At 38.9% G+C, this 275139-nt stretch overlaps 11 protein-coding genes and 1 long non-coding RNA gene across 31 annotated transcripts; 6 read left to right on the top strand and 6 right to left on the bottom strand.

Moving 5' to 3' along the window:
• The first annotated feature begins 22626 nt into the window (after positions 1-22626).
• On the top strand, positions 22627-33947 carry LOC116066306. 6 transcript variants are annotated; one of them, XM_035995309.1, is made up of 4 exons: positions 22627-23849; positions 26625-28670; positions 28713-32932; positions 32963-33947. In XM_035995309.1, exons 1-4 carry the CDS (start codon positions 22681-22683, stop codon positions 33784-33786), a joined length of 8259 nt encoding a protein of 2752 aa, XP_035851202.1. In that variant the 5' UTR covers positions 22627-22680; the 3' UTR covers positions 33787-33947. The 6 variants fall into 6 exon arrangements, with proteins under 6 accessions (XP_035851202.1, XP_035851204.1, XP_035851205.1 ...); XM_035995311.1 differs by having other exon boundaries at positions 26625-31269; positions 31531-32932; XM_035995312.1 differs by having other exon boundaries at positions 26625-31843; positions 32120-32932.
• A 6870-nt stretch (positions 33948-40817) lies between these two features.
• On the top strand, positions 40818-51004 carry blk (BLK proto-oncogene, Src family tyrosine kinase). The gene is made up of 14 exons (XM_031322297.2): positions 40818-40973; positions 42233-42319; positions 42499-42595; positions 42741-42771; positions 44199-44292; positions 44395-44493; positions 44608-44711; positions 44820-44969; positions 45450-45602; positions 45689-45868; positions 47604-47680; positions 48562-48712; positions 49801-49932; positions 50120-51004. The coding sequence occupies exons 3-14, from the start codon at positions 42500-42502 to the stop codon at positions 50320-50322; spliced, it is 1470 nt and encodes a 489-aa protein (XP_031178157.1). The 5' UTR covers positions 40818-40973; positions 42233-42319; position 42499; the 3' UTR covers positions 50323-51004.
• Positions 51005-60331: 9327 nt separating this feature from the next.
• Positions 60332-83398, top strand: fndc4a (fibronectin type III domain containing 4a). 2 transcript variants are annotated; one of them, XM_035995768.1, is made up of 7 exons: positions 60333-60995; positions 68711-68826; positions 70029-70233; positions 77943-78032; positions 80237-80370; positions 82541-82584; positions 82634-83398. In XM_035995768.1, exons 1-6 carry the CDS (start codon positions 60920-60922, stop codon positions 82580-82582), a joined length of 663 nt encoding a protein of 220 aa, XP_035851661.1. In that variant the 5' UTR covers positions 60333-60919; the 3' UTR covers positions 82583-82584; positions 82634-83398. The 2 variants fall into 2 exon arrangements, with proteins under 2 accessions (XP_031178159.1, XP_035851661.1); XM_031322299.2 differs by having other exon boundaries at positions 60332-60995; positions 82541-83398.
• Positions 83399-94855: 11457 nt separating this feature from the next.
• On the bottom strand, positions 94856-133761 carry si:dkey-71h2.2 (low density lipoprotein receptor adapter protein 1). The gene is given in 10 exon segments (XM_035995767.1): positions 94856-95590; positions 95593-95671; positions 99483-99517; positions 100532-100662; positions 102657-102743; positions 103139-103211; positions 103760-103874; positions 110529-110641; positions 112686-112828; positions 133437-133761. Coding segments are annotated over 10 exon segments (882 nt in total). The 5' UTR covers positions 133522-133761; the 3' UTR covers positions 94856-95569.
• A 1004-nt stretch (positions 133762-134765) lies between these two features.
• Positions 134766-156586, bottom strand: si:ch211-278j3.3 (E3 ubiquitin-protein ligase RNF19B). Of its 4 annotated transcripts, XM_035995764.1 has the most exons (12): positions 156300-156583; positions 148552-148838; positions 148197-148471; positions 146926-147416; positions 143623-143828; positions 143325-143472; positions 140355-140517; positions 139715-139829; positions 137070-137201; positions 136581-136851; positions 136100-136410; positions 134766-136068 (listed from the first exon to the last, which is right to left on the bottom strand). In XM_035995764.1, the coding sequence occupies exons 3-11, from the start codon at positions 148347-148349 to the stop codon at positions 136140-136142; spliced, it is 1950 nt and encodes a 649-aa protein (XP_035851657.1). In that variant the 5' UTR covers positions 148350-148471; positions 148552-148838; positions 156300-156583; the 3' UTR covers positions 134766-136068; positions 136100-136139. The 4 variants fall into 4 exon arrangements, with proteins under 4 accessions (XP_035851657.1, XP_035851659.1, XP_035851656.1 ...); XM_035995766.1 differs by having other exon boundaries at positions 134766-136410; positions 136581-136830; positions 156300-156586; XM_035995763.1 differs by having other exon boundaries at positions 134766-136410.
• A 1434-nt stretch (positions 156587-158020) lies between these two features.
• On the top strand, positions 158021-169712 carry znf513a (zinc finger protein 513a). 3 transcript variants are annotated; one of them, XM_035995407.1, is made up of 5 exons: positions 158021-158348; positions 159471-159607; positions 161699-161833; positions 166229-166999; positions 167197-169712. In XM_035995407.1, exons 2-5 carry the CDS (start codon positions 159568-159570, stop codon positions 168144-168146), a joined length of 1896 nt encoding a protein of 631 aa, XP_035851300.1. In that variant the 5' UTR covers positions 158021-158348; positions 159471-159567; the 3' UTR covers positions 168147-169712. The 3 variants fall into 3 exon arrangements, with proteins under 3 accessions (XP_035851300.1, XP_031177991.1, XP_035851301.1); XM_031322131.2 differs by having other exon boundaries at positions 158023-158348; positions 167191-169712; XM_035995408.1 differs by lacking the exons at positions 158021-158348; positions 159471-159607; positions 161699-161833 and adding an exon at positions 162433-162640 and having other exon boundaries at positions 162719-166999; positions 167191-169712.
• A 1281-nt stretch (positions 169713-170993) lies between these two features.
• Positions 170994-204896, bottom strand: snx17 (sorting nexin 17). Of its 2 annotated transcripts, none has more exons than XM_031321675.2 (15): positions 204102-204896; positions 199775-199849; positions 197906-198023; positions 195707-195771; positions 193666-193776; positions 191313-191403; positions 186795-186882; positions 179734-179803; positions 179003-179095; positions 178519-178722; positions 174157-174285; positions 173867-173944; positions 173540-173629; positions 173419-173460; positions 170994-173243 (listed from the first exon to the last, which is right to left on the bottom strand). In XM_031321675.2, exons 1-15 carry the CDS (start codon positions 204159-204161, stop codon positions 173124-173126), a joined length of 1434 nt encoding a protein of 477 aa, XP_031177535.1. In that variant the 5' UTR covers positions 204162-204896; the 3' UTR covers positions 170994-173123. The 2 variants fall into 2 exon arrangements, with proteins under 2 accessions (XP_031177535.1, XP_031177536.1); XM_031321676.2 differs by having other exon boundaries at positions 173555-173629; positions 204102-204895.
• Positions 204897-205520: 624 nt separating this feature from the next.
• Positions 205521-208340, top strand: atraid (all-trans retinoic acid-induced differentiation factor). The gene is made up of 7 exons (XM_031321679.2): positions 205521-205692; positions 205876-206009; positions 206588-206656; positions 207172-207243; positions 207337-207458; positions 207569-207669; positions 207804-208340. Exons 1-7 carry the CDS (start codon positions 205594-205596, stop codon positions 207906-207908), a joined length of 702 nt encoding a protein of 233 aa, XP_031177539.1. The 5' UTR covers positions 205521-205593; the 3' UTR covers positions 207909-208340.
• Positions 208341-209240: 900 nt separating this feature from the next.
• eif2b4 (eukaryotic translation initiation factor 2B, subunit 4 delta) lies at positions 209241-214663 on the bottom strand. 4 transcript variants are annotated; one of them, XM_031321671.2, is made up of 14 exons: positions 214521-214663; positions 213974-214011; positions 213683-213875; positions 213279-213467; positions 213101-213183; positions 212346-212378; positions 211732-211823; positions 211494-211608; positions 210997-211073; positions 210744-210846; positions 210462-210589; positions 210019-210196; positions 209709-209889; positions 209241-209564 (listed from the first exon to the last, which is right to left on the bottom strand). In XM_031321671.2, the coding sequence occupies exons 1-14, from the start codon at positions 214540-214542 to the stop codon at positions 209365-209367; spliced, it is 1632 nt and encodes a 543-aa protein (XP_031177531.1). In that variant the 5' UTR covers positions 214543-214663; the 3' UTR covers positions 209241-209364. The 4 variants fall into 4 exon arrangements, with proteins under 4 accessions (XP_031177531.1, XP_031177532.1, XP_031177533.1 ...); XM_031321672.2 differs by having other exon boundaries at positions 213279-213458; XM_031321673.2 differs by having other exon boundaries at positions 213279-213455.
• A 1296-nt stretch (positions 214664-215959) lies between these two features.
• On the bottom strand, positions 215960-218655 carry LOC116065946. Its single transcript, XR_004108859.2, has 2 exons — positions 217811-218655; positions 215960-216406 (listed from the first exon to the last, which is right to left on the bottom strand). It is a non-coding gene; the product is annotated as an uncharacterized LOC116065946 (long non-coding RNA).
• A 7559-nt stretch (positions 218656-226214) lies between these two features.
• nme6 (NME/NM23 nucleoside diphosphate kinase 6) lies at positions 226215-230549 on the top strand. Of its 3 annotated transcripts, none has more exons than XM_031322407.2 (6): positions 226215-226303; positions 226642-226737; positions 227887-227989; positions 228351-228390; positions 229785-229945; positions 230109-230549. In XM_031322407.2, the coding sequence occupies exons 2-6, from the start codon at positions 226645-226647 to the stop codon at positions 230258-230260; spliced, it is 549 nt and encodes a 182-aa protein (XP_031178267.1). In that variant the 5' UTR covers positions 226215-226303; positions 226642-226644; the 3' UTR covers positions 230261-230549. The 3 variants fall into 3 exon arrangements, with proteins under 3 accessions (XP_031178267.1, XP_031178266.1, XP_031178268.1); XM_031322406.2 differs by having other exon boundaries at positions 226247-226369; XM_031322408.2 differs by lacking the exon at positions 226215-226303 and adding an exon at positions 226377-226481.
• A 2-nt stretch (positions 230550-230551) lies between these two features.
• Positions 230552-235872, bottom strand: baalcb (BAALC binder of MAP3K1 and KLF4 b). 3 transcript variants are annotated; one of them, XM_035995561.1, is made up of 5 exons: positions 235570-235872; positions 234553-234765; positions 234127-234353; positions 231850-232043; positions 230552-231462 (listed from the first exon to the last, which is right to left on the bottom strand). In XM_035995561.1, exons 3-5 carry the CDS (start codon positions 234305-234307, stop codon positions 231298-231300), a joined length of 540 nt encoding a protein of 179 aa, XP_035851454.1. In that variant the 5' UTR covers positions 234308-234353; positions 234553-234765; positions 235570-235872; the 3' UTR covers positions 230552-231297. The 3 variants fall into 3 exon arrangements, with proteins under 3 accessions (XP_035851454.1, XP_031178270.1, XP_031178269.1); XM_031322410.2 differs by having other exon boundaries at positions 231850-232049; positions 234127-234378; positions 234555-234765; XM_031322409.2 differs by having other exon boundaries at positions 231850-232049; positions 235570-235871.
• Positions 235873-275139: the final 39267 nt, after the last annotated feature.

Raw genomic sequence — 275139 nt, 5'->3', positions numbered from 1 at the left:
TCAAATTTTTTTTTTTTGATGATGAGGGAGAAATGCTTTTCATTGCAGACAAGAAAATCAATTTGAAGATGTCTTAGATGTGATTTCCTGTCCTTTTACAGAAACAATTTGTGATTAACCAAGAAAACAATCAGCAGGTTAATCAAAAGTGAAAATGATTATAAGCCCTAATTAATATGCATTAGTATTCATCAGTACAGAAAGAAGCAAGTGCTATATATACAAAGACATCCTGCCCACATCTCTAAAGTTATAATTAAGTCTCCATCACCCAGGGGCCTGAAAACTGTGTAAGTATAAGAGTCATGTAAGATGACTGATCAGTGATGCAAGTTCCTACATACAGGAACAACAAACCCCATTACAGCTGCTTATTCAGAGATAAAGTACGTCAGTCATGACACATAGCGTTTCCGCTGCTTTGATGTGCGCTGTTTACACTTAGAATTTCTGGGTAAGAAAGCTCCTGACTGACCTTGACAACGGGTCACTCTGGCATAATTTCCGTGCTTACTCCCATTCCTCCAACCTTTACATTATGGGTGTAATATTCGGGATGTTGTTGATGTCTGAGCTCAGAGGAATCCTTTCCTGCTGGATGCTCAGCCCTGTTTCCTTAAAGACTCAACATCAAAAATGAGACACATGGAAATGACTCACTCACTTGTCCCCAGAGTTCAGACACTTCAACTGAAGTACCATGTTGACAGGTTCAAAACAGGATATGAGCTGTATAGCTCTATGTTTATTACACATGTCAAAATACTTAAGAGTAGTGATATCTGAAAGCTCTGATAAGCAAATAAAGCAGTTACAGTCACGTATCCAGTGTGACCTTCAAGTGGGTACTAACGACTGAACTCACTAACCATGGGTCTCAACTTCTGAGTACTATTCATTTTCCAACACAGAAGCTACCAAATTACACAGGACTAACATTCATACATATAATATATAGGCTACTAGTCATTTCATGTTTAGGCTCCCTGGACACTTCAAATGCTTCACTCCAAAAACAGCAGCACATGATAAATACACTTATATCAAGCCATTTTTCACAATCACAAATCTTTAAAGCACACTGTACTAACCGGCAAGACTTGACCCTGTAGTTTGGTGAATTGTGCTTCTGCAAAATATTACACAGCTGGCACTTTCACAAGGCAGATTTCCCAAGGTGTTTGGAACTAAGATCACTAAAACCCCATTAATTACAATAGCCCATGACCTTATAGGCTAACTTCAGGCTAACCAATTTCTGCTTAGTAGTGGGATAATAATTCTGCAGACAAGAGTGCCTCTCAGACATATAAATTAAACATTACCATATAAGACTTCTACCAGGCCTGATGTCAGGGAAGGGCCTCCAATACAGGACAATACATGCAGGCCTTACAAGACTGAAAAAAAGCTTCTTCCCTAAAGCTGTCAAATTGCTGAACATGGCCTGACATCCGCCCCCCACCCATACACCCACTACCACACACACACACACACACACACACACACACACACACACACACACACACACACACACACACATTATAACCATTTCCCCAACTGACTGAATTCTCTTTCAATATGTCCATCTGCTATACTTGTTTATATTCCTTTTTTAGTATCATTGCATTGCAGTACAACCACCATAAATGGCATGTGTACAAGGGATGAAATTATTCTCTAATTGGCTCTTGCTGTAATTACTGTAACTAACACCAGATAACTCAGGAGAACTGAAGAGAAAGGTAGATTCACATGAAGATATAGATAGATAGATAGATAGATAGATAGAAATGATTTGTCTGGAAATGTTATAGGCTTAGCTACAGCTGCAAATTGATTTGTCTGACATGAGAAACGGACTACCTGGTTATAGGCTTGATAGAGAAGTTAAAGGCTTCTTCAATTGAATTTAAATTGTTTTCTGGGAGTTAGCATCTAGTGGCCATAAGAGAAGTTGCAGCCTAGAGCCCTTTTAATGTTACATCACATGACATCTCACCATAAAGCTACTGGCATGTGTTGCTGACTTTCTCCCAAGGTGTTAAGGTCACAGTCTCCTCTGGAGGTGTGAGTTTGAATCCCACTTCTGACAGACATGCTTACTTTACTGTATGCCATAGACCCAACACAGCACTTTAGTACAGCTTGAGTGGAGAAATGTATCACCCACCTTACTAACAGTGGGGTTAAATATTTAACAGCCACCTCATTAATGGTGGGTTCAAGAAATATAACCAAACATGTTCTAAACAGACAAATTACAAAAAATAATATTTGCATTTTGGAACATAAATTTACTACTACATAAAACTACTCAGTCCAGCACTAGGCATGATGGGAATGATATGATGTCATGTTGGGCCATCAATACTGTACATAGGCCTCGATTTGATCCGCTCCCATTTGCCATTTGTGTTTTTGTGTGTTGAGTGGAAACATAGATTGCAAAAAGAAGCGGTAGGATTACATTGACAAAGACAAAGTGGTTGGCAGGTTTGCCACCATAAAGGAAAGGAGGATGATGTTTTAAAAAGGGACCGTGATATTTAAAAAATGTTTGTTTAGGGTTAAGCATACCCATAGGGGGTCTTTAGAATGCTGCAGGGGTACGTAAGAATTCTTATAAATGGTAATTAAAATGTATATATGAATATATATACTATGACTTTTTATGACATTTTTATGGTATACCATACTATGACTTTTTATGACTTTTCAGGACATGCTATACTATGACTTTTTTTATTACATACTATACCATGACTTTTCATGACATAGTATGCAATGCAATGACTTCATTTTTACTTTTTATGACTTACTATAACTATGGCTTTTTATGACTTTTGTGATATATATACTATGATTGTTATTACTTTTTATGACATACTATACCAAGACTTTTTACTACTGTGATATTCTATAGGCTCCTATGAGTTTTTATTACTTTTTACGACATAACATACTATGACTTTTTATGACATATTATATATGACTTTTTATAACATACTATACTATGACTTTTTATTACTTTTTAGAACATACTATACCATGGCTTTTTATGACATACTATACTATGACTTTTTATGGCATACTTCACTTTGACTTTTTATGACTTTTATGAAATACTATACTATGATTTTTTTATGAATTTTTGTGATATAATATATTATGACATTTTATGAAATAGTATACTATGACTTTTTATGACATACTATACTATGACTTCTTTTATGACATTTTATGACATACTTTACAGATTTTTTATGACATACTATACTATGATTGTTGTATGACTTTTAATATGACATGACTTTTTATCACATACTAAGCCTTTTTTATGACATACTATACAAAGACTTTTTATGAATTTTTATGACGTACCATACTTTGACTTGTTATGGCATACTATATTATGCCTTTTTTGATGAGTTTCATGGCAAACTATGACATTACTTTTTATGACTTTTTATACTATGACTTTTTTTGACGTACTATACTATGACTTTTAATGACATACCATACTATGGGTTTTTATGACATACTATACTGTGCATTTTTTATGACATACTATACTATGACTTTTTTATGAATTTTTATGACAACTATACTTTGACTATTTATGACATACTGTACTATTACTTTTTGATGCATTTTTATTACATACTATGACATTTTTTATGACATACTACACTAGCAAATGTAAAATGTAAACATCATGGTGGAACAATGGTTATCACTGTGGCCTCACAGCAACAAGATACTGGGTTCATACCCTGGTCTTCCTGGACCTTTCTTTGTGGAGTTTGCATGTTATTTCCGTGGTTTAACTAAAAGTTCCCTAGGTCACCCAATTGGGTGCTACACATTGGTGATGGAAGGGAGTAGTCCCCCCAAACTGTAATATCCCATTTTCATGACTTTATATGATGTACTAGTCTATGACCATCAAACTATAATATTACATTCTTATGACTTTTTTATGATTTTTCATGACATACTATACTATGACTTTTTATGACCTTTTATGACATACCATGCCTTTTCTATGACCATTTATGACATCCTATACTATGACCTTTGACATACTATATTATGACTTTTTATGACATACTATACTGACTTTTTATGACATACTATACTATTTTTATTTAAATTTTTATGACTATGACTATGACTTTTTATGATTTTCCTGTCCATGATAAGGTACTCCCTCAACTGAAAATTCATAAACTGAGGTTAAAAGATCAAACCTCACTTCTGTCTTGAGCGTTTTTCATTTCCTGTCTTCAGTGATATGAACGATAAATGCATTTTCGAACCAGAGTGTTTGAAGCTTTGCAGATAGCTCAGCAAGATTAGCTTTGGAACATACTGAAGATATGAAGTTATGGGTTCAATCCCTTTAAAGAACCTGTACATTTTAATGTTGAACACTGAAGGTGAGGAAGTCAAATACACATCAAAATAGATGAAGTGTGTCAGAACAGATAGATCAGTGTGATATACAGTAATTCAGCAGTGAATAAAACTGGTTCAAATGAAGCGACTGCCATTTAATGAGTTTTTTTTTGCATACTAGACTATTACTTTTATTTATTTATTCAACATACTACACAATGCCTTTTTATGACTTTTTTCGACATACTGCATATGTATTGCATGTCGAAAAAAGTCATAAAAAGTTTTTATGACTTTTTTCAACATGCAATACTAGGACTTTTTTCGACATACTATACAATGACTTTTTATGATTTTTTTCGACATACTATTACTTTTATTTATTTATTCAACATACTACACTATGACTTTTTATGACTTTTTTCGACATACTATACTGTGACTTTTCATGACTTTTTTCGACATACTATATTATGACTTTTTATGACTTTTTTCAACATAATATACTATGACATTTTATGAATATTTCGACATACTTTACTATGCTTTTTTATTCCTTTCCTGTCCAGGAAGAGCTCACCAAGATGAGGTACTGACTCAACTCAAAAAGAGGTTAAAAGATCAAACCCCACTTCTGTCTTGAGAGTTTTTCATTTCCTGTTTCGAGGTATTATGAATGAGAAATAGAACTTCGTATTATACTATACAATCACTTTTTTCGACATACATACTATGACATTTTATGACTTTTTTCGACATACTATATTATGACTTTTTTCAACATGCTATACTATGACTTTTTTCATAGTTTTCATATAGCTCAGTAAGATAAGCTTTTGGACATAGTGAAGATTTGAGGGTTCAGTCCCTTTAAAGGTCCTGTGAATTTTAGGGTTGAACACAGAAAGTGAAGAAGTCAAATAAACATAAAAAATAAATGAAGTGTGTCAGATCAGATAGGTCAGTGTGATATAGTGCTGCTGGTTCAAATGAAGTGACTGACTTTTATAACTTTTTTTGACATACTATACTATGACTTTTATTTACTTTTTTTCGAACCACTGTACTACGACTTTTTATGGCTTTTTTCTACACACTATACTATGAATTTTTTATTTATTCAACATACTATACTATGCCTTCTTATTGCTTTTTTCGACATACTAAACTCTGACTATTCTTCATCATACTATACCATATATTTTTTTGACATACTATACTATGGCTTTTTTGTCATATTATGACTTTTAAGCTTATTTTTAGGCCTTTATTTTCACAGGACAGTAATCTGAACGATAAATACAACTTCGAACCAGAACCTTACAAGATCGCAGATAGCTCAGCAAGATAAGCTTTGGAACATAGTGAAGATTTGAGGTTGAGGGTTCAATCCCATTAAAGGTCCTGTGAAATTTAGGGTTGAACACAGAAAGTGAAGAAGTCAAATCAACATTAATTGTGTGTTAGGTCAGTGTGATATAATGCTGCTGGTTCAAGTGACTGACTTTTTCCGACATACTATACTATGACTTTCATTTACCTTTTTTCAAACCACTGTACTATGACTTTTTATGGCTTTTCTCGACACACTATACTACGAATTTTATATTTATTTAACATGCCATACTATGACTTTTTTCAACATACTATACTATGACTTTATATGACTTTTTTTGACTTACTATAATATGACTCTTTTCGACATGCTATACCATGACTTTTTATGAATTATTTTGACACACTATACCATGACTTTTTTCTACATACTATACTATTACTTTTTTATGACTTTTTTCGACATACTATACTGTGACTCTTTTATGATATTTTTCGACATACTATACTATGACTTTTTTCGACATGCTATACTTTGACTTTTTTCGACATATTATACTATGACTTTTTGTGACTATTTTTCATAATAAAAGACTTATGAAAAAATACTTTTTATGACTTTTTTGACATACTATACTATGACTATTCCTATCATACAATAACATGATTTTTTTTTAACATACTATACTATGACTTTTCCATGACTTTTTTTGACATACTATACTATGACTTTTTATTACCTTTTTCGACTTACTATATGAGTCTTTTCGACATGCTATACTATGACTTTTAATTTCTTTTTTTGACATTCTATACTATTACTTTTTTCGACATACTATAGCCTACTATGACTTTTTATGAATTATTTTGACACACTATACCATGACTTTTTTTGACATACTATACTATTACTTTTTTCTACATACTATACTATTACTTTTTTATGACTTTTTTCGACATACTATACAATGACTCTTTTATGACATTTTTCGACAAACTGCTCTATGACTTTTTATGACTTTTTTCGACATACTATACTATGACTTTTTTATAACTTTTTTCGACATACTATACTATGACTTTTTTCAACATACATTATGACTTTTTTGACATACTATACTATGACTCTTTTATGACATTTTTTGACACACTATACCATGACTTTTTTCAACATACTATATTATTACATACTATACTATGACTTTTTTATAACTTTTTTCGACATGCTACACAAAGTTATTACAACTTTTTTCGACATTCTATACTATGACTTTTTTATGACTTTTTTGGACATACTATACTATAACTTTTTTCAACATACATTATGACTTTTTTTGACATACTATACTATTACTTTTTTATAACTTTTTTCGACATGCTACACAAAGTTATTACAACTTTTATCGACATTCTATACTATGACTTTTTTCGACATGCTATACTTTGACTTTTTTCGACATATTATACTATGACTTTTTGTGACTATTTTTCATAATACTATACTATGACTTTTTTTGATATGCTATCCTTTTATTTTTTTCGACATACTATGCTATAACTTTTTTTACTTTATTCGACATACGATACTATGACTTTTTCAGGATTTTTTCGACATAATATGACTTTTTTCGATATGCTATACTTTGATTTTTTTCGACATACTATACTTTGACTTTTAATTATTTTTTTGACATACTATTTTATTACTATTCCTATAATATTATAACATGATTTTTTTCAACATACTATACTATGACTTTTTTATAACTTTTTTCGACATGCTATACTATGACTTATTACAACTTTTTTCGACATACTATACTGTGACTTTTTTCGACATGCTATACTTTGACTTTTTTCGACATATTATAATATGACTTTTTGTGACTATTTTTCATAATAAAAGACTTATGAATAAATACTTTTTATGACTTTTTTGACATACTATACTATGACTTTTAATTTCTTTTTTCGACATTCTATACTATTACTTTTTTCGACATACTATAGCCTACTATGACTTTTATGAATTATTTTGACACACTATACCATGACTTTTTTCGACATACTATACTATTACTTTTTTATGACTTTTTTCGACATACTATACTATGACTCTTTTATGACATTTGTCGACAAACTACTCTATGACTTTTTATGACTTTTTTTGACACACTATACCATGACTTTTTTTCGACATACTATACAATGACTTTTTTATAACTTTTTTCGACATGCTACACTAACTTATTACAACTTTTTTTGACATGTTATACTATGACTTTTTTTGATATGCTATCCTTTGATTTTTTCAGTCATACTATGCTATAACTTTTTTTTACTTTATTCGACATACGATACTATGACTTTTTCAGGATTCTTTCGACATAATATGACTTTTTTCTTACTTTGTTTTTTTTCGACATATACTTTGACTTTTAATGACTTTTTTTGACATACTATTTTATTACTATTCCTATCATACTATAACATGATTTTTTTCAACATACTATACTATGACTTTTCCATGACTTTTTTTGACATACTATACTATGACTTATTACAACTTTTTTCGACATACTATACTATGACTTTTAATTTCTTTTTTCGACATACTGTACTATGATTATTGTTCAACATACAATATCATAATTTTTTTTTCAACATACCAAAGTATGACTTTTTATGACTTTTTTCGACATACTATACTATGACTTTTTTCAACATACTATATTATAACTTTTTTCGACATACTATACAATGACTCTTTTATGACATTTTTTGACATACTACACTATGACTTTTTATGACTTCTTTCGACATACTATACCATTAGTTTTTTATGACTTTTTCGAGATACTATACTTTGACTTTTTATGACTTTTTTCGACATACTATACTATTACTTTTTTTGACATACTATACTATGACTTTTTTATAACTTTTTTCGACATGCTATACTATGACTTATTACAACTTTTCGACATACTATACTATGACTTTTTTCAACATATTATACTATGACTTTTTGTGACTTTTTTTCATAATACTATACTATGACTTTTTCGATATGCTATCCTTTGTTTTTTTTCGACATACTATGCTATAATTTTTTTTACCTTATTTGACATACGATACTATGACTTTTTCAGGATTTTTTCAACATAATATGACTTTTTTCGATATGCTATACTTTGATTTTTTCGACATACTATACTATGACTTTAATCAACATACTATACTGACTTTTTTTGACATACTATACTTTTACTTTTTTTGACATACTATAATGTGACTTTTTATGACTATTTTTCGACATAGTAAATTATGACTTTTCATGACTTTTTTTCTACACTATACCATGACTTTTTTCGACATGCTATACTTTGACTTTTAATTACTTTTTTCAACATACTATTCTATGACTATTCCTATCATGCTATAACATGATTTTTTTCAACATACTATACTATGACTTTTCCATGACTCTTTTCGACATACTGTACTATGACTTTTTTCGACATACTATACTATGACTTTTTTCGACATGCTATACTATGACTTTTAACTTTTTTTTCAACATACTATACTATGAGTCTTTTATGACTTTTTTCGACATACTACACTATGACTTTTCATGACTTTTTTCGACATACTTTACCATGACTTTTTCATGACTTTTTTGAGATACTATACTTTGACTTTTTATGACTTTTTTCGACATACTATACTATTACTTTTTATTTTAAGATATTTTTTTTATTCTTTTATTGACATCTTAAAGACAGGAAAGTGGACAAAGAGGAGGATGACATGTAGCAAAGGGTCGGACTTGAACCCGCAGCCCCTGCCAAGGGCTCAGCCTACATGGGCTCACACTCTATAGGGTGAGCCAGAGGTTTCCCCTTTATGACTTTTTATATGACATACTATACTATGACTGTACTGACATACTATACACATTGTTGGTGTTAAACACATGGAGCAATACTGTCTGTTAACCTTTGATGTGGTGTCAATCTTATTACGTAAAAGAAAAATAGCAAAACGCATGCAAATCTTATTACCACTGCTTGGCTAAACCCCAAATTTGTACAGTTTAGAAATAAATAAAACAAAACAGAAAATGGTAAATATAACAGGTATTAGCATTCTCCAGAGGTTTTCCGTAAGTGTAACAGGATTTGTCCAGAGCGTGGGCCTGCTGCAGGATTGTGGAAATGTGCTTTGTGTGTAAATGTGTGGTCAAGGCTTCTTCCCGTGGTTATATTTATATTCCTCCCCCTGTGATCCTCCCTAAACAGAGGTAATGCCTGTCTGGGTACTCATTACCATGATATTGGCACAGGTTCCTAATCGTGTAGATTAAACTCCAGTGACAGAATGAATGAATGTGTTCCTTTTATATTCTCTTGGTTTTCTTAAATGTATTCACCATCTCTTATTTAGCATGCAGGGACAGGTGATCTATTGAGCGTGCGTTCCTCAGGTTGGAACATTGGTATCAGATAAACACACTTCTTGAAATGCTATAACTGTGTTGTTTGCATTTAAATGTTCTCTCTTTTTGGCTGTAACAATCAAAAGTTTGTAGTATTTGTTGTTTACTTGTATGTCATAATTATAATGATTATTTAATATCTCATTGATCATGGAAGGTGGACTATATTACTTTTAATGTACAATGTCTTCTTTTTAAGCCTAAATGCATGCAATTACGTAACAATTTTAGTATTTGTGGCCATCGTGTGTACCATTTAAGTGACAGCATTCATCACATCTTATATTCAACCTTGAACTTGGGTTTAAACCTCCAAGTCTTACCCTTTAACTGGGGCCATTAATCAAGGCTTCAACTTCCTCGGTGTAGAGCTTTAGAGTCCTGCTGTAAAGCAGGCTGCACACTAATTAGCCCTGACATTTTAACATGCTAAGCCTGAGCATCAGTGCTCACGTGTGAGCTTGGCGGATGATGAGCTTCAGGGCGCCCTGCTGTGACTGCGATCCAAACTGCATTGGCATGGTGGAGGCTAGACCGCTGACTGGAGACTAAAAATTCCTGCTAATCCTATTGAATTAAATTGAATGCAGACTACAGGTTCTGGGAAATCATTTCTTTGTGGCACAACTCTGAGAGGCTGGCGGTGGATGGGATAGTTTGATTGATTGATCACAGAAGAGTAAAAGCCCTTATGCCACAAAAAAGCATATACTTCAGAATACAGACATTTAATGAAAAGATAAATAATCTCTTCATGATGACTCCATTCAGCTGACTCAAACTGATTGCAACCTCTTTCATTGACTTTAAGGAGTGAGTGGAGGTATCTTTCTCGCACAGGAAAGCCCACAGAGGACAAAACCACGTTCTCAGCACTTACCGTCATGACTCAGCAGGGGGGTCTTTCTGCTATTTTCATCCCATAAGTCAGGACACAATAAATCTGCCCTCCTTGAGTCAACTCCACCCCACCATGACACATCAAGCTCTTTAAGACTGAAGACAGATGGCAGCATGGGGGCTTGCCCCCCTGTGTGTGTGTGTTTGTGTAGGCTTTGTGGGAGTGGGCGCTCCTGTGATGAAGCATTTCTTGAAACTCCTGGCATCATAGGGAGGGACCAGAATGACGTCTGTGAGCTTCTGATAAGGGTAACCCCCTCATGTATTCTGTGGCAGTTCCTTTGTCCTTGAAAAGAACGAGCTGACCAGAGTGATATTTAGACAAGAAATGTACAGTCTCTAAAACAGCTTCACAAGCTGTACCAACAAATGCAGGTGAAGCATTTATTATATGTTTTTGGCCTTGTGACTTTAAAACATTTGAGCATTTCTTGCTCTGTCATTACAAACTGTCTGAGGAGGCTTTGCCAACCAGGCAGCTGGTTGGTGTAGGCCAATTAGGCAGGGACAGTGCCTCTCTATTAGTGTCACAGTGCCATGGAAAATAAATAATTAATTTAAACACTGCCATCTTTCACCATTTATCTTGATATGGCCAGACAACTCTTTGTTTTCTGTTTGTTATATGTACATTTGTATCCACTTTGTTTTTGTGGTGATAATTACATGGCATGACACAGCAATTAGGAGAGCTGGTGTGAAATGGGCTAGTGAGATTTTGGCTGAATATCACTGGAAAATCTGATGGCTATACTGTTGCTCAGGTTGCTAAATGTAACACATTTAGTGAGTGCTTTTTAAGATATTCAAAGATGCTTTACATGAAAACTTAAATAAAACAATTTAGAACACTAAAAGATGACACGCGTGACATGTGAAAATCAAACATTAAAAGCTTAATTTTAAGTTTTGTGTTGTGTTTTCTTTATTCTCACTGGCACATTTTAACTGTAGACAACATCATGTCACAGAGATATATATTGAAGCACAGATACAATGGAGTTTAATATGCAAAAGACTGAAACACCAACAGAAAATGTCAGGTTTTGTCCTCCGAACAGGGTTTCCCTTTGAACTTGAGCCACACAGGGAGCTGAATTGAAAGCTCTGCCTCTGACAAATTTCTCTTTAAGTGATATGTTTGACAGACCCATCACTCAGATCATAACATAATATATAATGTAACATAATGTGTTCTGACACATATTCTGAAAATATGCTTTGAATTGGTATCCTTGTCTTCCTCAGGGAAAAACATGACACCAATTTCAGTTAGATGAGTCAATTTCATTTGTATAGCCTGAAGTCAAGATATTTTGATGTTTATGTTTTGTCTCATTATTGAAATACCAACTTATTTCTAAATATATATATATATATATATATATATATATATATATAACAAGACAATTCTGATTATTAGAGTTTTGGCGTATGTTTTATTCTGCTCAGGTATAACTCATAAAAAAGTAGCCTAACCAATTTGTAGAGTTGGAGACAAAACCCAGCAGAAACTACAGCCATAGAATCATAGAATCAAAAACTGAATGGACAATAGGTGGCAGATAAGAGAATGAACATATTGCCCAGTCATAGATTGTCACAGCCTTCAACTGCTTTCTAAAAGCGTGTTTAACTCCCTTTATGCAATGGTGAAGTCCCAGTCATGTGTCCAAAGCCTCAGCAGATTTCAGTCCAATCTCAGAGTGATTAGCAGGGCTTTTCATTCTATCCTTAGCTTCCCATGTACTGTATGTGATTAGCAGGTAGACCCGCTTCTGGAGGGAGGCTTTTGAATTGGTTTCTCACTTCTCTGCTTGCAATAGCTCTAGTGTTTCTTTGGCAGTTTACATCTTACATGCTGTGGCTTGGGACTATTTATTTCCAGTCTTTTATGGTTGTGGATCATGTGAGTATAAGCACTTACTGTATATTTTGGCCAGACTGCTTTATCTTGTGTACATTAAATGTTATTTACCCAGGAACACTGGAAACTGCACTTGCAAAAGGTCAAATTAATTAAAGTCATGTTGGGTAATAATTTGTTTGTGTGACTTGCACAAAGAAAGGATGTAATAATCCATGTTAAACTGGATGAACTCAAACTGGCCTGTATGCAGGATATGCTTTTTATTTTCCTTGTTTGAACTTTTTTAGGAGCCTCAGTTGGCAAACATGACACCTTAGGGATAAATAGCATTATTCTAGGGATCCAAGGCCACATATGTTTCCTGAGCATGGTGAATAAAGAAAGGAAAAAACTCTTTGCATTTGTTATCCGCTGAGTAGCAGCTAGTTTGCAGAATAATTGTCTCTGCCATTTTTTTTTAAATAACTACATTCTGCAACTTTGCAAACTGTAGTAAACAATACCACCTTACAGTTTGGTGAGTTATCTTTTCATACAAGTATAACCCTTCTCTGTACGTTTGTTTTATCATGATCATTATATTTCTAAAGAAAAATCTGTGGCATCCATCAGTAGCCATACGTTTGTGAAATTTCATATTGGATGCTTTTTGCTTGTTCCTGAGATCATGAAACATGATGGACCATGTCAGCATGCAGTGTCAGAAAAAAGGGTGGCTGTGTAAGTCTGCTCTACTGTCGGACACAGATTACATAATTGCTATTATAACATCAGTTAGAAGAATGTATTTAAAACTCTAAATTCAGTTAACTGAAATAGAATTAACTCTTCTAGATTATTGAATACAAATGGTTCAACTCAAATTATATTCTAAGACAATTAAAATGTCTTTTAGGCTATAAATGGATAGGTTCAACCTCAAGAATTGAAGGCCGAGGTTGGCAACGTGACACATAAGAGAATTACCAGCAACCAATTACTATTCTTTCCTCTGCCAAAATGTTCAGCTAGAGGAAAGACTAAATTGTGAATACAAGGACAACAGCGAAACCTGATCTTTATATGTGCCAGTCAAGCTTAGCCTATTTTAATGCCACAGAATTTGACTCATTTTCATTTGAATTTTACAATGAATTATATTTACCTCCTTGTATTATCACAGTAAGAATGCATTGTGCTTATTGCAGATATTGCTTCTTTTTATAGGTAATCCTTGTGTTATTGATTGCAGGAAAAGCTGGCTAAGGATGTATATTCTTCCGTGACAATCACTGAGGTAATGTCCACTTTCACTGCTACCAGAGACTTAAGCTTGTTATTTAATGTCACTTGGAGGATTTATTTGTGCTGGATCCCCATTATCCATGTCCTTGTTTACTCTTTGATCTTCTCAGCAGTCTGCACATACAGTACAGTATGTAACGACCCTGTCATGTGTATCCCGCTTTAAAATTTAGTAGATATTTGCAATGGTGAATGATTTCAACAGCTGCTAAACTGTCAATAAATCTATTCTTATACTGGATATAATTAGTTCTTATCAATATAATAGCATAGTGTACTTTTTTTAATAGATGATTTGGCATTTTTGCCTTTATTTGACAAAGGACAGAGTACAGAAGCAGGGAGAGAGAGAGGGGTATGAAATGCAATAAAGGTCCGAAGGCCGAATTGAACCTTGGGCGTTGCAGTTATATGGCATGCACTGTAATCACTCAGCAATCATTTTAGCATATGTACATTAAAAAAAAGTGAAAAAAGTGTATGAAAGCATGTCAGTCTCTGACCCAATGCTAAATCTAAAACTGAAGAAGATTCTTAAATCAGTGGTCATATGTCTTCCACTTAAAGCCACAAGATAACTGTATAACAGCGTTGCACTGATTACACATACAGCCTTAAGTGGTGTCTCTTTGTAAAGATTTTCTTCTCAGACGAGCCTTATGTCAGCTCTCATCAAACATGTTCAGGTACTGATTTAGAGTTAAGTACTGAGGAGTCCTGCTGGGTTACCAGGAAAAGCTAAAATGGGCATGAAAGTACAAGTTCACTGTCTGCATGCAGAAAGTTGCTTGTAAAGGAAACAGGAATTCATCTTTTTGTTTCTTTTGCTTTGCCTTGAACATTTAACTCATCAGTTTTAAGTGCACTCTAGCTTGTTCTTTAACCTGTTTTTTCACCTTTTGTTTTAATTTCTCTTTCAGCCTGGGATGAGTGGGAGCCACGCAGATGTGCGGTGCAACACCTTCCCCTAGGCAGGACAGGAGAAACATGACCTGTCCTCTTCTTCTGCTCACCTGAGACCATCCTCCAGCGACAGCAGAGAGACTACCAATCGAAATGTCTTCCCACAAACGCAACTTCCAGTGCTTCAATGCTGTAGGTGGAGAAGGCTTCCACAAGTCTTCTCTTCCCTTCAAGTACCACACCAGCCTGCTCCCAAGAATCCACCACCATGGCATGGTGGCCCATCAAGAACCTCTGGAGGAATGCTACCTTTGCTCTGAGTATAGACATGCCCAGGCCCTGGAAGCGTTAGAGACTCAGGTCACACCTTTGTATCACACTCATACACCATATCACCACCATCATCCGCACGAGTATGTTCTCAGGGGACCAACCAGGCCAGAGGAGCACCCTGTGGCACATTCAGGCCACATTCATCATCACAGGTTCAATAACAAAGTGGTGCTGGTGAAGAACAGCGACCCCTTATTCAAGAAGACCATCATCTTGCACCCCAGGAGTCTACGCAGTTTGGGGCTTTTCTTAGAGGAGGTTTCTGAGCTCATGCAGTACCACATCAGGAAGTTGTACACTGTGGAAGGACACAAGGTAAGGTCATACACACTACAGAACTAGACGATTATAAAAATATGTGTTTAGTTTTAATGTTCTTTTTAACTTGATACTCTCTCACATAACCTGCAGAGTTTGGGAGTACAGGGGTTGTGTGAGATTTTATTCTATTGTGTGTTCAGGAAACGTCTTATTCCAAGAGGAAGTTTCTGTGCTTGACCCTAAGTGAATACAACCCTTTATGTAATTACTGAGTTGAAAAGGAAGGCTGAATCGGAAATAAATCTTATTACCAATTCAATCAGGAGAGACTTCATTGCAGATGTGCAAATATTTATTGTACATGTATAATATGAAATGAACAGAGTCTTTGGAGATTAGACTCCATCGTTATAAAATAATTTTTAAAGGGGTAGAAAAGCCAAGACATATCCTCCCCGATGGAGCCTATGTGGAGAAGGAACCCGGAGACCGAACGAAGGAGCTGTCTGCCGGAAGGGGACTCAGGGTGCCGTGGTAGACGATGACCAGAGGTGGAAGGGGAGGAGGAGGGTTGCACGTCTGCCTGAAAAGACAGCTGACAGCACGGAGAAGACATTTAAAGCAGGATGTCAAGCTGTGAATGGATCATGAACTTTGTGGCCAATTCTGGTTGGTTTACTGAAAAGTGAACGCCTCTGGACAGCTGAATAGTTTTAGGAAAGCGCGGTGATTAGAAGTCTTCCTGAAAGAATTTGCGCTGAGCTCCATAAGGACAAAAGATGCCCGGCGAGTCAAAGTGATGTTTGACAACACTCCTACTCAAAAAGGGATATTACAAAATTTCATTTTAGACATTTATTTACTATTTATTCATATATTGAGCAACTTTTGTAAAGTCATTTCAAGCACCAAAACAATTGAGTGTAGGTTTGTTTTCACAAGAGATTTGAGAAATATTTCCGCTTTAGGGCCAAATTATCTTTTCACACATTGCTCTGGAACATTTTAGAGAATGCTGAGTTTGTTCTGAACATTTTGATATGGAACATATGGGGAACAGGTTATACTCCAAAACCCTTAAAAGGAGAATTCAAGAAGATATCTAAAAATGCCCTTAGACCTCAAAGTACTCTCAGAAGTATGTTGGTTTATAGTGTTGTTATACATTGCAGTAATTCATGCCTGAGATCGAAAACCAGAGTGAAAGAGAGGCCTCTAGTGACAGGATGGATTCCTTACTAGTTCACAGTTGAGATTCGTTGTCAACCATCAGCCCCACTGCAAACACACAATTTCAAAAAGTCATTTTACAACAACATTCAATTATGAAACATATCTCTTAACCACATTTTAATGCCCTGGGTGTGTTGCATTATTGTCTCTATATTGAAAAAAATACCCTTGCTCTAAACACTAAATTTAAAAATAGATTTAAATCAGAATACTACATCTTTTTCCATGGAAATAAATAATGACATTGGATTGTTAAAACCTTCTAAAAGGTGCACCCTGTACATTATTTATTTTTACCAATAAGAGGAAGATTTATGCTTACTTCAAAATCCTGTGCCATCTATAAGAAACTATTTGATACAGTGACAAAGTATTTCTGAAATAGATATGTCTACCTTGTGCTCTAAAATCCCACTGCAATGTATAAAATCATCCAATAACTGATGTTATTAACATCCAAATAAATCTACATCATATTCTGCTTTATTTGTGTTTGACTGTTTAGTTTCTTTTACCAGTATGATCATTTCATCTTGGGAGGAAATGCCTCTGTAACTAGATATGTGCAATTTTTTTACCATTCACACCACAAATATCAATATCAATTTAATTTGGTTTGAACTTAGTTGTTTGTTATAGTGGGATAAATATTGTGAATGTGTGCATTAGTGACTGAAACGGGGATATTCCCTCACACACACATTCAGATTGTGGGTATTGCTCCAAACCCCATTAATCTTGATCAAATCAGAGCTATTTTTGAGAGAGGAAAAACAGGTCAATGTTGAAACTCCACTCCACTACTTTGATACCAGAGGTGTCTCAGAAATGTGTCTTCCACAGTGGCAATTAATTATCTTCACCTGGGCTTTGTGCAACCATGGATGAAGCCATTTATCTGCCTTCACCAACATCGGATTTAAAATTCAAAACTGCACTTTCATCAAAACTGACTGCTTACAAGCAAAACAAAATCAACAAAACTCTCAATATTTTAGTCTACATGTTTCTTGGAGTTGCATAGCTGTCAGTATTAAACAGAGGCAGACGGTCATATGTGTTTCAGTATGGAAGCAAAATACAGTAGCTGCTTTTATTAGGCCTTTGCATGGAGATGCCAGGAAAAACAGGTCAGTACACAGAAATCTCCTTAGATTAGCATTCAGCCATTCAGGCTAATCACCTGTGAAACAGAAGACTTACATTTGAATTTAAAACACTGTGATGATAAGAAGGTGATTACACTTGTATGATGTTAGCCAGCCACGTTTGTTAATCACGTTGCAATACCAACAGGCATAAAGAGAGACTGTGTGTTTCTGTTGCATTATACATTTTAGGAGTAGAAGGGTGTCCTAAAGCAAAATAAATCAAATGATAGATTACAACGCTCACACCACTGTGTTTGCTTGTCTATATAATTTAGTCTACTACCTTCTCACACTCAGCAAGCTTGGAGTACTGCTGAGCATTACCCATGTCGACAATGGCAGCTCACCATTGCAATAATGCACCGTCATCTTGTGACGTTTCCCTGAAATCATCCTGGATTATGATGCTTAACTTGTCGTTAACTCACAGCCTTCTTTTGCAGGAATTTAGAGCATTCAGTTGCCCAAAATAGAGGACAATGCATAGACTTAATTATAATATAATCGTCATAACATGTTAAATGTTTCCCTATACATATTTCATATTTGCTATAGTCCTACATGATTGGTAAAAGAACAGACATTTACTAAAATCATGATTACTATAAATACAGTAGTAACATCAGACTAGTTCAAGTTTTAAAACTTGGTTACTGGACAAGTTAAATATTAAACAATATTAAAAACATAAAACCCATACTTTATATTATTTGAGTAATAAAAAGGTCATAAGGAAAGTGGCCACAGAAGCTTCAATATTGGTCAAATAAATATATATCAAATATGCACTCAGCTATAGGGTTACAAATAATAATAATAATAATAATAATATAAGAAGCACAAGGCAACAGTGAACATGTTGTCCCTGTTAATGCAGGAGGCCTCTTTACAGGTACAGTTGTAGGTGCTAAGGTGGGAAAACTCTGCACTAGATATGCCTCATTCTACCTCTTTAAGTGTTCTGCATTCAGTTTGCTCACACCTACATTGCCTAGAAAGGCTGACAAGGACTGATAGCCAAAAGAAAACAATACATAAAAATATATTTTTCTTGTTAAAATTGGTATAACAGTGTCTCTGTAAAAAAGAGAATAAATCTTGTGCATAAAATATGGTGAGAGATTGAATCAAAACAACGCCAGTCAGAAATCTGCCTGGTAAAATTCCCCATCTACTTTAAAATGTGGCTTTTCCATGTACTTTAATCCAAACTGTTTCAAATCAAACATGCTTGTAATCCCTCTGCCTATTCCCTTTTATTGTTGCTATAAATGTGATTTGGTAAGCAGGCTCACTCACTTTCTGTTCTTCTGCTTCAGATTGACAATGTTCAGAGTCTTATGCAGTGCCCCAGTGTGCTTGTCTGTGTGGGACGTGAGCCTTCTCACCCATCCATCGTGGAGAATTTTCAGAAAACATCTGATGACAAACTTCCGAAGCTGAGTGGGAGGTCTCGCTCTAGTGGCTGCAATGAAGGACACAAGGGTAGGAGAAACAGTTAATTGTCACAGACTTCATCTGTGAATTTTGTTTTTAAAATGAATTACAAATGACATTCTTAGCAGTGTTTCCCTGGTGAAGGATCTGCAATATACAGTATAATTGTATTGCACAAAATGAGCTATGTCATCTATTTTGTATTTTTTTCTTCTGTTTTGTTTTGTGTCTTGATGGTAAACCAAGGACTGCCAACAAAGAAAAGTGTCATACATCCACAACTGGAATCTGACAACAGATCTACCAGGCAGTCAGCGTCATCTGACAAGTCATTACCAGATGGAACCAACTCTCCGGATAACGTGGACTCCTGCCTGCACACTGGGGATGGAATGAGAGATGATGATATAGAGAAACGGGTTCGTGTTAATAAAGATGGCAGTTTGTCTATGGAAATGAAAGTGCGCTTCCGGCTGCAAAATGACGAAACAATACATTGGTCGACAGAAGTAAAAAAGACAACAGGCAGTAACTCTAAGTTCCTAGAAGGACACAATGACCCAGATTTTGCGCAGGTTAGTGACAGAAGCTATTCAGAATCAGAAAACATCTCTGCTGGTGAGCAAGTTGAGGCTTACATCAAAAGACACTATGAAAGACACACAGAGGAGCCTCACTGTCCTCACTGCTGCAGTAACTGCCAGGATTACGTCCCAGGGACACCTGGGGCAACTTGCTGCATTCGAACTTCCAGCTCAAGTGCATCTTCACATACAATGGTCTTGAGAAAGACAGTGGTTGGAAGGCAAACTAGCGAAGAGCATACAAAAGAACATACAGAACAAGTGGTGGAGAGAGAAAACTGTGTGAAGCAGACTGTTGAAACATCTGAAATTGTAGAGTACTGCACCATCAGGAGTGAGACTTGCTCACCAAAGTGCAAGGTGCAATCCTCCACACCGGACAACTGTGAGGTGTGTGTTGACAGTTCCCCAAATGATCAGGATAATGTTGACACTGCTCAAATACCAGAGCAAGAAGAACATACAGGATCTGCTACTAGTGCTTTGTCTGAGGTAATAACAGAACATATAGAGGATCAAAATGGTGAGGATGATGATGTTCCTCTGAATGCTTCGAGAGCATTGTCTCAGAATAGTAAACCTGAAAGCGAAGTGACCAGCGGAAGTGCAGCGTTGGATACAGCATCACCTATACAACATGTGTCCCTGAGCCCTACAGAGAGAGCATCCAATGCTTCAGGGCACTCTAGAAAGTCAAGAAAATCCAAAAAATCATACACTTGTAATTGTGAAGTGTCTAAGGATCCTAAAGATGACACCAAAGGGCAAACCAAGGCCGATTCCGAAGAAGAAGGTGGGATACAAAGAGATCAATCAAGTGCCATGTCTGTCAAATCAAATATGTCTGGCAGAACAGATACATCTGAAGAAATACAGAATGCAGAGTCTGAAGATGTAGAGGAGAAAAGATCCAATAGTGCCATGTCAGTTCATTCAAATGCCTCTACAAAATCGGAATCCGATGTTTTCGATGTTACAGATGAGATACTGGCAGCTGAACATAAATCAAAGAAGGATGGTGATAAAGAACAAGCTGAGGAGGAAACTGAGCAAAGGACATCAAAAAAAGCTGATGAAAATGTTCAGGAAGAGGAGGAAGCTGAAGAGGCTGGAGAAGATCAAGAGAGAGTGCCAAGTGTCATGTCATCCAAATCAAAAACCTCTGCAAGATCTACACATTCAAAAGCACCTCAGCTTCAAGATGAAGAAAATGCTAAGGAAGATAGTCAAGAGAGAGCATACAGTGCCATGTCAGCAAAATCAGCAAAGTCTAAAGTATCTGAAATTGAGAATGCTGAGGAAGTGGAAGACACGGATGAAAGAACACCTAGTGCTTTGTCAGAAGTGTCAAATAAAGCTGACAGCGAGGAGGAAGCAGGGGAAACTGTGGACAGAGCTCCAAGTGCCATGTCAGGGACATCCAAAAATGCATCCGCAAGGTCCAGAAAATCAGAAAAATCAAATGCATCTGAACAATCAATAGTGTCTGATCTTTCACCTGAAGAAAAACAGGCTGGAAATAAAGAAAGACCATTGAGTGCAATGTCAGCTAGGTCTATCAAGTCAAATGTATCTGCAACATCTAGAAAGTCAAAAGGTTGTGAAGAAATGAATGAAGTAAATGCTGAAGGACTAGAGGAGAGAGCAAGAGCTGACTCTAATGCATCTGCAAAATCTAGAGCATCAAAGAGGTCTGGCCTTCATTCTACAGAAAGTGCTGACATTTCAGATGCTGGAAATGCTGAAGAGGAAAGTGAAGGGAGACCACAAAGCACAATGTCAGTCAAATCAGCCAAGTCAGTGAAGTCAAATATTTCTGCAATATCTAGTGAATCTAAATCATCTGAAGCTCCTAATAAAGAAAGTGATGACAATTATGGGGACGGAATTGATGTAGAGCAAACCGGAGATGATGAAGCTGAAGCGAGAGCATCTAGTGCCATGTCAGAAAAATCATCTGCAATATCCAGTAAGTCAAAAGCCTCTAAAGATAGGTCTGAAGAAAACAACGATGAAGAGGAAATTGCAGAAAGAGCATTGAGTGCAATGTCAGCAAAATCTGAAAAGTCAAATGCCTCTGCAGTATCTACAAAGTCAAAAGGTATTTGTGATGAGGGAGATGCTGAAGAGGAAACCAGTGAGAGATCACCAAGCTGCATGTCAGAAAAATCCAGCAAGTCAAACATTTCAGCAAGATCAAGAAAGTCAAAATGCTGTGATGGTTCAGATAGAGAAACTATTACTGAATATGAGGAAGAAAGGGGACCTAGTGCATTGTCAGTGAAATCAGCACGGTCAAATATTTCTGCCAAATCTAATATGTCAGAACATGGAGAAAGAGCTTTAAGCAATAAGTCTACATCCGCTAAATCTGCAAAGTCAAATGCTTCAGCCATATCTAAGAAATCACGAGGTCCTGAAATTCCTTCTGAAAACTGTGATGATGAAAATGAAAAAGAGCAAACTGAAGAAAGAGCAGCAAGCAGCATGTCAGCCAAATCAGTCCAGTCACACGTATCTCAAATATCTATAAAGTCTGCAAAGAGAGCACCAAGTGCTTTGTCAACTAAATCAGCAAAGTCACATGCTTCTACAAAATATGTCAAATCAAAAGCTTCTGAAGCTCAGTCTGGCAAAGGTACTGGCACTCCTGATGAAGGAGATGATGAAGAGGAAGTTCAAGAGAGAGCACAGAGTGCTACGTCAGCCAAAACTGCAAAGTCAACTATTTCTGTCAAATCTACAAAGTCAAAAGGACTTGGTGGTCCAGCTGATGAAAATAGATCTGATCATGAGGAACATGCAGAGAGAGCTCCAAGCAATATATCAATCAGATCAGCAAAATCAACAAAGTCTAATGTTTCTGCAACATCTGGAAGATCGAAAAATTCTGAAGTTCCCTTAGAAAACGGTGTTGACAATCCTGAGGAAAGAGTTGTTGAAGGGGAGAGTGAAGGGAGAGTAATGAGCTCAATGTCAGCACAGTCTGTTCAATCAACCATTTCTGCAAGATCAAACAAGTCAAAATGTTCTGCTCATGTTGCAGCGGAAGAAAGCTCTGAGAGTGCTGATGATAAAAATGACAAACAGCAAACTGAAGAAAGAGCACCAAGTGCTTTGTCAGCTAAATCAGCAAAGTCACATGCTTCTACAAATTCTACCAAATCAAAAGCTTCCGAAGTTCAGTCTGGCAAAGGTACTGTCACTCCTGATGAAGGAGATGATGAAGAGGAAGCTCAAGAGAGGGCACAGAGTGCTACGTCAGCTAAAACTTCAAAGTCATCTATTTCTTCAAAGTCTGCTAAGTCAACAGGACTTGATAGTCCAGCTGAGGAAAATATATCTGATCATGAGGAACATGCAGAGAGAGCTCCGAGCAATATATCAGTCAGATCAGCAAAATCAACAAAGTCAACTATTTCAGCAGCATCTAAGAAATCAAAAGCTTCAGACATTCCTACTGATCACGTTGCTGATTCTCCTGAAAAAGCAAATGAAGAGGAGCTCGATAAAAGCAGATCAGTAAGTTCAATGTCAGTCCATTCAAACAAGTCAAATGTTACTGAAAGATCAAGTATGTCAAAATGTTCAGCTGATGTTCCAGTTGAAGAAAGCATTACCAGACCTAAGTCACATGCTTCTACAGTATCTATGAAATCAAACGCTTCTGAAGTTCCTCCTGATACTAATACTCCCGAGGGGAGCAATGATGAGGAAGACACCTTAGACAGAGCAGAGAGTGCAATGACTGCAAGGTCAACTATTTCTGCAAAATCAAATATATCAGAAGTCTTGGCTGCCTCAGCTGAAGAACATTTTTGTGTTTCTGTGGAAAGAGCTCCAAGCATTATGTCAACTACATCCGCTAAATCTGCAAAGTCAAATGCTTCAGCAATATCTAAGAAATCAAGAGGTTCTGCAATTCCTTCCCAAAACTGTGATGATGAAAATGAAAAAGAGCAAACTGAAGAAAGAGCAGCAAGCAGCATGTCAGCCAAATCAGTCCAGTCACACGTATCTCAAATATCTATAAAGTCTGCAAAGAGAGCACCAAGTGCTTTGTCAGCTGCATCAGCAAAGTCACATGCTTCTACAAAATCTATCAAATCAAAAGCTTCTGAAGCTCAGACTGGCAAAGGTACTGGCACTCCTGATGAAGGAGATGAGGAAGAGGAAGTTCAAGAGAGAGCACAGAGTGCTACGTCAGCCAAAACTGCAAAGTCAACTATTTCTGTCAAATCTACAAAGTCAAAAGGACTTGGTGGTCCAGCTGATGAAAATAGATCTGATCATGAGGAACATGCAGAGAGAGCTCCAAGCAATATATCAATCAGATCAGCAAAATCAACAAAGTCTAATGTTTCTGCGACATCTGGAAGATCGAAAAATTCTGAAGTTCCCTTAGAAAATGGTGTTGACAATCCTGAGGAAAGAGTTGTTGAAGGGGAGAGTGAAGGGAGAGTAATGAGCTCAATGTCAGCACAGTCTGTTCAATCAACCATTTCTGCAAGATCAAACAAGTCAAAATGTTCTGCTCATGTTGCAGCGGAAGAAAGCTCTGAGAGTGCTGATGATAAAAATGACAAACAGCAAACTGAAGAAAGAGCACCAAGTGCTTTGTCAGCTAAATCAGCAAAGTCACATGCTTCTACAAATTCTACCAAATCAAAAGCTTCCGAAGTTCAGTCTGGCAAAGGTACTGGCACTCCTGATGAAGGAGATGATGAAGAGGAAGCTCAAGAGAGGGCACAGAGTGCTACGTCAGCTAAAACTTCAAAGTCAACTATTTCTTCAAAGTCTGCTAAGTCAACAGGACTTGATAGTCCAGCTGAGGAAAATATATCTGATCATGAGGAACATGCAGAGAGAGCTCCGAGCAATATATCAGTCAGATCAGCAAAATCAACTATTTCAGCAGCATCTAAGAAATCAAAAGCTTCAGACATTCCTACTGATCACGTTGCTGATTCTCCTGAAAAAGCAAATGAAGAGGAGCTCGATAAAAGCAGATCAGTAAGTTCAATGTCAGTCCATTCAAACAAGTCAAATGTTACTGAAAGATCAAGTATGTCAAAATGTTCAGCTGATGTTCCAGTTGAAGAAAGCATTACCAGACCTAAGTCACATGCTTCTACAGTATCTATGAAATCAAACGCTTCTGAAGTTCCTCCTGATACTAATACTCCCGAGGGGAGCAATGATGAGGAAGACACCTTAGACAGAGCAGAGAGTGCAATGACTGCAAGGTCAACTATTTCTGCAAAATCAAATATGTCAGAAGTCTTGGCTGCCTCAGCTGAAGAACATTTTTGTGTTTCTGTGGAAAGAGCTCCAAGCATTATGTCAACTACATCCGCTAAATCTGCAAAGTCAAATGCTTCAGCAATATCTAAGAAATCAAGAGGTTCTGCAATTCCTTCCCAAAACTGTGATGATGAAAATGAAAAAGAGCAAACTGAAGAAAGAGCAGCAAGCAGCATGTCGGCTAAATCAGTCCAGTCACACGTATCTCAAATATCTATAAAGTCTGCAAAGAGAGCACCAAGTGCTTTGTCAGCTGCATCAGCAAAGTCACATGCTTCTACAAAATCTATCAAATCAAAAGCTTCTGAAGCTCAGACTGGTAAAGGTACTGGCACTCCTGATGAAGGAGATGAGGAAGAGGAAGTTCAAGAGAGAGCACAGAGTGCCACGTCAGCCAAAACTGCAAAGTCAACTATTTCTGTCAAATCTACAAAGTCAAAAGGACTTGGTGGTCCAGCTGATGAAAATATATCTGATCATGAGGAACATGCAGAGAGAGCTCCAAGCAATATATCAATCAGATCAGCAAAATCAACAAAGTTTAATGTTTCTGCAACATCTGGAAGATCGAAAGTTTCTGAAGTTCCCTTAGAAAATGGTGTTGACAATCCAGTTGATGTTCCAGTTGAAGAAAGCATCAGCAGACCTAAGTCACATGCTTCTACAGTATCTATGAAATCAAACGCTTCTGAAGTTCCTCCTGATACTAATACTCCCGAGGGGAGCAATGATGAGGAAGACACCTTAGACAGAGCAGAGAGTGCAATGACTGCAAAGTCAACTATTTCTGCAAAATCAAATATGTCAGAAGGGTTGGCTGCCTCAGCTGAAGAACATTTTTGTGATTCTGTGGAAAGAGCTCCAAGCATTATGTCAACTACATCCGCTAAATCTGCAAGGTCAAATGCTTCAGCAATATCTAAGAAATCAAGAGGTTCTGCAATTCCTTCCCAAAACTGTGATGATGAAAATGAAAAAGAGCAAACTGAAGAAAGAGCAGCAAGCAGCATGTCAGCCAAATCAGTCCAGTCACACGTATCTGAAATATCTATAAAGTCTGCAAAGAGAGCACCAAGTGCTTTGTCAGCTGCATCAGCAAAGTCACATGCTTCTACAAAATCTATCAAATCAAATGCTTCTAACGTTCCTCCTGATACTAATACTCCCAAGGGAAGCAATGATGAGGAAGACACCTTAGACAGAGCAGAGAGTGCAATGACTGCAAAGTCAACTATTTCTGCAAAATCAAATATGTCAGAAGTCTTGGCTTCCCCAACTGAAGAATGTGCTTGTGATTCTCTGGAAAGAGCTTCAAGCAATATGTCAATCAAATCAGCAAAATCAAATGTTTCTGAAATATCTAAGAAATCAAAAGACTCTGACATCGCTTCTGAACACAGTAATGAAATCGCTGATGCAGAGAATGAAGGGAGAGTGAGCTCAATATCAGCTCAGTCAGTCAAGTCAAATATATCTGCCAGATCAAAAAAGTCCAAATGTTCTGATGTTCCAGCTGAAGAAAGCTCTGAGAGCCCCTCTGAAAAAAATGGCAAAGAGCAAACTGAAGAAAGAGCATCAAGCTGCATTTCACTCAGATCGGTTGAGTCTCATGTTTCTGAAAGATCTTTTAAGTCAAAAGCCTCTGGTGTTACGACTGATGATGTGGGTGATCATGAGGAAACTACAAAGAGAGCCCCTAGCACCTTTTCAGCTAAATCAGCAAAGTCTCGTGCTTCAGCAAAATCTTCAAAATCAAATGTTTCTTCTGTCCAAACTACTGGCATTTGTGATGAAGGGAATGATAAAGAGGAAACTCAAGAGAGAGCACAGAGTGCAATGTCAGCCAAATCCACACAGTCAGCCATGTCGATAAAACCAAGCAAGTTAAACGTTTGTGATGTTCCTTCAGTAGAAAACATGTCAAATAATGAGAACACTGTACAAAGACCACAAAGCACCCTGTCAGCTAAATCAGCCAGATCTTCCAAATCAAGACAGTCAAATATTTCTGCAAAGTCTAGTAAGTCAAAACAATCTAATACTCATGGGGAAGAGAATCATGAGGAGACTATGGAGAGATCACCAAGCAGTACTTCCATCAAATCAGCAAACTCAAGACAGTCAAATGCTTCAGCAGTATCAAAGAAAGCAAAAGCTGCTGAAGATGGCACTAACATTGTGAATGAAAACACTGAAGACACAGAGGTGAGAGCAACAAGCTCAATGTCTGCCAAATCAGTGAAGTCAAATGTCACATCAATATCTACAAAATCAAAAGCTTCTCACAATCCTCAGAATGTAAATGGCGAAGAAGATGGTGGAAATGAAGAAAATGTGGCTGACTGTGAGGAAACTAAAGAGAGAACACCAAGTGCTATGTCAATTAAATCATTAAAGTCCGATTTGTCTTTGAGGTCAATGAAATCAAAAGTTTCGGAACAGACAGCTGAAACACATACTGAAGAGGTAGATCAATCAGAGAGGACTTTAAGTGTTTTGTCAGTAAAGTCAAATGCTTCTACAAGAACCAAGTCCAACATATCTGAAATTACCCCTAGTGAAAGGACTGCACAAGATGAAGAAAATGAAGTAAGAGTGTGTAGTGCGATGTCAACCAAATCAGCAAAATCAAATAATTCAACAAAATTTAACAAATTAATAGCTTCTGAAATTCCTACAATAGAAGGTTCAGACACTCTTTATGAAGGAAATGCTCAAGAGAAATCTAAGAGAGCTCCAAGTGCCATGTCAGCAAAGTCAAATATGTCAGTAAGATCAAAGAAATCAAAAGTATCTGATGTTCCTGCTGACGTAAATACCAGTGAAAAAGAAGAGAGAACACTTAGCCCTGTGTCTGCAAAATCCAATCGATCTGAAATGTTAAGGACATCTGAAATCCCTGCTCTGACAGTTGAGGAAAGTGAAGACAGAGCACCTACAACCATGTCATCAAGGTCTAAGGTTTCATCACATAAGTCAACAGCATCTGGGGCTAAAAAAAAGAAAAGTGAAGGTCAGCCAAAAAGTTCTTTATTTGTCAAGTCAAATCAGTCTGTGAAATCTCGGAAATCCAAAGTAACTGATATTTTAACAGATGAATGTGTGGAAAATAAAGAGGAATCCATTCACGTTCCTGCTGAGGAGAAGACCAGTGTTTCTCCAATAACTGCAGGGGAAGTTGTGAATTGTGTCTCAGAAACCTGCCAGAGTGCACAACAACCAAAAGAAAATAAACGCCATGTGATTTGTCATGCAGAGTCGAATGAAAGTGATTTATCACAAACTCTGTCCAGCTCAGATATTGTCAAAGAGATTGAGATTTCATCTGTGGGAGAATCAAAATCCAGTGTGTCTAAGAGGATAACAAATGGTCCACTGAAAACTAGGAGTGTTAAGGATAACAAAAGTGACAAAAGCAGTAAATGCAGATACAAGAACACAAATGCTGATGACTTTAAGCTGGTTCCATCCAGCCTTCCAAATGCATCCCCTACTGAGGTTGTGAATGAATGGCTGAATTCAATACCAGCAGATGGTGATATGTATGGCATGGAGGAATTTAATGAAAACTGTGATGGACAAAAACAAGTCCACACAACAGAGGAAATGACCAGAATCGAGGATACTGGAAATGATGACTCTGCAGTTGAGAATACAAAAGACACAAATGAAGGAGTTATGGTGAACAGTTTCCCTAATGATGACATCCAAACAAGCACAGAGGCACCAAATGCTGATAATAGTCCTACCTGTACTCAGAGAGATGATGCCGCAAAAATATTTAATTCCTCCGTACAGGTGATGAAAGTACTTTTAAATCCAAAGCTCGACAGATCTAACAGTTTACCAGAAATTTCCCCAGTGTATGGACGTAAACTAAGCACTTCAGCTAGAGGTCTTTTGGATTGCCTTGTGAAGTTGCAGTTAATAGACAATAATCCTAAAAATGCAAATGAAAAGGATGCAAGATACCAAGAGCTAATGAACATTCTTCAATCTCTTTGGCTTTGCGATCCTCCAGAAAATGAACATGTGTTTAAGAAGGGTGATCACCATTCTGTGGACGATGAATTCATTCATACTTCATCCTCTGGTGTGGATGTCAACAGTGGCTCCACGGGCTCTGGGAACAGTAGTGATGGTGTGAATGGTAATGTGTCTCATGCACATACAAGTGCAGAAACGTTAAGGAAAATACCAGAAGTCTGTGAAGGTGAAGCAGATGCTGAAGCAGAAGCTAAATTGACATCTGAGAGAGAAGTAGAAGCAATGTATGAGGAAAAACAAAAGGAAGATGATCCAGATCCAGATGACACAATTACAGGCAATGATAGTCCAAGAGAACTTCCTACAACACCACCCTCCTCAAACAAGAGTTCAAACAAGAGTTCAGAAAATGACAACAAAATAATTTCTCAAGATCCTGATCCTGTTTGGGTCTTAAACTTATTAACTAAAATAGAAAAGCAGTTCATGACGCATTATATCAATGCAATGAGAGAGTTCAAAGTCAGATGGAAGTTGGATAATAATGAGCAGCTTGATATGATGATAGGTGAACTTAAAACTGAGATCCACAAAAGAATCCAAACAAGTATAAACAGGGAACTGAGGCACATTCAATGTAAGGCGGGCCCACCACGACCTCCTAAAGAAGCGATGTCCCGTGCTTCAACCACGCAAACAGAAGAGAGACGACAGAGGCTGAAGATTATGCTCAAACAATCAATTGATCACCAAGCAGAAAAAAGTGATTATTCAGCAACAGAAACCTCCTACAGTGACCAGCGCAGTGAAAACGACGACGAATTCTGTCCATGTGAAACATGCATTCAGAAAAAAATTACATATAGGCCGCCACTTCCTGCAGAAGTTATGAATACTGCACCTGTTGTCATGGACTTTGACCTGAAGAGGATTCTGTTGATGAAGAACAGTGGTCCTTGCAATACACAGACAGTCACCTGTACATCTCACTCTGAAAATAACACTGAAACAAAAGTGGCAGAAACACTTGTAGAAAGAGTTATTTTCAAAGCTGTAAGAGAAATGGAAGGGGATGACGTACACCATGATGCTGAAGATGACTTTGCAGTTGTAGAAGATGATGTGTGTCAAGATGCAGGTCAAGATGACGAGTCTGAAAACAATGAAGCAGAAGATGTACATACCGTATTGGCTGAACAGACTGTTGCTGAAGAAACAGTTAATGTCTTTTCTGTAGATAACAATGAGGAAATAAGCAAAACAGAAGATGAAATGACAGATAATGAGAGTGGAGACATAGGCATGGTTGAGGATGAATCCATTGCAGAGGATGCATGCACAGCTGAACTGATGAATGCAGAGGAGGACGATGTCACAGTCACAGCTGAGGAATTGTCAAAGGAACCAGCTGAAGAAGCAGAAACTGAAGATGAGATTGATGTAGAAAGAGAGATTGCTGTGTATGAGTTGAAGGAAGAGACTGCTGAAGCCACCACCGCTCAAGATGAAAATGCAGGAGAAGAGGATGATGTGGCAGCCACAACTGAAGATGAATCTGACAAAGACGACGCTGTGGAAGAAGGGACAGTGGATGAGGAGGAGATTGCTGCCACGAGTGCAGATGAGTCTGCAGATGAGAACGATGCCACAGCTGATGAATCATCAAAAGAACCAGCTGAAGTACCAACAACTGAAGATGAGATGGCTGTAGAGGAAGAGACTGCTGTCACAGACAAAGATGAATCAAAGGATGAAATTGCTGAAGAGGAAATTGAAACAGAGGAGGCTGCTGTGTTAGCCACAACTGAAAATGAATCTGACAAAGAAGAAGCTGTGGACGCAGGGACGGTTGACGATGGAGCAGAGACTGCTGCCACCAGTGATGATTCAGCTGAAGATGCTAACACAAATGATGATGAGACTGCAGAGGAGCAACCAGCTGAAGCAGCAACAGCTGAAGAGACTGCTACAAAAAATGAAAGGGATGTCTCAAGTGAAGATGAATTAAAGGAACAGACTGGTGAAGATGAAATTGAAGCAGAAGAGACTGCTGTGGCACCCACAACTGAAAATGAATCTGACAATGAGGAAGCTGTGGAGGAAGAGTCAAAGGAAGAGCTTGCAGAAGCCACTAAAGCTGAAGAAAATACTGCAGAAGAGTCTGATGTGGCAGTCACGACTGAAGATGAATGTGACGAGGATGAGGCTGCCATGAACGATAGAGAGGAAACTGCAGATAATGATCAAGCAACATCGGCTGAAGATGAAATCGCAGTGGAAAAAGATGATGTCACAAGTGAAGGTGAAGCTGAAGATAACAATGTAGCAGAACAGGCAGATGTTGAAGCTACAACTGATCATGAATCTGACAAAGATGCAGCTGTGGAAGCCACCAATGCAGATGAGTCTGAGTCAGAGGTAAAGGACAGAGCTGACAAAGCAACAAGTGAAGATGAGATTGCTGAAGAGAAAGAAAATGCCGTCACAAGTGAAGATGAAATGAAAGAAGAAGAAGAAGAAGAAGAAGAAGAAGAAGAAGAAGACGAAGACGAAGACGAAGAAAAAGAAGCAGAAGCTGGTGATGCCACAACAGCTGATGAGGAAAACGCAGAAGATGTGGCAGACACAACTGAACATGAATCTGACAAAGATGCAGCTGTGGAAGCCACCAGTGCAGATGAGTCTGAGTCAGAGGTAAAGGAAACAGCTAACAAAGCAACAAGTGAAGATGAAATGGAGGAAGAAGCTGGCGATGCCACGACAGCTGATGAGGAAAATGCAGCAGACACAACTGAACATGAATCTGAAAAAGAGGCTGTTACCACAGATGAGGATGACACCAAAGAGGAGGCTGCTGAGCTAGACACAGCCACAGAAAAAGAAAATTCAGGTGAAGAGGAAATCATTAAAGCTGATAATGAATCAAAAGAAGAGGAGGTGGAAGAAAACACAGAACTTGTGGAAAAGGATGATAATGTAGAAGCTGAATCTGAATCTGCAATAGAAGTAAGCTCCAAAGCTGTGACTGAAAATGAATCAGAGGAAGAGAGCGATGAATCAGCCACAGATGAAAATGAATCAGTAAACAACGCAACAACAGACGCAAATGAGACCGCAGGAGAAGAGGATACTTCACAAGTTATAAATGATGAATCAGGAGAAACGCATTCAGAAACCAAGGCTGAGAATGAGACTGTCGATGAAAGTGCAGGAGAAGATGAAAATGCAGAAGAGGATAAAGTGGCTACAGATGAAAATGGGACTTTGAGTGAGGCAGAACGTATCGAAGTCACATCAGCTGAAACAAAATCATCTGCAGAAGGCAGTGCCGCTGAAGATTCTGTTCATGAAGAAGAAAAAGTTGAGGAAGACGATAATGAATCTCACAATAAGGAACTAGAAGAAGGTGAAACAACTGGCGAGGAATCAGAACAGGCTGAAAATGAAAGTGCAAAGGAGTCTGGAGTAACAGGTGAAGATTGCACAGGGGCCGAAACAACAGGAGATGAGATTGAAGAACGTGAAACAGCAGAAGAAGAATCGGGAGAGGCTGAAATGGCAGGGAATGAGATAACTGAAAGTGGCGCTGGCGAAGAATGTGGAGCAGATGGTGTATCTGCAGGAGAGGAGGATGGAGAGGCCCAAACAGGAAGGGAAGAATGCACCGATAACACAGAAGATGAATCTGAAGATAACACACAGCAACTTGCAGACGGAGAAGAAAAAGGTGACATGACTGAAGAGCATCAAGAAGATGCTATAACTGAGACAAATGATGAAACAGAAGGCCCTGATGATGTGGTGGAGCTGAAGCCAGATGAGGAGGAAATATTGGAAAACAACGACGAAAACAAACTAATAATGGAAGATGTAGATGATAATAATGATGAACAAGGAACAAATTTAACACAATGTGAATGTATTAACATCCCAAATGAAAGCCATGATAATGACGAAGATGTCGAAGCCTCCGAAAGAGAGGAGGAAACTGAGACAGCCAATGAAGGAAACCAGGGAGATTCAGCTGACGGAGAAGATGAAGCAGAAGAATATTCAGACGAACCAGAGGAAGAAACTGATTATGGAGAGAAAGATTTTGTTCCAAGCAAAACAGATAATCAAGAGGCAGCTAAAAGAGCAGCTGCAAAAACGACATTAATCCCACTTGATACTTTGATCCAAGTGAATGCAGAATCTGAGGATGGCACTTATGCTGATGTTGAAGATTCTGAGACTGACACAAACAGCCAAGAAGAAGTAACAAGCCTTGAGTTAAAGGCATTGAAAAATATTTCATCCTAAGTTGAATGGGACTCTGCAAAGGCTTCAGGGACCTGAGTGAGAGTGTGAAGTCATTTTAAGTCATAAAGTCGGGTCTTCTAGAGGAGATCTAACAAGAACTGTAAATTGATCTTGATTATTCTAATTTCTATCTTGATTTTAAGAACTTGTTAAACAAGCACTAAAGAAACACAAGCACTTTGTTCTGGCATTTTGAAATGCTAAGACTGAACACATGCACAACAACTGCTGATCATGCAGTTGTGTGAAAAAGCAATCATAAAAACTTGAATGTATATATATATAGTGTATATGTAGGAGGTTTTAATACAAAACTAAATGAGACTTATTTTAATGCATTATGAGTGTTTGGTACATGTAACCTACTGCAACTCTGAGCCTCAGACAGACCCATGGTACTGATAAACTATGCTTTATGGTAGTTGATAGAAACTATGACTGTTACATTAATGACTTAAAAATGTCATACATGCACAAATACTGTAGGTTTGTTTCTTCAAATTACTGCAGTGTATTTAAACCATTTTTGCTGCTCAACATTTACAGTATTTGCATATTAAGCAAGTCTCAGAATGTATTTCATCTAATCAAAAGCAATCTTTGAAGATGTTTGTTTCCAAAGTTAAAAATAAAGTTATATATTTTTCTAGCTAATATTTCTGGAAAGCCAGAAAATGCTGATAATATTCAATTTGATTGTTTAACTTACTATGTGTGTAGATACAGTACTGTACACGGCAGTATTTTAGTACTGGTTTTAAATAGCTAAACTGGATGATGATTAACATCAGTGTAAGCATCTTCACAATCAGGTAAGCGTACTAATAGCTTTATTTGACTTCTATATACAAGAAGTAGCAAAAAGTCATGGCAGGGTTTTATGTATCATGACTCTCCTATTGCTCTGTATTTTAGACAATTCAGTGACAAAACTGTGTTCATCAGTAAGAAAATAAACTATTATCTGTGGTACAGAGGTTATTACCTTTGCTGAATGGACTGTACTTATTGCATCTGAAATAAAAAAGTACTATAAAGTAATTTCTTTAATTCTTTTTTAAGACTTTTTAAGATTCAAATTCTAAAAACAAAAATCAACTGGTGACATTGACATTTCATGTCATAAACCAAGTCTTCATACCTCTTGGAGTTAAAGTGTGAAAGAAAAGATATTTGAAAACATAATATGTATCCCACACACAATTATAATGAATGAGTGTGTGAGACTATTGAGACTTCATTCACTCTCCTTCTACCATGAGCGCTATTAGATAGAGCTGATGGATGTACCACTTCCATTTGCAGTCTCTTGTGGTCATGTGACATATATAATGTGTGTCACTATGATTGACTACATAACACCACAATGAGGGCCAGGCCACTCCTCTCAAGCTTTTTTATGGACACAGGAACTTGTCATGCAGCCTCGGAAGTCCTTTTATGGCATGTGCTACCTGCATGCAGCAGTACTCTTGGGAAGTATGCTTATTTCCTGTCACACCAGTCTGTAATGGAAAAAATCAATAGGGTTGTATTAAGCTTAGCTCGGCACAAACCGTGAAGGGTAAATGTCTAACAAAATTAAGGCTCACGAAACTCCAAAACTCCTCCTGTTAGGAAACACGATACCCATCAATACATCTAAGACTCACCTTGTCAGGAAAGAGAGTATTAAGGAGCCACTGCCTTTCAACAAAGTTTTCAAACCATGTTAAACTCATTGTTTAGTTTTAAGGGCCAACAATTTACTATATGGTTGAATATTACCTGTCTCATCAATATATTCCAAGCAACAGCAGCCAGCTGCAGGGGCGAGGCTAGATGGGGGGCACAGGGTGGCATCCGCCCCCCCTTGAAATATGATTGCCCCCCCGGTGCCCCTTCCATCCATTGGGCTAGAGAGCTGTCAATCTGACAATTGTGATTTCCATTGGATCAGAGTACTGGCTGCCTGTTTTGCCAATCTTCCCAGCCCTAGAAACATGACCAATTAATGTTTCCATGACGACTATCCAAAATTCTGATACCATGGAACCAGCACTGGACTTGTTTTTCAAACAAGTGGCAGACTGGGCCTATGGAAAATGTGTATTGTATTCGGCTATACAATTTGTTTAAAATGAAAACAAGTGAAATTAATTATGAATGTGATGTGTTTTATTTAGCAGAATTGCATTGGGTAGTTACAGATTTTCAATAGTGTATTCTGATAAAAATGACCCTGCTCCGATCAGGGATCGAGCCCAGGACCCTGGACCTTTTCACTGTGAGATGACAGTGCTAACCACAAACCACTGAGCCACCATGAAGCCCATGATGCTGTCTAGGAGCTATAACATCAATATATTTCTCTCAGGAGTGGGTGGAGACTGCACTGCAGAGCTAAAAAGAGATTGACCATCCAACTAACATTCATCCTGTTCCACAAACACAACTCAAATGGGATGATAATATTTACTCTATGTGCCAATGAGAATGAAAAATGCCCAAGATGTCTAATCAGGCAACTTAAGTGAAAACACCTGTGGTTGGAGCATGTATGGGTTTTAAAGAAACTTGATTTTTGTTATTTTGGCATTAGGGATAGTCTTACTTGTTCTATATTTTGCTGAGCTTCCTAAATTATATTTTTTACTCAAAAATGTCTCTTTCTCTAGACGTTTAGTGTTTAAAATAGTAAGAAAGTATTATAATAAATACACAGGATCATGTAAACAGCTACGTCAGCAGGCTCAAGATGCTGGATGACCACATTCATGTGAAAGTAGCGATTGTCGATTGTGAGTGTAATGTGACATTGTGATAAACAACACACAGTAACACCTGTTTTAAAAGTAAATGGTGAAAAACCCAAGCAGTTTCTTAATGAAATACAATTATACTATTCCTCTAATCAATATTTATCAATACCTCTTTCTTATAATAATGCTGCTCTAATGTTGACTTGGCGAGATGAATTCAATCCTCAAATCTGGAAAAGCAGAGTTTTTTTGAGGAAGCACCTGCTTGCTGGCACAGATATATTTCCACGGTAAACACTGGAAGAGTGAGGAACGTCATCCGGAGCACAATAATAAGGGGCTTTCCCGTAGCCATGTTTACTTCAGAGCAATTTGCCTCTCCGACAGCTGCACAGACTTGCTCCCAACTGCAGATGTGTCATTTCAACAAAGAGTGTGACAGGTACTGGGGAAAATTGAGTTGTAGTACTTAAAGAAATAATTTACCCTCAAAATGACCATTTGTATATCAATTACTCAGCGAGTGTTGCCTTGAATTTGTGAAGAAAACATTGTTTCATGCCACCACAGTTAATCTAAACATGTCTTAATGTCTCTTAAATCATTGATATAAAAGGGGACGGCCTTTGACAACAGCGAATCATCAAACATCCGTTTGTAAACTCTGCCACAATTTGTGCAGTATATTCCAACTCGCTTTATACAGTTGCATGCTCAGTACTTCCCAAACACTTAACACGCTAAAACCTTACTAGTTACATCACTTCCACTACGCAGGCGCACGACTCGTTCTTGCGAGTACAGACGAGTAGTGTGCCTGCACAAGAGGAAGATTGTTTATGCAGAAGTGATGTAAATATTAAGGTTTTAGTGAAATGCATGTGTTTGGTAATGCATGCAACAAACTTTTTTTCATTTCTCTGGTTTTTGATTCTCTATTCGCCATGGAGAGACATTTTTTTCTCAAATTCAAGGCAACACTTGCTGAGTAATTGATATACAACTGGTCATTTTGAGTTTTCTTTATAATATCATAGTAACGGGCCATATTAAAGTTTACACTAATAAGGATGCATTAAACAATGCATAAAATAAGAAAATTAAATCAGTATGTATACATGCACTAAAATGCCTTTAACTATACAGGAAACACTGCCATTACAGTAAACCCCACAAGTGTGCTTGATGTCTGCTGAATAACGGAGGAAAAGCAATAGGAAAGGTGAAGCTCTCCCAAAACTCATGAATATCCAAAGGAACAGCAGGAGTGCCTGTTGAATGCATGGGGGAGTTCAATTGTTCCTTGTTTATTGACAATCACTTTGTCTTTTTAAGGCAAATACAGGAGCAAGACCTTCTCTCACTCTATGTGTGACAGAGGATAGAAATGGTTCCCACACAGACAGGAAGTCAAAGAGGGGCCTCTTGTGATGTAGAGGGGGATCAAAAGTGAGGAAAGTGTGTCCCTGTGTGTTGATTTGTGTTGATTTGTGTGTGTGTGTGTGTGTGTGTGTGTGTGTGTGTGTTTGTCTAAATCAAAGCTCTGATAAACACTGACTGAGCACTTACTGTGCAGCTTCTAGTAAATATTCAATTTATGATCTGTGTTTTATATAATGAATGTCCAGTTTAACCCCACACTCTCGAACACATAAATCTAAAACATGCACATCAGCACATATTTTCAGTCACATGCAGTGCAAACTCACATTGATAACGGGAATTGAAATGCTCATTGGCAGCATGTATGCTTTTGGCCAGGACCACGTTAGTAAAAGAGACCCACGCTCCCTTTCTTTCCCACCGTTGTTCAGGTTATCCTGTGGGGCCACTTATGACCCTTCTGCAGGCAGGATGCAATGTCTGGGGACTCCAACAGGGCTGTACACAAGCATCCGCCAAGCCCTGGGAAGAAAACAAGGGCTGATGGAAAACCAGGAGAAGGGAGCATAAAGAGAAACAGCAGTTAGCAACCAGGACGCACTCAATAACACTCACCATGCACCTGCAGCCAGTGTGTGTGTATATTTGTGTGTATGTGTGTGCAGTGAAGTGAGGTTGTTCCTTCAGAGAACTACAGCAAAGCACAGTCCCCACACACAGCACAGGTGGTCCAAACAAAAACCTGTGAAGTGTTGCCCGGAGAGTAATATCCCCATGTTGCGTGTTGTATAAAACCCCCCATAGGAAACAAACACTTCCGGTGCTGTAAGATTTATTGTTCCCTGCACTTATAGGTTACAACATACTCTGAATGATATCTTACAAGGTTCTTTGATTCATCCTTAACAACATTTGATGTCAACCAGAAACAAAAGGGTCATAATTACTGCTAGATAACTCAAGGACATATTGTTTTGTGTTGATTGTTTCCATCACTGAAGAAGAGGGGTGATTTCCCTCTTCAGCGCATTGTGTAGTGAGAATAGGAAAGATCTGGTTAACTGTGCTGTATGGTGTGAAAACCCAAAGCATTGTTATACTTTGATAGATTGACCGCACATCAACAGCTTGCGTCCCCCCCCCCCCCCCATGCCAGACTTTGCATCTGTATTCACATCCGCACTGGACAAGCATTACGCAATACAAATCCACAAAGTTCAACACTCTATTGAATATTTTCTATGTACATGTAGGAGTTTGTGTAAGGGTTATCTATTCATAGAAATGGCATACATTTAGGGAAAAGTTGGCAAAAGTGTCTTTAAATAGACCTATTGTAGGAGAGTCAGGGTTTAAAACATGACTTTCTACCCCCTCTAGTGTCAACAGTGGGGAACATCAACAAGCAGACCTCAGCCACGGACTGTTTTACGTCCTGTATGTGTGAATACAGAATCAGTACATAGACTTTGAATACATTTTACAATTATAATCCAAAGTAGTGTTTATTGCTCATTTATATGCACAGAGAAAAATCTAAAAACTAAAATCAAGTCATTTGTGTAGCAGAGCTTATAAAAGTCCTCCTCAAAAAGCACTAAAAGTAGGGTGGGTGGATCTATAGCTTAAGTATCTAAACTGATACTAAGTATTGCTACTAAAACCGGAAAGGATTAAATCTGGGAACATGAACACTCTTCAAAGTGCAAACACCTTTTGCCTCTGCTGCTGTTGAGTTATTTACCATTAAAAATGATCTTGTGTTTTAACAAGCATTTAACTAAGAAAAAAAAATAAAAATAAATACTCCATGCTTCCCAATTTATTTGGGGGTAATAAAACAGAACGTATGCAGAAGTAGTCTATAAATTATGCCTTCACCTTATAATAGCTGTCCTACATGACAGTACATAAGTTGCTCTAAATGTTAAAAGTATCAGTATCTGTATCGATTTTAGTGATTCTAGCCTCTGTATTACTTTGGATCAAAACTGTTTGTGCAATATACAATACTACTTAGAGTATATTAACTGTTTAAGTAGAAACATGTATACTTTAAAGATCTAGAACAATATGAAGATTAACACTGCAATAATACTGCTGCACCATTAAAAGGTTGTGCCAAAATTGTATCAGTTTATAATCAATACTTTTTTAACTTCAATTTTACCTTTAACCTTGCACCGGTATATGAGATGTCCATTCTTCCCATGAACATGTGTGCGGATTCTCCAATACTGTTTCTCTTGGAGGGTTTCAAGACCAGTTCACCACTCTATCTTGTGGCAAGAATGTGTACTGCTTTACTAAAGTACTGTAAACATGCATTGCAGTTTCCTAAACTGCACAGATGAATTGTTGAGATAAACAACACAGCGGCTTAAACCACTAGAGGAACTGAGAAATATGTCATGGAAACTATGCTTTCTTTTATTTATAATACCCAGCACTTAGCCACACCCATAACTCAATACTAATCACCCATGCAGACACATAAAGCACAAGCCCTTTTCCACTGCAGATCTCATTTAAAATATATATACCAGTTACATATTACACATTTTGAAATTCAACCGTCCGTATTAATTACTAAACTTCCTTCTCTTTGTAATTTGACCTTGGTTGTGCTGCATTTGTGAGTCTGAAGACTAAAGATGAATTGTATTCATCCACTTCGTTAATTAAACCAGTTTTCCCAGAAGTTTTGATTAAAGTGAACTAATTGCAATTTAATCAGCAGGTGAGGTGATCTTTGTACCGGTTTGTTAGATGATCTGCTGCAGAGGCAAGGAAGGGAATTATGGGACAATAATAAATAGACAAACTGCTATCTATTTACGGTAAACTCAATGCATTCCCCCAGGGGAGGCCATGGTCTTTACTGTGAGAGAGAGAAACAGAAAAGAAAAGAGGAGAGAGAGCAAAAGAGAGAGAGAGACTCTCAGAAACAAAACGAGCAAGTGAGAGTGACACAGTGACGTACAGTTGGTTTTCAATAAGGAAATTGAAGACATGTTGCATCTGGAGTACTTTTGAAGACACAAGCCGGGGGACAAGTTCAAGGTATTTATCTGCTTATCTCACACTGCAGACTACTAACAGAAGTGCAGGTTATATTATGATGGTAAAATGAACAATCATACCAAATAGTGTAAAATGTACAAGTAAAAAGAAAGAATTTAATTACTTAATTAACTGTTGTAATGGTTTAAATGGAACAAGTGAACACTAATAGTTTTACTGGTAGGCCATAAGTAACAATGACAATCATAAGAGAACATTTACAGCAATTATATGGAGACAAAAAACATGTGTTAACATAGTCTTTATCACACAAGCGGTTACAAACTATCATGACATTACACGTGAAAATATATTTAGACAAAGAAAAACACAATGCCTAGTGTGTGTGGAAAAGGTGTGCTGGAAGTATCCATAAGGTACAGAAAGGTTGTAAAGATCAGTGAATATAAAGCTAATTGTCCTTTAATGTATCATTATGAAAACAGATTTATACTTAGCTATACTAAGCTAATAAAGCTACATTTAAATATCAATAAAGATAGAAAAAAGTTATAGAAAGTTCCACTTATTGAATATTTTGCAGGCGATAAAAGCTCCACGATTGTCACCATGACAGTTGTTTTCTGAAAGTAAGTTTTATACATGAATTCATGGCAACATTAAAGCATATTTTGGCAATATTCATGTTACAGCGCTAACACTAACATGCTGACATCAAAAGCCATTTAATGACCAGCAAGCCAAATTATGTGTGACTGCAAGTCCAAGCTCCTACACTCTGAGGTTTTGGTTGTATATAGCACATATTGTTACTGTACAAGTGTTGCTATTTAAACTTGCTAATTTGCATGTACAACCAAACTTTCATTTCTATGATAAACATGAAGTCATTCAGGTTATTTAACTATTAGTATTATTTTTTTTAATTCATCATTTATCTAAAAGTTTTAATATACACATCAGATAAAACTGTGTCCTTGAAAAGATGTAGAAACAGCGGTAATAATTGCGCCTTAAATAATGCTTTCACAATGACGCAAATAGTTTACTGTAAGTGTATGCGTTTGCCTCTTATTTGCTATTTTAAGCACTTTATTTTTCTCTATTTTTAACTCTGACATGACAATACAGCTGTGTCATAAACGGTACATGCAAATGCTACTACTGTATATAAAGACTACTTCCTCTTATAAGAAGCGATTTGCTTTAGGCGTAATTGTAACCAAGACATAAAACTAAATAGAGTCTCTCCACTGATGATTTAGCTAATTTTTGAGTGACTTTAATTCCTTTTTCAGCAGTGGGTATGAACTCACAGACCAGGCCCTACAGTGGGAGGAGAGGAGAGTGAAAACAGCTTCAGTAAAGCTGATCTGCATTATCAGGTGAGAGCACAGAAATGAACATGCTGTAACTATCGGAGGCTCTGAGCAGGAACTGGCGGTATTTGATCATGTAAAATGAACTGCACGGCATTATGCAGCATTGTATTGTACTATTACATTGAGTAAATCTTGTTAGTAGAATGCAGTATAACTGAAGACGATTGCCATTATACATACAGGATGGGCTGCAGTTGCAGTGGCCAGAAACAAGTAAAAGATGACAAGTTGTACAAAGGAAAACACAACTCTCAGGACTCCAGCTTGTCAAATCACATAGTAAGTAGACCACTTAAAGGAAAAAAGCTTTACTTTCTTGAACTAAGTACAAAGTATAGTAATTATTTCAAATTATTTGCCAGTGTTTTTCACTGACCTACTGCACATTTTGAATATTAAGAAAATATATGTTTGTGTTCTTTAGGCACGAAGTGGAAACACCAATTTGGATAACGGTAATCACTGAACACAACGCATATAACAAACTTTCTACCGAAAAATAACGGGCCTGCGTTAATGCAGTCAACTGCTGCTGTGCAGAGAGACTTCAGTAGCCATGAGAAGAGGCTACATTTAGCGATTGAAATCTCGTTTGTTTCCTCTGGTCTCTTCTGGAGAAACGATGAGATTGGTAACGAAAGAAAGTCGATTTTGTGTCACAGAATCATACAATGTAAAAACTATGCTGTAGGGGAGAGCGGGGTGGAGTTGAGCCAGTTTTTGCTCAAGGCATCTTTAAAATGAGAGCATGAAAGTAATGTCTCCAACTAAAATACATATATTTTTCAGGATATAGTATAACCTAGTAGTATATAGTATAACCTGCTTTTTCCTCTCTGATCCAGCTTGCATGATGGTATTTGGTCTAAATTTGAAATGTCACATCATTTCAGTGATAGAATGTAAGAATGCAATGTAGAATTACAGTAAAATAATCCTTTAATAATAATCATTGTAACACTTTATTTAAAAAACTACTAAAGTGCAGCCACAATTTAGAAAATAAAATACATTTAACATTCTAAATAGTACTGTAACAGTATAACGGTGGGATATTTTCAGTGTAAAATATTGACAAATTGCTGACATTTTGCTAAAGCTAGCTCTGACTAATGTTACACCAGAGACAGTTTAAAAAGAGCATCTTTGGTTACACCAAGGTTACACTGTCCGCTAGAAGATGAAACTGGAAATCAATTCTTCTTCACCACTTTAAAAACAGCAGTATGGTGTCAGCACAGCACAACTTGCTGTGTAGGCTACAGTGTTTGAGCGGCAAAGAAGAACTGATTACCAGTTTGGTCTGCTAGCAGAGAGTGTATAACGTTAGAGCTAACTTAAGCAAATGGCTGTTTTATCCGAATGACACTACTTTAAAGTAGATTTCAGTAGTAGGCAGTATCTGAGGCATTTCCGATAGCTCTAGGTTAGAGCTAACGTCATGCTGACAGTATAGTCTCATGTTGTAACTTCCTAAAGCACTGGCACATGTGAGATTTTTCCAAACCTGTCTGTAATTGTTAAGACACATGAATAATGACCCCTTGAACATAAAAAATCACTTTGAATGGAAAAAAAACTTATACTAATTGTATTATATCTTGTTCTATGGACCCCTATTCCTCAAATTCTTCCTAAAATAAGTAAAATGGATGACTCCTGAAAAATGTATGGTCACATGACCAATTTTGTCTACGGTTGCCTTACCCACAGGCTCAAACCACTCAAACCCTACTTTTGCTTGTGCTAGATTAACTTTTATGTCCAAAGCAGCCAAACAAAACAACAAAAAATAGTTCACATTTGCGATCAGTAAAGAAAAATTACTGTTTTTATTAGAAGATCACTTTCTTTGAAATAAGTCTTCTTTACTTGTCTTTAGATGATGTTGTGTTTGTGGCACAACATGACTTCAAAGCAACCAACGACAGAGATCTGCCTTTCAAAAAGGGAGACAAACTTCAGGTTTTACAGGAGTAAGTAGCCTTGTCCTATACAGCATGTATCCAGCAGTAGTGAAACAAATGATTTCTAACCTGAGGAAATGAAAATGATCTGACATGTTTGTCTGTTTGTAGAAACGGAGAATGGTGGGTGGCTAAATTGTTGGCGACTGGACAGGAGGGCTTTATACCATGTAATTATGTAGTCAGAGCAGATACACTGGACATGGAAAAGTAAGAGACAAGTTCATACACTGCGTGGCAGATCAAATGTTATAGACCGTTAAACACATTTGTATGTATGTTATTAATTAGTTACATAAAGTGAGTTTTGTGGTTCTTGTGCAGATGGTTTTTCAGGGACATGAGTAGGAGAGAGACTGAACGACTGCTTTTAGCCCCTGGAAATAAACCGGGTGCCTTTCTAGTTCGAGAGAGTGAGACCTGTAAAGGTGACTGCCATCAGTTTTCTTTTTTTTTTGTGATCATGCCACATATCAGAATTTGTTCAAGTATTAAACTCTACATGTAACTGTACGATCTATTCGTTTTCCCATCAGGGTCCTTCTCACTGTCAGTAAGAGATTATGTACCAGAACATGGAGATGTGGTAAAACACTACAAGATCCGCTGTCTGGACAAAGGTGGCTACTACATCTCCCCCTCCAACGCGTTCCCATCCCTACAGGAACTGGTCAAATACTACACCTGTAAGTATGAAACAGAACACATTTCATCAATCCACAAAACTTTGATCAAATTCTGCTTCATTTTGAAAAGTAGGTCTGCAAATGGGTCTTGAAATGATTCCTAATCAGTAAATAAAAAACATACATCATATGTTGATTTGTATTCAGATTTGATTCACTGCTGTGAATTTTAAGATGTCTGCACTGACTTTGAATTGAATGAGGAAGTTAGACCCTTATGAAGGGTTGTGCATTTCCTGTGCATGAGATGTGATAGTCATTCCACTCCTGTGACTAAACCACAAGATAGGAAGGCCAAACCTCTAGAATGGCTGCCAATGCACAGCAACGTATAAGAAAAAGAAGTACAGACAAACAAGCGTTTAAGATTATTCAAGGAAACAAGAGCTCATCAGAGTTTCAGTAACTAAATTTAGCACAACAGCAAAGAAAAAATTAAATATTGTTTATTACATCTGCAAGTTTCATGTTTGGGTTCAGGTACAGCAGATGGTTTGTGTCAGCGGCTGTATGCCCCCTGTAAGGCTAAGGCACCCGAGCAGCAGTGGGCACACGACGAATGGGAGATTCCCAGAGACACCCTGAAAATGGTGAAGAAGCTGGGGGCCGGGCAGTTTGGAGAAGTGTGGATGGGTGAGAGAAAGCTTACAATTCATCCTGGCAACATTTTATAAGTCAGGGCGGTAGAGTACAGTGCCCCTTTTTAATTCCCACTGCAGGTTATTATAAGAACACCCAGAAGGTTGCTATTAAGACCCTAAAGGAGGGAACGATGGAGCCTGAGGCCTTCCTGCAGGAGGCCAACCTGATGAAGCAGCTGCAGCATGAACGACTGGTGCGCCTCCATGCTGTGGTCACTATTGAGCCCATTCTTATTGTCACTGAGTTCATGATCAATGGTAAGACAAAAAATAAGAAAGGAGATCTGTGATGATTGGGCTACAATATATTACTGATTAATCTGGCAATTATTTTCTTAATTTATTGTTTGGTATAAAAATGGTCTACTTTTTTTAATGTCGGAAGTGACGTCTTCAAATGTCTCATTTTGTCCAACCAACAGTCCAAAACTCAAAGCTGTTCAATATACAAAGAAATAAAACAGAGAAAAGCAAAACAACCCTCACATTTGAGAAGCTAAAATAAGAGAATATTTGGCACTTTGCTTGAAAAATGACATCAACTATTAATTGATCAACAATACAGTTGCAGATTAATTTTCTGTTGATCAGCCAATTGATTATTTGATTAAGTCTTTGTGTACAAATTATGAAGACTTCTCACTTAACAAAACACATACATGGACTGGCCACAATAAAATGAACACTTGTACAATACTAGAAGGGCACTCAGAGAGCGCAGACCTCTGCCAAGATAGTTGATCCAATTAATTTTTGAGTGTATAATATGAGCTGTTATTATATTGAATTAAGTAAGGTTTGTTGGAGAGAGAACAAACTTAGTGGAAAACTATAGACTTAATAATAACCTGAGAGCTCCATCAACTAAAATTTAACACCAAAAGGTTTCACAAATATAATATTGTTGTTTTATTGAATTGTATTAAGCAGGTTTTTGCATTCATGTATATAAAAGCAATAGTTGTACCCTTATCACTTAGTATCATGCAACACTAAAATTGCAACTGCATCACGCACATTTACAGTCATGTGAACAAATTAGGACACCCGTGATAAAGTTGACTAAAAAAAGGAATAAAAAAATCATCTTTTGGAAATTGATCTTAATGCCTTAATTCAAAAAATGAGGAAAAATCCAATCTTTAAGGACACCAATTGTCTTTGTGAATGAATAATGTATTGTAAATAAATAAATGTTCTTCCTTAAAATACAGGGGGCATAAGTAAGTACACCCCTATGTTAAATTCCCATAGAGGCAGGCAGATTTTTATTTTTAAAGGCCAGTTATTTCATGGATCCATGATACTATGCATCCTGATAAAGTTCCCTTGGCCTTTGGAATTAAAATAGCCCCACATCATCACATACCCTTCACTATACCTAGAGATTGGCATGGTTTTATTTTAGTTAGCCTAATAGCTGGTTTGAGTTGCATTGAGAGATGATTTTATGGAAAGTACCCCATGCCAATCTCTAGGTATGGTGAAGGGTATGTGATGATGTGGGGCTATTTTAATTCCAAAGGCCAAGGGAACTTTATCAGGATGCATAGTATCCTGGATCCATGAAATAACTGGCCTTTAAAAATAAAAATCTGCCTGCCTCTATGGGAATTTAACATAGGGGTGTACTTACTTATGCCCCCTGTATTTTAAGGAAGAACATTTATTTATTTACAATACATTATTCATTCACAAAGACAATTGGTGTCCTTAAAGATTGGATTTTTCCTCATTTTTTAATTAAGGCATTAAGATCAATTTCCAAAAGATGATTTTTTATTCCTCTTTTTAGTCAACTTTAGCATGGGTGTCCTAATTTTTTCACGCCTGTAGTTGCTTCCAGTAAAAGACGCCACAATATGACTTTCTGTTTACCCCGTTTAATTGTGAGAAGTTTCTACGAAACAGCAATTTGTTTTTGAATTATCATAATTATTATCTTTCATTTGTTATGATGATGGAGTTATCCCTCTCCTTTTCTCATTTGCAGGGTGTCTTCTGGACTATCTGAAGTCAGACGAAGGGAAACAGCTAAAGCTAAATAAGCTGATAGACATGTCAGCGCAGGTTGGAAACCTTTAATTGTAACTGCACAATGATCTCTGTGATCATGATCTATGTGAATGTGCACATGAGTTATATCTTGTATGTGACCTTTTCATCATATTGCTAACCCCCACCTCTCAAAGAGCTAATGAAAGCTTTTTCTCAGAAATTTTGAGAAGTACAGACATTTATTTTCCACTGTGCTTCCCATTTCCTTTACTGCTACTGCTTTTGTTTACCACACTATAACTTTCACAGATGTTTGCCTTTTCTGACAACAACACTAGCCATCTCAACGACCTCAAAGTCTATTTATACACACAAGCTGCTCTGTGCCACGTCTACGTAGTATAATATGTGCTTTGACACCAGCTATGATGTGAATACATGTCGAAACTGTCACCAGTAGCTGTGTAGTTTCTGTGGTGGGGCTTTTTGTTCGTCTGGCTTGAAAGCCTCACCCTACGTCAATTATTAACATCCGGACAGGAAACCATGTTATTTTTCCATTTACAGTGAGCTCCCTCAGAACTCTTTTGCCCCTCCAAAAAAGCATTTTGACTTCCTGAGAGTTGGCACATCCTGTTAAACCCACTTTGCTGCTATTATCATACACGCAAACACAAGTATTCACACATAGGCCTACATGTACCTGCACAATGGCATGTGCTCAACTGAGACTACTGTAAACACTGACCAGAGGAAACAGACACATGTAGTATGTCTACAAAATCTCCATGTATTCTATGGGTTCATTGTGCTGTGAAACATATCTTTCAACTGTAGCCAACTGTCCTAGTTCTTGAGACAAAGGAATGCTTCATTTTCTGACTTTGCATTTAAACTGATAATTCCCTTAGGACGGGTTTTGCAATATACCTGTCTTGCTCTCTATACCACAGATAGCTGAAGGCATGGCATACATTGAGAAGAAGAACTACATCCACCGAGACGTGCGTGCAGCCAACATTTTGGTCAGTGACAGCCTGCACTGCAAGATAGCAGATTTTGGCCTGGCCAGGATCATCGAGTCAGAATACACAGCTCAAGAAGGTGCAGTATGTGCAGTGTTTTCCCACATTGGACAATAAATGCATCCAGGGCCGTAGCCAAGATTTTTAGAAGTACTAAGGTCATAAGTTTAAGTCCCCCAATGCACCCCTCTACCCTATTTAACTAGACACCAAAAATGAAGTTTCTACATTTCCTTTTAATTATTTGTATTTTTTATACTGTATCTTGAGTTGACTATTCATTTTATTTTTCTGTAAGGTTTACAGCAACATGAAGGTTTAAATTAGATAGCATTCATTTGGCAGACGTTTAAATTAGTGCATTCAAACTCAAAAGTAACAAGAAATGTATGCGGGAAGTACAACACACGCTTTGTCACAAGTGCCTTTTTTTCTTTTAAGATGGAAGAACTAGCGTGGGACATCCAGAACTGTAATGCTGTTTTGATATTTTCTCTAAAAATACTGCAATCAACCCAAACACCCAACATGTGTAATTTTTCATTGTAGAATGTTAACTCTCCCCAGGCTGCTAAAACCCCCGGAAAGTTCCCGGAAGAAATACATCAGTGTCCTCAATGGTGGCTGTGACCCTGAATGCATCATTCAAATCCTTAAATTAGATGCACAACTAATTTGCTGACAACATGCTATGGTTTTTATGCGAGCATCTGTCCTATGCTATAGTGTAGAGGCACCGCCGTGGGCGATGTGGATCACAGTAAATGTAATTTTGCATTGTGATAGCAATATAATTTGTGATGTGGTAAATATTTGAGAAATTCAATTGAGAAATCTTTTTTAGACATAATGATGATTGAATGTTTATTTTTGACTAATCCAGTGATTTAAATACCAAACAAATGTATCACATTGATGCAAAAACCCCCTCAATCCAATATTTGCCATCATTGCCAGAAAAGGACAAATAAAAGCAGAGATATTAAGGAGACTCTGTATAAATGCTACATTGATATCTCTAACGGTAATCTCATCTCAGGGTACATGTCGTCATATCGCCCTACATTAAAGGGAAAAAACACAAGTTGAAACACCTACATATTCTACATACAGTTATTAGCCAGTAATACAATTTCCCCCACTTTTTGTTCACCCTCTGAAAATTAGGCGCTAAATTTCCCATCAAATGGACGGCTCCAGAGGCCATCAATTATGGCACATTCAGCATCAAATCGGATGTGTGGTCCTTTGGGATTCTCCTCACAGAGATAATCACCTATGGTAGAATACCATACCCAGGTACGAAAGTGAGAAATAAATTAAAAAAAAGAGAGAAAAAATATTTACTAATGTACAAATTACCTTTTATGATATTGTTTAGAATGCAAATGTTGCTTGTTACTTTGTAGCTAAGTAAATTGCACAATATGATGACTAAAAATATATAAAGAGCTCACACTGCCTGCATTTTCTTTTTCTTAATCAGGGATGACCAACCCAGAGGTGATCAGGAGCCTGGACAAGTCGTACAGGATGCCGTGTCCGGACGGCTGTCCCGCGGAACTCTATGACATTATGAGTATGTGCTGGAAACAGAGGCCTGAGGACCGGCCGACTTTCGAATTTCTGCAAAACACTCTCAACGACTTCTTTATCGCCACAGAGGGACAATATGAGATGCAGCCATGATTAAAGAAAATGTTTCCTGTTGATAAGCAGAAGACAGCAAGATGTCCTAAAGACGTGAAATGAGACTTGAATGGATAGAGGATGAGGACCAACCAGACATCTTTTTTTTTAACTGATACAATTTCTTTTTTTTAAACATTTCAAATGGACACATTTATTTTACACCTACCTTCTAAGTGAATGTAAAAGCTAGTCATGGCTTCTTCCGTCTCTAGCAGCTAAGAGTGTCTGAAACATGTTAACGTCAGAAAAGAAAGGAAATGTTTTATTATATCGACTGTACTTCTGCTTTTGATGGCTTCCATTCTTGCCATGGAGTATGAGGAGACATTATTAGGACTGATATATGATGGTTAAAAGAAGGAATATGGAAATACAAATACAGTACATGCATGATGTATAAAAGGCCTTTGGAGCCGAGGAAGTCGGCACAGGTAGACTTACAGATGAAACATTTGCATGGTGCAGATACGAGAAGCCTGAGATTACATGCACAATACTTTGCACTTTTTTTTATTTTATTCCTTAAGTTGTTCATACATAAAAAAGAAAGGGGCTTTCTAAAGAGAATTTATACTTGGATACATGTTTTTGTAAATACAAATATTTACATTATTTAGAATGTTTGGTTTGTTCATGTATTTCCTTTGACTTGGTTTAATTAAAGTGTCCCAAAACATTCTCCACAGGCATTTTAAATCAAGTTTATAGTGGCTACAATCATGTTTTACTGAACTACTCTATCATGCACTGAGTATGCTTAACATAAAACTTTAAAGGAGAGAAACGTTTAAAGGCTTCTTTTTTTTTTTAAGTGTCACATTTAAAAGACGATGGCACTCGGAACGAGGCTTTGCATAAAAGGATTTCTGATATAAACATAATAATCACACATAACCATAAAGTTACAAAGTCTGGAATTTTAATTTGAGTTTGAATCATGTTAAAACACTGGTGCATGGAGGAGAATGCAACAGTGATGAGTGATAACAACTCAAAGGTAAAACACTAACTTTATGACATAAAAGTTTGTGTGAGAGACTAGAGTTGCCTACAGGAAGCCTTTAAAAGCAACTGACTCTCCTAAATTACCGTGGTTATGATCCTCTAGCTAAACCATCCCTTGGGGGCCGAGACAGTATCTTAAAGATAAGAGAGTGGAATGACCGCAGCAGCCAGGGGTTAAACACTGCTACTTCCTGAATGGACAGGAAACAGGAAGTGTGCGTCAGCATTTCTCAAATGCCACACAGCTAAAACGCCCTCACATGCCACATTGGTCAGTTTTTTTATGTTTAAAAACATCTGTTTGGTATTTGGTAGTTGAGAGACATTCAGCTTTTTCTTTTATGGTTGATAAAGCGCCTTTGAACTGTGCGGGGGAGACTTTTATTTTGTATGTAATCTAATATAATTTCTACTGCGGAAAAAAACAACACATTTTAAACATTCACCAACTGTCATAAATCAATAGTACACATAAGATTCACCATCTTCGTGGTAAATAAATCTAGATATATTATTACTTATACTGATTATTACTACTGAGTGACTTCATATTTATGTCCCACTGGCCAGCTTTCCTGTTGTATCATCAAAACAGTCTCCAACAGCAATTGGAAAGGTTTTATATGAATGAGCTCAGGGCTTTCTAAAATAAAATACATAAACTTTGGAGAGTTTCCAACTGACAAAACAATAGGAGACGCCTGTATCAACAGCATCTTACTTTAATTCCATTAAATGCATGCCAGCGTCGATAGCTGCCACATTAGCAGTCTGTGTAATATCAATCTTTCTTACGAATGCAAGCAAAGGCAGTTTAATGGTAGTTTGGGCTGTTCAACACCTGTGGTGTTTTGGATGTTTACCTTCATAAGTTATGGAAATTAACAATTCCCCATAGTCCTGTGATTACTTTTCTTTTCCTGATAATACAAATCAAAAAGTATAAATGTATACATGTTAATGCAGAAACAGTGTTAAAGTCAGTACTATACTCTTATCATCCTGCAGAGGTCAGTGTCACACAGTGTCACATGGTGTACTGTAAACTACAAAGACACTGTTGTTATACTCAATTCAATTCAGGGTATTCCTGAGAGAAGAATTGAGAAAAGTCAAATGTCCTTCATTCAAAACTATCAAAAAAACTATTAAAAAAAATAACAGTATCACCACATATATATCACCACAATGCATTGTGTCTCATATGTTGATCTTTCTTTCTTTTTAATATCATGTTTGTATTTTAATGACAGGAAATGAGGGGAAAGAGAGATGGGGAATGACCAAGCTCCCTGGCTGGATGCAAGCCATTTAAGTTTCCCTTAAATGTACACAGTGGTTTTTATTGACTACTGAGCTATGGGATGCAACATTTACCTTGACAGCAACATACTGCACATCCCCCCAACTAGCATTATGTACACATTTCTTGGTCACAGCTATAGTCACAAATTCCTCCATAAATCATATTTCAGACTACCATTAAACCTAAGTGTCAAACTGTGTACAACCTCACATATCCTATCCTGCATGGTGGTCTGAGTCATTACAGCTGGTCTCTAACCACTGGGCCATCCTGCCATGCACTGATCCTATCACAGTTATCTGTATTCATTTGGTTTTTATCTGTCTGGCATTCTTTGCATCTAAAAGCAAAGTGTTTTTGGTGCTGGAAGACATTTAAGACGGGCAGTTCTTTAATTTAAAATTCAGTAAACCTAGAAGGCTCAAGAGGAACAATTATTAAAATATAAAGTCTTCATTCGAACAATAGCCGTAACCTGCTTGTCACATCCCTATTAATGACGCAATTTTTGTGCTAATTTAACCTGCTGTTTAAGCAAATACTGTATAACAGTGGTGAATTAACTATTAAATATGCTAAGAATCCATTTGTTGAGCATAAGCTGAAATATTTTCATTCCGTGCTAGATACTGTAGTTGTAATGGGACGCAGCTAATATTTGTTCACTGTTTTCTAAAGCTAGCCCACAGGCTCAGATCACAATAACATCAGTCTGTCAGCTGATGAACGGAAGGAACGACCATTAATCACGTCTCACACTGCTGTATGATTGATAAGCAGCGTCACCTTGAAATGAGCCATGATGTTAACACAATATTACAAGACATGTGGGCTAAAGTTTGGACGGCCTAATCACCCTCTCCCCTCCTTCTGTTCATCACTGCTGCCTTAGAGGAATAATGACGGTAAAACGGCGGCTCACACACAGATTGATGAGTGATCCCTGCAGAAGGCAACACATCATTAGCATCTTCTGAGTGTAACCCCGCACTGTCCTCTGGGATAAAGACGAGCACATCGCCACAGATGAAAAGAGATGTGCTTTCATCTTCCAATAATGTTGCTATTTTCAGTGACGTTCATTTGGGATTATGCTTCTCATAAACATGTTTTCTCTGATGGGCTTTGATGTCATTGTGTTAATGGAGTCCATTAATCAAGAGTGTTTGGTCCAATAGATGTGAGGGCTCTTGAAACAATGACAGAAGATGTGCATTATGCAAAATGAGCATTTGTAACGTAACACAAAAAGAAGAACACTAGGTCTTGCAAACTCATGTACAAAACTTAAAGTTTCACTGTTCTCTGACTTAGACTTTGAAAGAAAAAAGTGCAAAACTGATTACTGTTGTCATTCACTCTGCAAAAAACACCTTACGTTAGGGGCTCTTTTGCTCCTAATATAAAGTTTTATTTCCTTAACTTTTCAAACACTTCAAAACTAATATTCTTTTTACACCTCCCTCTGTCAAGGCTGTCTCTTAATGGTTCCAGGTGAGTGTTGCAAACAGGCTATTTTTTACAGATTTATGTGGTAAGTGTGACTGAAATACTAATATTTCTCCATGAACCCGTTTACAACCTACAGTACAGTACTGTGCATGCATCCACAGGATTCATTTAGGAAATAATAAATCAATGGTGAGGATGCTCTTTGATGGGTGTACTGTCATCCATATTTTTTAAAACACTTTTTTTTTTTAAAAACAATGCATCACATGACTACAGTATGTGTAATGTGAAAGGAGTCACTATTAACCCACAGAGAATGATATCCCAGCTCTCCAGAGCATTTAATCATCTTTTGCAACTTTACCACTTTGAATCGCTCTCATCAGTGTTGTTTTCAGGCACAACACGCAGCTGTTTTCAGCTAATTAAATAAGCTCTGATAAATACACTGTAAACTACCTGGTAAGCACCAAACAGCTGACAAAGTTAGCGACAAGCTGGTAAACATAGTGAAGCATTTAGCAGCTAAACAGTCTCCCACAAGAGTTGGTGCAGAGCAAAACAGAGCTAAAAGGAGAGTTAATAATGGAATTATGGTATATTAACCTCTAGGTGGCTAAACTCTGTTATGGCTCCTGCCACTATAGGAAGATTGACAGGATAGTGGTGGCACTTACAACACTATACATCAGATTGATTAACAAATAATCTATACCTATTGACAAAGAAGATAAGCCAAATGCTTCAGGCTTTAACACAAATACACCTGCAATAGTGAAACTTCTGTCTACCCCTGACATACAGAAATATGTTCATGTTCATATTTCCTCGTCATTTGGAGTAGAAACACTTTGCGCTCTCTCTCTATTGCTAGTCAGTAGTGTGCACTCAATGCTAAACATAACAAAACGGAAATGATGAAGATCAAAAAAGAGAAAAGAGCCATCTTTACTTGGCTCATGTTGCATAGATCTACACAGTGGTCTGACTATATTATCTCTTTTCTAACCAAAATGAAGTCTTATGCTGAGGCCATTTGTGCTAATAGAATTTTCTTTGGTGAAGCCAAAACAAAAGAAATCTGCACACAAGGGCACAGTTTATGGGCATCTGCTACCTCTTTCTTGGGCTGATTGGGAAGGATTTAGAAAACCATCTGCGAGATTGATATTATCTCTTGATATACGAGTCTATGTCAATTAATTTACTGTAAGACGCCTTAAAGCCATGAGGTAGCAGAAACCCCCCCCCCCTCAAATGTATCTGGTAATTGACCACCGTGGTTGTGCTCAATGTTGAGTGAAGGGCACCGGTAACTACAGGAAAATGTAATTATATGTTCGCTGGTGCAGGAAAAAGAAGAATACTGCTGGCCTACGCAATGTGGGCTGAAATGTGATCATTCAATGTTCTCGCAGACCTTCTCTCTCCATTGTTTAACCTTAAAGGTCAAAATGATGTGATTAGTTTGAAGAGAATGTGAAGAATCAGACTAATTATGAATTCTGATATAAGTGCGAGCATCTAACTCTCAGCTAAATCAACTCCATACAATCACATAAACCGTTGACTGGACAGTAAAACATTGAGTGGAATTACGCAACACCTAGTACCTTGTGTCAAGGACATTCAAGGCTTTTGCTAGCTCACCAACAGGACAGCTCATCATTCCTGATCTGTATGCAGCGCTGTGCTCCTGCCCATTTTAGGAGCCCTGCTGTCACCATCTCCCTTCTCCTGGTGGTTTGTGTACCAAATGTCAACGTAAATATTCATGTACGTGGCTTTGACCTTGGATACCCGTCTCTTCCACTATGCTTTCTCTCTGCCTGTTTTTACATTCAATATCAAAAAAGAGGCAAATCAAGAAGAATAAAATGTGAAAGTGGTGGTGATATGGTTTGTCAACAGGATCTGAAAATGTCTTTTGCATTTACAATTTATTTAACGTAAAGTATAATATGCTGTGGGAGGTATACACAGTGCTTTTATCCCATCATGCCATTTTACTTAATGGTGACTATGTAACCGCTTTACCTCAGAGTCAGAAAAAGTTTGGACTTTGGAAAGTGTCATCCAGCATAATGTTTCCAATCTTACACTCTAAGTACATGAGAGTCATCAGGAGGATGGACAAAATGAACTATAAACAGTTGAAGCCTTATTAAATTCTTGCCATATTTCTGCCTTCTCATTACTTATAAAGTACTTTTACTGGGCACTGAACACCAAGCAATTAACATTTTGAGTCTTTCCTCCTGCCACTTTTACTTGCTTAATTAATTCATTAAAAACAAGCTCTTTAAGACACCACCTGTATAAAGTGATTCCAGTGTGTTTGAGATTATTGCAACAGTCCAGTAATGGGAAGGTGACGCATTCCTTAAAGCGTAACTCTCGCCAAAATGCAACCTAGGGTCTTTTTGTGAATATACCCAAGTCAAACCTTCGTTTAAAAGCATATTTAGGACGGAAACGCCACTTTTAAGATTTACCGTATTCTCGTTTTCGGTCAAATGGCCATTTGAATGGGAGTGCTAGGGGCACTACTATGATCACATCAAAATCGCTATTTTTAAAACACTAAGAAGGCTCGACACAACATGAAACTTTGCTCAGTATCACCAGGGTCTCTACACATGAACTTGAGTATTGAGAACATTGTTTGTGTACACAGAGTTCACTAAAAAGAAAGGTTTTGAACAACTCATTATAGCAGTTGTTTTTTCCGATCGCCGCCATCTTGCCAGTCAAAAAGAGTCGATCTCCGAATGCAATGTAACAGGGAGGAGAGTAAAGCTCCTAAAGCTTAGTTCCATATAAATGCACAGGTAATTTGTTGTTTTGTCATTACAATATTGACCTTGTAGTTGAAAAAGGAGCCTCATATAAGAATGACATTTCCTCCTATGGAGTCTGTTCATTCGCATTCGGAGATCGATACTTTTTGACTGGCAAGATGGATGCGACCGGAAAAACCAACTGCTAAAGTGAGTTGTTCAAAACCTTTCTTTTTAGTAAACTCTGTGTACACAAACAATGTTCTCAATGCTCGAGTTCATGCGTAGAGCCCCTGGTGATACTTTGAGCAAAGTTTCATGTTGTGTCGAGCCTTTAGAGTTTTAAAAGTAGCGATTTTGATGTGATCATAGTAGTGCCCCTAGCACTCCGATTCAAAAGACCATTTGACTGAAAACGAGAATACGGTAAATCTTAAAAGTGGCGTTTCCGTCCTAATTATGCTTTTAAACGAAAGTTTGACTTGGGTATATTCACAAAAAGACCCTAGGTTGAATTTTGGCGAGAGTTACGCTTTAATGTATACAATGGCCTGAACATGTATGTTGGGAAACATTTTTGTTGTCTTAGAGGAAATAAAAGCTAAACATTTAAGGATTTAATAAAGTACCCTGTCAGTACAAATGTCTTTTGATGCTGAGGTGATGGCAAACTGACGCCAAGAGCAAACTCAACCATATCTACTTTTAAAGTACTTGAGAGCAACCAGATATACATCGACAAACTGCTGGCATTTCTTTATGCAATCTGTAAAAATATAAAATTTACAGCAAACACAGGAAGTCGATATCTGACTCAATCAATTCCGAGAGAAACAGAGTAAGCATAACTATTGGTGCAACTGAGACGTCAGCTCTTCCATCCCTTAGCCTGTGGACACTGTCCATAACGTATTGATTTTTAATTATATAGAACCACGCTGTTTGTTATAAAGAAATTCTCTGTTTCAATATTCCAAAACCTGCAGGGGTGTATGTGTTTCCAGGAGTGAAACTCTGATACAGTATAACACAAGTCATCAGTCACAAATGGTGCTCCCACACTGAGAGTGAAAATCCATCCATTATGGTGAACTGTGTTTTTTTGCACAGATATTGAATTTGTTAGCAGAGCTCCATGTTTTACAAAGGCTACACATAAAATGAAAGAATACTGAGCAGCTGAGCAACAGGGGCTACTGGTGCAGTCAAACAATTATGTCGAAAAACAAACAACTCGATCCAAAATTAGAATGATCCTGAATTCAAGTGCAGGAGGTGTTGAGTGCTGCAGTGCAAAAGTAAAAAGCCATAAGCCTGAGTGCTGCCTATATGGACATTCTGGCTCCGTTGTAGGCTGCCCACTGGATTCCTTATAGCACACTTTCCAGTGTGATTAAAGCTTTTGTTACCTTTCCAGCATTCTCGCATTTCTTGTTAATGCTCCTATAAATCATTCCCATATCACCACTTTGATCAATTATGAAATATTGTCTATGTTCCACTTATATGAATTACTTTTATAGGCCTTGTTGAAAACTTAAATATGATGAGGTACTCCAAGCTTAAACCCTGTGTAAACTCAACCTTTAATTCCCACTTAATTCTACAGACTACAGCAGCTCTTGCGTCTGACTGCTGCTTTTGCTGACTGCCTTTTGATTGAGGTAATGCAACTGCAGAGTAAGTTTTCTCATGGTTGAAAGATTTATTTGGATGAATGTGGGAAAAATGTGAAGCAGAAAGATATTTTCCTCCATTCTTGCTCTTGATGTTCCTCAATGTGGTTATTAATGTGAAAAAAATGTAAGTATGTTCCCCACAATGGAGTTGTTTTGACTTGAGCCTGAAAGGTTTGACAAATACTTCAAACAATTCAGCAACTTACTGTTATAACAGTTTTATGTCCTAATACTTTTTCACTGGATACACATATGAACCAGAGATTAAAGGAATTTATAAAAATAGGGCAGTAAGTAATCCTGCCAAGACTTTGCATACATTCTGGCTCATGTTATTGCTAACTTGCTTAAAATGTGGGATCCAAGGATGGCTAACATCTTAGAGGACTGAAAAGAGACTGCAAGAGGATTTTTAGGAGCGAAGAATATAAATCCCAAACATAGTACAGTCAGCAAAGAACTCCCTCTCCTCTAAAAAAATATAATTTACTTGAAAGAATATTAGAATTGAGCACAAATCACATGTCACTGCAAAATGATTTTATCCTGAGTCATGATTAGTCTTTATTTAAACAGTCGGCTATTTTGCAATTATTGTGTAACTCTAACTCAAAACCTCTAAACTGTAAGATGACATGTACGCCAAGTAATATCAATAGATGTATTACAGATGAATTCAATAGCTAACTGGAAGAAAGTTCAGTTTGATACACAAGGTCAAAAGAAAAAGAAAGGTCTGTTCATTGGAGTCTCATTCTCACAGTCAAACCTCTATAATATACTGACTTTAGATCTTGGAAAAAACATAACACAAAAGAACACAGTGTCTACACAGTGAGAGCCAACCACAATAACCGTTACAGTGTCTCCTATTGAGAAAAAGGCCAAAGAAATGTCAGCTACAAATATAGAGCTGTCATGGTAACTCCAATATCTGGCTTAAACGATTTTACAAAAGCCTTTGTCTGCTCCGGCTCACAGAGGACTGCTGAGCACATAGAAACCATGGCAACACCTCAGAGAGGGGAAAACACTCATTGCTGGACCACTTAAAGGTTTAACAGACAAAGATGTAAACATAAAGTTCTGAAAGGGGCAACACACTTTGTCTTCTGAGATATTTGTGCTCCTTTTATTACAGTTATAACATCACATTTGCATGATGTGATTTCCATATGTACTAATCTTCTGATTCATAATTCGCCCGTAAGTCTCCCACACATTTGATGACTTCTTCTTCGTTGTTTCATGAATAAATACTGCAGTAGCCTGCATGTGCTGGCAGATTCCATATAGACAAGCAATCTGATGTGAAATGCTTGTCCCATGAGGCAATGCACTCAGCTTATCAACATGATTCATCTTCGTGATAACATGGTGTGTCTTAGTGGTGGGGGGTGCGCAGTGTATGATGGGTGAAAAGCACAGCGACCTGCTGCTGTGGTGGTAGAACACAGGGGGGATGGCTGGACATATAAACACTTCATGCTTATTAGATTTCTCACCACGAGTTTAGTGAATGAAGTAGAGCGTTACTACGGTAATACGAGACACTGTAGTATTGTTCTACTTCATTCATGTAAATGTTCAATGCTCTTTTCTGTTGGTCATATAAAACCTTCTGTCTCGGAAAAACGTCTCCCAAATGTCATTCAACACAACATGAAAACACTCCTCTCCGTTATTATTAGCTTAATAAAATATTAAAGCAGCTGGAGCTACAGTGTGAGTGGTGACTGCAGCCCAGGTAGGCGTATAGCCGCTGCTGGCACGTACCATTAATCATGGTATGCTGCGCGTGCACTTGAGCTGAAACGCTAAGTGATAGAAACGTAAGGGTCTCATATATAGGCTACTTGGCGGCTATACCAAAAAGGAATGCAGGAAAGACCAACCCCGCGTGCGTGAATAAACAGGAGTAAACACTGAGCTGCGGAGCGCGAGGGCAGTCTGAAAACTTAGGCGCTGTCCATGGTGCTGAATCGCCCCTCGGCGAGGGGACCGACAAGTCTGTGAGCGTCATCTTTTCTTCACGACCTGTTTCATACCTGAGCACTCCATGAACACGGGGATGATGGATGTCTACAGTTTCAGACACCATATTTGAGTCGGACGCCAGGATGAAGGACTTGTGGATTTAAACCCCTGAATGAAGAATCCGCCTCGGCTCGACAAAATGTTTCTGAAGACATCATTTGTCACGTACTTTCACTTGCTATCTATTTACCGACCAACTCGAGCCCGATTCAGCCAGTAACCGTTCATACATTCATCAACATGATATAAGAATGAACTGATACAATTGAGTTGCCCATCAAGCATAGATCTGCGTTTTAATCTACTGTAAGAAGAGCAACGATACGCAACGAGACATGGCTCGCCTGCTTGTTTTGGTCAACTCCGTGGTCCTGTTGCTTTTTGGCAGCGACATGTTTTTGGTAGGAGCAAGTAAGTATAAGCCTCCAGGAGTCAAATCAATTATTGTGCACGTGTAAAATGCGCGATTAGCCATGGTCAAAGTATTATAAAGCTGCCACTGTGTGTGTTAAGAGCCGTGTATTTTATGATGCACTTAATTCCACCCTTAATACACTTCAAACAACACCTAAAGTATGTTTTTATGCTCAGGTCTACTCACCTACTGTAGCTCATCCAGTAACACTTGTTTAACCAGATAATACATTACTGGTATGTTTAGGTTAAAGATGGGCTGTTACACCTTTACTTTCTCATAATAATTTACAAAAACAAGACATGGTGTCAATTTTAAAATATCTTTTTGTTTTACATTTACATTCATATAACTATATAATAACCTTTAGAATAACCGTGGCAGCCTGCCCTACTTCTGCATCTATTAAAAAACTAAACAATGTACACGCATTTACAGCAAGAAACCTGCCAATAATATCCTAAAAAGGGAATCTGCATTACAACACATCCAAGCTTTTCCCAGTGTGACTTGTAAAAGCTGTCCTTGGGAGTCATAATATACAGTTCATGTACAGAGGCATTCACTTTTCTATAGTAATGTGCCACAAAAACACCAGTTGCAGAGCCAACACTGTCTTCAGTGAGATCAACATGAAATAGATTGCTTAAACTGGTCTCATATACAACAGTGTACATACACCCAGTGTAATTATTTTTGCATTCTTTCCATTGCAAGCTCAGCTTCAGACTTTTTATGAATGTTTTTTTGTAGCAGAAACCTTCTCCATCTGCCGATGCATGCGTGCCTCTGCGGTATCTCTGTGTCTTTATCTACCTGTCTACCTTCATCACTTCCTCCCTCGCCTCTCAAGGGAACTGAGTCTTACATGCGATAGCGCCTTGAGAAAATCAGATTGGCACTTCACCGTTTGCTGTGGGTGTGTGCACTGTCTGCCTGATATAAATATTCAGAGCTTTTGTCATGTTCTGCACTGACGTGAAATGAAAAGCATCTCTGATCTTAGTGGACTTCTGCATGGGGCTGTCAAGAGCAGGAAAAGCCACTATTAAAATAATAAACACTCATTAATATAAATATGGGTGTTTGAAGCAATGAACTTCAAAGTAAATACAAATTTATGTTGGATTCATTACTGCCAGCTTCATGCATGCTATGATACTATGGGATTCACAGTGACACTCAGCTCTAAATTAATTGTAAGCTTCTTTGGTTCAAAGTGAGGTCCATAAAAATAAAAACGCAGAAAAAGGGAGCATTTCAGTGAAGTTTCTCTTAGCTAATACAAGAATGAATTTTGTTTGAATATTTTAAAAGTGATGCTGAAAATATGTAATAGTGGACAATTTGTTCTCAAAGCTTTAAATTAATCCATTAAGCATGCTTCTCAACATGACATTGGGTCCAGATGATCATGTATTAAAGTCAACATTTGAGCTTCCAATATTTAGATGCCATTGAGGAAAATTCCAGTATGATGCTATGATGATAATCGAACAGTGCAAACCCACACAAGGTGTTGGATTTTTCTTGTTCCAACCTGACAAGAAATACTTAAATGTGTATAATAATATTTGCATTCATGCAGTCTGAAAACAAGCATGCTAGAAAATGAATTCCACCAACCACAGCTTTAGGCAAACGTGAATTAGAATTTATTGGATTTATTTGGATGGCCGGGCTTCAAATTGGCAATCTGTTGATAAACCTGGTGACACATTCTTGATAAATAGGCGATCTGTATTAGAGCTGAATCCATCAGAGTGAGGGCCAATGTTTGCTCATGTTGTCATAATTCTTTCTGCTGTCACATGACAGACATTTTACATATACACAGATAATAGACACACTACAGTGTGTGGGAAAACACTGGATTTTATTTAATCCTTTTTGTTATATTGTCTTACAGTAGCTCACACTTGTTGGTGTATTTAGACATTTGTAGAACTAGTAAACATCAACTGCAGCCAATAAAATGAATGGTACAATCTCTGTTAACGACTTGTTCATAAATCTGCTCCTGCATGCTAGCCTTTACAGTTTGGGGACGATGACGCAATGTTAGCTTGTGGTTACATTAACCTTAGACTGGCACCTAGACCCATCTGGTCCCGCTGCAGTTTTGCAGCCTCTGAGTCAGTAAGAAAGAAGACAGTATGTACCTAAGGGAGGGACAGTAAGAGCCTCTACTGTAGAGTAGGGGTGGGCGATACTGGGAATTTTGGTATCGATCCGATACCAAGTAAATACAGGGCTAGTATCGCCGATACCGATACGACTTTTTACGTGTAACGTCACGATCATTGAATAATTTTGTGATTTTGCCTTTAGTTAGTTGATTAGGATTATGATAAAACACAGGACAAAGATTTTAGGCAAATCTAAATGTTTTTATTTACTAACTAGAACAATATAAAACAATGTAACAGTATAAAAATAATAAAATAACAAAATATAAATATAACAAAGTCAACAACACAACCAAAAATACCTTCCATTACACACAGATATCTGTGAAAAATAAAGTCAGTTGTGCAAAATAAGTAAACAAAAGCCACAATGTATAAATATGAATATAACAATATAAAAAACACAACAAAAAATACACTGCACACAGATATTTGTGAAAAATAAAGTCAGTAGTAAAGTAACAAAGTCAGTTGTGCAAAATAAGTAAACAAAAGCCACAATGTATAAAGGTGCGCTGTTTGCACACTGCGCACAGACTTGGAGACGCTGTGCTCGCATGAACTCGGAGAGAAACTGCAACAAAAGTATCGATCTCATCACGACAGTATCGATCCGATACCAATACTCATCTTGGTATCGATACTATCGATATTTAGATTGATACGCCCAGCCCTACTGTAGAGAGGCTCTGAAATGTAAGAAAAAGCATAGGACTTAGCCACGCCTGGCTGGACAAGTGCTCCCATCTGTATCCATCTACATAGCTAATTCATACTGCTGTTGCTGCACTGGATAGATACTGGCGAAGAGAGTAAGATATATATTCAAAGATCACATGAAGTCACCATACAAACATGGCATGAAATGTGAAGGAAAGGCAGGATCTCAGAAGGGTGTGGAGTTCGGAGATAAAACTAAAAAAAAAATGTAAAAACAGCACGACATTGCTTAAGAACTCCACTACCAGGCAATTTGCAACACTGGGGCCTGTGAGCAGATGCGCGGCAAACTCCTGCTGTGCACAGGAGAACATTTAAACTTCCCACAACTGGGGTTGAAACACATCCAGATGAAGCCATTTAAAGCTTGACTGGGCAACATATCAAAATTCACGGCAGCTGTTACGAGTTATTGCTTTTATTTAAAAGATGTCAGTGAATATATTATCTCACAAGGGACTGAGGCATTATAAGTATTAGAAAAGGATTACATTACAAGCAGCCCTTCAAACTGTCATCAGCTTCGAGGTAATTGAGACTGAAATATGATTGATAATACAGTCCACAACCTTGATACACCACAGTGTTTTCCATCTTAAAAGTGTATAATGCAATATAAATTATGCACTTTTGAGAGTTTTATTGTGCAATCAATCATTTGGAACATTTATGAACATGTATTGGTGAATAATGAGCTGAACACTCATTTATGTCAGGCTTGAGGTAGAAAAAGTTAGCCTGGGTAAACCCTGACGAACTTCCGGCAAATTTGAGATTTGCTCTGCAAGTCAGTCTGGCGAAGAGCCCATTCAAACCCATTTCCAATGTCCCCAAAATCGAGGCACCAATCACAACCGCTTTGGAACCGGTTGGAATTGAACCCAGGCCACTGCGGTAAGGACTGCTGAGCTACCAGAGCGCCCCAATCTGCAGAGGATTTCTTATACTAATGGGAACCTGATAGGTCTACTATCATATTTTCTAAAAGAAATGTGTAGAATTGCAATGTCTGCTTATCATCCAATCATTCAAAAGCCCACATCAGATGCAAAAAGCAAACACAAAAAGGCAGATATATTGCTTTTTGCATTGGCTTCACATTTCAACCTTAACACTTTTCTTCGGGCGTCATCAAACTAAACACAAAATGGAGATAACATGTCATCTGTCAAATTATGTTCCTGGTAAAACCGACAGGTGATGTAATCTCCAATTTTCTACTCACATTGAATTTGTTTCTGTTGTGTCACAGTTAGCAAAGGTAGTCTGCGATGAAAAGCTTATTAGGATAAATCCAAAAATGGTATTGTTTGACCATAACAAAACAATCAGTCTCTGCTGTTATGCTGTGAATATACAGGATATAATAATTGTGTAAATAATTGTGCTTTGCAAGCAGATATACAGTAGAGGGCAAACTATGAAATACCTCGCTCTAACAAATCAAACTGGGCTCCTTTCCACGTGGTTCGACAACCATTCAGAGATCCACCCGCACTTTCACTATCTCTCTGTGCACTCTGGGAAGATGCAGAATAGCTAATGTGCTTGGCTCTGGCTATACGCTATGATTCATCCTGGCAGTGCACCCACATCCCAAGAGGGTCTTATCATTTGTTTGCACTGACACACTCACCTCGGCTGCTGTGACCTATTGCTGTCTGATCTCAGATCTTACATAATGCATTGTGTGAAGTGGGGCATACTCAGGATACGTGGCTGATAACAAATATTGAAGTACCGGTATCCACAATGACACTTATTACTACAGAAGGGAACATCAAACAAGCTAGATGGGAACATGGGGGAAAGGGTTAGACTATTGGACTTTCTATTAGACTTTACATCAATAAAAATATTTGCATTAGAAAATCATGTCATCTGTTGTTTGCTCATGAGCCAGCCGTGATTACATTTTCTTCTAAAATAGGAAATGGATGAATACGTTAGTTTCAGTTGGCTTCATCTGGTATAAATCTTTATCTTACCACTTCCAGTTAAAATATACTTGTCCTGCCCAACTGCCTGCAATGGCTACAACATCATAGAGGGAGAGGGCACTTATACATTAGTGATGATTCATGGCCTGCTTCAACTGAACTGTCACCTGCTCCATCACCAGTAAATGAGCCGCAGACAGTGCATCATGGTTACTGGCTGCTTTTTTTGCCCATGCGTGGCTGTCTGTAACCCCCATTACCTAAAGGACATTGAGCTTCAGGAGAAATGAATGTCGGCGGTCTTAGATAAATGTTGCACCCAATTCTGAAGTGTGTGTGTGCACTGTATGACACGTTCTATAGGCTTCATAGTGTTGACCCGTTAACTAGTCAGATTCTGTGTATTGGGAATGATGCAGTTGCAAGAATAAAAGCTTCAGTGTGGCTTTTAGAAATGGAACACTGTTCATTTTGGGGATATTTAAAAGAGATATAAAGAAAGAAATTTAATCCTGGTGTGTCAAAACCATATGCAACATCTGAGAAGGGATGTGTTGATTCATTTTGTTAGATTGCATGCTGTGACGCAAGTTTACTGATAAAAGATTCAATTATAAGACCATTAGCATAACCATCACGTAATTTAGACACAAGGACAGAGGAGCAATTATTGTAAATATATGTATGACTCATTCCCCGCAGCTTTCCAAAGCTCAAATATATATATATATATATATATATGTGACTAACTCTCACTCTTAACCTTTTGTACATCTATCTTAACACATACGTACCTACTTCCATAAATAACGTAACCTCTTAACCTTAACAGCCAAGCCCTCTGTTCTACCTGCTCTCTACAGTTGAAACATTAATTTCCTTTTTGTGCTCTCTACTACAGGCTAAGCCTTAGTCTGACCTCTTGATCATCTCATTTGCTCCCCTCCACAAACCAATCTCTGAGCGTGTCATGAGACCGAGCGCCGTGCCTATGTTTATCACCTTGAACCCCCTGTCCTCCCTGTGGTTCATAATGCCACAAGGGCTGAGGCATGGAGACTGATAGCCTCGCCTGACCTGAGGGTCTTGAGATCTGCCTAAAAGTCACCTTTTGCACTGAACACAGAGGCCACCAGAGAAGTTCAAGAAACGAAAGTGTGTGTGAGAGAGAGAGAGAGAGAGAGTGAGGGTGAGATAAAAGGGGAGACATTGGGAGATAAGAGGAGATGGATGCGAGAGGAACCGAGCTAGAAAACGACAAATCATTTGAAATAGCTCCCAATTTCATCATTTTGTATTTCGTCTTTCTCAAGTGCTTGGATTAAATATTGTCCATATCGTACAGCACATGCCTTTGGCTGTCATCTCAAGATAACTGTTACGGGTTATTACGTCCGTGCTCCATGAGGTAATAATAAAGCTTGAAATACAAATTGACTCTACAACCATCAATTAACACTCTCTTTGTAATGAACTGCTACAGAAAGCTGTGACAAAAAAATCTTACTACTGGTACTTAAAGAGCAGCTGTGATACTCTAGTTACATTTCATTAGGAAGAGCGTTTATGTAGCAAGTATTGCCATAAGAAAAACTTTTTTTGTCTTTTTTTTTTTTTTAAGACATTTCTACTCACTCAACCCTCTCGACATTGCCTCAATTACTTTCTGCAAAAACACACAAAGTCCATTAGGCATACGTTAACAACAAAAGACCTGAGGATGGCCTCGAGTCCTCCATCTGCCTGGCCATTCCCATCTTACCTATCCATCTGATTCGAGCGATTGTTTGGAGACTGTGAAGCCATACAGGAACCTCAATTAGATCTGTCGCCCTCCGTTTCTCCTGCCTTTTATTTCTCAGGCTTTTGTCCCACTTTGCAATCAACGTTTCCACTGGCAACCAGATGATGATAGATGGCTACAGAGTGACAGGGTGAAGAAACGTAACCCTGTCCGAGGGAGTTGGACATGAAAAAGACTGTGGTTAATTTGCTTAGGGTTACAGACAAGACTGTTTAGAGGGAAGGAAGATTGTGAAATAAAATTATACATAGCTTTGATTTTTAACTAATTCTGCAGGTTCGTAATAAAATACAAGCAAGCAGTTTATTTAAACAGCTAGTAACTAGATGAGTTAACTGAGGGGTTTACTTTAATTGACTCAATTCTAATCTAATTCTTTGGTCAGAGGAGTTGCTACAGTAATGTGTTGTTATCAGTGGCCTCCCCTCAAAAATACACATTACAAATATTGCTCTAAATCCAAAGAGTTCTAATGATTTGTTTTTAACTGAGACTGCCTTTGAAAACATTTGTATTTATGACATAATATTCTGTATGTTCTTTATGACCCTGATGACGCCAAACCACGTTGGGACATTCCTATTTAGAGCAGAGGGTCTGTTTAAATGTGACTGGCACGGACTTTAAGTAATCCAGTAGCAATGAAAGAAATAAAGTGACACTACTGCAGTCATGTGATAAGGCAGTTGAGATGGCAACCTAATGGTTTATTGGTCTGAGGAAAGTGGATCAGAAAACAGTGACACGTACTGTATCTGCAGATGAAAGGAAGAGCAGGAATGCACAGTACTTGAGTGAAATCAAACTATGTAGCCTTTCCAAACTACATTTTCAGTCTAGTTTAGTTCTTGAACACAAGACCCAACAGTTTATTGTACATTGATGACACTTACAGCCTTATATCCCATAGTATTGCTGTATTTCCTGATTCCTGACCACATGAGTTTGAGAGTAGGACTTTAATTCAAAACAAACACCTGTGGTAGGCGTGAATAATTGAATATCTAGATAAATGGGTGGATTAACAGACCCCTCTGTTTTGGTTTCCTTTCCTTCAGACCGGCCCCCAGCTCCCGTCAATGTGTCCGTCATGCACCTGCGGGCCGACTCGGCAACTATATCCTGGGAGGTTCCAGAGGGAGATATAATAATTGGCTTCTCAATCTCGCAACAGGTAAGTCCTAAACTTGTAATGTAAATCTGGAAGACTACAGTCAGGTTAGCAGGACACCACCCAAAAAGAGAAAATTGCATTTGTTTTATTTTTGCCCATAGTCATTTGTGGTTAGGTACTGAGCCTTCATCATGTCCTGTTGAAATTGTGTTGGCACACGACACAGCCAGTATGAGGAAGTGCACCTGGTATCCATATACACATTTTGTGACAGCTTGTGCAACACGTTGGTATAAAATGGGTATGGGTGAAAACAAAATGTTAATATAGTCACTGAGTGAAGTCCATAGAGGAGATTGTGTGTGCTCAGCAAACACCTGACTACATATCATGAGTTTGTCCAGCATACTGAGTAAGTAGTAGCACAAGATCCCAGGTGAATACAGACGTGTTTTTGTCTGGATGTATATTCTTAGGAACTCGTTAAAGATTTGCTTAGCATGGAGAGAAGCTCACTAAATCTTCAAGCCTGGAGTCAGAATAAAACTTGGCATGGTCGATTTGTCAAGAGAAAACAAGGGGTGCAGTGGGACTATGTGAAGCTGCCAATCTGCATTTTTTTAGGCTAAATAGATTTCATAGGCTTAAAATAGGCAAGCCAATGAATCCTAACACTAACTGACTGAATGCCATATGCTGCTTTAATCCTGTTTATGGTTTATGCAACTCAGGACATCATGCAGCTCTTTAACTTTACTCAGTGCGACTGATGTACGACACCCAACTCAATTCATCATGCAGCTGAATTGTGGTTATTGCCTCAGTGTATATGGCTGTTTTATAATTACATTATTTATTGTTTATGGAGAATAACAAGTATTTTTTAAATCAGATATCTCCGTCAAGCAGGGCCATTAAACACAGACATATGGCCCAATGCCACTTAAGGTGCAGATGGGCTGGAGAGCACATTAAGAAGATAGCTCTGCATGCAAGCAGGAGGAATAATTCTCACAGCTTTGGGTCTTGATTGCTTAAATAACATTTTGAAAGGTCAAAGACAAAGTCTGAGACACTGAAAATGAGTTTCTTAAGACCCTTGCAGTCCAAAATAATCAGAATATTGACTCCACAACTTTTCAATTCCCAGTCAAGAGTAGTGGTATTTCTCTGTGGTCACCTTGATCACCTCAATATCTGTATTGATTATGTTATCTACTCAATAGGTCAATCCATTCTGTCGTTCTATGTTCCTATTTCAGAGGCAGGAAGGACATATGCAGCGATTCATTCGGGAAGTCAACACCACCAGCCGCTCTTGTGTCCTTTGGGACCTAGAGGAGGAGACAGACTACATCATTCAGGTCCAGTCAATCGGCCTCTATGGGGAAAGCCAAGCCAGCAAGAAGGTCCATTTTTGCACCCTCAAGAAGACAGACCGCTTTCCCTCCAACAGCTCCAACCAAGGTAATCTGCTCTGAGATATATAGATATTAATAATAACCTATGGCAAATGTTTCTGTTTGTGTTGAAGGACAATAATAGAGCATGATTCAAAGAGTAGGGGCTCGTGTTTCCTCAAATACTAATAAACCTTCTTTACATTAAAGTGCCCATATTATGAAAAAAGCACTTTTTCTGGGATTTGTGGTGTTATTTTGTGTCTCTGGTGCTTTCACACGCATACAAACTTTTTAAAAAATCCATCCATGCTGTTTTGAATGAGATACAGTTTCTGAATGTGTCCTGCCTTCAGTCTCTGGGTGAGCTGTTCAAAATCGGCACAGTTTGTGACGTCACAAGCCGAAACGAGCTGGCTAACTGCAACCATTAGCTCGTAGCGTTAGCGTTAACGTTAATGCTAATGCTAACGCTAGCTTGCTACCTCGTTATCAATAGCAAAGCACTGCTACAACACACACAAGTTCACCATAATCTACAAAAGAACTACTTCCATGTGCGCCCTCATTTAGAAGTCTCCCAGCTAATCCTGCCTTGTAACTGACCGAAGCTGTAGAAACAGCCTTTCTTTTACTGTCTATGGAGCTAGCTAGCTGACATGATCTACATCTGAGCTACTGCGCATGTGCGAGTGCAATCAAAGATAGCACAGAAGAAGAAGAAGAAGAAAAGAGGTCTCACTCTGTAGCTAAAACAGAGACCAGCTGAAAAGAGGATCTGCAGCAGTGAGAGAGAGCGGTGCAGTACAACAAAAATATGGTGTTTTTTGAAAATTAAACCATGTAAACCTATTCTGGTACAACCTTAAAATACAATTATGAACATGAAAATGAGCATAATATGGGTGCTTTAAAGGATATGGCTGGCATTATCTTTTCATTATCATGATGAAGTCAACAATCAATCTATCCTGCTGACAAGTATTGTTTGTGTAGCCACAGATATAGTTTATATCTTCTTGCAATGGGACTCCATTTTTGTTCAGAAACAATTAACAAAACTTGGAGTCTACAGCCATGCTCTATATTTAACATTACATTTACCAGGTTCTTTATCTTAGTTTAGCGTGTTAGCGCTATCATTTGGTAATTAGCACTAAACACAAAGCAGCTGAGGCTGATGGGAATGTCATTCATTTTGTAGGTATTTGATCATAACCCAAAGTATTGGGCAAATTAAAATGTTGACCTGATGATGATGGCACTAGATGAAAAGTCAGGAGATCACTGAGGCTATTCTGTTTAGATTCATCCTCTGGCGACCATGAATGTCAGTACCATAGATATTTTACATATAGACAAAGTCTGTGTGACGTCACCCATAGGTTTCTAAAGAGCCAAGATGTAAGATGTAGCGTGGGCAGCTCCTGGTGGCTCTGGCCGTTGCCACCGTGCCTAACGTCGCTTAACTCCCAGCTGATCCAAAAATGGGCAAAGAGGTGAAGCGTGGATGGAGCTGAGGCAGGCCGAATGAAACCTCCAGCCTCCTGTGACGGTACCCACCTGTCACTCAAAGCGGCACACCCTTAATTATGCATATCTTTAAGCCTTAATATAATTTAAACAGATAAGTTATAAAAAAAAAATCAGCCCGCCGTACAGTTGTAATGAAGGGGAAAATTAGCTATAGATACCAAAACCGTTTTTTGTAGCAGGCTGTAAATGGTTATTTCTGCTGTAATGTTGGGCATTTTAACATGGGGGTTCATGGGGATTAGTCTATATCCACGACATTCCACTTCCGGGATTGCTCCGTTGCCGCCCGAAATTCCACCAGATTTCACTCTTTTTCGACCTTTTGCTTTCTTTGTGTTGGAATTTTAAATTCCGGTGGATTTATAAGGACTATGGTTAAATGCTCCTCAGATTTCTGCAGGGTAAATTGAGACAGCTAGCTAGACTATCTGTCCAATCTGAGTTTTCTGTTGCACGACTAAAACAACCTTTGAACGTACACGTTCCACCAAAACAAGTTCCTTCCCGAGGCTATTTTGCAGCAGCACCGTGGCTCTGTCGGTGCTTAGTGCCGCCCATGACATTTGTGATTGGTTTAAAGAAACGCCAATAAACCACAGTATGTTTTTCTCCCATCCCGGATTGCTGTGTGGACTAGCCAGACCCTCCTCCGCAGTGCTGTGGACGAAGGTCTGGCAAAGCGAGACTAATGGGGATTGACTCACTTTGGAAGCCAGCCTCAAGTGGCAATTAGAAGAACTGCAGTTTTTGGCACTTACTTTTGAGCACCGGAGGTAGCTGTTGGTCAGTACCCAGTTTCTGTCAGTTACATTCAATAGTTGTTGAGACATGCAGCTAGCATGGCTAAAAACTATTAAACACACAGAAAAAACATAAAGCTGGACTGAGTGACATTTGTTGTTATAATTAAAAAATTGCACTTGTGGAGTTGTTTCAAATTGAACGTTCATTGTAATGAAGAAATACATATATTTGACCCAGTGCAGTTGTGTGGCTCTGTTTTTGGTAGTTTTTTTTATGATAATATACAGTAGTTCCATGGGGCAGAGGTATAAGCTACATCAGGCTTTGGATACACCGACAATACTTTTTAGTAGGATTAATTCATTGTGTGTTTATGTGTTTGTTAATATCAAGAAAATGATCATTTAACTGCCAGATATTCTGTTAGTTCAGAGTCTCTGCTTAAGTCAACAAGATGCTATAAAGTTTGCCAAAATGCAGTATAATTGATAAGGTCACAATAGGTCACAGCAGCAATCTTTTTAAGTGTTTCAACTCACTCTGTTACATAACATAATGGTTTGTTTTTAATTCTGCAGTACGTGGTACAGCACAGGCCTTTTTCTCTCGAGGCACAGACAGGAGCAACCCATTACAGATGCATTTTCTGCTGTTTTTCTAAAGCCTCTTCTGGCACTGAAAATGAGGTACAGTAAAGGCTGGTGCCGACATAAGTTCAAGTAAGCGTCTCTCTGAGTGGGGTCTATGCAGGTTTATTTTTCTCCAGGACACCAATTCATTATTGACTATTCAAGCATAGCTTTAGGCAAGCCCCTCTGAATTTATGCAAGTCTATATCACTCAGGGTGCCTAATCAGGATTTTGACACACACTCTAAAGCACTTTGGATTCAGTGTCTGGGCTCATGGGCTGGAGGAAATATGAAGACCATGACCAATGGAGAATAGGTTCAGTAGCTCTCAATTTAATTCAGCACAGATGAGGAAAGAGTGAGAAAAGGCTATTTTCTTTTTATAATAATAAGTCTGGATGATTCTACATTTCAGAAGAAACTACTTCACAAATCTTCCCTGCATTCGTTCAGCCATGATGAGCCAAATGCATTTACTCTGTAAAATAATGGTATAGAAACAATTCTTTCCTCTGTTATGTGATGGTGTGGCTGAGGTTGTGAATATAGGAAGTGCTGATGCAAGTGAATTATAGCCATTTCTCTTCAGCTGACTCAGGTTTAGTACCATTAGTTAAGCTGGCAAGATCGGCGAAAGAGAAGGAAACTAATTTAGGCTCAAGTTCAACATGAGCCCGTACACTGTCCATTAGGCTCGTACAAACACTGGCATTACACTCCTTTCCTGTTGCTTTACATTAAATACTCAGGCAATTATTTTCTGTACTTATGTTTGATATAATCATCCAAGTGGGTCAGAAAAAAAGCCCAGTGAGCTTCATTTGTGGGAGTTTGTTTTTTTTAAGTGTCAGGGCAATCAGTGTCAGCTTTTTATAAATCTAATGCCAGCGCTGCTCACTGCTCATGCCCCAGTTCAAAGTCCAGTCACAGTGCTACTGTGGAAGTGTGGTGCTATTTTGAGCCTTGTAAGTGGTGTAGAAATAGCGTTTTCTTTTTACTTTACCCATGTCCCGACAACTAGCGTTATAAGGTAATTAGCGGTTTGAGCTAACACTGGTCACATTCGATTGGCATGAAAACACATCCCAGAGAACGCTCGACTCGGTAATCGTGTGTTATTAACCCCTAGGTTCATTTTGCGCCAGAATTGTCCTTTAAATCCATTTTCATATTATACCAACATTTGCAGCATCTTGAGCCTTTTTGTTAAGGTTACTAGGAAAACTCAGCCCAGAGTAGTTTTATTCTCCCCAAAACAAGTTTCCTTTTTATTTTTAAAGAACTATACAAAAAACTTTTTTTTGCAACTTTCACTGTCTCTCGCAACTTCATTGCAACAAAAATACAAAAGACATCGCAACTTTTATCGCAATTTATTACAAAAGCTCCCGCAAAATCAGGCATTTTGGGCCGCAACAATCTGAAAAAAGGCCATGAAATCCTGGAGGGACTGAAATCTGCTAATACCTCAGTGTGAAACTACTCTACTTACTACAAGTAAGTCCTGCATTCAAAATTCAACTATAACTAAATATAATGGTTAAGTACCAAAGGTAAATGTACTCCTTATGCAGAAGAGGCCACTTTATATATATATAGTACTTACTTTCCAGCACTGAAAATTACACCACTGGTGCAATCAGTAAAACAACATAAAAAGTAACATGCAGCCTTAAAGTTAGGTAAACTACAACAACACACCAGTATTTCAGAGATACTACCTGTGGCTATATATCCTAAAAATGTACAATTTATCTACATTAGCCAAGCTAATATTTATGTATCGACTCCACTATGTACAATGTGATTCAGGTGAGTCTACTTGAGCAAGGAGTGAGATAAAAACATGTATGCATGCTAAATGTTTGACACTTTATCTGTGTTATCAATCCTGAATTAACTGCTACAAAGGTAAGGTACTGGCAATGGTACCCCTGGACATTTTAATCGTGTTATCAAGTGCGATGTTGTGGCAAGCTAATGATTGTTGGATCACTCTTAAGAGAAGAAATGGCAGCTTATTATTATATCCTATACACTTTCACCCATTCCAAAATATTATTAAATTAATATTAATTAACAACACCTGATAATTAATTCCTGTTGTTTTTTGAAAAGTAAACTTGTCCTTGTCCTTGCGTTTGCCCTCTTTGAAGAATGTTGACAATGTTTCCTACTAAAATAGGAAAATATGTATTCGTCATTGCACCTTAATTTAATGTGGCATATTTTGTTCAGGATCTTGAAAAAGCCTTTTTAATCTAGTTTGCTCAATGATACCCATGAATCAATAATGCTCTTATTTTTTTTCCTCAATGCAATGCTCTTTGATAATGTGATTATATATTAGTGCATATGCCACTGAATGTACACCTGTCCTTTAAAATCAATTTATTTCATATAAAGCATTTCCTGGCAAGATATACGCCATGTGTTGCTGGAGAATTTGAATTTAAATAGGCTACTGTGGATTTCAGGAACAATATGTCTTTCCAAAGTCTATTTCAATTTCATTAGTTCCATGGAGAGCTTTTAATCAGAGTATATATTTGTGTGCTTTGTGTGTCCTTCAAGAGTGTCCCTCTTGCAGCACAGCAAAACAATATATAGCCTATTTGCTAACGTTAAATAACGGAAATAATATCAAAATAACTTCAATATCTATTCTTGCACGAAATATATAAATTCAAGCACTTTCGATGACCCATGACTATTTATGTATAATTTTACAAACTTTTAAGGCCTTGATTTTTTTCCCTCAAATTCACAAACATTCAAGTATTTTAAGGACCCGTGGGAACCATAATGTATTTGCAAAGCTAACATATTTTCGAAGAACGCAAATAGAATTAATTAAAAAAAAAAATTATTATTTCAGCATAATGGAAGGACTTTTTGAAATACAAGGGATTTATAATTTAACATTAAGTGATGTGATTTGCTGATTGATTCGGTAATTCACTTTTGCTTACAGACAGAGATCTGTGATACAAGTGTAGAAATTAACTATGCTGTACTCATTAGCATGAACAGTGATGCCACAGTGAGTACACAGAATCTCCAAATACATTATATAAATCATTCCCAAACAAAAGACATGAAGTCTTGTTACCCGCTGCCACTGAGCTGTCAAACTGTTTCACACAGGAGAGCAAAACAAAAGAATATTTTCAAAGGATGGATGCCTTGAGCAGTCAAATCTAACTAGGTAGGTATTCCCCTTAGACACAATTACTTTGTGATACTTCAAAGAGTTGCCAAGCTGTCATTGCTGAGTCAGAAGCTACACCTACTAGGCTCTCCCATTAACAGCACTGAGACAAATCGCTACAAATTTGCTGTTTGCTCCCTGCTAAATATTCTTTTGACTTTAATACTCACCATTTTCTATCTTTAGTTGTTGTTTTATATACATATAATCACCAGACTTAGCACTGACCTGAGTCCTGACCTGGCCTTTAAGTGTAATGTATAGCCTGACATCAACTCTAGAGCTCACTGTGCAATGGGAAGACACAATCAAAAGATTAGTTGGGATTTTTTCCCAAGTTTTTCCTAATATAACCCTTACATGTGATAAGTACAATAGGTTGAAAGAGTGGGACACTGTAATCCACACTAGCTGAGAAGTGATACAGAGCAACTACACTGTGAAAGATGAGAGCGAAAATCTATAGCAAAACTGCAATCTATAGTTCAGTCGAAGTTAATATGAAGCTTCAACAGTCTATTAGTCAAATAAAGTGAATATATTTATCCTGGCAGTCGTGCGTAGGTTTATTGCCAGTGTTTTGTTCTGGCAACAACGTACATGCTACTACATAGAAGTATCCCTCCACTGCTGCCCTAGACGCAGATCTAATTTCTGAGGGTTTTTTTTCAGTCAGACTTAAAGACAGACAATTGACCAGCAAAATGATTCATGTAAAACAGAAGTATATATGGAAAATTGTGAGAGGCTTGCACAGCTTGCCCTTATATCCATTGTTTTGCTTGAATTTTTGTTTCTTTACAACAGAAGTGGCTAGTGCCAAGTTAGCCTGACCCACAGTCAGAGTGGCCACAATTATGAGAATAAGAAAAATAACATATTTTTCCTTATAACATATAAATATCAAGCACTTTTCTGTGATTTGAACTAAGTCATTTTTAAATTCCACTGTGGTGTACTCCTTCCCTCTCTCAACTCACATTCCCTTGCATACTACTACAGTACCAAGACAAAAACATGGCACTATAATTTACCCCAGAATGTCTCCAACAGTCATCATGCAAAGAGAGCTAACAATCTGGCATACTAGGCCAGTTTCTTGACAACTTGATTCACTAAAAAAGGCAATTTGGAAGAGTGGCGCACTGGAAGACTTCCATCCATATGGGTTAAGAGATAGTTTAGAGAGTGGAAATAAGGCCCATAGTCAATCCACTTAAAGGAGGATTAATGCTACAGGATTGATTTGTGGTAATGCCCACCACATCTTCTGATTACTACATGTTTATGTTAAATGGCATAACAGTCATGAGAGATAAAGGGAGTGTCCACTTTTGCCAGTCCTTACTGACTTAAAGTGAGCTTAAGGTCTTTCATTATCAGGAAATTCAGTAAAGTAGCTCTGCAACTAACACTACTTTTGTGAAGGTTATAATATACGATTTTACTGACACTATGTCAATGTGTTATTTTAATTCTTGTTTCTGATTTTGTCTATTGGACTGCATGTTAATGCCCAATGTATTTGTTGTCCCTTCCATATAAATTAAGGGAAGGACTAAATGTTCAGTACTCAGTATTTAGTGTTTACAGTAGTGTTTAGTGTTTAGGAGTCTGTGTTGACTGAAACTGTCCTGTCTGTGCTCTCTCCTAGATGACCCCACTGTGCAGGGCCTGGACAAGTCCCGGCATCTACAAACAGGAGAGATGATCATAATTGTGGTGGTCTTGCTCATGTGGGCAGGTAGGTTTGCAGACTGGGTGTGGTAAATAATAATTCAGTCTTAAGCAAAAGAAACCAAAGGGAAAGAAGGGGAAAAACAATTTATGGTGATTGATGAAAAAATGATAAAGAACAATACATGTACATTTGAAGGCTTAATATTCCACAAACGTACCGACTGAACTAACGGTAGCTTGCTAATATATGACCTGTTTAGATTGAAGAGTATATAGGCAATGTGGCAATGTGGTATTTCTTCATAGATGCACATTTACAAGTGTTCAGCAGTTAAGATATATAGTTTGCCCCCTAAACTGTTATTTTAGGAAGTAACAGCTTGCTGCAATTACTTCCTGTTTACATAAGTGATTGATTTTAAACTAGACAGCGCTACAGATGTTTCCTAGCAACCAATTTACACAATGCTAAGGTCTTCACTGTACTGTAGCTAATTACATTTACTAGTGTAATATATTATAAGCAATATAATATACTGTCTGTATACTAAGCTCCTTTATGCTGTCACAGTAGCACAAATCTCAATGTGTTTTCTATCTTTTTAAGAATTATTAATAGCCTCATTGGTGATTTAATATGATCCCATATTTATAAATCCAATGCAGAGCACAAGATGTTCTTAAGCAGTTGTTGTCAGTGGTGAAATTACGATAAAGCCTAATAAATAAGCGAAAAGAAAAGTGAGAACTGTAACTTGGTTGGATTTATTGTCAGCTTAGATGATATAGACTAATGGTGCCCACAGATGTTTCACACTGTAGATTATCTTGTAGTTACATCAATACATCGACACACTAATCAATAAGTCACTAATCAATGGACAGTCATCCAGAACAATGCCTAGAGGGTCCCTATTAAGTGGAAGTTAAAGTCCCAAAACCTGAGTACAGTAAGTCTGACTGACAAATGAATCTGCCAACTGTGAACGTTGCATCTCTTTTTAGGCTTTTTTGCAACAGTGATGTCAAACCAACATCACGCTTTTCTGAGCACTCTCTGCATCTAAGCTCTCCATTCATGTAAGAGTTTCTACTCCTTTGAGGGAGTGTGCTGAATAATGAAGTGTTGAGGCACAATGAGAAGTGGCATATCTGACAGGCTGCCATGAGCGGGGTTTCCCACCCCCGAACAACAGAGTGAGATGTTAAATAATACTAATGAGAGAAACCAAAGTAGCTCGGATGCTGTTAAGAGTGGGACTGAAAGAAAAAAAAACCTCATGTGGCGCATTCATAATGGTCTGCTCATTTGCAGCCGGTCCAGTTTAAAGTCACTTTATTCCCTGCATTTTATGAGCCATCAAGCACCTTCAAACGTTCACTACCTGCAAAAGATAGAAAGATGGTTGTTTACTTCTGTATTTTGTTCTTTTCTGCTCTTATTGAATTGATGTTATCTTTTTATCTTTTATCTCGGTTACTTTCCGCTGCTTGGTCTAGGTCTGAAAAAAGTAAATTGAATTATAAAGTAAGTAGCTATTTGCTTTATTACAACGCAATCTCATCTGCAATATTGTATAATGTTTGTGAAGACCACAGAAAAACGTCGCCAAATTTGCAGAGTAGCTGAGGTTTTTGCGGATATCTTGAGGAAAATGTCACATTAAAACAACATGACAGTAAACTGCAATGTAAACCATTTTATGCAGACAAATCATTTCTAAAATTACACAAACGCTGCTGTAATTTCACCACGAAATGAACCAGTGGAAATGCCTATGAATGGCTCTGTGCTACAGATACAATGACATGTAGCTGCAATATTGCAGTGCTTACTGTACATAATGCATAAATAATAATTTGTTAATTAAATGAATTACGCTAAGCTTCTATTTCTCACAGCAGTCATTACCAGGACCCCATATCACTGAATATTTAATGATAGCATTCTCATACAAATGTATAACCTCAGTAAAGCAAGGAAGTGAATTGTGAGCATACAGTCCTTATCCAAACTGGAGGCCGAACTGCATCTGGCAGTTTGAATATTGAAGCAAACCAAACTCCATGGAGAATTGCTGTCTTCCTAGCTTCCAGATAAAGGCACAGCCCTCACACTCCCATGGGAGCAGACTTCAATTTTGCTTTTAACATGCTTAGTGAGAGGAAGTAGTGACATGTCTGGGAGTGACAGTTGCCGCATCATGACTGAATTCCATTCCTTGTTTGTTTGTGTTGCACATGTGCCCATCTCTCACCTCCCGGCAGCTGTTATTGCCCTGTTCTGCCGGCAGTATGACATCATCAAGGACAACGACTCCAGCAACAGTAAGGAGAAGGCCAAGCCGTCGTCAGAGAGGAGCACACCGGAGCACCACAGTGGTGGGCTGCTGAGGAGCAAGGTGAGTGTTACTCCACTAAATAATACAGGCCCACATAAAGGCTCTTCCCAACAGCTGTAGATTTACACAAACAGCGTCTCTCTCTACGGGGCATTGAGCCAGCATGCACAATTCCACGACCCAAAACTGAAGCAGCTAAATGGCTTTCAGGTATCACTATTCTTATATACACGTTTTAGTTTTTTATTGAGACATGTCAAAATGTCTTCTTTTTGGTCTGTGTTGTGCCGTTGCTGTTGTTCCTCCAGTGATTTACAACATTATTGTAATCTAATCTATGAACTCAGCCAACTCACACTGGCGTGAAGTGCTTACCTCTTTGGCTGGTCATTGACATGATTACTGTCATTTTGTAGGATGCATGAACATCTGCCTCTAGTGTACAAGCTGGAAAACAAAGTGCTCCACTATGCCAATGAATGTTGATGGATTTATCGGGAGATGATGCTTGATCAATAACTAAGATATTGCCCAGTGATGGTGTATGTAGCAGGTCCACATATACTTCTGCTGACCTACTACAACCTTCTCTCCTGTGCTTTACCCATCCTCACATTCTCATTAAAAATTGATTAACAGCAATCTGTTCCCATGATTAAAATGCAAGACATAAATTGACATTTATTTGATTAGCAAATGCAATTTGCATCTGGAGGCATGCAAATAATAATTATATTTAATTAGAAAATAGGTTTTCCTTTAAAGTAAAAAAACAAACATCTTTTATTAAACCAAGGACGATACCGTTAACACTGGTAGAGAAAAAAGCTTGACTTTATTTTTTTTATTCAAATTATTCTTTGTCATTTACACTATGTTGTAGACCATGCTATATGTAGACACTTACCACTTTCTGGTACTGAACATAAATCGTCCAGTAAACATTACAGTCAACTGTTGAAACGTTACCTTAGTTTAATGCTTGAATTTACCTTTGCTGTATATAGACAGCACTGTTGCTGGAACACGTCTCGACCATATAGTTTATTTGTTAAGCTTGACCTTATATACTGTATGGCAATTCATTTTAACTATTTCAGAGAAGAACTTTTGTAAAATGTATACTGTTGTAAAGCTGATGTCTAAAATGCAACATTTCACTTAAAAAAATGCGTCTTGCATTAAAAAAGCACCTAATGGAAATTATATCTTTTGCAGAGGTCATCACAGAAATCTCCAAAGATACATTCCTCAACCGCAGTCTCCAAGACTTATAGAAAACATACAAGCAGCATGTCTGTTATGTAAAATATATGTTGCATGTGCTATAATTATACAGAGTTGGTTTAAGATTGACACACTATTGGACGCTCAGTGGTAAACTTAAGAATAGACAGGTCCATGTCTTGGAAAAATATAGAATTGAGTCGGAGGTGAAGCTGTGTGTGAGAAATACCATTAAAAAGTACCAGCGGACAGATGTTTGCAGTCACAGCTCAGTAATGAGGTCATGGCCAATCAATAATTGAGGTCATTTGCATTGTGAGTGTTACCTCTGGCTGGGATTTAGCATAGCAACATATTGAGTTCTCTTTTTTTAAATTAGCTGAGGGACAATCGTTGTAGGATTCCTCATTGTGTTGGCTTATCTCTCCTTCCAGTCCTCATTAGGTGGTCAGATGTTTATGTTAAGGTCGGTGGTTTAGCAAAACTCCTAAAAGGTGTTTAGTCTCACCAATGGCTAGTGCGAGAGAGTGGATGAATGCAATCAGATCGGTGCCACATTTCTGTCAATTTAAATTAAAACATCTTCATGAAATGGTATTTGAAACTATAGATCTTGATCATTTGAAACATATTATGTAAGAAATACACATACAGTATATATCTACTGTACACTGTATGTATTTCTGATATTTCTTTGAATAAAATATTAGTAACTGTAAAAAAAGATGGGGGGAAAAAATATACCACTGAACAATAAATACACCTTTCTTACTTTTTCACAATAACTATTTCAAAATCTTCTAGCAGTTAAAGTGAAATGCATATTGTCTTCCAGCATAAATACGGTAATAATACCTGGGTTCATGACTCCTCTGCCAGATACAGTATTGTTTACTGTAACAGTAACAGTGTATTTGTCTTCTATGATCAAAGCATGCCTTTATTGTAGAGGAGAAAGTAAAAATAATAATAATAATGATTTCTATTATCCTTTCTGTTACAGTTCCATCCTTCTGTGCCATCTATCAACATCATCGAAGTTTGAGAAGAAGGAATTCCTCTCTCTCTAATACCATCAATGCATTTCTCACTGATGAGTAAAAAAAGCTGAAAACACGTGAAGTTTCTGAGGGTCGTCATCAGTGAATAAAGTTGGCTGAGGCTGTCTTTGCAAAAGACATGCATGCACACAGTATTTGTAGAAAAACACTATAAACTACAAGTGCACACCAATTCACATGACCCTACACACCCCAATACACACACACACACACACACACACACACACACACACAAGCTAACAGAAACCTACTCCTGCAGGTTGATAGTACATAAACTAATGAGAACCCATGGTGCAGTTAACATTGAAGACTTTGCCAGGTGCTTAGTACGTTATTGCAATACAAAACACACAATCATCTCTGGGAGGCGGGGCTTCATGACTTTAAATACGCAGTGTATTTTTGATATTGGCATGTGCAATTAGACACCACATTCCCCTGTTATAGATAACTCAGCTTCATATAAATCAACATTTTCCCATTACAAATAGTGTTAATATATTGTCTCATCACAAATGTATTGTGATGCAGATTGTTAATAAAGAAAGAAAGAAAATACATGTATTCATTTGTAAGAACCACCATGACGATGTCATAATGTTTTCTAGTAATATTAAAATACCATTTTCTGGTCAACATTGTATTTTTTCATGTCATAAATAACGAACATTATGTCTGTACATAGTGCATTCATTTACTAAAGTTGCATGCAGGTCATTTGCCTGTAGAATAGCATTTGATGTGCATTCAAAGTTAGATGCCAAAAAGCAAGTAATAAACAATGATTTCAGTCCTGTGAAGCTGTTCATGTTTTATTCTATTCTGTCAGCATTTAGAACAGGACGTTAACTTTCATCATCCAGTGTTTCATTTCAGATCTCGTTATATTTTCTGAAGTGTAAAATAAATAATTTTTCGAATGTCTCATCACAAAGTTGCAGCTAATGTAATGTGGTTTCTTACACCGAAATGCTTCACTTCCACTACGCACAAAATGCACTTTCACACACAAACTGCTCATCAACTGTCACCGAGATGCATTTTGTGCATTAAATGCTGGCTTGAGACTTACAGTACAATAGAAAACTGCACTTCATGCACAAAATGCTTGCCAAGTAGTGTCACAAAAAAGTGTTTTAACGCAGTTACGGAGTGCTACAAATTAATTAGGTAATGATATAGTAGTTCAATTTATCGTCACTACCTTCATTTTGAAGTACAAAATGCATATATGGATGGATGAAAAGTGACACATTAAATCCTAACGTGTACAGTATTTTGTTGCTCAAACTGTATTTTGTGTATGTGAAACCTGGTGCATCATCCACAAAAATGGGTGGTGGAATTCATGTTCAAGAACTTTAAGAGAACCCAGTTAATCTTAAATATTGAACAATATGGTGCACAACTGAGCATAAATAAAAACCCTAAAACAATAAAAGCACAACATATTCTTAAAATATTCATATTCTTAAGAAAGCCACTGTCACGTGTAGAGAGAGAATGGTGGACCCAAATGCAGAGAGCAGGCGAAGGAGTAATGAGCACGAGGATTTATTAAATACAAAAAGGAGCAAACCAAAGGCGGTCCAAAAATGGAGCAGGCAGAAACAACTGAACAGGCTACGACGTACTGACAGGAACAGAAACCAGACACAAAACACGCAACATCAAACAATGATCCGACAAATGACAAGGGGAAGACAAAGACTAAATACACAGGGTAACGAGGAAACAAGAGGCAGGTGACACAAGGGCTGGGAAACAGGTGGAAAACATCAGGTAATCACAAGAGCGGGAAAACAGATAGTAAAACAAGACAAGACAGAGAACAGATTATCAAAGTAAAACAGGAAACAAGCAAAATACAGAACAGAAACCGACTACAAAATAAGACACACCACAAAATAACAAAACCCTGACAGCCACATAATAGAGCTGGGATTGTGATGTGATGTAAGGGATAACAGGCAGGGATTTTAAAGAAATAAACTCCTTTCTTGTTAAAGGTCTTCAATTCAAGAGATGGCTCTCGAGTCGAATGGCTGCCTTGACACTCAGTGATGCTGTTCTGGGAACCAGTGTTGTAATAATAATAACAACATTTATTTATATAGCACCTTTCATGAAACCCAAGGACACTTTACAGAATTACAGTGGCTATACTAAGGGAGGTTGTAGGCTGTGGTAAACAAGTGGTGTTTCAGGAGTTTTTTTTAAACGTCCAGGGATGTAGCAATTCAAATATCTGCAGGGAGGGTGTTCCAGAGGGATGGGACTGCAACACTAAAGGATCTGTCTCCGAAGGTACAGAGTCTGGTGTGGGTGGTGAGTAGTTCATTTGTGATTTTGATGAGGGGGGTCTCTGTACTATGATAAGATCTGAATCCTGACTGAAGGGGTTCCATATGCTGATGGACTTGGGCGGCTACTGCTTTTTCCAGGATTTTACTTAGGAATGGAAGGTTGGAGATCGGCCGGTAGTTGTTTGCATCCTCCGAATCTGAACCTGGCTTCTTGAGGATAGGGGTGAGTGAGGCAGTTTTAAAGTAGGTGGGAACTACGTCAGATTCCAAGGAGCAGTTAATGACATCATACATGATGGGATACAGGACAGGCAGACATGCTTTGACCAGGGCTGTAGGCATTGGATCCAGGGAGCAGGTGGAAGCCTTTGCTTTTCTGACCAGCTTGGTCACTAGAAGGTTGTCCACAGGCGTGAAGGAGGAGAGGCAGTGCTGAGGCAGATGAGCAGAGGAGGGACCAATGTCCATGGCAGATTGGAATTAAAAGGGGATGGGGCACACACCAGGAGTTGCTGATGGATAAGATCCACTTTGGCCTGAAAGAAATCCAGGAACTTGGTGCAACAGTCAGGTTCATCCGGAGGTTGGTGGGTGGCAATGGGGCATAGCAGGCGGTTAATAGTAGAAAACAGCAATCTGAGGTGGTTTTGCTGGTTGCCGATGAGGGTGGTGTAATAATTTGTCTTGGCTGTGGAAAGAGCTTCTTCTTTGTAGGCCTCCTGATGGACAGTGAGGTCAGTTATTTCATAAAGTCTCTCCAGTCGACAACCAGAGGCTTTCTTGGAGCGAAGTTCAGCGGTGTACCAAAGAGCTGAACAGGTGAAGGAGACAGTACGGGTTTTAAGGGGGGGCGAGGAAGTCAAGGCTGAGAGACAGAGCAGTGTTGTAGTGGGCTGCCATGGCATCCACTGTGGCCAGGGCTGTTATGGTGGTCAAGTGGGTGGCTAACATATTTGTTAGGACTGGGGTGCTCACTGATTTAATGTTTCGGAATGTAATAGTACGTGTAGTACGTTGCCTAGGGAGAGAGGCGGGGACGGGGAAGAGGATAGCATGATGGTCAGAGACAGGAAAGTCCAGGCACTGTAGATGTAGTGCCGGTGGAGCACACAAGGTCCAGTCGGGAGTTTGGATGGAAAGTCCACTGAAGTCCACTGTGGTCTGAAGGGATAATCTTCGTTAGCTAACTAGCTAGTGGTAACTGTTAGTCGGGAGGTTGGCAGCTAGCCAGCTGAAGCTAACAGTCGATCAACGGTGAGTAACATACGTTAAACAGGCTGGCAGCAGCACAGAGTCCAGAATTTCAAAGAGAAGTCAAAGCAGGGGATAGAAAGGCGTTGGAAATGACCAACATCTAATCTAAAATCGAAGTTACTTAATTTACTAGAAAAACTAAAAATATGTAAATTTCGGATTGTGAAGCGACGATATTCACGCAAGCCTCCTCACGTTCCAACAGTTGTAGTCAAGTCACCAACTGTCGAGTCTGAGTTAAGTCTTGAGTCCCCAGGGTTCGAGTCTGAATCCAAGTCTGAGTCACTAAAGAAGAGTCTGAGTCGAGTCCGAGTCGAGTCACCATTACCTGAGGTAAAGTACGATTCGAGTCAGGAGTCCAGAGAATAGCCACTCAAGTCAGACCTGAGTCCGAGTCCAGGACTCGAGTACTCAATCACTGACTATTACACACAAAGGTAGTCAGAAACTTCAACTTCCGAGTCCTATTTTTTTATAAATGCTCATGTCCGATTTCATAAATCGTCGAGTCCAAGTCATCAGTGCTCGAGTCCAAGTCAAGGAGCCCAGAGAATAGTGACTTGAGTCAGACTTGACTCCAAGACCAGGACTCGAGTACTCCATCAGTGCTGTGAACATGCTGTAATTTGACCGAGAGCAAAGCTCAGTGGATATCCATGAGTCGGACTGACATCGGTCTTAAGATTACAGTATATTGCTACGGTTCATTGATTGCAAACACAAATGAAGTTACTGTCTTTCCTTAATAATAAAACCTCTACTAATAGCTAAAGGGTAGTCATCAAGCAGTTATTTAACCAACAACTGCTACATTTATCCACAGTGAAGCAGAAGTTACGACACAAGACTGTCTGCTGCAGTACAAATTCATTAAGCCATTTCACCTGGCCTTTAAACTTGAATGTTCATAATCAAAATGTTATTACATAGAAGTATCCAAGAATACAGCTCATCCTAAAATAGAAAGTGATTACAGCCTCCCAGGGATTAATAGGTAATATTGTATATCCTTCCTTTTTTTTTTTTTTCCTAACTCTGACTCAGTGCAGCACTGCAGACTTCTTTCCATTAGTTGTTCATGGTATTTATGGGCTGTTATTATGACTGAGACAAGCTTTGGTTGGAAGTGATTCAGAGATCCAAGTATATATTGCATCTACAAATATTTTTTTATAAATATAGGGTTTGCATATGAGTCTACTTTTATTATTGTAGCATTTGGCCCCATGTGTACAACAATATTAGCAGCCTCCTCTTTTCTCCATATTTACTTTATTTCTACCTGGAGTAAAAATAGATGAACAGAAGTAAAAGTTTTTCTGAAGTTGAAAACTGCTTTATTTCTTTTAATTTTTTTAACAAATACACCCATTTACCCTGTTCCTGTTATATTAACAATGTTTCATAGCACTTCAAATACATCATTCAAGTAGCAGCAACTAGACATCTGCTGTGTACTAAATAACCTGCACAATCACACCTCTAACTCACTAGGGAATATCCACAGCACTTGCAGGTCATCGCACTCTATATGCACCTTTCTTAGATGGAGTTCAAACTTTAGCTTATCTGACCTCCACAAGCCAGTTTCAATAGATTCTCTATATCAAACAGTAAAACTATTACCAACTAAACATTGTCATTAAATAAGTGTGGAACACCCTATCAGTAGTGAATTAGCCATTTCAAAATTGTATTAAATAGTCCATTAGCGATTAATTACACAGTTATGAATACTAAATGCGCTGTTCATTGATAGATCCCAGGACACCACGGACAAATAAGACATTAGTAAAGAACATATTGCCCCAAAGTTAAACAAGAATTCCTGAAATAGAATCTACTGAATTACAAACCTTTTGTATTGTGAGAATAGTTGGGAATATGTTCGGAGAACAATCTTGTAATGCTTAGGTCCAGAGGTGGTTAGCGTCACTGCTCAGGACACCAAACAGTGAAGTGCGGCTATTAACTGCAGAGTGCCGTAACAGGACAAAATATGTAGTTGCCCTATCCATTATTCTTACTCTTATTCACTAAAATAGGCCGCTAGACTCTTAAGACATGACATGCAGGTACTAGTCGGTTTGCAGTGAGCTCACATCTGTCAAACATCAGCGAGGAGAGCAAAAAGCAGTTAAAGTGGAGAGAAGCAGACGGGCTCTTTCCACTGACTCAGCATCTCTAGTGTATTGACTAAAACAAAACCAACATCAATGGCATTTTAAAACCTAAAATTGTGAATTGTTGTCACCACACAAATGTAATGCCACAGCGCACAGAAGCACAAAACAAGAAGCAGCAATGTTGTAGTTGTCAATGCAGTACATGAGTAGCTTCTCAGTCTCCACTGAGTTTTCTGAAAACATCAAAGTGATCAAAGTGCACTTTTTCTTTGATTGCTCACTGCAGTTTTTGTTCACCCACAAGACAGGGTGGTGATCACATTGAGGTTTCTGGAAAGTTCAAAATTACAGTAGACGGGTAGATGAATGTGAAATGAATAATGTTTCTTAAACATATGAAAAGTTATTTGATTAGTAATTTGTATTTACCACGAGTGAGCTTGCAGGTACTTTTCAAACCCTCGTCTGATAACGAAAATTGGAGGCTCCCTGCCATGATGCAGCCTCCACGTCTTTAAAAGTTAAAATGATATTTGCACACCTCCATAAACAGTAATCAGACTAAACAAACACCCACAGAAGGCACTGCCGTCTCACAGACCACACACACACACACACACACACACACACACACACAATTTTGATTAGATTGGGTTTTACACCTGCAAAATATGAGCCCTTATCAGAACCCTTGACAACTATCTATGAAGTGTTCCAGGGGCACATAAATATTCATTCTTTAAAGCACATTTTAATAAATGTGATGTGTGATTTTTCTGTTCATTCATAATTTAAGGTTTGGTCTTAATCTGTAATAATGCCATTTGGAAATTCTGTTTGTTAAAATGCATTTTACTTGACTAGTTCCACTTGGTGCCAGTGAACAAAAACAAAAACCTCCTTTGTGTAAGGTTCTTTGTCTACACATTTTTCAAGATTAAGCAGGTTGGCAGTGTGATAAATCTTTCTAAAATTTTGCAAGTGCAGCTATAAAAACATTAAATTATATCTGAAATTGAATTGGGGTTAGGAATTAATATGGCCTTTTTCTATTTTCTATTTCTGATTGGGAAAACAAATGGAAAGGATATTGTTGCCTTGCACCTGGTATTTATTATTTAAGCTTTCAATCATCAGCAGTGGGCTGACTGAATAGATGTAGCAATGTAATGGTGCAGTCAGAAGGCCAAACAAGAGACTGTCCTTGTTTTGGATCAACCACACTGAGCAGGGGGCTGTTGCACAAAAGTAGAATGAAGAAATCCCGGATAACTGAAAAGGCGCAGCTTGACTTAGTGTGATCCGCTCATCGCGGCTTAATCGGTTGTACGTTTACTGAGCCAGGATGAGAAGGTGAAGCTATGTCAAGCCAGGTGTAGATAGCTGGGATAGGTGCACGTTCACGGCTTTCTTAAATAGACTACAGTATCGATCACAGATTTACTGATGCAGAAATGGAGAAGACGCGTGCGGCATATGTTTCACCTGCTGAGCAGCAGCTTCTAATGGAAAGTTACGAGGAGGTGAAGCATATAATATGCAAAAAGGGAAATACGGCTGTTGTTATCAGACAGAGAGAAAAAGCCCGGCAGACAATAGCGGACCGACTGAATGCATAAGGATTTAAAAAGATCTACTTACTAGTCACTCCACATTTTTACAAAGTTGTACACTCTGTTTTAATTGCTTTTAATATGCTTGTTTTATGTGTTGGTTTTATTGCTGTATCTGTTTTTATGTGCTAAATGTGCTGGTTTTACTGTAAAGTGTCTTTGAGTAGCTTGTAAAGCACTATATAAATAAAATGTATTATTATTTAGCCTACTTTGCCTTAAAGTGAGCAGAGGGAATTAATGTTCCTCGGGAAATTTACCCTCAGGACTAGGCTTAATTTCAAACCCTTATTCATCATGCGAGAATATGTTTTACAACCATATGCACCAATCTCTATAAGCTATGTCTAATTCTAAATATCTTTCTGCAATTAATGTCCATACAGAACAAACATGACTGGACAAAAACTAGAAAATGAAGTAAGTGACTTCAATACACACTGTAAGCATATCTGTAAAACAATGTAGCCTATTATTCATGTTTTTTTTTCTCACTTCCAAGCTCGAAGATGACAAGTGACAGCACCAAAATAAAAAGATTAAGAAGCTTTGTGGTATTCCAACACATTCCCACTCCCATCTCGTAAAATACGGATGTTTGGTCAGGTGCCATTGTCGTCTTTATTGACGCTAAAAGTCTCCTTTAGAGTCCGCTGCACGGTGTGGGAGGAAAATGTTTGAGAAGAAAACAGATTAAAATTGTACACGTAAACTAAAATGTTTTGGACAGATGAGTAGAAGGGTCATGACAAATAAAGTGCTTGTCTGCACAGTGAGCTGTGGTGGTTTAATTGGTTCTTTTTGAGGATGATTTTTTGAAATGTATTATTGATGAAATTATAGAGCAATCTTGAAATCAAATTAGCTATAAAAAGACATGGCGATCATATTGTGTGGCACTGCTGAAGACCAAACTGTATCTTTGCAATTATTCTGTGTATGACCGAAGACACTTTGAGTGTATCAAAACACCGGTTCTGCAAGTGGTCTTCTATATTCAATATAAAAAATGACAGTTGAGTGCAATTAAATATTTGTACAATGTCTTATTGTTTATTATTATTTATTATGCATAAATATGTAACAAACCATAAGTTTCCAAATTCTGTACACATTTTACACAGTTCAGGACAACTGCTAGTGGTTTATACACAAATTGCTATTATCATAATATCACGACACTGTTGGAAACCCACTGTTGCATAGATAGTAAATAAGCACCTTCTTTGAAAAGTAAACCGACACTGTAAACATCAGTGGTTAATTTGGGCAATAGTAGCGTATCTGAAAATTCTGAAAGCATCAGATGTTTTCTGGACTCAAACCTCTGCAGTGTGATTTGTATTCAGTGCACTCCAGACTCAAATTGGCATGTTACACATCCAAGTGCAGGTCTGTCCCCCCTCCCGCATGGACAATTCTCTGCTGTGCCAAAGAACAGCATTCATTCAAGATTTTGCAGGAAATAAGTGTACAGTATATACAATACTGACTACATGAAACAAAACTCTCAGTCCAGCAGATCAATTTGTGCCACAATACAATTAATACAGGGATTGATCAAATCTAAATAATAACACAGAGGGACTTGGCTGCAAAATATCATCATATTACGCTGCTTTTTTTTTTGCTTGAAAATCAATTAAAAAGGGCAAATTCTGGGTGAAAAACTATATCTTACTAATATCATATCTAATAGTGCCCCTCATATGTCTCTGCATTGGAAAACAATGACGCTTGTGGTGAAGCTGTGCAAAAGCAACTCCAGCTTTTATCCTTATTAGTAAATGTGCTTCAAAACTCTGTTTGATGGTTGTTATTATTGAAAACCATTATCGAGTCTGAGAGCTCCTGGACAACAGCCCATCTCTAAATCAGCAGATACTGAAGCCTCCACACATGAATCAATCAGTCAAATCAATGACGGAGCTGAAAAGGTGAGAAAATGTTGCAAAAATCATTTCTACTTGCAAGGAAAAATGTTGAAGAGAAAGGTAAGGACATTTTGACAGCGCATTCTGCTGAACGGTCGATACTAATGATCCTCTATAGACATGCTGGAGGCTATTTATGATACCCAAACAGTAAAGAGCTTTCTTTCGATGATGCAATGGAGTCAGTATTTTAGCCTGTCAGAAACGAAACAATGCAATTAAGCTTCACGGCAGCGTAACCTGATAAGCCATCCAATTATTCTGCAGCGGGTGTCATGACAATGACACTGAGCTCCCCGCTATCTCCCGCCTCAGTCACGATGCCATGAATACAGAGAGAAGGGCCACTTCTGGGGGCAAATTATAATATCCTCTTGACAGTGAACGTCATCTGAGCGGATGGATGAAAATAATTTGCTGAGTCTAAGGAGAGCAATATTAATCTATAATAAGATTTGGGACAAAGGATGTTTGTTGACACAGATTGAGAGGAAAATGTGAACTGTGTGTGTGTGGGTAACTTTTGGAAAAATAAAGCAATTCCTGAAGTAATAAAAACCACATACAATTACATTTGTACAAAGTGTCTAACCTAATGCAAAACATACAACCATCTACACATTCACATACTAACAAGAGTGATAACTGTTTTTTTTAAAAACAAACTGTGTGAAGCCCCAATTCTATTCATCCTACTTATTTGATAATGATACAATATGCATACATAAATACACAGCTTTGACATTGAAAAAATACAGCATATGGAAATAGGTTTCTTTACTCTAATAATTTAGTTTGGCCTTGCCACACACTTGTCCTCGTAACCTTACAACATCGCTTTTCTTTAACAGTATCATTGTCTTTATTTACAGGGGCAGCTGACTGATTGAGGAGATGACAGAATGTAAAACAGCAATTATATTTTGGTTACATAAGCCATATTGATATAAAACAGCACTAAAATTGATTGTTACAGGAATGTCAGCCTGTTTCTGCGAAAGGTTTACTGTTGTGTTGAGTGATGAAGATTGTGTTTTCTTTACAAACAATCTATTGACATTGTTAACATAACGCAAGCAAGCACAAGGGTTATCAATGAATTATTCATTTTGATTATTGATCATCCACATTTCTTCAATAGTAAGGTCGAGTGTATTTTTTGATGGATTTAAGATTTTAAAACCAGATTAAGATGCGTTTACCTTAAAGGGGCAGCCATCAATTTTACAAATCAAGTTCAGTTTGTTCATTATGATTAGTACTACAAACCCCAATTCCAATGAAGTTGGGACGTTGTGTACAACGTAAATAAAAGCAGAATACAATGATTTGCAAATCTTTTCCAACCTATATTCAATTGAATACACTACAAAGACAAGGTATTAATGTTCAAACTGATAAACTTGAGCAAAGTCTTTTTCGGAGACGTCCCTGCTAATTTCATTCTTTACGTGTTACAACAGCGTTGCTGCAGTCCAGACCTGTCTCTCATTGAAAATGTGTGGCATATTATGAAGCACAAAATACAACAAAGGAGACCCCGGACTGTTGAACAACTGAAGTCGTACATCAAGCAAGAATGGAAAAGAATTCCACCTACAAAGCTTTAACAATTAGTGTCTTCTGTTCCCAAATGGTTATTGGGTGTTGTTAAAAAGAAAGGTGATGTAACACAGTGGTAAACATGCCCCTATCCAAGCTTTTTATGGTCTCTTATTTTTAAACCAAAGCCTGCCTAACAAACTGGAAGCGTGAAATTTGGAATATGTGGGTGTTACCAGGCAAGTAAGGTCTTATAAAAGACACTAACTGCATTATGGGTAATGTAGGATGCAGTGTTTTTGGAGCTTGGCTCATACTAGGGAGTACAGGTGAGGATATCTTGTCCTCTACTGCTTACATTTTGATCATTCTTTTTATAATCTGTCTCATCTGAGCCACCCAACATAATGAAAGTGTAATACTAAATCACTGGAGAACCCCTTTAAATGCCAAACTGTAGTTGTTTGTCAAGAGCATTGATGGTGGTCCCTTAGCTCTAGCTTACTGAATGCATTGCTTTAAACCCAATGAGACTGAAGTGTCCGACACTGTAGAGCAACACTAAGCTTGAAGGTTCATCCTTGACCTTCCAAAGCTTTTAGTAACAACTCATGGCCTTCCTCAGCAGATTACGTTTCTTAGTTGTCATGGTGAGGTTCATTTATTGTCATTCTACAACACAGTGTTGCACAAGTTGTAGTCCCTTTATTCTACACAAAAAAAAAACATTTTTTAATGGGGAAGCACGGAAGATGAGTTGAGGAGTCTTACAACCTTAGGAAAGAAGCTGCTCTGTGGCCTGGTGGTACGACAGCGGCAGGGTGTACAACCGGTTGCGGCGGTGGGTATTGTCTTATCCTTTGAGCTCTGCACACCTCACCGATATCACTAATGCTCGGTAGATGGGTATCAATGCAATGGGCGGTTTTAAACACCCGCTGCAGAGCCCTCCTGTCCTGGGCCGTGCACAATCCATGCCAGTTTTGGTCACATGGTAACAAATGGATTAAAAATGGGTAACTGAATTCCGTCTTATGATAATTTATTCACTGTTTTCTTTCTTCCATTTTTTCTTGGGGGAGTTTTTCCTTTATTCAAATCGAGGTTCTAAGTACAGATGGTGTCGTATGCTGTACAGATTGTTAAATCCTTTGAGGCAAATTTTGTGACTTGTGATATTGGGCATATGTAAATATGTAAAATTGACTTTACAAGACAATATTTTTTATAACTTGATGCCACCCCAAATCTTATACTATAACAAACTAAACAATCTCCATGATAACTGAGCAAATCTATCTGCTGAAGAGGGCAAAGAGATTAGGTTAAAGTCTTGGTACACAAAAGTAAGAGGTCTTGTGTGGGGAATGAAGTTCATGTTTGATTTGTTGGTAATAAATGTTGCAGTGTACCACACTCTGTAAATGTTACATGTATACCTCTTCCAGAAACATTTCCATAACTTCCCAGGTTGATTCTGGCTTTTTTTAATGACACATTTATGTTGCAATCAATAAAAAAGATGATACATGGGTACATGCATGCGGTTTCATTCTTCAAAGAACCGGTTGAATCAGCACAACAAACCGAATGCTGAACGCATAATTTATCAAACATCATGACTAAAGATTTGTACCTCTAACACTGGACTTCTTCCAGTGACTGCTGAGACTGGCAGCTGTTACTCCCTCAAGCAAACAACAAGCTCAGAGAGCTTTCAGAAAGAGAGGACAGCCTTTTATGTACACACATCCCTGGACTTGTTGATGCTGAGAAAATCTTTATCAGAATTTACAAGTGGAATCCACGTGTGAGTATTAAGTATTATTTATAAGAAGGAGACTCTGTGGGAACTTCTTGCTGGTCTCTCAATGCTGTGTTGCACATCGTCTTTCATCTAGCAGTTTGTGAGAGTTTGAATATGGCAGGAGATGACTGAAGGACTGAATGGAGTGTGTTGACTGGCAGGCATTCACAGAAACAGCAGTTTATAATATCAGGGTATCCATTCTGTCTTCTCTGCAGCAGTCACCGAAAATCAAACAGAGTCACTCTGATTCAGGTTGTGCACCGGGAAGCATGATATGTTTTGCTATCTGTTCAAGTAATGTTTGGTGTTGTTCTTGGGGCCTGAGGGGTATGATTTCCATCAAATTTCGGTGGTTCTGTAAGTTGGGAAGCTATTGCCTGCGTGTGTTATTCAAACTCATTGTTGCAGACAACAGATTCTCGATGGAGACCTCCCGGACACTCAGAGCTGCATTGTCAGAGACGGGTTTGGAGCAGGGCTCGGCCAGTCTGACAGAGACAGAAAGAGAGGAAGAACAAAAAGTAGTATTGCTACAGAGGACAATGGCAGTCTATATTTATTCGTAAAAAGGATTCACAGGATATGCAAGGTTAAATACTGAGAGAAAAAAAGCATGAAATGTAGAATGACTCAAATGGCGGTGAAAGGGTGGGAGGGCGAACATATGGAGAGCCATCAGGTGGAGAATTATAATATCTACGAGGTCACTCATACAAACAATGGTGACCATCAAAACCAAATGATAACTAGAGCACAACGTTAACGGAACTGCTACTCTCTATACATAAGCTGATTCATGTTTCCATTTCTGCTGAAAAAAAGAAATGGCAAGACTATCAAATGATACACCTGAATACAAACTATGAACTAAGGTGAGGATTTCAATCAATGTTTCTTAAACAGAAGATTTGAAAAATTTGAAATAGTCTATATATTTTTATTCATTAAAATAAGCAATTTCACTATTAAAACTATGATGTTTAAATAACAAAAGAAATAATTTAGTCCTAACCAAACCCCCAAAACTGACACAAATAGAAAAAAAAAAAAAATAGATTACCAATAGTTTGCAGGAGAAGTATCTGGCCTACATATTCCAGATATATTCAACATGCTAAATAACTTGAATGTGAATAGTATTTTTCCTGTACAGCTGGTCACAAATGTGCAAATACTAGTGGTTGAGGGGGTTCTTGAGGCATGTCAGCTCATCACAAAGGGTCCAAGGATCAGAATTACTGATTTTGATGATTTGGTTATTTCTGGACAGTCTGGACGGTGCAAAAATGTAATAGTACTGTACAGAAATGAGTGGTATTCTTAATGTAAGGCCTCGTGCAACATGCAATATCAATAGCATGCTGGTCAAATCACTTACCGGTGTCCATCTCCTCTACTTCCATGTTGCTGCATGCCAGATAAAAGTGTAAATGACTACGTGACTAAATGGTAAAGCTTAAAATATGTTAAAACACTCAGAATGTCTCTTGCTAGAGACTGTCACAGAAAGGACACCAAGACTCCAGCACCACCATACACAAAGTAAAGAAACCCTCATCTAAGTCACATTCAGATGAGGTTATATAATTTAAGTACCTCAGTACCAAGCTGGCAGTTATGTTTAACTCCAAGGTCACTATTAATTGAAGAAATCTTAAATACAAATTAAACTATTTATTAAACTCATTTGAACTGAGGTTGGTGTCAATAGTTGAATATACTTGAATAACTATCTACTGTATTAACAATTACATTTTTTACAAAGGCTTAATCCCTGACCTGTGCTGATACAGTTAATTAAAAAAGGATTCTAATGAAGTTGGTTTGGCAAGTGAGAGTGAAAGAGAGAAAGAAGTGAGACTACTGTTAGCGACCCCTAGAGGCTTTGCTGCTACATACACACAAGTGGAATAAAGTGGTTTAAAGTGAACCACCAACACACAGACCAACAAACTGATCCCCCAAAAGCCATCTTTAAATTCAAACACTCCTAAAAAAGGCTATGCAGGACATTAGCCCAAGAAGCCTGGTGATAGAGGTTTTCTGTACATGAGAGATACCCTACAAAAACCAAACCGAAAGAATAAAAACAATACCTGCCTTATTTCTGATGTGTGTGTGTGTGTGTGTGTGTGTGTGTGTGTGTGTGTGTGTGTGTGTGTGTGTGTGTGTGTGTGTGTGTGTGTGTCTCAACTAGTCAACAACTAATTCCTATTGGAATGTTCTACGTTAGAAGCTACACAAAGCTGCTAAAAAGGACAGAGCATTTGAGGACCAAACAGTTCACGGCTGTGGTCAGGGAACAAAATGGAAACAAGATAAGCAAGCTCCCATGATATCTTGTAGTCCATTAAACATTTGCGAACTGCATTTTTAACAGAGCTAAATCTAATGCTTGACCATGCCTATAGCAAACCATGATTTTATTTAAAAGTGTGATCCCTGAACATTCCTAAAATGTGCCCAAAGACAGATCTCACAACCCTCCTCTCCATCTAAAAGCACTCTCAAAGTCACATGTAACACTAAAAAGGTGTGACAGCCGTGACAACTCAATGTGATCCAGAGTACTTCCACGTTTCAGGACAGATCGTATCCACTAGTCGTGCACTGCCACTAGCAAAGCCTGACATCCTTGCTGACCTCTGCAGAGGAGGTCTGCTCTAACACTCCCAAAATCCTTCAGCATTTCCTCTGTGATGTCAGATTTAGATCTAAGTGTTTCACCTTCCTCCATTTGACATCCACACTTGAGGTCAGTATTTCCTGGTCCCTGCTGAGAACAGCAGGTCATCCTCAGGGATGACCTGCCTTCACACCCAGCCAGCTTCTACATACACTTCTGCATATAATATCCATTTGCTTGAACCAAAGCATTGCATGCTCCAACACAACAAACGGATCCATTAGCTGCAGGCAACACAACTTAATGAGTGGTTATCTCTTTAATGTGTGAGGCACCCTCCCTTCGCTGCTCTTCTCTGTTTATGGAGGGAGAACACAACACTGCAGGACACATACACACATATCAACTGGTTATATGAGGAAATGAAAAGCCATGCAGAAGGCTCCACACAGTTTGTTCAGCATGGAGGCACATTATCAAAGAGTCAGAGTGACCAAGTGGATTATGTTGTAGGCGTTAAAGTAAATCATGTTTTGTGTCTTTTGTGTAGCAAGGCTACAACACAAAACATGTTTTAACCTTGAGACTCATATTTCACATTTTAGGCTCTTGCAGGCGTCTCACGCAATTTCACAGACCGTCACACTCTCAAAGAAAATTTAAAAAAGTGTTGCATTGTAGTCCTAGTTCAGAGATAAAATGCCTGGCTTCAGTCTCTGTGCTCCTGACAGCTCTGTCGGGAGAGGTTTCCTTTACTGCCAACACGATGTGTTGGCAGTAAAGGAAACGATAGTCACTAATATTGACTGTAATGTCTCAAGAGCGCCACATTCACGTTCAGACTGCTCACTAGTTACACAGGAATTCTAATCAGTCAATCAGCTTAGTGTTTAACACAAGCGCACACTAGTCTATTCACATGCATTGATATAAATTAAAGCAAGTCAAACTAAAAAATAATGAATAATAATTAAAACTTTTTTTTATTTAAACCCTTGTAGTGATTATCAGTAAAGTTAATGGCCTATAGCATTGGGTTGTAGGAATCAAAACTGGGCTATTTTATTAAGGTATTTCAACATAACAATAGTGTTGTACAAGGTAGTGGATCACGTCATCTCCAGCTACTTGCAATGGCCAAACAGCTGATTGACCCAAAACCTCTTTTTATTCAGCTCTGGTTTAATAAGACACTAGAGCTTTACAACACCTACTTTAACTACAGTTGTTAAAGTTTTAACTTCTTTTTTCTACTGCTAACAGCAGAGCATTTATGTAAATCTACTTTGTAAAATCATACTAAATCTCTAAAAGCTTTCATCATTTTTAACCCCTCACCACTATTGCATGTCCCTGTCTGTGTGTATACATTTCAATAAAAACCTGTGTCAATCAATCAATGTGTCAAATGAAGGTTTTCTTATTTAAAAGAGTCTGAAAGGTTACAGCCGACCGTCACCCTCAGTGAAACCCTCATCCTTTAAAATAGCTTGACAGCACTCAAAAGGTGATCTATCTCCAGTTAGAACAGGAATCAACATCAATAATGGTTTCATAAACTTGGTTTTGAGGGGGGAACATAAGTATTTTGAGAACAATCCCATCTCCTCTCATACATTAAAAATATATATCCCCAGTGTTTAGCAGACTTAGTAGTCATATGCAAAGGTTACCTTGAGAACGCATCATCGATTCCATCCTCCACGTCCTGTTGGGACATGAACAATATGAATCAATACACACATAAATTACTTAATATCAATACAATCCTGCTGCTTCTGTGCTTTCAAGCTCCTGTGCCTCTCACTGAGTCAGCTGTTTGTCAGAATTTATTTTATCCAAGTGACACACAAATTAACGCTAAAAAAAAAAAAATCAAATACGGCACAATGCAGATGTTTTTGTATGTATTTTCTATTCTAAATCAATGTGACTGTACAGTATGACAATACTGCACGAAACATGTGGATAAGGATACATTTTTTTGTTCTCTGCTTTCGTTTTTGGAAAGCAAGTGATGCAACCAATTGCAATTGCCTTGCATAGTTCTTAATTCATGAGTTACTAATAGATATAATAATATAAATCTCATTGTGTCCAATTTCCACTGAAATTTGTATTAATTTGAATCAAGGTAGGGCAAACGTAGAGGGATAGTAAAAAACACAACAGAAAGAGAGGTATTAAAGACAAAGTTGGACTAGCTGAAGAAATCGGGCACAATTAAAAGGATAAATTCTCCCAATTAGAGAAAATCAATTCAGGGAAAATGCAAACAATATAGACAGATGAATTTGTGTGACATCAGCCTGTACGAGAGGCAATCTCAGGATTATGGTGCCACCTAGTGTTAATAATATGTAAGTGAACCCCAGGATGGTGACCGATGAACCTCCTGCAGCATAAACATTTAAAAATGATTTACAGTAACAACTACATATACCAGCTCCAAATATTGCTAAATAATAACTGTACTTAAGAAACAATCACATTTTAAAAGAACAAAACTACAGTCAACAACTTTGTTCACTAACGGACACACTGCTCTCCACATACATGTAGGTAACCCCCTACTTTAATATTCATTCTACAAACCTAGCAAAAGGACAATTTTAAATATCTAAAATTCAAAACCTCACTTAATATACAACTTTTAGATGCTTTGTAATAGTAAACAAATTTTGGCCAAATCAGCAGTTTGGAGGCACATGGTGTCACCTACCCAAGAGTCGTGTTTGATTGGTCGCCTTCGAGTAGGGTTACTGCGAGGCGAGGGCGAGCTGAGTGATGCAGAGAAGAAGGGCCTCCGGAGACTTGGCTCCATCCCAACAGGCTTGTGTGCCTCTGGGAGATCTGAGGGAGATGGCAAGTGTGGACAAGAGGTTGACGGGGACACAAGAGGTGAGACAAAAGGGAATAGAAAAGAGGGAAAGGATGGCACACATCCAGACACACAACAGAGAAGAGAGAAGGAGAGACTTTTTCTGTCTATTTAGGTGAAACATCAACTCCAGCCTGTGGCACACACAGCTTTCTCTGCAACATGCTGAATTTAAATCATCTCTGTAAAACCTTTACACAACTCTCTGTGCCCAGATACCCCCGAGATCCTTGAGGCTTTCACATCGCATTTTCTCTCTGCCCTCGGGCCACTACCGCTGGATGTGGAGCCAGTTTCAATTGAAAGAAATCTGGAAAAGTGAACCCTTAATTAACAACAAACTGAATAGATGACTAAGTCTCATTTTGCAGACCGTTTGACCCCCTAAAGAGTGGAAAATATTTTGACCTATAAATGTCACAGCTATTGGGAAGTACTTAAAATATCCTGCTCCCGTGAATGACTAAATTAGTGGCGTATAATTAGATGATTTCTCCTAAGTCTATGTGAGAAGTGATTGACGGCAGTTCAATTTGTGTGTGAGAGGGTGCAGTGTCAAACTACTAAATTACAAGTCTCATTGTTGTGTACACACTACCACTGGAAAGGTCATTTAAAAGTCATTATGCAACTGAATACAGAACCATTTACTTAATCACGTTCACTGGAAACTTTTGGGTTTGTGAGGATTAAGAAACCAGGGCCTCAAGTCTGGAGAAATTTGGTCTGTACTTACTCTAAATCTGCATCTACTTACTGTCTCGTTTCAGAGACTGCAACATATTGGTTGTCATCTTTACAGAACTAATCAGATTATTGTAATCTTGTCAGTGATAGGCAGTTTCTTTCTCTCTAGCCTTATAAAGTAAATTGTGATTGCATCATCTTTATCCTCATCCTCCGAGAATTATAATAGTTACAATTGTAACATTAACCACTGCAGCAACAAAACCCTACCAAAAAATGTGTCAAATATTAAGAATGTCTCTATAACATTAAACATTCATCACTAAGTGATCAACTATCAAAGTTAAAGTTGATTAAAAAAAATACAGTGATGCACATGCACACAGGGGGTAGAATAGAAAACAAACCTGAATGACTGATGGCTTATTAAGAGATGAAGTGACAAGTTGTTTTTGTGCCTCAAACTGCACAAATCACAAAAGGATTGGGTGACAAATGCCCATTACCACAAGAAGCATATGTACCAGTTAGCTCAGTGTGTATAATTAGCTGTTAGCTCCAGCTATCTGGTCAGAGTCAAGTGTTTATTGTGAGTGAAGAATGTTATAAATAACCAGAATGAGTATGTCTGTGCAGCAGTCAAACGACATCTATTTAATGCTAATGTTACTTTTGTGAGCTTTTTTGTGCTTTTAACCTGTGCGGTCCATTGATGGATGTGGGACACACGCAGGTCATTTATTTATTTATCTGTAGAGCCAACTTTGTGTAGTTTGTGTTAGCATCATCACTGCTACTTGCTGCCGTTTCTACCAGCAACGTTGTATAGAAATCTATAAAGTATTTTTACTTGATTCTAGCAAATTGTTAAAGTCCATATTAAAGCTATTGTGGCAATTGATTTTCTACCCTTCTGTCACTGTTCTTGATTGTAAATGGCGACCCCATTTATTCATTAAGAGTTTAAGGGAACAGTTTGCCTTTTTGGGAAATATGTTTATCAGCCTTCTTGCTGAGCATTAAATGAGAACACTGATACTGCTCATTCATTTATTCAGGAGTGTGTTGTCATTTCTTAAATTGGAAACCAAAGAAAGTCACCATTCACTTTAAACTGATAATAAAGATGAACATTCTCTTGTGGTAATTATCAGCAAGACATACTGCTGTGTTCAGGTTAATTGTTCAACCTTTTACAAATAAAATAACATATCTTGTCATTTCTGTTGAACTTAATGTGATACACATGGGGGATAAGGACAAAATCAGATGAACTTACCTGGGGGAAGACACTGAGTGTCAGTTGTCTCTGCCTGCCCTTTGCTTGCTGCACAAGAACAGCAGGTCCTGGCCTTCTTGCTTTTGTCTGCAAACAGGAAAAAAGCAAAACCTGAAGAAGACTATATGATGTTTGAAATGTGTTGGTATTTGAACTTTTGGTTGTCAGCAATTCAGGTTTAGTGGCAAATTTACGTGGAGGAAGTACGGTCGTGTGTCATTCATATAGTGCAGTGGAGATTGTGGAGGTCAGAATGGTGGCTGAGCATGTGAAGCATTTTCCTTCAGTCCCTTGGTTGTTAAACATATTAAATAACTGCCCTCTCAACTTGGCTTAAAAACCAAAAGGATTATTAGTTAGAGTAGTCACAGACTGGATGGATTACAGCCTTTCATTAATCTGTTTTTTTTGTAAACAGTTCCATAGAAAAAACTTTTACAGAACTGTCTCAATGTCACCTTCTTCCTGTTCCGTGAACTCACCTTCCTGAGCAATCTCCCAAAGATCGAGGGCTACTTTAAAGGCCTGGGCTACCGTCAATGTCACAGCCTGAGCCTGGAGAGAAAAGTAAAGGGGAAGAATAATAATAAACTTTATTTCTATAGCACTTTTCTTAACCAGCTTACAAAGTAAAATACAGAAGAAAACAGAGGTATCATACACCAGAAAACATCTGAGAAAAAAAATAACCACACACACACACACACACACACACACACTAAAGTATAAAAGTTGTGATTCAATTTGGTGCTCAAGAAAATGTTTTGCTTTAACATCTTTAGTCTGATTATCTACTGCAATATTTACATTAATACATTTATATATTTATTTTTTCTTTAAAACCGAACTATTTCTAATCTTATCAATTTCTCAAAAAGATATGTTGGATCAACAGAATACAATAGACTGGTGAGCTGTAAGGTGTCCTGCCACAAGATGGAGCCACACTACTGCACTACTTGCAGCCCAAGTGCAGTTCATTACTCAGACCCCAACCAAACTGACCTGCTCAAGTGCAAGACCATTTTTCCCCACACATCAAGCTGAATACAGATATATCCACACAGGTATTTACAACAAAATCACAAGTGTTGCACACTTACAATCTTCTTCTTTTGGCAGAGAAATGCATGGCACTCCAGGGTCTCATTGAACTGACTCTGAGAGACATATGCAAAGACCTTATCCTGAGTTTTATCTGCTGTGCAGTACGAGATTCTAGATGAGAAGAGACAACAAAAAACATTATTCCAGTATACTAACACTATCAATCCACCTGACATAAGTGCATTTATGATGATAAATGAGTAATTGCAGCAGACGGGAACCAATTTATAACACGAATGAATGAATGAATGAATGAATAAATAAGGCAAACATAATTTTTAATCACATATGCAGAACAAAGGACACCATGTACAATGCATTAGCTGCTAGCCTGCACACTCTTAATACAACCTCATACATCAAGATAAGCTACAATTTAGGCCATAACTTTGCTTTTGCAACTCAACCTTTTCCGTATGCATATGCAAAACAATCATAGCAGGATGAGAGTGCTGGTTTCGCATATTATGCTGATTAAGTCCCACAGCTGGGAATGGTGGAGCAGTAGACAAATGAGCAGCAGTGATATGAGAGATGCTTGAAGCTGTGACTGAGCTCTTTGGTACTTCATATTTTCAGATAGTGTGTGTGTGTGTTTTATGCAAAATCAACTCAAATGCTGATATAATATTGCATTGTGTATTCCAAGTGTTTCCATTCAAGGCTCGGACGGTCAATTGACCCTGAAATGTTCAGTCAAGAGATAATGGAGGTAAAGGGACAACATTTACAGATTTTATGTTGAGGCAACACACGCCAGCTTAAAAAGTATGAGTTTTTGATGACTTCACTATATTCACTATATTTATGCTATTCCTCAGAGTTGTGTCTTATTTGTCTCTTGAGAAGATCAACCACTAAAAGGAATGTGAAACTGTAGAAAATCAGATGTAGAAAACAGTTCATTTCTGAAATAACCTCTGTGACAGTAGAAATTCTGATATTTCAACAGAAGTTGCAATATATTATGTAACCGTTGGTAAAAAATGGAAAGTCTTGGATTACGAATGGATCTCCGCTGTGACTATATTGCACTTGAGACCTCATTCCCAGCAGTCACACTGAATCTCTCCTGGATCTGGTTTTCAAGAAATCCAATTGTCTGCAAATCCAGTGACAGCCATGGGCAGTTATTTGCAATGGTTATCAAAAACCAATCTAGACAAAGTCCACCAAGCCATTTGGCTCCCCCACAACAGCTCGTATGGGTTTACTGACGCGATGGACACAAACCGATGGATTTGTTTTGTCAGATTTTATGCAGTATCGATCTCGAGTCACCCCGTATGTCTATCTGGGGTTGTTACCTGAACCAGCAGATGTTTGTTGCTTTAAATAGATCTGTGAATGAGCCATAGCAAGGGATGCACTTGACCTTTGTCACTATAATTAAACATACCTTTATTATAAGCAGCATAAGGACCAGATTGGGTAGCATTATTAGAGTAAAAGCACTATCATACTACTCTATGGGCCGAATAGAACACAAAAAGTCATTCTTTCTAAATTAGATACTCAGAGTCGCTCAATGCATGTCATCATTTTCATAGTGAGGGATGACACCACATGACTTCATCATTACAGTTACTTGTAAGCTGTAAACAAAAGGGATCTGCAGCTTGCAGCTACTCATTTACTGGACCACATCAAAAAGGGGCACTATAAATAAAGTAATTTATTTGATCAAACAACAAGCATGAACACACCAGCGCTCGGATCTCCCTCTCAGATTGTTTGCTGCCTTGCACTACTGATGTATGACCCACATTGCAATGCCCAGGACACCCAGCCAGCACTGTATTTCCCCTCTCCCCAGTGCTCTAACTTATATTTGGGCTTTAATTGCAGAAAAATTAGCAGTGAAAAAGTTGAAAGGGTTGACCTATTTAAGTTTGGAAAACAAGTGTGATGTAACCAAACTGCTCAATTTAAACCTACAGTAAGTATCCACTTTCTCCCTAAAATTTTTCGCAACCTAAATTTCACTTATTTCTGTGGGCTTTAATTGTCTGAGCCTCCACAGAGTTTTATGTTGCGGTGTGTGCACTCTCTAAATTTCAACTGGTTTTCAATAATATTAATACACGTATAAATTATTGATAATAAATGAATGTATTATATACTGCACAATGATGCATGTTAATTGTTAATTTGGCAGTAGTACAGTATTACATAGCAGTACTATCAATATAAATCAAATCAGTAACTGTAGTGATGGTAAAGCAGTGTTCTTGTCATTTAAGAAATCAATGTTTTAGGGTTTTATTTACCTATTAATAGGTAAATAAAGCTTATTTAAAAGCTGCAACTAATTTGATTTTCTTTTTATAAACGTATCTCATAGTTCTACTAGAAGGTCCCATCCTGAGCGTGTTATACAAAGTTTAAATAAAAAGGTTCTAAATAACCATGGGCACTCAGAGGAATGTAGCCTGAATATACAAAGTCTGCAAACACAGCCATGCCTGGAACTCATCAATCCTCTCTCTTATCATATACTGCAGTAGAGAGCTGCCAAGAAGATCTGAGACAGACTTTTACAAATGCATTTTGACAAGAAATGCGGTTCATTGTCCACAACACGTTATGATTTCAGCAGTGAACATAAGCACAATGAGCAAATAGGTCAGTGCACTGCTCATACAGTGCCTACAGTATCGGCAATAATCTCTGACTGTAATTTTACCTTGAGTTGTGTCCAGAATTACACAATGATGGTGAACAACATGGATCTTATGAAAGTTGCATCCCATCTTCTATTATCAACAGCAAGAGTTTCACAACTATGTATCATGCAGTATGGGTACAGAAAATAGTTCATTATAATATAGCATCCACGTGAGAATAATATAAATCCCTAAATGTAGATGTCTCATCGGAGTGAATACATATTTCAGATTTCATCTTTTTGGCAAAGTCGCACAAGCTGATTCTTCCATGTATAGTCACTTCTATGGAGTGTGATGAAATAAAAAGGTTTCTGAAAAACCCTTGTGCATGCAGATTTCACTCATTTTAAGACAATTGGTAAAAAATAAAATAAAATGCTGCCACAATGTGCTACACAATGGATCATCATATTCCAAGAATAAGCCTTCAGCTTGAAACAAAAAATTGACAGAATCAGAGTTTTCACTAAGCTTGAACAACAGAAGCTGAGCTGTCAGTCTGCATCATATCTCCAAAGAAGCTCCGTGGACCACAAGCCTTTGATCTCCTCACTGTGTAGAGCACCGGTGTTTGTGAGGCAGAGAGGGAATATCAATGGAAATATTTAAATATTTACAGTACAAAGCGTGAATAGAACTTCATACATCAAAGCCTCGGATTCTCTACATACACTGAATAAAGCAGGTGTGCTGTTTAACACAACAATGGACTACCTTTTGTTGAACTTTTTATCTGACATAAGTGCATTCATGAAAAACCGCATTTTGCTGTTGCTGCATGGAAGCAGTCGTGGAAATGGAAAAACACTTTCATGAATGTTTAGGGCAAAGATAGAACACTGTTCAGGGGATCCGACAGACACGTCGTACAGATCTAGTAGTATCAGAACAATGTGCATCATTAACAGGTGGAGTGTCAGTTACACGTCTACCTCTCCTGTTCTGAGCCGTACGTTTTGCTGATTGATATGCTGGTCGGTCTCTAAGAGCTCATGTCAGAATATGAATCAGTAACACCAGTCCAGATGGAAGCTGACACACCTCACAATGTTCTGCTCGTTGGTAGATGTAGGTATCACTGTCTGTATCATTCTTTAGAAATAAAAATAAGATTAGGTTTATAAAGTATTGTTCATAAAAGCCCATCAATACAAGCCTACACGTGTCTACTGATCTGGAAGTGGCAAATCTAACCCGAAGACACAATTTGTTTTGTTTCACCCATATTACCTTGTGTTCGGAGCCATGAAATGTAAGATTTGATGAATATATATATTTTTTTTTTTTTCCCGTGATTCATTATTTTCTGATTTAAAATAATAGTCTGGCATTTTCTGAACTACGCTTACTCCCTTTAGCGAGAGTTACATCAGATCTATACCACTCTCATGTCTATGCATGACTTACTAACTATGGAGCTAGTGCCAGGAGAAAGTTAATAAATATTAAAATACTTATTTTCATAACAATCAAGTATCAAAAACTGAGGAGGACACGCTGTTGGATGCTGTCCTACTCTCCTACTCTTTCTTCAATGCCTAACAAATCTATCTCTTTCTCTCCCTGACCCTGTCTTTCTGCTTGAGCAGCACTGGTTGAAGACTGAAAATATTGTAAACAAATTAATAACTTTTACAGCTGCTACATATTAGTGTTTTGACCTCGACAACCCAACTGCATTTTTACCGCAAACTTGCGACTAGTTAACTTTCTAAAGAAGGCGCAATCGCTTGTTTGCTAAGAGTTGGGTCGGGACTCCAACATTAACACACTGACAACATTGTATTCAGAATATAAAATATTTTTATAGCACTTTTTAATGTGTGATTGTGTAAAGGTGTTCACGAGATACCAACCTTTCGTGAACTTGTGAATTTCGCCAGCCGTCTTCTCTCATTTTCATGGAGACAGACGCTGTGTGCACGGAGGGGAGGGGCTGTGTGTGTGTGTGTGTGTGTGTGTGTGTGTGTGTGTGTGTGTGTGTGTGTGTGTGTGTGTGTGTGTGTGTGTAGCCTATGTGAGAGAGACTCGAGTGACAGAGAGACGGAGGAGAGCAGGGAAAGGAAATGCAGCTGAACGAATACGCTGCGTGTTTTAAATAGCGTTAAAAAAATGTGTTGATTGTGTGGCGCACCGCCACAAATTAGTCTATGTGTGGGAAACACTGCAAAGCCATATATTACCAAATTATATTAAAACGAAAAGTATATTGTCCAAATAACCCAGCTCTACTGTTGTTGTATAATATCATTAAACCTCCTGAGTGGTTTAGTCCTTGGTCTAATCCCTGCCACCAGTTAGACCTACGGCAGCACTACAAGGCAGACATGCTCATATTGGAAGATTAAGCTCATGATAATATAATCTGAGTCTGATGCTGCAAATTAGATGCACTGTAAATTGTGATTGTCAGGAGCTGAGCGACAGTCAATGCTGCTGAATTCAATATCAGTTTGTGAAAACTGATAGAGGATATTTCATTGTGTGTGGATGGATGGGATGGGAGGGTCATGGCTGTGAGGATCCTATTTTCAATGTGATGGCACGATGCCTCCCTGTCTATCCCCCACTAAAGCTTTGCCTGAGGGAAACAGCCTGGCTTCCAGTTAGTGTGAATACAAAATTAACTCGACAAACACACATTTACATACACACTCAAATGCTCACGTCCATCCATGCGTGGCCACACACCCCCACACACACACCCACCCCTTGTGTATTTAATTTTTTTTCTCCCTTACTTGTTATGCACAATAAACAGTCTGATTTATTCCCTTACATCTACACTCCACTTTCTTTCACCCTTCACTTGCTGTGTTGGCCAATAAGTGGATTATGTGCAACTAAAATAAGACATAAGAAAGGAGGGGGAAGAGGGGAAAGAGGGCTGTAAGGACGTGGGGGCAGGGGTGGGGTCTCATAAAGGGGATAAATCAATCCTCAGTCAACCCGAGCTCTGCATGTGGCCCTACTCTCCTATCATTACCCGCGAGTATTGGCAAAGGCTGGCAGCGCGAGTTTCAAAGTGGGCAATTAGTCGTGGGTATTCCGGTGTTCAGAGCTCTGTTCATGTTAATAAGAGCAGAAAAGAAAGATTTATTCCTAGACAGTAAAAATGAAGGGGAGAGGAAGATAAGGAGAGAAGAGAAGGAGATCAAAGACGAGGCTGATTCCCGTGGCCTGTGGTCTGTTACCGCTGATAAGGTGGATCAGAAAGAGATGCAGACCCACACACACACACACCAACCACATGTGTCCTCTCACACACACTTTCTTTATAACAGCCTGTTCTGTAATCACAGTCCAGCCATATGATATTTAGACTGTAATCCTCAATGACATGAGGCCCAGTCTATATTACAGGATGCTATCCAGAGAAGGGAAGCAAGCCACACACACACACACACACACACAATGTGTGGTAGACTGAAACCTAGCATGGTGCTGAAAAAGCTTAGCTTTCATTGACACAGAGAGAGACAGTATCTGAAACCCCCCGGCGACCCCCTCCTGCCATCCCATTATTGGTTTCCAAGTGAATTGATCTAACATGAGACTCACAACAGCTCTGAGCAGAAAACTGCTCGGTTTTATCCTGCAAAAAGAGCCCAAGCAATGGACAGAGGGGAAAGTGACCTAGATAGAGGATATAGGTTTCTTAGTGAATCAGATGAAGCCACTTCTTTGTTACCAGCATTATTAACATAGGTGAACCACAATCAAATATGGAATCATTTAGTTGATGAACCATGCATTAAATAAACCCATGTTAAGTGATTATGTATCATGTCATATTGCTCAACCATCCTTATAAAGTCAGGCAATTACTCTTTGAGGTAAGTATATAAAAATGTAAAGTTACACTCTGCATGCAGTGCATGGAATTCTTAATGCTTTACATGATGTTTTAAATTATTTGCATGAAGCCAGTAGTCCTAAATGAGGTCACTACCACTTGTAACATGTATTAGCAGACACTTGTTACAGTATTTAAGATATCTTTTAAACAGTAAATGGCTTGACAAAATAACAATCAGCCCAGCCATTGAGCAAGTTTCTCTTCAAAATTTATTTGAATTCAGTACCTTTGATTTACCTGTATATGGAGACATTTTCTATGAGGTCTGTAGTCTCTGTGTCTGTCATGATGATGCCTTTTGGTGAGACCGTCAATGTTACTTTACGAAACTTCTTAGCACTGGCTCTGGCCTGTGGTGGATATGGAATATAAAAACACATTAACACGCACATTAAAATCGAATAGGGAACATCTCGCCACAGAGCTACCTTGTCACTCTGACATGAAGATGATCTTACATCTGATTACAGACCAAAAACACTCAAATGCGACAGTGGTTGCAGAGCAAAATTGGGCAGCCTGCACGAGTTATCCCAGAAATGTGGGGAATTCATAAAGGTGACAGAACCGGGAGGTTGGAAAGCTGCAATGTGTACCCCAGGATGAGAGCTACACATTGCAACTCGAGGTCGAGCTGGCAACCGCTCACTCCCCCTGCCGCTCTGCTCCATCTGGAGTTTCAGGAAATACAGCCAGAGTGCTGAGCTTGTGGTCTGCGAGAGCGCCTGTTGACAATAGCAATGACCTCCTTACCATGCAATAAGCTAGCAAATGAGAGCAGTTTAGTTTCATACCCAAATTATATCAGGTTAAGAATCAATAGTGTGACTGTGAGGGAATACAGAGGGGGAAGAAATGATTCTGCTTACACCCACAGCACTTACAATATGGGCATGTGACTTTATAATGGAGAGGGAACAAGTGCCATGGCTGACTGTGGCACCTCATTCATGTAGGAAGTGCTAACAACCACGTTTTCTTCTGTCATGTTACTCATGTCGCGCCACAAGGCAAAAAAACCAATCTGTCAGCTTGAGATACGCCAAGTTCAGTTTTCTATACATTTGGTACATCCCCTCTTGTCTTATCATGCCTGACTAAAGCATGTAGCAAATGAAAAAGTCACAAATGTATTCAGTAATCCCATTCAGGTTAATTGGTTTCCAAGGGAACAGACAGAGACAGAGTTGCTTTTCCTGTCCTGTTGTAAATGAATTGAATCTTAATCCTGCCATTAGGTTCGGTTCAGTCTCTAATTGAGAAGTGGGGGGTTTATGATTAGGCTGACTGTGCCAGGCTTTTCTTTCTGCAGAGAAAGCCTTCTGGCAGATTAGACATTCTTATTGTTGGCAGCGTTTGGTGAAAAAGGTGTGCATGTGTGTGAGCATGGAAGAAAAATGGAAAGAGGAAATATATGTTTGCGTTTATAAAAATGTGCAAATATTTGTTGTATGGCTACAAACTCACTGGTTTAAATGCAACAGTTTTTTCGCAGTTTTCAAAATAGTCTTGTGAAAACTGACAGGATTCTGAATTGATGTAGAAAACCATGCTCAGAAATCCCCCGTGTGGCTCAGTACTGTTAAGCAAACATCATATCACTGATTTCACTGCTGCACATGTGCATCCCCCGATAATCCTGGATTAGCAGCTATGTTTTCATGCAGCTATACTGACCTTGATATAAACATAACCCAACTATTACTACATGCCAAGAGAATTACAGAAAGTTGAAGGTAAATGACACAGATTCCTCAGTTTTAAAGTTGTTCTGATGGGCAGTTAGATATTTTTACAGAACATTTGAATCTAAACTTTTTCCAGGACTGTTTGTCCTGCATGCCAACACTGAATACTGAATTGGTTGATTCTGACAGTGTCCACGATGGTTTTCTGGCCATGAGAATACATTTGCTGAGCTGTGAATGATTGACATACTCACATAAAGGACATCTTAAATTCAAATACTGTCTGTAGTGGTACCCCAAGTTGTAGGATACTGTAGATATGGTGCAAATATACCAATTTATCATAAATGACCTTCCTGATAAAATATTGTCCTAAAGTCTTCCCCTTTAAGTCGTTCAGATAATGTGCGCTGCAGTTTGAGGCTGTAATTTCACAAATCCCAAAGAGAATTTCTATAAAAAGCATTGCTGTAATTGAAATCTTCACTATGTCACTCTGGAAATTCCCCATTGCTATTGAAGGTTCTGACCTTGCCTACAGAATTATATGCAACATTGTTTGGAAATATCGGAATCACTGCACATGTATGTACTGTATTCAGTACTTACAATAAAATCCAAGTGTAGTAGGGAGATTTGTATGCAAGAATAAATATAACTTCCATTATAAAAGGTTGTATGAGTCAGAAAGGGACCAGTGACTAACCGTGGCAACAATTCTGCGAATGGCAGCTGACGCCATGTCCTCTCCTTTGGGCTGGCCCACCAGAGTCATACCCAGGTACTTTACATTGAACACCATCCCCTCCAGCAGAGTCTCCTTGGTGTCCGTCCAGTTCTCTGGTAGCTCTGGTTGGACAAAAAAGGACATAGGAAATCACCAAAATGCCCCAATACAGCCTAATAAGGGATTTAATAAGAAGAATTTTAAAGTGAAATGTGCTTCGCTTTATAAAAGTCCAGAAAAACTTGCAGAACTATTATCTTTTAAATAGTTGTGGATGGGTGCTTGCTAATGATAGATGAACATAATCCATTTAGTCATATCACACCGTGTATGGGATTAGAAGTTATTTTGAAAGGTGATTCACATGTTAAGAAACTCCATTTAAAATCCTAAAAGTCTGTCAGAATAAGTTATCAAGTCGGCTTGTTCATTGCATTGTTTGTTGGGACTGTTTACAATAGTCAGCACAGACAGCATTGGCAGAGTAACGTCACAGCTGAGCAGACAGTGGTGTTGATATATAGTCAGACTTTGCACAAATTATGTAATGATTTTAAAATTTTTAAAAAAATTGTTGCAGTGCTAAAATGTCGGAGCTCTGCAATATGTTTTTTTATTACACTTGTGTAATAAGAAAAGTTGAATGTGTGTGCATTTTAAGATAAGAATTAGTTAAGTCCAACTTGACTAAGTGAAGAAACTAATTTATTTTGTGTATGAAATCATCCACAAGGGATCCACGTATTCCACGCCATGCTTTCATTTCATGAATATGAATATGTTCTATTAAACTGAGATCTGTTTCCATTTCTTACTGGGTAAGACACTATGGTCTCCATATTAGAAAACAGTATGGATGTCAGAGAAAAACTGCTCCACAGGCCCAACATACCCAGTATCGGCTGGGCTCTGATAGACTTTACAGAATGGCTGCAATGCTGTTGCTCTGACTTCCAACAGGTAGCACCAAACTGTCCTCTAGCAAAATACTGTAGACAGGGAGAGGGACTGCGCCCATGCAGAGAGCTTAAAATATCTCCCAGCGACACCTGGACACCCTGCAGTGGAGCATCAGGAGAGGGATAACATACAAAACTATACAAAAGACCACAATCTGTGATCATCTTAATGGGGCAATGAGTGAAACATGATGCATTAATCCACAGCATTTAGAAGCATTCTTTTAACACCAAAGTTGCTGTGATGAAGACAACCAAACAGCACATGCATAACCAACTGTAAGACGAAGGGAAACAAAGGTTTTATGTCTATTTATCAGAGGTATGTCTGCTCATAACACACACTGAAATGAGAGTTAGATTGACAAAGAGTATGAACAAGAGGAGCATGTAGAGAAAGAAAGAAAGAAATAGAAAGAGACACACAATACGTGTCTAACACTCTACTGGGCTATACTGGCATCAAATTCTCCACATGGGCTGAGCCATCTGTCACTGGCAGGCCCCATGCAGCTGTGAAGGCGAACAGCAGAGAACACCATCCCCTAACGCTTCCAACAACTCTGAATTATTAACTAATCTTCAATCATACGATGGGGACTGCTACAAAACCAGAGAGAGCATTTGATTTTATTAAATGTGATTGCTTATGTACATTGTGGGCAGCATGGCTGGTTGCTTTTGACTTGTTGTGGATGAGAGGAGTTTGATACTTTAAAGTCTCATTTTGTCTAATAGAAGATGTTCCTTTAATACTTAAAGCAATTCATTGTTCGGAAACTGCAGGTTCACGGCCATTTAAGAAGGGTTCTTTAATGCAGTATTGATCCATGAGGGAGAAATGCATCCCTCCTCTTTTCCCTCTCCACAGGAGGCCAGAGGTCAGGTTCAGCTACTCAACACAGGGAGGGGGTTTCAGTCTGTCGCTGAAGAACACTCTTAACAACATACGGGCATAATAAAATAAGGGACACTATTAGTGGAAAGTCATTTACTGTTGAAATTTTCAAAAGGATTTTGGTAATGCTTTAAACATCACAAAACTAACATAATTCCATTTACTTCCATTGTATTGTGGTGGCAGCAAAATCCTCAGTAGTGGATATTTGACAATCTTGGCAAAAAAAAAAAAAAAAAAAAAAAAAAAACTATCTGCATGGGTCTACACCACTTATAAGGTTTGATTGTACTAATCCCTGAAAGATGTTTTAACTGATACTATGCTACTAAAAGCAGTGTTTTTTTTTCTTCAGTTTTTGACAGATAGATAGAACAGCTAATGACGAAAGAACACAAATGGGGTGAAAAAACAAAAAGAAAAAATGGTATTGTCAATTTACCGTTCATTAAACCCGTCCCCTGAACAGCAATTGTACTTTTTTAACTTAGCAACCGTCACTCAGCACTACAAGCCAGTTTTTAGCGTTTACTTAACCAAAAATACAAGAGCAAAAGTGTACCAAATTCATTAAGCAGTGTGCTTATCTGATTAACATAAGATGCAAACATTAGTACGCCCAGCTAACAAGCTTACCATCTACCCTTCTTGGGCCAAAAGTTAGTATATTCCTAGTTTGGAACATCCACTATGTGGGAGCCAAGATGCTTCTATATCAGAGTGTCCTGCTCTTTATTTGGTTTGGGGAAGTTTAATGCTAGCAACCACATTACCATTACCAGAAGTAGCGTTACTTTACCAAACTCACTGGTTAGTTTGTCCTCAACATAATTGGTAAGCATTTCTGACTTTTTACCTGGGACATCTAGTTTTAGTCTCAGTCCTAATGCTGTATATCTACAGTATGTAGCCGCCATGTGAATGCAGGGTTTTACAGGGTCGTTGTTTTTAAAAGTCAGCTGGTTTTTAACCAACTCATGGAATTAGCATTACCTAGCTAGCTAGCTTCAGCTGATCAAATCTGCTGGAGACAGTCATCATTTCAGGTGATAAAATCGATGGTTAGCAACATCATTGTAAACTGTAACACACACCATGATAGATTGGAAAGCTTGACAGGTGTAGCAACAACAGTAACTTATGATAGTTACTGCTATTTAGGGTTGATTCCAAACACTCAAAATAAGCTTGACCTTGGTAAACTCCAATATCAATCCTTCAGTTTAGTTTGGTTCATCCCATGTTGTAATACAGAAACTCACGGACAAATGCTAAAGTGCCACAGTGCATGTTGCGTCTTCACCAGGCTACACACATGAATTATTAAAAGGGATTCATGTTGATGCTGAAGGGTTTCCAATATATTATCCCCCTAAAAGAGGAGCTCTTAAATTTTTAATAAATCCTGTGTTAAGGGACTGGGCCTTATAAGAGTGACAGGCACAAGCGGAGGGAGGCTAATTGGATTTTAACATGTTGAAGAAAATACTGAGGAAGACTGAACATTTGCAATTTGAACTTTTATTTTTCTACATACAGTATGCTGTACATTTGTCATCTATGTGAGTCTGTGTGTTCGTGTAAAAGTGTGTGTCGAGGTGATCTAATTTAAAAAAGCACAAAACAAGATTAGGGAGGGCGAGGCCATGGTGGTGCACTGATGACGTCTGCATCTTTATTAAACTGATGCCTGGCAACACTTTCACAGCCATGTTCTCAGCAGTGCACTGATTCCATTACGTTGGAACACAAGCTAAAAGGAATCAATGCATTACAATGAAGGCACAGAGCGATTTGATGACATTTTGCTGCACTGGGCCTCAAGTGTATTCACTTTAAAGTTATAGTATAAGTTATAATACCACTGCCCGGAGATGTAGAGCACTGTAAAATATTCAACACTCCTGAACAGAAAACTAAGTGTAGCCATTTCACAGTAGCTAATCTGACTGTTGTAAAATAATAATAGATACCATGTGCTCTGCACGCCTTCAGCTACATGCAATGATCACCAGCTGTCTCCATGAACTCCACACTCCGTAATTTAATTTGCAATAACAAGTCAAAAATCGCACCCGGATGAATTCTGCTCTGGCTGAACACCTACACTGACGGTTAATTAACAACAAACAGGAGCGCGCAGATATGCACACAGGCACAATATGGCAAGAAAGGGCATGTGCACATGGAGGGGTCTTTCACACACATGATTTCTTCAAGATACCATTATCAGAGTTAATTGCAAAGAAAAAAATAAGTGTGTGCACCAGGGTCAAAATAACAAAAGCATTCCCTGTTTTCAATTGCCCTACAGGTCGGTAAGTCTGGCCATTTTTTGTAAGGATGTTTCACACAGCATATTGGTTAAAATCCAATGGAATGAATAATTATGTTTTATTATTGTGTGGAATAAGTACAACACCAATATATGAGAAACTAAAAGAAGCATTCAGCTTGTTTTTAGACCCAAGTGACACCCCCATCCTCCACATCCTTTGCCTTACTGTTTTACTCATCTGATGGAACTTTGAATCTAGGACACCACCTTGACAGGGAAAATAGGCCGCACATTCAGGGAAGATGGTGGGATGGTGTGTGTGTGTGTGTGTGTGTGTGTGTGTGTGTGTGTGTGTGTGTGTGTGTGTGTGTGTGTGTGTAACTGGTTTCCTGATTCTGCCTTGAGGCGGAACCAAGTAAAGCTAAGTCCTTCCTTTCAAGCTCTCGCTCTTCTCACTGTTTTCTTAATTCTATCACTCCACTCACCTCTCTCACCTACTGTATCTTCACTTCCTCTAGCTCTGATTGAACCTTCAACATTAGAAAGAAATCCCCCTCTTCACATATAAGAGACTAGCTTATTAGAGGGCCTTGGGAAAATGTATTAATATTTCAGATTATCACTTCAGAGCTACAGTACAAGCCACTACTCAAACGTCAACAACAACAACAAAGATGGAGTCATGGGATCATCAAACCGCCTATGTTGCTAAGCAACCACATATTCTATCACCAACAGCCCAGCAGCAGCATGGAGGTGGTGCCTGCACATTACATTACTGAACACCTTGGCTAGGCATCAAAGGAAGTGTACAAACCACATAAAGTGCTCAGATAACAGTGGAATTACCCTGCGCTCTAATCTGGAGCAGTACTCTGGAATTAAATATTACACATCCAATGGGCCCAAATGCAAAACCTCATGCCAAGCTATTTCAAAATGCTGCCACGTCAACTTTGACTCCCTTAATTTCACACGGACACATAAACCTGACATAACAGGAATGTTACAGAGCAGCTGCTGCCTTAAGATAGTGTTGCAAAAGATTAAGAAGCAAGTGTTACAGACAAAAACGGCAGCACCTTTATAAAATAAAATATTGCCCATCACAAAATTCTTAAGCCAAACGTGACATCTTCATATTGCTGGTTTTGTCCGACCAACACTCCAAAATCCAAAGATTATCGATTTACTATCAAGTAAAACTAATAAAAGCAGCAAATGACTGGAACTGAGGAAGGATTGCCATTTTTGAAAGCAAAAATCATCTGAAAATGATGGAGTACAGCTACTTTGTTAAAAATATACTAGCTTATACATCAAGCATCTGTCATCAAACTTTTGTTGCATTCTCACTGACAAGAAAAATCATTGGGGAAAAAAATAAATAAAAATCAGGGTCATGAATCAGCCATTTGCCACGAAGGTCCTATGTGAATCAGTGTTGGTGTGGATATTTCATCATAATCCCCTTTTCCCCAAAAAAAAAAAAAAAACAATAATTGCTTTCACTTCAAACACTATCTGCTGTTACTCATAATGATGAAATTAGTTATCTATATGCATGGCTGAGCAAATACAGCTACTGCAAAGTTAGGACAGACTATGAATATGACGGAAGAAATATGAATTTGTCGAGTGACTGGCATCATGTAGCATAAACATAAGAAATAGCAAGACATTTTTAACATGGACATCAATCACGACCTAGCATAAATAGCTGTAGCTGTTTAACTGAATAATAAGGTGAAATAAATTATCATTATCTCATAAACTATTAATAAGGTGTTAAATGCTTTTTAGGATAGTTTTAAATTTTGGTAAATAAACTAATTTGCTTTCTTGGCAAAAGTTAAATGAGAAGATCAATAGGCTACCACTTTTATGTTGGTATGGTAAATATATACAGCTAGCTTAGCTTAGCACAAAGACCGGAAACAGACAAACAGCTATCTTTGCTCTGTCTAAAAGGTAACAAAGTATACCAGCACCTCTAAATCTCGCTAAATGACAGGTTACATGTTTGTATAATCTGTACAAAGTGTACAACAAGTAGTGATTTTACTGTTTGCTAACCTAAGCTTAATATTTAGCGAACAGACGTGAGAGCTGTATCGATCTTCTCATAACTCTTAGCAAAAGGTACAGTAGCCTATTTCCAAAAATTACAAACTATTCCTTCAACTACAGCAAGAAATGGAAATAAAATATATGTAGCATTTAATAGTAGGCTACTAATAAAAAAAAAATAAAAAAAAACTGAGCTGTAAAAAACTTTTAAAAGCATTTAACTGATAAGTGTGCCTGGAAGCATTAAAAAGATACAGTATGTGCGATAAGTAAGTTATTAAAAATGATAACCACAATCACAACTTCCTGAAAGGCTTTCCTATAATGTCCTAAATGCAAATTGCCTTTGACTGCAGTCATTATGCAAAACATAGGCTTCGACCCCCCCCATCAGGAACAGTCCTCCAAAGGCTCTGTACTGTATATCATTAATTAGACAGGATCAAACCAACGTTTTCACATACAGCAGTAAAACAGCTTTATCTTCTCTACTCTAAGAAGCATGTTGTGTCCTCAGAAGATGTCCAGAGAATAAAATGGAATTAGGACTGGGGTTATTTTACGGGCAGGCATTATTACATGCCTCAAATTGAAAATCAACACAGACGTTTGACTTTTGTTCCTGAATAACTTCCTGTAGTCTATGTATACCTAGCACACCAAAAATTGTGCTAATATTTGCTCTGCAGACATTGACTGTTGGTGTGATGTTGTGCAGAAGGACTAAGACAGAAAAGCACAAGATTTTTTCTAAAAAAAGATTTTTTAAAAAGCACCATTGCATTTCCAGGATGCAGAATTCATAGTGTATAGTGGCACCACAATAACTGAAAATAACACCATCCAGTAACAGTGTTGATCTCCAGAGGACTGAGGCAAAATAGTGCCGATGTATACAGTATCTGGTTGATGTCAAATGTTATTGGAAGTAGACTGGGATGTCACTGCAGTAGCAGTTACTGGTCCCGGTACTTTCCCGAAAAAAATTTCATTTCAGTTGTAAAAATTTAAAGGTACAATATGAAACTTTTCTGCATTAAAATGTCTAAAAACGACCATACCTATGTTAGCCTATATATTTTTTTGAGTTGTGTAGTTACACTATCCCAAATGTTTCCATCAAATGGCAAACCCAGAGAAATCTGTTATTTTATTTTCAGACACGTCACGTTTCATTTAGTCGCCCGTCAGTGGCGTCATAACCTTTCACCATCTAGTTACTCGTAACTTCCGTCAAAACATGGGCACCCAGATGCTACATTCGAGAGTAATTGTAAATCATACAATGTCACAGAAAAAAAATACTGGTAACACTGCTTTTTCTGCCAAAATGCATCATTTTGTGATTAATTACAGGCAACTTTGCAACACAGTAATACAGCAGAAACCTTATTTATTGATACATCAATATTAATCCAGCTTAATGTTACTACAATGTATGTGCTGGTTGACAAGTAGCTAGCTAACATTAATGCTAGCTAATGCTTGGTGGATAACGTCATAGGGTTACAACATCGTTCAACACGCTCATCAAGTTATTAGTAGTATGATTGTTTTGACCATGGATAAAAGCAGCACTGCGCTAACCCACGAATAAGTTCACTAGTAACGTTAACGTTAGCTGTATAGATATACGATTAATCTAATGCTAATTTAGTCAGCTAGCACACTCCTGTCTGCCTGCCTCACTCCCCCGGCACAAAGAGACATCATTCGGGATGATAGCTGACAACACAGCCGGGACATGTAGCAATAGCTAGTTAACGTTAGCCCCAGCCGGTGCTTACGACGCTAACGGCAGTTCAATGAAGCGTCGGGAAACAGAGAATATCAGACCCAGGCATCCTAGTCACAACATCGGCCATCCATAATGTCAGCTAGCTAGCTACGTCTCCGTAAACGCTAACGGTGTTTGTGCTGAAAATCTCCTCCCTGCCGAATTTCTCCCCCCTTCGCGTTTAGTTGTCTTTACAGTTAGCTAGCTACATTAACCCGACAACAGGTGTGTTAAGCACCAAAACGAATAGTTGAGATTACAGAAAAGTGAAGGGGGAGATCGGGCAGATGGGAGATGTTCTGCTGCTGCACAACAGGCATCGAACATCATCGCCATCCTAGAGATCCCCCCGGCAATCCCCACCCATCTCTCAGCCTCGTTGAGTAGCTAGCTAGCGTTACAACAAACCCCGTCCGCCCGGTAAAATCCAAAAGGTGACATTGGCATGTGAAATATACTGTGATAGTGTGGTAAAACCTGCTAACGTTAGCCACTAATGTTAGCTTGCCAGCTAACTGGTCAGCCAGCTACCAATACAGATTGAATCAAGAAAAACGTAATTATGTTGGGGAAACTGCAGCTATTTTATTAGCATGACATGAATAAACGTTAGTAAACGTAACGTGAATAAACTTGAATGGGTAAACTCGTCCATGAACAGATGCATTCTAATCATAGACTGTATATAGAAGATTCTAAATCAACGACAGCTGCCACTGCCCGATGTGAGTCGAGTGCAGATGTGAGTCGCGCATGCGTCACTTTGCGACAAGTAGCCTACAAGATGCTAACGGCTTTTTTAGCTAACGCACAGTCTATGAGCTAACGTTAGCAATCAAACAATCATAGATAGCTAAAACGTTTTGGAAATGACTGCTGCTGGCAACAAGTTAGCAATCAAACACAATAAAGGCTGTCACTTAATGGCGTTTTGAGCTAACATTAGCAATCAAACAGTCATAGATAGCTACAACGTTTTTGAAATGATTACCATCTTCTGTTATTGTATGTAAAGAGAAACATTTATTATTTTATAGATTTCACAAATTTCAGTAGGACACGTTATGCCGTAAACAGTTTAAATCTGAGCATGCGCGACTCACATCTGCACTCGACTCACATCGGGCAGTGACAATAGCGTTTAGCAATAAAAACTCCCATAATTCCACGCAACTTCCCTATGTTGTCAAACGTCTGTGTTTACAATCCATTGTTTTGGTTGAGAGACACCTAGCGGCAGAAAGTTACATATTGTAAGTTTAAACCTATTTATCCAATTTACATAGAACATTTCGTTATTTATTTACAACATTTAACACTCGATCCACACAAAATAAAACCTGCCTAAGTTTAACAAAACCTTAACCATAGAGGCTTAAATTTGAATTATTTTTGGAGCAGACATATGGGTCATTTTGAATGGCAGTGACAAACCTTTTGCTGTTTAGGTCTAAGGACTTGCTAGCCTATCTGTTAAATAAGGGCTTTATTCAGAAAAGCTTGTGTGAAGCCATTTAAATGCTCATTTAAATTCACTTTGTGCCAATTAATCAAACACAACACTGCCAGAGGAGAGATTGTTCATTACACAGACTGTTTACAATCTCCTGACAGTTCTAGTTTATCATTGACCAAAGGGCATCAAATATGGAGGGGACTTGCACTGTAAGTGTCCATTGTAAGTCCCTTGGATAATTTTTACTGAGTGACCACTGCCCGACATGTAGACAGCTGCTGTCTATTAAATTAATACTTTTGAGATTTCCATTTAGGTCTGAAGTACTAAAGTCACATTTTCTACCCAATAACCTTGTATGCATATTTCATCCTACATGTATTACTTTTTTCAAACAAGGTTTATTTTCATTTTGAAATACACTTTGCACAAAAAAAGAGGACGTTTTTGTTTGGTAGATTATTTCTCTGTGGTAACAATGCTTTTTGGCAATAAATGTTACACTTAAGCTTTTTGGCATTGGCAGAGAAGATTTGGCAAATTTTTCATGGGCGCAACCCACATACTCAGCGCTGCTGCTCATCCCACAAATGCATGTTCCTTACAAATGGACATCATTTGAAAGGGAACTAAACAGGCTTTCCAATGCTATAAGATTTATTGCCAAAAAGCATTGTTACCACAGAGAAATAATGTACCAAACACAAATTTCCTTACTTTTTGTGCTAAGTTTATAAACAGTTTATGCAGCAATCAATGGGCACATAAACTCAAACAACACCCTCCCACCCCCATCTACATTTATTACTTTAACAATTTCAAAGTTGTTTGTATATGTGGAACCAGGAATTTTAAACACTGAACCACTGAGGAGAAAATCAAAAATAAATTGTTAAGTATAAAGAGAAGAAGGGCTCCATCAACACCTATATTATGGAGATACAGTAAAGTTCACTAGAGAAAGAGTAATAATCATGCTAAAATAACAACCACATTAACAATGCAGATACTGAAGGAACTCTTTCCTCACGGCTATTTATTCATAAAGCATAATTGCTTAGCACCGTGAAAGGATTGTTTGCATTAGCAATTCAAACAGGGCATGATTCTCTCTTTGCTGATACAGATCTTATCCCCCTGGAGTCTGCTGGCTCCCATTTCAACATCTTCATCAACTATAAATAGCTCCCTTGACAGAAATCCCTTCATGAAACAAAAGGTTTATATTTCATTTTTTGTTTTTATTTCTATTCAAGGGTAAAACTGTGACTTTTAAAAGAAAAAAGAAAAAAAGGAATCCAGAGGTTTACTGATCCTTATCTCATGCAGAGTTCTAGGAAAACAACACTTTGCTTGAGCAATCATTAGCTTTCCCATCCATTATCACAGAGAAGCGAAAACAAGTCACCTTCAAGAGCAGCTGATCTCATTTAGACAGAGTATCTGTGGCCCCTGTAACAGATGAGGGCTTCCCACAGGAATCCCCTCTAATGCAGTAGAACACTTTAGACCCTTCCAGCCGATTGACGGATGCTAGTCTGACACAGCCGGATACCTCGGCTTCTCAAGTCTCAATGTCTCTAGCGTATTGAAAAGTATAATCAATGTGAGTGTTTGAGCTGTGCTACACAGTTTGGATATGGCCCATTCAAACTAATTTATACATATTTACCTAATATCAGTATGATAGTTAAAAAGAGAATAGGCTGGATTTTTATTATTTATGTATTTATTTACTATGATGTCAGAGACACAACCAAAGACAAAAAAGGTTAATGCTATGTCCTGTATTTATATAAATCTAGCAAATTACATACTCTGACCAAATTGGTTATTTCCATAATAATGGTAGTAAAACAAAAACAAGACTAAGACTCTACAGCTATGCTACCAGCTTTGTGGGGCTATACTTAACAGGGCTTTGAGCTAAATGCTTACGTAACTCATTGTAAGGGAGAAGAGAAATTGTGAGGGGAGTTTGAATTTTTCAGAGGAACAGAACACAGAGATTGGCTTTAGCTCTCCAGTGGAGGAGCAGGTTCAGCTGACACACACACACACACACACACACACACACACACTAATAGAAAACATGCTCAGAAAGACTCTTACACCGGAGTGACAGCATATCCCATTTCACAGACAGCTGCCACAGACATCAAACAGAAAAAGGACTCGGCTGTTAGGACTTCACTGTACACACTAAACAGGAAGCTGGATGGTGTATGTGTGCAAGTGGGTGTGTGTTATTGCAGCAGCTCTCCCAAGATAGGGTCTCTCAGTTTCCTTGTGTTGCATAATTCACTTGACTTCAGGCTGGGGAACCTTGTTGGTGCTAAAAACACTACAGAGAGACTGCAGAGAGCAGCATAATAATGAACTGTATTTAAGAAACTAAAACTGTACTTGGATTACAGGTGTTGGTGTTTATTATAGAGGTGAAACAAGGAGCCAGGCATGCCTTTAGTCTGTGTTACAGAGTGCAGGAGTAAAGGATGCCCTCAAGGTGGTCAATTTTAAACTGGCTAACATTGATAAAATATAAGCTTAGATAACCTAGGAGGCTTTAATACGAGTAACCAAACATAACCACTTACTACACAAACTACGTATATGTACTGTGGGCCATGAGAAAATGTTATACACTCTCAAAGAAAATCAATATAGAATATGATGTGGAGCAGTTCTTAATAACATGAGGCCGAGGCTTTAAAATCAATATTTGTGGAGTGTAACAGTGAAGTAAATATACTCGCCGCTTCAAATGTTACAGGCACAAGACAGAGACAGCATGTGAAATAGTGAAAGAAAATCATATAGAATTGGATTCAACACAAGTGTTTAGTTAGAATACATCCTTATTCCAAAACGTCCCGTTATCCTTAACCCACAAGAAAGAATTAAGGTGGATCTCCTGGGCACATTGGGGATTTCAAGGCATTAATACAGAAATTATAGTTGGACAGAAGGGCTCCTGCTAAGCTTTGATTAAACCCAGACCTATGACAGAAAAACAACGCAGCAATTTTAAATACCCCATAGCAACCGCAGTATTAAAACACAAGAAGACAAGTGTGACAGGAGGAGCATTTAGTGTGGTGAAGCACTTAGTGAGAGGTTGAATAGCATTGTTCTCACCTGCCCAAACAAACCACAAAAAAGGCTCCAGAGTTTAATTTAACCTGCTCCAAACATGTTTAGTGTGACAGCAACCTAAATCTTAATTTAATGCTGCATCTCCTTTTGACAACCCAAAACAGAACCTTTGTAAGATGAACTGGATTCATAAAAGGATGATGTAAAACAGACATGTGTTAAACAGATAATAAATTCAAATTGAAAGCGACAGTAGGCCACTGACCAGGAAGACAGGCTAACATAAGAGTCTACAGCCATGTTAACAGCTCTTTGAGGCTGTACCTGCAGTGCTTTGAGCTAAATGCTAACATCAGCATGCTAACATTTCTCGCAACAGCAATGCTAAAGTGAGATATAATGTTTACCATGTTCCCCATCTTACTTTTTTGCGTGTCAGCATGATAAACATTTGTTTATTAGCGCAGCTAAGTACAGCTAGTACAGCTATTGGATAAAGTGAAATGTTGACCTGATTATTACAATTCATTCTGTGAGGGACATAAATGTTTAAGCAAAATGTCATGGCAATCCATCTAATAGTTGTTGAGATATTTCAGCCTGGACCACAGTGGTGGGTAGACAGAGAGACACACATTGCCATCCCTAGAGCCTACTGTATAGCTAAAAAGTGTGGTTGGTAAAAGAAGATCATGATAACAATATTTGATCTAATGTCACAGACACAAAAAAGGAAATTATGAAAAAAGAGGAAAAAGAGTCAAGCAGAATGTGAACATATACAAAGTCTGTGCAGAGCTGTCACCGTGCTTTTGACAATAATCCAACTGATCACACTGTTGAGGGGATTTAGCTCATGTAGTTCTCTTCTGACCAAAGTGGAAAAAGGCCATGCACTCACAAAAAACCCTCTATTATTCATACAACCAAATAAAACTGCAGTTGAAGATCATGTTCACCAAGTCACCTTGTTAAGTCTATTTAAGATCAAATCCTGATTATGTCATAATTGTGAACTTTTTGAGTCATGAATTGAAAGGACCCTGAGGCTTACACAATCACCAATGCAAGCAATACCTCGCAACTTTGGCAGCTGCTGATCTTAGATGAAAGTTACCTCTCTAATTGATTTCTTATTTCTAAGCAGGTTCAATGAAAATTCATTAGCAGTGCTTTATCACCTTATCACCGTCTATCCTCAGTCTGCGACTGGTGAGACTGATGAGTGCGCAAGCATGAATTATGCAGCGTATAGGTGGGAAATCTGCCCAGTTAATTTGTCGTCTCATACACTGAAGCTCAGCTAAGAGCACATATTGGGTTTAACTGGTCTTCTAAATGGCTGTGTATATTTTATATTGAGTGCCAGATGCAATAACAATGTTTTTTCATTAAACGTAACTGGAAATGCTGGTTATTTAATTTATGGTTTAGAAAGCACATTGTTGCTTCATTTAAATAGCTCCATCAGAAGTCTTCAATGTGGTTGATAAAGATTATCCTTAATATTTATCAGACAGATCCTGTACCTTAACTGTAGGAAAGAGTTAATATTTCACAACTGTTAAATGGAAAATCCTGCAAAGCCACCTAAAAATAAAAACACTTAACAGTATATGCAACTTAAAGGGGTGATAGAATGCAAAACCGATTTTGTCCGACTGTGTGTCGGGAGTTCAGCGGTCGGCGCTGCCTGTGTTGCTGCCTCGCCACCCGCCTTCCTTCACAGACCCCAGCCTGCTGGGAGGTAGATGGAGCTCCGTCACGGCTGGCAGCCCACGGTACTCCATACCCGCGCAAAGTCACCGTTCTTTGGGTTAATGGACTACCAAACGAAGACAGAGCTCCAGGGCCTGCAGCTCCCCTCTTCTTGCTAAATGGCCGCTGTGTGCGAGTGAGAGCGCGGTCAGCGAGCTTGTTACGCCAGCAATCTCTTACCGTATGTTCCAGTTAATCTTATAATGTGTGTAATTATAATATGTTGAGTTGTTTAAACAAACGATCGTGGAAATAAACGCCTCTTGTCCACGAGTCTCATTGATAAAGCCTGCGGCTGGATGGAGCTCTATCAATGAGAGCTAGCTAGCCTCCTCTTAGACCTCTGAAACGAAACCCCTAATGTTCACAAAAATGCATTAAATTGAACCACCACAGTTAGCTTTATAAGACCTTGGGATAGCTGTTTTATAAGTGGCGTGACGAAATTCAAACTGTAAATATACGGAAGTTATGCCGGCAGCTGGCAGCCAGCCAGCTCCGGAGCTCCGCGGAGCCCCGAGCCCCGGTCGTCCAGTAACCGAGAAACGGTGACTTTCACTGGGTATGGAGTTTGCTGCTTTCTCGTCAGACTGTGTGGAGCTCCTAAAGTCCGACACGTCTTACCAAATTTGCAATTAGCCATTAATTTTCTTAAAACGGCCCATATTTGAGCTTTATATAGTTGATTTCTCACATAAAAAGTCTCAGAAGTGAATTTAATAACGAAATAGCCCGACAAACAATGTATAACTTTGCAGTGTCTGAAATATGAGACCTGCTGTCTCGTCTCCAATGTGTTTCTATGTGGTTCGCTCAAACCAATCAGCGCGTAGGTCATCTAAATATTCATGAGCATACCATATTTGGAAGAAAAGCTCTTGTTCCAAATAGAGCCATATTTACAGGGTAGTTAAGGACCCATAAAATAGCATTTGAGCAATATTCAGCCAAACCAATGTTACATACCCTATTAGGAGACCTTAAGGAACAGTGTGAAATACCCCATAAAATCATTCTAACCCCTTTAAACCTTTGCTTTTTGGTTTCTTCTGTTTGTCTGTTCTTGGTACACATGTTTTGTGTGTGTGTGTGTGTGTGTGTGTGTGTGTGTGTGTGTGTGTGTGTGTGTGTGTCTGTGTGTGTGTGAGAGAGAGAGAAGGTCATGTACTGTATGCAAATTCAACCTTTCCTGTAGACATCATGTTAAATAAATACAGGGCCTGGCCACTGAAAGCATGGCATTCAGATGATGCTAAGGTAATGCAAATTATTTCTACTGTAAACTTTTTCATAGCACAATTTGAGAATTATCAAGAGTAAACTAGGAATTAATAATTGTTCAGTGGTTCAGGCAAGTAGAGGTGAAATAATTGGTTAATTGACAAAACAAATCTGCAACTAAATTGATCGATTGATTGATTGATTTATCGGTTTATCATTTTTCAAGCAAAAATTGTGAAAAAGGCCAAAGATTCTCTAGGGTCAGTATCTCTAATGTCTCAGATTTCTTGTCAGAAGACGTCACCTTGGACATTTTATCAATTAAACAAGCATCAGTTAATTGAAAAAAATATTGCAGCTCTTTGAGCAACACAAACAAAATTCCCCACTATTTTTTGTGGTGGCAGCAGATTGGTCGTAGTGTTATCCAATTGTGTGCAGTGAGATTTTCAAATGTATGCTTGGTGCCGCCCCTCGAGTTGGGCCATTTTCATTACTCAATGCCAGACCCTTAATCTTTCGGATTTGGGTCTGGATTTCCAGGCTAACTCAAAGCCGCATTGATGACACTTTCATTTTGCATCATTACACAAATCCAAATGCTCCATCAGTCCCCAATTATCAACTCCTCTTTGTATCACATTGAAAGTAGAGGGATGTATTGCTGACATTCCCTCTATCATTATCCTGTATATTCCCATCATTCCCTCCCATTGCTTCTGCTCTGCCTCCTCTTCACTGGTGTGTCCCTGACTCACGGGTTTCCGAGTCTTAACGAGCCATTGAGGGATAATTGCTCCTCGAGGGTCAGTGCTAACAGACACCACAGCCTCCTGCATGTCATTCAGACAAGCCCCTGTCAGCTTTAATAGAACTACAGGCTGAATTCACTACCACAGTTTCCAACCAGTCGAACCTAACGACTGTTGAGTCCACTAATTTCAGATCAAGCTCTTCTCCGGACTGCAAAGCACAGCAATACAAACCGTATATAACCTGTATATTCTATATTTTCCTTACAGCCATGAAGAACACTTGAGATGTGCATTCAAGAACTAAATGAAGCTACTTCTTTTCAGTTATTTTATTTGATACTGACCACACAGCTGTGCTGCAGAAGCCAGCTTTGATATTTACACCACTAAAATAATTACAAGAAACAATCCTAGACCCGAGGACATGGTTTCAACTCAGTCTATCCCAAAGCGACACAATTTTAAATTGATGCAGACTGTACTGTCCTTGGTGCCAAGGGCAAGTGTGTGTAGGACTTGAAAGGTCTGTACTGCTTCTATGTGATGTGATCCAAAGGGAAGGCTTGTACTCCAGGCACATGCTGTGTCCTCTTCCGTCCTGCCAGTGGCTTTAACCTCAACAGATGACAACGGACGGCCACGAGGGGCGATGGGGAAGTGTGGTACATGTTGGTTTTCTGCTGCCATAAGAACTGAAGACTGGTCTCATACATGTCCAGAAATATATCTTTTTATGTTAGTAAGGTAGAGTAAAAAATGTTATTATTTGTTAGGGATTTAACTTATTTCTCATGTCTCATCCTGAGGTTGTACAAATACGGAAGAAGAGATTTGGTTGTAATAGTTGTCACAGGACCTAATGGATGAGTCAGACATTACACTGTGAGAAGAAAACAGCATTTAAAATGCACACTAGGAATGCCACAGTCGGGGTGACAGTCAAATAGTTCAAAACAGGACATTTTAAAATGCTTGAATTTTAGCTCTTTTCAGACAGAAAATATGCATCACCTATCTGTTTAAAAATACAACGTGATATCATGACTTTGTGTAAACATACACGCCACTTTCTAAAGCCAAGTGGCCCGTGTTATCTGTACGCATTATTAGCTATCCGCGTGTATATCTACGCAGAAGAACAGGACGTTGCATTTGGAGCCATCTGCATGTATGTCTACGCTTGCATTTAGAGTTATCCGCGTGTATGTTTACGCCGTGTATGTCTATGCCAGAACGGGACGTTGCATTTGGAGCTCCGGTTGGGTTTAGGAAAAGAACAACGGCACGGTTGGATTTACGAAAACAATAACAGGACGCGGGACAACAATGGCACGGTTGGGTTTAGGAAAAGAAGAACAGGGTTAGCTTTAGTAACCGAAGAAAGCAACGGTTGGGTTTATGAAAAAAAAAAACTGGGTTGGGTTTAGTAAAAGAAGCAAGCAACGGAAACGTGACACGCGGGACACGATCCCCGGTTTCCTGGGTGAAAGTCTTGTGTTTGACCCATCCACCCCGACCAACCTCCCTACGTGGATTTTGTTGGATATTCATTTGCAGAATGAAAATCTAAAATGTAGGGAGGGAGTGTTGGTCCAACTATTACTGTGGCTGTAGCCTCTTTCGCTCCACAAGGGAAAAGAACTTAATCAACAACCTAACATTGGCTCCTTCAGTGTTTTCCAGTTCAGACTTGTGTTGTGTTGGATGTGTAATTTGGTCTGACCTAATAAGATTGCTTCACGACTTTAACATCTAAAAAGGGACTAAGGTGCTCATTCAGACATTAGAACAACATATAAAAGTGCCATTAACCAAATGAGGTGCATGGCCGAAAGGGCTTTTGAGACATATTAGTCATTGACCAAAGTGTTGGTCAAGAGGAAAGTTTGACCTTACAGTGGTGTCAGCAGAAAGGTCAGGTGGCAACCAAATTAATCATGCCGATATATTTAGTAAAAGCTTTTTCCATGTGTTTTGAGTGGCGCTGCCCCCCTAGAAATACAACACTCAAGTCATCAATCAAATGATGACTTGAGTGTTGTCTTCTGTCTCATCTCACCTTCACACTACACTCTCATTTAAAACATTGCACGAATGCTAATGCTATCCCTGATGGTAGTTAAAATATATTGTGATATTTATTTTCTATCATACAACCAAGCAAGTCCTTAAATTATGTCTCACTATTAAACAACTTGGCCAGGCCCAGTTACTAAACACAATATGTCCACAAATTAACTGTATATGGTCATTAACTTGGGTTATTTAACTAAGGTGGCCGTTCCTCCCAGTCATAGACAGGACACAAATAATTCATCTCTTTGTTTCCAACTTTAATCACACCAAATTTGTGTGAATGTGCCAAGCAGCTGCAATGTTGCCTTATTTGCATTCCGACAGCCATCTTTGACGCATCGCCACAGGCTGGCACACAGACGCTGTCCTCTCTCTCCAAATTGCCTGCTAAGTAGCTCCTGGACATCAGCAGTCACCCTGTCTGTCTGTACTGTTTGTGACGCCTATGTTCACATTTTTCCAGCCTGATTCCCCTGGTGGCTCTCAGACACAAACTGCTTCTGTCATCCGGCGTTGAAATACAGATAGATTCTGCTCCGATAACATCATTCGACTTTTTTTTCTTCATTCTCTTTCTGACGCAAAAAAAACAATTAGAGTAGAAATACACAATGCAGAGGCTCCTGCTAACAATGTGACAATGTCTTTCAATACAAGATGTTGATGGTTTTGTTTGTCAGATTTTGTCATCATAAAGTCACCATGGTAATTTTGGAGAATATGGTAATGTTGGAAGTGTTGAGGAAAATAATAACAACTCCAATCCATCAAAGTTTGCACAAAAATCAAGATCAGAAGTTTTAGTCCAGCAGCCATGTTACACTATTGAGGACAACCTGTCACTTAATGCATCCAAAGCCATCAGAGACTCCAAGCCATAATCCAATGAGAAAACTTTTGAATCCCACACTCAATACTCAATCATTTATATAGAACATTTCCTAGAGAGAGTAAAGATACTAAGCACATCCTCCTAGATGTGAAATTAATCAATCATGTTTAATTAAAGCTGGCAAGGGCTGCCGATTATTCAGTGAGCAGGAATCCAGAATGAGGCAAAAAAGAAAAACAGCATGCTAGCATTTATGGCAGCAAGAAGCTCACAGGCGATGTAGCTGCAGGGAGGGAGCATTAAACACTTCACACATCGGGGAGATGGCAGAGCTGCAGGCAGCCCCTCAGTCCGCCCGTCACTGATGGTGTGTCAAGGTCTGTTGCTCTGACCCTTCACTCAGCACTCACAACCTCCTGTACTTCACACTGTAGTAACCAAGGAGCAATGTATGATACAACTTTGTCAGTTTACACTGAAATTCATTATACCACTAATATTACTGATATTTGGTTGTGATTTACCTATCTATCTATCTATCTATCTATCTATCTATCTATCGTCATTCTTAAAAATATCCTATAAAAGCATAAGGTTTACTTTAATAACAGTATGTATGATATTGTCTTGAATGTATTGCCTTAAAATACACATGGAGGATTTTTTTTTAATTGGCATAGTATTTATTATACCGTAAACTACATCATGATTGTGTGTTAGGGATTGAGAAAAGTGATAAACCTAACAAAAACTGTAGACTTATGCCCAAATTCCATTCCTTATTTCTTAAAAAGATATTCAGTATTGAGTCTAACCTGTATTATCTCTAGTTGTAGGATTTGATTGCACAAATTGGCGGTAGAAGCCTAGTATTTAATTTTAGGGCTGGAACAAATGATGAATTGTTTAATTTATGAAATGTCAAAAAAAGAGAAAATTGTCCACTACAAATTCTAAGATTAGGCTAACAACCAACGGTTCACAAAACACAATATTCAATAAAACGTATAAACTCACACAAAAACAGCAAATCCTAACATTTGAGATATTTGAGATATTTGGCATTTTTAGCTTTATTAAACAATTAAAACGATTAATCAAATATTCTAAATAGCATTTAAATGCTTCTGTGGATCGATTAGTAGGCTATTCGACTAATTTCCGGTATCAGTTTGAAGTAGCTAGTTGTAATTAATGCTATAGTTGTTTTGGTAAAGGACAGTTGACAGTGGGACTAGCCAGCTCACTCAGAAGGAAGTAAAGTAAAGCAATTACAACTAAGATTGAACTAGCTACACAATAGTCTACAGCCTGTAATTGAAAAGCTATTTGTACCACATAACGTTCAGCTTAGCTACGTTTGGCAACAAGACAAACAAAAGCTCTCCAGTACGTATAAACACTACAGTCCATTAGCTTACTACGAACAGCCAGTGGCTCATATTGTCCTTCTTCCCCTCTCTTGATACATTTTACTGCCTTTGCTACGTCGCCATAATCTTTACAAAAGTGTACCAAATCCAAACATTACAACAAACACATTGTCTCACTCACTTTCGTGCTTTGAAGTTCCCCATGTGTGCCGCGGAACTCCGGGGCTCTTGATAATCGCTCTGCCGGCGGATTTCAGGGCATCCATCCCGAGGTGTGTCTGCTCTCCGCCAGGTGGATTCCCCAGTCTCTCTACCACAGGGAGGTAAATACAACAGGCTGGGCTCGACGGAGGATGCGCCAAAGATGGAAAAGGCGAAGAGAGAGACCACTGATAGTTCCCACCCTAAATCGCTCTCGTTTTCTCTCCCCACTCAGAAACTGGTAACCAGCTGAGGGTAAGCACGTGCACCTACTGCACAGTCTCCAAAGTTAAGGGCGTGTCCCTCTAACCTTGATGAGCTGACAGTCCAAAGTGCTCCAGTTTGAAGGAGCGACCTCAATGAGAAATCATTATTGCAGTGTGAATGACTTATACTCACTAATGAGTTTATGGATAATGAGCTGACAATCGCACTTTTTGTCTCATAGGACTTTATGTGGTTTATTGACCTTAGTGGCTGCACTGTTGCAAAGCCTCTTAATGCAATTAAGGCTGGGTCACAGATTTGTTAAGTAATAAAAAAAACAATTACCTGAATACCTATTATATTACAATATATTTTGGCACAAATTTTCAACTAACAAAACTAGGCTTCAATTTGAAAAAATGCTTGAAGTTTTCTTTTTGTATGTTGGCGCCCTCTAAAGATTGCAACCAGTTATTACAGCGTTGTTGTTACCCATCATCACTCACTCCACACACTGTTGGCTATACTGTACGCATGGTGATATTTGGGGATATCAGTAGTACTACAAGTAGCTGTAAGTTCTTTTTAACAATATAAATTAAAAATGGAATTTTAAATAATCAATAAAAAATTAAAAATAGTATGCACGTCCTGGTGACCTAAGACCGTGGTTCCCAAACTAAGGATCAGGACACCCAAATGGGTCACAAGATGATTAACAGGAGAGACAAGCAGCCACACAAAGTTATGTTTCTGGCTTTTCTCTCATCTTTGCTTTTTTTTCATGTGAATTACTGGATCATTCTACTTCAGAAGAATATTCAAATAGCATAAAGTACAAAATTGTTGAACTAGACTTGGAGCCAGTTACAGGGGGTCACAAGAAGACATTTAAGAGGTCACAAGCCTTTGGCCCCCAGGACCTTTGTATGATCTGTGCATTATCCCAAAGTGTCCTGTCTATACTTCTACTGTAAAGCTATACAATAAAGTCAAAATGCCCCAAAAAACAATTGTGCCAGATTAGGAAACAGAGAACTCTCCAACTCCACTTGAAATTCCACTAAAGAAAAATCAATTTGTGACAGACACAAAACATGCATTGTGTTTTTGTCCTTCATGGTGAAATCTTTATTTCATTTTTCTCCACAACCTAGCACAGGTTATGATGTCATGTCCGAGTTCATCTCTCACAAGTATTTCACACTGAGGAGGCTAAGCAGAGCATGTATAGTCATGTATTAAATCATCTAGTAGGGGTTATTAGAGTTTGGCCTGAGGTGGCATGCTGCTGTTGTAATTTTGGTGCTCTCATTTGAGAGGGTCTTTAGTTTATATGTAATGCTCTCAGCAGCGCACACTACTGCAACTACACTTAACTGCTGTGCGTGTGGGCATATGTGTGGGTGTATAAATTTGCGTGTGTGTTTGTTATATCCTGGATACACAGCAATTAGTAGAATCATGCAGCTACTGTACTTTTAAATTGAAGACTTCGGAAAAAGACTGCAGTGTTGCTGCCATGTTGTTGTCACTAATGAACACAAGTATCTGCATTAGAATGAGCATTTTTACAAACTAAAGCAGTGTCTCCCTCTCCAGTTTAAAAATAAATAGCCTTTTGAAGGCTAAAAAGCTGCACTAAAACAATGCAAATGTGACATTTCCTCCTGTCTGCTCTCATGGAAGACTGTGGATTTGAGATTAGTAGTTATTATTAATGGTATTTATAAACCATCCAGTCAATTAAATCACTGCCACAAAAGAGAAATCGTAACAGTGCAGCATGCGTCGTCTGTTTAAGGTTGCCCAATTCAGGTGTGACCACTGCATCTTAAAAATCCGGGGATATTATTTAAGATAGAAAAAAAATCACTACTACTGTGTAGCAACTTGGCTTGAAGCATGTGATATTTACTTGCTGACACGACAGTTGTAAGATTCTTAATTCCCCATAAAACAAATCATGCTTGTGGGGGTCTCTTTATTTGTAAAGGGAGAGGGAAGAGGGAGGTGAGGTCACTAAAAGAAGTGTAAGAATACAGCCAGATAAAGAGAGAGGTTCATAAAACAGATTCATAATAGAGGGGGAGTAAGGTAGCCTTTTACAGAAAGGACAACATAGAAAAAAACAGACTGAACCAGTCAGCTAACATGCTTTCAGTCACTTCTGTTTTAGATTCATTGATGGATGCTATCCTGTCTTTTTCACATTTTATCCCCCTCCAATTTTTATGTCATAGTCTCATGCTATTTGTCTCATACACACAATTTTTCATTTGCTCTCTCTAAACCCGCGTCTTCCTTAGAGGCTGGAGCTAGAAGGCAACTGGTGGGAGGGCCTGTCTTGGAAGCAGGAGGTGGCCTTGACCAACGATTCTCAGGTCAATCCAGTGACATGTCAGCTCATGGATTTCTTTATTTCCATAAAACCTGACTAATCTTCAACCAAGTACAAAGCCTGCATTGGAGGACCTCATACACTGTCTATTTCAAAGACTGGGAAAACTGTCCCTTCGTCTCCTCCTGCTTCCCCTCCTGGTTTCTCTCGTCCCTCTTGCTCCTCTCCTCCTCCTCGTCTTTCTTCCAGTTCTGAGGCACACAGGTAGTCTTGGGACTGGGACTGGGAGTGTCCCAGGGACTCCACTGACAAGCTTCGGCTGGACAGGATGCTACTTAGGCTGGACTGGCGGGCGCCTCTGGGATGGGTCTCAATTTCCACACGGACCTCAATATTGGTTCCTTCTCTGTGGTGACAGTAGAGAGACATTAATATATCAATATAAAGCTGCCAGGTAATCAAATGTTTCTGACTTGACATTGCCATCCCTAAAGCCATGCCGTTAACACAGCTTAAAGTCCTACCTAAAAACATTAAGAGAGAAACACACAACAGAGAGTCAGAGGCAACATTTACCTCAAAGGAAGCACTTGTGTGTCATCGAGCTTGCTGTCAGGCACAATAACCACCTCGCAGTCTGACTGGCTGTTCTGCTGGGTGTATCCATGGTGTTTTGTGGCTTCATCCAATTCCTCATAGCTATCTAGCTCCGGGGGCGTGGTGCTTGTACTAGGGAGGACGCCCACTTCCTGTACACTGACTCTGACTTCCTGGACACTGGTGTCGCTGAGCGTTGGGTTGTTCTGACCTGTCCAGTGGTCACTGACTACATGAGAGAATAGAAGATCTATAAGAGAAGTTGAAACTTCATCAGATCAAATCGCGCTTTTAGAGCAAAAATTACCATGCACAATTGCAATTGAGCTGGTTCCCTCGGCTTCCAGTCTTTATACTAAGCTAGGCTAATTGCCCCCTGGCTCCAGCTCCATGGTTGAAGTAGTAAATGCCATTTTGTCATCTAATTCTCTGCAAGAAACAAACTATTCCTTTAAATTCTGTACTCACAGCTCGCTAAGTCCTCCAGCTGGATTTTGTGTGTTTCAGGGGGCTCACTCGGTGGTCGACACCAACCATTCCTACAGAGCGACATTGGGACGACGCCATATACATAAGTCAGCATTAGCGGCACACCCACACCTGCAGGAAAACAGAAAAGTATGAGAAACCAATTCATAATATATTTCTTATAATCATTTGTCTAGAGTTTGTGCCAAAATAAATTTTAATAACATACAAATGTTTTTAAAAGAGTATTCTTGTGATTTAGTATGGCACTAAGTTTGAGGTCTTGTGAGTGACAAAAAATGGTCAAAATCAAAGCAGCAGAGGTCAAAATATCCTGGTTTTTAGTCCCTCGTATGGGTCAGGCTCCAAAGACATTGGATTTCAGACTTCTTATAGTCAAAAAAGACGATGTTGAGCACATCCATGTAGTTGCTGGTGCAGGGCAAAAGAGTAAATGTTCAAAGAAGGTAAAGTCAATGCACCGGAAATACTTTAATAGTGCAAAATAAGGCACAGGTTTTCCATAATGCAACAGGATACCATCTTTTGGGAGACCTTCCATGCCCGATAAATCCTCCAATCTTTCAAACTGCACATTCCCAATTTATAATGCAGTATTTTACTATTTTTGTTCAAATGTGTAGCCCAACCGAGTAATGTCACTTGAGTAATTTTCTCAGACTTGACAAAGACATGACACAGCTGATTTTACAAGCTGATTAGTACTCCCTGTGACTAATACATGCACTTTTATGTTAATGAATTTGAAGTTTGAAGACATGTTAAAGGTGCAGTAGGTAAGACTTATAAAACTAACTTTCTGTCATATTTGCTGAAACTGACCCTATGTTCAAGTAGAACTACATGAAGCAGTAGTAGTGCGATTTGCACTACTATTGGTGGACTGCCCATTTAAACAGTTTTATCATATTATTACTACTGCAATATCCAACATAAACACAAGAGGGAGCCCCTCCTGCCCTTCATGCCTTTGACCTTATGTGCTTTGTGAATCTGGATTATTCTCTTCATATTTTATCTAATTCAATGTAAGTCTGTGTTGTATGTTTTGAAACCTCTATGTTTTATGTGGTGCTGCTATGTTGTCCAGGACACTCCTGTAGAAATGTTTTTGAATCTCAGTGAGGCTATTTCTTGGTCAATTAAAGTTGTGTGTATACATGCATTTATTATGATGAGGTTGCACAGCCATCCCTGCAGTGGAGAGTTAGAAGTAAAACAGCAACCTGTTTAATACAATAAATGACTGAATCAATAGCCCTTTTCATGTTTTATCATTATGTCATTATTTGTCTTCTTATCTTCTGATAATAAAAAATATGTTTTCAACACACAATTTTGACAAAACAATTAAATAATAGATGAAGTGTTCCCTACGATAGATCACCGGTCTTTGAATCATGGCAAAACAAGAATAGAGAAGTGCATAACTACTCTAGCAAAGCCAATTTTATTTCTCCCCACTCTCCTTCATAACCATCACATAAGTACTTTCAACAAGCCCCCAAACTCTATGAGCCATCGCCTCGCTACACTGTGTGATTATGCAACCTGTGATTGAGATAGGAATTTTGGAACACAAAGCAGAGTGCCAACCAAACAAAGGGACATCATTAACACAGCGGGAACACTGGGAAGCTATTGAATCAGCAACAGGGTGAAACCAGGGTAAGAGGATGAGCCTGCCAGCCAAACAGTCCACAGAGAGAGAGAGAGAGAGAGAGAGAGAGAGAGAGAGAGAGAGAGAGAGAGAGAGAGAGTGAGAGTGAGAGTGAGAGTGTGTGTGTGTGTGTGTGTGTGTGTGTGTGTGTGTGTGTGTGTGTGTGTGTGTGTGTGTGTGTGTGCGTGCGCGCCAAGGGAGGGCCCATCAGTGTGCAGTTCAGAAATGGCCGTGACACTGCATTGGGAAGCTCAGAAGCTGTTAAAGTCTTAACTGAATGTTACCAAGAGTAGGAAGTGGCATGAGTCATCAAAATTCTACTTTGCACTGTATATGTGTGTGTGTGTGTGTGTGTGTGTGTGTGTGTGTGTGTGTGTGTGTGTGTGTGTGTGTGTGTGTGTGTTAATGAAATCAAGTGGTATGTTTGCATACAGAAACCAAGTTTTAGGGTGATTATATGGCTGTACACTAAAGTTTAAAAAAGTATCACTTTTCATTTCTAACTCTCAGCAATAAAGCAAATAAGCTAAACTAATTATTTAATTTTAAAATGTGTGTGTAGAGTGTGAAAAGATGTGACGTTTCTCTCTCTTGTTGATACCATAGACTGTATTAATATTATACAGTCTATGGTTGATACCAGAGTCCTTACTCATTATTATGGAAGTTATTATTCGAGACACTTACATATCGTCAGTGTGCCAAACAAACCACATGGAACATCTTAATCTTTGATGACTTTTTGATCCACATGAATACTGCCCTCAGATATTACAAATGTATTTATTATTCTAATAGAAGGAAACAATTTGAAATTAGCATATTTAGCATATGAAGCCTCTTTGGTGTCTGACCTAAACTTCTGTGCTTCAGGATATTGTGGTGATTATACTTCAATTTAAAAAAAAAAATGTATCAATTTCGGTGTGCAAGACCTAATGTGGCCATGTTGTTTGTTCCTTACCCACAGTGACAGCTGCTATGACCGGCGACACAAACACTGACATCATCACCCCACTTGCCACAGTCAAGTAGTGCTTACTTCCTGAGATATTGTTTTTCTTACAGCGACCATGAACCTGGAAGATAATAAATAGAATATAAATTAGGCCATGGAAATTGAATGTGTTCCTTGTTGTTCTCATTTTCTGCAACCACTTATTCCTGTCACTTATTCATGTCCACTAATACATGCATCCCAGCATGCATAAAGGCAAATGAAAACAGCCTGTGAGACCTGTACAAGCTATTACAGAGCACAAAGACAGACACACTTAATGAATATTAAGGACACACCTAAGTTGCCCTTAGGTGTGCCATTAGTTTCCAATTCACGTGATGTGCATGATTTCCATGTTCAAAAGCTGATTTTACATCAGTTGATTACATGCAAAATTACCAGGACATTGTAGATACTACTGTATCTGATGGAAGATGTTGGTTGATTCAGTCACTTTAAACATATTAGTCAGCCATATGGGAGCAGCTTGCACATTTTGGACTGTCTGCTGTCTTTGCTGACACATGCACAAATTCAACCAGTCGCTCAAAAAGTATCCATTCAAACCAGTTACGTGACACGGGATTTACTGGTTGTTTTGTACCTTGCGGCCCATGTAGATTGGTATGCCCACAATGATGACTGGGATGGCGATGCCCGCTATAAGGGAGATGACCACCGGTGCTCCAAGCAACATGCCCACCTGCCATAGAACCTTGCGGGTCTGGGACCATGGCTTCTTCCCCCAGAATGTACATCCTGAGGGACTGAGACACACAGGAGACACAACTATCATCATGCACAGATTTTAGAAAATAAATGATACATATTAAAATGGCATTTTTAGACACATAAGCATTGTGGGCAATGGGTGGCAATGTCCTTCTGTCGGTCAGTTTGTCCTTCAGTCGGTCCTCCGTTGGTCCACACTGAAATAACATAAACACTATTGGATGGATTGCCATGACATTTTGTACATATCTTGAGAATGAATCCAAATGATTTTGGTGATCTCCTGATGATTCCTTTAGTGCCACTATGGGGCTGACATGTTTGGTTTGGAGTGAAATACTTTATTTATGGTGCAACTATTGGATGGATTGCTGCGTGATTTGCTACAAATATTAAAGGTTCAAATTCTCATGACCTTGGTGATTCCCTGATGTTTCATCTACAGTAGTGCCATGATCAGGTCAAAAGTTTCAATTTGCCCAATTATAGATAGCTAGATCTTTATTGTCATTGAATATATTTGTACAAACAAACTATCCAATTATGGCCAAATGTCTGCAAAACTAATGACATTCCCACCAGCCTCAGCTGTACTTTGTTTGTAGTGCTAAATAAGAAATGTTAGAATGCTTACAGGCTAAACTAAGAATATGACCTGCTGAGCATGTTAGCATTTAGCTCAGGTGAAAGAAATGAGTATTGACAACAACAAGACAACATTAACTGATGTCATTACATCATTACCCAAACTGAGTGACCTCATCTGCATGTCATTCTAGCTGTGTCCTCTCCCTCAATTACATTCATTTGCAGTTACCTATTCACATACTCACTTATCTAAGTCTGTTTATGAGTAATACTCACTTGATGTTAGGCACGATAAGTGTTGCCTTAAGTGCTTGTTTATTGTAGTATCAGCCATTGGTGTTGTGGTGTAATTCTAACTCTTAAGGAAAGCGGAACAACACTGACTAATGCTGTTTGGTCTAAATCAAGCAGCGATTAACCTGTCGGAGCAGCAGTGATAATCTGAAAAACACAAATAGCACCTCAGGGCTATGCTATTTCTCAAAGCAAGCATTAGTATTACAACAGCAGATGTCACTTTGGGGTTCAAAAAGCCTGAGTGGGGGGGGGATTATGGGTATGAGATATTAAAGTTGTGCTCTGATGCTCTGAACCGGCAGATTTGCTTTGAGATGCTAAAAGCTTTGCCCTTCTATAGGACGATTACTGTCATGTGTAGTGTGACAGACAGGTGTAAAAAGGCAATGCAGACAAACACAAAAACTCTCTTTATCATCTGACACATTCATCACCACATATGCATGTAACACATAGGACATGAAAATGATAAATACACGAAAAATGAATACATATCTGCACGCTGTAGTTCTAAAATGGACCTTGGCCAGCAGAAAGATTAAACTGGTTCTTCAAATGTAGCTAATCAGCTTCTAGGTGGTCTAATAGCTTGAGTTACATATTCTACCGCATGGAAATATGGAAGCAGATAGAGCTGATTAATTGATGGTAAGTCAGCAGTGACTCCCTTCCAGGACTGGCAAAATCGATAGAAGCCCAGACGAACAGTTTAAAGCAGTGCAGCCTCTAAACAATGACATTATGTACATGCCTTGCTGGCCCAGTTTTTATCTCTGATTGGGTATTACTTTAAAACATACAGATGGAATAGTGGTGTGAACACAGGTATATTCATTTTAGCGAAGCTAGTTGTTACATTTTTATAGGAAGAATTGAAGAAACTCTTTAGTATCTCATGCCAAAGTTGGACTTGTTCCACAGAGGATTTTCTCACCACATGCTGCTGTGAGACTAGGATCAAATTCTGCTGCTCTTTCTTTTGTTTTTGTGCTGTCCCTTCACTGTATACGTGCCAAACACCATTATAGTTCACTGTGGGGATGATACTAATGATTCTTTATATTATCAATTATTTTCCAGATTTTAGTTATTTAGTATATAAGAAAATAGGGAAAAATGCCCAAGGGGACATCTTTAAATAGCTTGTTTTGACCAACCAACAGCCCAAAACCGAAATATATTCAATTTATACTTAAATTAAAACATATCCTCACATTTAAGAAGCTGAAAACAGTGAATGTTCAGCATTTTTGCTTGATAAATGAGTTGTATGTTGGTGTATGTGGTACTTATTTATAGTCAGTACCTATGTGGATGGCGGTCAGCATGCCCCCAGTTTGGAGAAACAGGCAGCAATGTACTGCTCTTGACGACGCCAGCGCAGGCAGCAGCAAAATGTGTTTAACGTATTTAACGTTTAATGTGTGTGTGCCACCTAAAAAAATCAATCAGTGTATGTATTAGCTATGTATGTCGAATATTTTCACCGCTTTACCATGCTGTCAGACAGCCCTTTCCAACAGGGAACATTATATTCACCTATGCTTTCTTCAAAGCCACCAGACTCCTTTGACAAAAACAGTCATTTTACTGAGCTGAACACAGGAGTTGCTGGTCTATCACTGCCTGGATCATATAGTTTGTTTGTGTTATTGTGTGACTTTGGTGAATCTGAACTAACCCTTTGAAACACCAAAGTCACACATTTACAGACAAAACAGCCCCGTCCACAGCAGTACATTACTTAGCTTCCGTGTCGGTACTGCTGCCTGCTTCTCCAAACTGGGGCGTGCCAACTGTCATATACTGTAGTTAACACACTGACTATGTATAAGTACCTCATACAAACCCACTTTAAAATATCCAAAATATTCCTTAAAGGTAAATAAAATGATGTTAGATGTGTACATTGGTTTGGTGTATTAATGTGATCATGAGCTGAATGTGAACTGAGTACCTGAGGTAGTGCACGTCAGTGATCTCCTGCATACACAGCCAGCAGAACTGACAGGCACACACAGTGCAGTTCATACGGTTACAGCTGCCATCGTTGGTCTTCATGATGTAAGCCCCGCAGCGAGGGCACGCTTTGATCTCCTCTGCATCTTCAACAACAGAGTAAATGTGTGAGAGGGGATGTCCACACACTATTTACTCATCCAGGAAAAATAACATATACTGAAAAGAAATCCTCTGGTTTCTGGCACTAAAGGATTGGAATAAAAGAAGAAGGTAACAGCAGCTGCTAGTCTCACCTCCTCCAGGTTCTTCATTGAAGACGTACAGCGTGGAGGCATCATTGCCGCCTGAGGTGTGGCGAGCCCGCTGGCGCCGGGCCTGGTCACACGTCTGGTTGGGGTGCCATAGCTGGCGACAGTGGTAGCAGAACTCGGTGTCACATCCCTCACGGCCACAGCTCAGCTTGGGACACTCTGCACAGCCGTAAGCTATCACTGCATAGCTGAGGAGAGCAATAGAGTGGACATCATTATCATTAATATGTTCATTGATCCCTAAAGGGGGATTCTTTGTTGTTATTGATTCCTTTTAAAGGACACCTCAGCACCAGGCATCATGGGAGGTTCAATTCCAGGTGCTCTCCCTACTCACTATTCCACCCTGTTGCCCTAACTGAGAATGTACAGTGGCTGCAGTTTCATTTAAGCATCACAGATGACTGACTGGAATATCTTTGAAAAGCTGCAGTAAGTTTCTCATCTAATGCTCACTTCTCCAGCCTGGTGAAACCCACTGAGTTGTTCATTGTTGTCTTTGCTCACAAATAGTACATGTGTTGTTAACTGTGTGCCTCAGTGAATCATAATTCAAAGAGAGAAACAAACTATCTGTGGGACTGGTTTCCACAGTTCAACACCTGGAATAATTCCATCCTTAGTCCTTCCGTCCTTAGTCATTATGATGACAACAAGGAGCTTGACGCCAGGGGACCTAATCTCGCTCCACAGAGGGAACATTAACATACATTTTAATATTCAAAAGATCATGTGATTAACGATCAAATACAAGTGAAAGGCCTTTAGGATCCAGGCAGTACTGCTCTGCTGTGAAGTATTTGAAAAACTCCAGGCTTTTTCGTTGGGCATCTCCAGCCTTGTTTTCAGGTTTGTCAGAAAGGTAGATGAATCAGACAGGCTAAGGGCTACACACCAACACACAAACACACACGGACACACACACACACACACACACACACACACACACACACACACACACACACACACACACAAAAGGATAATTATACTGCAGCCTGGATCCCAATTCAGAGTCAGACAAAACTGCTTGTGTCTGATTCTCAAGTCAAACCCTTTTGGCTGAACAACAATGTTAGCGTGGACCTGCACATGCATAGAAATATTTTTTCAGGTATCAATCTATCTTTATTAAAAAAAAGCAGCAACAATTGGATTACTTAGATTTTAAGCCCCTTTACACACTTTGTTGTGATGTTTAAAGAGGTTCTGACAAAACACAGCTGACAACTTTCAAATTAGTCACATGTTGCTGCACTTTTATTTCTTACCAATGTAATAGGTCATAGCTAGATCAACATTTTCTCAAAGTCTTTTGGAAAACACATCCTCATATATATACACAACATATATTAATTCTTATAGACCCCCCCTGGTCCCTGCTGTGTTTGTATCTTGTGCACAAGGATGCACATGCATGCGCACGAGCATAGCAGTGTGACAGCAAATGGTATAGAAGAAGAAGAGTGTTAGCGGATATAAATATAGTCTTCAAATAAGTCAAAAGAGTCAACCACGCAAATGTTTTATGAGAAAGGAAATGCATTTAACACATGTGTTAGGCCTAAAGAATACACATAATGTACACAAAATGTACAAGAAAACAAACCACACACGTTTATTTTTGGGGGCATTTACAAAAGTCCTTACTCAAATGTCAGAGTTTGGTAATGTTAGATAAATTGTTGTTTGACAACACAGGCACAGAAAGATTTCCACTTGAAATACTTTTACTGCGGATTCTGTCTGTGTAGGCTGAAAAATCCCTTGCAGCTTCTCATTTGAAACCACCTACAGTACAGTAGCATCACACATGCAGCAAAAAACAGACATGAGCGTGTGCACATACACAGAGCACCACATTTTGCCACACTTTCTCAGACTGACATAATCTCCAGCTAAGCTTCTGTCACTAAGACCTCGAGGAATGTGTGTATGTTGAAGCATGGGAATACACAAACCATAACTGTGACCAGTTTACATAATGGGTCACCACTTCAAAGGCTCTTCTATGTAGGAACTATTAGTCATTTCAAATTTAAAACTCCACTGACCTCCACTTTTTTAAATACCCATATTTCTGCAGAAACTTTAGAAATCTGATCTTGTTTTTCAGAGTTATATTTAATTCACCACAGCATCGGACAGATTGGTGTATTGATTTTTGCTCCACTCATTTATCATGGGCAAGCTGTGAGCACTGACAGTCGAGGAGACAGACAGTCTACCACTGAATCCTGAACCGTGGTGCATACGTGCTTTTTGACCACAGATATTCACTGGACGCACACACACACACACACACACACACACACACACACACACACACACATTATGATTTCCCATCAGTAGCCCTATCCTGTTACCTCTCTGTGAACATTAAAGTGATCCAGCAATGGATTGGTGTCTGTACATGTTGTATACAACAGCAGAAAAGATGAGTTAACACAGAACACATCTTGCGGTTGCACTGCATTCTGGTCTATTGAGGCTCCTGTCAATGGGAAAAAACAACATATCTATCACTTTTCCACGATGGATTTCTCCCTGAATGATTTATGATAATGTCTTTGATCGATTCTGCAATGGAATTATATCAAAGCTGTGCTTCAAACTTCACTATGATGTAATACACATTTCAGCCAGTTATCCTCAGGGAGGAAGAGAAAATCAAATGGTCACAGAAATGTACATTTACATAGATTCTTAAAAGGTTTGTAGATACAAAATGGAAAGAGGCCTGCTTTGGAAAGAGGCCACGCGTTCTGTTTCAGGATCTTCAAAATAATTTTTAATCATCAGCATCAAACTTTTAACAGCCTTCAGATGCATGTAAAGCTCAAACTGAGCTTTCACTGTGCTGTCAGTTCATCTTTTCGAAGCTCAGTCAATCATTCTGACACTGAAAAACTGCTCCAAGTCTTGTTTTTTAGAATATAAAGCCGGTGGTGGGATGACAGGGTTTTGACAAGAGCTGCCATATTGTAACATTGTAATTACAGTCATGTAAATTGCTACTGTGTGACTCAAGATGTCAAATAAAAAGTGAATTTCTCTACAAGTTTACACAATCTAGAGAGGCCATTATTTTCATTATTCACGCCTTTTGCCTCTCCCTTATTAAATGATCTTCTCTCAATGTTGTTAGTTAACTGTCTATATACCAGAATAAGATCATGATTTTGAAGTAAAATATTTTCTAGTGTAAATATGCATAAAACTCTTCTGGATAAAAGTATGTAGAACATTTTTTTGATCTTTTTGATTTTGTGGTGGTCTGATTCTCACCTGCAGTCAGGCGCAGGGCACCAGCGTGTATCTGGGTCAGCAGCAAGGAAGCGCCTCAACTGGTACTCCTCAAACCGCTCCAGCAGCGCCCGGTCATCCAGGATGGCACGAACATCCAGTGGCGCCAGTGTCTCAGGGCACTGAGGGCACGCGATGCCCACCCGGCTCTCTGTTATCTCAATGCGCAGGTACTGGCGGAGGCAGTCGGAGCATGTTCGGTGGGAACAGGAGGTGAGTCGTGGGAAGTGGCAACGCGGTTGACTGAGCAGGCACAGTGGGCACTCCTCCAGGTGTTCATCCAATAGCTGCTCCTGGCTGGTGGAGGATAGGGACAGGACCCCAGTGGAGCCGCTGCTGACCCCGCCCACGCACTCAGCTGTGGCGGCACCGTCCTCGCCTACCTCCGCCGCAGCTGGCGGACCTCCTCCTTCTCCTCTTTCTCCTCCAGAAACTCCTGATTCTCCAGCCTCTTCTGCTGTGAGGCTGAGGTCCTGTCAACAATTACAGAGCTGCTGATTTACCAAAGCCAATCATGTACGTTTGTTCTCCAGCACAGGGTGAAACGCAGGGTCACAAGTAGAGTTGTGAGAATGTCCTGCTGCTGTTCACAAATGGTTTATTTTAAGAAATACATGAAAGCAAATGGAACAGCCTCACATTTCTAATGACAATCTGCATTGCTGAGTTTGTATGTACTGTAGGTGGATACTTGGTCTACTTGGTTTCTTGGCAACATCATATCACCAAATTACCAATTAAATAAACACTCTAATGGATTGGGGCTATGACAGTATAGGAGAGGGAGGAAGCAAGCAGAAGCTAATACATTAAAAGGTAATGATCTACAGCCTCTCTTCGGGTTCTTCTGTCTCTCATGAGACATTTTGATTCTGGCAACAGAACTAGACATATATCTCATATGGAGGGATAATGAACTGATAATAAACATATACAGTATTCTGCTATTTCAAAAGGATAGTACAATTTACAATGATTATAGTGACTGAAATAATTTGTGAAAAAGAATAATGAAAAAATAAAACCACCTTACACATCACCAAGTTTGCCAACCACCAAATTACCAAATTTCTGTCTGTGTGGTTACCAAGACAGCACTACTGATACAATTAGACTTGTTAACAGACTTTATAGGTCAAACTGGAACAAATACAAACTAAGATCAAACATTTATTGAAAAGAAAACTGCTTAACTAAAACTTACCAAGTCTTCCCGAAGCTGAAACAAAATTAGGAGATTTCCTCAGTCTTACCTGCTCTGGATGCTCGCTTGGGGTCAGGGTGATTGCCACCTCCTCTCTGGGCCAGGCTTCCACCGGCCTCTCTGGCTTTGGCTCCGATTTGGGCTTTCTGCTGAAGAAGTTTAGGAAGCTCAGCGGCCCCGTCTGCTGCTTGGGCCTCTTCATGGTCTAGAAGTAGAGCAGGAGCAGCGGCTGAGGAGGGCAGGCCAACTACCATGAGCAGGATGCAAAAGCGTGTGTGTGTGTGTGTGTGTGTGTGTGTGTGTGTGTGTGTGTGTGTGTGTGTGTGTATGTGTGTGTGTGTGTGTGTGTGTGTGTGTGTGTGTGTGTGTGTGTTTGTGTGTGTGTTTGTGTGTAGGAGTGAGAGCACAGTGAGCTGTCACTGCTCAGAGTCTTGGAGCCGGGCGGCTGCTCTGTTGTGTGAGGGAAGAAAAGTGGGAGAGATGGAGAGGTAGACGACGGGGAGGAGGTAATCCCTGTCAGAGGGGAACATCACTAATTTGGAGCCTTTCCAAGGTCTGGTCTTCGGGTTTTCTCCCCCCCCCCCTTCCTTCTCCACCTCCACTGCAGTTCCCTCGGTTTGAGCTAGTCCTGAACTGGCCGACTGTCCTTCATCGTTTTAGGCCTCCTCTTCACTGCGAGCAGTCCCTTACCCTGGAAACAAACACAATCATGACTAGAGTGAATCAGAAAGGAAGGGATGTTCATTCTGCCGTTAAATATTTTGTTATACAAAGAAGTCACTATGTGAAACTGTAGCTGCTAAACGCATCAGAGGCTCTGCGATAATTCAATATAATTATATTATATTATAATTCACAGTTCTGTGGAATGGCATCATGATGATTTGATTATATTGTGTGTGTTTTTCCAAGTGATTCCAAGAAAACTGTGAAATGTAAAAAAAAAATGCTTATTAAAATGTAAGTTTTGTTTAATGTTATGCATTATAGTAGTAGTAGAAGTAACACAATTCATTGCATTCAACATCACATTAATTACCATATTTTGTATGTAATTACATTACGCATACATCTTTCATTTTATGATATACAGTATACATATCCAAACAGATTCTACATTATTATGAATATCTTGAGACATCTGGAATTGGATTTTAATTTAATCTCTGTGATATTGATATCAGGGGTTTCCAGCCTGTATACACAGGGTTACAATATGATTAATAGGAAAGGAAAGCAAGAAAAACATATTTCTGCTATACAAAATTCAATATACAAATTTCCTGACTTAATTCATGTTTGCTCTTTTCTCGTGAATCCATGGGTAATTTTTTACATTTTACTTATTTGACAGAGTGCAGTAAAGAAATGGGGGAGAGAGAGGTACAGTATGACATGCAACAAAGGCCCCAAGGCCAGAATTGAACCCAGGACGTTGCCGTTATACAACATGCGCCGTTGGCTACCAAAGTACTCTGATCCAAACCATCTTGTCCAGCCCTACATCAATGCCATTTACAACTGTGTAACAAAATGTGATAATAAATGTAATAAAATATTCAAAAGCATTGCTGTCTACCATGTATTCGTCAACAGCTTGCGATTCATATTGTAATTGAACTTTTATTCTCTTTTGAACATTTTTTATGTAGAAAAACCTCTCTGTGAACCCCATGCAATGAATATAAATAATATCTATGAACTTTTTCCCTCTGGCTGCAAATTCAGAATCCTATTATACAGAACAACAACACTAATATTATATAAAAACATAGCTGGCTCAATCTGTACTATGGTGTGTTATTTGTTATATATTTATCATCATTGGCAACTTCTTTATATTTAATTACTGCAAAACTTCTCCACATAAATACAAGATATATTATGTATTAAATAGTGTGCTTGGTCTCTTTTATTTACTCAAAATCTGAGCAGACACAATAACTTAAAATCTGACCTTTTAATAATGTCACAAAAATAGCAATTTCAAAGATAACTATGCCGTTTTACTCCTCCCTATAAAATCCCCTGTGGAATACAATTCCAATGGAAAAGACATTGAGTGCATTGGGTTTCTGCGATCTGGCCTGCCCATCATACAGCCTCAGACTCAGATGAGCAATAAGGTCACAGCCATGAGACACATAGAGCAGATAGACCAGACTGTTCACAGTTGTGACTGGTTTGACAGAAAGGATCATGGGAGATGGAGGGTGAGGCAGAGGAGAGGCAGTGATAGACAGCAAATACAACTCATTTAGTCTCCATTAGGCAGCAGCAAGCTTTCATAATCAGGCCCAGAGAGCAAAGAGAGCAGGAGGTGATTCATGCAACCCCAGACCAATTAAAACAGCTGTCTCCATATTGACACTGCGTCAAATCGGACTATGGAATACGACATGAAATATGATATGATGATAGATTATCAGCTATTTAAAGATCCTAAACTGTTTCACATTCTCTAAAGTAAAATCTATTACAGTATCTTTTAGAGATTTTTGTGCTTCATCATTCTTGTTAACAGGGATGGACAAAGAGTCTGGACATTTGTCCAAGCAAAATTTAAAGATCCTCTTAGAAACAATACTTTAGGGAATATCTTTAAATAAATGTGTATAAACCAAATATTCAAATAAATTAACAGATTAAACAAATTTGTCAAGGCAACAACTAATGGTGCAAGTCAGTCTTGTGCCAGAAATTAAATAATACAATTGTGATTTGCAAAACCACAAATTTTAACTGAGGACCAAATCGTGATGGTAAGTGCTGTAACAATTGTAATTTCCGCTGTTTAAAATTATTTCCTTTTTAATGTCTCTCAACAAAATCTTTATTTGCAAGAAGTGCAGTTCATAATGAGCTTTAGGATTTTAGTTTTGTCTTTCCATATAAGGGTACCTTCACCATAACCTGACCATCAGTTACAAGCATTTGTAGATCAGAGGTGTTTGTTCTGAGGTCCACTTTTTCCACTATTTAGTATGCGAAAACTGTTATCTACAAGTTTGTAGATCATCATCATCTTGAATCAGATCATCGATTCATCAGAAACCAAGACCACTGAGAGACACACACACACACACACACACACAGCATATGACACAGGTTTTACCTCAATTTGAAGGGAAAACCTGGATTAAAAAGTAAATTGCATTCAACATTTCAAAAGGAATGAATAGATAAGAGAAACTTTTCTTGTAATTGCTTAATAAAGTGCAACTATGGTAAGATACAATTGTTACCGGTGCCATTCTCTCACACACACACACACACACACACACACACACACACACACACACACACACACACCAAAGACACAGAGGCCAAAGACACACTTTAAGATTTGACCTCCCCTCTTTACACTACAGGACACCAGCCCTCCTTTTGATGTTTAACTTCACTTTTTAGAGAACTCTTGGCAAAAGAGAATGAACAATTCGGTTACACGGCCTTTCCCTTTACAATAATTCAAATTCTTAAGGCGTTTTTGGGGGATTAAAGAAAATTAAAGGACAAATTCAGAATCTGTCCTAGAACTTTCTTTCTGTGCCAGTGCACAAAGAGATTTTTGTGCTTCATCATTCTTGTTAACAGGGATGGACAAAGAGTCTGGACATTTGTCCAAGCAAAATTTAAAGATCCTCTTAGAAACAATACTTTAGGGAATATCTTTAAATAAATGTGTATAAACCAAATATTCAAATAAATTAACAGATTAAACAAATTTGTCAAGGCAACAACTAATGGTGCAAGTCAGTCTTGTGCCAGAAATTAAATAATACAATTGTGATTTGCAAAACCACAAATTTTAACTGAGGACCAAATCGTGATGGTAAGTGCTGTAACAATTGTAATTTCCGCTGTTTAAAATTATTTCCTTTTTAATGTCTCTCAACAAAATCTTTATTTGCAAGAAGTGCAGTTCATAATGAGCTTTAGGATTTTAGTTTTGTCTTTCCATATAAGGGTACCTTCACCATAACCTGACCATCAGTTACAAGCATTTGTAGATCAGAGGTGTTTGTTCTGAGGTCCACTTTTTCCACTATTTAGTATGTGAAAACTGTTATCTACAAGTTTGTAGATCATCATCATCTTGAATCAGATCATCGATTCATCAGAAACCAAGACCACTGAGACACACACACACACACACACACACACACAGCATATGACACAGGTTTTACCTCAATTTGAAGGGAAAACCTGGATTAAAAAGTAAATTGCATTCAACATTTCAAAAGGAATGAATAGATAAGAGAAACTTTTCTTGTAATTGCTTAATAAAGTGCAACTATGGTAAGATACAATTGTTACCGGTGCCATTCTCACACACACACACACACACACACACACACACACACACACACACCAAAGACACAGAGGCCAAAGACACACTTTAAGATTTGACCTCCCCTCTTTACACTACAGGACACCAGCCCTCCTTTTGATGTTTAACTTCACTTTTTAGAGAACTCTTGGCAAAAGAGAATGAACAATTCGGTTACACGGCCTTTCCCTTTACAATAATTCAAATTCTTAAGGCGTTTTTGGGGGATTAAAGAAAATTAAAGGACAAATTCAGAATCTGTCCTAGAACTTTCTTTCTGTGCCAGTGCACAAAGAGCTTGTGAGCACATGGAAATTCTACCCTAAATACAGTATAATGTATAACAGACAAATGTGTTGTAAGACATACTTATTCATATAATCTGTATAATTTACAGATAACGTACTGGACTAGTTATTGTTATCAAGGCTATCATTCACAAAGTAATAAGAAAAAGGAACTATCATGTACGTCTTAGACAAGATGGCTGTTTGACCTTGTTACCTGCTGAAGCAGTTTACGACCGACCGACACCTATTCCGTGTACTATTAGCTACGCCAGCGCACAAATACAAAAACTTCAGCCACACATCTTAGTCTTAATTCATAGCACCACACAGTCATCTTTAATTTATTTCCAACAGGAAAAAGAAAACTGATCCCTTGTGCCAAGCATCATTGGACATCATTACATAATGTACAAAGGCTTTGGCTGGAGTCTAGTTTTCTTACCTACTGACATGATTCAGCATGCTGATTCACACAATCCGACAGCAAAAGCAGCACACACTCAACACACATTTCTACAAAAAATGTAATAAAGGTAAAAACTTGTAAAGGGGCATTCCACTGATCTTACACATTAATTAAGACACTTTAACCCTGATGATGCCATGAGGGTTTTCTCAGCTTGGAGACTTTGAACAGAAAGTATATTAGTCAAAACGTTTCCAGTGGCGTTTTTACAGTCCTTCCAGAAAAATGCAGAGTTTTTTTGTGATTGTTGTGGGCAAAAATCCTTGATTATGCGGCATGTTTTCTTAAAAAATGCGATGGAATATGCGGGATATTTATGCAATTTTATGCGATGAAATTGCGGGAACTTGCAAAAACTGCGGTTTCATCATGGCTTCATCGCAGGGTTTGCAGCTTTTCGATGATGTTCACGTCGCGTAATTACGTCACTTCATAACGTTCCCATGGCAACAGGGGAAAATGGCTGCTCTTGTGTGAAGTAAAGGCAACATTTTTCAACTTTCTGCTAAGATATGTGACTTTTTTGCAACGAAAATGTGGGGATTATGAAATCATGCAAGCCCCGCATATTTTGCGCGGAAATCGGCAATTTATGCGGCGAAAGTGCGGCGTATTTGAAAAAATGCGGCCCCCGCATAAATATGTGGACTTTGGCTGATTATGCATTGAATTATGCGATCGCATAATCGCATTTTTTTGGAGGGACTGTTTTTATATGCAAAAAATTGGTGGGGCACCAACCATTTCAAAAGATAGTTTTTCCTCTGGGCAAACTTTTGATGACTTATTTTGTATGCTAACCACTCCACGTGAAACCCGTGTTACTTTTACCAGCAGTTTGAGCGATGACAATATCCCTTGGCTGGTGGGCACCAAGGCGTTTTAATTCCAGTTTCTCCTCCAAATGAATGGTTCAAACCGATAATGAAATCCATTTCATTCATTTTCTCAAGTTAGCTAGCAATGATAAGACAATCTCCCCTCTTTGCTCTTCTTGCAGACTAATGTTGGCGCCGCACCAGACAGACGGATAGCAAATCCAGTCTGAAATATGAAATGACGCTGTAGTGGGGCTACGGGCTGTCAGCCCCACTGGGCATCAAATTCGTGTGATCCACATTAAACACACTAACACTCTGAGCATGCGTATTAATCATTTCCCACGTACAATGCACATTGCATTGTGAGAGAGGGGCTAGCCCCACATTCAGGCTACCGTAGCGTACCGCGAACATGGGAGAACACAGTCTGAAGCAAGGCAGGGACGGACCAATGAATATGAAATACAATCCTACTACAAATAATATACAATTTAGGAAAATATCATATTGATAGAAGATAATAAATTATAGGAGATAATCTTTGAGAATTAAAAATAACATTTGTTTGCATTTCTTTCTGGTGTATGCCCCACCTGCCCCTAACGACCAGCCACCACTGTGTGTGTCACAAACTGGAGACATAGAGTTAAAAAAACATTTACAGGGAAGGTCAAATGGCATGACGCTATTGGTTGCATTATGGGAAATATAGGATCCAGTGTTTTTGCAGCTTGAACCACATTACAGACATAAAGTCAGGAAATCTGGGACTCTGATGCTCCGATTTTGACCATTCTTTTTTTAATCTGTCTCTTGTGGGTCTCCCAACTTTATGAAAGTGCAATACTAAATCGCTGGAGTAGCCCTTTAAGATACGCATCTAGGATACTCAAGGCACTGTTCATGATGAAGCAGCTTGTACTGATTTTTCTCCCAAAGGTGTACTATCATTAACTCATCTACAGGGGAAGATACATTCAAATTAGAAAAATGTAAAGAAGTAGTAACATACATTAAAGGAGTGAAGCCCTCCAACTGTGACAGAATATTATTTCAAATCATACTCATAGACAAAATGCACTGTAAGTAATTCTGTGAAATAACTTTCATGTGAAAGTTATTTATGATTTAATATCACCTTTCTGATTTCACATCACAGGCTTTGACTTGTTAGAGTTTAAAGTGTGCCACTCTGCCTATTGATGACAGATATGACAATGACAGATGGGATTATTACACAACCAGCATCTGCCCGAAGCATTTCCCCTCCTTTGAAATGCCAAACTGGCAAGAAACGGGACACCTTTTTTCTGTATTTTGTCCTTTGAATGAACCATATCACAGCATGTTATCTCCGCAGTTTTGAGGCGATTTTCGAGGACACTTGTTAACACGCTGTTGCTATGCAATCATTGAACAGAGAGGATGATGAGTTCTGCCTTAGCGGAGGGAAACCTGATGATACACCCTATTAAATAACTCTTCACTGGACACAAGCCCACATCAGCAATGCGGGTTTCCGAGGCATGAGAGTGACCTCAGCCTGACACACACACACACACACACACACACACACACACACACACACACACACACACACACACACACACACACACACACACACACACACACACACACTCCTGCACTCCGCGGCATCCCTGACCAAAATATTCTGTTTCTGCACCATGTGGCTTAGTGACCTCTGGCAGCCTGCAGGCTACTTTATGTTGTTGAATAACCACAATATAAGGGATTACTTTCTATATGATGTCATATTATAGTAGCCTATATTGGTGTGGAATTTCATAACAGTGTTGTGTTTTTATAACTCACTGATCCATATGTTTAACTGTACAGTTGAAATAAGTGAATTGTTATTTAACCAAATAACACAAGAAACCACAAGGCCATATTGGGGGTGCGATTGTAAACTAAAAGTACTAAAGGTATTATGAAAGCGGACTGATCAAAGGCAGCCTTGCATAACATACACATTTATTTAAAAAATAATTTCCACATTTTCATACTTCCATTTTAATAATATAAAGAGGGTCTGTCCAGAGCATCAGCTATTGCAGGGAGTGGCATGTTTTAAAAGGCTACGTATTCGCATTCACCTCCACCTCCAGATGTCCCTCATAAACACCAGTAGGCCTAATAGCGAAAATAAAGCCGTTTACATGCGAGTTTCAAAGTCTGCAGATAAAACACAATAATTTCTATTACGTAAACGGTATCTTACCTCTCTGTGCGGCGCCTTTCTCTTTGCAGCGTAGAATCAACAACTGGCTCCTCCCCTTGAGAACCAAACAGTAGCAGAGAAATCTCCCCCGTCTCCTCCTCTTCACTGCTACACACAAAACATATTTGACCGTCAAAAGCTGCAGAGAGGCTGGGTACGATGGTCAAGTCCGGTCCAGTGCAGGAGCGAGCTGAGGAGAGGAGTTCCGCGTTGAGGAGAGGCTTCCCCCCCCGGTATGCAGCAGACTGATGGCTTACTGTGCGGCGGCCTGAGGGGAGGCACTGCAGTGACATGAACCAATGGGATGCGCAGAATCCCAGGATCTCCTATTCAGAAATGTCCAGTACCATACTCACATGTTTTCATTGCCAAATACACAACCACTTCCTATCTCTTTTATATATTTTGTCCCAGTCAAGCAAATATGGCAGGATTTATGTTGATCATTTAATATTAAAAGATAGCCTACATCTTAGGTCCAATGCTCAAAGATGAGTGTTTTTTTTCTATTCTGTTTCTGTAGCTATCTAATACGATAAATTCCAGTAAAGTAAAAGATAACGTTTCCTTAGGGATCTCCTGAAGCACCTTCAGAGGCCCTGTGGCTCCAGTTGAAAAAAAAAACACTGCATTGTTTGATGAATTACATATAGGACACACATTCAAGTGAGGTGTATAATATTCTAATTTGTGGGACTGCGATGTGCATACATGAACTACAATAAACAATTAGGATAATAGGCTACCATTTATTTTAAACCATCTTGGGACAGATGAAAGTCGTCACAGAGTGCCGCTCCCAGTCCCTGATTACAACTTTTGATTCCTTTATCAGGCTAAATGCAGGTAGGACCTAAATTGTCACAAGACATAATGCAAAATGATGCAACATTTGCATCCTTGCCCATATTTTACAGGCATTTTGTGCACTTCCTACATTGTTACATTGTATTATATTGTATCTTCACCGGCTTTAATTCTCTATTGGGCTCTGATCTTATAGTTTAGGCTTTAAATGGTATTAGTGGAAGTGGCTGCTTATCTATTTTGCTATGTAAATATGTAAATGTAAATATGTAAATATACAAGAAGGTAGTCATGACTACCATTTCCCTTCCGTTAGATGAGTGTATTTTATTTTTGAAGGACTGACCATAGACTATATGGGACTGACATGATCCGTTTAAATAAGTGACACACGCAAGCCCAGAACTGTAAAATAATTCACTAGAGACGATCATAATATGGATATTTCAGCCACTATGTAGCCTATATATTAGAACTACAACTACAATAATTCAGTGAGGTACAGCAACCGGAAATTATTTTCGGAAACGGAAACCCAGCTAAACGGAAGAGAGGATACAATGGAATATCCCGCCAGCAAAAATAACACGTCCGGTATGCGTCCCTGGCCTTCAGAGTAAAAGCCAATAATTTAACTTTTAAAATTAGGTTTAAAAATACTGTAATTTTGAAATCAACAGTCATACCAATACAATTAAATGCAAAGCATGACATAATTGGTAGCCTACACTGTCATGGCACGTTGGTTTATCTGAATTAGTAGAAATCTAGAACACCAAGAATAAAAATGTATGCAAGTAGAGTGCAATTATTTTGAAAATAAATCACAAAATCACCTCGTTATAGTATAGGGTTGGATTTTGCATGTTTTTCTTCTTACGCAGGTACAGATAAAATGACAATATAACAATAAAGTAACGTTCGATAAGTATTAACTGTATAATGTGTGCAGTTATGTGCTTAATTTAACATTTACATTACTAGTAGTGGCTATGTCACTTTTATTCTGAAGGATTCAGGCCGGAAGTCGTATTGTTGTTGCTGCTGCTAGATCACAAGCGAATCAGAAAATCAATTAAGTTATGAAAAATATCATTAATTGCCTTTCTTTGTCGCCGCGGCTCATGAAGAAATGGCGGATCGCCAGACGTTGTACATTTGAGGAAAAACACTTCGCATCTAATGGCGTGTATTCCGATGACAAAGGCCATTTCAATCGACAGGGATATTTACGTTTTTTAGGTAAGTTAGCTCTAAGCTAACTAGTGAAGTTGGCATTAGCTGCTCGGCTAATTTAGCTGTAGGTTAACATGTTAAGCTACGGCTTATATTGACTGAAGATGGCACCTGCCAATCAATCATTACTACGTGCTGATGAGGACGCGTTTTGTTTAGCCACTCATTAGGTTGCGAACCTTCAGTTTTCCCAATATTGCTGACATTTCTTGTTGCACAGTGACAACATCAGCTAGCTGTATGCTATAAGAAGACATGTTTCTGTTTAAATTGCTAGCTGACTCGCTTGATTGCTTTCTGTCGGATTGCAGCCCCAGAGCTAATGTTAGCCATTTTGTATTTCTACTTAATGGTGGATTTTGTGTTTGTTTACAGTGTAAATACAGCTCAAGTCCAGATAATACACCCATGTGATATCTGTATCTTGTGATGTTAGTTACACTGTGCAATGTCCTCTAACTGGCTTCATTAGGACATAATGGATAAGTCGAAAAATGGCACTGCAGTAAGACTCTGAGTTAGTGACTGGCTTCATGTGTTCAAAGCATTTATAGTTAGCAGTGTTATTTAAGTACGAGGCTTAACAGACGTGGAATTATAATACGTACTGTGAATGTGCAGTATTTGTTTTGATGACACTACCATCACTGATCACTACAGACTTGTCACTCTGTTGTTCAGCTCAAGGAGTGACTTGATCCAATTCAGTTACAAGTAAGCTAATATAATTATTATAATTACCTGATAATGGTAACTGAAATATGTCATATTCTATTTGTAGGTAAAGAGCTGAAACAATTTGGTGGTTAATTGGTTAGTTGATCAAAAGAAAAATAAATCTGTAACGGTTTTAACAATTTGTCATTCAAGTAATTTTTAAAGCAAAAATGCCACAAATTCACTGGTCCAAGCTTCTTAAATGTGAGTATTTGCTGGTTTCTGTATTTTTCTGTGATAATGAAATGTATCTCTGTGGGTTTTGGACTGTTGGTCAGACAAAACGTGCACATTTTAAGATGTCACCTTGGGCTTTAGGGAATTAACATTTTACAGACCAAACAATTGAACTATTCATTACAAAAATAATCAAGTACTAATTTGCTCATTCATTTTGTCTTGCATGAATAGAAATACTGAAGAATATCTTCCAAACGGATGACAATGAGCTGATGGTTGTGGAAGTCTGCAAGAAGACGTTGCTAAAAAGAGAGAGGCTGTCTGGAAGATGCCAAGAAAAAAACAACAGAATCCACAGCCAGTCAAGTGTAGGTATTCAGAGATCTTTTTAACATTGAAAAGTTGATACATAGCTAAGCTACGGAAGTCTCTCATCCTACAACAGACAGTTGTGGCTTCACAGTTAGGTCTCAAATTATATCCCTGTGAGCATTGGCCTGGTAATTTACAACGTGTGTCCTCTTTCTCCGCTCACATCTGGACACCAGGCGTTGCTGTCATTCATTAGAATGATTGTGGAATGTGCACACTGCAAGTTTATTGTAAAATATTTAAAGTTAGAAATGTACAGATGTGACATTTGGAGCTATTTAATGTGTGTAAAAACACATGATGTGAGCAAATTCTACTTCTCTTCAATGCCTTGTATTCTGTGTAGTACCTGATTTAGAATGAGATGACTGATCATGTTAGTAATTAGCTGCTTCATACAGAGTTTAAGCTGTTACACCCACAGTACATATGCTGCTGATACCATGCATGCTAACAAAGTGTGGCCTAAACTAATTTTTAAAACCATGCACCACACACAGTATCGCTACATGTTAGTGTTGCCAAATAGCAGAAGGATTTGTTTAACCAACTTCTTCATTTCCCGCCACTCACACAATGTAATCGTTACAACAACATACAAAGCTAAATATAAACTGTCAATACTTCATCTACTTTATGTTACTACCTCTGCTTTGCATAGAAAAGAACAGCAGTTTTGGCTGCAGTATTTCAGTGGTGGTCAATAGGTAATGTCAACACCATAAACTTACAACCTTGAAAATGCTCAGTTACTCATCACTCATTATTGATCAGTATGTACTTAAAACACCAAAGATAATGTTATTGTCATGCAGTAATAACACATCCAAGGGTTTTCTTCACTGTTGCTTTTTTACAGTCCAATATTTTTATTCACTTGACCAGCATATTCTAGCAAGATTGTTTCTGTTTGCACGTATTTACTAGCCATCTATTAATCTAATTCGATTTGATGTGGTTCTGTGAAAAAGAGAATCGCTCTCACAGCCTTGACACCATCATGTCAAAGACAAAATGACCAGTAGATGGCACTATGGTGCTGTTTCTCAAGGATTTGCCAAGAAGGGCTGATGAGCGTAATGCCCTTGAATTGGCTTGGTGGTAGTTTTCTGAACAGTGACAGCTGTGTGATAGCTGTTTGGATTCCATCAAGCTTGAGAGACCGAGTTAGGATTTCAGGCATCATTAGCTGTAAATGCAGTAAAAGAGTTCCATCTGTCAACTGAAAGCAGTTCATTTTTTGTTCAGTTAATGTTGTTTGTACGCTGTCTTCCGTGATTATGTTCGACCTTTTACTTTTATAAGTTAAACAAATAAGATTGTAGTGGAACTGAAAAGATTTTTCACCAGCAGCAAGACAGACTAATTACTGATGACCTGGCTAATTGCATTTACATGCACCCCATGTTTGTATGCTTGACTAACCTAAATTAATTCATGTATAATTCTGCACAATTTTACATTAGTTAGTGGGGTGGATCAAACAATTGCACACAATAGATAAGGATCCACGAGGGTTGTCAAAAGCTTTTGCTGCAAAATGAGAAGAGTGATCATTTTGTTTTTAGCATTTGTGGAAAATTATGATGCAATTTACTTTTTGAGCAATATATACTTGCAAATAAATAAATAAATAATCAAAACCAATATGTATAGGCTACTAAATAGTAAGATTCACTTGAAGGTTCAAGGTAAGGCAGCTTTTTCAATACCACCAGCCTCGTTCAGCCAAGCTTAATGTTTATAATAAGTCTGTCATCTGTAATAATTTGTCTGATTTCAATGAATAAGTAGACCACGTCTACAATGTAGGTATTAAATACAAATCTTTGCTAACTTGACTATCAATGTATTTCGGCAATAAAACAGTTACATGCCTGTATGATTTCTCCATCAGACTGCCAACTATTCTAGTTGACACTGAAACTCAAAGCAGAAAGCAACATGTTGGCTACACAAAGCTGCTTATGTGTCAGTGCCTTGACAGTTTGCCAATAACAGTGAAATATGCATTCAAATTGATTAAAACTGAGTGAAATGATAGTAGTCATCTAATGTTGTTAATGTGCTCCTTTCTATGACTGTAGTGGATTCTGAAGATGGTGTAGCCATTGAAGCTCCAGGAAACCTCACCTTAGACACAGACTTCCTTCTAGGACAAGACCTAGACTTTGGCGATCCTGATCATGACAACAAGATTCTAGGCCTTGAAAAGTTCTCAGGTTTGTAAACAATTTTTTTTTTTTTTTTTTTAAATCTGTGTTGCCCGTTCACAAACTCGTCCTTTTTCATGAATATTTACCAACACCATCAATTCCAAGTATTCCTTTTGGCTTGAAATTTTACATTTGCGTGAAGTGGGGTAGACGCTCCATATTCATGCACCATCTTGAAATACGTTAGCTGGTAAGGGACATACAGGACATACTGTCACATGATAAACTCACAGGTGCTGCTAATGCTGCTAATGGGTATCGTCGTATCCCGGCCCCGGCACGTTTGAAGAAGGAAACATGGAGGACCACACGTATTCAAAATCCAAATTTCAGGAACAGGAGTCTTCTTCTTCGCCCAGAAAAATAAAAAGGATATTGAAAAGAGCAAGAGACCGGCTTTTTGAAGCGTGAAGGCTACCGTAGCTGTAATACGTACTTTTAACTGCGTGGTGCGAGAGAGTTGATTGCGATATATGATCTCAACACTAGATGGGAGAAGTACTGCAGTGCATCTCCTCCTCATGTACTGCACCAGACTGGCCAGTTCTTGTGGTTAATGTTGCCATCTTGTACCTGTCCCGCAGGTGTGATATTCGGCTGTACCGATCCCATGTAGGTGTTGTTAAACGTGGTCTGCCACTGCAAGGACGATCAGCTGTGCTTCCTGTCTCCCTGTAGCGCTGTCTTAGGCGTCTCACAGTAGGGACATTGCAGTGTATTGCCCTGGCCACATCTGCTGTCCTCATGCCTCCTTGCACCATGCCTAAGGCACGTTCACACACATTAGCAGGGACCCTGGGCATCTTTCTTTTGGTGTTTTTCAGAGTCAGTAGAAAGGTCTCTTTACTAATTTTCTTTTAACTGTGACCTTAATTGCCTACCGCCCTTAAGCTGTTATTGTCTTTTTGACCGTTCAACAGGTGCGTGTTCATTAATTGTTTATGGTTCATTGAACAAGCATGGAAAACATTGTTTAAACCCTTTACAATGAAGATCTCTAAAGTTATTTCGATTTTTACAAAAGTATCTTTAAAATAGTATCCTGAAAAAGGGGCGTTTTTTTTTCTGTTATCTGTTTACAGCACAGCCAAACAAACTGATGTTTGTTCAACAAACAAAAAATGCCAAATGCATTTTTGATGATTGACTGGGGTCAGTGTTAACTTCGTGACAAAATACATGCGTTTCCTGAGATTTCTTCACAGTAAAAGCCCCCACGTCAAGCCAGCATCTACTTTGAAAAACACCAAACAAACTACTAGCCCCCACGTTGTTTTGCGGTACGGTATATGTAAATAGGCATTATGGTTAAAGCGTGTAAGAACTGATCACAAAATTAAAACAATGTCCACATTCATTCAATCAATAAATCAGTCAGTCAAATAAATAAAACAAAATAAAGAAATAAAACATAAAATGGAGAATGATACAACACAAAAATCTTGATCGTGGAGGCTGAGTCATTTAAATTGTGTGAATAATAAGTCTAACCTACTAATAAAAAGAATACATTTTTTTAAAGGCCAATCTGACTTCAAAATGACAACTTCCCCTTTCCACAGACCAATTTCACTTTGAAATGATAGCAGACCACATAGTGTTACTCAGACAGTATCGGGAAACTGATTTTAAAATGAAAGCTTTTATTTTGAAATCACTTCTTACATGCTCTTACTATTACTCGCAGTAAATACACATACTGTACTGCAAATCAACGTGTGGGCTAGTTTGACTGTGTTTTTCGAAGTGGAGGCTGCCTTCACTGTAGTCATTTCACCAGGTGAACCCTCTAATGGGAGCAGCAGCAGTAGGAAATGTTCAGTTTGCAGAAACGGTAACTTAATCCAGCTCTGATATAGCGTTAGGAGAGTGAGCAGTAAACAGTGAGGCCGATAACAGTTGGATAAAATTACAAACCGTAATGCTGTATTACCTACTTCATCATTTCCTGGTAATCCCTTGTGTGTAGGTAGCCAATTTAAAGCCAGCGTAGGGATGGTGGACTCCACTATCAATGAAAACTGCTACATAAAAAGATCATTCCAGAATGTTAATACATTGAATTGGTTGTCGCAGAAGAAATGCTGACTATAAATAGTATCGAAAACGGGGTTTGATCTCATTAAAATTGGAAGGATTATAGCTTTAAAGGGTGGCGTATGTTGTTGTCTGCCTCTCAGCGTAGCTGTCCATTCACTTATAAATAGGGCAAGTCTATATAATCAGCCAAGTTTTTCTCTTTTAGCATCGCACTCACTGTTGTTGCATGTTCACCTGTACGCGTTTTATATAAAGTATAAAGTATAGTATATAAAAACATTTTATAGTACTGCAAATGTGTCTATTGATTATACAATGAAGGGAACGGGAGGATCACACAGCCTGTCGTAATATAGTACATTACAATTGACTCCACAGTTTGAACTGCACTTGCTTAGTAGTATCATGATGTTTTGTATAAGCCCTCATTTCCACTTCCTGTTTTCACAACGGAAACCTGGAATTAATCTGTGATGTAAATCATTTTAACGTTTTAATTTAGCACTAAAGGATGCGGTGGCTTCATTTGTAAAGTAGCCGCACCACAAAGAGGACTCGGAGGCTTTTTTACAGTATGTTTCTCAGTGAAGAATCATAGCCTCTCTGTGTGACAGTAAGAGAAATGGAACTACCAGCTCATATTTCCCAGCATGACTCTTTGTCAGAGAGAATGATCTGAAAATGGAAAAGTAGAGAAAGGAGCTGAGATGCCATTATTATATGAGGGTCATAAAAATAGGACCATTACCATCAAGGACACCATTATGAGAGGGCATTTATTCATCATCATCATCATCATCATCATCATCATCATCTGCTGCTGCTGCCTCTGCTCCCAACTACCCCACTGCCATTATCATTCCCCCCTCATCATCATCATCATCATCATCATCATCATCATCATCATCTACCCTCATCATCATTATCATCATCATCATCATCATCATCATCATCATCATCATCATCATCATCATCATCAGCAGCAGCAGCCTCACCATTATAGTCATCATCATTATCATTAGGCTCGGTAATCATCCACGAGGGGTTTCCATGGGGCAGAATAAAAGGGCAGCGTCGACTCTCGCCTTCCTCACATCCTGCCTCGGCATCTGTGAAGGAAGGTGGTTTTTCTTTTGGCTTGTTTGCTTTCAGAAGCACACGCTGAAGCTGGAGAGCGCTGCTGTGTCTCGAAGCTTTTCTTAAATTCCTCTGGGAAAAGTGCCTCTCTCGTTGTCTTTTTAATGACTGAGAATCTCGGATGGCATAACATAACAACAGCTGAAACGCAGTTGACCTTGCAGGTAGCACTGTGAGTATGAATTGTTTCTCTGGAAATTCACTTTTCTCACTTTTTTGCTGAGGAGAGAAATTCCGTCTCCGCTGCCGTTATCTTTTTCAGTGTGATGGAAATGGAGCGACATTATCTGAAACCGCTCGGTGCTGCTGGTTGTTTTCTTTGTCAGACAGTTTGGAGTCATTCAGTGAGATTTGTTAGAAGATACCATTTGAATTGGATGTGTGCCTTCATTTGTACGGGAGTGAGTTTCTACGTTAAACTCAGTAATATAAAATGTGGTGTCATTCTTAATGTTATACTAACGGTGTAAACAATATGAATTTGTCATAGCCATTATTTCAACTATGGTTACTTCATGCCACTTTTCAGTGGTGTTGTCATCAATCCACGCCCCACTTGCACCTTAGCCAATCACATCTCCAGCCTGTGTACTATGAAAATAAAAGTGATGGAATTACATTTTATTGTAGTAATTTAGTATTGAATTATTTCACAATGTATCTGTTCAGTTATACATTTGGTTGTGTTAGTTTGTGTGATCATTTCAAAATGTCTGATTAGTTTATTCCAAAGTGGTCATTTTGGACTTCCATACAATTGTGCTCAGCATTTAGTTGTACTTGTTCCGTTTGATTTAAGTTGTGAATAATACAGATAGTCTTACAGTATATTAATAGAGATGTGTGTGTGATTGTCTCTGATGCTGTTTGTCTTATGTGCTTTTGTGTGACTGGCTGTGTGTTGTCTTCTCTGTGTATTTGTATCTGTGTATGTACTCAGGTCTGTCTTGATCTCAACATTACCTGATTAAATAAAGGCTATATACAGTATACTACAGAATAAGCCATTCCAGGTAGAGAGGACAGTTGCAAATGTAAGCCTAGTGTGAAATTCAGTTCAAATATTGAATTGAAATGTTATAGGTTTAATAAACAGCAGTACAGAAAATGTGCTCTGGGTTTTTCAAGGTATGTAACGACATTTAGAGTGGATTGTGAAGGTCTTTGTTCTGAAAATGTGCAGTGTTTATGTTACATGTTTTTCTGTTTGTCTTCCCTGTTCAGAAGTAGCAGCTGAGATTGGTTTCTCTGTGTTTCCTCTGGGTGATGAGGAGAGCCCTGCCTACAGCCAGCTCAGCATGGAAAGTGAAACAGACAACTCACACAGCACAACTGACAACGGTAGGGAAGACGAGGGCAGAGCAGCCCAGTCCGAGCCCAGTTTTCCTCCCTACCTGTCTTGCAGGGGCTGCGGACAGCTCCGTGATGAGCCTCTGGGACCTGGCATAGACCTGGTTGGTCCATACTGCCTTAGGTGCTGCAAAGCCTCCAGGGAAGCCAAAAGTACAGACTTTTGTTCACCTTTTGGAAGCATAAGCGGGATGCGCTCAGATTCCCATTTGCAGCTGGACGGTGAAGGGGTGGGAAACGGGATGGGCGACAAAACCCTGTCAGCTGAGGACAAATTGGCCAAACTGCACTCGTGCCACCTCTGTGGCTTCTCCTCGCGTTACGCCAACCATGTGAAGCGTCACATGAAGACGCACAACGGGGAGAAGCCCTTTAACTGCCCCTTGTGCACTTACGCCTCAGCCCAGCTGGTGAACCTGCAGAGACACCTGCGCATTCACACGGGGGAAAAACCTTACAAATGTGACATCTGCACTTTTGCCTGCAGTTCCCTTGGCAATCTCAAGAGGCATCAGCGGATGCATGTACCCTCTGCAGTGGCGGGACAGGACACGCCGCCACGACCGATCAGTGGCCAAAACAGCCTGAAGAAGCATGTGACTGGGCAAAGGCCCAATGATGAAGTGTCGGGTACTTCAGCCAACGGTATGTATCATTACTTACATACCATTACTATCATTACTTTCTTTTACTATTACTAATTATTTCATCATCTACATAACTCTTTCTTCATTGTTTATATTGTGACTCATGATGCACAATCTTGAAATATGGTGCACCCTTTTTGATATCTATGATCAGTCATTTAATATATAATAACTCATCTTTTTGTGAAGTTTCAGACGTTGCGAGGCCAACTTCAAACCTGACTTTAGGAGCCCAAAACAATGACTACCTATCAGCCTTTGATGGCTTAAAGGGAGCATCACCACCACCCATAGCATCTTCTAACCCAGCTCCAGGTCACCAGCCTCCACCCCTGCTGGACACCACAGGAAGTGGCGGCAGCAGGGCGACCAGAGTGGGCGTAGCAGACGGTGCCGCCCTCCCCCCTTCACTTTTCCCTTTCACTTGCCGGTTGTGTGGCATTGTCCTGGAGGACGAGGATGGCTCCTCAGCCCAGATTTGTGCCAAGTGTACCCTCGAAATGCTGACTAAAGACTCTTCATCATCTCCCAACAGCCCTGGTGAGCGCAGCGACAAGGTGTACACCTGCGCCGCCTGCCCTTTCCTCACACACTACCCAAACCACTTGGCACGCCACATGAAAACTCACAGCGGCGAGAAACCATACAAGTGCCCACAGTGCGACTATGCCTCAGCGCACTTCGACAACCTCAAGCGCCACCACAGAGTGCACACAGGCGAGAAACCTTACAAGTGCCATTTGTGCGATTACGCCTGCGGAAACCTGGCCAACCTGAAGCGTCACCAGCGGGTGCACTCGGGGGCAAAGCCCTTCCAGTGTGCCGTGTGCAGCTACAGCTGCAACCAGAGCATGAACCTGAAGCGGCACATGCTCCGGCACACAGGAGAGAAGCCGTACAAATGTCAGGAGTGCGGCTACACCACTGGCCACTGGGACAATTACAAGAGACATCAGAAGAAACACGGCCTGGCCACAGATGGCTGGGTCAAAGTTCCAATGACTGGCAACAACGAAGATGAAGAGGAAGTGAGGAAAGGGATGGGAGTTGGCGTTCCAAGAAAAGAAACAGGGGTTGATATGCAGTACATGTCTAGGGAGGGAGGTCAGACAATACACTCGTGCTACAAACTCGAGATTGCATAAAATATAACTCAGCAAAACTAAGCTACCAGCAACTTGTTTTTTGTTTTTGTTCACAGAGCCTTTATATTGTTTTAGTGTGTGTCGGTCTTAAGTGTTTTGTCAGATGTTTTCAGAGGCTGCTAATTGATCATTTTTAGAATATCGCACAATTATGTAACAATTATTCTGAATATTTTGAGAGTTTGTCTTCTACTCTGTATTTCTGTCAAGACAAATGGACTTTATCCACTGTGGAAGTCCTTACCATCTTATTCTGTATGTTACACCACCCTCGGCTAATTCTAACATTTTCCCTCTCATATTACAACACATATCTGGTTCTTCATTCCAGGACAGAGAACACTACCAAATACTCCAATACATGTGCACATTTTTGCCTGAACTGTTGAGCTGCACTGTGTAGTTTTTTTTTTGTTTGTTTTTTAATAAGGGACAATTTTTTTTGTATTAAAAGTGTAGGTCAAACCTTTTTGTTTTGTACCAAATATCTAATGAAACAACTTGAATGTTACTGATAGATGATCACATTCACCTGATTTAACTTTGCTTCATGAGGATATTTTGACTGCACAGTGCAGCTTTAAGTAAAGACGGGTCCTTCTAAGGACAAATATTGTGCTTTGTTTGCATTGGGGCCCAAAGCTCTCTAATGGCATGGCTTCATAATAATTTACTAATGTATGTACTAGCAAGGTGCTATTTAATAATACTGAACTTGTTTTACCCTTGATAAACTATTGATTAATTAGGTTGTGTTAACCTAACTAAAAAAAAAAAATCTCCCATGTCTCAAACTGCATTGTCATCTTTGCAGACCCCCTCAGGATTATGAAATGTGATTAAAAAAATAATTTCTGGTCATTTAAACACTTAACTTGCATGCACATTTTGAAAGGCCCCCTTTAGTCTTCACTTGTTTGTATGGTTTAAGAAAAAGCACAATCATACACACACCGTTGCATTTAAAAGGTTTGCGATTAAGTTGTGGAGGGGAAATAAGCATTGATTGACGTTCATTTGATTCAGGAGTAATAAATTGTAAACAAGCATGTTCAAAAGATGTTTTACCCCCACAAACTTGTACTTGCTACATATCACTAATCTTTTAATTTCTAATAATTTGGATCACGTTCCTTTTAATTACCATTTACTATCGACTGTGAAATTAGCCCATTCTCGTGTTTTTTACTTGAAAAAGATGACACTATTAATAAGCATGCAAGTGTGTAATAGTTGTTTTATTTTTCTAATGTGGCTGTAATACACTGCTAGAAGTGCATACTTTAATATATAGAATTGTGTTTTTATTATTTTGAATGTGTGATGTGTCATTTAGTTCCCATAGGAAAAATATTAGGGACTGTGATTTAAGGTTATACTCTTTTTTGAATTACTATAATATGCAAGTGAGAGATTTTTCAGGTTGCCAACTTGCCATGACAGAGTGGAGCATTGATTAGTACTGGCATCCCCCAAGTGTCCGTTTTTGTCTTCATGCAGTGTCTCATAAATGCCTTAAGTGAGGATTTTGAAATAAACACATGGAATTCATTTCATTGAATGTCAGACAACAGACTGGATCTCATTTCCCCCCTCAAATCTCTGAGAGGCCTTTTCACATACATACAGTGCATCTCATTTTTAGACACACGCTTTATGGATAACTACTGTCAGTCTGTCGATCAGTCCATCACTTTGGTCTTGACTGAAATAGGAGGTTGACAGGTTGTGGTTCCGAGTGAAATATTTTGGATGGATTGCCAAAAAAAATTGCAGACATTCATGTCCCCCTTGGGATGAATTGTGTTCAGGTCAAAATTCGAATATGTCCAAATACTTGCAAATCTGGCATTTCCCTCAGCCTCAGGTGTACTTTGAATTTAGTGCTATTGTCACACGCTACACTAAGATGGTGAACATTGTTACAGCTTATGCTCATTGTGAGCATGCTGACGTCGGCATTTAGTACGACTCGCATTGCCAGACCTTCCTCCACAGCGCTGCGAAGGAGGGACTGGCTAGTCCACACATTCTGGGATTGGAGAAAAACGTGCTCTGGTTTATTGGCATTTCTTTAAACCAATCACAATCGTCTTAGGCGGTGCTAAGCGCCGGACGGAGCAACGTCGTCCCTGCAAAATAGCATCGGGAAAGAACTTGTTTTGGTGGAACGTGTACATTCAAAGGTTGTTTTAATCGTGCAACAGAAAACTCAGATTGGAGAGAAAGTTGAGCTAGCTGTCTGGATTTACCCTGCAGAGATCTGAGGAGCAGTTAACCATAGTCCTCAGAAATCCACCGGAGTTTAAAACGACAACACAAAGAAAGCGGAAGGTAACGGACATCCGGCCGAAATGAAAGACATCTGGCCGAATTTCCGGCGGCACCTGAACAAGAAAATGTTCTTGGCACACAGATAAATAATTTTCAGCAGATGCGTATGTCAATAAGAAACAAGAAATTTCACTAGAGAAATGACAAAGTTATGGCTGAGGTAATTTAGAAACTGAAGCAATTACATAATTGCGAAGTTTTAATTTTCAACTGTAAAATGTTGTGTTTATGTAAAAACTGAATTTTAGTTGATGTGTTATTAGACATATCAATTGGGCTATAGATAGATAAAGAATCAAAGCACTTTATTCTCAGTTCCAAATACCTTCATGAAGTGAGAGTTCTTTTACAGAAACTTGGTTGTGATGTACTGATTTATATCACTTGGTTGCTCTATACTGATTAAGATTTTTGCCACGTTACATGTCTGAGAACCAAAGCTGCTGCCGATGAAGAATGCTTAGTGATGATAAAATAAAGTGGACAATTAAAAGACAGCAACGAATCAGAGGATAATGTGACCTAATTTCAGAGTTTATTTTAGCATCATGACAGTTGTCCCCGACCTTACCACTAAAATCAAAATGAAAAGTAGCGGAATGAATCAAGTCAATACAATCATGAAATTTGACATTTTCTGTAAAAGTGATGCTGATGAAAAATGCACTTCAATTAGGTACCTACACATTTATACACACCCAGAACCTTGCAGCTTCCATGTAAGTTGTGGTATTGACCGGAATTAAGAAAATTAAAATGAAGAGTGGTGTCCACATCCCCCTACTGTAAATACAACTTAAGACAACAGAAAAAGCACAGCAGTGAAAGAACAAGACATTTATATTGAGAACATTTCGTGTACAGTTCTGGCTACCAGTGAGAGTAAAGCTGTTGATAGGTTGGCATCGATTTACATTTAGAGGCTTCAAAACACGCCGAGATGCAGCTCAACAGATGCCAACAGCAATAAAAAATGGAATGACGTCTTATAAAACAGCGGGATATGTTCAGTTTGTTGCCTGCTCTCCACGAACTTTGTTCACTCCAGCAATTGTGATCACATTAGCCACTTCACCAAAGCACCTTTTCAACTAAATCCTCTGAGATGATTGGCACAATGTACATACACATTACGATGAACTGAAGCCCCAAAGAATGCGCCCCGCAACACCATCACTCGCCCAAAAAAAGAACTAGACAAAGAAAATCAGATGCAAAATTTGTAAACACTTTACATTTTAACTAATTAAAGTTCCCTAAACATTATGTAAACAATAATAAATGTTAGTCCATTTAAACTTTTTGTTCTATACAGTTTAGATTACATTTGATCTATTTGATTACAATAAGCTATGGATGATAAAGATATTAGTAAATGTTCAGAATACTTAATTGAATGTACATAATATAAAAAGTGACATTGTCATAATTTTTATGTTTATTTTGTGCAAAATGCTTTAGTAAACTATAATTTGGCATTATGAGAAACCTTTAAAAAAAATTGGTTTAAAAAAAAAAAAAAAAAAAATCATAGATGGATTTACAAAGCCCCTTGGAAAAAAATTCTCCACGTTTAAGGTCATGCTCAAGCTTCCACTCGAACATTCATCTCCATCTGTACTGTAATACTGTGCAAAAGTGATGGGTTTAGCAAGTGCAAGCAGCTCGGCCAAATCAACCATCTATCAAGTTCTGCAAGATTCTAGGTAACACTGGCTGACACTGACGTTTATTTGAAGCTTCAACCAATGTCGAGTTAACCCACGAGGCGAAAAAGGAAAAATGAAGGCATCAGACTATTTCTGAAGGCAGTATGAGTGACTGTGCCTCAAACGTAAGCTGAATAAAAATGCTGGTATCCTGCTAAGATATTTACTGACTTGGCACATGAGTAGCATGACACACAGAAGATCACAAACAGTATAAAAACATGACATTTTGGTATATAGCCAAGCCAAACATTGATCATCCATATAAGTAAGCAGTTGCTCTGAGATGTCTACAGTTTTGAGATCAATTTCAACACGTTCACTGGACTCTGGGTCATTTTGAGAACTTTCCATGTCCAGTTGTGCTGCATTATCACTAGTGCCAGGTCTAACTAAACATTTGGCTCTCAGGTTGGAAAGGAACATGCAGCCACTGGGGGAAGAATCCAAGATCTAGCAGGTTTTCTTTATGTAGTTTATAATATATATTAATTTACTTTGTACCTCATGAATTTAACTGCATTATAAAAATTCACATCTACTGTTGATGGAACAGTAGTCAATGTGAATGAAACTGAAGTAGGAATTTGTCAGTAACATACAAAAACAAAAAGCATCCCTGTTTGCGTACCTGTAGCTTTACATGCTATTTACTGTATGTTGCCACTAAGTTAATAACATAGGGACAACGGTTCAATTGAATATGATGAGTGTTACTAAAATACAAATCAAGATGAGCTTTTAGAGTCTAAAAGAAAGGACACGGTCAAAGATTAAATGAGACCTTAAGGCAGCAATTTCTCCAGGAAGAGGCTACAATCTTGCAGAATCGGAGGCGTGTGTGGCCCGATCGGCTCGGCTCAGCTCAGCTTGTTATCTTTGTCGTCCCAGTCGCTGACATTGGAATGAATAGGGGAGGAGGGCAAATCTGGGGTTACAGGTCATCATCCCCGATTCCCTCAAAAGCATAGTTGCCATGGAAATCATTGCCGCTGATATCATTTGCTGAGTTGGAGGCGCTGATCCCTCGGAGGGACACCGAGCTCAGCTTGGTCTAAATGGAATAATCAATAGTACTCTTAACACTGGAAAAACATTAATCTATTAGAATATGTTGAAGGTTCTGGGAATGCATTATATGACCCCATCATTCAGCTGCTTGCTTTTTGAACACATTTTTTTAGAAGCACTGTACTTATTAATAAAAAAAAAGTCAAATATATACTCACTGAGAGTTTGACGATTTGTTCACGGTTCGGGTCAGGGGAGTCCTGCAGTCAGAACAACAACAACAACAAATTACCCTATAATCTATAAAAAGTTCCAATCAAATTCAAACTCAGGGCATACTATCCCATTTCTCACCAGTAGAGGGGGAGATTTCACAGCTTGCTGACTGTCTGACCGGTGGATGGAGCCGTTGTGTCGTTTCCTCAGCATCTAGAAGGGGACAGCAGAAGAAGTGAAGAATAATTATCAACAACAGAGTATCCTGTAAATCATGAGCTTTGCTTTGCGTGTGTTCTGATTCCAGCACTGAAATCTAATGACCTATTATCTCCACAATCAGCAAAATAAAAACCAAATAGTTATAGATGTATACACAGTAAGATGCTGTGTGTATTAATATTAGGATGATTGAGAGATATATATATATATATATATATAAAAACAAACCTTCTTAATGCTGCCACCTGACTTCTTCACCATTAATTCATCCACCATAGACTGAAGGCAGATACTCATCATGATAGCCTGAAATCACAACTGTAAGTCAATACAATTGAACAGTATTGAGCACACTTTTACTTCACATCTTTCTTAGACATTTTGAAAATACATCCTACTATTTTGAGTAAAGAAGAATTGCGTGAACCAAATGCTCTGAGCATATCACAACAGTTTAACGCTCTACTACCTAATGCTTGTCCCCCTACGTAGACTCTTGTCTGTGACTTCTGTCCTACCTGATGACTGGTGATGGTGACCCACTGGAGGCGGTCCTTGCTCATCAGATACTCGAAGGCCAGCTCCAGTTTGACCTCACATTTGGACGAGCTGCAGGAATTGGTGGTGCCGTTGGCTATTGGGACTTGCTGCAGAGTCGGACAGAAAGATGGAGTTATGATTTGGTGTTTGGGTGGTATCATCAAAATTCATCCTAAATACCACAAGCTGTCTGAACTGTTATCATATGTTTATTCTATTGAGGACTTTTTTTCTATTTCAGCATTCAAGTTAAATACGTCTACTTATGTTTGAAACACAAGGAAAATTATAGCTGCTCCACAGCGGTGGTCCGGGACGAGCATTTTAAACTCGCAGGGAAGGTGTCCAAAGCACAATGGCTGATTATGTATAAGATGTGACATTGTGACCGTTGAGCTTTGACCTCACAATCTTCTGGTCCAAAGGACCATGCTGATCTCAGAGAGCTATTGTCCAGGTGATGACTCCTCTAGCTATTTGGGCTATATTTTATAGAGTCAGCCTGGGTTGACTCAATAACATGATTTTCCTAAACTGCAACTGGACTGATTGTTAATCAGAATCAGGTGTTTTAATGCAGACATACATTTAAAATATGCGGGGGGGCTGTCCATAGCACAATGCCTGATTAGATATGTGTATGATCATCTTGCAACACCATGCGCTCAAACTCAGAACCATTGAGGCCGTAGGCGGGTTCTCAGGGAGCTATTATCTGTCACAAGTGGCATCGCAAAACCTAGTAGACAAGGAGCAAGCTTGCATGACAATGCTGAATTTTAAGCTGCTGTAACAAAATTAATTTCTTATTAGAAAATTCTGAGAATTTGTGTACTTGGTTAAGACAACATGGAGATGCCTGTTATTTATTTTCACAAAGATCAATAAATGCCAAACTGATGTTTAAAGATGCTCTATTTTGCAGTGACTGCAATGCGTAGGACACAATTCAATTTTTTTTTTAATTCACATTTTGAGATTAAATTCTGAAATTGTGCACACGAAATCTACAATGATCTTCGAATGTTGTGAATTTTTTCCATGAATATCAAATATTTAGTTTGGAAAAAATTGCAGTATTTGTTTACACTACTGCAGTAAAACATTTTAATGCAATGTGGGCTCAAATTTTGAAAAATCAAAAAACTTTGTGTCAATTGAAACAAAAATGTGGGAGGAAGTTTTGCAGTTTTTGCAAAAAGTAGAGTGATGGACTTCAAAATTGCCACTAGGTAAAAGCAGAGTAGAGTTTCTGTTCTATTGGGGCTACAGTTTGGTGTAAGTTGCAAAGTTGTAGCATGTTATGAATTTTCAAAGTTTAAAATTATAAATGGCTGTTGTAGCGCCACCATCAGGACAATTAGTACACAAATCGCACTGATTGCGTGTGGCACAGGACTGGACTTGTGTGCAAAGTTTGGTAAGTTTTCGTACATGGGAACGTGGATTTCTGAAGAAGAACGCCCCTAATAAACTGACTTCCATATTGCTTAACCAACATCCAACTTGCATTCTTAAGTAGAGGCTTGCTATTCTACTCTGTAAACAGCTGAATCACATTTCCGATCCTACGTTCTTGTTAAGCTGCATCACTACAGGCATGACAGGCAGCCAAATCTTAAGATAACACATGCTAAAATATTAACATAGGTGCAAAGAAAGAAATAAATGTGTATAAATACAGACTATCAAAAGCCTCCAAAAATATGTGACACTCAGACACACAGCCTCCCAGGAGACGAGCCCTCATTCCTCATTTATGGAGCCTGTGCACTTCACTGAGACTATTCCCTCTGGGCCAGCTGTACCTCCCATGCTAACCACACACACAAATATTTTAGAACTTAAAAAAAGACATACAGACAAAAACAAAGGTCTGACACACATATACACACACAATTTAAATGTTTATGCATGTTCTTCCGGATGCAATTTGAGATTTGACTACGAGGGGGGTTGCAGCGCTGCACCAAATGCGATGTTATGAATGAAATGAATAGTTTATTCTGAAAGGAAAGGGCTCATTAGAATGACTTTGACATCTGAGAATGAACTCAGGAATTAACCACACCGCTGGACAGCGCGGGGGCTCAGCCTGTAATCAGACGAGCCAAGATGCATTTTAATTTTGGATGTGTTGTCCAGATCTCTGTGCAAATTAACCTTTGGAGAATCATAAAAGTGGCTGTGATACAAATCACTGTGCTGAACACTAATGCAATACAAAAGTGAACTGCTTTTCCCATCTACATTTAAATGAGGTCTTGCGTCAAAAAAAAAAAAAAAGCTAACTGAAATGATGTGTGTAGAGCTGCATGTAATTCTTTTTCAGCTATTCACAGAAGTGAAAATTGATTGTTCAGGCTTTCAGAGGAACTGTCTCTGGGTGGAAGCAGAAAAAAAATAATGTAGATTCAGGGCAGATCAACTCTGTGGTGCATGATGGTTTGAATTTATGCCGATTCTGGGTGACAATTATGAAGATTATTTATTTTTAAGACAAGAAATTATTGCTCTGAATTTCTTGCCTGCTAGTTTCAAATTAACAAAAATAAAGCTGAAATGTATAATATAATAAATAACCTTTTTAATAGGGGTACTTGTAATACTGACTGTGCTAACTGTGATACTTGAAAGTCTTAAAGTTTCAAACCCAAGCCAAGATATTCCCAATGACATCATCTGAGTTATCTTAGAGAGCTCCTCCGGTGAAACACACTATAAATTAATTAATTACTGTGAATCAATCACTGTCATCTGCTGAGCCGAGTCTGACAGATCCCGACAGCATCTCATGTTTACTAATCAATTACTAGGTGGCAGTCTAAACAGTAGCCTCACGCATTAAACATAATTATGGTCTTTGTTATGTGGAGCAGCACCTTTGCTCTTTCTGTACTCTCCCCGAAAGGCTCTATGGTTTCATTTTAAAAAAAGTCCATTAGTTTCTTGTGATGTTAGTGGAGCTGTACGGATGTACACAGAGTGGGCTGTGTAGGTGCTTCCTTGTGCTGCATGCCATCAGATTCCCTTCTCGCCAATAGACTATTATCAGTTTGAATAAAGGATGCTGCTGTGTGTGTTAGGTTGGCGGATCGATACAGCACTATCCTTGTGTGGGTTGTGTTTGGGTAATTGGACTGATCAAGACGAATGGTGTGGCGGTCAGCACTTTTGGAGTGTAGCAGGAGTAAAAACGAATGCTTGGCAAAACTCAAGACGTGTTTCTGGTGCAGTGGTGAGAGAAGGTTTGTAAACAGGTAGCTCTGGAGGCACAGGAGCCCCTCTTGGTTTGATGGACTCCAGCCAAAGCTGCTGCATCTCTACTCTGCCAGCTCGTAGTCTCCTAATAATATGGAAAGTTTCCAATTTGATTATTTCACAGCTTCGGAGATACAAGCATGCTTGAAGGTGAATTCACTAGGGCTGGGACGATATGCTTGTGTCCCGATTTGATTCTTTCACAATACATGGGTGCCGATTCGATTTGTATTGCGATTTTCATTTATTGCGAATCTTGCGAATTACTGCAAAAAAAAGTACTGCAATTCCATCGTATTGAGTATTGCGATTTTCTTTTCCTTCTTTAACAAAAACAAAAGTTGAATAATACACTTCTAGAGACAATATATCATGAGACATTTCTTAGAAGAAATTGTTTTCAAAAAACATCAGTCTGACATTTATTTCATTTGTAAGGACATAACATGTTATTTTCTGCTTTCACTGTTTTGCTGGAAACAGATTTGATGTAGTCGCCGTCAGCAGGACCGACGATTAGGTGAATCATTGGTTAAAAAAAAATAAATAAAATAAAATAAATAAATAAATTAAATTCTAGGAAAAAAAATTCTATTTTAAAAATCATCGCAAAAAAAAAAAAAAAAAAAAAAAATCATGTTACATAAGATTTTTTTCACCCCATTTATGGAGCCTGTGCTCTTCACGGAGACTATTCCCTCTGGGCCAGAAACTAGCTGTACCTCCCATGCTAACCACACACACAAAATACAGCATTTTAGAACTTACAGACAAAAACAAAGGTCTGACACACATATACACACACACACACACACACACACACACACACACACACACACACACACACTTTAAATGTTTATACATGTTCTTCCGGATGCAATTTGAGATTTGACTATGAGGGGGGTTGCAGCGCTGCACCAAATGCGATGTTATGAATGAAATGAATAGTTTATTCTGAAAGGAAAGCGCAAAAAAAAAAAAAAAAAAAAAAAATCACGATATATACTATTTTAGATTTTTTTTCTCCCCCAACCCTAGAATTCACTCATCCTCACTCTGTCACACACAAACCCACTCACTGAAGACGTGACTCGCCAACACCTCATGCGCGTGACCTTGAAGCTTCCCTCCTTCATCTGTTCGTTGGGCAACTTGACGTGGAAGTTGAGCTCATTGTTGCCGGCACTGACGATGACTTGGCAGCCCTTCTCGGGGAAGTCGGTGATACAAGGGTCAAACTTGATATAGCCATAATATTTCAGAGTCTGACCTAGATGGATAAACTGGGGGAAAACATAAAGAAACAATTTTTTTTAGAGTAACTTTTCTAAAAAAGAAAATCTGTCTTTGTCTAATCCCTGGAGACAATGAGTTTGAATTCTCTACTGGATTGGTGTAATTAAAAATTCATATCAGGGGAAAAACTAGGCTAATTGCATCAAAGAATGCACTAGAGGCACCATTCTCTACGGTCTACAGATTTATCCTTGGGCAAAGGCATTTCAAAGTATCAGCAGGACTCAAGTAAGGCAGAATCATCTAGAAGTGATCCCCTTTGCTTACTTCTTTCTTGGAGCCTTTCTCCTGCAATGATTTGAGCTGCCTGTCCTGGTCCTTGTTGACAAGTATCCAGCCTCGCTCAATGTCAGACACTGTCTGGTGAAGCAAAAACAAGAACTGAAGTTCATCTTTCTGCACAGATGCACAAAACAAAGCAGGTTTTTGTGTTTCCATGTGGGAGAAATCACACCCTAAGCCTTTCATGAAAACAGTGCAGATCAGCTAACAATTTCACAGAAACATGCAAACACCATTTATTTTTCTTTGGTGTCCTCTGCTACACAGAGGCAACTCAGCAGTTCCAGATTTTAAATCAAACTTGCAGCCCCAAAAATGCTTAAGACAACAAAACAGTTCTCGCAGCAAAGGGAATACGCTATTAATAGGGTCAGAGAGGAACACAAAAAGGTACAGAGTTCAAAATGTTGTAAAGTCAAAACAAGCTGATATTGCAATCAGATAATGGAGGGTCCAGGGGATGGACAAAAGCATTTGGCAGCCCAGGGATGAAGCAGCACTTGATTTAGTTTTCTTGGTGTGATGCTGGCACCAGGCAAGCTCAATAAAACACAACAGCTGCGAGATGTAAACAAACCCAATCACGTCTAATTTGGATTTTCTGTTTGGTTCCACATCTGAAGGGAAATTTAATTGAAAAGATTTTGTTTTAAATCACAGTTGCAGCTGAAAATAAACAACAGCGTCTGGTTTACCTGCGTAATCAAACCCCTTACCTGGGCGTACAGCAAATTCAGGCCAACTCTGTTGTCCATGACATCACCATCGTACGCCATGTCCCAGTAGCTGCAGACACAAAAGGCACAGTCACTCTTTCCAAATCTATATCTAAACATCAATTAGAAGAATTAACAAAGTGGCACAGGTACAATTGCCAATTTGTTTGAATAATAACGCCTGACTCTATCAAAATTAGGGCTGTCAATCGATTAAAAAATGTAATCTAATTAATTACATACTCTGTGATTAATTAATCGAAATTAATCGCATACATAATTAACGGTGCCTGAACCGATAGCCGATTAACCGACTTTTTAAGAAAGTAAAAAAAGAAAAGAAAAAAAAAGGGTACTAACAACAGTCGGTGACATTAAAGAACGGCTTGTTTATCGCTAAGGCCATATGGTCAAAATTAAATGATTTAATAATAATTTATAACAATAACAATAACTTATTTCACTAGTAAATTGCTGTTGAACGATAAAAACAACCACCAGATGGGAAAAGGACATTTACAATAACGTCAAATGCACCACGACGCTGTAGTTTACCAGTTTCATTGAACGCACCGTCTGTGTTGTTTCTCTGATGGCAGCTGCAGATTGTTACATACCGGTGTTGAATCCTCTACAGTAAAACACAGTCAAACTTTACACCGTTTAGCGTTAGCTGTCAGCATTTTAACCGTGTTTAATCCAGCTACTAGCTAGCGGTAGGCTAACGTTAGCTGCTGTCGAGTATAGTGTTAACTAGCGTCACGTGCAGCGGTGTTTGTGTTGCCTCTATCGTCTGTTTCAGAGCATCAGAGAGAAGCGCAGACATATCAGTGGCACCAGATTTCGGTAGCCAGGGTTGGCAGGAAGAAGATTTTTAGTAAGTAGTAGTATGGAAGTAAATGTTCCAATTAATGATCCAGGCAGAACATTCTCGTCTCCCTCCTTCATTTTACAGTCGAATGGTGGCTAGAACAGCTCTGGGTCAAATGTCAATATGGAATAGATTAATCTGCGTTATTTTTTTTTTAACGCGTTATTTTTTCTCAGATTAATTAATCGAAATTAACGCATTATTTTGACAGCCCTAATAAAAATGCAATCATATTTGGCCATGTGCCACAAAGAATATAATTTCCTATTACTCTGTCTGCACACCAAGCACCACTACATAGCATAGCTGTCCTGTGTGAACAATGTCTCTCAAAAAACAATCAACTTGTTATGAGCTAATAGAAAAAGGTCTGTTTTCAGCTTTGTGATGATGCATTTTTCTAATAGATTGTTTGTAAAATGTTTATTTAGTTTAATACTCATAAAGGAAGTTTATCAGCAAAATTCTAAATCAGTAAATTTGGAAAATCTATAATCAACTTTGATACAATTACATCAAATATACACATGAATTATTACTTTGCCAAATCAGTGAAATGAGAGTGACTTGTAGACTAAATTCCTCAACTCAATGTCAGTCCTCATCAGTCCTTCCAGAAAAATGCGGAGTTTTTTTGTGATTGTTGCGGGCAAAAATCCTTGATTATGCAGCACATTTTCTTAAAAAATGTGATGGAATATGCGGGATATTTATGCAATTTTATGCGATGAAATTGCGGGAACTTGCAAAAACTGCGGTTTCATCATGGTTTCGTTGCGGGGTTTGCAGCTTTTCGATGATGTTCACGTCGCGTAATTACGTCACTTCATAACGTTCCCATGGCAACAGGGGAAAATGGCCGCTCTTGTGTGAAGTAAACGCATCATTTTTCAACTTTCTGCTAAGATATGTGACTTTTTTGCAACGAAAATGCGGGGATTATGAAATCATGCAAGCCCCGCATATTTTGCAGGGAAATCGGCAATTTATGCGGCGAAAGTGCGGCGTATTTGAAAAAATGCGCCCCCCGCATAAATATGAAGACTTTGGCTGATTATGCATTGAATTATGCGATCGCATAATCGCGTTTTTCTGAAGGGACTGGTCAATGAGGCAACAGTGTAAGAGCATTCATCTCAAGGATTGTTTCCTGTTGAGGTTGAAGGGGAGTTGGTCTGCTGAAGGGGATGTGAGATAGTACAGTTTGTGTTGTATTTAGGGTTGCACGATATTGACGAAATGTGATATTGATTATGAATATTGCGATATATTAATTTCTATATTTTTAACATATGTAAAATTACAAAAGTTACGGGAAAACGCATCAAAATAGATTCATAAGAAATTAAACAAGTTTTCTTACAACACAAGGTTTATTTCAACTGACTATCTATACTATATTGGACTGGTCCAAAATGAATAAATAAATAAGGACCATGTTTTACTGGTGGTACAGTATAAAATATATAAAGAGAACAGGACATAAAATATATAAAGAGAACAGGACACAACTTTTCTTTCTCTTCTCTGATTCGTTCCGTTTTGTCTGTCTCTATTTCTTCACTTACACTGTCACTCTGTTGAAATATGCACACATATCACATGGTACGCTCCATAGGGTTTGTCACGTAGTGGACCCGTGCGCTGACGTGCACTAACATGTGCAAGTGGCACGGTAACTGGCCAATGAAACATGATCATTATAGCGTTTCAAGCGAGCTCTAAATCAAACACAACTAAGCCACACAGCTAACGGATGGGACGCAGCGCTCCACAAAATAAAAAAAATATTGCATACTTATTGCGACACTTTCGATATATTGCGATAACAATATTGAGTCAATATATCTTGCACCCCTAGTTGTATTAGAGGCTATTGCTGGTACTTCGGAGCATAGAGATGTGTAGGTGCCGGAGGGCAGCCTGAGGAGTAGAGTGTGACGTAAAAAAAAAAAATAAAAGCATGAATTCAGTTTCTGGAGAGGGATCATAACTGGAACCACATATGAAAATGGCCCAAATCTGATAGACAAAAAAGAAAGAAAGACTGGAAAAGATCATGGCTGGCCAACCACTCAGTCTTACTTGAGAAAAAAATAGGATATATTTTGCACTCAATGTGCGATTTAAGATACTTCACTTCCATGTGTTTTTATAACTTAGGCCCTGGGTGTGAAATGTCTATTTAACTGACACTGATTTCATACAGAAGTTTAAAATTATTGTCTGAGGCAGAGCACTGAATGTTTTATCCATGTATCATATGCTCTTTGGCAAGAATCCCATTTCATTCATGTCTCAACACTTCGCAGCAGGAGTGAAATTTAACATGTTGTAATTGCATGAGACAAGGGCTGTTAGAAGATAGAGAAGTTGTTCAAGCAGATGTAAAGCATGCTGCATGCTGCCTGGACACATCAGCAATTCAAAGCAGGTAACAAGAGAGAAAGAAGATGGAGAAAGGTTCGGGGAAAGAAGGAAAAGGAGAGTAGTGGAAGATGTGTGTTGGAGAGTGCTTTTATTTTGCTGCTTTAGTTTCAATCAAAAGTGCACTGAAAGCCCCTGTTGAGTCATATGGTCTTTGTTTGAATTGCCTTTATGCATATACAGGTTACAAATGACTATTAGCCACACTTTTGTATTGTAAATATATAAGTGGTTATAAATATATTACTGCTGACCTACAAAAACTTCCACTACGATTCATATTCCTGTTTTTATTTCATGTATACTTTGCTCTCTAACACATGCTAACACAAAAAGGTTGAAAATATGTAAATTTAATGTTTTCACTGAACAGAGACGACATTTCCTCCATTTTTAGCATGCACTTTTAGCCAAAAGGAGCTTTTCAATTCACTGACCTGTGGGCTATTTCACAAGTTATCCTGGATGCCTTGACTCGGTTTCACAAAAGCAGAAGCACCAAAGTTACCATGGATATTTATTCTGTGCAGCTAGCCTGCTCCTGACCAGGCTAACAGGAGCCTTTTCTGTTCACTCAGCAGTGGTTTTACTTTATTTAGTTAAATACTGTTATTATTTTAACATTGTGACCATTATTTTAAAAATGATTCATGCGACAGTCGTTGGTGCTGTTACGTTGCTGAATGAAGACTGCTGTTCATATTGGGTTAGAAGTTTGGTGAATACATTATGGCAATTGTTGAGATAATTACAAAAGGCTGATAAAGTTTCACATGTGTTTTAAATGAAGTCAGTGATGAAGGGCAGTATATAAAGTCCTAACTTGTGTGTTTCTATAGTAGTTCTAACAAAGGCAGACTGGTCTGCTCACTTTTAATCCCAAATATACAACTGTTAATGTGTGCAATGTATTAGTAGCCTAACTCCTTGAATGTTATAATTATGACTGTAACAGTTCAGAGTCGTGGTCAAATAATGTCTATTTTTAGGCTACTTACACATTCAGTCGGTCCACGATTGTTTGCAACGTTTTCGTGTTTTATCACAGCGGCCGTGTTTCTTACAAATAATGTGTTTCACTTCATCAAACTTCCATCAGAAGCTGCTGCTCACTCTGTGTAAAGTATGCACAATGCGTATTCTCCATTTTAGAATCAGTAAATCTGTGATCGACCTCGCGGTCTGTTAAGGAAAGCCATGAACATGCATCTATCCGAATTACTTCAGCCTGGCTCGACCTGGTCGCTCCTCCTCAGCCTGGCTTGGCCTTCGTGAAACGCACCAAGCCAGGCTGCATAGATTAGACTAGGTCAAGCCTCGCTTTATCAGTTATCTTGGATTTATAAATTCTGCTTTTGTGAAACAGCCCCCAGATCCTCCCCTGGATCTCATACACTGAGGGTCTGTTTTGAACTTGTTAGTTCTACATTCATTCTTTCCTCGCTGCTGTACACTCCACAGAGAAACTAGGTCAGGAGTACTAAGACTTTCCTTGAGGCAAAAATAAAGTAAACATCCTGTGTACCTCAGTCAGTGGGAGGCAGGGTGACGAAAGAACAGACACACAAGGAAGTAGGAAAATGTTGTAGAGGGAAACAGTCGCTAACTTCAGGCTTGGTGGGGAAGCAACATCAGTGTTTTCTATGCATAGAGTTTGTTTGGGGGGCCCACCCAGGAAGATGTTTCATATTTCTGTATTTTGTGTGACATGGAGCTCTTGATGACAGATGCTCATTTCCGTGTACAAGCAGCCCTGACCCCTTCCCTCTCATAACAGGCAAAGTTGTGCATTTTTATCTGTAACTCAACTAGGGCTGATACGATTCCTCAAATAACTCGAATAATTCGATTACAAAAAATCCTCGAAGCAAAATTCTTTGCCTCGATGCTTCGTTAAATCAATGTAATTAAGGTTGTACGGCTCACTGTGTTTCCGCACGGAGGATAATTACTAGCACACACAACAGGTTGACGCTTCTGTTTACACAAGACCGTTTATATCATAGACATATGGTTTATATACTGTCTATGCAGGAGACTGACGGCCCAGATTACAAATGAATGAAGACGAAAATAGCAAGGGTCTAAGAGAAGAGACAGGCGAGAGAAAACGACAAAGTTTGGGATCATTTTAAGCTGCAAACATGCTACTACATCATCTCTGTAGAAAACATCCAGTGTACTCATCCATTCCACGGAGCGAACCCGACACAAGGTAGCTAACTAACGTCTGCTGCTCTCGTCCACCGCGCTGTTTTACACAACTAGCCTACAGCATGCTACTCTGCAAATAGCCATGTTTTACCAACAAGCTAAAACGAAAGCTGTCGGTTTGTAGTCTGTTTATTAGTTTGCTACTAATCTTTGGGAAAATGTTGCTTTTTCAAAAAAAAAAAAAACTGTCTTTTGTATATATACAAAAGACAGTGTTCCTTTTTTTTAGTATACATCAATAATAAATATTTACTCTTGCTGTTTACTAAGTATTTCTTACTAAGTATTTCTTATCCGATTACTCGATTAATCGATGGAATAATCGGTAGAATACTCGATTACTAAAATAATCGATAGCTGCAGCCCTAAACTTAACCATTTTCAGAAAAGATAAATGAACCATAAATAGACCAGAACCACAGGATTTTTCTGTAAAGCCAGAGTAAATATTGTTTCAATACACAATGTTTGTTGGTTAATTAGTAAGCTAATTAAGAGTAAGAGTTTAAAGAAAGAGTTTTGTTTCATGTACCTGTAGCTGGGGATGATTTGTGTGTAAAAACTATGGTTTTAGTTTTAAACAGTCCTCATGTCTTGGTGAAGCCCCCTACCTTCCTCCCTCCAAATACAGTCTCAAGACTGAGCATCCACACAATCCAATTCAACAGTTCTCAAGAAATACAACCTTTTTAAATGATTTAGTTGAGAGACTATATCAGAGACACAGTGGTTCAATTTCATTGCAATTTTTGAGGCTATTTGTTTCTCTTCAAGCTTCACGCCGTCAACCTAGCTCTAGGTCAAGTCATCTAACATTAACTATTTTAACTACTAATGTTTAACTAAACTAATGTTTACCATTACCTGTTAATCTGTCAATGATCATTGAAGATAAGTTGAAATGTAATTATAGTAAATGACCTGTCTGATCTGATTTGAGCTTATTGGTTGGTTAAGCTTCTAGTTGTTGTAGGTTACTGTCAGTTCATAGACAGTAACTGAAAATTGCAATGACAGGACATTTTGGTCATGATAAGTTTAATAATATACTCAATCAATTGTGCTTTGCTGCAGAACTTTTCTGGTGTGACAGTCGAATGCACCACGTGTCTAGTCATGATTACTAATGTCCTTGTCAAAATAAACGGTAGAACAAATGACTCAGGTCTCTTTTCCAAATTAACTGCCACTTTGTAGAAGATGGTGAAGTCAGACAAGCAGCCCATGGTTGAGATAATCGCTGCTCTGAGACATTAAGAACAAGTGCCTCCCTGCAGATAAGCAATGAAATGAGCAGCACCCAGAATAAAAAAAGAAAACAGAGCGCCTTACTGATGGACTGATTTAAATTACACCAAGTGCAGCAGATTAGGTAGTTAATGCACTGCTTACCAAAACAGAAATATCTGACCTGCTTCTTTACAGGATTAGATAAGTAACACATTAATACTCTGGACAATGAATCACAGCTATGATTACATGTGGAGGTGAGCACTTTGAGAAGAACATGATACAATTCAAAGTCATGATGCGAGCAGGTGGTGGGTACCTTTTCCGTAGGAGTATGTGAAATTCAGAGCTCCGCAAACTGGTAATGGATACATAAGGCAGCTCAAACTCCTGCAGCTTCCGCACAACTGAGAGAGAGACACAGAAAAACAGAGAAAGAAAGTTATGAACAAGTGCAGCACCAGTAAAATCCCAAGGACATTTGGATAATGTAACAGCAACAACAAACAATGCTCTTTGCACAGGTCCCAGCAGGGTAAAACGTTTTGTGTGAGTATTCACGTCAAAGAAATAATGGGTTCTATGTAGGTCTGTGTTTAGTGTGTGTGTTTAGTGTGTGTGTTTAGTGTGTGTGTGTGTGTGTGTGTGTGTGTGTGTGTGTGTAATCTGCGGTCAGCTGTTTCATTGCTGCACGTTCCCTACAGAGTGTGAAGGAGATCTCAGGTCCTTGTGGAGACTGACGTTTTTTCAGGCATCAATAAATGTGCACACAACACTACAAATCCATTAGGTTTGTAAAAATATGTTTACTCCTTTATGTGCAGATATGCTGTGTACAGGAAGCAGAACACATGCTGGTTGGCTTGATGTTGGAAATAGATACAAATTGAATGCTTAAAATGTTTTGGAACATTCTTAGGCAAACTAAATCTTCAGCAGGAAGCTGCAAAACAACCCTAAAATGCAGATAAGAAGACTGGCACTGCCATTCCAAACAAAATACAGATTCTTCTTGACATGTCTTTGCATATTTTACAGCAGACATTGATTTACAAATAGACGTCTGAAAACGTACTGCCTGTCAGAGACAAATTGAATTCTTCTAGCTATCCTGTTATGTCAATACTCCCACCAGCAGTTAAGTTTGATCCGCAGCCTGCTGCGCCAGATTTATTCTTGTAGCCGAGTCGTATTCAACACATAGCCCTTCTCTTTCATGCTGCTCAGAGTTTCAGATTTCAACTGTGCCAAGAATATACAAAATGCCTTCAATATTTACAGATTCCCCCAAGTTCACCTGGCACCATATCAGCCTGGAACGGATTTGGCGGGAGGAGGAGTGGGGGAGCAATTGGCAGGTGGAAGACGAGAGAAGAAAACCTTTGGGACTGAGGGGGGGGATTTGACCTGACAGGGCTGTGATGAAATGGAAAAAAGGGATAAACTGGAAAACTGAAATCTCTTGATGTGGAAAACTGTATGCATGTGCCACTGTGGAATTCCTGTCAAATGCAGATGCAAATATTCTACTATGATTTGCATTCACACAGTTACATATGAGTAAAAGTGAGTACAACCAAATATACCAGCATCAAATGATAAAGTAATGGAGCACAGAAGATAATGTAAGAACATGATAGAAACCACTACTACACTACACAAAATAAATGTGTTTATAAAGAAACACTAGTCAACCAACAGAGCTTGAAAGGCAGCAAATAATCTATACCTATATTGTTGAGGCACTGGTCAGAAAACTGTAACGCTGTTTAGTAAGTCAGGAAAGAAGGAACAAGCTATATATATATATATATATATATATATATATATATATATATATATATATATATATATATATATATATATATATATATATATATGTATGTATGTATGTATGTGTGTGTGTGTGTGTGTGTGTGTGTGTGTTTGTGTGTGTGTGATGGGCATTTACATACATTTAAATGGTTAACAAATACTAGGGTTGGGTACCGTTTGGATTTTTACGATTCCAAACCGGTACTTTTAAAACGATTCTGATTCCTAACCGATTCTCTTTTATGGAGTTTTTTTAAAATTGAAAATTATTTAAATTTAACAATATATTAACGTTTTAAAGTACTTAAATATATAATAAGTAAACCTAAGTCACCTAATAATAATAATAATAATAATAATAATAATAATAATAATACTAATGTATACTTTATTAATCCAGCAAGGGGAAATTACAATACCTAACACATAACTACAATAATTTAACAAACAGTTACACTATTAACAAGTAAGAACTAAATAAATCTTGTTGAGTTGGTATGCCAACCAGCTTCAAACTTTAGCAGTTCTTTTGCAGAAAAATGACCATATTTGCCTTCTCTGGTGAGATACTACACCTCTCCTGACTTATGGCATGTCCTGCACAGGAGAAAACTCTCTCAGGTGGTGTCCAAGAGGCCTGTACACACAGGTATGAGTTTGAAAGGGCAGACAATACCACCCGGCTACAGGGTCTTGTCCTGAACGATAGACTAGCAGAGCGTAATATGTGTACTAGCGATCACGTGCAGTGAATGGTTAATATGCCTTTACGTCCGTTTTGGTGAGCCCAGAGCGAAAATATGCCATTTAAAAAGTAGCCTACATTTACGATAGCTAGCTAACGGTAGACTACAGAGAAAGTGTGATGTTTTTACGTCCGTTTCGGAGCGCTTCACACCGCGAGTCGCGAGCGGACACGTGCGCCACTCGGCGTAAAAGGGAGAAAGAAAAAAAGAGTCTGCCGCTGTCTGGAGCGACAGAGGGAAAATATTTCAGTCGGAACCGAAATTTGCGTTCTAATCCGGTCCGAATACTACCGTTTGCGTAGGAACCGGTTCCATAGTGGAACCGGGTTTCGGTACCCAACCCTAACAAATACAGCTGACTGATGCAACCAAATAGGACTCATATTTGAGGCCATGTTTGTATGATGATACAACCATTATATTACATACCTGCACATATCTGTATGTATATAGATTGACTGTATAGTTATTTTCAACACTCATCTATCAATGAAGCACCTTGTGATGTCAATTTCCATACATGACAATATACAGAACACAGTTAACTTGCATTTACCATAAACAGAATATTATCAGGCACTATGATAAAATATATTCAGACTTAAAGCATGTTTGTTCAGCTTTCTTATCTAACTCTTTGAGTATTGTTCGGTTGTTGTTTTTTTGTGATTCTTATCAGTGATTTTGTTGCTGTGACACTGCAGTTTCCCAATGGGATTAATAAAGTATCTATGTATGTTTATCCATTTTATGTTGTCTTCCTCCTGTATGTTGTCTTATAAAACTGTGGTGGCACAGTGTTTGTTGGAAATAAGAGAATTAACAAAACTTTTAATTCATACATAAACATCCCCATTGTACATACAGATGGGGGAAAAAAAAACTATAACAAAATCACATTTACCAGAAGAAGCCCAACCCAAAACTGTGTTTTGTATACATCTTCCATTTGCATGTTTAAAGTGCAAATGAATTTGGATGGACTGCTGTAGTGTTGTCTGGAATGTCTAACTTCAAAACAATACCTTGAAAAATACCATCGGGATAATATATGGGCTAAGCTTGTATCATTTGCCTTCCCTTGTTGATTTGCCTCACCAAGGAAGCTCTGCACTTGTCATCTTTACTGAGCTAACACCATAACAAAACCCGCAGATTTTAATATTCAACCAGAGTGAACAAGACGAGTGAAGACAGCACTGTAATTGAGCGGGAGGAGGCAGGTTTTTTTCGATATGTAAGTGAAAAAACTATATTTTTGACACCACAAGTCTGCTGAAATAGTCTGTCTGGAAAAAATTACATCCTCAATCAGTTAGCCTGTGAATGCATGACCACAACAAATACATTGACAACCTGAAAACACTGCACACAGCCCGGTGTGAAAGCTCACACCACTTGAAACACTGCACAACTGTTTAATGAACCAGCCAACAAACACACAGAGCCTGGCTCTCACTGAGCTTCTGAGCAGCTACTAAATAAACTAGGCATTCTAGCCAGAGATACAGTAAGAACTCCAATACAAGAGACAACTCTCAGGGGGCGATGCAGTCCTTCTTTTTAATTAAACTACAGTAGATCCCCAAAAAGTGAGACAGATAAACTGAGCTGCTGGACCACTGCCAGAGTTAACTCTTTACTCTTTCTTGTGGAGAATTTAGAGAGTCATTGCAGCACATAATTTACCCAGAAAGGTATTCTTCAGTGCAACATTACTGATTGATGATTAATGTGTTTCTATTTTAGTGTGTGTATATTTAATGTGTGGATTTCTTTTTTTAAAACTCTGGAAAGTGTCTTTGAGTGTTGTAAAAAGCGCTATATAGATAAAATGCGTTGTTGTTGTTGTTGTTGTCGTCGTCGTTGTTGACAAATGTTAAAGTTATTAATTCCAACTCCTAGTTCCTTTTGTTTCTCTGTTTGTAAGAATAATTTGTCCTCTAAGTTCTGTTTGATTTGTGTGTGCCTAGCTGGCCTGATAAAGTAGATTATATTGACTTTATTTCATCAAAGCGCTCTGTGTCCAGCACATTCAGTTTGCTTCGATAAACAAGACTGGTTATCTGATGGTTTCCAATTGTAGTGTGTCAAAATAAACGAAGCCTTCGAGATGCCTATTTTAAGACATTTATCAAAATGCATTCCAGGGTGACTCTAAATAATCAGCAGCAATGTATTATGGAGAATACTTTTTATTAGTAATGACAGAAAAAGATGAGATGTTTTCATTCCTTGAATTCCTGATTGTTTAGAAAGTTGTTGTGAAGACTTACATGTTAAACCTCCATCCACACCCTCACGGACCAGGAAGAGACTGAAGTAACCAACGAGCTCATCTGGAAGGTCAAGCTTTGTTGCAACAGCCTGCAGAAAGATAAGAGAGAGAGAGAGATAGTTCATTTTCACAATCAAATTCAATTAATGAATTCATTCATCTGATTTTTATATTTTTGTCAAGTTATGATAAATGAAGATAAAAGTGTTTGAAGACCAATAGGATAAAAAACAGCTCAGTATGAAATGGGAAAAAGGGCAATGATTTACTGAAGATTGGTATATCCTTATGCTCTTCTACACCCGCTGTATACCGTGTAACAAGTTTTAGCCCCATTAAGATAAAATGTACAGTGATAACACAATGTTAAATTTAGCATGTACCCAGTCCCCACAATACTTTTTTGGCCAATCCCATTCATCGTTGCAAAAGGGTCAAATGGCAGTACATGTACCTTGCGTTCTTCTATTATACAACCAACTGTGGCAGATTTGAGATGGAGGATTTAGTTATTAACTTACAATGTGTTGTAGTGTAAAACAAGACTTTAGCCGGTATTTTTAAGATTCCATTTATCAAGAGCCTTTGGTTTGCAAGATATCACAATTAAAACTAACTTTGACAACATTTTTACAATCATGAAATACAAACTGGACTGATGTTCTTTGGTTGTGGTACCTCGGTAAGAAACATGAAGGTTTTCTGATTCTAAAACAAAAAAACTAATATTTTGTTTATCAGAGGATTCTTTCTTGACACCAGAAAGGTCAAGCCACAACCAAATGAAGTCTAAGTCAAATTAAAGAAATGTAATCTCTTAGCATTCTCACACAGAGCACTCTCTGACATTTTTGCTGACTTGTGCTTTTAGTACCATTTCTCCTTTGACCCATTTTTCAACTCCTGCAGTTGAACCGCAAACAGTTTCGCAAATGTTTCAAACACATACAGCACATTGAGAAACTATGTTGTGATTCAGATATAGTACTGGGCTCCAAGACCTACTGTGGTGAATTGAGGTTAACTCTGGTTAAACTTTCACAAGAGCACTTAAAGAACACTCTAACACGCTGGAGCATATTTGCTTTGATGAGTTATTTTAGAATGCGTGCATTTGTGTGTGTGTGTTTTTATGGTCAATCAAGAGCAGGGGTGAAGTGGAAGTACTAAAAGGTTTGCTCATAACCACAACCTGACCTACTGTATAAAAACACGAACCGTTCCTTATCCTGAAAATCGCGCACTATATAGTGTGTTCGTCATTTTGTAGTGGTGTTCGAATTCTCAGCGGTTAATTTTATTCACTATATAGTCTACTATAAAATACCCACAATGCACAGCTAATTTGAGCGTACATAAGATGTACCCTACATTTTACTCCCGTATACCACAATGCAACGTGGTTGTGTTTTCCCAGAGGAGAAGAAGAAGAAGGACCAGGCTTTCGTTTATAAACATTGGAAATTTAACATGCAACACATATAAAACCTTTGACTATCCTCCCGAGTGCTCAGTTTGTTTCAGAGATGTATTATAAGTAATTTTGTTTCGGTTTGTTTACATGATGCTGGGCGGTGTTTGGTGTGTTAAGCCCCCAACGTCACCTTCCAGGCAGCGCGGCAATGGTTATGTTTAGGGTTAAGGTTAGGGTTAGCTGCCTGGAAGGTGACGTTGGAGGCTTAAAACACCATCGAGCATGCTGGGCGCGCCCCCGCTTCCATCACACAAATAATTCTTATGAAGCAACGATGTTTGGAAAATTTCAGTGTAGTGTCCGAAATCTTGTTTGGTCATTCCCTATATAGTTCACTATTTAATAAATACTTACTACTATATAAGAAATAGTGAGTGAGTGAATGGGGGAACGGTTTCGAACACAGCTTTTATCAAGTTGTCTGATTTTGTTTTGTGATTTTTGATGAGTTTGATCGAAGTAGCCCTGACTTCATAAAGTCCTTTGATGGCTGCTTTGGTGAAGAGGTTCTATATAAATAAATGTGACTTAATTTAATATACGATACGGTAGGCAGTATCCGTAAAACAGCAGAGCTCACAGAAGAGTCTACAACAATATGGCTTGCCTGAAGGAATGCCCAAGTGTCTGTCAGCACTGTTATGAACAGCAGAAACCAAATACTTTGAGTTAAACATACACAAACACTGCAAAGGTCGACAACACACAGTGTTTAAAGCCTGAGATGATGTTAACCTTATCAAGACTTCTATTAATCTTAATAATTAAAAAACTATCAAACTGAATCACAAATCTCTACAAATGATATACCAGGTGGAGTACTGGCTGAAACTGTGTTTAGATGTACTCATCAACAAAGGCACACTCCGGCACTTACATCAAGGACGTCCTCCGTCTGATCTGAAGTCAGAATGTTGACTGTGACCTTCTGACCGTTGGAGAGGCAGATGTCTAGAGCAACTTCTTCTGTGGGAATCTGCTGCGTCTCCTGTGGGAATGGCACAAAACATAACAGGCTTTCTTTCAGCTTCATGGGTCAGCTACGTATTTTCATTCCTCTGTCAACAACAAAATCACACCAAGTCACACAGGTGTGGAAGTCTGGCTGTTTTATTAGCGCAGACATTGAGGGTTGATTAAAGGCAATACAAAATAATAAGCACTATGTAAACAAGTGAAGGGAAATTAACTATAGCAGCCATGTAAACCATTAACCATTGTTGTTTAACCATCAGCAATTAGGCTACAACTTTGTTATGCGCTAACTCATAGTGTAGTCCCTCCCTCACACAGAAATGAAGGGAACTGTATTCATTAGTTTCTGCTGTGTTTGTGCGTCTGTTCATTCCTTAACTGAACAAGGCAGATAATGGAACAAAAACCCACAAAATCAATGAATAACAAGTAAGGAAAATAAACTGCCAAATCCCATAAATATTAGACTGGGTAAACCTAAATCTGTACATTTATCTATCCTGCTACCGTTACAATTCTGCGGGAACCAATCACAAACTGGCTTATCCACCTGGCACGCTATTGGCGGGTTTAACACGATGACGATAGAGAAGCGACGGCAAGCAGCTTTTCGTTTACATTCAACATGGCCGCCACCGAAGCGCAGCAACCCGTTGATGGCGCTGTTGCTGCTGTTTTAAAAGATTTCAAAGGCAAGTTTTCTCTGAAAACAGAACAGTGTGTGTGTGTGTGTGTGTGTGTGTGTGTGTGTGTGTGTGTGTGTGTGTGTGTGTGTGTGTGTTTGTACGTCACCCAGATCGTTGGTCTGATTGGTTGAAGGACTATCTAATTGCGTACAGAGTCATTTGAACTATGCCCGTTGATCACGCCTCTTGTGCAGTAGAAAATACAGAGCAGACTCCCCAGACTAATATTCAATCTTAAAAGATTGAGCTTGGTCTGGTGATAGCCAGACTACATAAATATTTCAAGACTCTAAATAATATATTCTGAGCTGATATTAAGAAATCGGAAATCTTAAACTGGATAACTCCAGCTTCTGCTGTCCCTGGGCAGTCTCTCACCCCTCTGCTAAATCATCTCTTATCTTCCCTGTTCCCTCAGCAGGGGGTCTTCCAAGTACATCCCTACCACTGAAGGTGCAGATGAAACGACAACACCGGGTGGTAACTCATCTAATATTCTGCACCTGCTGTCCCCGCAGTACATAAGGCACTGGAGGGGGAAGGGGGAGAAACAAACAGACTCTAATGAGAGAGGAAGACAGAGGAGGAGAAGCAGAATGGATGTGACGTGGCTGCAGACGGATGAATCTGTCCATGAAGGTTATTGGATTAACAGCCCTACTGGCAACGCAGGTCACAGCTTGAATGAGGACGAATCAACCTAGCTAGTCTGAATACGTCACTGACAAACCATTCATTCGAAATATCCTTTTCTGTCAGGCAGCAACAACACACCATGAGTTTGTGTTCTTACAGCATCGTTCACTTCAGCTAATATTTGCTTGCTTTTTTTAGCACTGCAAAAAAAGCAAATTTTGTGGCATGACTCATAATGTGGCTTACTTTTTCTTTTTCATATGATATAATGATTCAAAAGGATCCAGCTCCCACACACAATGCAACTATGATGCAATATTTGGCAAAAATGTTGCTTTCCACTTTGTGTCCGATGTTATAATTTCATACGTTTCTGCCTATAAGGCAAACTTAATCTGACACATTGAACCAACAACATTACAAGTAGAGATGACACAACCCAAGATAAGGGCACACGCTGCCACCAACAGAATACAGCTACCTCACTCTACCACATTACCAAAAGTAACCTTTTGGATCAAGGAGCACGCCCTGCCCCCTCACAGGCCTGTTCACCATGTTGACGCAACAGAGAACAAACAGCCTAATGCAGGTACAGTAGATAAAAAAAACCCTACCAACCTGCTGTGCTTTCCTTAAGAAGCTGTTGAACATCTCACTGGCTCCAAGCAAGGGATCCTGACGCACTGTAAAAAAAAAAAAAAAATGAGGAGATAAATGAGCAACATGAGTACAATATTAGTCACATCTCACTGTTCAGGGAGCAGAGATATGTTATGTTTTTAATTGACAACTCAGCAATTAGTTAAGGGTCTTTTAGTGGATGTTATGTAAACATAAACCTCCTCAGGGGAAGACATTTCCCAATTGTTGTTAATTTTCCTCTTATCACACAATTTAATTTTCTTCCTGGAATGGGTTTGACCTTTCAAGACACATATCGAGGCAATTTTGCTTTAATCGTTACTGTGCTGGAGAGGATGTTCATTTTACTTGCACAGTGTGATAATTGTACATTTTATTTTAATTTTTCATTTCAGTATTTGTTAATAAGTGATTAATAACCCACTGTTATATCAGCTAATAGTAGTTTTAACAGCTGTGACATTAATGTACATTTTTTTGGGGTTTATTTCAGAAACTTCCTTCATATATCCAGCAATGTACAGCTTGTGACTGCCTGTAATGCACCATCTTACTACCAAGTAAAAAGTTGAACTCCACCTGGTGACTCGTGCTCTCTGATAGGAGCCCTGGAGCAGCTAATACACATTATCCAGCATTCACAGAGTTAAAATCCCGACAGTTAGAATTATAAAAATGTTACGAATCATTCCTTGTACTGCTGCTACAGCCAAAGGGTGAGTGTCCTTTAGGCTAAACATTTGAAATAATATAAACAATATGATATTCAAACTTTTGAACTACTTTAGTACTTCCACTGTGTGGTGCTTAAAGAGCACTTCAACTTCTACTGAAGTCACTTTTTTGATAGAGCACTTGTACTTTTACTCAAGTCTGGGTCTCTAGTACTTTATACATGTCGGATGACTAAGTGTGTGTGTGTGTATGTGTATGCATGTGTGTCAGCCTGTAAAAAAAACACACACACACACACACACACACACACACACACACACACACACACAGTCCTATTACAAATTAGTCTAACCCTTTGACAAAATGTCAAAGTTCTGAGCAATCTGCGTCAGAGCAGATTGTGTTTGGGGCAGTTCATTTGCCATAACTATGTAAAAAGCCATGATGTAACCAAGTGAACTTGTAGCCAAGAACACCCTGTGTGCGTATGCTCCCAGACTATGAGCAAATACATACTTGAACAACGCTTCCTTGTTCTGCTGCAACTGCCAGTGCTTGAAAGGATTAAAACAAACCCTCTGCATTGCTGCCAGTTCCACAATGCAGAGCGCGAGCGTGTGTGTGTGTGTGTGTGTGTGTGTGTGTGTGTGTGTGTGTGTGTGTGTGTGTGTGTGTGTGTGTGTGTGTGTGTGTGTGTGTGTGTGTGTGTGTGTGTGTGTGTGTGTGTGTGTGCATGAAGAAAGTTCACTTTCAACCTGTTAACAAAATTTGGGCAATATGCTGAAAACCTCCTGAGAAAAACACCAATTGGGTTCTTAAACATTTATGACAAGCAAAAAAAATTTTTTTCAAAACTGTCACAAAGGCATTTTTAAGAAAGCTAGTCTCTTTCCTGGTGTAAACACCACAACATATATGAATTATTCTTTATAGCATTCCCTTTTCAATTCAGACTAAAGCTAAGAATCCCTAGAGGTGGCACGTCATCACTAGAGACTCCAAACCAATTAAACTTTTAAAAACACCCTACGAGGTTTGAAATCCTGAGTAGGGATTTTTTTTTCATCAGCATAACTCTGTCTAGTCAGGCACTGGCTCAGTGTCCCAGCTCAGTCTGTGCTCAGATCTTCAGTTCGACAGTGAAACACGTTTATGCTTTTATGTGGCATACAGAGACCAGTGTATGTCTGGACTCCCCGCAGAAACAGAGCCAAGTCATTCTTATGACTGTTGTGGAGAAGCAAACATTTCAAGGAAATTGTGTTTGTGCTGCAAAGCTACACTCTTACAAAAACAAAGTCTTAGTTTGTTCTGAAGTTTTTCTTTCACAACATAAAAAACAATGTTTGCAATGTGTACTGCTATTTAGAGAAGAATAGTAGCGAAAATTAAAACTGACAAAACAACCACATTGTAGCTGTAATTTAAATTCAGCCAGGAATGAAGTGAAATGCAATACAAGCCATCTGTAAAAAAGTCCATTCAGCATGAATAACTTACCAGCCTGCATGTATTTCTCCAGGTGTTCTCGTCTCTGTTCGACCTCAGCAGGAGTCAGAGTAAATATCTTCTTTGGAGGAAATGCAGGCACCACATTGCTGCCATATTCTTTTTTTATCTGTTGGTACAAAACATGTAAAGTTGAGGTTGCAGGATGGCAGGCTAACAACCAGTGTTTCTCTTCTTTTGACAATTGAGGGAATGTGAGAAGAGTCAGATGGCTAAGTTAATTTTTAATCGAATTTAGAACGTCTGTGAAAACAGATATACAAGTTCATATGACTAAACCAATTTACTTCAGTACAGAGTAGGAGTCTCTTAAATTAAAGAGTTGTGGATTCATTTTACTGAGAGGTACATTCATGCTGTTTGAGATGAATCACAGGTTTATTTTAAGCCCTGTTTCAACTAGCCGGTGGAGTTTCCGTGCATAACAGACACACAGAGACACATCTGGAAGCCTGAATGTCTAGTTATTCCAAGTTTACCAGCTTCTTGACTAATTTCTTCCCATTTTTTTTTACCATTTGAGGGCTGATAGCTTTGAACCTTGGAAGTCTTAGACTAAGGCCTCACAAATCTAAAAGTTACACATCAAATGTGGTTTAATTTTAACATGAATGTTGCTGCAGGCAAAAGCTGTAGACCACGCTCATCATTAGGAATCCACTGGCACATTTTTTTCTTGTTATTTAAAACACTAAAGTCCTGCACATATGGCAGGATGAAAGTTGGCCACAGTGGATGCTAGAGGAAGAGAGGTGATTTTCACCTTAACATAATGCCCTTTGGTATTTTCAGTTCTTTAGAGCCAGCACTGGTTACACATACAAATCAGCTCTGGTAGCCACAGACACTAAGCACAGGTTACAGATGCATCAGAGTTCCCAAAATCTGAAATAAATCTGCGCTCATGCAGCTTCTTTTTAAGCAAAAGTCTCCCCATTTTCACTGTTGGTTTTAAACAAGCTCTGGCTTTAGCAGAAGTGTGACCTTCTTACAAATCTTTGTGGAAGAGAAAACAAGAGAAACAATTAACATTCAAATGTTTTCAGCAATCACTGGGTAGAGTGTGTGCCCCGCCATCACCAGTGTTTTGGGGTCATGCGTACGCCACAGGAAGCCCTGTGGGGTTCTTAAAGATGTAAGTGCATCTTCCCCACACCCTGTTGCCAGGCAACAGCAACTGCGAGACTAGATAACACAGACTTTAGGACGGAGATAGCAAAGTTTGGCCCGTGCTTGCTTATTTATTAATGTATGAAAACAGGAGACTGGGCACTTCTTTAATGCTGTGCCATGGCATACTTTTTATAGCACAAAGAGCTCACAGGCAGTCAGCTAGAAATCCCCAAAAAAGTATGTTAAGCACTTTCCCAAGTAAGTCAATTTCAAAACCACAGCACTACACAAAAACAAGTAGATTCTGAATAAACTAATTGTTTAATAACAGCTCTAATAACAAATAGTTGCGTCTCTGTGTAAAGCTTCACTGAGGCAACACTTTCCAACAACCTTTCTTTTTCAGATTAAGATGCTTTTTCCAAGCAGGTGAAGTGAAAGAAAGGCCAAGAACATTCCTTCCATGTCACCCACCCCCTCCAACCTCCTCCACAATACTGCCTATTTACATGCAATAGTTTAGACTCTGGAGGAATAACGGCACAAGACTTCAAGCCTCCGTGGTCGTGATTCAAAGGGATGAGAGGCTGGCGTATCGACCATACGACACAAAGACGAGCGAAAGGTCACCCTGGGTGGATGCGGTGGCATTTAAACAGCGTTCACCACACCACACAAGCAGACCAGTCACTTCTGGTCCAAAGCACTCTAACAGCAATAGGTATATTGTGATGGCTGAAGCCTTACCTGTTCATGGAGGCCAAGAAGTTGACTGTAGCGTACACGACAGTGCAGCACGCCATTTACATGGATGTTGTAGGCCTGTGGGAAAGAGTGTGGACAAGTTAAAATGTGAAGAGAAAGACTGGTCTGACATAGTACATACGTATCATCAAAAGCTTGTATCGAACGGTGTGAAAGCTTGTAGGTGGACATGAAAATGTATAAATACACGTTTTCAGTGCATCAGGCCAAAGCTGACTTTAATTTTTAAGATTCATTTCCTAAGATGCCAGGTTATAAGTTTAGTACAGAAACAAAACCCCAACTGGTAAAAAACAGTGAAGCAACAACAGTTGCATCATGTACCTTAGACATACAGTACTGTAAGTTTCACTACAGATTTCCTTCACAACAACCTTCATCCTCATCCATCTCATCTTATCTCACCGAGTGTTTCCTCACCCTTCATTTTCATTAGGAGGACCAGATAGGCTAAATGAAGTGTGAATTGGATTCAATCAAACCCTAGACGTGCAAATTTCAATTTCCAATAAAAACAGCTTCTCCCTGCATAATGCAGACGCCAAAAAAATACAGAAAGCAAAGATCACATGGGGAATCTTTAATTCTTTCCAAGAGACACTCATTGTTTGTTTTGACAGGCAGATATCACTGGTTACTCCTCTGCAAAACCACCATTTGGATTGAGCAGTCCAAATATCTGCTTGCCATCATGTTTCGAGCCAATCTCAGAAAGTAAATCTATTTTTAATGTCAAATGCCTCATTAAGCATTGGGAATTATACTAACTCACAAGAATATGTGAAAAAGTCAAGAAAACAAAACAAAAAAGTGATACTTTATGCCCTCAGGAAAAGATAAATATCTTTTAAGCTTGCCCAAATACAGGCTTACTTACAGAACAGCACTTGAACTATAAAGGAATTTTGTGTTTTTCACAAGGTACCACAAGTCTGTTTAAATGTATTCTACATTTTGTTGAGAAAATGGCTAAAAAGAAAAACATGACGGAAACTTTTCCACCACTGAATCTATTGACGATAACTCAAGGTCAAAGACTGCCAAGACTCCTTTGGCAAATATTTTTGATTAAAAACAATCAGCGGCTGATATCACCTCCTAAAAAAATCGTTAATCTTTCTTTCCTTTTGCTTGTCACAAGTACCTAAATTGCAAATGTTTAATAATTATTTATGAAATAAAATCTAAAACGGTCTGGACTAATTGTATCAACTCCGAAGACTGTTATTTGGTAAAGACAATAATACTATCTCCTTTATTAAATGAAAAAAAAACTTCAGCTTCCACCAGCCTGTGTTCAGCTCTGGCAAGGGATGACAGGAAGTAGTCTAAGCTCTGTATGCTTGGGTGTCAAGGCACAAACTGTCAGTGCTTTAATCTTCCCCTTCTGTTTTAATGAATATAATAGTAAACGTGGTGGGTCATCTGTCAAAACTAAAGAAAATGCTTAATAGACTCCTGACCACACTGTGTGCCTATGCTGACCGACACTATCCAATCAACAGGAAAACACAGTAAGTACAAACCAAAACTTCTAGAGGGAAAGAGGAAGGCTAAAGAATTTGGAGAAAGGCCAATGAATTAACTAAAAGATGTGTATGTAAGCAGTATCCAGGCAGGAAGGAAGAATGAGTATGCAGAATGTCATGGCACTATTTGATAACACCAAAAAATAACCTAACATTTTTTGTGAATTGCAATTGCAGTTGAATTCAGGGACAGGGGCAACAATATTTCACTATGATATATTGCTCTTTCCTGCAAACTAACTCCAAACCAAACATGTAAATAGTGTACATTTTGATCCCAGATCTTCATCAGGCCAAAAACTTTTTTACCGGAGGGAGATCTAACTGGGAAGAAAACATTGTCTTTTTAATTAAATTTGTAGTTTGTAGTTAGTGTGCAGGCGCTACTCTTATAACAGCCCTACATGTGATGTGTGCATTTACTTCCTTTCACATAATATGATGTGTTACACACATACGTCATATTATATGTGTAAGATGGAAATCAATTTCAGTCTGAGGAATTCTTAGGTAGGTGCTTATTTTAACACATTTTAAGAATCTTCTCTGCACCTCTAAGTTTATACATATTACTCACTGGCAGACGCAGGCTGATACATGCATGCTGTTGAGTATGACTTCCATGGTTTGCAAAACTATAAACAGAAACAGATGAACTCGTTCATCTACCAGGCTAAGTCCTTCCCTGTTCCACGTCCAAAGTAAATGAGTCACCATCAATACAGTAGCACCCAAGTCTTTCTCTCTTTTACACAATCTTTTACACTCAAAAACATACTGCAAATAATACCATGTGAACCAGAAAGGAACTACTAGACAAGAGGAAGTGTGAGCACTCAAAAATAAAGATATGTCGTCGCTTGGACCATATTTAAAAAAAAAAAAACTGCAGCCCTTGTTATTTTAAAAGGCTGTGTGCAAACTCGGCAGATTTTGTAGCTTACTGGTTCCAAGGTACACAGCCCATCTCTCAGCATTATAATCAAGCAAAGTCCCTTCCTGTTGCTGGTTACAGGAAGGTCAGGTCATAATGACAGTCACAGGACTGCAAGCTGAGAGGAGAAAAACCGTCACTTTAAAGTTCCCACTGCAGAACAGGCCACAAATGTGCTCAGTCAGGTAGAAATGAGCCAGAGATGGCACCTGAAAGGCTCAATTTAGAATATTGACTTTCAACAGCAAGACTGTGTTTACAGAACAATGTGGATGGGAAATAAACTATATCAGATAGATCTAAATCATAATACTGCACATATAATACCGTGTTCACTACTTCTTCAGAAAAAGTATACCTAAGTTTGTATCCAAAGCTAATTTTGTACTGCTTGAGGCAGCAGGGACACTAAACGCATGGAGTCGAGATGGAAAATAGTAATTCGCAGGTATGTGACATTGAGAACAGCCAGTGTGATGTCACATGGAAATCAGATGTTCCAGATGTTATTTCAAAGCATCTGGTGAATATCAGAGTAGGTGCATTCTTCTATAACACATCTGATGCAATAACCTTTTTTTAATGAAAAAACTATAAACCTAATATTCTAAAAGGATCCACAATAATTTGTTGTTGTAGTGTTTGTTGAAATCATAGCCATAAGTGACAGGAAATACACTTGAACCCAAGCTGTTCCCTAGCAACGTTAGAACTTGTGTTCTTGAATAGGTCTGGTTTTATGTCAGTAATTATTTAAACAATACAGCCTCTGCCACATACAGTATTAGCACAACCTATACTGACTGTGTCTGTGACTGGTTTATAAGAAAAAAACCAAACGTATATATATATATATATATATATATATATAACGTAAATATCCCCAAAAGCTTAAAATATGTTCTGTTTATGGTGCTTCACAGCCGAACTTGACCAACCTGCATGAATTATCCTCTCTAAACACAACATGTCTGCTAATGTGTCTAAGTAACGCTAGGCGTAGCACCTGTCAGACACAATGGCAACTGAAAGTGCTTTTGATCAGGTATACAACACATTAGGAAAATGTGAATAGAATTAAAAGAAAATAAACACAAAGTAGGGCAATGGGAACCTGCTCTACAACAAGGCAAGCAAGATGGTGGAGCCACAAATGATTGCCGCTCTTCAAGGCATTGCTGTTAGTTGGGGGACTTGACTATAAAGTTAAAGCAATGTCGGCTATAAATAACAAGGAGGATTGTGATATCACTGTAGCAAACGTCAAATCTCAGAAAGAAATGCCGACTCAAACCTGTAAAACAAAAGGGACTCTGTTGTGTCTGAGGACAGGAATCAGAGATTGGGCCCACACTAATCTCTTCAGGTGGCTTCGACACTAAATGACAAGATGTCAATTGGTGCCAACTTTAGACACACCATGACAATGAATCATTTGGAGCCAATCATGATGAAGAGCAGGGGTTACTTTCCTAGTGATGCTTTCAATGGCCTCACAGAATCACATTCAGTCTAGGCAGGATGTGTTGGAGGTCAAAAAGACTTTTACTCAACTTCCTCGCGTTTTAATTATTTAAATCATGTGTATTCGCCTATCTAGATTGTATCCTTGTGAAAAGCAGTAATTGCATATGCGATACAAATTAGCATTTTTGTAATCTAACTGAGAGTATAGCGGACTTTGTTTGGCCTATGGTGATGGTCCAGTGTTCATGCTTTCAGATCATTTATAACAGTCAACACAGGAACTCGTACTCGTGCTGCACTGACATTAGGCCGACCTGTGGCCAGCTGCAGGCTAATAAGGGAAAGCGGGTAAAACAAAAACACAAATGATCATGCTCACCACATAGGTTGATCCATTTTCTCCCGAACGAACCTCCGTTTCGGGTATGGAAAAATGCATTTTAGCTCAAAACACAGCCTGCTGCCTGACAAGTCCTCCAACGCCACAACAGCTTACGATGGAGAAGAGACCACAGTTTCACCACAAAGTCCACTGCAGAGACTGTCGGCGGTGACTACAGAGGAGGAGGCTCTCACACGGTTTATCCACTGGTTTGTAGGTTCGGGAAAAGCGTTGCCAGGCTCGAGAAGACTGTTGACGACTTTAATATCTGGCCCACAAGTCATTTACCAACTAGCATTCGCATAAAACTTCTCCCACGTCAGTGTCAAACTTTTCTCACTGCCGTTCCCGCAGCAGCCATGTTGCAAGTGTTAAGTAATTACACCTTCACTATTGACGTTAAAATATCCTTTTCATCCACTTATAAATAATTTGTGATAGCTTAAAATCACCTACTGTAATATTTAAGTTGCAACGTGTACAGGTAACTGTATATTATTAGCGTAACCAGATGAAGTTTCGGGATAAAAGGTGCAGTTGCTTCCTGCAAACCCCACAGCGTCGCAGAGCCGTTGTCAAACCTTTCGAAATATGAGGGGAGACAGTTGCACTTTTTGTGGTTTTGCTTGTTTTTCCTGTCTCCTACTTTGCTGAAGAGAAATCTACACGGCGACGGAGGAAACTCATAGATAAAATGTGATAGAAATCGCAGAGAAAGCCGATATACCAGCGCAATCAAGTCATTCTGTGTTCAGTGTATCTAGTGGCCCATCAAGAGGCATTGCAACAATCCTTCTGGGCCAATCCATCTCATTTTCAGCCGGGGGTGGTCCACTCTTCGCGGGTAAGAAATAAGAGAACACTGGCATGATTTCAGTCACACTTGTTACACTAAAATGCCTAACAGTATAATATAATGGTATACATATGCCACAAAAATGTTTTTTCTATATTTTGAATATCATAAAATCGTCTAACTTGAAGTCTCCACTTTATTTGGTGCAACCCAAAGTGACAGTGAAAGCGCAGTCAAAATGCATTACAGTCAGGAAAGAAAATGCGTCTAGATTTTGTCAACAATTTTAGAAATGTAATGACAAAAGAACTGTTAATGTTACAAGCTACTTTTTTCTGGTGGGCCTTGTTGCACAAAAATATATTTTAAATGAGGAAAAAAATGCTCGAATGCATTGAAGGTTACATAGAGAATATACTTGCATTAAAACATTACATTAAACCCATAGGCTTTTAGCTGCTAAATTAATTATTTGAGCATATTATCAAATTTGCTGTATAAATGAACAAGCTAAATGCTTACTATATTTATTCACGTGTTGCTGTTTATTCTGCACTGGCAGATCATGTCACATAACCTCCAAATTGAGTGTATGCGTAACTGCAGCGCAAAATTAAATTAGACTTGTGGATAACATGTTGGACCACCTTCCTGTCACATGTCCGCTACAGTAGGATCATATGACTTCAGTCGATGAAAATGAAAGCTGGGTGCAGCCAGCTGAAATCTGTAGTGCTTATTTTTATCTTTAATTTATGTTTTTACGCAAGTTATCAACTGACTGAGCTGCAGGTAAGACTTGGATTTGGCAATGTAACTGCTGCAGTCTTTACCAGAATAAGTAAATCACACATCATATCCAGATATCATTAAAAAACAGCGTGTTTCTGTAACGTTACCTGTGCCAGCGAGGATGAACGGGAATATTGTTGTTTACGCCCTACTTTTTTCTTGCGTAATGATTTGTAATCATAGGTATGTGAGCTCTGCAACGGTAGAGTCCTAAACGGCACCGCAGTGGGCCAGTTTTGCTCCTCGTCCGCTGGTCGGATAGACGGGCGCTGCTGCTTGAGAAATGACAACACAAGTAACCCTGAACACATCATCGGGTAGGAGTTTAATGTCACCTTCAGGGTCTATTGGAAATATAGAGATTATATTTTATTACACCAAGATACAAATTGCCTGCGAGATGGTAAAAGTTAACAAATACTGTACAGAACACCAGTATAAATAAATAAGTAAATAAGTTACATAGGCAAAAAAGTAAACAAAAGTAAGTATATGGTTGTTGTTTTTTAAACACGAAAAAATAGAAGTAAAGGAGACAAATTATTTCTGTATGTATTTTTGTTTTTTAGTAATTATTTTATTTTTTTACTTGTCAATATGATATTCAGGATGCTTACCTTCAATTATTTGGCAAAGTAATCAATATCACTGTACAGACATAAAACTGTAACCATTTGGCAACCAAAGGAAGGTCATTAGAATTTGTTCTGCTCAGTTATGAATTTGTATATAAACAGACCTTCACAGATTGTGTATTCTAGGCTGCCAGTGCTAATGATGTAGTCCCAGTTTAATACCAATGACAACATGTATGCATCTGCAACTTTTAAGAGTAAGATCTACATGATGTATACGAGTTTGTTAATGTTTCAACAAGGTTTTTTGTTTGTGTCAGGTTGGATCTGTCCAATTGTTCACTAACTCATGTGGAGGATCTTCAGGGAGCATCAACAGCTTTAATGATGTATGTACAGTGACTACAGATTCATACATTTTCACACAACATACAGCATAGTTTACAGACAAAATAATGCAAGACCCTGCACTTTCTTAGTGACTCTAGGAGGTTATTTTTAAGGCAAAGAAGTCGCATAACTACTCTTCATTTGGCATGTTGGCATGTTGCACATGATAAATAGTTGTAGACTTCTGCACTTCTGCACTCAAGGAAACGTGCATGGGCTATTCCTCAGAATGTTGTTAGTGTTGATAAGATCAGGAGTTTGGAAAGTTTCTATTCCTAGCAGCAAATAAAAACATTCATCTCTCCTACTTGCAAGGACCAAAACTCTTCAGCTGCTCTTAAGAGACAGAAAGAAATAAAGCTAAAGCAAATCAACCCGACACAAGTACATCATTAAAGCACTTCCAGTATAAGGAATATGTATGCCCATGTCTTATTTATTGTTTATATATATTTGGAATCATTTTTCGTTGCCCTTAGAGAAGTTTTTTACTTTATGAACTTTTGCTTTGCAGAGACCTCTCACTAAATCCTATTGTCAACATCAGCGACACAGCATTTCAAGGATTTATTGAGTTAAATTACATGTAAGTGTTCCGTTACAAAAACTGAACTATGACAGCTGCTCATGAGTTTAAAGTTTACATTTTTTTTTTATAACTATTTTTCTCTGTCTATAGCATTTTGCCACAAGACATAGTTTGTCCAGGCGGCAACACTTCTTGGGGAAAGGTGGAGGTCAAAGAGGGAAATCGTCTTTGTGAAGGCCAGAAAGATATGTGCAACCAAACTGGACAGCTGTGTAAGTTCCCATCTGATACTCTCCCAGTGTAACACATAAGATCTAAAACTGCAGTAGCCTTCTGATAATACATGACAACTCTTCATCTCCTAATTATAAACAATCCTCAGCCATTAACTGCCCGGAGAACTCCCTCTGCGCCCCCTACGGCCCTGGCTTCTCCGAGTGCAGCTGTGCTGACAACTATCATGGATACAAGTGTCTTCGAGAGGTCAGTTCTGCAAGCAGCTTTATTTGAATCATTCGCATTATCTTCTACATTACTAAGTTTAACATTGGATGCATGTGAATATTTTGACTATTTAAAGTTGTGCATTTATTTTAATTAATTCAATTATTTAATAGGGGGAGTTCTCAGCTCTGCAGGTGTTTGGGCCTCTTGGAGCATCAACAGTGGTGATCTCTTTTCTGCTGTGGGTCACCCAGAGACGTAAAGCCAAATCATTCTAAGCTGAGCTACTGAGCTGAAACTGAAAGGGAAAATGCTGACACAAAGCCTGAGGTTATCCCCAGGCTTCTTTTAAACATTGTTTAATTCTTATTTTGTGTGACAGATATATTTTATCAAGGTAAAAACTGACATTGACTTTTTTTTTTTTTATACTGCATCATGAGTGCAATTTTAGAGAGAAAATCATTTCAACAAGTTTTAAATTTTTATTTTTTTGGCAATAATACCAGTTACCATTTTAATTCTTTTTTGACAGTAGTTGTCCGATCCGGTGTAGTTGACCGACACAAGATACTAATGAAGAGGTTGTGCTGAAGAAAGTTAACTGTGCCAAACATGCACTGAATGTGTACAGGTTTACACGATGGAATGAAGTCAGGTTCACTCTATGAATCATGATGTGAACCATCAGTTTGTCTGTTAAGTTAGATTAAAAAAGTGGGACATTGAGTTTGACTACTACAGTATTTTATTTAGTGGTCACCCTGCTTTTATGCTATACCACATCTTGTATGTTTACTCCAAGAAGAAACAAGACTCAAAATGTTGTGCCTACTGTTGAGTTACACTGAACTCATCTGCTAAAATGTGTTCATCAGTCACATGTGGAAACTGTCTCGATGTTGATGGGTGAGTAGTTGCGATGCTTATCAATGAGATTCAGGGTTCTAATAAAATATTGAAAACAATACATACTGTATATTGCTTTTCTTGAGTTACCACCATGAAATTATGCACATACAATGTTACCTAATTGGAGAAGACAAAGTGTCATAAGCAGTTCTAGGGCTGCTCAGTGTGAGCTGTGAATAAAATGTTGCTTCTTCCAACTTGTTTCCCCCTCATGTACAAGACTGAAATGTGTGCCAATACGAAGTTTCAAGAACGCGAGCATTATGTGTTGACTTTGTGGATACGCACAATCTGAGATCCTATGCCAAAAAATGTTTTACCACCTTGTTTACATCTTTCTCTTCTTTATCCTTTTTAATTGATCAGGTCATTAAAAACACATCAGAGGAATTTCCTGGCTCACATAAACTCTTCAGAGATACTGCAGCTCCAACTGTAATTAGGGAAACATTTCTGGCTGGTTTAAAATTGCATGCTGTGGTTGACCACGAGTGCGTGTTGTGAACCACAGTGGAATTGTTCTGTTCTAAATAATGGCAATTAAATGTTCTGTTGTAAAGAAACAGTTCACAACATGGATCTATTAACATCGTGCCTATACCCAATATTAAAAAGGACAGAACTACCCTCCTCACCCCCAGAGAAACAAGCCTCTGTAATTATCCAATCCTAATCATAAAAACACACATGGACTCTGGTTAAAAAGCTTATGCCATTTCAGATATATATTTATTGCATGCTAAGAGCATTTGGTATGCAAGCATTCAAGCTCACAAACTCCCCAGATCAAAAACACAGAGACTGATGTGAGCTGGAGGACGTTCACTGGTCCACGTTTTTGACTCGCAGCACCACAGGGACCGAGGTGCACGGGATCATTCCCAGATCCGTGATGACCAAGTCCACGAAATCAGGCGGCGTCACGTCATACACCAGGTTAAGCAGGCCGAGTGAAGGCACGTCCTGCCAGTGCTCTAGCTGAGTCTTCCCTTTACGGGTCACAATGAGGTCATCGGGGTCATCTGGCGAGGACAGATAAAGATTCATTCTCTAATCTGATGTTTGGAAGAAATCTGATCGATACATAGGCAGCATTTGAAATTTCATATTTATGTTCAACAATTTAACAAATCCAACGAGCCGCGGACTATTTTTTTTCTCCATACCTAGTTCATTAGACACGAAGGAATCGGTCTGCACCCTCTCACAAAACTTGTAGGTCTCACAACACACCAGCACAGGCACGTTAAAGGCTTTGGCCACCAGAGCTATCTGTGACGTCCCCACGCGAGACATTACGTAACCGTTGGCCAGCAGAGCGTGAGCGCCAAGGAACACCTTCGATACCTATGGAGGCCCAAGTTCAAGGTGTTGACATAAACGCACAAAAAAACTGAGTAAAGAAATTGAACGTGCTTTGACTACTCCTTGGGTAAATATCAATGCCTTGCTCTCTCTACTAAGGCTCGAATGTACCTCTGGAAGAATGTAGGAGACGGCCGAGATAAGGACGTAGGTGCAGCTGATGCCTCTCTGGACAAGGCGCCTCAGGGCCTCCCGGCCCTCCAGTCGAGGCCTGCTGTCCACCACGATCACACGGAACTTTATGTTCTTCTCAAAGGCCTCGCACAGGATGTGGTTGACCAGCGACGAGCTGAGCAGAGAAAGACGGGAGTAGAGAGATGGCGGTGATGTCAGAGGAGAATGTGGAAGGAAGGTGAGAGTTTTATGGGCGAGAAAAGAAATAGGGAAGAGAAAGTGTTAGCATGGTTAAAAAGTAGGATTTTAGGTCTGGATACATGAGTGTTGCATTTATTTTGCATGACAAACAATGAAGCAATGCTTGGTAACAGGGAACTGCAGACTCTACAGCTGAAACTAAAATGCACACAGTTGCATGTCAGCTTTCAGAGGCTTACCATCCATAAACTAGTATGACATCTCCATTACTGATCTTTTCTATGGAGGACTTGGCAATAGCTTTAGCAGCAAGGATGATCTTCTCATCAATGTAGCAATCGATACAGCTCAGCAGTTTGCGCTTTGCCTAAACAGAGAAAGAGAGACTGCATGAGGGGGGAAAAGATGGCAACTGTAAATCAGTAACATTAAGTCTTTTGTATCTATGGAATATGTTCGCTGCAACATGTTAACTTTATGATCTCTGGCTGAATTGTGACAAAAACAAGTGTGAGAATGACCTCTTCTTCTTTGCATTGACTAGGAATATTGGAGATCTCTTTCTTGATGTATTTGATTGCATTACCCATGCTGGCTGACAGAGGGCGACATTGACTCAAAAAACTGCAAAAAAAAAAAAAAAAGTAAAACGATTAATTTTATTTGTGAAACTGTAATATTGAATTCATGAAGTGACACATTAGGAGAACAGTTAGTAGTGAAACATTTGCCGATTAAGTCATGATACATGACTAAACAATGTATTTTTTGTACCTGATATAAGGTTTCAGCTTGTTGACCAAGTCTCTAGATAGCTCCTCATTTGGAGGCGTAGTATAGTCCCTTATTACCTGAAGCGGGAAAAACAACATTGCTTTTAGTTTGTTTACTTTAAATCTGTCCACAATAAAAAAAATGTATGTCAACCTAACATTAGAGAATGCAATTTCTGAAGATATTGCGGTGGGTGTGCTGGCTGCTGAAAATGTGACGCTGAGCTGCATTGTTGGATGGACAGCCAGGAGCTAAACTTTGCATTGCTTGAAACTGGACTGTATTGCTGACTTAACTTTGTATGAAGGAGGAACTGAAGGAACCAGTATCAGTAGCATTGCAACAACATTGAAGGCTATGAGGAGTGTTTCTCCATCTTGCATTTTCATTGTACGTAATTACAAACACAACCGAACAAATGAAACCTTGCTTTTTTGTTCTAAACACAGGAGACGAAGGACAATGGGACGGTAAAGCCTAAACAGTGTGTGCTGTACCTGTTTGAATGCATGCAGCAGGGCGACAGAGCGCGCGTTGGATCCTGCCACAATACCCTGTGAATACTGGAGACCCAGGCGAACTATAGCAGGATGAATCACTGTGGAGGGAATGCTGCAACAGACAAAAACATCATCATTTTAAGAGATTAAGACAAATTATGGGCACTACATAAATCTAACTCTTCTCAGACAACACAAACAACTTACTGTACTATATGGTATATTGTCAGTTTACCTGAGTTGCTGTGTTAGAGGGGCTTTGCGACTGTACTGGTGGAGATGAGAAAACAGGCTGACTTTGTAGCCGTAGTCCAACCGGAGTGGGATCTGAAATTAATCAGATTAGAGCCCACTGCCATCAATTCCCAAGAATTCTGAGGTTAAAACTGACATCATGAGGTTAACATGAAGTAAATTCATAAGTAAAGTTCAATGGACCACAGGGATAAATATAGGTTGCTATAGAGCATCATTCATTTATTACCGATTAAAGGCTACTCTCAAATGTTTATCTTTGGCAACACAAAAAAACTCATTTATATTATGTATAATTTTGTTGTAAATACTCTCCAAACACAAAGATGGAGTGCAAACATAAACCTGCACAGCAAACAGCTCAGTGTTGAGGGTAAACATGCAAAGAACAAAAAGAAACGATGAACACGTTACCACCTTCTAAAACGAACACATCCCACCGACACACCACCTCTGTCTCAATGGACCAAACGATAAGTTTGCATCCTTAACTTTTCAATTCCATAGTGGTGCTCAGTACAGTAACGATTACAGGTTAGCAAACAAAACTAGACAAATGTCAATGGCACACATTTACATTTAGGAAAGTCAGACCTTTGCATTTGTAGCAGCATTGCACCCTGGTGTCTGAAAGAAATGTTAGGTATGATCACATGCAGTTATGACTCATGGTTATGTGAGGTTGCAACCAGTGACAAAACATGATTTACACACTGCCATTTCTTAACACTCTGTATTTTAAGGTTGATGATGACGGTTCAAGAACTATCATTAAAGAATGAGCGATGACAAGTTATAAGTTAACTCATACATTACTTTCATTTTACTGGAAGTGACCAAATGTAACTGGAAATGGCATAGATCTCCTTGATCACTTTCATTAGGCACCTGCAGCAGACATCATACTATATTTCTGTCTTACACGTTTTACATGACAAACCTTTTTCTTCCAGAGTTCTTCTGGAATGTCTAGATTGTGATTTATTGCAAGCGGGAGCACTGAAAAGGTGGAACAGTGTAGCCTATATATAATTTATTAAAACACACTGTATAGTATGTTATTTGCTACAAGTGTCTTATTAAAACCTCCAGGATCCAGGCAATTCCTGATTGGTGTTTGTTATTACCAATAAGATTGATGGGAGTCAACATCTCATTTCAAGATGTTTACAAAAGAATGTATACTTATTGTGCTCAAGATTTAAACCAAAAAATGCCAACACATAGGATGCTAACACAATGTATGACTGGCAGTGTATGCTCATTATGTCAAGGCAAGCTGTCCTAAATCAGACAAAGTGTGCTTTTATGATTGAAGGTTTTTAGAGATGACACATAAAGTAGCTAACCTGTTGTCTTTCCAATTTCTTTGCCAGTTTCTTTAAAACGCCCGGGTTGTCCACTTGGACATGTTCTGGGAGCCTCTTCACCACTGGAGAAACAGAAAAAGTGTGACTTTCTCCACAGTATATGAAGTAGAATTTCAGAGTGTCACTACTTACGCAGACCTCCTGGCTACAACAGTACCTGGCTGCAGCTCATTAGGCGGTGCTTTAGGTTTGCTTGTTGCAGCCTGTTTGGAGGCCCTCTCAGCCTCTTGCCGAGCTCTCCTCTCTGCTTTCAAGTCTGCTTTAGTCTTAGCTGGCTTGTCTGCCAGGGCAGGTGTTTCTGAGACAGGCACAGGAACCGGTGCAGGAGCAGGCACTGCTGAAGGAGCTGTGGAACACACAGTGAGGTCAGGGTACAGATTCATTATTGGATCACAGAGAGAACTTTTCCTTCACAAATATCACAGATGTAATCCACTCTCAGCTGCTAGCAATTGATGCTCACTGCACAGCAATTTGCTGTGACACTAATACAGGGTTATGTGACACATTTCCATGCATTCAACTACAACAAGTCATTGGTGGTGTCCATATAATATGCACCTTTCTGTGTTGAGGGTTGTGTTGGAGGCTGGGAAGCTGGGGCAGCTGCACTGACAGGCTTCTCTTCTTTGTTCTTCTTCTTTTCACTTTCATGTGAAGCCTTCTCATCTTTTTTTTCTTTGTTTTTCTTCTGCTGTTTCTTCTCTTTCCTCAGCCGTTGCTTCTCCTCTTTGCTCAGCTCTTTGCCTTCAGTCTATTAAGCAAACATGTCAAGCAGGGGTTGAAAAAAAACACACAAATTAAGCCAAATATGTAGCCTTTTATGAATACCGTGGAAAAATTGTAAGTAACCTTTGCTCGATGGACGTCATCTTTAGTGCCAGGTTCATCTGTAAAACAACCAATGGATGATTATATGATTATGATCAGTTTGTCGCATACTGTTGTTTTTATGACAACGCGCAGTAATGACAGGACCAGTCTTTATTTACCTACCAGTCCTTTGGTGATACTGTTAGCTGACTGTATGACACTGAACTTGCTAGGTTTGCATCATGCTAACGAATCCAGTCACATTACTGGCTGGCTAACGTTACCTATCATTTTTAGTTGTTCTGTTAATTAAAAACTACTCGAAAAGATGATGCAATAGCATCACGATGTCTGCCGTTAAACTACAAACGTTAACGTACTGTCTCACGCTCCGTTGACATGCTTGCAATGCTAACGTTAGCAGCATAAGCGGAGGGGAAACCCCACCCCGACACACACATACACACACACATACACACAAACACGGAATATAAACGCAAGGCATTTTCGCGCTGCGCCCACAGCAAAGTTATCATAATACCAAGAAACAGTATAAAGTCCAGCTGTTACACACTCCCGAACTCACCTGTCACTCCACTGTCAGCCATGTTTACGATACTGCTTAACTTCCTCTGCTGCTGCAGAAAACTACCACTCTGGAAAACGTATATCGCCCCCTTGTGGATTAACAAATGCTGCTATCGCCTCTATTCGAGGGGATGTGATTAAATTAGCTGTATAAATTTATTAAGATTAGTTATTTTGTTATAAATTGTAAGTTTGTGTTGTATATTAGCCTACATCTCAGTCTGAAGTCGTAGGCCTACTGTAGATCTTAGAGAGAGGGTCCATTTTGAAAGTTAGCCTTCTTTACCATAACATAAAACAATGCAGTTTATTACACCAATAACCAACAACTAACACACGGAAGCTATTTTAAAGACTCTCTTCTTTTTATTAACATTTTTGGGATTTTCTGACTTCTTGTGTAGGGGTTTTGTGAGTTTTTCAAGGACACACAGATGGGTGATGCAAATAGTATCAAACCTGGGACTTTCATAAAACAGGATAGTTTCTTCAGAGACCTCCAGTCTGTCTTGTTTGCCTTGGCTACATTATCACCAAAAACACCAAAATCACTGAACATAATCAATATTATTGTTAGAAGCATAAAGGCTGTCCGTGGATCTGAATCCTCTGGTATCACTCGGGGTGCACTGTCAGGCTCAACTGATATGTAATTTGACTCAAGAGTTTTAAACAAACAATCAATCACACAAATAAAGAAAAGAGGATGAAACATCTTTTATATGAGATCCAAGACTTTGAGTGTTATCAATGCACTGTGATAATGACATTTTTGTAGTGTCTGTATTTTTTGTCCAATTTCCTGAATTACTTCCTCTATCACATTTATGTAATGAGATGCATATCTGAAAACGGCTTCATATACTGCTATAGATGGCTAGCCACACTGCATATTTTTTTGTTTGTGACAAAAAATAAACGTTCCGTTTCATTTTGAGCAATTCCATTTACAGGTCACTCAATTCACCTTTTTTTCTGCTGCCTTTTCGAATATGCTAAAGGACATATGGCAAAGACTGCAGCTTCTCACAACATAATTCTATGAATGGAAAACAGGGTTAACAAAAGTTATCATAACCTTATTATTACTTATCATTATTATTATTTTACAGTCACCAAGTCTCATTGAGTCTAATTTCCCTTTCTGGTGAAGGTATTTTTTATGTATTGCACATATGAACTACCAATTAATGAGCCTTTGGTAGTGTAGTGCAAAATGTTATCATCAGACTTTAACTATACTGACTACTTATTATACTGTTATCAGAGTAATACTTGGGCAAAGGTTTATTATTTTCTACCACTCTATTATTTATCAAACACAACAAAAACCCTACATACACAGTTTTAAATGGTATCGTATAGGGAAATTTAACTCTATGCATATTTCATGATAATAAAAACAAGACATTTAGAAGAAATTTTAATTCACCACTGTATGTTGTCAGCAATCTTTTATTTGCTTTTTCAAACATCCATTGTCATACAGGAAACAACCAACACCAAACTACCCGAGAACAAAAATAATCTATCAATAACAAACCCCCAAAGTATGCAGCGCCATACACCACAACGCCACTGTGTCTCTGATTCCACGCTGACTGAATTCACGACGCAGTAGCTGGTTGAAGGGGACCAAACCTCACAGAAACACCTGACTTGGTTCCGTTTGACCAGCCACAGCAAGGCGTGTTGCTTCAGCTGCAAGAGGCGGCTGAGCGAGGGGGAGCAGGAAGGGGACATGCTGTGAGGAGGGGGGAGAGAGAGAAGGTTATAGGGGTAGAGGACATAGAAAAAGAAGGACATGAGAGAGGAGAAAGAGAGGAAATAGTAGACGGGAATCATCTTCGAGGGGTCAGGCCGTCATGTCCTCTTCAGCCTTACCTGATGAAACACAGAGAGAAAAAAAATAATTTTATCACTGAGTCCCTACAGACATATCCTGCATAGTTACAACACAGAAACAAGTGTCTCCATGTAACCATGCAGATAGTTCCTATTTAAAGGGTTTGGGAACCCTGACAGCAGGTGACATCGCCCTATTTCCTTCCAAATCCAGCCTACAGGAGCAAACCCTCACTCTCAGTGACAGCTCCACATCTCTGCCCTCCCTCCCCTCTTCCTTTTTTGAGAGCGGTTGCTATAATGGGTGACAGCTGTGGTCTGTCAATCCTCCTTGACTGTCAGCCGTTGGGGCAGGGCAGGAATTTTGTCAAGAAGTCCCTGAGTAATACTAACTGTGCATGTGCCTGAGCTGAAGGAGAGGGAATAGGCCTTTCACCTGTTGTCCTGCCACACACACGCACACGCACACGCACACGCACACGCACACGCACACGCACACGCACACGCGCACACACGCACACGCACACGCACACGCACACGCACACACACACACACACATACACACACACACACACACACACACACACACACACACACACACATACACACATGCTCATGAACCCTGATATCCCCCTCCCATCTCATGAAACAGACAAAGGCACACTTAGACAATCGTGCAGAATGAAGCTACATCTTCTAGAACAGTTACTGTCAATCAATTTTAAAAATAGACATTAAATCAAAAATCAAATAAGTGTGTCTACTTCCCAGTGAGGTTGGCGCTCAAGTCCCCTTGAAACCACACACTTCCTTACATTCCATAAGTGATGTATTAATATGGGGATATAAGGAAGCATGTCCTCACAAGGGGCAACAACTGGAGTCACCGCTCCTCGGACACAAAGCACCCTTTCATAGTCACAGTTGCAGAGTAGCAGGAACAACCGGCTTAACAATGGTTAACTGTGACAGAGCGAGCGAGGAAGGATAGGGTTAAAGAAACACCTCTGCGCCACAGACTCAAACTTTAGTTTGACATAGTTTAAAGTTTATTACTGTTAAAAGTGTGGCTTATTTAAGGTTAATTTCATATGTTTTTCCCTACTGTTATCTTCTAATACAAGGAATCTCTGATACTAAAAGAAAAATTGTTTGTACCTGACAATAAGTATTAGATTTAAGATTAATACCGCTAAGCGCCAGCCCATGCAGTTTTTTGATGGGTAATGCTACTGTAATGATGCTGAACTCCCTTGTGTTTAAATAACTCTGAAATGGCGAGGCAAATTCTGACTTCCAGGAGACAAAGGTCACAATTTCCTAAATATTATGCCATGCCAAGTCCCAACAACTGTAATAATGTAATTTCTTAAGAACAGAAATAAGAAATCAATGTTAAAAGGGCTTATATTTAAAATGCATTGAAAATATTTTTTTACTCACCTTTATTGAATCCTGTTGCGTCTCCTATTGTGGTTTTCTTGTGGTGAGCAGCTGGAGTTGAGCTTGAGGCCACATTGGGTTTAGCCAGCCTCTCCTACACTGTCTTGTGGTGACTTCCTTGATCAACCTAACCACTGCTATGTCAACTAGCTCCGAACCAACTGGACATTAGAAAGACTAGCCCTTTTTCTTTGATTAGACTGTGATGAGAATTTCCTGATTCCTTCCTGTGTCACACCTCAGCTTCCCCTCACCTGACTGACGTGTCAGGCTCTGCCATGGTGAAAAACTAGAATGACTAAAAAGCCTGCAACGTCTGAATCTGTAAGACCTTTGACTCAACAGAAAACCATGTCAATGTACTGTCCATTTGTTGATGTCAAATATTAACCTTTTATATTAACCAACAACAAAAAAAACTACAAAAAGTTGTTGGTCAGAAAGCAGAGATTGAAAAGGGAACACTGTGACCAGAAACACACAACCAACCTTATGCCTTGTCCCTGAAGCTGCCCTTTCCACCCTTTAAAGCCAAAAAACTCATCTCAACTATCCCTCCCCGAGAACCATTCCACAACTTCATCCTGCCCCTCTGCTCTCTTCACCTCAGCTATCCTGCGATCAACCATCCTCTTCCATATCTGGCCCGGTGGATTGTGACCACAACAGGCCTTGCAGATCGGCCTTTTCTATCCCGCCAGGAGCACCCCCCTCCAAAGCGGCCTCCCACCTGTTGGTGTCCTTTAGAAGCCCGGGCCTCTCCTGCGCCTCCTGTCCGGCCCAATCAGGGCCCTGACAGGGGGGAGCCAGCCTGTGAAATCACACCTCTCAGCTGTTCGCACTGGGCTCGAGATACCCTACACCCCTGCCGTTTCTCTGTTCAGCCCCCACCCCACCCTGCCTCTATTTTACACCGAATGTCAATGGCTCCTTTTTGGAGGAAAAAAAAAGAAAAAGGGAGTAAGAGAGGGATAGAGAGAAACAAGGAAGCAACTGCACGATGGGCGTGTTTTATTGGGTTTGGGGGGTACAGGCAGAACAGCAGTTACAGCAGGCCACGAGTCACAGCTGAAGCCAAGGTTGAGTTTCATCCCAGTTTGTTTTCTGCGCTTCACTCTAGTTTCATTGTATCATTTACAGTATAGGAAAAAGTGAATGTTGACAAAGCATTCACAATTTTTACGTGTTGACATGATGTCGTGCAGATGATGACCTGTGTAGGGTAGCCACAAGGCAAATCAATCTGCTCAAGAGTCAACCAAATGTGGTTAATGATTTGAGAAACTGTAACGTAAACCTCCGTTAATGAAGCACAGCCAATGATATGTGAGGAGTGTGAATTAGTTATACGGGTGCTCTTGTGGCACCATAAACACAAGCAATAAATTCTCCGGTGGCCACAAGGTGACCATCCTGCAGCCATGACACTTACAAAGCAACAATGTAATGTAATATAAGCTGCATTTGTGGGGAGGGAAACATCTAAGAAATTGTTAAAAATATAAAAGAGTAAGTTGCCAATTGAAGTGCAACTAGCTCTCATCAGCCATCATGTACAAGTATCAGGTTTTTTTTTCATCATACTTGCTAATTATCTTCTACTGTAGGTGATCATATAGAATCGGTAGATCCTTATATGTCTGTTTTCAAAGCATCTGTGTGAGCATACAGTGATTACCAATACTGTGGAGGCAAACAGGCCGAGCTCAGGGGTTCATTTTCCTCTGCTGCAAGCACAAGCCGCTCCACTAAGGTCAACACCTGTGTTCTAAAATCAGCGCTGGGGTTGGGTGTGATAGGAACCCGGGCCTCATTCACAGAAAGCTCGAGCTCAGAGAGGGGGGCTTATATTGAAACCTAAACCTCTCGCTATTTTCGAGGCACTCGCCGTCCACAAATAGCCACCCCATCACATCTTTGTAGCTCCCGTTTTTCTCCGCCACAGGATGTTGTCTAAATTTGACAGTTGTTCAATATTTCCCATGGCTCAAAGCCAGGGTGTATCACAAATGCAACATTTCCACAAATGTCAGCTATGCGCCAAGGCCTTGCCAGATATATCTGGAGTGTTGGGAATATCAGATGACTTTTGGTGTTGAGTGGATTCTTGGTTGCTCACACCGGACACAATGGTTAAGACACAAATCATAATCCTGCTTTTCCTCTTAACGGGACAGCTGATCACTGTCACATAACTGGCCGACAAACAGGGCAGCCAAAGTCTCTCATCTAATCATCTGCTTCTCTTTCATCATGTGTCATGCAAAAGATCTCATCTTACTCTGTGATTTTTTTCATCTGTCAACCCCTCTTCTTTTTAATTTATCTGAGTTCCAATCTCTCAAGTCTGCTGATCAATTTATAGATCTAATGAAAAACGATCATGATCATCTAATGTATGAATGAGAGGAGACGATTTCCCTACTTTAAAAGTTCATAGTTCATTTAAAAGAATAATTAAGCCAAAATTGGAAGAAGACAGCACAGGGGCTCAGCAGTTGTGTTGCATGTTATCGACAAATTGGGTCAGTGAGGTTATTTTTAACCCGTGTTCACATACCGGGGCCCCCGTTTGCTAATCACTTTTTTCCCCTCTGTCATACCCATCTACCCCGTTGCCAATGTCCCACTGCTTCTGGGGAGGTCACAACACACTTTTCTTGGCAGGAGGAAATAATTTCCCTCGGGACAGCAGGTACAGTAGGACTTAGACTGACTAACCCCAGGGTAGTTTCTTCAACAGTGGATAGCATGGATTTCTATTGGTATAAATAAACTGGCAGCTGACACCAGATCAGGTCCTGCACATGCACAGGATGGGACAACCTCGCAGATTAACCCCAGTTCTTTGGAGGAAACTCCCAGCGGGAGGTGGAGAGTTAACCTTAAGAACATCTCCCGTGTGATTAATCGAAAAATGTGTGTGTGGAGTGAGGTTATGTTCACAAATACTGCCTCAAAGTATTTGCAAAGTAGGTTTTAACAATGAATGAAAGTGAAAAATTATGTGAGAGATACTGTAGATTATAATGTATTGTGTGTATTACTTAGAAACTAGAGCAAAGAGCAAAAAGACGCAGCACATAAGAGAGAAAAAATCCCACCAGATGAGGAAGTAAAAACCTAAAATTTAAAATGGGTAAAGGATAACAATACTTCAATGAGAAACCAACATTTAAAGTGAGCTGCTATAGCCTAACAAAGATAAGTGCCATGTTGCTGACTCATTACCTCGTCTGACATTAATGCCACTCTCTGTCCTTCCCTGGGCACACCAGTTGCCAGGGCTGAGGTTGACACAGCTGTTGCAGGGAGCCTGGTCCTGTGTGGTAAAGCTATGGAGCAGAAAGGGCAAAGGTCACTGGCATTTAGGCTAAAAGAGAGAACAGGTGATGGAGAGGTGAAGGGAACTCACTCCCAGAAGGGACAAAAGCATTTAGATGCTTTGAGGTTATTAGATATGAGAATGAAGGACTGTAAAAGCTATTCTAATGATGCAGATCTTAATCTCTATTTAGCTCTATGTAACAATTTAACATAATTCCACATTGGTCATGTATAAACAAAAGGTGGTCCTCTCTTGATTACATTTAGGTTCAATCATATATATATATATATATATATATATATATATATATATATATATATATATATATAATAAACTTTATGTATATCATAAACTATATGATATACAGGAACTATTTAAAGTGGAATGAGGGGTGGGTGGGAAATATAACAAGCTTCGGCTTCATCCCACTCCTTTTCAGACAGTTTGAAAATATTATTTGTAATACTCTATAGATATGTTTTTTCTCTTTGGTGTGTTGCTAAAGAAAGAAAGAAAGAAAGATATAGATTTCTTGAAATATGGCACCCTAATTAGGCTCTGATCTGTTACTAAAGCAGCAAACGGTGTTATGACAGGAAACACATCTCTGACTTTTCTCACCAACCAAACAATTAGGACATAAAAGGGTTCTGGGTGTTGCCCTGGGGCCTGTGTCCCCCTTTAAATGGCCCTGTTGTAATGGCCAGGCGGCCTCTGAGTGACCGGGTGACAGGTGAGCTGCAATGTTGTGGATCAGTATACAGGTCAAACCAGAGTACGTTATTTTCTCACAAATTAGGCGAACCTCTGTTTAAAAGTATAAGAGAGAGAGAGAGGATGATTCAAATGACATAATGAATCAAGTTTATTCACAAAGCCCTTAATTGCAATGACATTCCCGAAGGGCTTTAAAGGCCCACAAACAAGGACAACAGCTTATTTACTATAATAGCATCAGTGTTTTGGGATTGAACATTACATAACATACTTTTCTTTTTTTAAACACTGGTAGTTTGTTCATAAATATCTTTCACACTAATGGAAACTGAACTCTCTAGTCAATAATGATATGCACAAAGTCTGATTTCCACTGATTACAGTAGCCTATTAACATATGCACAATACATAATCATTGACTAGTTTCAGTGCAGAAAAAGGCAGAAAGGACAGAATGTAATTTACAGCATACACAAGCCTGTGTATCAGCGTACCTGTATCTCAACATTATAGTATAATATGGATACAGCCATATAAAGATGCATACAAGCAGTAACAATGGTGTGGTAATTGTGTGGTAAATATCTCAATGTCTCACTGTGTAAGATATACAAATATATATATATATATATATATATATATATATATATATATATATATATATATATAATATATAATAACGCTATACTCACACTTTTCTAATTTCCTGATCATTTCTTAGTAAAGTTTCCTAAAAAGAATTAGATTTGGCACTGTTTAAGGAAAATAGAGTCAACGTTGTGTTTGGTGTGTTGACTCCTGATAGAACCGCTTCATTAAAACACATCAATATTCATTCATTATTGAAAACTTTATTCTTGAATTTTGTTTGTTTGCCTGTAGACAAATTTGATGCATGTTCATCTGACATGTTGTGCACTGACTACAACACTCTCTATGTTGCTTGCAATCAATTGGAAGAGTACCAATTGAATACTAATTTTCCCCACAATGAGTACCAAAGTACACAGTCCTTTCCAACATCCTCCCTATGAATGTGTTACATATCAGTTCATTTTTGGAAGCTATTGGAAACTATGGGAACAGTGAAATAAAAATGTGCCTATCCTTTAAGATTTTGTATTTTGTTTGCACAGATCACACACTCAACTCATCCACATGCTGCATTCATGATTGCTTTTGTCAGACTAACATGTTATTTTAGTTTAAGTTGATAATACATTACATTTTTTGAACCTTTATTAAGCCCTTTTTGTCACTTACTATAGGCCAGTTTGTGAGGAAAGATATCTCTTACACTTTATCAACATACTGTATACAGTTTTATATCACATAACTCCAACTTTTCTCCAATCCTCAAAAGTTTGTTTGAAAATGTTCTCCCTTGTACTATATGGAACTTATTTTCACATGTTCCTTTACTGTGGCTCCCGGATGATTGAATGTGGAGCAGCCTATGGACACCCAAGCGCCTGTGGGGGGGGGGGCGGGGGGCGTCAGTCAGCTGCCCAACTCCCACCAAAAGGGAATGACAACTGCAGGAGAGGCAGCGGCAACAGCAGCAGCAGCAGCAGTAGTGACACCTAAGATAAAACAAGAGATGGGGTTTATGGTGGGTAGAGAGAAGGGGGGATCAGCTGAATCAGCCACCCAGCTAAGGATGTTTGAAGCAAGAGTCAGCATTGATCAATGGTGGTCTCTGTTCCATCCTGTAACCTGTTCATCCTGTTAAAACAATACATGGTTTAAGTCTCTATGAGCTTCCAAACTCAAAGTATTTGCTTCCTTAATCTGCATTAGATTGGAAGTGAAAGAAGGCATCAAAGAAGATAATGAATTTCAAGTTCCTAAATATGTTTTACTTCAGAAGGTTTTAGTCCCATTGAATATTTGTGGTATATAAACAGAGAGAACTCCTTCAGCTTTTTAGGTATGAAGGAGTTAGAGATGCTTTTTCACTCTGTGCTCCAAAATGTCCAAATAACACAATGACAATCATGGAAGCTGATTTCATCCTGGGGCATTTGTTAAATATTGGGAACATTATTATCCAGGTCACTGCTTTTCTACATAATGGTAAAAGGTGGTAAGATTAAAATTTCACATTAAAAGCTCAATACAAAGTAGATTAAAACAGTGTCTAGTTGGAGCTCTTTGTTATGTTTCAGATGTCTATGAGTTGTCAGCAGTTGTTTACCCTGTAAACTTCTCCTGTTTTTATTTAAATGTGGTTTTAATGATTCAATATTTCACAAAAAGCTAAGATTAGAGAAAAGTCCAAAACATGAGATCTTCTTTCTTCTCCCATTAATCACCTCACAGCCCCTACAATTTATCTTGTGACCTTTTGGAGGGGCAAGACCCCTAGGTTGGGAACCAATGAACTAAACAACACAACTGTATATAAAGTAATTAATTCTAGCCCTCGACCAGCTACAACAGTAAAATATAAAAATAATCACACACGGATGCATATGTAATAATGTATTATAAAATGTAAATCACAAGGGCCTATTTTCTACCAAACAAATACTTTTACTTTAATATTTTATTGAAAATAGCTGTTAATACTTCTGCACTTTTAGGTAGGATTTTGACTGCAGGACTTTTACTTGTAATGGAGTATTTTGACATTGTGGTAGTAATGGTACTTTCACTTAAGTAAAGGTAGGTACTTCCACTACTGATAATTTGTGTACAATGAATAATAATACAAGACTTAGTACGAAGTTTATATATCCAGTAGGTAACATAGGTTTTTATGCTATATCCCTTCAACCCATCACCCACCCAACAGCTCCTCTTGTCCTCTCCAACCCCCTCTTGGGCGGTAACAGCTGTGGTGTCAACCCATGGGCAGGTGGGAGAAACCTATGTGGGGCATCCATCCCCCCTTTTTTCCCTCCTATTCTCTCTCTCTATCTCTCTCTCTCTTTCTCTCTCTCTCTTACACACACACACACACACACACACACACACACACACAGAGCTTCATAACCATAATTTAGATGCATTTTGGTCCATCACCGAGCCAAATAATCACACACACACACACACACACACACACACACACACACACACACACACACACACACACACACACACACACACACACACACACACACACACACACACACACACACACACACGCACACACACACACACACACACACACACACACACACACACACACACAACCTCCTCTTTTCACGGGTGTGGCCATTTTACATTGCTGGAATGTGCTCCGTGTTTGTAACTCATAATGTAGCCTATGTCTGATCTCCCACATTGATGACATTCCACAGGCAAATATCTCCCTCTTTCCAGTCCCTGCGTGTAGCTGTCTCTCCCCAGAGACTGTCAGCTACAAGAGAGCATCTATTCATCAAAGGTCCAACCATAATCTATACTAAGGCCCACAAGCCTCTCACTACACTTAGAGTTCTATGGTTTAAAATGTGAACTGTGACTTTTTTTTGTCAAGACACTTTGCTTGCATCATGAGGGTACAGCTCTAAAGCTCTGGCTACTTTAAAGCACTTAAAAGTCCCAATGTTACAATTTGAGAACATTGTGATTCTTTAAAGGGATACTTTGCTGATATTTAACCAACTTTGTATTGTTGGTAGTATGTGTTAATTAACTATGTTAAACTTCCCTCCATCTTACCAGTGCCTAGATCTCCCTACTCACAGGCCAACAGAAAAACTCCAAGTGATGGTTGCTCGAACGACAGATACTACCGCATATGAGAAAGTTGTTGTGACTATGATTTGTCTTTATCTGATCTCTGTCCTAAAGCTACCTTAAACTTTAAAATGATTGTGGAACATTTCCATGGAGCATCCTGTTTGTTACGAAGGCATGGTTACGGATGGAATAATGCATACAAATGTATACATGTATTTGTTTATTTAACAATAACAACAATAATAAAGATAAAGAAACATCAGTATTTTTGACTGATGATGTACGCATTTCTGCTTTTTTTTATTTGGAATTTGTGAACAGTGACCTGGCAGGTGGCAGGTCAGTGCAGTGAAGACACTGTCATTTAACTCGAGGATTAGAATTAGAGCACTCATATGAAAGGAATCTACTTTGCTGCAGTACTGTGCAAGACACTGAAACAAGAAACATAATTTTCTCATCTTTTTTTACATTTCCATCCAATGTGAAAAGAGTATGTTCTAAATTATTTGAGTTGGACAAAACCTTACAAATTAACTTGTCTAGTTTAGGATACAATTTAAGAACATTTTATGTGCGTCAACCTGTCACGTCGCCAAGTCTTTTTAATTTTTTTTTTTTTATTTCAATTTGACTCTTTACAGATATTAGCTGAATATTAACTCATACTGTTTTGTTTTTATTTTATGTCACCCTCGCAATGGGAACATGTGTGCTGGTTTAGTTTCTGGGGACAGTATTAACGAGCGGACTGACTGGTGCGAGGAGTCGTATAACCTTAGCGAATATTCGCATGTTAACGTTAAAAACACGTTCATATTAGAGTACGTAGTTACATAAACAAAATCAAAAAGACTTATACTTAAAAGGAACATATTTCTGAGCTTGAACAGTTTAGCTTTCTTGAGGTTCTTCAGCAGTAACGTTAGCCTAACTGTAAAATACTTGTTCTGCTTATTGTTTACATGCATTTGTTTTTGTTTTTTAGGTTTCATGATGAAAAATTATAGCTGTGTATCCACCGTTAGCTTAGCTACATTTCTGTTGACACACTGTGTATGATTATAATAACCTCTGATTTCGGTCTTTTCTGTAGATAATGCTGTTAACAGCTCGCCGCCTGTCCAAAGTGCTGCAGCTCACCCTGGCGGTCATGAAACCAGATGCTGTAGCTCATCCTCTGATGTTAGAGGTGAGCTGCTCACACCACCTCACTGTCTGTCAGTGTTACATGATCATTTAACTTCTTGTGTCTACAAATGTATTCAGGTACATTCCTTTAGCAGTTAAATATCTTCTACTTTAAACGGCTCTTTATTGTCACTTGAGTCTTCCAGAGTGAGCACTGATATCAGATAACCTCTGTGTATTAAATATTATATATATTATATTGCAGGGAATAGAAAAACTAATTTTGTTCTGTTCTGCCAATCTTCCCTGCCCTTGTCACATGAGCGAATTAAGGTTTCCATGACAATTATCCAAAATTCTGATACCATGGAACCAGTTTTTGGACTTGTTTTTAAAGAAGTGGCAGACTGAGCCTATAGAAAATGTGTATTGTATCTGGATATACAATTTGTTTAAAATGAAACAAATGATAAAAATAATAATGAATGTGATGTTTTATTTAGCAGGATTACAGATTGGGTTGTTACAGATTTTCATTGCTATATTCTGATATGTCCCCCCCCCCTGACTGTTTATTGGTCCCCCCTGTGCCACCCCACACTTAAAAAGTCCTGGAATCGCTCATGCTCCAAGGCCGAATGAATGTAAAATCAATGTGAGCATCACAACTTTCTAAATGACTAGATCTAATGATTGTAGTTAGTTGGTCCCCAGTGGATTCCTTTAGCATATTTTGTCTTTAATTATCTGCTCTAGCTTTTCCAAAGTTTGAGACACAGATATGGTAATAATAATGGTCCATAATTATATGAAATTGCATTTTTTTTTTATTGAAAAACATAACATTTTCTTATATATAGAATATATATATAAATATCCCTAAACCTCCATTTGCTGTCTTGATAGATTCAAAGGCCCAAGGCCTCAAAATCATGGAAGTGGTCCAAAAAAAGTGGACCACCTGTTGTCATCTTAATAAAGAGAAGGGTGACATTTGGTATCCGAATGTTTGGTTGTTTTAAGTATCATCCCTCTGGCTGCTCTATTACCAGCCTCTAATACAAGCATATCATTAGAAAATGCTTGCCCTTTTCCTTCTAGCTTTTGAAACAAATCTCCAAACATATTTAGATATAGTTTGATTGTTACATACATCATCATATCAGCTACAGTATGGCACAATAAGGTAAACTTATTTTTCTTCTTTCAGGCTCTCCACCAGAGAATCCTAGACAACAACTTTGTGATCGTTAGATGCAAAGATCTTGTGTGGAAGAGACAGGATTCTGAGAGGTTTTACGCTGAACATTCAGGTGTGTGGACACAACTCCTCTCTGTTCAAATGTATTTAAGTGAACAAAATGCTGCTTTATTGATTATATCTGACCAAACAGTTGAGACAGCAGCCGGTTTTAGCAGACACATTATATTTACTGTACAGTATGTAGGTTTGAACAAGTGATTCATCCTTCAATGTATGCTATGTATGTATTGCTAGAATACCCACACACAGAGAGGTAAAACAACCTCTTGTCAAAAGAAGGATAACTGAAAAAGATTTGTCATTCAAATTAGCCAATGAAAAACCGTTTCACACAGTTAAATAGCTTTTTAAGCTAATCAGAGATGGAAATTGTTAAAGCTCTGTTTAACTTGCTTTGGTTTGCTTCTTAGGGCGATTCTTCTACCAAAGACTTGTTGAATTCATGTCAAGGTAAGCCTCCACGCTGACATCATACATGTACATTTACCAAACCACGACAGCGTTGAATGAATTACTGATGCTTTGATGCATTTGGATAAATGCTGTTTTCTGTCTGATGTTCTCAAAATAACAGAGACATTTCTATACCACATAACCCACTTGGCTGATGCAGAAAAAGCACATGTCAATTGATGGTGCTCCAATTTCATGCTCAGCAAGTCACTAAATAGATCAATTTCTGAAACTTCACAACAGGAATTTCTATTATCAGCAGACAACAGCCCTGGAGCAATTTTCTGAAAGTCAGCATTTAGCCTACTCACTATAGCTCCACATGGCTCTCTCTGGATTATAAAAGGTGCTTGTAATCACCTTTTCATATTTGTCTCCTCACAGCAGTGAATCAGTAGTTGCTACAGCAACCGTTCTCTGGATGCTGTAGGTGTTATTGGAGACACAGGAAGCATCCTCAGTATGTCAGCCAGTCAAGTTATAAACAGCATAAATTGTCTATAAATTGGATTTTGTATGAAGAGTCCATATTTGGCTGTCTGTTGAAGCACATAATGCATCCAATGTTTAAAGCAGCCATATTATGCTCATTTTCAGGTTCATAATTGTATTTTAAGGTTGTACCAGAATAGGTTTACATGGTTTAATTTTCAAAAAACACCATATTTGTGTTGTACTGCAGTGCTCTCTCTCACTGCTGCAGATCCTCTTTTCAGCTGGTCTCTGTTTTAGCTACAGAGTGAGACCTCTTTTCTTCTTCTTCTTCTGTACTATCTTTGATTGCACTGCACATGCCCAGTAGCTCAGATGTAGATCATGTCAGCTAGCTAGCTCCATAGACAGTAAAAGAAAGGCTGTTTCTACAACTTCGGTCAGTTACAAGGCAGGATTAGCTGGGAGACTTCTAAATGAGGGCGCACATGTAAGTAGTTCTTTTGTAGATTATGGTGAACTTGTGTGTGTTGTAGCAGTGCTTTGCTACTGAGAACGAGGTAGCATGCTAGCGTTAGCATGCTAGCGTTAGCATGCTAACGCTACGAGCTAATGGTTGCGGTTAGCCTGCTCGTTTCGGCTTGTGACGTCACAAGCCGTGCCGATTTTGAACAGCTCACCCAGAGACTGAAGGCAGGACACATTCAGAAACTGTATCTCACTCTAAACAGCATGGGTGGATTTTTTTCAAAGTTTGTATGTGTGTGGAAGCACCAGAGACACAACATAACACCCCAAATCCCAGAAAAAGTGATTTTTTCATAATATGGGCACTTTAAAATCAAATGTCTGTAACAGCCACTCAGAGCAGTATATGGTTTTGCAATGACTGGAAGCTTGCACGGCATATTTGACTGATTCATGACCACTCAAACTGCTGTTGAATTCTCTCCCCATAGTGGTCCGATGCGAGCATATATTTTAGCCAGAGAGGACGCCATTCGTCACTGGAGAGAACTTATGGGACCAACCAAAGTGTTCAGAGCCAGATACACCTCGCCTGCTACTATCAGGGCCCAGTTTGGACTCACAGACACACGAAACACAACTCACGGATCAGGTAGGAAGTATGTTAAGTGACGTAAGACTCCTCAGTGCTTCTTACGTAGGCCAACGGGTTTACCTATGGGATGTCCTACACCCATGCATTATCACATTGGCTTATCAAATCACAAACAGGTTCCCAGGTTTCAAAATGATCATATTTTCATATTTCTCTCCAGATTCTGTTGAGTCGGCACAAAGAGAAATCCATTTCTTCTTCCCAGACTTCTGTGTGGAGGAGTGGGTGGAGAAAGAAGAGCCATCGTTCAGATCAGGACAAATACATTACGACCACCAAAAACAGATCCACACACTTTCAACGCAAAGCTGACCTCAGAACTGCTGTTACAGTCACTGATCCCCCAAGGACCACTTAGAAACCCTGCAATTGTTCATCAATTGCTCATACAAAAAAATGCAAGCTGCCAGAGAAGATGCTACAATCCTACCTGCTATATTTAATGTATACTGTGTGACGATCCCAGAAAAGTGCATGTATTTGTCACCAAAGTTTCTCAAAGTGCCAATATGTTTATCCCATGTTTTTGTCAGTAAAACTGATTTTCCTTGAACATGGAAAGATCTACAGCTTACAAAGTCATTAAAAGAAGCACCATACATGTTTTTTATTTATTTATTGTTATTAGAAAACATGAACGGCTAGATAAGAAAATGTAACACTGTATTGTACAAAATGACACAATGTAGAAATGTTTTTTTTTTTTACATTGTCATCACAAACCCCTGTCCAGGCATCACTGTAAATAGTGCAATCGTCAGAATCAGTTTCACCTTCCTGAGCCATACAGATTGTGGTACAGCAGCAACTGCATGTTATGTATCAATGCCAAATGACAAAACTACATGTATAGTTTGTGAATATTCAATCGTGAAATAATAGTTACACATATTTAGCATCTTAAAATAGGGGTGAGAAGGCTTTTCTAGGTTACTTGAGAAATTTGAAATGTGCCAAGTAATGATTTCCTGTCTTCTGTGATATACTATGAAATCTTTGATTTGTTTTTGTTCTGATACTGTATGTAATGTAAAATATCACATTTTGTATCTTTTCTTACCAACCTACAGTTTTACATGTCAATGTCTTCAAGACAGCACAGTAAGACATTGTTGTAACAGGCACCATAGAAGTACATCTTACAGTATTACATATAATAGGCCTAGTTAAACTTTTAATGAGCCATGTTTTCAATATGACAATCAAAATCGTACAGTTCAGCATCTCATCCCTCTTGTGCTTTCTTCAGCTGTCAGACCTTGAAGATATTTCCACAAAAACACCATCCGTTCACTTGTTTTACCAGTCATCTTCCTTTTTTCTTTGGCTTCTTCCAGTCTCCCCTGCACTCAGGTGTTTTGTGTGGCCACCTGTTTGAGGCTTTCCACGGGTTTCATAACCTCGTAGGTGGTGAGGGACTTCTTCACCTTCCCGTTCTTGTCCATCTGATGGATGCTCTGTGTCACTGTGATGGTCACCTGCTTGGTCGACATCCGATTGTCCTGCCATTTTGTCTGATGACGAGGAATGAAAGATGAAGACATTATAAAAACTATTCAGTTCACTTTTACTATTATGTATGACAACACATCAGAATTCTCACATTTGAGAAACTGGAGGCAGCAAATGTTTGGCAAGTTTTCTTTAAAATAATGACAAACAATTATTTCATTATCAAAATAGTTGCCACTTATCTAATAGTCGACTAATCAATTATTTCACTAATTGTTTCAGCTCTAACTTAACATGTGAGCTGGCCATAAAAATGGAAACAACAAAGATGATGGTTTGATTCTCCATAACTTAACTACAATTGGTCTCCCACAACTCGTTATTTTTACTCAACAAATGAATAGAAACGAAAAGGTGCTCTGATATTCTACATTGGTGGAGCGTCTTACAATCTCTTCAGTGTGTAGAACGCTTCTGCGCTGCACTGTGATGCCAGAAGATGGTAACACTGCCTCCTTGGCTGGAGAGCCCAGTATTGCAGGGGGGCTGCTGGGTTTCACGTCGTTCAGACTGGCTTCAGACACGGCCGAACAGACCTTTAGGTAAGCCTGAGCAGGGGGAGGGAGGCCGTCCTCGAAGAAATCTGGAACTGGAACAAAACAAAAGCTCAGCTTTGACTGAAAGCTTGCTTTACAATCCTGGATATGGGGGGTGAATTGGTAACATGTACTTTCCTGTTGATCTGTTAAGACTTCCAGTGTTATTCAAAGCACATGCTTGGTTAACAAGGCCCTGTCACACATAGATGTGGGAGGCTCCTGGGTGCTTCAGCTAAAATGGTTTTACAATGTAGCTGTAAACAAGGTAGAGACATCCACACAACATTCTAATTAACCCAATCAAGGGATATCCAAGATAACGAAAATTATTTTAGCAGAAAAACAGACATCCAAAGAGCTGGATACAATAAACAAAATGTATAAAACATATCATTATAAGCAGTTATTATATATTTTATATGCAGTTATCTAGAAACGGTATGGTATAACAATGCTTATAAAAGGGATGGAATAATTAAGAAACAGATAGCAGAAAGGAGCTTACAGTATGGCATTAAGCCATAATAATAATTTTGTTGGCCATAGATGAACCATTTCGGAGATAACCACATAATCTGAGATTAGTAGTAATTCAAGTGCTGAAACTGTCATTTTTGTAAAAAAAAAAATAAGATTATTAATTGTTACTGGATCTCTAGAACAAAGAAATCAGGGGCTTCTGCAACAGGATAAATGTTAATCATAAATTAGTTATGCACTCTTTCAGAATAAAGAATAACCAACAAATGGTGTATTCCAGCCCTGACACTATAGTAATATCACACTATGTATGATTTGGGTAGTGTAGAAGTGAGTCATTTGTAAATCTAACAGCATTAGTCAGAGGCTTGAAGCTTACTGATAGCGTACAGGTGCATTACTGTCACCACTGACCTAATCTGACTACAGTGTGGAGCAGTGAAGTGTCATGAGTCATGGGAAACACTCTGAATATCACTCTGAAGCGGTATTTGGTGTGCACGGCAAGTGTGGGCTAAGTGTACTGGATGATGGCATTGTACAGATGTATATCTCCTAATAGTGATGTGTAAACATGAATTTAAATATTCCAGGCCACGTGTGGACTGGCAACACAAACAGAACAAGACTTTTTAAAGGAAATTCTGCACAGTAATGTTAAAAATCACCACCATATATTACTGATGTACATGTATGTTACATTATTGTGGCAACACTGTTTGATAGAATCTTTGTAATTGCCAGCTGCTGATTCATTTGACCAATTCTGGATCTGTTTTATCTCTACAGAGTGGAACATAACTAAATTTGTCTTCACAATTACATCAAGGCTGCTCTGCCCGCATTTACTAACAGCTGTATCTGTTACCATGAGAGCCAAGTCCTGTCTCAGCACAGTGGCTTTTGATGTAGCCTATTATGTCCATTTACTGATTCATTTCCTCCTGGCTTCAAAGAAAATACACCAACTCAGTGCACAAGAAGAAGAACAGTAGAATCATAGTCAGACCCCTCTGTTTGTGAGCTGTATGTGGTGAATAACTGAAAAGAACAAAGGTTTTCAAATGCTTAGTATGCTGCTCATCTTTGTGCCATTCTCCTTAGCTACAGCATGAGGGTCACCACAACTATTTTTCATCTTCATTTCAATTGCCTGTGTGCATGATGGCTCCTTGTTTCAATTGGCCATGCGAAGCCTCTGAAAGTGTTTGACGTCAAAACGGAAACTGTGTTACACCTACAGGCTTTTTCCTACAGAGAAAAGCAGATAGGTGTCACACTTCACTTTGATGTGAAGAGTGTAAAGGAGCCCACTCATTGATAATCCAGTCAAATTACTTACAGCATAAGCCTGAGCTCTCCTAGCCTGGTGCGAATAAAAGCAAATAGTCTTGTTTAAAATAGCCCAATTTTAAAAGAAAAACACATGTAGTTTTAACTAACATTATCATAATGAAAAAAAAAAACCTGTAAGATTGGATTTGCAAATATACTGTATTCTGTGGTGTGGACCTATTTAAGTATTAATTTATCCAACTATAAATGCATTATTCATTTGTTCAGCAGTTAAATTACTGCCCATTCCTGTTTTCAGACCAATTAAGTATTAATTCATACATCCACTCAACCGTAATTGATTCTTCTTACCAGGGCTGATTGTTTTTTCAATAGCAAAGTCGGCCTCAGAGTTCTCAGAGGGGATGCTCTGGATGGACGACAGGGGGATATCAGTGTCTGTGCTGGTCAGCCATGTCGACTCTGTCTCCTTGGTCCAGCTCTCCAGGTATCGAGGCTCCAGAGCATCAGTCCTGCTCCCCCCACAGCCCATAGCTCTGCCTCAGGCTCAGGGCCCCCACGCTTCCAGCTGGACTTTTCTTCAGAGCGCAAAAAGAAAACCAGAGACAGATTTACACTGGATTTCAATTTCATCATAGAAAGCTGTGATATTGACTAATTGAACTGGCATTTTGTAGAATATAAACAAAAAAATGAAATACATACTGTACAGTTCAATTCTGTACATTTGACCAGACTATTTCTCATATGACATTAACACAAACACATAATACTTACAGCACAGCACACAGCTGTGGGAAGAACCAAGTGTCCTCATAAGAACTGGCTCTCTATCCTTCAAAGAGTAGGTTGAGTGGTCCCTTCCGTCTAAACTCAATTGTGTTTACAGTTCTCTATGTGCATCTGAAGGCCCCATCTTCTGACGGTCAAATCAGGTGAAGGAGGCCATATCACACAGGAGCCGAAAGGTCATCAAAACCAGCTCATCACCTGTGAGAAACAAAGAGAGGGAGGGAGGCTGAGGAATTGATGACAATACATCCTATTGTGTCTTTTTTACAATTAAAGCTTTGCTCTACCTGATATACACAAACAAGCACTGGATCAATTAATTACTGTCCCCTTCAGATGAGTAACCAACTCGTTTGTTATATGTCCTTGCTGTGTACTGTTTGCTGTGCTGTTCTGCACTGCTGTTACTATACTGTATATGGTAGCCTGCCTATCTATCTATCTATCTATCTATCTATCTATCTATCTATCTAACTATCTAGAGAACATCTGGAAAATTGGCTATCACTGAAAATCAACACATCTTGTAAAACAATTAATTAAAGAACAACCAGAATAGCACAGTTTCATCACTGATCATAGGCTATTATTCAGGGTTATTGAAGGTAGTTGAATCGGGTTTCGCTGATGAAGTCTGAATTTCAGTGATGTACCGACCGACACAGAATAAGCTGTTCAATCTGGTCAAGCCTACTTCTTCCTCATTTAATTAGGCATATCTTTCCCCGGACAAATAGGCTCAAATTAGGGAACCCAAATGGTAATGTAGCCTGTATGGTAAAAGCTATGGTAAAGGCACAGTAGGCTAAATTAATACTGATAGGAGTCTGTCGAGCAATTCCTAACCTCGCACCACTATCATACTGTACAGGCCAAAAGAAAACAGTATAGCAACGATAGCGTGAAATAAATCAAAACATAAACGCAGTGTGATGCCTGACAGAAACGCGAACAACGCAGTTTAAAACAGACACCGCGCAGTAAAATATGATAAAGGCTTACTGATGGAAGCTCCGTTTGTGTGTCGCTCCGGCGGCTCCTCCGTCAGACAGACGCTAATGTTGTCAATATCAAAGTCTTCCGTTAGGTAACAGGCTGTCCGCACCATCCGCTCCTACATTCATCCTCTTTACCTGAGAAAAGCTGGATTTATTAAGAGTGAATGGTAAATCATCCAGCCTCTTGTCGTGAAGATATGGAGTGTATGTGTCTGTAAATGTAAAGTCCTATGTGAGGGAATTATACCTCAGCTGTTGCCAGTTAAACTTTAAAAATAATATACTGGTCCTGTGGTAGCCTACTTGTACACACACACACACACACACACACACACACACACACACACACACACACACACACACACACACACACGCACGCACGCACGCGCACCACACACACACACACACACACACACACACACACACACACACACACACACACACACACATTGTGGCACAGCACTGGGAGCATCACCCCAATAAGATGGCCACTACTCTGCCCACAAGGGGACAGTCACAGCTCACTTCTGTACTTAAAGAACTAGGCTGGTAAATACCACTCTATGTTCCCATATTATCAATTAACCCTTTTGTATTAAAGGATTAATACTATTTGTGTGGTTGTTTGGTTGGTATCTCTCAAATCTCATCAAACAGATTCACAGATTCCAGATATACAACAGACTATCACAAGAAGGTGCTGGATGCAAATGTAAAGTAAAATCTGCACACTTGTATACATTTGGAAACAGTTAAAGCACAGACCTTCATCAGAGCTGGTATATTTATAAAGCTCAGCGATAGGCTTTGCTCTTTCCAGGCTTTTCAAGGAGTAGTTTCAGGTGCATGGAGCCAAGATAAACAGTCTGGTGGCTCTACATTATTCAAGTGTCCTCGTAATCATGACAGTGTGACAGTGAGCCAGCATGCACAATACAGGACCCTGAAACTGAAGCAGCTACATGGGATTCAGCCATTGTTCATTTTATTATCTATATATGTGTTTTCTTTACTGTGACCATGTCAAAATGTCTTTGGTGAAAAAGGCCTACGGAGTAGTGCCATCCTGTGGTAATATTTACTCCATCACATAGTACTTGATTCTTTCCTAAAACTGCATTTCATTGATTGCTTGTGAAACTTCTCACTTGGCAGCAAAGCGCACATTCATCACAGGTCACTGCTTTGTTTGCATCTTTGATTTCCACAATGAAATGTAACAACATCTCTAGACCTGCTTTATTTAAAGTGATAGTATTTGGAAAATACAGCTGCTATAAATGAGAGGTCTGTTTGTGTGAATGGAGTTCATTTATAAAAGCATTTAACAGAAAACAGAAGAAGTATGGAGCTTCAACTGTCAGATCAATTCAGTAATGGGGAAGCTCAACATTTGTTTCTGTCACACAGCAGTCTGAGAGGAAGATTTAATGGCCAACAGTATACAGTATATGCCCAGGTCTGCACTGACTTGAAGCACAAAACATCTCAAATTACAGGTGCAATAATAATCAGATTTACAACCTTTTGGGAAGGTCTCCTGATGCTTTGAGCATTATCAGTGTAAACTCTGCCCTCTACATTACGTTTTTCTTCACTGCTGGACAGTCCGTAATGGAGAGTGACAAGAAAGACAGAAGAGCACACTGATTACCAAACCATCAACAGGTCAACACCCCAGACACCTTCATCACTTATCATGCACTCCTGTCTGCTGCTCCACTCAACCTCCACCCTATATATGTATATACACATGCATGAGCTGAAAAGCATTCAGTTGAAAAGTAAAAACACAGACGCCTCAGTCAAGTAGAACTGAATTCTAGATCACTGTGGGGGATTATCTAAAAGGATTAAACTACCAATTGGTGTCTTGCCCTTTAAACACATATTCAAGCATTATTTCTTGCCGGTCTGGCAGCATCTGAGCTGAATCAAATCCCTGAGACTTCCTGCGCTTGGCCCACGTCTCCTTCCCCTGTCACCCAGCAAATTAATTTTACTTCCTGTGGACAGTCTGGTCAATATGAGGCTGGACTGCTTTGATTTGTATGTCCTGCCCCTCTGTCCTCATGGACTACAGGTCAATAGGCCTGTCTCCCTATTACCCTGGCGATTAATGTGGCCTGCTGCCAAATGTTACACTGAAGTGAATCATGGGTGAGCTCTCAGCGGTTTCAGCTGCAAACAAGGATGCATGCCACTGAATTACAATGAAATGTACTTTACGTCAGGTTTAATGCATGCAACAGCCCTCTTTTCCGTCTGTGATACACTTAGCAGAGATGCTATAGTTGGTCCAAGTCCAAGACAAGTCGTATATGTCTGAATGATGACCATTAAATGACACAGCATTTGAACCTCTTGCTTTCAAAGCGATGTTAAAAAGATTCTACAAAGGCAAGACCAAGGCCTTTAAATGCATAGGCCTGATAGGAATAACTCAACATTTTGTGAAATACACCAATTTGCTTTCTTGCAACACTTAGATGAGAACATTGAGAGACTGAAAATAGCTGTCCAACAGTAACATCTGCCTACAACCAGCACCTCTAAACTTACACCAAAAAAGATATTTCCCATTTGTTTAATCCGCACAAGTGTAAAAACAACAATTTGTGGCTTTATGGAGGGTTGAATATGTGCCCAGACTAGCTCTTGGCTGGGTGCAGTGCCTTCCTCAAGTCTCCACTGGTTGCTTGAAAACCTCATGGTAATAACAAGACCAGGAAGTCACTGATAACTGTTGGCAAGAAGCGGATTTCCCCAAATGTCAAACTATTCCTTTAAGTCTGTGGGGACAAGTCCAAGTCAAGAACATTTTACTTTCAAAGTTGTGTTAATAAGTTGAGACCAAGTCCTAATAATTAAATATTCAAGTGCTTCCGCAGTCTGTCTCTTTCACAGTGTAGAGCTACTCAGTAATATAGATTTGGCCTTCCTGATTCTCAAACAGAATTGTGTTATTCATGTTCATGATAAGAAGCATGTTTTTATATACAGTATATATATATATATATATATATAGTGTGTGTGTGTGTGTGTGTGTGTGTGTGTCTGTGTGTGTGTGAAACCAAACTGCTTTCCAGTTGGCCTCTGCATTCATCCCCCACTGCTTCAATTTTAACAGCTGGTCAAGGTTGATAGCGAATAATATGCACTCTCCATTGATTTGAAAAGTTTTGCGGGAGGAAAAAGAACTCTTTTCTGGCAAGTGATGTCAGGAGAGGGGAGTGAATGAGCCAATGTGCAGCAGTGAGGCAGCCAAATGCAAACTTTCACTGGGATTGCAGTGAGACAGCCAGTGGGTTACAGCACTGGAAAACTAATTAGGGTGCTTTTGGGTTCGGAGAGGGAGAAAGTTGACTCCAATCACAAAGGATACATTTTTTTAACTGTCAGATTATATGACTGTTGCAGTTATACCATATTGTTCCAAAGCTTATTTAATGTGATGTTAGTCATTCAATTTGTCCCAAATTGTTCCACCCAATTATTACAAAAAATGACAAAAACAATATAATTCTAAACAAAAATGTAATTTTCCTGACGTTCATGTGCCTTGGAAAACAACAGAACACTCTGTAAATGATACTGAGATATTATCATGTTTTCTTGTCCAGTCTCCATCAGCAAATTTTCGATATTGGAGCTTCTAGCAGGACGGCTCATCCAGATTGACTTTTGTCTGGAGGTTGTGGTTCAGCGGCATCAATCACATCTCTGGGCCTTTTTTCTGGCAAAAACATGCCTCTTCTCCTCGGACTGGCAGCGGCAGTCTCCCCATATTAGCCGTGCCAGAGATCTCTCAAGAGGTTGTGTTCTTTCAATCCATCATGGTCTGAGCTAACATGACACCTTTTCATTAGTGCAAAGTGCTCCAGAGGAGAGGCATCCCTACTGTCCAAAAAAGCAAGTGGGGCTAACACAACAGTGGTTATGACATGTGGACGGGTTTATTGCTCCTATGCTTATTAGGCTCAGAAATGTGCAGGCATTTAGTGAACATGAAGATTTTTAGTTTTTGTCTTGTTGCAGATATCAGACTTAAATAACTACTTCGAAAGAGCTTTAATGGTACAATACATAGAAACTATTAACAAATCTGCTTGCAGCTATATATTTATTTAACAAAAAATGTGGGATGTCTTCTGGACTCAGTGTTAATGGAAGCTGGAATAAGAAACTGCATAGCCCAGCATCATTAACTATATATCTTCCTTCCTGTTAAAGGGTCTTACTTTTAGAATATATACATGACTATATTTCATCATATCTTGATGAAATAGCCTTTTATCTCTTTGAATTACATACAGAGGCTGCAGAAAATTCACACTTCCAATGCCAAGTCTGTGTCAAAACTTGTGCTACACTAAAAGTCATGTTTGACCTAAAAATGATTAATATTGCCACCATAACAAAGTCATTCTCCATGACTGATTTATGTAATTTCCCTTACTGTCAATTACATTATCAGGGGAAGAGCTAAAATCGATCTTTAGCCTCAATTGATATTTCCGCCTTTTAAATTCTGGTGAAGGCTGGCCTATAAATGCAGCCTTTGCACTTTATGTGCTTCATTCGTTTTATCCTGCTAAGAACACAAGTCTAATCCTATCAAAGGCAAGGAATATTCCAGAAAGGGCATTAGTGGGGGCTTACGCAGCGAGAGAGCGCAGCATTAGTATTCATTGAATTTCTTGGGACAGACTCTTAGTTTTAGAGAAATTATCTTGGGAAACTCTGATGGAGCTCACATAAACATTCAACTATGAGCTACCATAAAGAGTCATGCTGGATGTTGGAGAAGAAGCCACACTGTGGACTTAAAAGGGTGATGAAATTTGGGGGTCAACAAGCTGTAAGCTGAATTATTATTTCCCTGTATGACTTGTATGAAAAGTTTTTAGATGTTCTACAATATGAGACCTTGCACCATCCTCTGAGCTGCCTGTCTTCTGTAAAACATACTTTGTGTGCATAATAAAGAGAGGCATTGTTTTTTTAGTATTGACACATAGCTGATTCACTAATCCTTGAAATAAAAGGGAGACAGAAAATGTCTGTCCAGCGCCACTTTCAAGATTTGAATCCTGAAAAGCTATGTGAATGTGGAACTGGATGACTTTCGGTTCTATAACCTACTGGAAATGCTAAGAAGATTTGCATCTAGATGTCATTCAAGCAGCTAAGGACCAGATGTGACTATTCTCCATCCAGACCTTTAACTTCATTGTTAAGAAATCTGTTCAAATCTTTTTTTAATTTATGGCAATAATTGGAGGAAAACCAGGACTACTGATCGGAATGCAGATATATTTCACAAGTACTCGCTCATAAATGCCACATGGAAATTATCAAATACATTACTGTGCTGATTAAATCAAAGTTCTATGAAACTTATATGAAAAACAAATGTGCCAGAGTGTGAATATGAAAACTTGATCGGGTTGTTGGGTTGCACATATGTATTTATCTTCAAAATACCTGGTCGGACTTAGCTGGATAACAACAACCATGAATTGACATTACATACAATAAGTGCTCTGCCATTTGCAGTGTAGTGTGGAGGCGGCATGTATTTCACCTTTTATATTGATATAATATTCCTGACCTGCTTGAGCCATTGCTGTTGTATTTCATATTTCCCTGCTGAAGCAAATGTTGAGATTTTAGATTGTAAATTATGATCAGAACAAATCGTATACACTGAGTTGAGTTGAAATTCTCGAGAGTTCCTGTTGAGGCACAAACATGTTTAATACTGTATTTTTCACAAGAATATTTTTATGTATATGTTAAATAAGGGCTAGGCCAGCTTTTTATTATTTCTAATTCAAGAAGGCACGTTTAGATTAGCCAGATTAAGCTTCTGAGAAATGTTTATCAGAAGGCTGAGAGGTGTTGAAGGCTACACAGCACTGATCATTTCTGGGCAAAAATATAAAGTCTGGTCTCAGAACGACACAGAACAAGTATCTAAATTATTCTTCCTATGGGGAGCAATAATATGCTCAACAAATGTCATGGCAATAACCCTGTTATATTACCCTGTTATGTTACACAATATCTGTGTTAAAGGCCACAGGAACACCAAAATCAATCTAATGTATGATCTTGCCTTTAGTTATGTGAGCCCAAAGTAGCTGATTGGCCTTAGAGAGGCACTAAAGCTCATGTAATGGCTAAGTGAGAAACAAGTCCTTTGGGGGAACATAAAGTTCATTAAATGTTCATTAAATGTCATGCTCAATTCACTTTACAGATCTGTTTAAGTGGAAATATGAGCCTGCGGGTGAGGTCACCACAATCAGTGGGGTTTTTTGATTGGGGACTAATAATATTTGCTATACACATCTACAAAACACAAATAATGTACACAGTTGGTCTGATAGTGGAGCTGCAGGGAAGCATATGGAGTGTCCAAAATAAAACAGGAATGTGCAGTGAACTTCCTAGAAAATGCCCTGCAAGTGGATGTTTTGGATGGCAATGTCGGTCAGTTGGTCAACCCCATTGGTTCAGACTGGAATATCTCAACATCTACTAATTGGATTAGCATTCATTACTGTACAGAAGTTCATGGTTCCAAGTGGAGGTATCATAATGACTTTGAAGATCCCTTCGCTTGTCCTCTAGCGCCACCATCATGTTGGAATGTTTCGTTCAGACTGAAATGTCTCAACAACTATTGGATGGATTTTGTTTACATTGTCATGTCCCCCTCACGATGAATTGTAATAACTTTGGAGAACCCTTAACTTTTCCTCTAGCTCCATCATGATGATGATAAAAATGTGTCTGATTCAATTCAATAAAATTTTATTTATAGTATTTAATCATAACAAGAGTTATTTCAAGACACTTTACAGATATAGTAGGTCTAGACCACACACTATAATTTACAAAGAGTTCAACAGTTCCAACAATTCCCCCAAGAGCAAGCATTTAGTGCAACAGTGGTGAAGAAAAACTTCCTTTTAGGCAGAAATGATAGCATACCAACACACTAAATTAAGATGGTGATGAACATGGAAAACATTACCAGCTAAATATCAGCATGCAGCACTGTGCCTAAATAAAGCCTCACATAGGTGCTAGTGTGGCTGTAGATGCTTGTTTCCTGACACTGACTAAAACATTGGAATTAAATCTTCTCTGCAGTGTAATTTTGACATAGGAAGAAAATCTGCTATTACTTTTACAAAAGTTTACTATACCTTTGCATTCATCTGCTTCGTGCTTCTTTAACATGGATTGACATATAATCAAATAATCTATAATGGTTTAATAATGCATACTTAAAAAAAGAGTTTTTTAGTGTCTTTACAAAAAATGATTTCTGAATATGTTTAATGGGAGTAATATAAAGCGAAACGCTTTCTTTAAGTGGGCATATCATTTAGACATAATGTAAGACAAATACTGATTAACACATACACTGGATGAGCTTTGATTTCATTTTTAAAGTGTGATTAGCTGCACAGTCATTTCACATCATGAGTGACACTTTGACAGTATGATTTCCACCATTGGTGATGAGAGCCTTAGCAGTGTCAACTGCCATCAGAACCTAATGAGCCAAAGAGATCATTTGGGTAATTAGTCGCTCTGTACTCTTTGAGGATTGATAATGTCCTCTCAGGGGAGCAGTGAGAGATTTACTAAGTCAACAGGATCAATCAAAGAGATAATTTAGATTAATTTTTCTTATTTTTATTGGAAAGGCATACAATTAACTGTGGATCCTCAAACAGCATGAGTCATTAAGTCATATGTTTAAAATGCTCATTAAATATATAATGATTCAAAAACATATGACACTGAAGAGGCCGTTCAATTATTTTTTCAACAGGATATCCTTCTAAAAGAATGTTCAGTGATGTACATTACGCAGATATCATAGAATATGGAACAAACTAAGCATTTGTTTGGTGAGTAAAACTCAAAAACTGACAAAAAGCATTTCAATAGCAGCTGAATTAAACATCTCCACATAATTCATGAAACTATACAGACACAACAGCACAACCACGAGTGCACTAAAGGAGAAATTCAACTCCAGGCTGTTCTATCTAGTCTCTCTAATTAAACTATGAGTGGTGTTGCTAGGTTTCAGTGATAATTTGTCGCTGAGCCAGGGGACCATCCAGGAACACTTGTGCGTGTCAAGTCATTGTAGGCTATTGTTTATTTGAATCCCCGTGCTGGCAACACTTGATTTTCAGATAATATTTTTCATCAGAGTTATTTTTTGAGCGAGAGATCTATTTAAACTTAAAAGCACATTCTACTTTCTCTCCTGAGATGCAACTGCCAACCAACAACCTCTCTCATACTGAATCAATACATACCAAGATGAATCCACATTACAGGGGCAGAAGTGTGTGTAACAATAAAAAAGCGCAGGCTGTGCAGCAGATGGGATTGTTTCACACACTGCTAATTCACTGTAATGGGAATAGGGAACATCCACAGCTTATAGCCTGATGTATGTTTCTCACAAATCAAACTGACAGGACAGGTAAGTTCTACAAGTGAACCAAACTCGAAAATAACGGCAGATCATTGGTACAATCTCTTATGGTTAAGGTGTTCCAATTTATTATGCTACAAAAGCCTGTGTTTGTTATTGTCTTGCATTTACAACAGGCACTCAAGTGAATGTTTTTTGGTGCACAAAATGATCTGAGTGAAATAAGGTTATAAGGAGGGAGAGGTGGAGTGTGTGCCTGAGCTGATGTCCCTCTAATCATGAAACTGTCAGAAATGATTCAAAGTGCAGGCAGAAGAACCGGTCCGCTGCTCTTATGTCTCTGACTGTACGGTATATCACCACTGCTGAGGTGAACTGTAAAGGTATTAAAAAGTGACACGTCACTGTGTGAGTGCAGAAAGTGTGTATTTTGGGTGACAGGGGACAATGCTGCTGCATGTGTGAGTTAGCTATTTGCTGAACACAGATGATAAATCAACACCTCTAAGGGCTACACTTGAGAATAACTGCCTCACATATATCATATTGTAACACATATTTGAACCTTTGTCCGATTTGTACGGCTTTCCACTTCATTATTTAGCAAATCAGAGATATGCCAACATGTTGTGTGTGAGCATGTAAGCACTGAGAACAAAGGAATATTCTTGCATTTTCTAGGCACCACTTTGGTCTAACTGAATAAAAAAAGAAACATAGTTACAACAGATATTCTTAATTCCAAAGTGTGACGTCAGCCCTGTGATCGAGCCGACTTTCTCCATGGATGTTCACACTCGCCATTTATCTGATGCGACATAAGTGTCAACCTTCAGCTGCTATCGCCGTGTTATTGAGTGACTTTGTCAGTCATTTTGGCAGCCGCTATTGCTGATTCATGTCTCTCTCTGCAGAGCAGTTTGCACCTGCTGACCAAATCAAGTTTCACACATCAGTTCAATGTCAACTACCACTGCCTTGAGTCTTAATTTTAATGATGATCTAATTGCAGGTGATGATGGTAATTGACCTGATGCTGACACGTAGTTAGTCAGCTGTGATGAATTGCACCACATTTTTATTTTGTTGGAGAATTATCATTTTTGAGCTGATTGTAATTAATAATTCAACAGAGAATATAAACTGGTATATTTCAGTGTCCATATCATTAGTACTCAGATGCTAATAGCTGACATATTTAGAAGCTTGCCATTAATTTAAAGACATTAAACTGAGACATTATTAAACTACAGTTAGAATAACCTGACAGTAAAAGATTAGAAGGGACGGGACACATGAACATAAAACAAGACTAAGAGTCTACAGCTGTGCTAGCAGCTGTGAGGCTGCACAGCAGTGCTTTGAGGTAAAAGCTAACATCAGCATGCTAACACACTCACAGTGCTGATGTGGTTTATAACAATGACCATGTTGACAATCTTGATCTGATCAAGGTGCTAGATGAAAACTTATAGGATCTCCAAAGTTTTAAGAAATGTTGTTGAAACATGTCACTTGGAACCACCTCATGGTGGCGCTACAGGAAAAGTCAGTTTGAAAAGTTACAAAATTATGTGCAAATCCATCTAGTAGATGTTGAGATATTTCTCTCGTCAAGTGATGAGCATTTTCATCAACAGGGCACCATGGACATCTGCACCAAAGTTCATGGCAAACCATCACACAGATATTTCAGTCTGGACCAAAATAGACAGAACAGCCAACCGACATTGCCATCCTTCAAGCCACGTCGCTAGCATGGCAAAACACATCTGAAAACTTCTTTCCCTTATTCTCTTCATTTCTAAACTCCTAATTCTTTAAAAAGAAAACAATATATTTAGAAGTTTAGAAAGTATATCCCCATTCCAGATCAGTGTTTGATATTACTTAATGTAAAAAGAAATGACCACAATTATCTGCTATGATAAAAATCTGTATCTGTAATATCTTCTGTGTCTGTAGCCAGTAGTGTCTATGAATGTAATTTCTCTCCGGCAAACTAACAAAGGGAAAATACAGCACATGCTATGATAATAATGGTAATAATATTTACCAGGATCTAAAAATAACCGACAAAGACAAAATGTGTCAATGACGCAACTGTACGCAATGTTCTTCCTGTGAATGTGACTCCACGACCCTTCAGCCAGTGATGTAACATCTTCAACTGTCAGACATAGCGTGGGCCTGGCACAAAAGAGGGAACACTGATCATTTGAGGATGCCACGTAGAACAGGGACCTAGCAGCAGTCGGGGTGAGATACTGGGTGAGTCAGTAAAGCAAATGTTGAATTTGACCCAGCAGCAGTCTGTTAGTTAGAGAGGCACCTTGCACATCAATCTGCAGCTTTAATCATACACGTATACACAAATTTGTTATTTCCTTTGTATGGTGAAGATTTGATATTAACAATAATAATATGGGAGAATAATGTGATTGCACAGGGACTACATACAATAGACCTGTTGAAGCATTTTTATGGTTTGGCTGGTTTGGTGTTCCTCAAAACAGCCACAAGTGCACCCGCTAATTACCAGAGATGCATGACGCAATTTACATTTGTCTTGTGGGGTTGCAAACTCTTTTTTTAGGGCCGACAGGGATGAGGAAGAGGGAGAATGAATACAGCATGGGATGAGAAAGATGGATGAGCTGTCAAGGCTGAGGACGTTATTAGTGTGAGCGTGGAACAGCGGGGAGGAACAGTGAGGACGACCTTCAGACCTAACCCCGAACTCAGCTGTCCATCATACTTTAAAAACCATGGAAACGCTTCAGTGAGGGGTCATCATGCGACCGTGGCTCAGGGATCTCTGCTGTTGTCTCCTGTAAGGAAACCTCAGTCACATTCAGGCTTCTTGATCATGAATGATACAAATATTTTAGAGCTAAAACAATTTGTAAATCGACGTATCAAATATTCTGCAGCTATTTTGATAATCAAGCAAGTCATTTGAAGTAATTTCTCAAGCAAAAACACCAAAAAATGACTGGTTCTAGCTTCATAAATGTAAAGATGTTGATGCTTTTCTTTGTCTTATGATGATAAACTGTATATCTTTGGGTTTTGGACCATGGGTCTGATGAAACAAGATGTTAAGATGGGAAATATTTCACTACTTTCTGACATTTTATGGAATAAATGATTAATCGAGAAAATATTGGCAGATTCATTTATAATACCATTATCGTTAGTCACAATCCTAACACAGTTAATCAAACTATCTGCAGTATAGCAATTTGTAAATTGAACGTATTAAAACCACCGAAAACCTGGCTTCAAATCTTATCGTATTTCTCCATAGCAATAAATATTTATGTCTAAATAACATGAAAGTTTAATTTGAATCTTCAGGTTAAACACTGAAAAACTAAAGGACTTTAAATTGAATTTTATCTTCAGCCCATTTTATTTACCAGCTATACTGCTATGCAGCAGAGGCAGAGAAAAGTCTGACCTTGTGTTTACATATGAAACCTGGGATAACAACCTTTGTCTGATTTTGTTTAATATCACCAGTCCTGACACATCGGGCCAGCACTGTCCTTGTATTGGATCATCCTTTTCTTGAAAATGTCACTTTACATGAGCAAAATAAAATAGAGCCTACAAGACTGATTTCAGCTGGCTGGCTATTCCATCTCCTCCACATTTCTTTTTATTAACTAACAGCTCTCGCAAATCTTTGACTCTTTTTTTTCAGACCACTTGGTGGCAACAGTGTCTCATGTTGTTGTTGACTTTAATGCAAATAAAATTGAACAGTTGTAACCCAGTGAGACACATCAGCCCACTGTAATTCTTGCCAAAACATGCATCACTTCTGGTATTATTACTAAAAGCAGATGAAATTGCTACATAATACAGCACCAGAAATGTTATCATATCAGCAGTTCAAGTTAAAGATTGTTGTATCATATAGTACATAGTCGTGATTCACACTATGGACAGCAGTGATCAGGGCCATTGAAAGAGAGTGGCACCACAAAAATATAAGGGGGGTTCTAACTTTTCTACTACTCTGGCAAGCTTAGAAATAGTTTTTTTTTCTTGAAGTCTGTGTAGAACTACTGAAATTGAAATGTGCTGAAAAGTTCTTAACTGAAAGAACACATTGCTTTTTGTGGTGATTGGTTACATTTTGGAACATTTTCCCATTTCAGTTTCAAGTGGTTTTGGAACCAATTAGCCCAAATACATTCTCTGGTGATGGCAGCGATTCTTCAATGGTTGGTTTTCTTTGTTGCTTTTTCTCCCCCTATACTGAAGTGAGTGTAATATTGAGGTTTTTTTTTATGTTTTCATAAAAGGTGGTGTATTTGGGTTTTTACAATTCTGTTGTACTATTATGTAAGTATTGTGTTGTGATCGAGACATTGGAGTTGTACAGTAAACACAGTCAAAGGCTAAAACATTTATAACTTTGTAACTTTTTCAAACTGGGGCAAAATGCTGATAAAAAGGACACAAAACTGCAATACAACACAGTCTCTGACATTCCTAAACAAATCCTCTTCCAAAAAGGGTCATGAGCTATTATTTATGGTCTTTTCTTCAACCCTGTGGTTTACACTGAGAATAACATCAAGCTAATAATAGGGCTCATCAGAGCAACAGACTCCCAAGAAGTGAGTAATTAACAGCCTGTGGATATAAACAATTCAATTATTCCCTGTTTCAATGACTGCATACTTTACCTGCATTAACCTCTCTGATTCAGTTTCCAGGAGAATCGTTGTCATTTCATTTTGCCAACTCAAATGTCAGACATTTACATATTTACTCTTATCTGTCTTATATGTCTATGAAACATGGCAACCAGATTCTTTGCACAGCCTCTAGTAGTCAGTCCTCTTTTACTTCTATTTTTTCCCCAATCCATTAGTCCCTTTCATGTTCTTTCATCCTGTTGATCTTTACTAAAGAGTTTACATCAATGATGGTCAATTTACTTTCTTGCTGAGAGTTGAATGAGAAGATTTGTGATACATTTTACAACTCTGCAGCCAGTTAGCTTAGCTAGGGTTAATGATCAAGTCGAGGTGCTTGTAGTTGAACACTGTTACCTTTAGACAGAGCCAGGCTAGCTGTTTCTCCCTGTTTCTAGCCTTTTTGCTAAGCTAAGCTTAGTGGCTCTTAACGGAAGCTTCATATTTACAGTACATGAGTGATGTATAGATCTTCTCGACTAACGCTTGGCAAGAAAACAAATAAGCATATTTTCCCAAAGTGTCAAACTATTCCTTTAAGGAACAGTAATTGCAGATTAAACTACGGCTGCTATTTAAGACAGTATTCAAGTATAGCTGATCTATTTTACTTCCAGCCCATTTTACGTCTCTTATTTAATATTTCAGGTGCACAAATTTTTACTTAAAATTAAGCTTTTCCTTTGCTTAAAACAAAGGCATAATAACACTTCCATGCAGCGAGCTTATAACTAGAATGGAGAGCTATTTTCCAATTGTGTTTTGATTTCAACATATTATACTGAGTAGAGTGATAGGATGTGTGTGAGTGAATATGATAACAGAGAGGGTGACATGAGGTAATTCAGCAAACTTATTTAACGACACCCGGATCTATTGCAATCAGCTCTTGGCCTCAGTCTCAGCCACCTCATATCTATAAACTATCTATTGAAGATAGTTTCTTGGCATTTATCAACACAAATTCAAGAATATGCATACTCCTGTACTTTGTCTTGAGAGAGCTGTTTGGCAGTGACTTTCTGAACCTTTCTTTTAACAGCTCTTCCTTATCGGTCTGTCTGAAGAGTGAAGTAGATGAGACTTGAAAACAAGAGCGGCTGATTACCAAAGACCTTGCCGCTTGTTAAAGTTCACTCGTCCCACTAGAGATTTATAACTTTGCTAAGGTTGTACGTGTGAATCTGAACTTGTGAGGGGAAATGCCTCTTGTTTATTCAAACCCTGTTGCTGGGGATTCTCTTACCCAGTCAGCTCTATTGATTGAGCTTGAATCAGGCAGCGGCCACATCCAGATCATTTTGACTGGGGTGGCAAAGGTGGAGCACAGACTCAAACAAGGATGGCCATGCAAAGTCACGATACTGAAGCTGTTGGCAGGAAGCTTGCAGTGATAGAACAAGTATTCACACCTATTACCAAACTAATAGTACAAACATATTAATGTAAAAGTACTACTAGACAAGTACAAGACCTGCATTCAAAATCCTACATAAGTATTATCAGCTAAATGTACTTAAAGTATCAAAAGTAAAACTAGTCATGCTGCAGAAAAATGGCCCTTATGACCATTGACATTATTTGATTGTTAATACTGATGAAACAATGTGTAAGCAGCATTTTATCGTTGTAGCTGGTTTGAGATGGAGCTTCGATTAACTACCTAGCACTGCCACTAGAGGGCCTAGAGACAATTTATCTCTTACATAGTCTATATCCACAACGTTCCACTTCCGGGATTGGTCCGTTGCCGCTGGAAATTCCGCCGGATGTCCGTTACCTTCCTTTTTCTTTGTGTTGGAATTTAAACTCTGGTCGATTTATGAGGGTTAACTGCTCCACAGATCTCTGCAGGGTAAATCCAGACAGCTAGCTAGACTATCTGTCCAATCTGAGGTTTCTGTTGCACGACTAAAACAACCTTTGAACGTACACATTCCACCAAAACAAGTTCCTTCCCGAGGCTATTTTGCAGCGGCACCAGGGCTCAGTCCGGCGTCTTAGCGCCGCCCAAGATGATTGTGATTGGTTTAAAAAAAATGCCAATAAACCAGAGCACGTTTTTCTCCCATCCCGGAATGCTGTGTGGACTACCCAGACCCTCCTCCGCAGCGCTGTGGACGAAGGTCTAATAATGCGAGACTATCTCTAACATAACCCTCCTGAGTGGAGGCTCTTCAGATACCTATGGGTGACGTCCTGGAGACTACATGTACGTCCATATTTTATAGTCTATGGTTTGATTACATTTCTACCTCATCGATGTATAGTTTTTTACTATTTATTATAGATGTATGTATTTGTTTCTTTGATTATATTGCAAAAAAACATGAGTTGAACGGAGGCAATACATGGACTGCACTGCATTTCACTGTCAAGAACTCTTTTATTTGAGTCTCTTAAGCGACTAACTTTAACTCCTAAAGCACAGGCACTAGGGAAAGTCTACTTCAACTACTTTATATACAGGACAGTTAGTCAGTTGAGTCCAACACGGTCACAAGATAAATCTGATAGGTCACGAGATGATTAATAGGAGAAGTTCTGCTCTACAAATTTACATTCACTTTTTGGAGTTCACTTTCTCTACTCCATGCTTTTTTGTGAAAGATTGGATAATTTGTCATTTTTTAGATATCTGAAAGGTGACAAAACCAGATTTTTAACTACCACTGGTTTAATCTGTAAGTCTTTTTTCATCAGAAAATTAACTACAGCTGTTGGACAAATAAAATGGAGTAAAAAATACAATATTTACCTCTGAATTGTCTTGGAGTAAAAGTATGAAGCAGCATAAAATGGAGAATACTCAAATAAAGTACAAGTACCTCAACATTTTACGTAAGTACAGCACTTGAGAAAATGTACTTACATGTACTTTCCAACATGGGAAGCTGCTGCACACCACATTACCAGGCTATGAAAGACAAGCAGAGAGACAGCCAACTATTTTCAATCCATCACTGTCTACAGTAAACATATTATTGAAAGTATTTATCACCCCTTTTTCATAATATACGAGTTTCTGTATGGATTCAGTGCTGCACAGACTCTAGCAAATATACTTGACAACCACTGCTGATACAAAGTGCCCCCTTGAGCTTTTGTGATACAATGCATTTTATCAAAGTGAGCCCTTCATAACAACCTGCGTAATTTGCATCGTCTTGAGACAGAAGCTACAATTGACAAACATTATCCCATCATATTGGCAAAGAATAACTTACAGCTAATTACAGCATTATAAAACAGGGCAGACATATTGCTAATAGAGAGAACAGGCAAATGTGGGACATTTTGGAAGGAAGTTTAAAGCCTGCTTATTTCTCCAGAGCGTAATAAATGTTTTATTTCCTATTTAAGATCAGCAGATACTGTCTGATGTCAGAGACACGTTCCTGTTATGGTTTAATGAAGCGGCTTTAGATGACTGTGAAGATAATTCACTTTAACACCTCACTATTTATTTGAATAGGGTGGAATTATGTCCTGAAAGTCATGAATGTTAGCAGAACAAAAACAATTAAGTAGCCTTTCCAATGTTCACTGCCTGACACCACAACTACTGTGACTAAAATCAATTATGTCATACTTTGCCTAAAAAGGGCCTTATTACTTATTTCGAAGGCAAATTAGTGAAGACAATGTCACTTTGAATTTAAGCATAAACATTGCTTTCCTGTACATTTTAATGTTCCTAGTTGTGATTATTGTCACATTAAAGAGTTTTGGACATAGTACAGAGAAACAAACACATTAGTAAGTGTTTCAACTGTGGAATTCAATTGTTCCTACTGTTTTTTCTTAAAATGGCAGCTTGACAAGCTTTTCCTCCATATCACATAGTACATGCTGCAAAGGTCGGTCAAAACTTGAAGGTTTGAAGGACTTGTTTTTCTGTCCTATTATTCTTTAACCAGAGTTATTTTTGACAGTCAGTATTGAACTGTGAACTCTGGGGAATGTGGGTAGTACATCCCCCGACGTCTGCCTCTGCACCTCAAATTCTCACATCCCAGACAGTCACAGCTGTCTGTCCTTTTGAGGGCAAAACCTTTTTAAATGTAACAAAGTATTTCAATTTGGGGCCACATAATTACATATCTAGTTCATCTATAGTACTGCTTTTCTTTCAGAAAAAGAAGAATTAAAGCATAGAAATACCTCCATCAGTTGGACTCCACTTTGCTAGATTTAACTTCCCTCAGCCCTTTTCAAACTGCACAGCTCACCCTGCTGAATGTATTATCTTTTAAATAGCCATGAAAAAAATAAAATTAGTCATACGGCGGACAGAGGATGTTCACCCTGAATGTGTTATAGCTTTCATAGTCCAAATGGCTTTGACTTTAAAGAAGGTTAGTGTAATGGATTTAGGACAAAAGCAAAGAGCAAAACGAAAAAGATACATTTGCTTTATTTCATTTTTGAACTTTTGAACAAGGGAAATAAAATAAAAATTAGGAAAGTGACGTATTGTAGCAGTTTTTTTTTTTTTTTATTCCTTTGAAGGTGTAAGTGTCAATAAATGGCCACAAACATTCATCCCACTGCCACATGGGGATGCCCCAGTCAAAACAAATATCTTTGTTTGCATATTGCATATGATTGTGAAAATATAGAATGGCATCATGCTTCAGTAATAGGGAATAAATAAATGTAGATATAATGAACTGGTAACAATGACTTTTGAAGTTTATCCAGCTGTACAAGATCTATGTCTGCAGCCACTTCATGTTCATCATTTATCCTCAACGTGGCTTTATTGTGAGCTCACCATGTATACTGCATGAAATACAAATTAAAAACACAACTTCTGTAAATATATATGAATTCACAAAAACCTACATGCATGGAACTGCCGTAGATGCTTTTCTCTCCTGCTGTCACTGTCCTAGTGTCTATTAATAAACTAATCTCTCCTGCTCTTGGACTGTGTTGTGTAAAACAAGCAGATACACCTTCCTCTTTCACAGAGTAATACTATAAATGACTTCTAATAAAGAGGAACTGATGATCACAGCAGTGGCAAAGTACTAGAGTGCTCCACAATATTTTTGTCAACATCTGTATGTACTTGTGAGGTCATGCAGATGGTTAAATAAATTTTCTTTCCTGCCGATGACATATCAGATGCAGATATCCTGTTTATATTTTTTTAAATGCAGTACGTGCAAAAGTAAGGGAAATAAATTAATATTTAATACATACTTTCTCACATACTTTCAAAAACCCTATGAAAAAACGAGGTAGAGATGATGTGACCCTGCCCGGAGGAAGCCCGGGGCCCCCGTCTGGAGCCAGGCCCAGATGGAGGGCCCGTCAGCGAGCGCCTGGTGGCCGGGTTTGCCACGGAGCCCGGCCGGGCACAGCCCGAAAAAGCTACGTGGCACCTCTCTCTCCAACCCATGGGCCCACCACCTGTGGGAGCGCGGCCACATGGGTGGCAGTGAAGGTCAGGGGCCTCGACGGACCAGACCCGGGCAGCAGACGCTGGCTCTGGGGCCGTGGAACGTCACCTCTCTGTGGGGGAAGGAACCGGAACTTGTGCGGGAGGTGGAGCGCTACCAGTTGGATCTGGTGGGGCTTACCTCTACGCACAGTCTCGGTTCTGGAACCATACTCCTGGATAGGGGTTGGACTCTTTTCTTCTCCGGAGTTGCCCAGGGTGTGAGGCGCCGGGCGGGTGTGGGGATACTCACAAGCCCCCGGCTGAGCGCAGCTACGTTGGAGTTTACCCCGGTGGACGAGAGGGTCGCCTCCCTACGCCTGCGGGTTGTGGGGGGGAAAACTCTGACTGTTGTTTGTGCGTATGCACCAAACAAGAGCTCGGAGTATTCGGCCTTCTTGGAGACCTTGAATGGAGTCCTGTATGGGGCTCCAGTAGGGGACTCCATAGTTCTGCTGGGGGACTTCAACGCGCACGTGGGCAATGATGGAGACACATGGAGAGGCGTGATTGGGAGGAACGGCCTCCCTGATCAAAACCAGAGTGGTTGTTTGTTGTTGGACTTCTGTGCTAGTCATGGATTGTCTATAACGAACACCATGTTCGAACATAGGGATGCTCATAAGTGTACTTGGTACCAGAGCACCCTAGGCCAAAGGTCAATGATCGATTTTATAATCGTTTCATCTGATCTGAGGCCGTATGTTTTGGACACTCGGGTGAAGAGAGGGGCAGAGCTGTCAACTGATCACCATCTGGTGGTGAGTTGGGTCAGAGGGTGGGGGAAGACTCTGGACAGACCTGGTAAACCCAAACGGGTAGTGCGGGTGAACTGGGAACGTCTGGAGGAGGCCCCTGTCCGACAGACTTTCAACTCACACCTCCGGCGGAGCTTTTCGTGCATCCCTGTGGAGGCTGGGGGCATTGAACCCGAGTGGACAATGTTCAAAGTTTCCATTGCTGAAGCTGCGGCGGGGAGCTGTGGTCTTAGGGTCTTAGGTGCCTCAAGGGGCGGCAACCCACGAACACCGTGGTGGACACCGGTGGTCAGGGAAGCCGTCCGACTGAAGAAGGAGTCTTTCTGGGATATGTTATCCCAGGGGACTCCGGAGGCAGTTGCAAGGTACCGAAGGGCCGAAGGGCTGCAGCCTCTGCCGTGAAAGAGGCAAAGCAGCGGGTGTGGGAAAAGTTCGGAGAAGACATGGAGAAGGACTTTCGGTCGGCACCAAGGTGCTTCTGGAAAACCGTTCGCCACCTCAGGAGGGGGAAGCGGGGAACCATCCAAGCTGTGTACAGTAAGGATGGGACGCTGCTGACCTCATCTGAGGAGGTAATAGGGCGGTGGAAGGAGCACTTTGAGGAACTCCTAAATCCGACTAATACGCCCTCTATGGTAGAGGCAGAGCTGGAGGATGATGGGGGATTGTCGTCAATTTCCCTGGTGGAAGTTGCTGAGGTAGTTAAACAACTCCACAGTGGCAAAGCCCCAGGGATTGATGAGATCCGTCCAGAAATGCTTAAAGCTCTGGGTGTGGAGGGGTTGTCTTGGTTGACACGCCTCTTCAACATTGCGTGGAAGTCGGGGACGGTGCCTAAGGAGTGGCAGACCGGGGTGGTGGTTCCCCTTTTCAAAAAGGGGGACCAGAGGGTGTGTGCCAATTACAGGGGTATCACACTTCTCAGCCTCCCCGGTAAAGTCTACTCCAAGGTGCTGGAAAGGAGGGTTCGGTCGATAGTCGAACCTCAGGTTGAAGAGCGACGTCGAAGAGAACAATGCGGATTCCGTCCTGGTCGTGGAACAACGGACCAGATCTTTACTCTCGCAAGGATCCTGGAGGGAGCCTGGGAGTATGCCCAACCGGTCTACATGTGCTTTGTGGATCTGGAGAAGGCGTATGACCGGGTCCCCCGGGAGACACTGTGGGAGGTGCTGCGGGAGTATGGGGTGAGGGGGTCCCTTCTCAGGGCCATCCAATCTCTGTACGACCAAAGCGAGAGCTGTGTCCGGGTTCTCGGCAGTAAGTCGGACTCGTTTCAGGTGAGAGTTGGCCTCCGCCAGGGCTGCGCTTTGTCACCAATCCTGTTTGTAGTATTTATGGACAGGATATCGAGGCGTAGTCGGGGTGGAGAGGGGTTGCAGTTTGGTGAGCTGGGGATCTCATCGCTGCTTTTTGCAGATGATGTGGTCCTGATGGCATCGTCGGCCTGTGACCTTCAGCACTCACTGGATCGGTGACCGAGTGTGAAGCGGCTGGGATGAGGATCAGCACCTCTAAATCTGAGGCCATGGTTCTCAGCAGGAAACCGATGGAGTGCCTTCTCCAGGTAGGGAATGAGTCTTTACCCCAAGTGAAGGAGTTCAAGTACCTTGGAGTCTTGTTCGCGAGTGAGGGAACAATGGAGCGGGAGATTGGTCGGAGAATCGGCGCAGCGGGTGCGGTATTACACTCAATTTATCGCACCGTTGTGACGAAAAGAGAGCTGAGCCAGAAGGCAAAGCTCTCAATCTACCGGTCAGTTTTCGTTCCTACCCTCACCTATGGTCATGAAGGCTGGGTCATGACCGAAAGAACGAGATCCAGGGTACAAGCGGCCGAAATGGGTTTCCTCAGGAGGGTGGCTGGCGTCTCCCTTAGAGATAGGGTGAGAAGCTCAGTCATCCGTGAGGAGCTCGGAGTAGAGCCGCTGCTCCTTCGCGTCGAAAGGAGCCAGTTGAGGTGGTTCGGGCATCTGGTAAGGATGCCCCCTGGGCGCCTCCCTAGGGAGGTTTTCCAGGCACGTCCAGCTGGGAGGAGGCCTCGGGGAAGACCCAGGACTAGGTGGAGGGATTATATCTCCAACCTGGCCTGGGAACGCCTCGGGATCCCCCAGTCGGAGCTGGTTAATGTGGCTCGGGAAAGGGAAGTTTGGGGTCCCCTGCTGGAGCTGCTACCCCCGCGACCCGTTACCGGATAAGCGGAAGAAGATGGATGGATGGACATACTTTCTCGAGATGTATCCATATTGTAAATTTCAAGGAATATCCATCTTAGTCCATAACTGATCCTCTGGCTATGATAAAGCTATAGTGCGCGACTATTTTATATTGATGAACGTCCGTTACATTCAAGCCATTGCCAAATGAGTTGATACAAAGCTAATTAAACCTATCAGCTCCATAAAACTCTCTGTATTTCTCAGTATGGCTATGTTTAGAAAATGGTGTAGTATAGCGAATTTCGCACGCAGCAGCATGAGGCATGATGCGTTTTACGTCACCGCTGAGAAAGGACAACTCAGCGTTCAGCTTTGGAGACGAAGAGGACATACAAATTACAAGATAATTAAATCTTCTGAAGAGTCCATCATGTTTTTTTAAAGATTATTTTTGGGCATTTTAGGCCTTTATTATATAGGACAGCTTAAGATGTGAAAGGGGAGAGAGAAAGAGCTATCCAGGCACCCCCATCATCATGTTTTTTTAATCCTCCGTGTCCTCCTTGATTTGACGGGTTAAGCTACTAGTAACTGCGTGGAGGAGGGGTGGGGGTGGTGTGTGATCATGAAACTACGCACTATAGCCTTAACATACACATAACTCTTTGGATTTAGTTTTACGCTCTCAATATGTTTTTCACTCTTTTAAAAGTTTTCAATGCAAGTAAATGGCTGTGTAGTAAATACACACTGCGTAATATTTCTTTTACTGAGTCTGTGATGTTTTCTTAAACTAAGCACACAAAATAATGTCAAACAATACCCCTCATTGCTACGTAAGCAAATAGAGTTTTAATTCCAAGCATGTCCCTCAATTTCTCCCTGAGCTCCTCATTGCACTGAAATAACTGTTACACTGCTGGATCGATAAAAATGTTCCTTTCATCTTTTTCAATCATTCTGATCTCAGGATCATAATTTAAAAAGTGAGTTAGTAATACTTCAATTTGTGGGTGAGCATTGCAGTATATGGGATAGAGAGGGGTCTGTAGCCAGTTAGCCATCAAATGGTGTATCTTCTCATAATTGTGTCTTCTATCTCCTCTACTCTGTCTATTTATCTCCTCTACTCTGAATTCCAGTAAGAAAAATGTTTATCCTTAAGAAAGATAAAGTACATTTTGGGAAAAGTATACACACTACTCTGCTTATGGATATGTAATTTACCTTTTCCAGAGATTACAGGCTTTAGTGCACTTCAATTTCCATTTGGTGGAAAATCCAGATTGTAGAAAAGTCACAGGGGTATTTTACTTTATGTAGCCTATTTAGTGCACTTTTGTTCAGAAGTCTGCAAAGTGCAGGCCAAACAGCAACTTTACTGCACAGGACAATTTCTTCAATTCGTCACTTCCATGAAAAATTGCTGCCAGATTTTTAAAGAAAAAAACAAAACTTGCAGATTGTGGCAGCAGAAACATTGGTTTTCTCTTCCCATTCAAACATCTTGTGGTTATCGTTTCCTAAACACAACAGGCCAGAGGACATATTGTGTTCGTGCTACAGTGGCTCTCATGGGGAGCAGTAGACTTGTGTTTGCTTGGCTAAACACACAAATCTCTTTGGGAACAAGCAGCTTTCAGACCACAAGACTACTGTTGCAGTCACACTCTGAAGTGAAACTAGACAAATTAATCCTACAGTAAAATGATGCTTGAAAATGTTGTCAAACTCCTATAGTAATGGTCTCTTTAGAAAACAAATCATTAATCATATGTAAAACTATTTCTGGGCACTCCTATTTGAAGTGACTTACAGCAAGAACAAGTTACTTTCCATGTACTATTTTTAAATGTTTAACAATATGTATGTCCTGAAGTACAAAAAGTAGACTTAAAGGAACACGCCGACTTATTGGGACTTTAGCTTATTCACCGTAACCCCCAGAGTTAGACAAGTCGATACATACCCTTCTCATCTCCGTGCGTGCTGTAACGCTGTCTGACGCCCCCAGCATTAGCTTAGCCTAGCACAGATCATGCAGGTAACTGGTTCCAACTAGCCAACTGCTCCGAATAAGTGACAAAATAACGCAAACATGTTCCTATTTACATGTTGTGATTTGTATAGTCACAGGGTATACAAATAATGCCAGGATCACCAGTCACGCTCACTACAAACTAGCTATTCACATTGGTTTTGTTGACGGAAGTAAGCTTTTCGGTGTTGCGCTAATCACTCCGCCCAAGTAGCAGTGCTTCCACTTTCTGAGAATATAGTTCCCACTTAGTATACGGTTAGAATATGGCTGTGTCTCATGTGACCTTATTATTTGTACACCCTGTTTGCGTTATTTTGTCACTTATTCGGAGCAGTCGGCTAGTTGGAACCAGTTACCTGCATGATCTGTGCTAGGCTAAGCTAATGCTGGGGGCGTCAGACAGCGTTACAGCACACACGGAGATGAGAAGGGTATGTATCGACTTGTCTAACTCTGGGGGTTACGGTGAATAAGCTATAAGCTAAGTCCCAATAAGTCGCCGTGTTCCTTTAAGAAAAATCTTTCATTTGTCAGACAGGTGCAAGTGGGAAGGGAAAGAAGGGCTGAGAAGGAGGTGAAAAGCTCCCTAAAGAGATGGGTTTTCATGATTTAACAGGGAATTGACAGCAGTTGGGAGGTCATTCCATCTCCAGTGAGCCGGGAGGAAGAAAAGCCAAGTCTCAGCGTAGCACTGGCCAGTTCACTTGGCCCTTACCAGGAGCGCTAGCTATGCTATAGGGTTAAATGTGGTCTTGCAGCTGCCTTGCAGCAAATGGTAAATGGAGTGCACTTATACATAAAGTAGCACTTCTCTATCGCATTAGAACAAAGGCGTGAATCAGAGAAATAAAACGTGTTTTTGCCGATTCATCTCTAGAAATGCAACTGTAGCAATCATCTTACTATCACTAACGTTATCCACATTCATTTACACGAAACAAATGATATATCCAGCTTCAAAAAAAGTCTAAAAGTCGGGAGTTAGGACGGAAGTGCATTGTGCAAAGAGTGGTTGCTATGGAGACGAAACACTGTCTCGTCTGTTGACAGTTGAGTTGAGTTCCGTTGCTCTGATTGGTTGTAGGTCTATCCAATGAGTGCAGAGGAATTTTCTTTCCTGGTTTGGTTGAAACACGCCCCATAATCACAGCCCAATGGAGCGGTTTCAGACTCACATTCTGAGTAGAATCTGAGTATGATGGTGTAAGGCTAGTAACTTCCAGGTAATTGGTGAGCTTTAGAGGTGCTGTTGGGTGGATTTTGTTATTTTCGGACAGAGTGATGCTAGTTGTTACCATCTGTTTCCAGTCTCTGTGCTAAGCTAAGCTAACCAACTGCTGACTGTATCCTTATATTTGGTCATTACACCTGACATGAGCTTTATCTGTTATCCACAAGGTATTCCCACCACCTTTAAACTGTAGACTATTTGTAATAATACCTAAAGCACAGGGCAGGAAGAAAAGGCCACACTTGGCCTTTAAACCTGGAATGAAAGCACTTGAGTTTGCATAAATAAATTCAGCTTGACTGGCTGGCAGCTTGGCATGGTACAAAAGCCAAGAGTGGCCATTTGCAGTAATGAACAAAGGTACGTCAGAAACCATCTCCTCTGCTGTGCCAAGATGTGTTGGCACATTTGTTGCCATCCTAATGGCACTATTTTAACTAAATGCAGAGTCAATTCAGACAGTTGACTAATTATAGCTCATGGAGGCTTCTGAAAGAGAAAAAGCTAAACTTTGCTGCCTTTTTCAGCAAAGTAATAAATCTGAGGGCATGACAACAACAACAAAATAAAGCATCTAATTTAATGTTCTGGATTTAATTCGGACACCAATAAGACACGAGGTGCCAATATTATTAATAGGCTTTCTTACTTTCTTATATCTTAAAGCCTGACAAGCCTGCTGTCAAAGACAGAAATGAAAATGGACAGACACCCAAGGGTGAAAAACAAACTTTTCTACTTAGAAAGGCTAAACACAGTGAAGAGAAAGTCTATGAATGAAACCTCACAAAGCAACAAACAGAATACAGAATGGATTTTGATGATCAAACAATGAACACTAATGTACAGCAGTTCCTTCCTATGTATTTATAAGCTCATTCAGCTTTGATGTTTCAAGTGGACCAATACTCAACCTTTCATCATACCCTCATGGCCTCTATTTACTGTAGTTGCTTTTAAAATCCCTTTTCTTCTCTCAGGTCTCATTTCATCATTTTTCTCTGCAATCCTTCTCTTTGATCATTCTGTGGTGACAAGACTTTAACCCTTGGATTTGTTATAAGTGGTTGCTTAAGGGTGAGGTAATGTTATGTTATTTTGTCTTATTATAGAAGACTACTAGTAGGGCTGGGTATCATTCAAAAGATTTCGATATTGATAGTGATAATTTGACTTCAATACCTATTCCTAAATGATACTTTTTTCTCCTGAGCCATTGCAGCTCCAACAAAGGAACAGAAAAGCACAAAGGAAAAAAATGTAACATCAGTGCAAATAGTTTTAATAAAGTTCAAATAGTTGTCAGTTATTGTCAACCTTAAAGCATTTTAGCATCGATTTAGCAAGCTATCTATAGCCATAAATCCAAACAATATCTAACGTTATAGGTCCGAGTTTATAGGACTAAGTCACAGCGCACATAAACGTTAACTTAACTTCAGTACACAAGCATGTACCACTACATTAGTTTGTTTGCTAAATGTTAACATTACTTGTCAGAGTCCCAGTCATAGGGCTGCTGCCTACATCATAGTTTCAGAGGTGGACTCGTGTGGTGGGCATGTTGATGGAGGCTCTGTGGCAGGAGAACGCCGAGAGGATGACCGCACCGACTCTTTCATTTCCTGTCTAAATTATTAGCACTATTATAACAATTGTTGTTTTGGTATTTTTGTCCCAATCACATGATTGTCAAACAAATGATTTCTCAATACTCCCTGTGATGTGACATTGTATAAACTTTGCACAGATCAGGGCTGTTTTGTAAAGACTAGTGCTGTCAAACGATTAAAATATTTAATGTCATAGTTAACTCGCAATTAATCGCACATTTTTATCTATTCTAAATGTCCCTAGATTTCTTTTTGTCCAATTATTTTTTCTCAATTTAATGCTCTTATCAACATGGAAAAGTGGATCGGCTTGCTTTGTGCTTTTGTCGCCTGGCTTTGACGAGGGGGCGGAGAATTCGTATCAGCTGTGTGCTTGGCCATCAAGTGGTATTTCAGACTGGACGTGCTGCGATGATAGCTCAGTTCAACGACAAAACACACAGATCACTCTGGTCTTGTCAATGGAACCATTTCACCTTTCCATTCAGAATCTTATTGGCATCCATTATGGCGTCTCGCGCTCGCCATCCACTCAAAACGTAACGTTAGCCTACTACTCTTTGGCCGGCTCGCAAGCCCAAACAAGTGTGTGCGGCGTGCCTGTTGTTTTGTTTCCGGTCTAGCTAGATCCGGTGTGGTGTTGTAGTTTTTCTAACGTTACTAGTTGTTGCAACAGCATGTGAAAAAAACTACAAAGTTTGCTATGCCAAAAAGAACGTTAATCTCGTTAATAACGCGTTTAACTGACAGCACTAGTAAAGACATAATGCACATGTAGCTGTAAGTCCTCTTCTCCATGACAAACGCACAATCAATATGATGCAAGTAATTTCCTTTAGTTTGAAATGCCACGTGTCAAACAGTCCCATAATTCCTCACTGCAATCTGAGCGTCAGTAGTTCAATGAGATTGTTCCCTTTTCATGAACAGCTGCACGCTATTTGTGGGGTCAGGCTTATTTTGCAGGGCATGTATTCGGTCTGTGATGCAAACACGTTTAAATGGTCCCTTGTGGAATTTAATGATGTCCTCATCTTATCCAGATTATAGACTGATAAGTGGTTTGATTGATTCTACAACAGAGAATAGCTAGTGCAACAGTAGCTTACACGTACGTATTAATGGAGCTGCATTATACACGTAAAATAAAAACAAAGGTTGTATTCAATATCTAGAAACCAATGTTGCTGAACATTTACTTATGTTGTGTTTTATAGGTGAGAAAACAACAAATTTTGATATTTGAAAATGTAAGAGCTTTAATCAAATTGTTCTTTGCTTCCACTTCAAAGGCTTGAAAAAGCTGTGTTCACTCCATCTCCACTTAAGTGTTTTACTGAAAATATGTCTGAATATTAATTGAACCTGCTCTCTAAAACCCAGCAGGAATGCCTCATGACTGCAAATGACTGAATAAGTAAGTGGCTAAAGATTGTCACTGCATTGGTTAATTATCCCACAATTACAATGCTCTATTAAAAAAACAGGGTTCATCTACCTGTGACATGATTGCTCTTATAAAGTTGCCATGTGACCGTGAAATACGATCCATTTATGTGCAGATCTGAGAAGAAGCCATCGCTCTGTGTGGTTCAATTAATCTACGCAAGGTGGGGAATGGGCCAGGGGAGATGTGCAAAGGGCACATCGACATGGAGTTCAATTAACCAGACATGTCTGCATAGGAGAAGTGCAGTTGCCTTGGTATCCATTTCATCCATTACATTAACACTGATCTATTTTTATCTTCAAAAGGATAATTAGTTATTGTGCAGAAGTGAACATTTGGCTTCTAGTGTTTCAAAATGCAATACGTCTTTTCCAAGTTACAATAGAAACATTTCTCACATGGGCCAGTAATAGTCTTCCACACAAACAGAATTTAACAATGAACACAGTGCACAGCATCTATATATTTCTTCTTAAATACTGCATGCAGAGTACAGTGACAAAGCAGTAGCCAGTATTCACAGGGCAGAAACACTAGCTATGTTTCCATCCACACGTTTTTATTCATTTAAGTGATATCGAATGAAAAATGCCTTATGGAAACAGTAAAATCCGATTGAATTTCATGAATATCGACTCAAAGGAAATACGTTCGGTCTCATTGGATTTTATCTTGATCGATATACGGCTTATGCGATAAACGCTGATGGAAACGTTATTTGCCGAATAAATAATGAATTGCGATTAAGTTTTGGGTCATTTTATGGTTGCAACCTGCTACAAAACGAAGAAGAAGAAGTTTTAGTTCATTTCCGCCCAGTATTTCCGCTCTGTTTGCACACATGGCGGGTGTCAACAAAGACAGATCTAAGTGGACGAACGAGGAGACGAGAGACTTTTTGAATTTAATTTACGAGCAAAATATAACGCTATCGTTCCCACACCACAGGCCACCTCTGTTGTTGTCGGGCATTTACGTGCATCTGCATCTGCATCATCATAGCAATGTGTTGACAGCGTCGTTGTTTTCTTATTATAGCTTGATATGTCACTATCAGCTGGCACATAAGCACTATTACAACTTGTGCAATATTGACCATTTGTTGGTAAATGGCGCGATCCATTTTGTCTACCAAAACTTTGTTCGCAAATGTTTGCTTGAATGTTGTGCGATTCAGTGCGAAAATGAATGGAAACACCTTAAAATGTCTCAAATCAATTCGATATACCAATTTGACCGCAAAACAGCATGTGACGTCATTATGCACAGGTTTTTATTCGCTTTAAAGCCATTGGATGGAAACACACTTTCACCAGCTTTATTCGCATTAGTGTTTTTACCGAACTTCAGATAATTTGATTGACAAGTGGATGGAAACTTAGCTACAGATAACTCAGTTGCCTGTGAGAGGCTAAATTTATATCATTTGTAAATGTGTAATGTTGAAGCATTTTAATGTCATTGTGACAAGTCCTGAATACATACAGATATTATGAGATGTGGTGCACCTATGCTGCCACAGTGTTATACAATTCCTCTACACACAGCAGGTTGGTTTTACTTAATAAGTTACATTAAAGGATCATATTTAACCTGTCATGTAAAGGGGAAATGTGGTTAGAAAAAAGTAAAAGTCCTATTATTCATCAATGCCCGTAACATACAATAGCTTAAAGTAGGCAGACAATAAAAAGACAAGAAATGGTTATTCCTTTACTATTTTTTGACGTTTGACATATTTTTGACAGTTGACAGTAAAGATAAACAAGAAACTTATGGAGCAAGAAGAATAACATGCAACAAAAGTCCCCAGCTGGATTCAAACCAGAGACGCTGCAATTACACAGCATGCGTCTTAAAACCAGTAGGCCACGGGATCCTTTATGTTTATAATTTACTTATTTAATGTTGTCCTTTTATGGTATGTGGTTTGCATAAAATATTCATGAAAAAGCCTTAAATAATTATATTAAAGTATCTTTGAAATCTAGGTCAAAGGGCTTGGGAAACGTTTTCTGAATAAGTTTACTCACATGAAAATGCTCAATACCATTTTATGCATGCATTACACATAACAATTAATTTGGAAAATATTATTCAGGCTTACTGTTCTCCATTTCTTTCAAACTAAGAGGTAAGATTAGAGAAATACAGCCTTGTGACACTCCAGAAATGCTTATGAAGAGCTTCAGGTACTCCACGTCTGACAGTACTGTATGTTACCCCCTTAGTGTTACCTGGAGTGACAACATTTGACAGGTATGTCCAGATTTAAGTCACTGATAGGAGGATGAGACATGATTTGAAGCAGGAAATCACACATCACTCATAGTTATATACGTAGATTATATATATATATATATATATATATATATATATATATATATATATATATATTCGGTATATGTTGCATGTATGTTGCTAATGTATGTTGCAAGTTGCAAATATATATACAATGCCCAGTTGGAAGAGGATGTAGCCAGTGTGTTATATTATCCTCTAGGGTCAGGTCTTTAATTTAGCAGTACCAGGTTGGATCTAAAAGATTTAGGCCGGTGCAGAAATCATGACACAATCATTTATATTCTGTGTCCATCTCACGGGTCTTTATGCTTGTCTCTGCCAGTATTGTCAGAATGGTAAATGTTTGCAGTCCATGTGTCGCCTTCAACATAGTGGTGTGAGTATGCTCACATCCTTAATGTAGGTGAAATGCTATTGAAAAACAACATTTGATCAAAATGCAACATCATTTTGACTAAAAGAAATCCACCTGGGATCAAAATGAAAATTTAAATAAACAAAGATAATGCCGTGTTAACTCTACCATAAAATGCTAGCTTTGGCACAAACTATGCTGTACACCATTTGCAGTCTTGGCCTTTAAACATATGGATGCTGTTTCCATTATCATTTTGTACCCAACCACAGTAGAGACACAGAAATCTGCATCACAGTAATACAAGTGGCAAGCCAATTCCTGGCTGCTTGAAATTTAGAGTCTCTTTGGTTGACTACAGAATTACCATTGGCCTAACTACACTAATAACAGAATGTCTGTGCACCATTTAGCAATCAGTGTGATGCAATCAGGAGGAAAATCCAGGGTATTGAATGTCATCATATCTCAATCTATAACTGAAATTAAAGAGGATCTGTGTGTGAAGATCAGGGCTAGTCTTTTTTCCATGATAGCTCATAATAACACCTTTGGGGGGAGGGGGGGGGTAAATTATGATGAATTCCCACACAGTTGGGTATCTACTCTGGAAGCAACTATGATCTGACCATGTAATGCAGGCATGTGTGAGTGGTCTTCCAGATGACAGGATTGCGAAGTAAATGTGTTGATATGTTGGCGATGCAACCACCTATTGCCTTTCTGCCCAGTTCACTTGCGGCTTTGTAACCCCGACTATGATGGTGAGTGGAAATGCATGCCATTTCAACTTCTGTAAAGTGTGCCAGTGGAAAATGAACATTGGTACAGTATCATCTGTGCGGTATTGATGAGAGTAAGTAGTTTCTGGTTCTGTAAATATTTGTGATAACCTACATAATCAATCCACACTTTTGAAGCATTGTGTGCCTTGCAGCTTTAGCTTTTCTTAATGAAACAAAGTAATACCTTTGCTAGAGAGACCAAACATAGTTCTAACTACTTTTCATAAATAAATTATATCATCCATATCAAAAGATAGTCAAAAACCTAATTTAAAGCGAAATAATTTAAAAAGGGCCTCCCAACAGGGGCTTCATACCTCAAACTGAGGTAGAGCACACTCAAATCCTGCATTCTATATCAAGTCAAATATTTAATTTTGACACTAATATACAAGCTGAAGTATTTTAAAATCAGGATGTTAATGTGTTTTTTCTTGTTTTACCAACTCTAAAATTACTCCTAAGTTCAACAACTGACATGTAATGTGAGCTGAATTTTAGGGTGTTGGGTCAGTGGGGTTGCCACTGTTTGCTTTTGTGAGGAGATGCCGAATAATGTCTTTGAGTCTTAATCTTTATATATACATGTGCAGGTTGGCTTGGCAGAGGTCAAGGTTTCACAAAGTCGCCAATGCTGTATAGTAGATCCTCTAAAGCTACAAATGTCCCTGAATGGATGGATAATTAACTTTCATCATCTGAACTGGCAGCTTAATGGTTTGGCCATTATACTGAATGGTGACATCAATCATAGTCATCATGGGTCAACACTGTGTCAAATGCATACAAGTGGGAGATGTCCCACATAGACTCTGCATGAAAAACCAATGCTCAGTCTGTATCCACAACTGATGCAATGGATGTTCCATATACCCACTAAAATATCAAAATATTAACCATAATATCACATATGACCTCTTTTTGTATGTCTCTTGCCAGAAAACATGCCTACCAAGCCTCATCTCAAACTCAAACCTGGCCAAAGTCTTAGATTTAATTAATCCAGAAGTGGTGACTTGGTTTCTATGATTTGACAAAACGAAAAATTGCCCAACACTCAAATCTTGAGTGTCAAACACAAAGCATCAGGAATGTGTATTAATTCAACAGAAGCAGGCCCATGTCAAGTTGACATATATATTTTTTTTAAATACAAAACTTCAGAAATGAATAGAAAGAAAAGTGATGAATGGAATAGCCTTCAGGTAGGTCAAGCACTGTCACTTGGACTAGTGTAGATGAAACTGGCTCTTGTCAGTGAATGGCTATACATTTAATCTGCTCCTTGTATTTGTTGTCAAACTATTTGAATGACTGTTACAATGTGGCCGACAATGCTATTTCACTGTAGAAATGAATGTGGATGCTTCAAGGATAGAGCGTCTAGCAAGATTTTAAACAAATAACTGCTTGATTGGAACTCATCCCTCATATTCAACCATATTGTTACACATTTACTAGGATTAGAGAAAATTTAAAGGGTTGTCTCATGGATGATTCTTTTACTCTATATTTTGTTTCAAGTACAGTATGTCTAAATGACTTTAAAGGACAATTCCGGCGCAAAATGAACCTAGGGGTTAATAACACATGGGTACTGAGTCGACCGTTCTCTGGAATATGTTTTCATGCTAATCGAATGTGACCAGTTTTAGCGCTAACCGCTAATTAGCTTGTAACGCTAGTAGTCGGGGCACTGCAGTAAAAAGAAATCGCTATTTCTATACCACTAACAAGGCTCAAAATAGCACCACACTTCCACGGTAGCATAATTGTCCTTTAAGGCAAAGCAATACAAAACTAATTCTATAGTATATATTTTTGTTAAGCAAATTGGAACTGACTGAAACAAGAACAAAATCATTCTAGTGTTACATGAATCATCAACTTGTTAAGATGTTGACTTTTTGCCTGGGACATGCAGCTTTAGCCTCAGTCTACACAATATAATTTATGTTTGTATGCAAGTATGTAAAACCCCTTTTACAAGATTCCCGTTTTAAATCGAACTGGAAACATAAAAAGTTGGGGAGTAATTGAGCAAATGTTAATGCTATTTAATTAGCTACAGCACAAGCTAAGAATTACGAGTGGTAAATCAGCCACCGTGTAGCAATAGTAACTAAGGGGGCAGGACTTGGTGAATTGTGTATTTTGGAAAAAAAATTACCTTTCTGTTTGCCTCTGTCTAAAGTCACTGAGATGAATTCTGTTTAGATTTTATTTTCTAGCTGACCCATTTGCATTTTACAGATACTACAGTATATTCAGTAATATACTGACACAACGCAGTCAGATTACTCCAACAAATACAGTCCGGTCAATGCCAGTCAAAGAATTCCGCAACCATCCCAAGTTTCTAGTGGAAGATACTCTGTCATGTATTGTATGAAGCTAAATAATGCAGTCTGTTGCATATTGCAGCTTTATCACACCATAATCCCCATTGTGGAGAGGGGAACCATTCAGTTCTGCTGCTGATTTTACCGTTTACCCACAAAGCTTTAACTCTCAAAAACAGGCGGGTTTTGACATCTAATTCCCCTCGATTGCCCAGTGGGGGCAAACTAAAGCTGCTTTGAAAAGGGCACTGATCTAAAGAGCCTCTCTGATAGACATGCTTGGGATTATTTTCTGGTTTTTGATCTATTGCTCACAGTGGGTCTCTATGAGTGATTCTGTATATTGTTTGGGTTGACTGACCAAACACTGCCCTCCGGGTATTGTACTGTAGCATGCTGTGCTAGAGATGGATACGCGGCCATTTTCTCCATGACGTTTTGAATTAGGATCTATAGAAACTCACACTGCATAATAATTTGTTAGTAAAACAATGACGTTTTAGCATGTCTCCTTTTCTCACATAAACATAATATTATATGTTCCGTATTTCAGCACTGCAAAATATAAAGCAACAGTAGCACCTACAGGTTATCTTTATGCCATACCTATGCATCAGGGCAGTGTGTCACATAATGAACTCAGGCATTACTGAAACTAATTCACATTAACTAATGCATTGGCAGCAGATACAGTACTAGTTTTAAAATTATGTTACACCACTCCTCAAAGATTTGATAAATTCCCTTCCTTATTATTAGCCAAACTTGCAAATTAATAATAAGTACAGTACTGTGTGATAAATGTTCACATTTCGACTCATTCTGCAACTTCAAAGTACACTATCCAAAGGGACTGCCGTCTATCTTCAATGGCAAGTGTGCTGTAGTCTGCTGCAGTCAGTTCTCAGTTTGACTCCTTGACTTGGATCTTAAGTTGTGGGCAGCAGCCAAACATCAAAGCAATTATATATATATTTCTTAAGCAAAACTGCTTAAGAGATAATTACACAAACTTTGGGGAGAATATATCTTAATGACATTAAGAGTAAGCCTACAATTCTAGTTGAGTTTCCCTTCCACTTAAAATATTTTAGTTACGACATTATGCACCCACAGTGTTAAAAGTTTCAACTGTTGCTTAATACAAGTTTCAAATGAATACCTTTTTTTTCTAAAATCCTTTGTATTTTCCACACCGTGGTTTACATATATATAAAAATCAATAGAATAGAATAGTTTAGATTATACAAATGTAAAGGTTAAATTTAACGATTGGAAGTTGATTCCTTTGTCAATGATGATTGCCATTTACACCAAGGTTTTCTGAAATGTACCCGCAGTGTTACGTGTCTGTCTTTAATGGATGCAAACATCTTGCCAGTTGTTGAGATACACAGGGAACTTTGTGTATCAAAAATGATGCGTCTGTGCTTGGACTTTGCTCTTCACTTTTACCTGAGCCAGTAAGCTCACAAACACAAAGCAAGCTCATCTGTATGTTTTTTCTAAAGCAAAGTTGCCCTAGAATCTGACAATCTGAATCTGGGAATCTGACAATAAGACTAAGGCCATTTTTATATGCTGACCACAGCTACTTTCCAAGAAAGGCTGTAGTCTCACACTTTCAGACATTTGTGGTGAGGATATGTGACAGCCACTCATAGTGCAAATGTTATACTGTATGATTTTCACACTAGCTCCTTGGCTGATTGGCAAATGTTCACACTCACATTTTAATGAATATTTACTGTATATCTGGAGTGATTCCTGCAGTAAGACACAAAAAACACTTAACTGTTATTGTTTAATTCTCCACTATGGTTCCTTTCCTCCCCTTGCCCTATATATTTATGTAATATTTAGACAAGACAAGGAGCCTAGCTCAGGTTATAATTAAGTACCCTTGTCAGGTACCATACCTACAAATGGGACAAATGCTGGATTTCTACAAAAAAACAAAACATGCTTCTCTTTGATAAATGATTGAACAAACAAATTAAATAAATAACTATGTAGTAGGCATTTGTGATTCACAAGCTGCTCCCTCTGCTTTGAAGCCAATTTTAAATTATACCAAAAAGTTGGCTTATATTCAACAGTGACAAAGGAGATGAATTGCATTAAGTTTGTCTTTACAGCTGTACTGAAGGCACTTGTATACTGCACTTATTTGTTGTGTTGTTCTTCCTCTCTCTTAATTGGTTTAATCAGATACAGTTTGGCAGTCTGGCATTTTCTCCATATTCCACATATTCTATGAGACAGACCAGAAGTTTATCTGCTTCTTGCCTCTCTAGTGTACTTCCCAGAAGTAGGAGCACGAAATAAGTTCATGGTTAATTAGGTTATTGGCTAATGCTCACTACGTCACATCCACTGCAACAGGCGAAGGATGACTTAGTTACAAGTGCTCCAAAGTCTGTCAACCTCTAAACGTTTTATAGTTTATGAGACACTCCAAGACAATGCATTGTTTTAACAGTTCCAATAAAACATAAACAAGGTTTTTTTCCATGGCCAGAAGTGGGCAGATGTACTCATCTGACAGCAGGGCAGTGTGAGGTGGTGCTGAAGCCATATGAACCTCAGAATTACCATCCCCAATAAACCATCACTCGCTGGAATAGAAGAGGTTTGACCTCCCTTCACCCAGAACTCCAAACTCTGTTTTGTTGAGGGAGGGCAAATTATAAATCACTGGGACTTTAAGTGGTGCCTACCCATTCTGTTTAAAGTATTACTTATTTTGACAATGGTTACGATCACCCAAAAGGTACAAATACACTCATAACAAAAGACGTGGCACTGATGAGGTTTGTTATTTTATTTGAAACGTGGAGCTGGTGTGCCTACAGGACATGATCAAAGCTGAAGCCTATCACAGACCAATTAGAGTGCCAAGTGCAAAGACTGAGCAGAGATCAAAGACAGGGCTGCATTACATGACAGCCACTGGGACAGAAAGTAACTGGATCCTATTATTACTGTGAGCACATCCACTAATGGGGCTTTGCATAAAGCAAACCATTATTATTGCAAGGATGATGCTGGTGTCTGTTGAGAGGTTGTGACCAAGCCCTCGGATCACTGAAGGAGGTAGTATGTTTTTTTTATTTTTTATTTTCTAACAATACTTTTAAACTTGTATTATCATTATTGTTATTGGCTTGAATCACACGGAGGCGGAGTTGAGATGCATCCTACATTATGAATGCTGCCACTACATTGAAAGTCACAGCAGATACTGCAGAACAGCTTTTGCTATTGCAGTGACACCACCTGTCCCATCTAATCCAGACACATTATTTGATGGATGAAGCAAATTTTGTGAAAAGTCTGCAATGTTGTGCATGAGCATGATGTAAGACCCAAGAGAACAAAATATATGCAAAAGTGGATTACAGGCTGCTGTGAGCCCTTGTTCCACAAATACCATTAATGTGACACTCAGTTTGATGCCTTGTTGTCTTCCTTGTTTCCTCAGAACCAGGTGTGCAGGGGAGATTTCAGCAAGGTCACACAAACTGCAAAATTACTAAATTTGTAGACACGGGATAAGTATTGCTGCATTTGGCACTTCTGCATTTTATTTTAAATTCAGTGTCACACCATCACCGACAAATCAATTTACACAACATAGTTTTTTTCTTCCTTTTTTCTAGTAATAATATATATTGTGTGGGGCATACATTTGCAGAAATGCATGGCTTTTGTTGACATCCATATTTCCATTCTCCCCAAAACCATTTGGTCAAAGTGGATGGCAAGTTTTGATATTAAGCATTCCGGTTTGCTATGGCAACGCTATATGGATTTTGCTAAAAATCGACATACTGGTATGAATCTCAACAGATGGTTATGGCTGCTGCTCTGTGATGCAACTCAGTGGCACTTTCAAATTAGCATCTGGCTCCATCATTAAGTTGTATACACAAGTGACAGAGAGGACCAAAATAAGTCAGCAGAAATGTCATGTTCTACTTCGAAGGTCTATGTTGACCATGTCAAAGGCAAAGTATTCGCCTAATTAACCACATGACCAGCACAACAGTGTGATGAAGACTCACCTCCAAAAGAGGTCACCCATCATGTCTACCATGTCAGATGGTGTAGTCGTTGCTGGAAAAAAGAAATGCAGAAGATAGGTCAGTTAATCAAGGCAAAACACTTCACACCTGCATTCTGGCCCAATTAAAGGCACGCTGTAGAGCTTTAATTGTACACAAATACAATTCTGTTTAAACTGAAGAATCCTCACAGGTATGCACTGTGTATCCTTTAAGTCTATAATGCATTCATTTAAAATCTGCATCATCTATATGGGTTTGCGGTCTACTTTTCCTCTTTTATTGGTGCATTGCTACCTTAATAGCTCATTACTGCCTCCAAGTGCCACCTCTCGGATTAAGGTTTAGTTACATTTAGGTAATTAAAATGACTTGGTTCAAGTAAAGAAGAGATCTTCGTCATGTTTAAAAGAAACCAGTGTTGTTGGTAGGAGATCGGATGCCAGTATCAAATTATTAAAAGTGAGAACAATTCTATTACCATGAAAATGTCAGACTAGGCCCTCACCTAAATGTGTTTAGCTGAAATGAGCTGCTGTGATACAGTGCGGTATAATTAGGCTCTCTCTAGAAAATATACTAATTTACTAGTGGTGGTGTCTTGGCGTATGATTGTTTATTTAATTAAACAGTGTACTAAGTGATTGGAATACAACTTAAACTCACAGTGTCTTTGAATAGGGCCTGCGTGAGTCAGCTGTGAGAGCGAGACAGCTATGAATAATGGTTCTCCAGAGTGTCAGCGCAGGTGAGAAGCTCTGTCAGTGCCTGTGATGAGTCCCTACCCTGAGCACATTGACTGGCATGAAACACACTGGACACAGTTAACGCACCAGCAACAGCCGCTGTCAGGCAGCCGCCAATCAGTCTGCGAGGTCACTGGAATCCATGAAATCTGAACCCTTCCAAGTTTCCCAGACAGACAATAATTAATAATTGGATCTCAGAGGAAATGGGTCCTTCAATCAACCTCCATTATTGCGCGGGGTATGTGAAGGTTTGGTCATCAGCTCTGTGACTGATCATGCAAGGAGCCCAATTACCATCAAGTGAAACAAGTGCTTGTTTTTTTGCCCACCTTGTAACCCCCACCACCCAGAAGAGAAGAGATTTGCCACACCAACAAGTATGAACGTACTTCCAGTGATTCCATTGCCTTCTTATGATTACAGGTATTGAAAATTGGCTCAATGGTGTCTAGTTGTTTAGAATAAGTTGCTTGGTACAGAAACTACAGACACATGGCGGTTCTTTCAATATGTATGATTTAATTTTAAGAATTTGTAGCTAGGTAATTGAACTTTATTGTGTTAAAAACCATAACAGAAAAAAATCATTATTAAAAGGAAATTATTTATATGTCTTAAAACATGTCAGGAATGGATCCTTCTTGATCTTGGTAACACAGTTTGACAAGAAAACAAAAACAAATCCTAACTCAAGGTCCACTTAGTACAGTAGCTCAGTTGTCAGCATGTGACCTAAATGTGTAATTATGATCACGTGGCAACAGGTGGTCAAACTGTACATGGCTGGAGATCCTAACTCCTGTCTCTGTTCAAAGACAGTCTTTGGTATCGGATATGATTGAAATTTGTAATCGGAAATTACTTCAGTTTTTGTATAAAATATTGGTGTATCTATGAACTCTGTGGTGTGAGCTGAGACCTGTCAGAGTACAAGTACTGAGGGATTTCTACATTGTCTTAACAATTAAATACAAATTCATTACACCACAGCTCTATTACTGTATTGTATTACAGAGACTATTGTGTTGCACAGTTTGCTCATTGTTGCTGTACAATTTCAGATAAAAGGAAGAATATAAAC

Source organism: Sander lucioperca, chromosome 19 (assembly GCF_008315115.2).
Source record: "Sander lucioperca isolate FBNREF2018 chromosome 19, SLUC_FBN_1.2, whole genome shotgun sequence".
NCBI classification, from domain to species: Eukaryota; Metazoa; Chordata; class Actinopteri; order Perciformes; family Percidae; genus Sander; species Sander lucioperca.
Note: the sequence above shows the minus strand (reverse complement) of the source record. Positions and strands in the feature narration are given on the sequence as shown.

Coding starts and splice junctions, on each gene's coding strand:
- atraid (XM_031321679.2), top strand. CDS start 205,594: ATGAAAATGAAAGCTGGGTGCAGCCAGCTGAAATCTGTAGTGCTTATT. Junction 206,010..206,587: donor AACCCTGAACACATCATCGG/GTAGGAGTTTAA, acceptor TGTTTGTGTCAG/GTTGGATCTGTCCAATTGTT. Junction 207,244..207,336: donor TTTATTGAGTTAAATTACAT/GTAAGTGTTCCG, acceptor CTCTGTCTATAG/CATTTTGCCACAAGACATAG.
- snx17 (XM_031321675.2), bottom strand. CDS start 204,161: ATGCATTTTTCCATACCCGAAACGGAGGTTCGTTCGGGAGAAAATGGA. Junction 195,772..197,905: donor GGAGAAATACATGCAGGCTG/GTAAGTTATTCA, acceptor TTTTTTTTACAG/TGCGTCAGGATCCCTTGCTT. Junction 193,777..195,706: donor TCTTAAGGAAAGCACAGCAG/GTTGGTAGGGTT, acceptor CCATTCCCACAG/GAGACGCAGCAGATTCCCAC.
- baalcb (XM_031322410.2), bottom strand. CDS start 234,307: ATGGGCTGTGGGGGGAGCAGGACTGATGCTCTGGAGCCTCGATACCTG. Junction 232,050..234,126: donor TGAAAAAACAATCAGCCCTG/GTAAGAAGAATC, acceptor GTTTTGTTCCAG/TTCCAGATTTCTTCGAGGAC. Junction 231,463..231,849: donor TTCTACACACTGAAGAGATT/GTAAGACGCTCC, acceptor CCTCGTCATCAG/ACAAAATGGCAGGACAATCG.
- si:ch211-278j3.3 (XM_035995763.1), bottom strand. CDS start 148,349: ATGAAGAGGCCCAAGCAGCAGACGGGGCCGCTGAGCTTCCTAAACTTC. Junction 147,417..148,196: donor CAAGCGAGCATCCAGAGCAG/GTAAGACTGAGG, acceptor AATTGTTGACAG/GACCTCAGCCTCACAGCAGA. Junction 136,411..136,580: donor ACACAAGTGCTTCCTTTGAG/GTAAATGTTGCC, acceptor CTGTCACCACAG/AGAAGGAACCAATATTGAGG.
- blk (XM_031322297.2), top strand. CDS start 42,500: ATGGGCTGCAGTTGCAGTGGCCAGAAACAAGTAAAAGATGACAAGTTG. Junction 42,772..44,198: donor AAACACCAATTTGGATAACG/GTAATCACTGAA, acceptor ACTTGTCTTTAG/ATGATGTTGTGTTTGTGGCA. Junction 44,712..44,819: donor AGAGAGTGAGACCTGTAAAG/GTGACTGCCATC, acceptor TTTTCCCATCAG/GGTCCTTCTCACTGTCAGTA.
- fndc4a (XM_031322299.2), top strand. CDS start 60,920: ATGGCTCGCCTGCTTGTTTTGGTCAACTCCGTGGTCCTGTTGCTTTTT. Junction 68,827..70,028: donor GCTTCTCAATCTCGCAACAG/GTAAGTCCTAAA, acceptor TTCCTATTTCAG/AGGCAGGAAGGACATATGCA. Junction 78,033..80,236: donor GGTCTTGCTCATGTGGGCAG/GTAGGTTTGCAG, acceptor ACCTCCCGGCAG/CTGTTATTGCCCTGTTCTGC.
- znf513a (XM_031322131.2), top strand. CDS start 159,568: ATGCCAAGAAAAAAACAACAGAATCCACAGCCAGTCAAGT. Junction 161,834..166,228: donor AGGCCTTGAAAAGTTCTCAG/GTTTGTAAACAA, acceptor TTCCCTGTTCAG/AAGTAGCAGCTGAGATTGGT. Junction 167,000..167,190: donor GTCGGGTACTTCAGCCAACG/GTATGTATCATT, acceptor CTTTTTGTGAAG/TTTCAGACGTTGCGAGGCCA.
- nme6 (XM_031322407.2), top strand. CDS start 226,645: ATGCTGTTAACAGCTCGCCGCCTGTCCAAAGTGCTGCAGCTCACCCTG. Junction 227,990..228,350: donor GTTTTACGCTGAACATTCAG/GTGTGTGGACAC, acceptor TTTGCTTCTTAG/GGCGATTCTTCTACCAAAGA. Junction 228,391..229,784: donor CTTGTTGAATTCATGTCAAG/GTAAGCCTCCAC, acceptor CTCTCCCCATAG/TGGTCCGATGCGAGCATATA.
- eif2b4 (XM_031321671.2), bottom strand. CDS start 214,542: ATGGCTGACAGTGGAGTGACAG. Junction 210,197..210,461: donor GTCATACTAGTTTATGGATG/GTAAGCCTCTGA, acceptor TTCTCTGCTCAG/CTCGTCGCTGGTCAACCACA. Junction 209,890..210,018: donor TCTCCTACATTCTTCCAGAG/GTACATTCGAGC, acceptor GGGCCTCCATAG/GTATCGAAGGTGTTCCTTGG.
- LOC116066306 (XM_035995308.1), top strand. CDS start 22,681: ATGTCAGCCAAATCAGTCCAGTCACACGTATCTCAAATATCTATAAAG. Junction 23,850..26,624: donor GCTTCTACAGTATCTATGAA/ATCAAACGCTTC, acceptor AAAATCTATCAA/ATCAAATGCTTCTAACGTTC. Junction 32,933..32,962: donor AGAACAGGCTGAAAATGAAA/GTGCAAAGGAGT, acceptor TAACAGGTGAAG/ATTGCACAGGGGCCGAAACA.